Genomic DNA, 210,435 nt, shown 5'->3' with positions numbered 1-210,435 from the left:
GAATGAATGAATCTGAATCTTTCAATCAATCCTAATGATTCATGGATTTTGAGGATTCATCAATTCATTTGAAGATTCATGGTCTTTTGCGAGTCGACTTCTGATTTGAATGATTCCTCACTATTGATTCATATGAATGACTCTTCTCAAAAGATTCCTTAAGCACAACACTAATTTTGAAAATCTTCCCGCGAGTACCAAGTCAGTAGCGTTGGATACATCTGAATGATTCTTAATCTCCATTTTAATGTTTTTGATTCTTGGGGATTCATCAATCCATTTGAGGATTCATGGTCTCTTGAGAGTCGACTTCTGATTTGAACGACCACACTCACTACAGTTTCATATGAATGACTCTTCTAAAATGTTTCACTATGCACAACACTACAAGTTAGTGAAGCCAGAAGTACATCATTAGCGGCAAGAAGGTTATTTGCGGTTGGGGTCGAGCGATTTGTTAGTTACTTCGCGCTAGCCGAAGATATTAATCTTCAAAAACAGACACCTCAAGTCCCACTTGACGCCAAGCCAAGGTCCACGGCTTTCGCAATGTTTGGAAGTACCGGATGGGGGTGTACGACGACAACCCACACATCACCGGATCTTTTGAACCCTGTACGAATTTTGATGAAAATATATCGTTAAACGTTTAGCAGTGGCCTTATTAAAGACAAATTAATGTGATTTGTCTTGCGTTTATGGAAGATGTAAATGTTGTCTTAGCACACGAACCATTTTTTTGTCCACCAATCCAAAACCAGAGCCTCTTAGGCACGTGTACCGGTGGACGGAGCTGTACGATGACTTGAATTTCAACCGCTTGTAATTTGGATTCGGCCGTTTCGCAAAATTAAAGTGACTCGTCCAGAAGATAAGGAACTCTTGCAAAACATTTTGCATGAGTGGACGAACCGTCCCCGTGAAAAAAAAAAGATTATCACGCGTATCTTATCGTCCATGTACACCGAGGGGCACCTCGCGCATTGATTGATGCGTTTGTGCCTCGTGAATGCTCACGGTGAGCCTTTCCATGCGCAAAATAAATCTTTATTGGATGATTTAATTTCGTTGATATTTAATCTACCCGTTTGCTTCGTTCCCTAGTTTTAATTGCAGCGTGCGTCGTAAGATGATTTTCCATGCCGCTTAATGAGTTGGAAAAGAAATGGCGAGATAGAAACAGTATATATATATATCTGCTCAAACAGGCCGAACAGCCCATAATGGTTTTAAATTACCAATTTGTCATTGCCTGCACACACACGCGCCCGAGAGTGCGGTCGGAAGAAGGAAACTGTATCGAACGTTGTGTTTTCATTTTTCCGCACCCAATATACATGGGGCATTATTATTGTGAGGGAGGTCGGGTAGGAAAAATTTGATTGATGGTACAATTTATATCCATTTTATCGTTGATCAAAGTATTTATTTATCAAAGTAAGTATAAGTTGATCGTATTTTGTATCGATTTCCACAGAAAAAAAGCGGAGATATATATGAACGGCATTCGAAGGATAGGAATTTAGCTGTAAAACCTTTTTTCTTTTCGTCACACGGAAAACGGACATCTGTTTGTTAGACTTGTAAAACTGATGCGACGAAAATTGCTCCATAAAAAAAAAAAAACGAATGTTTGGAATAGTTGGCAGATACAATGATATCGAAGAGGCTCTGTAATATGGCGCTAATTTGTTGGCTGGAAATCAATCAACTGGAACGATTGTTCAAGCGTCATAATCTTTCAGTCAGTCTTTTCTGCATAAAGATTGACGACCTTTATGATATTCTTTGCATAATCTTTGGTGTAAAAAACCAAACGTCAAAAGATGCTGAAAAAGCTTGTGATAAGCTACGAATGAAAGGTGGTGGTTCATGTCCCGGTGTCCTATATTGGGTCTGCTCAAAACACCTGTCGCGATATGAACAACGCTTTCTAGAACTTATATACACTTAAGTCTCTCTAACCTGACACACTGACGGGACTGCTATCGGAGAGAAGCATGCAGCTTTGGGAAACAAAAAAAGCCATTTATGTATGGCAAAAGTCTTCAACCAAAATGGACGGCCCGGTGGTGCATTGCTAGCGGCTCCGTTCTTCACACGACAGGGTCGGTCCAAAAATCCCATCCAGACCCAAACCTCCGTACGCTTGTAGGACTTTGTCTGCTCGGCTTAGGGGTAAATAATGTCAAAGAAAGCCAAAATTCGCAGGCCTCTTGAGGTGTTGTGTGGGATACAGTAAAAAAAGAAAAGTCTTCAACCATCACAAGGCTGTTATTGGCAAACACCAACACAAACGCATACCTTTGAGAAACACTGGCATCGTACAAATATCATATGCAGCATTGAGGGATATGTTGTTGGGAAGTCTTTGTTGCTTTGAGATACTTGAAATGTACTGAAAATGTACCAAAAATGATTTTTCGTTAGAGAAGCTTGGTATCGTGAGATATCGTGAGGTAACGCCTTGGGGATACTTCACTGTAGTTACAGTATCTACAGACGCCTCGGAGACTTATGGACTTAGGGTCAAAATTGTCTGAAATATTGGATTAGTTTAGAGGATTTCTGCTGTAGGCCAATACCGCGAAGCGGCTGTAGCACCTGATAAGTCCAACCCCATATAGGGTACTACAGGTACTATCCATGCTTCCACCAACTGAAGATGACCTAGCGTTCTATTCATTGTCTATACCTGTATATGTTTGTGCTGAAAAGTTTAAAAGCTCTCCGGTCAATTTATAGCCTTCACCACCATTCAGCCACGTGGGATTCTTTTTATTTATGGTTGCGGAGCGCTTGCTCGCTCGCTGCGTCGATGAGCTTAATTGACCAGTCATTAGTTGTGGGTTTAATCCTGCTGAGCGCTGGATTCGTTTCCAGTATAATCACACCTGGTCTAACGAGGGAAGACTTTGAACATTGAAAGGGGGGAAAATGACAAACGTAGCAGAAGCACATTGATTGGTTCGTAGAAAATCTACGGAGCTTTGTTTGGGAATTTTAAACCTTATGCACTTTGGGTTCCAGTTGATTTTGTTGATAATACAGTTGATGAGAATAGAATCGTGGAACAAATGAAAGGAAAATCTATAATATTGAAAGTATTTGCAAGCGACAAAAATCTTCCAGGTTACACTATTGCACGTCAGTATTCCGCTCACGCTGCACGCTCTTTAACATCTCGCAAATTGTTGCTTCTGCAAAACACCAAACATCTTCAGCATCATCGGTTGCCAAAATCCACAATCGGTATCATCTAACAAAACAGGTTTTTCGACGAACGGCACAACTCCCCCCCCCCCCCCCCCCCGCCCCCCATGTGTGGCGCGTTGGTGCTCTCCCAGTTCGTTCCTTTTCGCGTCGTTCCGCGTTGACTGACCTCGCGAACCAAAACGCTCGCCACTGGTCATCGTCCTCTCCGTCGTCCGGCGATCCGGTGCAATGGTTGCGAATGGGTCAAACGGAACAGTAGATATCCGTGGTTTTACCGTTAAACAAAGCAAAAAAAGTTGGCAGCAGCAAAGGCCAATCTTTCACTCTGTCCTCCCTGGTCCGGTACGGTCGGTCGGAGGGAAAGCAAACAGTAGAACAAATTCTGTGAAACAGAAGACGTCTAAACGGCTTAAGAATATAGCCAGTTCGGTTTTTAGGGAAAAAGGTCTATTCGCAATACCTTTTTTTTTTTTTGACGGTTCGGACGCGAATGTCCCAATGGGGGGGAAAAATGTCAACTTTAAGCCTAGCTTTTGGAGGATTATCTAATCTCTTGGTTTCCATTCTGTTAATATCTCTAGTAGGAAGTTTTCCGTCAATTTATGGGTTTGTTTTGATGTTTCCTAGCCTTTCCGTACTAAAAACAAAACAGCTCCCCCGTGTTCAGCTTGTTCTCGTACAGTTATATAACGCGTTTCTTGTGCTTCCTTGGAAGCGGTCAACTTATGGAAAGGTGTTGCCTATTTCTAGAACAAACCCTAAAAGAGCCTACTAACGGTGCTACTTAGCGGTGTGCGTTGTAAATCCTTTGGCGCGTAACTACCCCCACAGCCGAGGGTCGGTTGTTTCAGCTTGAAGTGCTCTTGTTCGACTTTACGCATGTGCTTAAGAGGGTCTGAGGCTCGGTTAAAATAACAGCTGATGTGTAATGTTTCATGCGTTTGATGCGGGGATCGATTGGCGATTTCATGCTGATGTCTAATTATTTACGCACCGTGTGCGTGTCGGAACTATGGAACCGCATCTGCCGCACCACTCGATGTAATTATTTCAAGAAGCCCTTAACCTGAACGCTGTACCCCACATAGCTTTATCGTGGTGGCGTACGGTTGTGTCACTCGGCAACGTGGAACTACAGCTTCATTGTCTCATTTGCCGAACAGAGTGCGAGTGCTGGTAAGCATTATCAGTAGGAAGATGGTGAAGCGAATTGCCATAGACGCGTGCCACGGCGAGTTGCAAGCATCGAGTACACGCCACTCTCTCGTCACCAGAACGCATCCATACGGTCGCAGCAGACAGTTTTCTCCCGGTCATTTATATGCGCAATCCACCAGCTGGCAACGACGCGGTTGTGAACGAAGAGCAGCGAAAGTTAATGGAACGTCTGGACGATTCATCCACGCTTTGTTTTCCGAACCCAACTGCACGACGAGTAGCAGTGTTCCGTAGCGGTGTAATAGGCACGAACGACGCAGCAGAACAGTGCCATCAAGTGAAGCAAATTCTTTATCAGCTCATTTGCATTCGAGTGCAGCACCGGGTAACTGTGGCGGCCTTCGGGCTGCAACACGCACACACTTGGACGTTGCATTGCAGTACGCGCATGGGAGCGAGTCACCAAAACGGGGTGGGTCGTCCCCGTTAGTTCCCACTATTCTATCAGCGACAACTTCACGACAACGTCGCTGGTGTCGGCGGTGGCAATCGGTTTGAGTCATGGAGCGTCGTGCCCCCCCAATGACGGTTGGCCCCCGGGTCGACGGAGGGTGAAGCAACAGAGGAGGGTGGTAGCGGAAGAAGCCCACGGTGGTCGAAGACCTCTCTGGTGGCGTTCTGTGATTTTGATCGATTAGCGTGTGATCATGAGTTCCGCCGCGTGCAAAGTCCACGTACCGGACAACTGGCCCGAGCTCATTGACATCCCACCAGCAAACCATCGACCATTCACCTCCATTGGTGTGTGGATGACTTTCGGGAATTTTGGTCCGGGAATTGGGGAAGGGTGGGTTTTTTTTTGTCACTCTGCCCTACATTGACCCCACGTGAAGAAGACGCACGTGTGTGTGTGTGTGGCTAGATAATCTTGAAACCTGATACGGGAAGCGTCCGAAGAAAGTTCCGTCAGCATCGATCTGTGAAAGAAACCGGTTATTTGTGCGGAACAAGTAACAAAAAAGCAACACGGTTTTTTATGTACAATTTTAATTAACATACCCTTTTTTTTTGGATGGATTGTATCCATAAAATAGGGCGTCAAGGGAGGTTGTAATTTTTTTTTTATTTAATTTTTTATTACTAAAACAAATGTATCATTGGAATTCGCATTCGCTACAACCGCAGAGCAATGCAATTGCTTGCTTGCTTAAATGAAGTATGAAGGCTTTGCTCTTATATTTGCACAGCCGCCACCTCCGCCGCCACCGGCAGTAGTATTGTAATTTATTCCGCTTGCGATTTATTAATGGGAATTGCAACAAATCTGACCCGATCGTTGGTGCATTCCGGTGCAATTCCGCCGACCGAACGGGATGTGTCAGTTGATGTTTATGCACCTTTGTTTATACGATGGGCAGTAGTTTGCCGTTGCAGTTGCAATGGGCGATTATTTACACCTCAGTGTATTATTCATGAAAGCGAGTGGTTCTTCCTTATGCATTATAGAGCGCTTGCTCAACACAGCAGCCCGGGAGATGAGATTTTCTGTTTGTAAAGATTTTATGGATGTTTTTCATTTAAATTTGATGATTTATGTTTTTTTTTGTAAATTGTTACCTTTCGCATGCAATCGGTTAAATTGAGCAAACCATTTTTTTTTTGCTGTTGTATAACATTTTATGGAACAGAAGTGTGTCGGCGAATTAATGTTCAATTTCCTTTATATGACAAAATACTAAATTTATTTATGTACAATCAGCTTAACACTAGAAAAATATGAAGCGTTTTAAGCGTTTTTCATTGAATGTCACTTTACAAATAATTTCGAAGATCTGAATTATTTTCGAATAGCTGTTTGAGTTTTTATCAGCATTATAAATTATAAAGATCTTACGGATTTGCGTACGGGGGGGGATTGGTCCGGATGGGATTTTGGTCCGGTCCGTTCGTATGAAGACCGGCGCCACTATCAATACACCACCTAGCCGCCCCAAGTTCTTCGAGTGTCTCGAGTCCTCTATCCTCCTATTTCAAGGGCCATCCGCAGCGTTCTTCGTCTTCCAAAGAAAAGCTCCTGCTTTTGAACCATGCAAACCATTTTAGACAAGTTCTTTCTGATAAAGCATGGTCAGCATAAACTTCCGTTAATATTCGAAAACTTTCGGTAGGCAATTTGTTTGTTCGTGCAGAAGTAAAGAAGTGGAACTACCCGCAAAAATACTTTATTTGGCACAAATGTTACCATTTTACAAGCTCATGAAAATCATTTTATTTACACTGCAGCAAAATGACAGCTTCAACATGGCAGTGTTGCCAGATTCCACCATAGTAAAATTGAACTAGTAACGACGCTTGTACTAAAACCGGATGAACTTTTTTATTGTCCTGATACTACAGAAAACATATGTAAAGGTCATGCGTCAACAATGGTAGAATTATTACTAACCCAAAAATAAATGGGTTGAAAATTTAGCGTTCCAGTCCCAAATGACTGGTCCGGTAGTACTAGTGTTAAAGACCATATAGCGTTTTTTCTGTTGCGTTTGCCTGTTATTTGGTGGTTGTGTTGTGAAGTGATTGTTTACGAAAGCGAAACCACTGCAAAACCTGGCATATCTGCCTGATTGATTGGTACTTCAAACTACTCCACTATTCACACCTTTCGCTCATTATTTATCCGATGCTCTCTCCCGGCAGCATAATAATAATCCGCTTGATTGTTTCAAACTCGTTGCATCATTAGACAGTGGCGGCGAAAAAGGGGAAAACACGTACCAACCACACATGTTTGCAATAATTTTGTGGAGTTTCCACCAAAGGGGAAGAGCCAGCGCCAAAATAGGGGAAATGAATCAAAAATAAATCGCGCAAGCAATCACAAAGCACAACACGAAACGCAACGGCAAAGCTTTTAATAGCTCCCTCTTTTTTTTTTTGTTCCCTTCCCTGCGTGTTGATGCGTTTGCGTACAGGCTTCGAATTGTTTATGTTTATGCCTTTCTGCTGCATGCTGCTGGGTGAAAGTTCGCATCGAAAACAAGTTTGCTAGGGCCCGGGACTTTTATTGTTTGTCTGGTCCGCAAATCTTCCCCACCCACCAAGACATACATGTGTGTGTGTGTGTGTGTGTGTGTGTGTGTGTGTGTGTGTGTGTGTGGGTGTTATCATTTGATTTGTTGATGCGATACGCAAGAAACAATCGCATTGTTTAGTATAACCACATAACGCACTAACAGTGTCTTGGCTGTGTGTTGCTATTGTGTGGGGGGGGGGGGGGGTCTCTCGATTTTTGGGGAGCCATTCGCGAGTGTGGTGATGGTTTTAGGGAAAAAAATGAAAGCAAATAAATAAATTAACCAATAGAAATAAATCATAATTAGCGCCAACGCGCACCGTTCTCACACCTTCGGCTGGAGCTAGAAAGGCAGAAGGCGACAATAAGGACAGTGTTTTTATTTTTGGCGTTTAGTTCCCCCTTAGACGCGAGCCTTCCCATATGTGGAGCAAATAAATAAGCGTTCAAATATGCGATGAGCGGCCAAAGTAAGGAGTGTGTGTTTTTTTTACCTACCTCCGGGTGTTCATGTGTTTTGAAGTTGACGTTGATTTATGGGCAAATCTTAGAAAACTGGAATTTGTGCAAGTTATAGCCTTCTCGTACTCACCCACCATTTAACCTTCGTGGTTTTTGGACGTGGTGGTCTACAGTTGGGTCAGCTTTAGGACGCTGTAACTTAAGCTGAAAGTACCCGGAAAAGTATTTTTCTCAAGACAAAATTCCCACGGGCTTTAGCACTGGCAGACAGATGACAGTGAGCAGCAGAATTACTCATGGTACCTCGACCTTCTTATACCCCCCCCCCCTAACATGTCTACAGCATATTTAAAACAGGAAAACGATAACATGTTGGACACATGTTGTTTCCCTACGATAAACGGCTGGTCTGTCAGAGAAATATGTGACGTCTTTTTGGCTTCTTCTAGCGGAGATCGCATTATGATTTATGCCACCGTAGAAGCAACGCTCACGTTCATTCCATTTTGCACTCACCATCGCAATCGTGGTGCAATAACGCGTTAAAATATGATTACATGTCTGGCGGTGTTCCGACAATACCCTAGCATCATCAGAAAATTTGACGTGTCGTGTGCCAAACAGCGCTTTATGGTGCCCCTAACCTTCCCGACCAGGTTGTTTGGTGGCCATAAACAGGTGCTCGCCAAAATTACCCATTTGGCCAACCCCCCCGAAACCACCGTTCCGGACCCACCTTCCCCAGGACTTCTGAATGTCTAGGTGCACGTGATCGAGACTAGACATTGGACTTGGCAGAGAAAAAAAATGGCAAACACAAGGGGGGACCAGCGTTTTGCTTTTGTCGCTTTCCTGTGCTCATTGATTGAGCAGCCCAGTACCGGCATCGAAATGGGTTATTTATCGGGTAATGCCACCACCAAACTTGGCCCGCGTTTGGGTTGGCTTGTTGTAGTCACAGCAGCAAACGGTAGTGAAATCAATCAAATTGGATCATTTACTACTTCCGTTTGCAGAACATTCGCGTTCGGTGGTGTTTGGAGTTGGGACGGAAACCTTCGGCAGGAAATCTGCTTCCATTTTAAGACAGCGCTAACACACTGTCTAACGATACCATTAATCGGTTACTCAGGAAATAGTTGGTCAATCATGGGGGTTGTGGTCCGGGAGAAATTAGTAATCGAAGGAATAGTGTAAACCGCCGCGTGGCAACCGCCGGTAACGCAGGAAGCAAGAAAGGTAAAGCGTAGTGATGCCAAATTTGGTATCCGACCCAGCACGTGATGTGCGGTCGGCCGGTGCTCTTGGATCCAATTAATTAATTGTTTGTCCCATTTTTAAGGCACCCAGCGCCACGCCAGGGGCCAGAGAAAGACGTTCGTGTTACTACACTCCTTTCGGGAAGCAGTAGGAGTTACCGGTTGACAAAATCATGTCACGTCCACGTTAAAGTGATTATGCGCTAAATGGGTGCCCATTTGGACGGCCCGAGACCGAGGGTGGTATAATGGGAAACGTGTACGTCCTATGTCTGCCGGGGCCGCCACGGTGGAAAGCCGGATGGGAAAAGTGACCATTTATTCTGTATATGTAGTGAAATGGGGTAGGGAAAAAAGTGAAATCTCAGCTGTCAAATGCAAATTTGGTACTGCGTGTGTCCAGTGGTGGTTTGAGTGGAATGAACTTTAGCTTCATGCTTGATCTATCTTTTACCAACTTGATTGTTACGTTGGGGTTTAGATGATTATCGAAATTTTCATTGTATTTCATTCGCATAATGTTTTACTCGATTAGGTTAAGCGATATAATCATTTTCTCGCATGTCAGCAAACATTTTCACATATTTCTTGGCTGTTTTTTGCATATTTTTTACCTTTTTGTTGTGTTGAGATAAAATTACAAATTACATAGTTATATAAATGCAATCATGTTTCGCTAATTATCAAAACTACAAACTAACAACATTTTAAAACCTTTTTGTTTTGCTTACTTAACATAACACTTACTAAACACTAGAACTACCGGATTTGCTGTCATTTTGATTGGTACGCTTCGTTACTTTTTTGGGGTTTCAACCATAATTGAAGTATGATTTTTAAGTATTTTTTCTGCACTGCGAGCTCAAAAGCATATTGAAACATTATCCAGGACTAAGAAATTGTTGGTAAAGGAACGAAACGTTTTAAAACGCTTGCTAGTTCTAGTATATTACCACTAGAACTATGGTCGGTCATTTTGAATGGGAACGCTTCATTTTCATCACATAAATTTTTGGGGTAAAACAATTCTGCCATTGTTGATGCATGACTTTTACATATCTTTTCTGTAGTATGTACTTAAAACATGTATTAAACCATAATCCAGGTCTTCGAAATTGTTTGTAAAGTGATCATCAATGAAAAACGCTTAAAACGCTTAAAAGTTCTATGATTAATGTGTATTTTTTTTATTTATCTGAAGAACGGCCGGGCCATTTGTCTATTGTTAATGTGTAATTTAATATGAAAATAGATTTGTGTAAGCTTCGCATTAACTACTAAATATTAAATCTTAAAACGTTGAAGAATTTGAAGAAATCGGACGAGTTAAATTCTAGAACCTGTACTTCTAGTGCTGAGAATAACAAAACTCGTTAGGTTACAATGTGTTAGCTATTACCTTAAATCGTGACACATACTTATTGCCCTCGATAAATTGTCACCATGCAGCATCAAATGCATCCGCGTCTTCGGATGCATTCTCCGGCGGGTTTTCCATACGAGCTGATTTCCCAGAAAATGGAACGTTGCATCAGATGTTTACACAACATTTTGTCCCGAGCGTTTTTCCCTTTCTGTTGTGGCGCGCGTTTGAAGTCCCGCACTGCCTGGTCAAATCCAATGTAAGCAGTCGCATGATTTTCTAGAGCAAGGCAAGGAAAGCGTCCCCAGCATAGTTACAGCTACAGTCGCTAGTCGAAGGAGATTGTCATCGTTGCCATTGTCTAATTTTAGAGAGCTTAGCAAACTATGCTCGCGGACTGTTTAGCGCGTGAGGGGGGGAGCAGGACAATCTTGACAATTTCTTACCAAACACAGCATTAACCTCTGACGGTGCTGTTCGTGGTGTGTGCAGTTTCGTGAAGGCAAGATTTACAGCTGTCAACATGGTAATGGCCTTCCGGTTGTTGTCATTTCGCCTGGTAGCGGGATGTTCCGTACGGGTGCCGTTCGCACCGGAGATGTCTCCATCTAGGAGCATCGTGCGGAACGATATCCGCCCGCACGGTGACAAAGGGAGATGTGATTCTGGGTGCCGTAACCGCTAACGTAACCTCGTTGTAAAAATTGCACCCGGCATGTGGATGCGTTTGTGTTGCCAGGCCTTGGATAGAAATTGTATTTCCATGACAAAGTATTGCGTTTTTTTTTCTAGGAAAACAGTAGGAAAATGAAACCGATAGAAAGAAATATGGTTGGAAGAAACAATGCAAGGTTAGATTACATCAGAATGTTACATACATTATGATATCTATTACCATGCAACAACACTGAACGGGAGATTTTGCAGCATTATTTTTTTTTAATGAGACGCAGTGGCACCCCAATGATACCTTTATTAATGTTTGTACCTAGACGAGCAATGCTTTTACAGGGGAGCTGTCACAACATGCATGTCTAACGACTATAAGTTCTTGTTTAATGGTGCTAACATGAATAGTGTTGGACTCAAATTATGCTCCAACCCATGCCCGACAAGATGTTTTTCAAATCTTGCAGTTCGGTTGTCTTGTTTCGAATTCGCACCGGAAGCCGTTGATGTTTTGTATCCTGTGCCGTTACTAGCGACAAGTAAGAGAGCCGTTTGCCGCTCTGGCGTCCGTTACGGGTCGATTGATCGTTCCACCAAATGTGCGTGAGAAAATGTCTTGACAGACCAATTTTTGTTTTCCCCCCGTTTCTCAACTCCCCTCAAAGAGATTTGTTGTTTTCGTTCGCCGACGAAAGCACACGATTAGAATAATGATTAGCGCACATTAATTCGTCTATGCTAACGAAAGGTGACTTGGGAAAGAATTATAGTTTCCTTCGAAACGTTAGCAAAAAGCCACAGAAAAAGAGCTCAAAGAACAGTCTCGTTGTAAAGCGTTGATTGAATAATTTATCGGATTCCATTTGAATGCACACACGGGTGGGTGCTGCAATATAAACCATGTATGTGAAGCTGGTTGAAAATGTGTTCAACACTGAATATTGCCTGCCCGTCGCGAGACGAATAAAAGTGTGGAATTATCGGATTTGCTGCCACAAATTGTGCCAACCTGTGAAGGAACGAGGAAGAACGAAGCGTTGTTGCTAAGGTGCCGTCTCGACAAGACGACGTGCAGACGATTTAATATTGATTTTTGATCAAATATTGTACCCTTCCCCCCCCCCCCCCCCCCCCCCCCCCCCCCCAACCGGAACGTTTACCGTCTGGTGGGTTTTTCATTTTCTTGGGGAGAAAACTGCCGGTACCGGAAGTACCAGTACCTTCTTTCGCTTACGCTTGTGATAAGGTGGAAAATTGCTGATATTTTCTACTTCCAGCGAAGAAGTAGCTTATAACCGCTCTACTGGTTCCAAAAGTTGGTCTTCAAAATGTGCTCGCAGGTAGATCGTTTCGGCGGAAATTTGCATCCCCGCAATCGGTTGCGCGTAGATACGAGATTTTCCTTTGGTAAACAGTTCGGATTTTGCTGTTTTGCAATTTCCTTTACTACATTTTGAAAGGTTCGCTGAAAGGTAGGTTTAACGTTTAGCGTTTTAGGATTTAATCTTCAGCTTTAGACGTGAACGGGTGTCGTCCTCAAGTAACGCTGTGCTTCAAGTGTCTGAGAGAAGAAGATATATTCTGGATTTTATTTCTGGCATATTAAAGATACAATTTGATTATTATATTGATTTGTGTAAGAGCCTAGTGCGTTCCAAATCTTCGGCAAAATGGATTAGCCAATATTAGTTTTGGGTAAATCGCTTCTAAAACTTGCCGCGTTCAGGAATATCTGTTACGTATATACGGACCACTCTCCGGTACCTATTGGGAACGATATTTTTAGCAAAGTACTGAAGACGAACCGTTTATTAATAGGGCACTTCGGGTCGTTTAGGGGACCGAGAAAGCTGTCTTTTTATGTTTAGTGGAGAAGTTTCTTCAGAAGGGCCTTGTGGGCGCCTTCTTTGGACGACGGCTTTCGAATGTTGAGATTAATCCAATTTTGATGATTGCACGGCGAGGAGAAGCGTTGTAAATTACGATACCATTGTGTGGCCCAAGAGACACAATGGTAAAAATTCACCGTTTTCACTTTCATTCGATGCCATAATGGGATAAAATAACGTGGATGGGTTGGAATGGGTTTGCAGTTGATTGGAGGTATAATATAAATTTATATCCCGCTTTATAGTGGGGATAAGCGATTTATTTATTTTTTTAAATTTAATTTCCAGTATATCGGCTTTTGCCGTATTATCAAGGAAAAGCGATTTGTTGTTCGTTTTTTTACCAAATTCAGGTAAAATAGATACATTTGTTGATCAAATGTCTTATGCATTATGCATTTTCTAAAATATAAAATATAAAATATTTAATAATTTGAATAATTAAAAGGGTTTGCACTTGGTTTTGACTGACGGCGCCCATTTTTGATTGCAAGCACCGGATTTTTTATCGCGCCCAACCCAGATTCTTGCAGCTTGTAAGTCGCCAGTTCATAACGCCAGAGTTGAAAGATCGATTTGATCTTTATGTTGCTGTCCACATTTGTTGCGTTTTCAAGTGAAAGAAAACTGCAGTGGGTTGTTCCCAAAATGTGTCACGACAGATTTGATTACTTGCCATAATATTAAAATGCTCGCGGAACTACCTGCAGTAGAAGCAAAACGCGCAGAAAGCACAACGTAGCATGGATGTTTGCAAATGAAAATTCGCGTAACGGTACAGTGGTATGGGAGGAAAACCGGTAGGTTGAATCCCCAACAAAACAAACATGTTGGGAAAGGATCGCAAGAGGAGATCATGCCCTCCAGCATCATCAGTCTTCATGATGAGCTGGGGGGGGGAATCCCTTTTTTTGTTGGTCGTGAAAGTCACGACCATGAAGCGACAAATTTCGCATCTGTTTGTAATTTAATATGGCTTCCAAAGTAAACACTTTCCGACCACATTCCCTCCAATCGCGGGCATCATTAGTGTTTTTCATGACGCTGCAACATCACCACCGCCAGGCAGCAGCGGCGATGAGCATTAAACCGTGCCACAATGCCAGTTTGTCGTGAGAACACAGCCGTTGTAGCAATGCAGCATTATTTTTAACGAACATTTTGCCTCCTTTCGTGAGGTAATGAATGGTTCGAGCGGCGTGATCTCTGAACCGATGGTGTGTTGTCACCGTGTGATACGGCGATTGCATATGATTTTAGTGCCCGAATCGGGTAAGCCCGAATTTCCGCTTTCAGCGCGGTCGGCCCGACGGTGCGATATGGACACCGCTGATAAGGGTGGCGTAGGAAAGACCCAGAGATATTCCACCATGTCGGGTATGACTGTTTGATGTTGATAGTAATGTTAAATATTGTAACGAAGACGAGAAGTCTTTCTGCCCCTGCAATAGATTTGTTTGTTTGTTGTAAAAAAATTATAGATTTGTGCAAAGTTTAGAAACAGAATTCATCTCCGACGAGTCTGTCAGGTAGCCAGACCAAAAACTGATGCATAGATGTTGTCCTTGACAGATTGGTCCAAGCATTGCGAACCTCTGCGTGACTTTGTCTCCACAAAGGCTTGCAAGTTTCTTGTTTAACGCGCGTATAGCAAATAGAAACCCATTGCAGTCGAACTTGACAACCGAACCAAACTGGCACCGCCTATACAAGGCACTTCATCTAGGTCATGTCACTAGACGTGTGCCATCGTAACAGACATGAGAAGAGGTACCATGATGGAGGGAGCGATAAGATTTGCTCCATCGCATCAGAAGACTACCATCAATCCAAGTTGGAGCCCTTCAGCATGTTGAAGTTTTCGTCCGACAGAGACAGTGTACGGACCGACCGACCGGAGTCTGAGTTCGAAGTGAGATCTTGCCCTTGCCGTGTCTTGCTTTTTTTTTTTGTTTTGTTGGTGGTGTATGCATTCTGATCCTCGAACCTCCAAAACCGCAACCAAGCAATGGCGGATAAAGTGCAACCGCAACCTCTCCCCATCAGCATCTTTGCGATGTTGCATAGCGGCCACGTGATTTTTTCCCTTTCGTAAACAAGTCACTATCCACGAGTTTCAAATTGGTGAATGGAGAAGGGGGGGGAGGGGGGGGAAGCGGGTGGTGCACCCAGGTTGCATTGGGTAATCGTTGTGAAGCCAAGTGCAGTACAGCCGCTAGGTAGCTCGCCTCTGATGCAGCCGTTGCGACAGGGTTGGATTTTCTTGGGCCGCCAATTTCGAGTGAAAAAGAAGAAGGTATGTCCCATGACTTCGCGCCTTCCTACATACGGCACGGTTCTCTTTGGGTCGTGATTTTTTTTCATCTCAGCGAAATAGCAGATTTGGTGCTCAAAAGCAAAACTGAGTTATGTGACGCGCGTGATGAAAAAGGGTTGATTTGGTGCTTTTGTTTTTTTTGTTCGTGGTGGATTTTGTATCTTATGTTCATTGATTTATGTTGCGTGTGCGTGGCGAGAGTGATGAAACGCGTTTGGTTTTTATTATGTTTTTTTTTCTTTCGGAAACCAGGTGTCGTCGAAATGCTTAATCAATTTTTCTCGAAAACCCCCCAAAAGGTGTTCAGATGTGTGATACATAGTCTGATTTCCGCAAGGCTTTCTCATTAATAAGATGACTAGGCGGTATCTGGTCGAATTGTGCGTGTTTTTTTCTTTTATTTCTTTAATAACTAATTAGCTTCGAGCTGGGAAGGGTTTGGAACTGGGATTGTCTTAATGAGGAGCGCCGTAAGATAAAAATCAAATTGATTCAGAAAAAAGATGGGACATCGGTTTTGTCATGCTGCTTCTGATGTAATAAATTGCCGGTAATGCGAAGTCGAAGTTTTCATGGCTCACTTCACGTGGGATGGACGCCTGGGGCATTCAAACCGTCTAACTCAGGGGTCGGCAAATAAAAAAGAAAATTTGAAAGACCCTTACATACATCACAAGATCTCGCCACCTACGATACTAACAAAACATATCTGTGAAACATCATCGCCATCAAATGTGTCATATTTGTCCACTTTTATCTACAAAATTTATTTGGTCGTCTGGCACAGTGAATGTCGATCAATTAATTCTTGGCCGATTTGAAAGCTTACTAAAATTGTTTTAACGTGAAGTTGAACACGCATACGTTAATGAACGCATGAATGAATAACATGAATAATTTATAAGAAAAATTTATTAAAATATTAACGTGATGAAGTAGCTTGTAGCTTTTTTTTTTTTTGTAGCATTAATTTTTGTCTCTAAGCACGATTTTTAGTCGCTTATTCTTGATTTTTTTTGTATATAAACAATATCTAGCAGAATGTCCTGCTTTTTATTTAATTGATAGATGAAAATATATTTGATGTGAATAAAGTGTTAATTTTACGTGGAGTACTTTCCAACTTGAGACAAAAATAGGTGACTACGTGACAAAAATTGATGCTCACTGTCAAAAATTGGTGGTCACGAGATAAAAATTGTTGCCCATTGTCAAAAACTAGTTGCTAAGGGACACAATTTCATGCAACGACTGTATCGCAATTTCATGAGTCTAAAACCTCGTTTGGAGTATGTGGCCCGTCGTGCTCGAGAAAGGTGTGCCGACCCCTGGTCCCCCTTATTGGGTGTAAAAGAATTGACAGTTTTGCACTCATTGTTACAAACGAAACCATCAATCTTTTAACTGGTCCAGTATGGGCGCTTCATCAAAATCCCCTGACACCCCTGAACGGTTTAGACGACTCCACCAGCGCTCACTGTTCCGCACGTCCGGAATGGAATTAATGTCAACACTTATCGTTCGATCAAATTATAAATATGGATGGTGGGTTCATATCCGTGCACATAAGCGGACACACCCATTCACCCGACCACCGGGGAATGTCCCATCGTTCGCAAAAGAACAGCACTGTGCGGGTGTTATTTTTTTTTTTGCTGTCTGTGAGGGTTCTTGTATGGCGTGAATGCGAAAACTATTGCCGTTTCTCTGGTCTCTGTTGCAGACCGAGAAACAAATTAGAGTGCGTCTTGGTCAATTAAGCACGGTAATTTGTGGGTTCTTGTATCGGATACCGTCTCCGCCAGCCCCTTTACTAAAACCCCCGAAGAAGCGTGAATCGAATCGCCAAAGCGGCTAAATCCAATCGGCTAGTGTCTCACAGCTGCGAAAGAAAAAAAAACCCCATGCCAGCGAAACACAGGGTGTGTGGGTGGGCATGGAAATTAAATATGAACTGCTTTCCTTTTTCATGAACTGCGTAACATTGACTTACGCCTTCGGTATGAGAGTTTTTCTTTGCCACAAGGCAATTAAGGCTGTCTGCCGTTGAAGATCTTCCACCGGCGGAATCAGAGTTTGCGGCTATAAAAGTGTGTGTACCGAAGGGCCAAGTCGGTGGGAGTGTGTACTGAGCAAAATTACCCTCAATAGGATTAGATCATTTGATACACTTTAATGATGCACTTCTCTCTGTCTTTCGTGCATTATTATTGCTATCATCAGTACCTTCCAACCCTTCGCCATCTGGACAAGCAGGGCTTCGTAACTGTGATCGTAAGCAGAACCATCCGTATCGCTAATGTCGTTATGTGATGGAGTCATTAATTTTCTCCCGGTCCGGTATTTGTATGAAGGGTGTTGATAGCACGATGAACTATCGGCATGGTAGATTTCCCAACCATTATTAGCTTATTTCCGCCTTGATGCTTTGTTCGGTGCGATCGAGACACTCCCGCTTAGGGGAGGTCTTAGACTCCCAATGCACGCGTATCGTCTCCAGCAAACAACAACAGACGAAGCGACATCTTTGGTTTTGCCCCGATAGTGTGGTATATGCCTACCGGTGGGACATGCTAGGGATTATGTGCGAACCCTGTTTGATGGGTAAAGTCTTTAAGGTGTGTCAGGGTTGGATGTTTTGTTTGGATACGCTTGGGATCGCTACCGAGTGTACCAGCAGGGGGGGGATTCAAGATATGCCGAACCATTTTCTCACGTTTTGTAATCGGCTACGATCTACGCGCCCGTTGTGTCGTGTGCCGGCGCATATGTTAGGTTGCCGCGCTTCCGGCATGATGCTTTATTCATGTGCGTTAAATGGTTCCGGAACAATTGTACGCCGGTGCCGGATGCATCACAATATCTGCTTATTGCTTAGAAGAAAGCAAGAACACTCGAAGACACCGAGAGTGCTTTCCATTGCAATAAAAATCCAATAAAAGAATATGACCCGATTGTAGATGGAACTTTTGCTTAAACTGGCTGTAGCCTCCTCCTGCAAAGAAATTCCAGCTGAGCTATTTTCACTCCGGATTTGAATATGAACAAACTTCCTGCCCCCGTTTCACCGGTACTACGAGGGCTACAGGAACTTCGCGTGTACTCCAACGGTACCAATTCCATGTTGTGAACAAAACTTCTTTCACATCTTATGACATTGCGGAGAGTGTAGAAAGAATTGTGCTTTTGTGTCTTGGAAAACTTTTTTTTTTTTTACAGCCAAGATACACATCTCGACAGCCTTTTCCATTCCGTGCTCTGAACTACACGAGCTATAACTGCAATAACTGTGCAAAGTTAAACAAACGTGCAAAAGACAAAAAAAAAACGGCATGAAACTAAACTCCCCTGAATGGCTGTTCCAGCAAAGCACCGTTCTCCGAACATCTCCCGAGGGCATTAGAAGAGGATGGTTGGCTTTGAACCCTGCGCGACCGTACTGTGGTTTCGGTGCTTTAATTTTGTTCGGTCGGGAGGCAGGCTCCGAACTGTTGGGCGTACGATGTTTACATGCGGCGGGACAAGTGACACTGCGGCGCTGGAGGGGTGTGAAGCAGTCTTCTTAGCCTGAAGCCAACGTGAAGCGTTGTACTTGTAAGGTACAGGGCTGCCACGTTCTCGATATACTTAGCCCCACACCCCCCCCCCCCACACAGCACGTGAGATACTTTACGCGCACGGCATCTCGCTAGACGATGTGGACCGAAGTATCACTTTATGGGTGAATGGCCAGAAGATGCCTCAAGTAATTGTGGTAGATACCGCTGATGATGACGACCAGCATACCGGTCCGAGGTAATGGTGATGAACTTCTATCCCGGTTTTATTTTGCACAAATTTTTCTCTGCGTTGCCTAACGAGATTGGGCATGATGAGGCTCGGCACTGTCGGTGTTATAGGACAACCCGGGAAGAAAGGAAGCCGCGAAAAAATCGATAATTAGCGAGTGAGTTCCACCCCGTACGTTTGATAGTTTACAATCCTGCTACAGAGAAGAGGTGCCTCATTGGGGCTTCAAACGTCAGATTTGTCGACTTGACATGGCGAGGAGTGCGTACTTCTAGTGTACGTACACACTCTCTCGATGCCCTCGGTAGGTCGTTCTCCCTTTGGTGAACTGGTGAACTTCCCTAACAATCTACTAGTTGGGGCTCTGTACAGCCAGCTGCTGGGAGTGCTATCGTACCAGACACACACACACTGAGCGACAAAAAAGGTCGGCTGGCAATCGGAGGGGGTGTGCTTCCTGTACACCACATCCAGTGCTCGTCTAATTCAACAAGAAGCACAATACATATGGTGCAGATTTTATGCTTTCAATGGCGTCGCAGGTCGATTCATCGCTGAGATGAATGGAGCCGTGCGGCTGCCCGCCACGCTGGAATGCCATCCAAACCATCCGACAATGGTCAGCTCCATAGGCGCATGGCCAGAACAGGTGGCGTGTGTGTGAGCTACAGTAGAAGCTATTTGCTCATGAAAAATTCAATCGCACTCTTTGGACGTGTGTGTTTTTGTTTCGCTTTTGTTTGTTGTCTTCCGATCGCTGTGTTCCGTAACCTGGTGACGTTAGCAGGGGGAAGGTAGGTCACATTCACTGGCTTCGCTCGTCTGAAATTGGAAATCCTGCCAACTGACCAACCCCGAGTCGGTAGTTGTTGATGCGCTCTCCCATCCCCGTTAGGCATGCGGTGGCTCTAATAGGGGCCATGTCATTATTTTTAGATGAGAACCCGGCTGCCATTCGGAAGGTACTTGAACGTGAACCTTAGGCGTAATTGCAATCAGTTGGCCTGGGCGAAATCGAAGCTTTTTGTAACGTATTTTTTTTTACTTCCTTCGTCTTTCTGTCTGCTGTCTGTAACCCTCTGGGCTCTGTATCGGGGCTTTTGCGTTGCGTCCGGGGATCCTGATGTTTGGGATTGGGGCCTGTTGGCCTTGTACAAGTGCACCGGGAACCGGTCGCTCGAGTGCCTGGTGGAATTCCAGCACGCGCCTATGCAGCGAACACTTTTGATGATGCCCCAATAGGAAAAACAAAACTGGGTAAATGGGGGGGGGGGGAGAACCTGTGGTAAAATCATCTATCCCATGGGAGATTTGTATCCATTCGTTCTCGTTTGCGTTCCACACATCCTCCGACGACAGACCAGCAAGCAAAAAGGAGGTCAATAATGTATGCTCATGAATACGGTAGGTTCAATGGTTGATAAGTTGAAATTGAAATGCATATTGATGATGGTTGCCGCACTCGCACTGACATCCAGAAGCTTGGCAAACCGTGTGCCGTAGCATGCCGTACGTGTGATGCTATCGATACTGCTTATACTGTTGCCCATAACCTGCACGTTATCCGTTTGCAATGCGGGCATCCAAAATTCGCATCCTACCCGGAAGAGAGCGGTATGAAAAATTGAACAGCAAATGCCGATGAAGAAAAAAAAAAAGCACCGAAACACCAGGCAACAGATTGCAGCAGTCAACAGGTTTGAAAAAGGGCACGATTTGTGCTACTTATCACCCTCTGACAGCCGTTGCCAACAGTGTCGGGTTTGATTGTTTGAGAGCCCATCTTTATGCTAGTGTGCTGCGATAGAGTGAGGCTTTTTCGTTGATTTATGATGCTCGAATATGTGTTGTTTCCATTGCTGAGGCTCCCATTAAAGCGATCATATGTTTGTTTTTGAGGTCAAGATAAATTCGTAGCGGATTCACGAAAGAGTTTCTCCACTCCAGCGGTAGATAGTCTTAGTTTTACATTCCATAGTAATAAAAGGATATTCTAGTCCGCACGGTCAGCGACGACGCTTTAGTTCAGTGTTCGATCTAGCTCACTAACAGTTGTGGACTAGAAATTCATCCGGACTTGGGGACGATCTGATTATCTTGAACGACACATAATAATTAAGGCAAGAGAGCCTTAGCTATTCTTTCTTATTTGAAACTTCAATTCCCTGGATGTTTTTACTTGATTCTGAAGATAAATGAACCAAAAACCACCACCAGCGTCCCTGCTAACAAATTCTATGCAGGGGTGACGTATATAGAGACGAATGACGTAACATTGATGTAGAGATACCCGTTAGGGTGCTGGCTGCCAACCGACCATTCTACAGTTTGAGCAAACTTCTCTGCTCAAATCACCTGTCGTGACGAACGGAGCTGAAACTTATAGAGTTCCAGTACTCACATACGCCTCTGAGACATGGACTATGTCCAAAACTGACGTAACCCTCTTTGCCGCGATCGAGAAGAAGATGCTCAGAAGGCTTTTGTGTCCTTTATGTGTGGAATGACCCGCACGACGAACTTATTGCCGTACAGCGGATTAATCTCGGCAGGATGTGGTAGGCTGGTCACGTCATGAGAATGACACCGGACGACCTAGCCTGTAAAGTTTTTTTTAGGTCGTCCACATGAGGAAAGAGGAGGCGTGGTAGGCCCAAATTGGGGTGGAGTGATGACGTTGATGCGTCTGTTAGTCTGTCTGTCTGTTTGTCGTCTGTCAGAAAGATCGTATTAATAGGCATAGACATACGATGGAACTTGACAGTGACAGCGGTTTAAAAAACTCCCACAGCAGGCCGATAAGACGTCTGATAAGTAAGTAAGTAAGTAAATTACTTGATTCTTGTGCATAATTTAAAATTGAATTATATTAAGCTGCCTCAAATCATTTTCCAAATACAATAGGAATCTCTAATTTGAACCATTTATGTCCATTACTTTCGCGCAAATATCTTGATCGTCCAGAAGAGTACTTGTATTGCAAACGTACCATTATCAAGCTATCTTAACCTACATTCCTACATATACCGTGTGCTACTGCAGACGGGATTAAACCACCATTGCACTGCAGCTTTATCTTGTTGCACTAAAAAAAAAAATATCTATCTAAATACTTGGTCACGCGTTTGGCCTTGGGTACCGTTAGAAATGCAGTGCCCTCGATGTGCGAACCCTGTTACTGGGGTTTCAGCAAGTGCGACAAATGCTGTAGCAAACGGTACGATAAGTGGATTTACCGGTCACTCCCATTTCTTGGTGCACGGGATTATGGAGAGCTGTGGAGGAAATAACTACTACTATTTCTATTCCGACCTAACATTAACTCTAGCCGCACGTGTCGCTTGCATGACGAACATGAGGATATGAATGTTTTGGAGAAGAAAAGTGTGTTATGTGTGACCTTGTGGGGGGGTTGTTAGTTTTTCTCTAATGGATGCAAAAAGGAACACTGGTAGTAGTGTTCCATTTAACGAAACTAGTTTTTATCCATGAAAGTGAAACGCCGGGCAAATAATTAAAGAGCAAATGTATAAAAATAAGGTGGAGGAGTTTGGGAAAAAGACCTCAAACTATTTTATATAAATATATAAAAATATATAAATATGAATACTAATTGTATATAAATATTGTTCCTATAGACGTTAGAAAATTTCAACTACTGCTAAATTTTCCACATCACCTGGTCACTCAGTCTAACTCCTACTCCAGTAGTGCGATCTTATGGTTTGTCTTTTCTATTTTTAGTATTTGTATAAGAACACTGCAGGTAGATGGTATGGCTAATTATTAGCTTCCTTCTTGATGTGAATACAACTTAATTCCATATCGATCGATCGTTTGGTCACGTTCGCACGTTGGACGAAGCAAAACTGTCCGTAGCAAAACGTCCAGTAGAAAAACGTCCATCGATAGAGCGAAGGAGATGAGAACCCTTTTTAATTACGATAATGATCATTCTAGCTTTTGCCACCACAACACACACCGGCGGAACGGTGGGCTCGTCGTGTTCGTAAACGCCTCCGGCACCCATGTTGGCATGTTGACGCTGTGTTCATTTCATTGCCCCAAAATTAACGGGAATGAGCATGGCGTTCGAGCATGTCTCTTCGTGTGTGTGATTGGAACCGTTTGCCATTTTAATGCTTCCGACCGTGAAGCTGCCGCAAACCGTTCGGATGACTAAATCTATGAGCAATTTCGGATATTGGAAGTTTGTGGATATTGTTTTTACGTACTGCCGTAGCTTAAGCTTAGTAATGAGAAAGCTAGGTGACAGAAATAACAGCACTATGGATGAGTGTTTTAATTTAAAATAATGGAAATCTGGAGCTATGAATATTTGCGACTAAAACTACAATTACGGAGATAAAGCTCTCGCAGAACAGGGTTTTTAAGATGATAGGACTTTTACAGGGTTTTTGAGATGATAGGACAACGCAAGCGCTGCGATTGTGATATCATGTGCTTGTATTGAACTATGCCTGCTGCGGTTGTGTTGTCTTCTCAGGCCGTTGAAATGTCATATGCCACGCTTGTTGTGCTAAGCGCTTGCATTATTCTGTCATCTCAAAAACCTTGTACAAAGTTAAGTCTCTTTAACCTGCCAGCTGAAGGGACCGCTATCTTAGAGAGACTTGGATGGTATACCATTTATGTATGGCAAAAGTCTTCAACCGTGCTTTGTAAACGCAATCATCACGAGCTGTTATTGGCTAACCTCAAAACACGGCTACCTTAGATTGGTGTACAAAACATCATGTGCAGCTTTGAGAAAGTGATGTGAGGGAGATTTTGCAGCTTTGAGAGACAAAAAAAGTATTGAAAATGAAGGAACTGTCAGAAATGTTCATCTTAGGGAGATTTGCTTTGAGAGATACTACCGTAGAGAGACTTGGCTGTTGATGCGAACACATGAAGTTCTCAACTTCGTACGTCCGTCTTTTTTTTTGTTTGTTTCCACAAGCTGTAAAGCTGCACCAATTCGTCACCTTCCCTTCTATAGATATAACAAGTGCAGTTTTTATTATTTAAGTTTATTTGCAGTTTGCGTTTGCTACAGATTGCTACAGACATGTAAGGAGCGCTTAAAATAAATGGAATAAATTAAATTTGCCCGTTTGAATATGAAAGCTACTGCTGCTCAACTACAAACAGCCTACACCGCGTCATATTGAGCTTCCGCGAAAAGGAAATTTACGCGCGAAGTTAACAACAACGTTTGCGTGCGGTAAATAGATTCGTTGCGTTCGTGTTAACATATTTCGATTAATGTTTCCATGTGAATTGGAGGAACAGAATATTGTTTTTGGCATGCTAAATCACCCGCAAAATATGAGATAGCTAGCGTAAAACAGATTAGTGGCAAAGTTCATAAATATGAAATCGGTTGCGCCGATGCTAATATTGATGGTGGGAGTGGATTTCGGATGAGATACATATCTCATATATCTATATGCAACCCCCGCAGTGGCTCGCACGAGCGAAGAAGCTATCGTGGATACGTTCGATAACAATCCGAAGAAATCCGCATTGAGTCATTTACATCATTCAGCGACAAATGGTAGACGGGATATGAAGTATTTATCGGACTGCTGATAGCGGTCGCGATTGTTGATGGGTTAGATATTTGTAATTTTTTACCGCGTTATGAATCAAACATAGGATTATTCATTCTGTTTTGAAATCTGAAATATTTAGAGTGCAAACGGTGTGAGGTTTGATAGTTTAATGATAATGAAAGCATTTAATTTCTTTCAAGACCATGAAAATTCATAAATTTCAAATAAATTTCTTACTCTTTCTACGTTATTAATTCTTTTATAGTATTTGGGTGTTTTTTTTTAACTAAAGAAATAAGAACTGAAAGAATTAAACCGTAATAACATTATCATTACACATTATTGCTCCTCGAAGTCACACGAAATAGCTAAAATAGTTTGTTTTTATATTTGCTTTGCTTCGTTCCTCCAAACCTTAGGGGTGCCGCTTCATGGGGGGATTCTGTTATAAAAATAATTACCCAAGAATTGCGAATTGAGCGAAGAGTCGAGGAAAAGAACAAAAATACACACACACAAAAACACAGCAAGAGTATGCCAAGGGTGAAGAAAATTTCATTTCTTAATTTTCTTCATGGTTAACACATACATTTTGACCAGTTTTTACCTTCCTCCCTTCTTCTTGCTTGCATTAAACCGCCAGTAAGTGAGTTTCTTTTGGCTTTGTTCTCGTTCCGGGTGGCTTCACGTGCGTGGTTAGTAAGTAGTGATGGTGCGGAGGTCATGGCGCAACAGAATTTTCTCCATTTTCGTAACAGCGTAAGAGCAATTGGTGAAGGACGAGACATAGAGAAGTGTTTCGCTTCTTGGGTCTACGAGGTTCATGGTAAATGTTTCATGAGGGGATTTTTTTTTTGCAAAGGTAATGTTGATCATGTGTCTTACGATGGTTTTATAGTAGTGTTACGAACTCCGAATAGATTCATGAATACACATCGACTCCGAAGATGAAAAACCGGATTCAACTCCGAAACCCCTTGCGGCAAACAAAAAAATAAATCATAAATGAAATGAAATTAAATGAAAATAAAAAAATCCCACAGTCGACTCTGGATTTATCTGGAATTAACTTCGGATTTGACTGCGGATTACGCCGGAATCGACAACGGATTACTCCGGAGTCGACACCAGATTCAGGTACGGAATACTGCGGAGTTAACAACGCAGTAAACATTGGAGTAAATACCACAGTCAACTTCAGTGTTGACACCGGTGTTATCTCCGGGGGTTAACTCCGGTGTTAACTTCGGTGTATTCCTGAGTCATATCCAGATATTTTCAGCAGTGTTCCTTGGGGTTTTTAAACAAGTTTTAAATGAGCTTTTCTCAGTTTTCCATAACATTTCAAGTAGTTTTCCTCGCATTGTGCAGCATTAATCCATAGATAATTTCTTAATAATTTTTAATTTTTGATAATTGATAATGATAATGATAATTGAATTGATAATGGTAATTTTTCAAAAGATAATTTCTCGGTGCGTACAGATGTACATGTACAGTACAATATTTGCATGTCTTCATAAATAAATAAACAAGCAAACATTAACTTGGAAGCGCAAATAGGAATAACGAAAGCGAAGCAAAGCAAAAAAAACATACACAGTTTGATGAAAAAAAAGGGGAATGAATTGTGTTTCACGCTTCACCACTCGTGTGCACTACAACAACACAATCTATCAAACGGTGAAGAAGGAACATCCACAATAGTGCTGCAAATGAAAAGAAAAAAAAACTGACAAACAGATCCGGTAGAAGAAGGAAAAAAACGATAATAACGACTATCATAGAAATAAATAGCGCACATTAACGCATCATACTATAAACCGAATAAAATGAACAAACCACTTGATAGATGAAAACCTAAATGGATGACAGATGTGAAAATAGGCGGGTTTTGTAGTGAGAAGCAAATAAAATCATCCGCTCTGCACCGCAAGATCGTTTCTCACTTTCGGAAAGACTGGAAAAGTGGAGCTAACGCTTAATCGTACTTGAAAGGAATGTTATTTATTTTTCTCTTTGCCCTCGTGCATCTTCAGCCGGTGGAGGTCTGGTAAACCGTGTGAAAATAGCTCTAAAATGAGCGGTAGGTGAAGTGTTGATGAAGTTTTTGTTGCCATTTTTTTATTATTCACCATGTTGTTTGTATTTTGTTTTGATTTGCAATTTCACTAACGATTGCCATGTGATCTTTTTCTCATTTTAGATTATTAAAGAGCGAATAAAGCCGAAAGATTGGCTGTGGAATAGCCGATACATATATCATTCCTGGTGGCCGTCAAGAACGACGACATCATTAAAGATGTAAACAATAGGTCGAACCCTATGGTGTGACTGTCCTTTTGCTGCTGGCTAAAAATGGACAGAAGCTATAAAATCAACTAAAAAAAGGCGCGTGAAACATCTTACCGGTGGATAGCAGACCGCACGGGAGGACCGACAGCAGAGATCACCGCATAAAACGTACGTTTCGATAGAACACGGACTGGTACATTATCTTTCGTATGGTAGTGACAAGCTTGAATGGAGAAACACAAGTAAAAACAGTGCGTGCTTGTGTCTGTGTGAAGTACTGCAAAGGGACAGAATCCGGCATTATACAGTAGAACGACGAGAATCAGAAGAAGCTGTCTCTGCTGATTTATTTCCTGCGAGGTAAGTGTTACCGTGGCGTGGTGCAGTGGAACAGGGGACTGTGCGAGGCAACGTTTTATTGGGGGTTTGTGTCATCCACCGGACCACTCCACTCCTGAAGCACTCCAACACCTGCCATAAAACTCGGTCCGTACCCGGTCGGTGTCGGACAAGATGACAAGAAGTTGTAATACAATGTAATTATGTCGTAGCCCGGTCGGACGTTGCAGTGAGTTACTGGCTAAAATTAAATATGTCACATGTTTGGAGTGAAGTGAAGTCTTAGTATACACCATGTAGGGCATGTTTGTTTGTTTCATTAGACAATAAAGAAGGATTACTCAGCACAAAGCTCTACTAAAGGGTGGGGCAAGAGATGGCGTTTCAATGGTTTTGCTAGAGGTAATTGTTATTCAGCTCATGTCTGAACCATAACAGTTTAAAATATCTATGGCTCTATGCCAAATATAAGTCCAGCTTAGTCCAAAAAGGCAATACGATCCAGTTTGCCCGGGGCTTATTGAATGGTTTCTTATGCACTTTTACTTCACACCTTCTGGATGGCGCGGTAAAGGGATTTAAAATGTAAAACATACCGATACTACATCTGAGCCACGTAACCTTTCTACTGCACTTTTACTACAACGATGGAACTCCCTCCACTCGACCAATTCTTCGATTTCCAAACCAAAGCAAACCACTGGCGAGTTCCATGAATGAGTTACAGTTTGGTAACCATTTTGCAACTCTGCAACAAAAATGGAACAGGTTTCTGCAAAACGGCAACTCGTGTACAGGGAAAGGTCAAGCATTTGCCCTATGGTGCGGAATGTATCTAGACGCTGTGCCAGTAGATTCGTTGTGTGAAGTTAAAGGCTTTGGCGATAGAATTGCTCTTACATACCAAGTCTGCGAACGGTGTTCCCGGTGTTGGGTTACCAAAATCATAACATATCGAGCCGTCACTTGTTTGAGGTTGGTGTGGTCAGTAAAGGATACGCTTGCGGTAACGCACCCCGGGAGTTTCGGTTTCCAATGCCAAGATGGTTTAGATTCTTTCGGTTCGGCTTCATTGTTCACCCGAGAATGGTTGCGAAGTGTGGGGTAAACCGGTAACAATCAAGACGTAAGCAATTTTCTTTGCGGTGGTCGCATGGTTGTATCACATATCGCACGATACATTCAGTTTCTTGTTTTTCCTATGAACTTCAAACGTAACAGATATGAGATGGAGGCAAACTGTCGTCATCAACTTCCCCATAATACCGATCAGTCCTCGTCGTAGAAAGCGGAGTTGTAGATGAATTTATCGCATGATTCATTCGGTGCGACCTCCGTCGTTACCACGAACCCATCGCTGTCTACGCAAAACAGTTGGCCATTTTGATCCTGAGAGTACTCGTAGTTCCCGTTGCCACCGCAGGCCAGCGTAAACGGTATACCCGCCTCCCGGTAGATGATCGTATCGCGTGCACAATCTGCACGAGATCAGCGGCAGGAAAGCGATGGGCACCGAATGGAAGGAAAATGATGAAAAGCTTGCCAGTGATTTGTGGACACCCTTTTTTCTATTACTTACAGCAGTTCACCGACGACAGCATACTGGAGCGTATCTGAAACGATCCAATCTTCTTTCCGTCACGCCAAGTGCAGTAGACACTGTAAAAGCAACCGGAGAAAACCGTGACCGTGAACCGTGAAAAAATAACATCATGCCGCCAAAAAGCGACCTCCGAGGGATGAAAGCGATAAGGCACCGCACCACACCCTTAAAGTGCGGCCACCGTGACTCTGTGAACTTGTCCCTGTTTTTGGGGCGCTGTGCGCCACGAGCCACCGGCACGTATTGCGCGCTCGAACGCGTTACTTACACTCCATTTTCAACCTTGTACCGACCGTAAGCACCGTCGTAGTCGCACGGAATCTCATTGAAGGTAACACCAACGGTACCGCGCGTGTAGAACTTCTTGAGGATCATTTTCTGCGCCTGGGCAGCACTTTCGCACTGGCGCAGGTACGACTCTCCGTGCAGGGTACTGTTATCTGCGAATCGGGAAGGTCACCGGGAGTCACTCGATATTGAAGGCAAAATTTTACGAGGTACACGTAATACTCACAGCAAGGCAGCAACTGCCACAAACTCTCATGCACTACGGTCGTGCCGAGCTGGACATTTCCAGTGAACTCATCCGCACACCAGCATAGCCCGGAATCACATTGGAGCTCCTCGTAGTTGCCATTCTGTGTGCAGTGTAGTGTAACATCGAAACGACCCTCTTTCTCCAGCTTGTCACGCCGTCTACTGCAGGCTTTGTTGGCGGGACGGAAGATTGTAAGTTGCTGTTATCATTCCCATTAAAAGAGCTGTTCGGTTCCTCACCGCAAGTCATACGCTCGGTGTTCCGGTACCAATCCCATCCAAAGATACGCTTCCCGTCCTCACTGTAGCAGAAGCAACGTCCTGATAGTCGATCTCCCCGGCATTGCTTAACCGCGTACGTACCGTCCAGATTGCACTTTGGGATCCAACCGACTAAATCTCGATCTAGATGCATCGTATGCAGACAGGTGGCTACGAAGTGGAAACAACGTGTGCTTTACCAGGATGTACCAGGAGTTCGTTGAAGGTGGTCACTTACAACGATCAAAGATGCACTTGCGCCCAGCGCACTTTAGGCCGGGTGCACAGCGGCGATCCGGAATGTTCATATTGCACACGGCTAGGTACGTCCGGCCACCACGACAACCAGGGCAGCAACCATTCAGCGAACCGCCAGAGATCAGTATCTCTCCCTTGGCGCAATCTTCCTGGCGGATGGAAGAAACGCATCCGTACGATGAATCACATGTCGGTGGATCTACTGCACGGACGAAGACTATCAAGCAGTGGTACGAAATCAACAATGCAATCACTTTTCCACAGAACGTTAGATCAGTCATCGTGGAGATGCTCTCGGTGGTTTCTTTTCGACTAGTGAATACAACTCCTACTCTAGACGAAACTTACCCGCGATATGGGTTGTGGATGACTTGATATCAATTTTTTTTTGGGGGGTAAATTGATTTTCGATGTTCTTTACGATAAGATCACTCAATTTGACAAGCGAAGTCGCCTTTCATGAAGTGTTCCTTACCGTGCAGCAGACAGTAAAAGGTTTATTGTGACTGGTAGAAGTGAGATGCCCATAGAATTTTTCCCTAGTAACGACATGGACGTTTCACATCCACCTAAACAATTGCATTGCACAGTTTATTTCCAATTCGTTACAACAAACTTGCGCCGAAAATGAACTGTTCGCAGTTCGTTTGTTCGGGCACGTTCTCCGCCACCACAAATCCGTCCGGATCAACGCAGAACAGTTCACCGTTGCGCGACTGCAACGGCACATAGTTTCCATTGCCTTCGCAGGCCAGCTCCATCTTCCGTCCGGCCAGCGTGAAAAGCTTCAAGTCGCGTGCGCAATCTGTGAAGGAAAGGTGGCCGTAAAGAATAAAGTGCGAAATAGACGCTTAACGCGCGCGGGGTGTACGCTTTTGAAACAATGTGTTGCCATTTCCGTGGCGTGCCGTGTCGACCGGCAGAACAAAGCGGTTGGGAAGCGGGGGTACGTTCATGCCTGGGCGTGTAAAGTGTGTCTTGCATGTGGACTGGTGCTTATTCTCGTTAAGTAACTACGTTATGACCAATTTGTTTCGCCGGATGATGAAAGCAAATGCATCCTGTGACGGTGCGACGGTGGTATTTTCCGCTTTGCTTGTTGAGTGAGAGTTCGTTACGTTTTGGGGACAGACGGGCCGGTTACGGCATAGGCGCTAACTGTGCAAGTTCAGTGTAGTGTAGTGCGGGTTGCATAGTGTTAGGCGCATAAATTTTATAAGCGTTATGCATTCTTCGATAACGCTTTGCCTATTTCGCCTAGCAAGTATGCAATTAGTGTGAGAATTTGTGATGTTAAGTTATTTATAAGCAATAATTCAAGGTAGCAAGTGAAAGTTTGTAAAATCAGAGTAAAATACACGGAGGAATCGGTGTACAAAATTGACAAGAAGCATATCGCCAAGTTTTACTTACTACAGTTCAACGCAGCCAGTGTTTGGAGTGACGTTCTGTAGGGATCAATTTTAGTCCCATCAACCCACGTACAGGCAGCTCTGTTAAAGATATGGAAAGGACAAATTTAATGTAACATTTCTCGTAATGATGTAGGACTAGCTTACTCTTGTCCCTCGATGATGTACCGGCCGTGGCTGCCGTCGTATTCGCATAGTGTATCGGTGAACGTTACGCCCGTGTGCCCGCGGATGATGAATTGTTTGCGTTGAAGTATCTGCGAAAATGCTTTACTTTCGCAACGTCTCAGATACTGTACGCCCTGAAGTGTTCCGTTATCTGGAAGGGAAGCGAGACAGCGTCGATATCGGGCACCGATGGATCATTAATCACCAGCGTTTAGCATGTGGTTGTGTCACAAGTTACGTGGAGATTTGTTTTTACATATATAGTGCATACTCACAGCAAGGTAGCAAGGTCCACAATTCCGCCGAAACTGCACGAGTGCCGGGCTTTTGGGTACCAGTCTTTGCATCTGCACACCAGCAGACATCTTGATCGCATTGCAATTCTTCGTAGTTTCCGTTTTGTGTGCAGTGCAGTGTTACGTCAATCCTTCCTTCCGCTTCCAGCTCGGCACGTCGTCGACTACAAGCTGCCAGACAAAATAATAGCAATGATTGAGTAGCAGTTTGGAACGCATATCATTAGGCGTTTAGGCATTATCGCACCGCGTGAGTGATAAACATGGTGAGGAGGAAATGAATGCTAAATGAATCTCCTTTGCACACTGCACACAAACCACTGACCGCAAGTCATGTTTTGTGCTCCATTACGCCAGCTCCAGCCAAAAATGCGTTTGCCCCCGGCGGAATAGCAAAAGCAGCGTCCGTTGATTCGATCTCCGCGGCATTGTTTGGGTGCGAACTGGCCGCGGCTATCGCATTGCGGAACCCAGTCGATAATGTTGGCTGGTACGTGGTATGTCGATAAACAGTCTCCTGTCCCAGACAGAACACCCGAACGCGTGTGAGGAGAAACGTGCGAACGAAAGGTTAAAGTTAATGACGGGGTTCCTATCACCTAATCCAATTGGGCCAATACACTCACCGGTGTTCAAGCGACAAACACTGCCAACACCGCACACTAATCCCGGAGCACAGGGAGTGGCGGAATGCGCGGAACCCTCGGTAGTCGTACCATCGCCACACGGTGTCCCAAGGGAAAGACCACGTACACAACCGGGACAACATCCGCCGAGGGCAGCCGTCGGTGACCAAAACTCGTCCGGATTGGGGCAGGAAGTGTCAACCGGATAAGAGAGACAGCCAAGTGTACTAGCACAATTGGGAACGAGCTGTGTGGCGGTTGGATGGGATAGCACAAGCAGCAGCGCTGCAAATAGAAGTCGACTAGTACAGGACTGCATTGTAGCTGGTGCCATCATTCGAATGTGGCTATCACTCAACTGAATCCCCAATCGCTGGAACTGAATCAGAGTTCTATCCCTGTTGAGCACAAAAAAAGAATAATATCTGGTTTATGAAGACTATCTGAAGTGTTAGTACCAGTGTCGAGTGGGCCTCTGTAAGCCCGGGCATTCTAGATCGGCTTAAAGCAACAGTGTGCCGTCACCGTGCGCCTGTAAGCGGCCAATCATTCGCCCGGTATACTTATCGCGGAATGTCCAATAGCTTCGGGTGTAGCTAAACAAGGCTTCCGAACCGGCGAAGCCGAACCACCTCTCGTGACAGTGTTATCAGTATTGTCTTGATGATTGTGATCCGCTGTCGGTAAACGCAGTCTGGCCGTTGGCAAAACACAGTCGTATTTTTTGTGACCGTTCCACCGGACGTCGCAATAATAATTCGTCCGCTGCTTAGGAAGTGCTCGTATGGAAGGTGTTCTGTTTCATGTGATGTGCAATTGAACGTAGAGACAATATTAGTGTTTTCCCAATTAAAATTTGTAGCGTGACGAAGAACCTGATTTCTTAAGTGTTTTTACTGCTATTTAAATTATCAAAATGGATGTGAGTATTGTACATACGATTTGCGGAAGAAACAATCTAATAAAGGTTAAGTTTACTTCACGATGGATCTGCGAGATCGGCTTACCTGCTAGATTCATGTCGGGAAAAACGGAAAAGCCTCAGAAATATTAATTTAATCGTCTTTAGCGATATCCCTTCCGCACGCATTTACACCCGTGATAGGAATGTAGTTCTTCCGCTGGGGTACCTTTGATACCGCCGTGTGTGTTTATGACATCACAATACATGCTAGAGCTGTATCGAAATAGAATGCGCACCTCCTGATAAGACACTTTTACTGTCTTATCGCAATAGGAACCGTGAAACCCCCGGACAAGACAGAGGAGTTCCGATGATTACTTGTTACTTATTTACTGCGTCTCGAGTGACCACCGCCACCATTGCTTCCTGGACAAGAACAGTGACAGCTAGTGCGCTACTCCTGTAGCCGTTTGTTTTCGGAAGCAGCTGGGCTTGCAAACTGGTTCGGTTTTGATAAATTGTCAATGTAACGTAACCTACAGTTGCAGTTGGGTGTTGAATTTATTTGAAGAATTCAACCCCTTTCTTTTGTGCCGCACCGAACCGAAGTGATTGCAAATGATGGAGTAGTTGTGTGCACGGCAACACCAACGTGTGACACTATCTCGCATCACTGTATCTTAGTATCTTGTTTGTCTGGGGGAAATCAACAGAAGGTGTTGTTTCTGGCTGATATCTTGCATCTTTCGCTGCGTGTAGTTGTGCGGAGCGCTAATCTGCGAATCAGTAGTGATACATTTCGCGACCCGAGAGGATCGTGCTGTTGTTAAATTATTGTTGTTCAGAGTACTAAGCGAATTCTAAAGAGTGCTGCAAGATTACTGCAACTCTGTTTGCAAAACAGCTCATTTGAGCGTGCAGGAACCAAACACTTGGGCTTTTATGGGATGTTTGTTGATTGTATTCCAAGATTTACCAAACATGGTTAGTCTGAAATGGAATAAATAAGTTGAAAGGTTAACTGAAAGATTCTAACATTTGTTTTCCTTTTCTTTTTGCAGGATTGCAACGGTAACATTCAAGATGGAGAAATCTACGGCCACCGCTCATCCGGCATCGGCCGCCGGGCCTAAGGTGTCACAGATAGCAAACCTTTTCCAGCGCAAACCCGTCGAACTGACGCAGGAGATACAAACGCGCGGTGACAGACCAGCACCCGACAGTACCGCCGCAACTCACTCCCCAACGGCGACAGTCGTACGGACAGAATCGCACGCCGCTCGGTTCAACAACGCTCGCGCCCTGTTCGAAAAGCTCGGTGAGGGGCGGGTCAATCGCCCTCCGCCCTTCAGTATTAAAATGTCACATTCCAGCAGCAAGGAGGACAATCTGTCCGATATCGGTTCCGGACCGGACCGATCACCATCGCCAAAGAGAAAGCAACTGCACGGCCCGCAGCAGCAACCCGCGTCAGCGATCAGCAACGGCATCGGCAAGCTTGACTCGAACCGCATCCTCAACCAATCACGGCTAAAGTCGGAAAAGCCAGAAAAGCCCGAGAAACCAGAACGGAAGTTTAATTCCCGTGAGCTAATCGAAAAGCAGAAGAACTGGACGTCACACTTCTCGAAGACGCGCACCACAAAGGGTAGCGGTGCGAGCGAATTCAATCGGTGTGACATCATCCGGACGGTACCGGGTACGGGTATCATTGCCGGGGCCGGATCGAACACGGTTACCCCTGCAGCACCGCCGGTTGGTTCCGGGCCGACCACAAACGGCAACTATTCAGCCATTCCAAATGGAAGTTCGAAGGAGCAGCTGCCGTTCGTTGCGGAACGGAACGGACCTGCTCTTAACCATGGGCATGCGCCCTTAATTAGCAGCCACCATCGGCTACCATCTCCAAGCGAACCTCCGCCAAGCCCACCAAAGCGCCAGACGCCTCCGCCGCCACCACCGGACAAAGGTCCACGGACGGCTAATTTAAGACAAAACTCATTCCCGAGCCCAACAAAGACACCGCCAGCGGTTCCGCCGCACGCCACCGATCCAAGCTCCCTTAGTCCGACCAAGCTGAGCCCGGAGAAGCTGAAACCTCCACCGAGACAGGCAGAACCACCTCCGGTAAATGCCACACCGCACGCTAATTTACCCCCGATTGCACCTGTGCGAAGTAGTACCACGGTGCTTACCACGGTAAATCACCACCAGCAACAGCAGCAGAGTGTCAGTGGCGCCAGCATCGAACAACAAGTGCCACCACCACCGCCGGAGAAAGCAGTCCGGAAGAAATCGCTCGAAGGCAATCTGGACGAACGACAGTCTGGGCTACCGGTGGGTAATGGAGGTAGTGGTGCAGCAAACTTCAAGTATCCCGAACTGGGAGCCCTCGCCAGAAGGCAATCATCCGAGAAGGATACCGGATCGGGTGGACTAACGTCACCCGCACATGCCATCAGTTCCTCGCCCAGTCCGGGTGCGAGTGCATCATCCGGTCCTTCTTCGCCGATTCACACCGAGGACGAAAAGCAGGAGAATGAATCGACGGAAAAGTTGATGAAGGTTGGCAGCAGTGAGCGGGAAGATTCACGCGCCGAAGACTCACCTCCGGCGAACGACTCGAAGACGGTAGAGGAACTAAATGGTGAGTAGAGGAACTGGAAATAGGACTTAGGAAACACTAGGATGTATTTCTGAATGCATTATAAAGGGCGCTTCATTCGGTTTGCTCAAATATCTTCAAACGCCATGGAACTTAAAGGAAGAAAACTATAAACAATTGTATTTGTTTGAAAAAAAAAAAGAATATCGCTATGAAATTGTTGGATAGAAATTCAAATCCTTGCGATGAAACAGATATATCTCGCCCAACTTCTATCACCACAGATGGCCGCCATTGTTTGCAGTCACGGAGTGTTCGCTCATTAGGACCCTTCATTGGCAACACTAAGCAGTTTATATTGAACACTTCACATCTCCCACTATGTGTGTGTATGGGTGACGGGATGGAGCGAACGAGTTGTTCCTTTTCATTGGCTTTGTTCTATGTCAGGAAGTTGGTGAACGTGCGCTCCTGCTGGTGCGTACTTGGAGTACTACACAGTACTTCATAATGGTTCCACTTGGACTGGATTCGGCACGGAACGTGACCGTGCATACTTTGGTGCCTTTGGAGTGTGTTCTTGCTAACCCTTTTGCAGCTGGTGATTGTGAGGAAGGAACCGGCAAGAACCCTATTCTAGAAATTCGACACGACGAAGAATCGGGCCGTGCACGATATAATAATAACTTCTCGACGAAACGTAACGTTTCGCCGGTTGCAGTTGGTTGGTTGCGCTGGTCGATGGGTTTGAGCTAATTTCCACTGCTTTTGGAAATCTTAAATCATCTTCATCGTCAGAAGGGAGGGCATACTGTTTGTAGCTCACAATTAGAAGGAAAGCAAACGGGCAATGTGGAGCAAACTTGCTGTAGGGTGTGCTTTTATATTGCGTTTGCAGATGTGATTCGTTCGGAGGCAAGAGTGGGGAACGTTATTTGCTTTGGAGCTCTTTTCGTGTGTGATTCTCGTTGGGTTTAGTTACGCTAGGTGACGATGCTGACGAATGTTTGGCTAACGAGCTGTGGCTTTGATTGCATACTTCGCGGCAGATCTAGTTCCAACTACACATTAACAATATGCTGTTATGAATTACCAAAATTAAGGGGTTATATGGCTGTTTTTCTATGAAAGTTGCTGTAAAATTTTAAGTTTCATGGAGTTAAAATTCTGTTTCATTTTTAGTATTACACTGACCACAACTGACGGGTAGTGTCAGCTTCAACACTGTGCTGTCGGTATGCACACCTTCACTGGAGTCTCCAAATCCTTCCAGATGCTGTGCAGATGCAACACTGGATGTAGGAAAATATAAATTTTTCCTTCCTTCACCCGTGGACTGTGCAGCGTGTGGGCAAAAATATTTTGGTTTCCAACGCAACCGTACACGACCACCACGTACCGGGCCCGCGACCCGGTGCAACGAAATTGCTCACCAGCGGTCATGTAAAATTGGCCTATTTTTATCTGGTGCGGTCTTAAACAAACAGTACACGCCCGGACGTATTGGAGCGATGCAATCAGTCCATTGCCAGGCTTAGGCACACAGCTTTAGCGGGTGCAGACACGGGAAGCAGATAGATTCCCTGGTGCTGGGAGATTAATTTGGGCCTGGTGCGAGTTAAATGAAACGCGCATACTGCTAAATGATGTTTGTTGGTGTACCGGCATCATTTTTCATCGCTGTGCGAGGATTATCCGCACAGTGAGCTGATGCTGCTCCGGCAGTGCATTGTGGGCTTTGCAGGTAGACCGCCTGCAAATTTGCATACTAACGATGATATTATGGACTATTCATTTGGAGGGCGCGTATGGACAAATTCTATATTAATAGTCTCTGTAACTATAGTAGAATATCTAATGAACCACATGAGAGTCAGTAATTAACTGTTGGGTTTAAGTAGCGGATCAATAGATTGCATTACTTACGAATATTACGAACTTACGAACTTATTACTTACGAACACAACGAGCTCTTTCTAGCCAACGTTTTCTATCCGTAAGAAGTTGTAGAATGCATAAACTAACACCCACCTACATTGCAAAAAAAGCGCAACAAATCACGGCCAGTGTGAAGCAATGCAACCGACGTTTCGACATCGATGGAGAAAGTGCACAATCCACACCCTCTCGCCAGTGCATCATGAGTTTGTTGTGCCTCGGCTGTTATTCCAGCTCGTCAATCCGGGACGCGCTACTTGCTAAAGGCGAGCAATGGAAGGGTGTCGGTTTGTTATAAATAGAACCTCAACGTGAAGGCATGTGCTTGTGATATAGGGGGATAGTGCCCAGACGCTCGCACTGAAGAGAAGATGCACTTTTCGGGTTTTCCGGTGCACGATCTCCTCGATCTAGTTTGCTGGATGGATGCATTTGTGCCGTATGGTGGCAGAAGAATGGGAATGATTTCTGGAAAATCCATCCGAGTGGTCGGTTTGGTGAAGACCAATTGAAGGCAAACTAACACACAATCGTCGCCTTTCAGTTTTGGGATTCAGCCGGCCGCATACAATGTGGATCAGCTTCTGTTATATTGCTGTTGGAGTTCGAAATGGTTTTTGTAACAGAGAGTATCAACTATTAGCCTTTGATTATTGGAGCGGTCCGGTGGTGTATTGGTATCGGTGCCTGTCTTCACACCACATCACTGCTACAAAATCCCATCCAGGCCAGGCCTTGGACTTCTTGAGGTTGTTGTGCCGCTAAAGAAGAAGAAGAAGCCTTTGATTATTATGAAATTAGTTGCAATAATTGTATTAGTTTGTGTATGATTTGAGTGGCCCAACTTCTTAATGGATGGAATCCAAATGTTTGGCCGTCTGATTTCAGAACACTTTACCACTCGTTGAAGTGCTGCTTGTCGGCGGCGAAATAGGCTTCCAAAAATAGTCAACAACTACCAACCACACTTTCCTATCGCTGTGATCGTACGTCCTTCTCGTGAAAGCATCGTTTCTTCTCCATGCTGCCAGCTCGATCATAATATACGATGCAAACCACTTCGGTTGCGGCGCAGAACGTTGGATGAGCGTGCTGTGCGAGTAGCCACTACCACCCGCCTGGAGGGTGGTCTAGGTGCTGCTCTACTCTCTCTCTCTCTCTCTTTCTCTCTCTCTGTGACTCTGAGTGGATTTTTTCTCAGCACCAGAACGTTTGAGTGTACCATTCCAACCTTAACTATTGCGTGGCGACTCGTCGACGAACGCTCCCCAATGCGGAGGGAACCTCGTCGATCGGTTGATCATTGCCGGCATGTCGCAGATGATCACTCTCTCCCTCTCCTGTTTGAGAGCGAAGTGTCTTTTTTTTTGGCGTCTCGCACGATCATCATCATCACGAGCCGGCGAGACCGACGATCGACACCCGCCAACGGCACACGGGTTTTAGTGTTTTCACGTTCGTGCTCTGCGGACCATGCGGACGTGCGCGTTCGCTGTTTTACATCCCATTCCTGCCTGTACTTTAGAGTCGCGCTGTTTTACTAACTCGAGTGCACTGTGTAGTTGTTTATTTTTTTTCTTCTGTTTGTCCTTTGTGAGGCAGCTTGAAATTAAGGAGGTGCGTGGGTGTTTGAGTGCAATTTGTATGGTGACGTCTTTTGAACCGTGTTGATTTCCAGTCCAGTTGGCTTTCATCGTACATTCTGCGATCGAGCACATTCGCATTGAGCGTTGAAAAGTGAAATGTTTTGCGTCTTGATGGCCTTGTGCCAAGTGACACTATCTTGCGATGGCCAGTGTGCCATGCAGCCCATCTCCGATATGCAAATTCATCAGCCCTCAAGCGTTGTTTGAATTTTGTTTTGTCGGTAATCTCCGACACAAATTTGTTGAACGGCCTCCTACCGGCGCCGTACCGAAGTTGACGTAATTTATGTGTATTCACGTGAATCCCAGTGATGCCGTGGCCGTGGTGTTTGTGATTATATTTAACCGCACACCAGCGGCACCAAGCGAAAAAGATCATAATCTATTAGCAACACGCCTAGTGAAAGTGTTTGCGCGGTACAGAATGAAAAGTAAAGCGAAGCCAAATGTCCGTGCCGGAAAGTGGATAAAGATTCACACCAAATATAATGCTGCCCAAGTGATGTGTGCTGTGTGCGGTTGTGTGTCTCCAACGCCAAAGGGGTTGCCGAAGGCCCCGTATGTTCCCACATGTTCTAGCTATGATGAAAACTGTGCGCAAAAATCAGTTCCCCCCGGGAATATCGGAACGGAATAGAGGGGTTCACACGGCAAAAGCAGCAATACCGGGGTTGGAAGGTGTAAAATAATTTTAGTGCGTGAAAGATATAATTCTTCTGTCGCTTTAATAGCAGAACACGCGATGAGGTGTGAGTTGGTGTGAGATTGACCGGTTGCTGCCAGTAAAGTGAAGTTAGCCAGTCAGCCTTAGGTGCAAGACTGCTACGCTGCAGAGTGCTCGCAGTTGCACAGTTTAGCTGCTTGTGCGAGTGTTTGTGCGGTCGGTTAGTGTGAATGTGTACCATCGGGTGTAATATAAATGCCCGACGAGCGATGGGAAGCCCGTTTTTACGGCCGGCACATTTTAATTGGAGAAAAGTGTTCTTAACTCGTACGGGGGTTCTGGCTGCAAGAGGGAAGATGGAGGAACGGTTCTTGAAATTCATTGGAATTGTTTAAACACCATCATCATTCACAACTTTCAACACACTCGTACCAACACACAAGCGTACATTATGCTCTGAATTGATGAATGCCAATTATGTTTGCGAATTCGTTTGCGTTTTTTGCAATTGCGAGCGCTTGGAAGTCAATTTAACGAACCGTTCGCTGACCGAAGTGGTTGGGTATCTGAACGCCTGAAAGTATGCAATGACTAGTTTTAGCATTGTGTGTTCCTCTGGAGTCTCTGGAGAGTTGTGATTGACGAGTTTTCTACTTAATGTAGTGAAATATTGTGTTCCTGTCAGAGAAGTCGTCTAAGAGAGTGTTACTTATGCTAACTGACAGCTAAATTGGATAACCGATTCTTCAAGATCAACTACTTGGCACCTGGTAAAACCTTCTCCAGCGAAGATATTTTGTCTTTCAGCATTTTTAGCATGTGATCTAGGTGTTAAGCCGCCTAGTCTTGAATGAAATTCTAGATCACACACCCTGTATCGCAAATGATAAAGAGACAAGTTGATTAAAAGTTGAGATTAAAAATAGGAAAATGATGAGTCTGACCTTAAACCTTTGGTGATTTGGGACGTAGCAGGGAAGGTACGGGCATATGGTGGTGGGTGGTGTTTTAAATTTAATCTTGCTTGTTGTAAACAACAGACGATTCCCATTGACGGGGACACACAGTATTCTGCCTCAGTGGCGCTAGCGTGTACATTAGCGATATGCACAACGATTCAAAATGAATGATTAAAATCGTTTTAGGGAGTGAATTAATACAACAAAAAAATCATTCAAAACAATTAAGATTTTACGGTTTCACGATGACGGTTCTTCACGGTGACCTTCAACGCACGATTTAAATCGTGAGTTAACATTTGTGTTAATTAATTCAGAATTTGAACACAATAACTCACTTACACCGGTTGAATGTTTCGGTACATTCACTTATTTCTTCTTCTTTATCGGCACAACAACCACAAGAGGTCTAGGCCGGCTTGGCTTGGCTTTCTTTGACTTTATTAACCCGTAGTAGGATAGTCAGTTCGGCGTCCGGGGGATTGGTCCTGATGGGATTTTGGAATGGCACTGTCGTGTGAGGACCGGCGCCTTTACCGATACACCAACGGGCCGCCCCATGTGTAAAATAACTGATGACTGTTTAAAATCGGTGGGAATTCCAGTGGGAGATCGTGAAAAATGCCTAGTTAACTCACACAAAAGTTAAGTCGTTTAAATTTAATTCTTGAGTTGAAGGTTGCCGTGAAGAGTTGGATTCCGAGTTAACTCACATAGCCCATTTTAAATTGTTGCAATATTTATGAATGAAGTAAAGAGTTAATCCTTTATTCTAACTCTTTAACTCGGATTTCGATGTCTGAAAGGAAATAAAATTCTTATTCCTAGGTAGATTATTAGAATAGCATTATAAACGGAATTGTTGTTTGTTTCATACAATAGTCAATCAAACTTCCTACCTATAAACTGTGAAAAGAAGATAAAGTCTACGCTTCATTTCACTTTCATAACGCGTTGATCAAACACGCTTGACATCCGCATAAAATGTCAAGTGCCGTCTTGTTTTTAACAACAACTTTATGAGTTTTTGTTTTTGCAGCAAAAGTATTTCCAAATCGATGAAGCGATCATGCGACGCTCCATGTGTGTTCGTCCCACAGTAAACAATGATCGTTTGGACGAAAAATACATAAAAAAAAGGCAACGAACAGAACTCCACACGCATTCCATCATCACACGCCGCAAGTGCACGGCAAATTCTTCCAAACATTGTGAAGCGAAACAAATAGCAAACAAACAAACGTACGTATCCGAAGGGCAACCAACACAATGGCAACCAAATCTGTCATAAAAACGAGCTCATCAAGCACCACCAAGCAAGCGACATTGTTTGGTCGACAGTACATTCGCCCAACCAACCTCAAAAAAAAAACACACACTTGTGCCTTAACCACGATGTGATCCAACCATTCCCCTATGGGCATGTGCGAATGTCAACAGACCAGACAGTCGGGAGGTCGTTTGAAATTTTTATAAATATAAATGTACATTTTGTTTTAGTTCTTTCGATGCCTTTTACCCCTCCGCGCAGCTTGGGGTTTGCTGTCTGACACGCGGTGTCTTGTTTTTTCGTCCCTTCTTTTTTTTGTTGGCTACGATCATTCACCACCGAGGCTAGACCGTTGCTTTTTTGGCAGATCGTTGTTAAAAGCCACCAAACCCAGGCGGGAGACAGCTACAACAAAATCGCCTTTCCGCCTTAACATGCAAGCAAGTCGGCAAGAGCATCATCGACGATCGCCGATTGCTTGACTACCGGACAGGCACAAGATCAAAGCCGATGTGAAATAAGTAACTCCCGCCGTCGAGTGGAACCGATATTTGATCATGCAATTTTGTTGCCCACAAACGGCATCTTGTTTTGCTTTTTCCCCCCCGCCCGATAGATGACACACGCCATTGGGGCGGATGGGCCAAGAGGTTGTCAAACAGCTGTAAACGGTTAGTGGGGATTGATTTAATTTTTATTACTTCCCATCTCATTTCGCTCGGACTAGCTTGGTTGAGATGTGTGTGTGTGTGTGGGTCTCCTAGATAGAAGGTGATTCATTTGTTGTGTGATAGAAAGTTTTAAGATCGAAAGAGGGAGAACTCTTGTCAGCGTGCTTATAATTTCTATCTACTTTTGACGCAAGTGTGTGATGACGTCAGGGCAGAACTTTTCCCATTTTAAATTCGTCAACATCTGCGACAGATTTATTGGAAGATGTAGATCGTGAGTATGAGAGTTTGAGTGGAAAGTTTGTTTTGAATCTTGGAATCGATGGGGAAGCGTGTTGCAGATGTTAATAGCGTAACATTCGGTGAGATGAAGGCGCGATGAAGACGAAGTTAATTCCGAGTACAAAATTCACTGGAACGTTACAGCTTCTTGGTGACATTCTGATAGGCATTACCGACATTCCCTCCGAACGTTTCGATGGCCGTGACGTGGAAGCATTTCTAACGCGAATGTGTGTCGGTGCAAAACGTAACCACCAACGATTACGACTCGTCCGAATGGGGTATGCGCCATTTAGTATTCGTTTAACATATTTCAATACTATTTGTGCGTCCACATTCTACGCCTGTACAGTGTCTTTAGTGGGAATAGTGTCTTTTGAAAGCAGCTGTCCACCTTTGTCGGCCGTCAACATTCTTGGTCGACATTCCTGCGCCTTGAACGCGCGATCGATAGCAAGTGTCGTTTGATTTTACGATGGCGTCGCAATGTTTCGGAGAAGAACAAAAAAACCGTCAGTCGATCCTCAGCCCACTCTGCGCATGCTGCATTTTTTTTTTTTGGTGGTTGGGCCATCTGGTGGTTTGACGATCACTCGACACGGGGAACATGTGTTCAGGTTAGACGCGAAGATGACGGAAAAATTAATCAGACGGTTTCCTTTGCGTTTGTTGTCTCACATGACAGAAGAAGTGATTTGAAGTGGTGTAACATGAGTCCCTTTTCTTGTATGAATTGAATATATCCCTTCTGGATGAAATGTACTTTGAACTCGCGCTGGTTTTTGTTTTTTTTTGTTGGGTTAATATTTTTAGTGGCAGAAATTTTTCAATGCACGGCAATGTCGTCCGATATATGATACGATAGCGAAGATATGTTTATCCGCTTGCCCGGAATATGGACACGCAAGCGAGAGTAGGTTTGTGGTGGTGTGGAGGAACATAAATCAAGATTACATTCTTGAAATTGGAGAGGCGTTTTCGCCCGGTTACTACTTCGGGGTTTGGTTGATGTGGGCGACTTTGTAGAACGTCCAAGTTGCTATAGATTGAAGTTTTTTGAAAATTTTTCAAGCAAGACCACACCCGCCCTTCTCTCACATGGCACTAAATGTTGGTTCATTGAGATGTGTAGAGATATGAAATAATAATGCGAAACTACTCAGCGGAGTTTGTCGTCAACGGAGTTGTATTGTCACGAACTATTTCACCTGTTATTGCTGAGCTTATATCATTGTATTTATTGTCATCTTTTCGTGTTGGAAAAGGTCATCGTAAGGCACTATTTGCTCAGAAAGTTATGAGCTTATTTCCACTAAAAGACAAACAGTAGACAAACACCCTGCTGATTGAAGAGAGAATGGTTGTTTTTTTAACATTTGCAAAAATTCCCGCCGTTACCAAAGTGTCTTCCAGCCATTATTGGATGGCGGTGTGTAATTTTATTCATAAGTTCACCCAAAAAAGTCAATAAACATTTAGTGTTTTGCAATGGACATCGTGTTCCTAGGTGACCATCGCTGTAGACAACGTCGAGGAATGCAATTCATTAACACATAATAGCTCATCGTCAACACGAGAGGGAGTTGTGGCTAGAGCAAAAGGTGGGAGCTACTGATTGCTGCTGTTGGTTTAGTGTGCTACCCGCAGTAGAGTTTTGAAGAAAAAAACAACGAAAAGTGAAAATATATAGTTTTGTCTTTTATACTCACCGTTCAGCCTCATGACAATGTTCCGGTAAGCGGTGCATTATTTGCAACGCTAATCTGACAAAGACGCGAGACGTCGCCTTTTTTGTGTGAAAAGTGAACCCATAAAATGACTGTCCACGGTGCGCTCGTTGATGTATTCGGGTTAAATTCGTGTGGTAACGAAGAATTGAGGTTAGGGTTCGCGTGAAGAACGTCTGGCGCATACTGACCAGCGGAGAGTGCTGCAGTTGGTTAAGATGTTGTTTTGCAAGTGAGCAGCTCGCAATTTCGCACTGACACACCGACATCAGATTGACACAATCAGCGGCAAAAGATGTGTCTCAGCATTCGCCGGTTTTGCATCGACTGCAAAGGTGAGTGGCGTTTTTCGTTGGCTTCCATGGGCTGGACGGAACAGAGGCCGTGGGCTCTTGTGGTTGGTTCAGTATGGCGGGCTACATCAACCGAAGATGTCACGTATCAGTGGTGAAGGCTTATACAGAGGAATTTTCATGTCTGAATATAACATTGAATAGTCTTCTAATATATTGCTCTGGTTGCTCTTTCTTTCAGGAAAATCCTCACGAACAGACGATGAACATTCCGGTGAGCAACAGCAACAGCAACAGCATGGCGGTGTTACGCGCCGCACGAAGGTGTCGAGCATTTGTTTTGACGTTCCAGCCGCTGGACTTGGCAACCGTCCGCCGAGTATCATCAGTAGCTCAACCACCACGGACGAAGGTGGCTTCAACGAACCGTCGCCAGAAATCAAAGCCAAACTTAAACCGGCCTATGAGTTTGATCTCCCATTGCCCGCGTCCCCGCCACGAAAGCTTCCGATCGGTGAGGATCGCTCCCCCGTCGGTAGTCCTGCGGAAGCGAAACTGACGTACGCCGATTTGGGCTATCGGGTGCGACCGGACGGTACGGAATGTGATGAAATCTACGGCGAGGTGGATGTGTATCGAAGTGCCAACGCAAACAGCAGTATTAACGGAAAACCCCAACCGGGCGGCATTCCCAGCAAAGTGACGGCCCACAACCGATCGCAACCTTCCGGAGCGAGCGGTAACAGTATGCTGAATGGACAAGGTAGTACGCAGCTGGCGGAACCGCAAGTGGCTGGTGTTCCATCAGCGATTACCAATGGTCGAACCACGTCGGCCGATCGTGTACTTTACGCATCCATCCTGCCGTCCTCCATCGGTGACAACAGCTCCACAACCACGACTGCCACCGACAGTGAACTGGCGTTTATGGATGGTGAACGAGACGAGGCCAAAATTCTGGACTTCGACGAGCTAAGCGAGATGGGTGAGAAGGGTTACCATAGTGCGCAGATACTGCTCGACCCGACACGAACCACGCTCAGTGAGATGGAGGATGACTACAGTACGAAAACGTTACCCGATCCACCGTCCCTCGCCTCGATGAGACCACCACCGATACCGGAAGGGCCACCGCTGGATCTGCAAGACACGCTGAAGTTCGCGGATGCTAGCGATAATGAGCAGGACAGCCTGTTACCTGACGAGATGACGGCGGATGAAGCCGAGCGACTGCTAAGCTCCAGGTATGTATCTCCGTATGTGTTGCGTTTAGTGTGGCAGTTGAGTGCGTTGTTTGTATGACAAGAACCGTGGTACTACATTCATCCTAAGATGTTTAAGAAGCTGCAGCTCGAAGTGTATAGCTTTGCTCTGTATAAAATGGAGGAAATTAGTTCATAGGAATCCCCAAGTGCCGAACAATCCTCTTGTATTACACAAGGTATGCTAATGAATTCATTCCATTGGGGTTTGTTTGGTTGAAATGTGAAAGGAAACCATGCGCTGTTTCGACATAATTTTGGCATCCAGAATTCCCAGCAGAATCAGTGGTGCAACCCATCAAAGCATCTTTCTCTCTGTAGTTGTCGCGCGGACGGGTAAATCGCAGCGGTGGTTCTCATCGTTAGCTTTGCTTCCGCTGAGATTGAGTAAGCACCCGATTCTGATCTGCGTTGACCCAGTTCTAGTTTACTCGTGGGATGTGTGAGTTATATCTCTTGTAAAGCAGCGGTAAAAACATTGAATGGAACTCTCGTGTAGTGTAAATGGTTGTTTACAAGCTGCACACATCTGATTGCCTTTACCCCGGACAAGAAAAGGGCATAAATTTCGCTGCCAGGGAATGTAGTCTATCGATCATAGTGACGTTTGTACGGTTTCCGGCCAACGTAGTTGAGCGGGTGGCTCGGGTTTGCATATTTTGCATCACAAATGTGTTCTGTCTTTTCATGATCGCCGTAAGCTGAGAGTGGGGATCTACTTGCCTTAGTGTGCTGTGTGTAACGTATTCACTATTGGCATACTCTCGTGGTAATGAGAGAGATGATTGAAATACATTGAATAAATAAAGAGGCAATCACTTCAGCTTCGCATAAATCCCGATTGTTGAATGCATTACAATGACTGCAATCGGCAATCACAGACAATCTTTTTAAACGTTGATTGTTCTCTAACAAGACGTGATTTAATGAAAGGTTCACCGAGCACTTACTTGAAAATTATATCATCGTTATATCAGCTTATATTATTACAGATGAAACAGCTTAAAAACATACCCCAAAACGGCTATTTTTGTGAGTGGATGGATATTGATTGATCGAAACAGATGTTTTTTTTACGGGGCACTGTGCGCCTCCATTAGGAGCAATGACTTATTACTCGACAGTTTAATAGCGAAAGCTTACAGAACATATCTTCATAGATAGTATTAAGTGTCCATTTTATTTTCTCCCGTATAAAATCTGGCATATAGTCAATAAGTGTAAGCATTTCACGTATTCGATATATTCGTAATGGGCGGTCCGTGCTATCTAAAGTTACCACTTCACCAGTTTCGCTTTTATTACACGCCTCAACTGCATGATCCCTTTCAATCGACATCGGCTACATATGTTATCTTTATGGGCGCACAATCCAGATGCTGATAGTGGGGTCTACTACTACAGACATTATCATGAGGACCTATCCCTTTGATTTCGAAACTAAATTGATCTCTGTTTTTCATATCTCTTTCTTTTTTATTTCATATGTTTGTTTCTCACGCATCATGTTATGCTTTATGTTTTATTCCCTTACTTCCGGTGTTTCAAATTTTGTTTGGAAAATCTGCAAAAAAAAAAACACAAAAATACATCATGTACTACACGCTACGACGCACAAATGCCATCTTCACCACATGCACACGTTACATATCATCACCACCATCGACATACACCACGCCACGTTGGGCTACGATTCTTCGCTTGCGTTTGGTTCGCTATGTTCCATTTTCATCCATGCATTGAATGAATGCATATTACCCGTATTACTGCGTTGGAATAGAATATTGGAGAACAAGATCAGGTAATGTCAAGATTGAGATTCTTTCAATTCGTTAACTTTTAGTGAAGTAAGATAATACGCCTAATCTATACATGATCTTCGTTCAAGCGGAGCTCTCGCTTTGTTGTTAGAACTGCAGAAGAAAACTCGCACTGTCTCTTCACAAATGCACTAACAGTTGATTTACCTTTGTACCGTTCATAGACAACGACCGCTGCTCTCAGATGAACAGGCACGAGAAGTGGAGCAAATTCTCCTGAACAATCAAGCCAAAGCGGAACCGGAAGAACAATCCGCACGGGTAGTGGCAAGCACTCGCCAACAGGTACCGTCAGTTCCGGAGCGTGAACCTGCAACCGGGTCAGCCGCCAAACCTCAACACCAATCGCAGCTGCCATCTGTACCGGTACCGCAAAAGCAAGCTCCAACTATTGCCACGGCGGACGAGCCTGATTGGTTGAAGGATGTTCTCGAGGCACCGAGGAATGCAACTCCCTCTTCGTCTACGGTGGGATCTTCAATGCGTGATAAACCTCCGCCACCACCACCACCATCCAGTGCTAGCAGAAACAATTCAACCACTAGTCAGCCGGAGGACGCGAGCATCGGCAACAACACGACCTGCGATTTGCTTAACCAAACTATTCTCGATTCCTCCTCCATTCTTGCCGATTCGTACGTCGATACTGGCGATTCGATACCGAGCGTTACAACCACCACCTCGGACAGTATCAATCTGAGCAAGCAGGAGGAATCTCCGGGTGAAACGGGTGTTATAGAAGACGATGGGGAGGTAACCCAAGAGGACGAAGGTCAGGATGATGAGAAGGATATGGCCAGCGGTCGGCAAGGAGCGGTACACCGACAGCATATAATCGGTGTTGAGGCTGTCAGTGAGGCAGACGTTTCCGCCGACGATGAGTCAAACAATTCGGCCGGGTTCTACATTCCCGAGTATCCGCCCATACGCTGCAAGGAGGTGTACGTTAATCCGGACGGGGTGCATTTCTTCGAGGATGGTAACTTCTGGATGGAGGTACCGGGACTGATAGAGGCGGAACGTGAGCTCGATGATGATGATCTGCGTGGGTACGTGAAAAAGAACACAAAGGTGAAGTTCAGCTCCAACCCGATGCAGGTGTTTTCAACGTTCTCGGTGAATGATTACGATCGACGAAATGAGGACGTCGATCCGGTGGCTGCTTCGGCAGAGTATGAGCTGGAGAAGCGTGTCGAAAAGATGGACGTCTTCCCGGTGGAACTGATGAAGGGACCTGAGGGTTTGGGATTGAGCATAATAGGTAAGCAATTGTACAGAGTAACATAGATGCGAAATATTGTAACACATTTTTTGGCTAATTCGTTGCAGGTATGGGTGTCGGAGCGGACGCTGGCTTGGAAAAGTTGGGTATCTTTGTTAAAACCATTACAGATAATGGTGCAGCGGCACGTGATGGAAGAATACAGGTTTGCAATACATGTCCTTTGAAGTTTCACTTGTATTAAACTAATTTCAACGATTTCTTAACGTTTCAGGTGAACGATCAAATAATTGAAGTCGATGGTAAAAGTCTAGTCGGTGTAACGCAAGCGTACGCAGCGTCCGTTCTGCGTAACACTTCCGGGTTGGTACGGTTCCAAATTGGACGCGAGCGTGATCCGGAAAATTCGGAAGTTGCTCAGCTGATCCGCCAAAGCTTGCAGGCAGACCGCGAGAAGGAGGAACGCGTTAAGCGACAGCTGGAGGACTATATTCGTCGAAATGCAGAAATCTCCGAAGATAGTACATTACCGGTATCGGCAAACTCCAGCGTATCGGAAGGTCCCGTCAGTCCGACGACAAATGCGGCCGAATCACTGTTTGAAACTGAAGCCGCACGAAGCAGTGACGTTGAGTCGTTGCGCCGAATCCTACAGGAGGTAAGAAAATCGTTTCCAACGTTCCCGCTTTCACTGTACTATCGATTCACTTTCATTTGCCATTCGCAACCTTCATCAGTTCTTTCATTCAATCGTCCATGGACATGGCAATTGGTTTGAAATTCATTGTCGTTTGTCGAGATTATGTTAGCTTTTCGGAATGAATCATTCCTGAGTTGCTTTAAATGTCGATTAATCCAAGATAAAACTAAACAAACTGCAATTTTTTATGAGTGGTTGTGTTTCTATATTACTATGGATTTATGGATGGAAAATTAAGGAAAAAAATCACACTATTGTTTGTGATAAAACTTTGCTCTAGTATAACTCTTAAATTGTGTGATACCAAAAGATTAACTTCAATTATTGCTAGTATCTTAAGGCAGTGTACAATTGAATGGCTTTAATTTTTCCCTACCTTCCACCGAAAATTGCTTTGTATTTTTCATTAAATTGTTCCGTATTTTCTAATTATTCGCACCAATGATAAGATTTATCGTACAGATTGTTCCTTTACGATCAAGTTTAGTGTTTTGCGTTCCGTTCTTCGCGTTTGTATACGGTTAACTGGTTTGTTCTATTCCATTTCGTTCTTTTTTTTTACTGTGCAATCGCAATCCTTCTAACGAATATTGGGAATGGCCATATTGTCTGTTGCAGCATAAAGCGGTAAAGTTTCGTTCAATAGTGCTTCAAGCGTTTCACAATGTTTATCATCTGTGCGTCGACGTTACACCGACGTTAAACTTAGCTTATGAAAATCCTAGTTTGTAGTTTCTATAGTCACTGTGCGGATTTGTTTTGCCTCGCTTTTTTTTTCTACGGCGCTTAGCAGTGTTACTTTCAGCATTAGTGTTACCATCTGTTGCTTTATGTTGTTTTGTGGCTTCTTATACTGTGCCATTATGATATGATTTGGAGAACTAGAGCGAATATGATTTGCGTTATGGGTATTCTCTAACTGGAGCAAGCAAATGGCTGGACCGAAACCTCCCAAAACATCGCGGAGATCGGAATGGGCTGGATACTATAGGCTTGCAAGAGTAATGTATATAAAATTTCATACTCTTTCCATTGAGACGGTAAGATTGTTCTGCATGTCACGCTGGGTATGAGAACTGAGCAGAATGCATGCATGCGCTACCTTGTTACTCTTTAGCACTGCCACTTCACAGATGCACCGCGGTCGTAGTGTTCTCTTGGTTTTACATTTTTTGTTTACATATTTATCTCGAAACCTTAGTGATTGCGATAGTAGTGAAATGTTAGCGTGTAGAAGAAATTTCCTGTTGATACTGAAGAAGAAGATATCGATGAAACCTCATGCAATCTGAATTCCCATCGATCGTTTTAATTTTTGCATCGACAATTTAATTGCGTTATCCTCTCAAAACGACAAAACCTGATACCAACCAGATACAAACACATCTGTTTATTGGAATATTTTCCCAATTTCTTTTCTTTCTTTCCAATCCGCCACACGCAATGCATCTGTATCTTTGTCACTGCCAACCAACTCTACCAACCACCCACCCCACTCGCTCGAAATTATGCAAAAAAAAAACAAACAAATTCCTGAACCGTACTTTATATATGCAACAATAATTTTTGTTTGTACCAAACACACAAAACCACCGGAATCTGATTTTCTCTTATCTTTGGCTGTACAATGTTCACGTTCCCTTACTATCTCGGTGTCGAAATTATTTTCAATTTACACGCCCCGAAAACATCTACAAATCTACCGTACTCTGCTCATCGAAAATGAAAATGGAAACCCCTCACGGAATGTTATTTGCAATGAACCGAACCCCCCTTTTTTGAAAATAACACGAAACAAAACATTAATATGTCCAGAACCTTAAAACCATTGCACTGCATGAGGGCGACATACTGAACCTGAAGCAACAGGTAAGTTGATTTACTCGTTTCGTTTTTGTTTGATGATTTTATGTTAACGGGGGTGGTGGGTTTATTTTTGTTTATTTGTTTACGTTTCGTTGGGACAAGGCTGAAAGCTAATAACCAAAGCAATGTCTGTATATGTGTGCGAGTGTACGTGCGTGTACTCAATTCATGCAAATCTAGAACAACCGTGTGTGATCATTCGCTGTGTTCTGCTGCAAAAAATAAAAATTCCTTGCTCTTTTGACTAGCTAGACCTGCGTCTGTGCTGTTACACTGTTCCTGTTCTGTCATTGATATTTCACGCATTTTAAATGTCTCCATCTGCAATCAAAAACCAAATATGCATTCACGGACTCACTTATACACTAAGCACTAGAACAGCTACAGCAAAAAGCAAATTGGCACTATTTACGACAGCTAAATCTTAATATTGTAAAGGTAATCTGGTCTTCTTTGATATAACAAAATGATGCAACTTTGTACACACAAGCATACTATTGATATTGACTGCTTTCCACACACAGATGTTTGATTGCCTCAAGCAAACTATAGCTCGATTTAACAACACAAAAACCCACCTTGCAGGAAAGAAGTGTACATTAAACTTATCCCTCACATATCCCCACGATATACGAATGTTAACTAATGTTATTTTTACGGTTCCTTCCTTACGCATCAACTGCAACCCGGCATCCAAACGCTCCAAACTCCTTCCGTGCCCACCTGTGCTTACGAACTCCACCTTACTAGCTCATTAAATATCAGCAGACCTGCAACGAGGCTGAGCTGCTGAATGAGCGCGTTAAGCAAACGGAGCGTGAACTGGCCAACATTAAAAAGGAAGCCAACAACTACCAGAACATGTTGCAGCAATCGCAGGCACAGTATTTGGTGCTGGAAAAGAAGTACAGTCGGGTTAAGAAAATACTGCGCGACTATCAGCACCGGGAAAGGGATATGGTAAGTGGAGCCCTGATTGGGACAGTTATGATATTGTGAGATTAATTATTTTATTCCCCTTTCAGATTCAGTTCCAGGAGTATTACTTGCAACATCTGCAAGAGAAAGACACCGAGTACAATGCGCTGGTAAAGAAGCTTAAGGATCGCGTCATCAGCCTTGAGCAAGAGCTGCAAGAAACACAGCGAAAAGCCGGCTTCCCGGTAATACTGCCGTACGACAGTGCCAGTCTGAAGCTGACGCCTCAGATGTCCCGCCGCCAACCGCCCAAACCCGTCTTCCAGAAGCTGGAAACGGATCTTTCCGATACCGAGTTCAGCGATCTTTCGCCGGACGGTGAAGGTGAGGACGGTAAAACGGCAACTGTCGAGCGCAAGGTGCCTCCGTCAGCCAAGGACGACGATCTAGACGTGGCCGTGCCACAGCATGAACTGCTAGATAATTCACTGAACAAGGGGAAAAGCGATTTAGTTGCGAGAGGAGGATTAGCGAAGCGTAATCTGCCGGGTAAACGCAGTCACAGTAATAGCGGTTCGGATTGTGCCCTGGATGAAAGCGACGAGGAGGGTCATATGACGAGAAGCACAACCGGTACGGAAGGTTCGCACGAGTACAGTGGGCTGTACAGTACACCGCAGATCGTGAATCGTAAGGTGGCCACGCTGAAGGGAGAAGACTCCGGTCCGCCAGTGTATGCCCAGGTGAACAAAGACCGAAGTTCCGCAGGTGGGCACACAGATCAACAGCAACACACGACGATACCGAACATTTACCGTACCGCTGTTGGATCGGATAATGGGAAGCTAAACTCGAGCTACGGTTCGGATCTGAATGCCTCTTCGTACGATAGCGATCTCGGTTCGTCGACGGATAAGCTGAAGGATAGTGGACTATCGAGCGATAGCTGGATGTACCCAAGCCGACGGCCGAAGGGCCTGAAGGGCATTACGCCGCCGTTGTTAGCGGAGCAACTGAAGGAGCGGCTGGCGGAACGCGAAGGTCGTCGTGGTTCCGGCGGTGGGATGATCGACGACGGATCGTCGCGCGACTCAAGCGACGATTACTCCGAGATTAACCAACAGCAAAGACACATCAGTCCGGCAGCATCGTTGTCGCAAAATTTGCTGGTGGAAATCAAGAAAGCTGTCAACGAAGCACAACCGAAAGGTAATGCATCCCTCTAATAATACCTGGTTATCTATCTGTTTGTGATATTGTGTGGTTCAGGACATGCATGTGGACCATTGTATGTGTGTGTGTGCGCGTATATTTTTTGTGTATCGAATTCCTCTTCGACATTGTGGAATGGAACTATTTCGTTTCGGTTTACAATCATTTCGTGTGCCTAGTCAAAAGCCAAAAGGTGTAACTGTAGATTCTTTTGGTTTTTTCTTTGTTTTTCTTGGCTTTTTCTCTTTTTCTCTCCGTTTCATCCGCAGTGAAAAACATACTTCCACAAAATTTATCTCCTCCAGGCGGAAATGGTCCATGGCAGCAGCAGCCACAGCAGGGACAATCCACCAGCAGCGGCCCGACGGCAGGTTCGCAGGGCCCTCCATCGCCGTCGAGCGTCTCGAGCGGATCGACCTCACCCGGCGCCTACTCGCCGAGCCGTACGCTCGACCTTTCCGGCTCAACGTCCAGCTTCTCGAGCGATCGCATCCGTGATACACACCAGTGGAAAAACGGTCCCGTCGAAGAGTGGTCAAACGAACAGGTGCTGTTTCTGTTTGTGTGTGTGGATATACCGTAAATGACTCCTATTAACGTTCGTACCTCTTCTTATTTTACACAATAGGTATGCCAATGGTTGCTCGGCATCGGTCTTGATCATCATATACCGGCCTTCATGCAGCACTCGGTCGAGGGTGGCGCACTGCTACAGCTCGACAAGCCCGACTTTAAGATATTAAACGTGGGTGGAGACGACAAGAAGCTACTGAAGCGTAACATTAAGGAATTGCGCCGACTGAACGAAAAGGAACGCAAGCAGAACGAAAAGGAGCGACGTGAACGCGAAAAACTGTTCAAAAAAGCAGAAAAGAAAGCCGAAAAGGAGCAGAAGAAACGATACCAGAAGTAAGGCACCGCGTGCGGTCGTTCGGAAGACATGCATTTAGAAGCGAACTCGTTGTATGAGATAAGGTAGAGGAAATGGTTACGAAATGCGCCTTTTGCACTCATTTTCGTCGGTTTATTCGGCCTGTAGAGCACAACCAACAACAGCAGTGTGCTCTCATGTGTTAGTGGGGCGTGTAACTGCTGCATGACAAAACAGAGACATTTGCGAGGAAACGCTATGCAGGATTATTTATCACATTTATTTGCCCCTTGCAGGTTGTGTTTTTCCCGCACCATTAACAACCGAAAAGAAATCTTTTTTTTTCGGCTGAAAAAATGTATTTAATTAATTGTAAAAGTTACTGTGTTTAGTTTTTGTGAATATTATACTAAAGCGGGAAGACGAGTTACTAATACGAGGGTATGAGTGTACCTTCTACGGTAATGCAATGGGGACGTTACTTTTTAGTTAGCTTTTGTTTGCTGTGTTTAAGACGTGTGCAGTTTTGTTTGTTTAAGTTTTCGTTTTAACTATACTACGTACTTTGCGTTCGCGTGTGTTGGTTATAATTTATTTATTTAAATTGATATTGCATACTACAGCGATTCTCGCGTTACTGTGCGGGAAACCATACTCCGTGTAAAGATTCACATGCTAAACAAAAGGTTCTAGAAAAAATAAAATTAAACCATGGTAGCTATGATCAAAAATATCTTTAAAGTAAAGCAATTTACTGCAGGAAACAATTTCCACGCTGTTCTGGGGCCTGTTGTTTTGGTACTCAGCGCGCAACGAAAGCCAACCGTGTAGTCCAGTCGCATTACATTCGTCTTTGTACTGGGAGCTGATAAAGCCGGATAGAAAAGCAACAGCAAGATATAGGAAAGAAGCTACCTTCCTGCCGTTCTGCCGTTAAACAGGATGAAAGTGCACTATTAAGCTTAGTTGAGTAGTGATTTGTGAACTTCGTATGATAATTTATTAATTAAGATACGCAGGCAGATTGGCGCCACAGGTACACAAATGTAACAATTGTATGATGTAATCATTATTTGATAGAAGAAAACAACTCCAAAACGAGAAACACATGCGCGTGCGTGGCTGGTAAGTTTGGTTGATCGATTGGCGCGGAAGTGCATGTGTGAATGCGTGTGTGTGTCATAAGAATTAATCGGCCCCAAAATATATAACCATATATATATATGGTCGAAACGTTGTGCAGCACCGATTTAAACCAAACCGTGCACATCACCCCCAACCTCGTATCCTTTCCCTTCTTCCGCAAGGAAATGCACCTTCTATCATCGTTGTAGTGAATTAGATTAGGCGGAAATGAAACAACAAGAAATAAATTGTAGTAAAAATGATACTTTTATATGCAAACCATTGCATACGTACATGAGGACACATACACAAGCATAACACACATTAGTATCGAGTACGATGGTTCGTTCGTGGGCAACAACTAGGAGCCGCAGCAAACATAAAGCGGACAAGAGAAAGGATCACACAATAAATTGTGACAGTGGAACAGGTTTATCGTTTCGTTTATTTTCTTTACTTCTATATTGTTTCTAACAATTGTGTTATATCACTTCTATGTATATAAATATTTTAATTTTTATTTGGGAAGCTCATCTTTTTTTTCTATTCAAATTTTCTGCTGCCGCAGTTAGTTTTTTTGGAAACATTCCTTTTGACATCACCGATGCCAAATTGCGCAATGGGCGCAGAGAAGTTTACGAGCTGATAGCGTGTGTACGGTATCCCGTAGGTTGCCATATGTCGAAGGGGCCCGCCCTATCGAATCGCGCCGCCGAGCTACCCATTAACCTTTCGACATATTGTTTCAGACATATGTGGCGTGGCGTTTTTCAGTTTCTTAATGTGTGTGTGTTTTTTTTTTATGTTGTCCAATGAAAACAAAACCTCACAGCGATGTAATTGTTGGGCAGCTGACCCTATGGACGGTTTACCATCCCATGCCGTCTGGTTTTGCTGACGAATCAGATTTGACCTACGGTCGATGTCGATCGTCTGTGAGAGGCAATGATTAGAAAATTATCTGCTGCTTGTAAAACCGCACAGCAAAGGATCCCGCCATCATGGGTGATGGGGTGGCAGTTATGACATGCATTGTTCATACACCGAACGGGAGGAATTCTGAAGCAGTGGAACGGCCTTAGCATAATTTGCCGCCCGTGGATTTATTTTGCGTATCAACAATTAGAATGACAGACAAGCTTGTTGTTTGGCATGAGTCGAGGCAGCTCCATTTCAAACATGGTTGACATGTTTGGAATACAAAGTTCAACGAAAAGAACCCGTTCAGTTTTGTCCGATAGAGAAGCACACGCCCGACGATGACGGTACACGCTAAACATTCACTTAGAGGTAAAAGGTAATAAAGTAAAAAAAAAACTTAAAGAAAGAAAATGCTGATAAAATGTAGACCTAAACATCCACCACCGCCAAATGACAAAATCAACTGATGATAACTACCAAAACCAAACACAACACAAGCACAAAACACTCGTCGGACGACAGGGATAGTAACTTAATGAAGCAACCGGAAGAATCGATGCATCTATTAAACGGTTAACGTGCGAAGAAACCTGAAAACAAACCCCCTCCTCAAACACAGTTGTCCAATTTTTGTATTAACCTTTTGAAAACATTTATGCTCCACTCGATAACGTTAGTAGTGTCCCAGCAACACGTGTATGAGATTCACCCAGTTTGTTTGATGAATGTGAATGCTAACGAAAATGGACGGAATTCTTATCCCAGAACCAATATCTACACAAACAGTGCTCATTTGATATTTAAGTGAATTTAAGCAAAATATGCAGCAAAGGGAGAAACAAACGGATCAATGGAACAAAAAAGAAAAAAAATGCACACCCAAAGCAGAATCGGAGATCTCTTTAAAGAAAATACAACTTTTAAGAATAAACAACAAGCAAACACACATTTTTACCTTTTTCTTACTTCAATTCTACTACCATAATGCTATCTAGGAAAGGAAGGTTAAAATTTATCATACAAACGCGAGATATAAAGCATAACAGAGCAAGCCACTACAGACTCATGAGTAACTAGAAAAGCCTAACATCGTCAACTAGATTGCTGATTGTAACTATTTCTTCCACCAGTTGCGGAGAGCCTATAAAAGCACCAAGTCATGGAAAAAGAACACAAAATAAATGATTACTGAAATGAATGTTTGTATACAGTAAACCAAAAATCGAATATAAATGAATGTAGGGAAGAAAGGACGTTGCTCAATCGATTGAACCGTTGACGAATGTGAAGATTAAAGTGATTGAGATGAAAATTAAAAATCGAACTAATGTGGCAACAGGCTCGTTAAGCTGGAAAAGAAAACATGAAACATAAGTATTAAACTGGATAAAAGAATATAAAAACGAAGCAGATACATTGTACTCGTGTGAAAGAAGAAAAAACACATAGAACCGTTGGGAGAACTAATCGAATGAATGGCAAAAGTTAATGTGAATTCAAACATGATAAAATTATTTCCAAAGCATCATCCACACACACACACAACAAACAAACAACCATACTATTAAAACGGCAACAATAAACAACAAAACGAAGGTAGTTACATGGGGAAATATGGTAGTTTTATTGTAACAGAGCGCTTAGTTGATGCTAATCCTTCCGCCCATTAGACACCCGCAATGGTGCCGACAACCCGCGTGACCAGCTCACAGATCCGTCCCTCCAGTTGGCGCCCAACGTCCACGAACGTTTCGTGGCAGTGCTCTTCCTCCTCTTCGTAGCTCATCGTGCACATGTTGGTGATGAGGCTGAAGGCGAAGCACGTCATACCGCAGTGCCGTGCCGTGATGATCTCGTGCACGGTCGACATACCGATCGCATCAACGCCCAGCAACGCCAGCAGGCGACCTTCGGCGACCGTTTCGAAGTTGGGTCCACCGACGCAACAGTACACACCCTCGCGCAGGATGCTCGGCAGACCGGGCACCTGGTTGGCCGCTTCTTTCGCTACCTGCAGTATGGTCGGATCGTACGCTTTGGCCATTCCGAGAAAACGTGGCCCGAACCGTTCATCGTTCGGTCCGAGCAGAGGGCAGTTTCCGGCAAATCCCATCAGATTAACGTGATCCTTGATGAGCATGATGTCGCCGACGTGGTAGTTGCTGTTGATGGCACCGGCCGCATTGGTGGCAATCAGACGTGTACAGCCGACTAGTCGCATTACCCGTACCGGCATGGAACACTTAACGAAAGCGAAAGAGAAACGGTTGGATACTAAAACGTAAAAAAGCGTATTTTTTTTCTATTAACCGCCATATTGAATTTCAAACTGACATCCGTTTGTGCAATTGCAGCTGTCAAACATTGTTTACCTTTTGGAGTAGTGATCGCATATTACTTGTGGTCGCATTTAGTAGCGAAGATAAATCGGTTTTGCAGATAAAAACTAAATTCTTGACTGTTTGTTTAGTGTACAACTGCAGTAAGTTGCGTTACTGTTTGTGATTGGTTTGATTTGCTGTATTTTCCTGGCAGAATCGGTGTTCTAAATGGTGGTAAATGCTTCGCCATTGTGCATAGTACCGATAGTAGGCTTACCTTTGCCAATGAATATCCCTCGTAGTAATGGAAGCGACCTTGCATACAAAGCACGGGTACGCCGGCCAGAAAGCCAAACACAAGCCGTCCCACGTGTCCAGGCACGGTTGAGATAGGAAAGTGTGGAATCGTCTCGTAGTCGAAGCTATCCACGTCGGTCAGCTGATCGGCCAAACATCCCATCCCCGAGCCGCATATGATGCCACACCGGGGTCGGATACGCGTGCGGTCCAGCAGATAAGTGGCGATTTCTTGTACCATCTCGTAGCTACCGTAGCTGCCGGTTGTGGAGAGGTGTTTTGTGGACAACAACAAGAAAAAAAAACGAGCACTGGTCACAAATGGGCATTTGCTTGATGTTTTAATTGCGACAACGACACGTCCTGCACGAATCGCAGCCAATGTTTTGCTGCGCTAGGTAACTGATGATGATCACATGCATAACAAGGTAAGCGAATACTAGTCTATATTTAGCTGGTTTGCATATTGCACAAAGATACGGTGACAATGCTAATTCTTTGGAACCATCGGAAATATAACTAATGATCTTTTAAGTTGAGAATTGATTCATTAGAATTAAGAATTATGTGATTATAGTTCCTTAAATATTACGGTTTATATTCGTTTAGGCAATTCCAAATGTATCGGTATGAAATATTCATTGTAAATCCATGACGTGGAAAGACTAGGTCTAAATTATGCTTATGTTATATTAACTTCCCAACTAACAAACACGTTTAACGCTAGTATAACGCTCCTCTAGTTCAAAGTTCTTCATTCAAAAGAGAAAGTATTATAATGGCAGGTACTAGAAGCATGTTCTGGTCATGCTAATAATGTGGTCTGACCTTGCCCTAGAGCACAGCGCTAGACTAATCTCGCTAGGGTTCTGCGTGGGTTTTTTTTCTCTTCCCTCCGTGATATAATTTAAACCGTTACAACCTGCTTTTCCCATCAATCATAGGGGCGACCGTTAGGCATTCCAGTTTAGGCGCTAGCGCATCTGTCCTATCACTGTGAAACCTTTGTTTGAACAAGTTCACCGACTACACACTCCGAATGCTATTTGAATGCAGTTTTGGGGCCACTTTTGGTATGTTGCTGGACAACGGTTGGAGCCTCCAAACTGATAATATTAACATTCAACACTTGATATGTACCCAGCACTGTCCTGCACAGCGTTGTACAATCCGTTGATCCGCTTGCTGCCTGGTGCCTTGGTTCGATTACCCTGCTGTTCTCCGTTGCCCTTTCCGTTAACACTCGTACGATTCATTTTAAAACTGTGCACTTGCTGGTCTGTAGCACTAAATTACACAGAAGTTAAAGATGTTCACTGTACGCAAAGCTTGAATTATAAGCCAAGGGTCTCTTTATCGTGATACACTTGCACACTTGATACAACAGTACGTTCAACAAATCACGTATTGGACTCCTCTCGTCTAAACCACCCATTCACGGTGCCCGATCGAATGCAAGTGACTGGCTAATGACGGTGGACCAGTGGCCGTTGGGGCTGGTCCGGCGAATCTGTGCTGGTGTTTGTGATACGAGTTGACAAGCGCTGAGATGCTTTCAAATAGGGAAGCGTGGAATGTTATGGCTTCGCAATAAACGCAGCCTCCGCAATGTTTTGTGTTCGTTGATAACACACACGCGTTTCTGAGAATTCATCTTCGAATAGGGTTTCTTGAAGAATTTTTGTAAAGAATATTTTCAAGTATTTTAATAATATTTTTCTACGCAACGATCAGAATGGCGATCCAAAAATTTTGAAACAAGAGAAAAACGTCCATTAGAAAATTCCCTCTACGCGTTTCTGCATCGAAGCATGCAATAATTATGTTATAGCGCCAAACCTTATTTATAGCACGCTGCATAGTTTGCCATAATCGGATGGAAAAGTTTATGGAACTTCATACAACCTCTTCCCCGGTTTTTTTTTCATGTTGCTTCGTTTTTATTAACCTCCGTGTTTTTTTTACGTAAAGCAACCTGAGTCCAATGTTTCATTCATACGCTTCCTTTTCATCCTTTTCCGACAGTGCTGTGTAAACTGCCCAATTCAATGGGCATCATCAGAAACAATTGCTTCCGACGGTGATGATGATATGATCACAGTGCAACGATCAGCGAGCGGTTGGCGGAAAATCAGCTGCTATCATGCGTAAATGGTTTCAATGGAATGGCTACAGAGCGGGGCAAGATAAAACGGTTTGTGATGCGCTTTGAGGTTGCTTTTTTTTTTGGTGTCCCCTCATTGCCGGGGTCATTGTCAACGCGCTGTGGGTCACAGTGGTGCTGCAATTGAGTTAGCGTTGCCCCAGCGTGTCAATTGGCTCGAGACCGGAATGCACTAGCATTATGTTTTATGTGCTTTCTAGTTAAATGAAGATTGTTTCTTTTGCAACTTTAATTAAATTGATGTTGATGGCGGTTGTTTTTAAAAAATTGTTTATTGTTTACGCATTACTCACAGATTATTGTATATCGTCGGTGCAACTTGTAAGGAATTACCTTTTCCGTGGCAGAAACTTTATAATTTCTTCCTTTTCTTCCTAGTCTTAAGGTTGTTGGGAGATATATATTTAACTATATTACGTTCACGTTAACCCTACCTAGCGCTAAATCGTTAATTGTTTTACCTAATTAAAATTGACGCTTACAGCTACTTTATGTGCCAAAAAGCTACATTACGATCATTGTTGTCTGGTTTGTTTTTTGCCCGACATTGCACTTGCTCTCTTTGATGCTTCAGCACTCCTCGACCTAAAACTCTTACTTCTTCGTTTCGTAGTGAATATGCTTGACAATGCGGCTAACAAACTCGCCCAGTGTCTTCTCCCGGTTCTTACCGACACCCACAATACTGTCGTGACAGTGCTCTTCCTCCTCCTCGTAGCTCATCGTGCACATGTTGGTGATGAGGCTGAAGGCAAGGCACGTCATGCCGCAGTGCCGTGCCGTGATGATCTCGTGCACCGTCGACATACCGATCGCATCGACACCGAGCATGGCCAGCATCTTCACCTCGGCGACCGTTTCGAAGTTGGGTCCACCGAGACAGGTGTAGACACCCTCGCGCAGCTCATTCTCGATCCCAATCTGACGGCCGATCACTTTCGCCGTCTGGATGAGTTTCGGATCGTACGTGTTGGCCATGCCGAAGAACCGTGGTCCAAAGCGTTCATCGTTTGGACCCTGCAGCGGATTGTTGCCGGCGAAACCCATCAGATTGATGTGATCCTTGATGAGCATGATGTCACCCACGTGGTACTTGGGATTGGCACCACCGGCCGCATTGGTCGCGATCAGATGTGTGCAACCGATCAGATGCATTACACGCACGGGCATGGAACACTGGCATGGAGAGAGAATGGCAATCGGTTAGGTTTCGTCCGATCCTTGCGCTAATGCTGATGCTTACCTTTGCGAGCGGATATCCTTCGTAGTGATGGAAACGGCCCTGCATGCACATGACTGGTACACCGGCCAGATAACCGAACACAAGCCGCCCGACATGGCCGGCCACGGTAGAGACGGGAAAGTGTGGGATCGTCTCGTAGTCGAAGCTGTCCACATCGGTCAGCTGATCCGCCAGCGTACCCAACCCGGACCCACAAATGATTCCAACCTTCGGGCGGAGTTCCGTGCGCGCCAGGAGATAATTTGCGATTTCCTGCAGCGTGTCGTAGGTGTACCTATGGGGAGGGGTGAGAAAAGCGAAAGGAAAACTATTAACGTTACGGTGTCTCGCTGTCCAGTGCGTCTGTAATAGACATATGGAAGGTGACGTGCAGGCACGAACAAATTGCAGGGCCGTAGGGACCTTGCTGATGATCGTTTGCCGTCTTCAGCTTCGAAAGGATAGCAGTGAAGCAATCAACGCGATATGTTAAACCTTTCACTCCAAGAACTGCGTTCTGAAAGTTTCGCAAAAAAAAGAAAGTTGTGCAAGGCAAGGTCTAGCGTGCGAAGAAGAAACCAACTAATCACCTGCCGTTTGAAGGCTGGGCTAACAAATTACGCTGCACCGCTGCTCAGCGTTATCAGCGTGCTCGAACAGCTTCCCCCCGGGCACCCGCCGTCAGTGGACGTCAACGCGCCTAGCGATGACCCTGCTGAACGGTTCGTGGGGGCACGATCGTCAACACAAGCTGTGTAGTCAATCGGCAACAAACGGAGCAGCAGCGCCACCCAACTCCGAACACCATTGTCTGCGGCCACTGCATCGCACGGTGTGGCGGTACAGAAATATGCCAAACATGAGTTTAGAGAGGCTGCGCGGGACTGTTATTCCGTTGGAAAAACACGAACATTCTCGATGACAGCTGATAAGGGTGGACGACGAATCAATTCGAAACCTGCCACGATGATCATGTATTTGCGAATGTCGCATTATGCTGCTGCTGCGTGGTGTTGGTGGCGTGAATCCCGTGCTGATAATTTCATGGCAGCGGCGGTTCATGGGAAAAAAAATCGCTTAGAAATCGAAAAATTGAAGGTTTAGACGGTGACCTGACTTGACTCTTGGTCTAGAAACGTGGGTAATAACAATTTTATGTTGGAAATGGGCGAAGTTCTGACAAGATTAGAAAGTCCGCCAGTGTGGTAATCTTGTTGGAGACATTTGATACAGCATTGATCGTATGTCTACTAGTTGGACAAATAGACGAACTGTTCTCCTCTGTTCTTTGAGTGTATTAAGCTCTAACCAAGCTGCATTGGCGATTGTTGGGTAAATCTGATTCAGATTCATGATTCTGAATGTAATCTCTATTCCAAAGATTCATGAAAATTGCCAATATTAATGACCTCCAACGGAGTGGCTCGGTGGCATAATGGTAGCGGCGCCGGTCTTCACACGAACGGACCGGACCAGAATCCCATCCGGACCAATCCCCCGTACGCAGAACTTGACTATCCAGCTACGGGTAAATAAATGGCAGGCCTCTAGGACTTCTTGAGGTTGTTGTGCCGATAAAGAAGAAGAACGTCCTCCAACGAGCTTGTTCATCATGTCGCTTAGGCCCTCCAAAGAATCGATCCACAACATGCTCTGATGATTCGTGAATCTGTTCAGTGTCAACTCTTGATTTGAAAGACTCCTCGCTAAAGATTCATATAAATGACTCTTCTTGAAAGATTCATTAAGCACTACACGAGTATAGACGAAGTCGTTAAAGGCCCCCACTGTCCATATCGATCACTTGTGATGGTGCAACAATCTCGAGAAGGAACTACGTCCAATTTCACCATGTCTGCACTTGCATGTTTTCCATGACCAAACCCGTATCGGATCATCTTCCCTGTGCCTCTGAATACCGCACCACACCAGCCGGTACCGGTCGGTTCCGGTTACCGACGGAAGCCATTTGTGAAGTGACCTAAAGCAGACCATAGAACACCCCCAAACTTACCCAGCGTGCTCTGTGCGTGGCATATGGAAGGGACCGCTCGTTGCTCCCTTTTGCTGGTAAGCTTCGGCAGCCGGCAACGAGACGGTACCATTCCGGTTACCGTTCGAATGTCCATTTTGGTGATGATGACCGTTCGTGTGTGGTGCAGCAGCACCGTTCGCAACACCGTTCGGTACGTTGCCATTTTGAAGGTAAGTAAATTTGCTCATTTTCGCAACAGTTTGTCTGGTACGCTTCGTTAACGAACGTGAAACTTTAATCACTTTCCTGTCTGTTTTTATTTTGCAGGTTTGATAGAGCCTTTTAAAGTCTATTCTAATAGTGGACACTCTGCAACCACCTTTAAATCAACACCGCCAACTACGTGAAACTGAGCAAAACTGAACAAATGCGCGCTGTGAATCGCATTAGCTGTGCAAACCGTAAAGGAACTGAAGGACCGACAACCGAACAAGAGTCGTGTGGCCCGTGTGCTTCCTGCTACTGAACCGTGCACTGTCGCACCTCGAACGCTAGTGGCGGTACGCGTCGCCGGGTGATAGCATAAAACCTCCATCACCGCACGATGCCGATGGGCGCATGTTTTCGCGTGACAGACGCATGGATTGTATTTGGGCGGGTGTGTGCCGTTGGTGGCGGTGTGCGAGTGAAATGTTTGCGCAGATTGTAGCGGTAGAAAGCAGCGGGGTGATTGAGCACCGCGGCAGGAACCGGGAGGCTAAGGGTAATTATGAAAAGCTGATGACGCTCTTAAGTAATGGTGTTGTTGTTGCGGCCAGTAAGCGACCGGACAGGATCCCTTCCAAAAGGGGAGCACGATGCGTTTCGATGGGTGCAGCTCAAAAACAAGCGGCGTTGGGCCGAAGTTTGCTTTACAACTCTGTTGGCAGAGATGTACCGATGGAATTCTTGGTGGCACGCGCGCAACAGCAAATGTCACGCATGGTACAGTTGTTTTGTTCGCTCCGCCGTGTTGATCCGTTCCGCTTGAACGAGTTTTATGTTAAGGAATCCGTTCACCTGTGCCTGTGGCGGTAAATCGGATCGTCCAGTGGTATATTTAATAGTTGCGAATTTTAATACTCTTTGTTTTGTACCAAAGCCGCGATGGCTGGAGAAGTTTGCTCGATTCTTTGTCTCCCGTGCCGATCACCTTCAATCGCGGCTAGCAAATGCGTTGCGTTATTTATTCAACAACAGAGGCGGAAATCAACTCAATGGAGGGAAAAAAAAAACGTTACAACTGGTTTACTCCACACTAGAATGTCCCAGTTTTTGTTTTTTTTGCAACTAGAGCACAACAACTCGCTGGTTCTTGGTGGTGCAAAGGCGAAGGGTTAGGGAGTGTCTTGAGGATGATCAAAATAACATGTTATTGTGCAAGATGAACCCGTCACGCGATCAGCAACGATTCAGCTGAACCCAATGATAAGGACGGGCATTAGAAAAATACGCTCGTCCACACATTTGCTATCGTCCTGAAGCGGGTCAAGGTTAAAGTTAAAAATCACTTCAAAAAATCGCTGTAAGGATATGCAGTGATCGCAACCACACCGCACACGTGATCGGGGTGGTTTGTGTGTTTGGTTTGGTGTTGAAGAGGTAAAATAATATTATGGCTTCGAAAGATCAGTAATCAATCTCATAGCAAACCGACACCCCGAGAGGCTTCGTTCGGTAAACATTCATCTAACCAGGGGGTCACCAGGAGAATGCTTCGTGTGATGATGATCGCGAGCAAAACAAGGACTGCGATCAGGAAGCAAAACAAAGTGATGCAATTAATTGGTTTGTTTTCAACGATTGCTATACCAAGCGACCGGAGACAAGATGTTGGATTGAACGATCGAGAACTTCTACAACGAAATGCAAAATCCATTTATTGTATTGTATTGGATTTGTATGACCATTTGCTGTAATTTCTTACAGCATTAATTTTGGTGATTGTCTCACCGTGATTGTAGTGCGCCATTTTTCTATTCTGGTGCCTCGGCAACTGACTGTTCCAGAGACTAAGAAGGTGAGAAAGACTTCAACCTCCAATAGTGGTTTTGCGGGTGGGATTGCTTTATTTACAGTTTATGTTAGAGAAAATAACATCTCACATAGTGAAAAGTGTTCTCTTGCAGGAAGCAACGAATCCTTATGTTCCCTATCAAGAGACTTCGCTCATATCTTCAATTCTCCCCCGAGTAGTCTTTAGACTCTCTGCGACACTGTTTCATACAAGGCACAATTGCATGTCACCAAGCCCTTCACCCGGTGGTGTAATGTAATTTGTGCTCCTACAATTACTACCTAGTAACCGAGCAAATGACCATGATTGGGGCATGCTGTTCGTGGTCGGGCGTTGGTGATTGTACTGCTCGTTCACAGACACTCCCTTCGGTTCAATGCAATTGCGGTCCGGAGTAAATTGAGCGTGAATCGGACACTGTGGCACATCACTGGGTCGCTTGTTTAATGGCTTTCTGATGCACGGGTAGCCGAGATGATTGATAGAGACGCAACCAAACCGGACGAAAGTGCATCGCCACAATTGTTTTGCAAGGTCTTGGCCGACCTGCTTTAAATTTCAAGACCCTGGAGGAGACACTCTGCTCGGGTAGGCAAACGTGCGAAGCAGTTCAATTATCTCAACCATCACTTCACATTCCGCACAGCTTCTGGTGCCAACGCAGAGAAATATTCCGTTGGCAAACCCTGTTTTCCACTTTCTTTGCACTTCGCTTCCGTACTTACATTCGGCTCACACCCTGCTTGCTATCGTTGAAGGTCGCCATTTAGTACTATGAATCACAGATATTCCCGGTACGATTTTTTTGGTAAATTGTTAACTTAAGTTCACTATTAGCAAATCAAGGAACTGCAGTGTGGTCTGTTTGGTTATCTATAGCTTAGTGAGATCGCTTACCCGTTGGATCTTATATTTATAAGGCCCGTGCAATGAGTGCAATCGTACTCTTGATCATCAAGTTTGCAAAACTCGTAAACCTATTTGTTTAACTTTTTTGTTACCATTCATTTCACGCTCCTACATAGATGATGCTTGGTGGACCTATTTCGTTCGATGAAGATCGCACACGGCATGACCAGTGGGGGAAGGGAAAATTCTCGGCAAACAGCTCTAGACAATCCTAAAACAGCCAAGCAATGGATGCTGTAGCCGTGGACAAGAACATGGCGAGAGGTAGATGGCGGAGTGTAAAGGAACGAGATCGAATCAAAAACAATCGAACGTGTATGAGTTGGTAGCATTCAACTCGAGCGCATGGTTACCATCGTACGAGGCGCGCGCCGGGGCGGGCATGGACACTCCATCCAGCAAACGTACGTCAGCAGACATCCAAACCTTGTAGTCAACGACGATGGTTGCTCCCCGCCAAACTCACCAACTGATAAGCCATATTCTGCCAGCACGGTGAGAAGATTCTGCTCAGTTGTCTCGCGGGCTCATTCTCATGGGTGTGAGTAGGTGAGTGTGTGATCTGAAGACAGATGGGAACGGTTTGGAGTTTCCAGCGACGGCGGAAACACGTTACAAGTCTCGCGACACCAAAGGCTGCTACCGCAAAACAGTGATAACGTTTAATAGCCACAGATGAAAAACAAAACCACCCGATGGACATCGTCGGATGGACATAAAACCCGCGCAGGCTCACAAAAACGCCGGGAAAGCATCCTTGGACGTAAAGCATCTTCGAACGTTTCGTACGTAATGATTTTCCTGTTTAATAACCCCCGGCTGATTGCCGTTGCGCTCTGCATGGCTCATCAGACATGCGAGTGCATCGCAAGATCTGCACCTTCCGGGACAATGCGGCAACGATCGTGCTTTCGCCTTATGTCAGCTGGAAACAGCGACCGTGTTTAACAACGGTCTGCCATTTCTCGATGACCGCATGGCTTATCAAAAACCCATCCCAAATAACGATCGTCCAAAACATCGAGCGAATGAACGAGCTTCTGTAATGAAAATAGCTGCGCAAGAACCAAACAAATAACCGCCAGTTATTTTTTGTTTCTTCAAAACATTCAAAGCGGAGCTGGTTTTGTGCTGGTGGGCCCCTTTTCGTCACGCGTGCCACACGAGTTTACGATAGGAACGAAAACGTGGACAGTAAAGTCTACCATTTGTTCTGTCACATGTGAACAAAATATGTCGTTCCATGTGGAATCATTGTTCCACTGTGTTTAAACTCTCTGTTTCTGCCTCGGTGGTTTTGGGGACAGACAGATTTGTTTTGGGGGTTTCCAGTACGCTCATTGTCTGCTAGTGGCTATACTTGAAGCGACCATGCTTAGAACATCTTCCACGTTCAAAGCAGTAAACAAAACGTTCGCTTGGTATTCCACGAATTATCTGCCCCGCTTAATTCTAGGGAAGCTGGTTGACGACGACAGAGGCGGATTTAAGAATCTCGGAACTTCAAGCGGTGGGAAAAAATTTGGAGCTACTCCGTACCGCTCCTGAAATGTATGTACAGGTGGAAGTGGTGGGTGGATGGCAAAAATACTGTTCACGAAACAAAAACGAACTATTATACTATATTGAGCAGCTCTTGGAATGTTAGCTCAAGTTAACTTTAACGCTCAGTCCGCTTATAGAAAAATCCGCCTCTGGACGACGGGAATCCGTGAACTTGCTTTGTCGTAAACAATTTCGACTGTGATACCAACAGATTCGAAGCGAGTGACGTCTAAGGGAAGTGTTTAAAATGGGTTTTCGCCATTACTTACTTATCCGGCGCTACAACCGCTTGGTGGTCTTGGGCTGCTCACGGTCACGGGCTTTCTAACGGACGCCATCACACCATCTCTTTCCATGTGGACGACCTAAAAGGATTTTGTGGGCTGGCTTGTTCGGTGTCATTTTCATGACGTGACCAGCCCACCCCAGAGCCTGGCGAGTCTAATCCGCTGTATTCTACAGAGACCTCGTCGTACAGCTCGTAGAGTTCGTCATTGTAGGTTCGTCATTATCGGGCAGACCGACAAGGATGTTATCGGGCAGCCCGACAAGGATGTTATCGGGCAGCCCGACAAGGATGTTATCGGGCAGCCCGACAAGGATGTTATCGGGCAGCCCGACAAGGATGTTATCGGGCAGCCCGACAAGGATGTTATCGGGCAGCCCGACAAGGATGTTATCGGGCAGCCCGACAAGGATGTTATCGGGCAGCCCGACAAGGATGTTATCGGGCAGCCCGACAAGGATGTTATCGGGCAGCCCGACAAGGATGTTATCGGGCAGCCCGACAAGGATGTTATCGGGCAGCCCGACAAGGATGTTATCCGGCAGCCCGACAAGGATGTTATCGGGCAGCCCGACAAGGATGTTATCGGGCAGCCCGACAAGGATGTTATCGGGCAGCCCGACAAGGATGTTATCGGGCAGCCCGTTAAGGATGTTATCATTCCGCCCAGAGCCTCCAAGGGGTTTAATGCACCAATGCTTCGTAGTTTCTTTCTTAATCTTGTGTCCCGATGGGACAAATCAAATAGGTCGAATTACTTACTGCTAGACATTTGTTTCACATTTCTATTCAACATTAGGTCCATATGGATTTATATTCAACCGTTACGTTTTCTAACCTCAATCTCTCCACTCTGCAACGGAGTACTTTGTCATTTCGTTTGATTGCATGTTTTGTGTATACTAAAAATACAAGCGTGCGCATGGTAGTGTGCATGTATACAAGGACACGGTTCGGTGCAAACAGTGCAGCAGGAATAATCACTACTCGTATAAGAGAAGGAGAGAGAAGGAGGGACACAGTTACTCGAGAAACTGGAGTGGGAAACTGTTTTCTTCTATTGGCTTATTGCCACCTCAACACCCGTATTGGCCACTCGCACCCTGCATTGCTCACCAATCTCACCAAATTGCTATCATTATCGCTTGTTGGACTTGTTCTGCTTATCCTATCTTTACTGTTATTAAGCTGGTCGAGTGTGAATATCTGCTTTCATTTACTAGCCTAGTGCACAGTGACATCCTATGAGGAGAAAAAAAGAAAACGAACGACATTGATGTAACATAAAGCTAGTGGAACGAGGTTGGTATGAGATCACAAAATCACAAGTTTTTTTTGGAATGTGGGCTTGCTTCAGTTTGGATGGTCGCTTCATCTTTAACGATGCTTGACACCATCCGACTCCTGACCGGCAGACGGTGTGTACAGTTTCGGTAGCTCCGATTCGAGCCGCAACAGCTGGACGAACGTCTTCAACTTCATGGTCGCGCCCGGTCCAACGCCCACACCAGCTCCCATCCCGTCTGCATCGTTGGTGGCGGTTTTGACGAAGGTCGAATAATACGACACCAGCTCCTGCGAACCATCGTCGTCCAGATCGGCGATTAGTAGCGAGTTTTCCTGATAGTTCAAATCCGGCTGACAGAGCACCGGATCCGCCGGATCGCCGTTGATCGTCTCGCGGCAAAACTGGATCACATTGCTTTGGCTCGTGTTTTCGATCTTGATGTAGCTCGAGTTGAACACGATCAGCTTGATCGTTTCCTTGAGGTAGCGCATACGCGTGCGGAACACTCCGGACGGTCGGGCCGGGGAGGACGCCGATTGATTTTGGCCCCGTGCTGACGAGGACGTTTTCGAGATGGCGTCCAGCCCGGGCGGTCCTATCCAGGGCTGCTGGTGGATGAAGCGCTGCTTGCTGTCGTCATCCCGCGCACCGAACAGCGTGCGCTTGAACCGTGAGCTCCGATTGTCCGGATCACGCTGGCTCCACTCCCAAAACTTAATCACGAACCCGTACATGGTGGAGCGGTTATCGGCACCGAAATTGGAGAAGCTTAATCGCACCGGCTGCATGCCGTACAGCTGACGGCCGGATACGTTCCACAGCAACTCGCCGGTTGACTCTTCCGTCAGCAGCACCGAGGTGGAACAATTCTCCGGACATTTGCCACGATTCTCCACCACGAGCTGCTTGCCACCGACATTTGTTATCGTGCGCTGTTTCTCGGTGTTGCGCCTTTGGCCGAAGAATTTGTGCTGGGGCAGATCGGTGGGCATTCGGCGAACCACACGCATATCGAGTGCTTTACGATGTATGAGCTTGTACAGCTCCGGTAGTGACTTGGCTTTCTGCTGTTCAGACTTTTCCTTGACGCAGTTAAACTTTACGTTTAGTTCCTCGTCCAGCATGAGCTTGTGGACGTACAGACACTCTTTAACGGCGTATGAATCCCCGATTGTGATGCCCTTCCGGCCAGATATCATCACCAAACGGTTGTGCTTGGTCTCGCTGGAACTCGTCACGAACAGTAGATCGTACACTCCGTCCCCGTCGACGTCCGGTATTAGGAGCGGGAAGTCGAGCATGTCGTTCTGTTTGCCGCTGTTGCTTCGCTTGTTGTATCCTTCCGCGTGCCACAGCCACTCCCCGGACAGTGGATCGATACACTCTAGCTGGCCGTACTCATCCAGCACCAGACAGTCTGGGGCACCGCTCCGATCCGCATCTAGCAAGGTGCAATCGATGCTCTTCGGTTCGTTTATCATCTGATCGTACCAAGCGACCTTGCCGGAGCTACCGACCAGTGAAATGATCCCATTCCGTCTTCTGTACGATTCGTCAAACTCTGGGAACAGCTTATCGCCCCGGTACATGAAGACCAGGTTCTTGCTCTTGCCGTGTACACCCTCGACAACGTTGATCACACCTTTCAGTTCGATTTTCTCGTAGTTACGTATCCAGTTTTGCGTTTTAACCCGTTCCGCGCTGGAAGAGCAAGTTTACGAGGCATGAATAATCGGAAGAAGGCGAAACATTGCGCCCGAATAACTTACCGTGCAGGACAGGACAGCTCATCCGAACACGGAATAATCCAAAGAAACACTATCACCGCGAGGAAACAAATGACCAGAGATGCCACGAAGCAACATTTCCTCGGGAAGGACATTTTGTGATCCGGTATCGTACCGGCCTCGTGCAGAATGGCCACATTGTCCGCGTGAAAGACGCCACTTGCATCCTCCACATCGCTCGGGCTCGGTGGATAACCACCGTTGTACAGGGCAGCACCACCATTTTCGGTTCCTGTAGCTGAGCGAATCTCCGCCACCGGTCGCCCCTTCATACCGTTCATCATGATCGCCGTCACAACACCACCGCTCCTACCCCTGGTACTTCCGCCAAACGTGCGTTCCGATATTCGGCGAACTGTTATTGTGGTACGTCGCAATAGCTCTTCTTCACTCTCAGAATCGGTCAGTGTCGTCTGTGGAAGAGGGGAGTATATACCACCGGACGAATCACTATTGGGCATGCTATGGAGAGACACTGTGGCATGCGAGTGCGGTGGAATCATGCAAAAGTTAATTATTCGCCTGCGTTAACGTGTAGATAAATGTTCGTCCTTTCATTACCGTTTGGAGACGTGCGTATCTTGTACCCTGGAATGTGCTCCAACAGTGAGCGAAGCGTTTGTGGCTGGGTTGCACATTTACGACCAGCGACGTGGTTCCGCTGGACGGTTGTAGACCCACCCCACTGACTCCATCTTCACCCGCAGCACGTGTTTAATCCGATCGAATCTAATCAAATTTAGGGCTTTCCCGCAAATGAACTTGTTTATTATTCAAGGAATCGAGGACAATGCAAAGCGATGGGGCGATTGTTTTGCTGTGTTTTTACTTTTCCTGACAATTTTTGTGATCATGCGTGGAAACACAAATTTGAACTTCTTCGTTTTGTTTTTCCTTTTCCGCGAAGGAATTGTGCATTCAACTGTCGAATAATTGTGCAACGTATTGTATGATTTTAAAACATCTGCTGATGTCTGCTCATTGTGCATTAGATGGATAATTGCTCCCAATGCCTATATAAAGTATTAAATTGCAAATGGAACAAAAAACAAATAAAAACCAAATTGAATTATTCACGCGCCGTCGAAAAGGCCTTTTTATTCGAAGGCCCTCTAGCTGTGGGAATGCGAACTAATGATTTGCATTGTTCGTTTTAAAAAATCGCCAACGTATCGTTGACACTCTTTACCGATGCTTATTACGAACTTAGTACATAACAGAGTTGCAAAATATTTTAATAAAACAAATAACTGCCGGAATCGCCTTCAATAATAAATTCACAAAAGTTCGTGCAAGAAAACAAAACCTGTTGACACACTCTGTTTGACAGTACTACTGTCGCGAGTGATGTCCCGATGGGCCGCCCTTTGTGCGGGAACCGTGCCGTGTCATAAGTTGACGTCTTCCTCCATCTTTCTTTTTGTCAAAGTCTCGGTGAACTAAACACGCGGTGCGAAAGCACGAATAAAAATATCGAAAAATGGGTCGTATGCACGCTCCTGGTAAGGGTATTTCCAAATCCGCGCTACCATACCGTCGTTCCGTGCCGTCGTGGCTGAAATTGAACGCCGAAGATGTCAAGGAGCAGATCAAGAAGCTCGGCAAGAAGGGCATGACTCCGTCGCAGATCGGCATCATTCTGCGGGATTCGCACGGTGTCGCTCAAGTGCGCTTCGTCAATGGCAACAAGGTTAGTTTGGCTTCCGGCCGGCAAGTGCCGTCGGTCGTATTTGTGTTGGATTTGGGTGCTACAGAACGATGCATATTAATGTGCAATGGTTTGTTGTTGTAGGTGCTGCGTATCATGAAAGCCGTTGGCCTGAAGCCCGACATTCCGGAAGATCTGTACTTCCTGATCAAGAAGGCCGTATCGATCCGCAAGCATTTGGAGCGTAACCGTAAGGACATCGACAGCAAGTTCCGCCTGATTCTGATCGAGTCGCGCATTCACCGCCTGGCCCGGTACTACAAGATCAAGGCAGTCCTGCCACCGAACTGGAAGTACGAATCGAGCACTGCTTCCGCTCTGGTTGCCTAAGCAGGAAAGTGGGAAGTGAGACCCGCCGAGAAGAGACGGACAGACCGGTGTGAAGGAAAGGAAAATGCGTTGATGGTCTGATGATGTTCAACTTCAAACGTGGGATGTTGAAAATGTAATAATACACAGCAGCTGGCATCTGGACGGAGTCAGTTTCTCTACGAAGAAAGTGTCGATTGTGTTCTTGGCGAAGCCGAAAATCCATTTCACCTGTTTTGGAGGTCCGTTGTCGGAGACCTGCACTGACGTAAAGAGGTTGCAAGCTTTGTTTTGATAGCGTGTGGTGGTGTTGTTTGTGTTAGTAGCGTGGTCAATCTTGTAATCGACGTTTAACTTGAACCAATCGTTAACTTGTCCAAGGCTTTCCATCACATCAGGTAATGTTGGCAAGACTCAACAACAAACCTAATGAAGTTGAATCTGGCCTATTTTCAAAGCAAGTTACATACATCACAGGGAAGAATTGTTTTGCGTAATGCACACAATAGCAGTAACGCAACGGTGCTATGTGATAAATGTTTGGTGGTCCATAGAGAGGTTGGTCCTTATTCGAGTTATTCGTCTCTTTAAGAGTTATAATTATCTTTGAATCAATTCTCTCCAGCTCATCCTTCCATTACATCGGTTTGAACAGTCCTCCCCGTAACAATGCTGCTTAAATATTTTCTCAAAACCTTTCGAATATTTGCCGAAAAAAAGATGCAAAAACCTGACCGATGTCACATACGGCGATGCGTATCGGCGATAAGACCAATCGCTATGAATCAACAACGGCACGTCGCTTCGCTCTATGGATCGTGATCTCGAGTAGGTTCAGCGATCCGTGGTTAATCTTTCCGGATTGATCACCAATGTTCCGAGCGACAGCACCATACTGATAAGCAAAACGGTTTTGGTGCTCCTATGAGTCAGCCCTTACAAACGTCCCACTAGCCATTGTGATAAGCACGATCTCACTCAAGATTTGTCTGCATCACGTCGGGTCTGGCGGGTGATGATCATTGCCACTGTATAATGCCTGGATAGTTGCAGGAGAGTCTTCGAGATCTTATTATCCGAAGAAAGCGTATCTATGTACGTATCTCTCACTATTCGTGGAATCTACCGTCGTTTACATCAAAACAAACATAGCGTTAAACCATTTCAACTAACAGATTACGCTCTCCAGCAAAGTATCTACGTGACAATAGTTGGCGGGGTACTTGTTGGATGATAAACGGCGGTAGCACATGGCATCAGTGGCAATACATACAGTCAATTGGCCATTTATTGGAGTGCTACTCTTAGTAGCGATGTCTCCATATAATCCTCACTAAGATCTTGCTAAGCGTTTTATTTATAACGAAAGGAAACTTAACCAAACAACGTGTCCGTTGGAACTTTCTGGTGTTTTTCTTTGTTGGCATTAGGGAATATTGTGGTTAGTGTGTGTGTTTTTTTTTATTATGTCCATCAATCATTAAACTACACAAACCATTCTAATCATCCAAATTATGCATTGAGCATTTTTCAAATTAAAAAAGAAAACAAATTTCCACCATGATAACACCGTAACCAATCAGCCATGAATCTGCTTCATTAAAAAAATATATACACGCAAAATTAGAACCTTCGTGTAACCGGGCAAAAAACAACTCTACATGGTAGTTAGAGCGACGAACTACGTGTTTTTGTTCTGTAGTGGGTAAATTTCGGTTTAATTAACTTCCTTCGCCAACAGTAATCAAGCAAAAAACGTACAGAATCGTGATGTTATCACTACTTTTTCCTCGGGACACAAAAAAGTTATCTTCCTCATGGGCTTTGGCAGGGAATGGAATTTTCTTCGCGGCTCTTACGAAGCTGTTGTTACCACTAGAAATAGCGTTTGACGTCGTATTAGCGGCAAGCACTAATACACCAGCGGCCAAAACTATTGGAAACGTGATAACGTGCCCTGCAGCCCTCCCCCACCCTGTTCTACTAAGCTTTTGCGCCGGCAGCAGGAACGTGAGACGCATTGAAGCAGAACCAGCAGCAGAGGAGTGATTCCAGAGAATGCTTGCAGAGAAACAGTAGGAAAGAGATAGACCACCGAAGGTTGCACAGCAGCGTGAAGGTAGAAGGAGGATACGGCAGCAGGACGATCGAGACTGGGCGAGGCTTTTTCTGTCCGGTTTGATACGGCGCTGGGTTCAATTCCATTCGGGCGCTTGACCGTGCTGGTTCTTCGGATTGGTACCGCTTACCACAACGGTGCCACGTGTAGTGTAGGTGTGCCTACTATTTATTATATGCGTCCCAGTCAAGCCCGCAGCTGTCTGTCGTCCAGTGATCGTCCATTGCAGGAACAATTGTTTTCGTGTAGCTTATTTGTGTGAAGTTTAACGTTATAATCGCATAATGGTGACCACTAGTGACAAGTACAAGCGTACCAATACCAATGGTATGCAGCATCAGCCACTGGACGTGGCCATCGTCGGTGGCGGATTGGTGAGTATTGCCTGTTTTTTCGATACCAAGCGGTGTGTCGAATTGAATTTTAAATTTAGAAATGTTTTTTTTAAATTAATAACTCATTTGTCTTTAACTTGTAGCATGAATGAATTCTAGCATCTTTGTTATCTTCTTGACTTCCTTGTGCGTTGTAGAACTTTTGTGTTTTTATTGCAATTAAATACCGTTCGTTGTCGGAGCCTTATCAAAAACGACGATTTTTTTTGGCGGCAAAGTCGTTCTGGAAGTAATCTTGCCTATTTCGCAACATAATGCGATCGATTTCCGTCACACTGACCGTGGTCAATATTTGTGTGCTTTTTTGGGACACAATAAAAAAAACGTTGGGCAAGCTAATGGAACACCGTAACAGTGTAGCAACTATGATATTTTATTCTTCTTTTGTCCCTTTAATAGGTTGGCTCACTGTTGGCATTGCATTTGGGTAAGAAGGGGCACGAGGTGAATCTGTACGAATACCGCGAAGGTAAGCATTTGCAAAGTACACACCATTTTGTATGGTTCTCCAATGAAACATAATTAAAAATAACCTTTTTTTTTGGGGGGGGGGGATTCTTTACAGATATACGCACGGCAGAATTAGTAATCGGGCGGAGTATCAATCTGGCCCTGTCGGCCCGTGGTCGGCGCGCGCTAGCCGAAGTTGGGCTTGAGGAAGCCCTGCTGGAACACGGTATACCGATGTCGGGACGGATGCTACACGACATTCACGGCAACCGGAAAATCGTACCGTACGATGCAAACACCAACCAGTGCATTTATTCCGTTGGCCGCAAGCATCTGAACGAGGTGTTGCTAAACGGTACGATGTATAGCCGGCATGTTACTGCCCGACGAGGCAGGGTATCATGTTACAAGTGTCGGAAACTATCGGTTTCCATCGGTAGGGCACAGTTCTAAGGTTTCTTTACCTCTTCTATTTGCTTACAGCGGCCGAGAAATACCCGAACATTCACATGCATTTTAACCACAAACTGGTCAGCGCCAATTTGGACGAAGGCAATCTGTCTATGGTTGAGTAAGTAGCAAACATGTAACCTGCAGACATTGTACCCTGAAGGAATTCTTGGCCATTTCTAGAACGTTCCAATTTGATGATTGTTTTAAAGAAAGGAACAATTCGTACCATTAGGAGACAGTTTCCGAATGCGTAGAAGATGATTTTTTAACGGATGTATTTAATATGCTCACGTGTTGTGCCAAACTGGTGATTGGAGACTTTTTGGACCCCCCATGATGGCGTGCTTCCATTTGAATGCCTTTATCTGGAATCATTTGTAACGCATCAAGATCGTGCCTGAAGATGTCTCGATATTTAGCGTTAGAAGAAAGCAATCTAATCTCTCTCCTCATATTTGTGGATGGTGAATTGTCTTTCATTCATTGTTAACCGGACACATGCAGACGGTTCTTATCTGCTTAGATGATTGCAAGAAACCCTATTGAGAATTGTCCCGTGCACAGTAGATACTTTCGTGGGTTGTAAACTCCCCTCTCCCCCTGGTTGTTTCAGATAGTTGTAAATTCATTCAAAGGGATTTCGTTATCTTCAAGAGTCCTTTCATCAGTTTGAGTTTTTCCTCTGACTCATCACATGCAAGTATGTGGTATCTTGAAGTAGTTGGAAATGCCACCCCAGTGTGGATTAATAAAAAGGTTTTTTTTTATACTTCAGAATTCCTTCCACTCGAACTGCACCATTCGTTACCTTGATTAGACTAATTGAATCTTTTCCACCTGTCTTCACTTGCAGTCCGCAAACGAAAGAGGTCAAGAGCGCTAAGGCGGATCTGATCGTTGGTTGCGACGGTGCGTACAGTGCCGTCCGGAAGGAAATCGTCAAACGGCCCCGCTACGACTACAGCCAGACATACATTGAGCACGGCTACCTGGAACTTTGCATTCCGCCAAAGGCGGATGGAGAGTTCGCCATGCCGCACAACTATCTGCACATCTGGCCCCGGGGACAGTTTATGATGATTGCACTTCCCAACCAGGACCGCACCTGGACCGTGACACTGTTCATGCCGTTCACACATTTCCACAGTATTACCGATCAGGAGCGGCTGCTCGAGTTCTTCCGCCAGTACTTCCCGGACGCGATCGAACTGATCGGACGCGAGCGGCTGATAAAGGATTTCTTCAAGACGAAACCACAATCGCTCGTGATGATCAAGTGTAACCCGTACCACGTCGGTGCGAAGGCGCTCATCATTGGTGACGCAGCACATGCGATGGTACCGTTCTATGGGCAGGGCATGAATGCGGGCTTTGAGGATTGCAGCGTACTGACGGAACTGTTCAACAAGTACGGTTCAGATCTGACGCGTGTCTTGCCAGAGTTCAGTGAGAGGCGCTGGGAGGATGCCCATGCCATCTGTGACTTGGCGATGTACAATTACATTGAGGTATGCGTAGGCGCGTGTCCATTCAGCTTGGTGTTGTGTATGTATTTACCGTTCTGGGTTTCTTTCCGTTTCAGATGCGAGATTTGGTCACCAAACGTTCGTACCTTTTCCGCAAGAAGCTGGACGAGCTGCTGTTCTGGTTGATGCCGAATACCTGGGTCCCGCTGTACAACTCCGTATCCTTCTCGCACATGCGCTACAGCAAGTGTATTGCCAACCGTGCCTGGCAAGACAAGGTATGTTTGTGCACAACATTGCGCCAATTTGTTTGCAGCTCTAATGAGATTGATGAGTGGCCAAGGCATCGCTTCCATTTCGAACGTCGAAACAAGCCAAATATTGGCAAGCGATCATTAATTGCACCAATTGTAAATAGCCTGCCCATGCACATATCATGCCAAAACGCTACCATCCATTGGAAATGCATGCAATCGTATTTAACTGATAATGGTTTCTGCATGTGCTTCTTTGTTGCAGATTCTCACACGCGTATTGTATGGCGCTTCGTTTGCCTCGATCGCAGCTATCGGCGGTCTGTGCTACCGCCACGTGACCGTGGGTCATCTCGACCAGCTATCGTCGACGATCTTATCCACGCTCCAGCTACTGAAACCGAAAACAAGCGTTTAATAAATGCATAATATTTACCATACACTAGACAGATTCTGTTGGTTCAATTCAATTGCCGTTTGGGGTACCTCCACATCACAGTCACAGGACTGACCATACTTACACTGTCTTTGTAAACAAGTTAATCAGTGACCAATGCTTTGGACAAGGTTGATAGCTCGAAGGCGTAAATGAGTTCTGGCATTGTTTCTTACTGTTCTACACTGTTCTTTCGGGACGCTTGATACTTTTACGTACAGCTCTAGTTCCTTGAAAAGAGTCCTTATCATGTGCAGAAAGCAGTCCTTGTGCAGTCCTTATCAGAACGCAGAAATTATAGGTAAAGTGCTATTTTGTTCAGTTCATATATAGTCAGGGGTGAAATGTTCACTTTCTCAATCGTTTTTGATAGTCATCAACCACGTAATAATATACTTACAAGAATATTTATGAAATAAGTTTACAATTACAGGGAGGAAAACACTTGACACAAATTATGGTTCACATTGAAATTTATTTTTACAATCATTTCTTCTTCACCGTCACATGCAACTACACATATGGCAACAATGGAGGAAAACAAACTAATGTGGATAGATTTGGCGCTAGTTCGGCTTAGTATGCTATCCTAATCATGCTCAGAAAAAAAAACGAAGAAAACCCTTTTTTCACCCAACAATACATCCCAGAACGGAAACATATAACAAAAACAAAAAAACACCCCAATAAAGGATACAATTAAACCTAGAATATCTAAATGCTAACACACCCAGTTCGCCTAGTGTTTACTTATGCGCTAGTAATTGACTCCCAAACTGGACAGCAATATCACCACAAACTGTGTGCCAGATTGGTTCTTAGGTATCGAAGAGTTACGGTTTGTCTTGCAGTCTCAATCCTTGCTTTCCGAATGGCAAACGAGCTCAGCTCGCTGGTGGGATCGTCCTATGTGTTGCCATTAAACTACAATATTCACGAGCCCCTGCGTAAGATGTTGCAACGCGGGATTGTGATAGTCACACAGTATCCCATATCTAGCATACACGTCACGCTGTGTAAGATCCAATGGGAACCGTGGTTTTGTCTGGTTTTTAGTTTTATTCCAGCACAAGCTTCACATTCTTGTGATCAGCGATGAAGCGTGATTTATTAGTTTCGAACAAATTATCCAACTCGCGGCAGAATCGTTCGTGCACCTCGTTTACCTGCTCGTTCGTAGGGTCGTCTATCTGCGTTACCTCCATAGGAGCACCGACTAAAAACAAAATCCGTTACACATTAGCGAGTGTTGTACAGTTGTACTGATGTCTTAAACTTCAACTTACCGACTGTATTCAGGGGCTTCCGACGAGGAATCAATCCGTAGCTGTACTGGAAGAACCCACGTCCAACGAACGCGGCCGGTGCGATACCGGTCGTATTTTTGACGAACTCTTGGAACCGGCGCAGCCTCGAACCGGGTGGGTTCGGTGGCTGGTCGAACAGATCCACCTCACCGAACGTCATGACCGGCACGATCGGCGTACCAGCCTTGATAGCGAGCTTACAGAATCCCTTCCGCTTGCGCAACACGAGTGTGTAGTTGTTCGGGCGGCAGTGCAAGGATTCGGCTGCACCACCCACAACAATTGTCACTGCGTTTGAGGTGTAGCCGTCTGCATTTAACGGGTCGTCCGGTTTGTTCGATGCCTTCAGCAGACTCAGAATGCTGTTCGGGTTAGCGGACACAAGGCCCCAGCTTAGCAATATCTCCCGGAAGAAGGGTATTACGAAGTGGAAGTTCAACGTCACTGGACGGGAACGAATTTTGGGAAACTTTTCATGGAAACCGGTCGCATTGGTTGCGAAATTGATGAAAGCACCCAACCTGGAAGAAATTGTTAAGGAAAAATCAGTATAACTAGACTTAATTACATTAAACTAATAGAACTAAATATGATGGGAAGTTTCTTGGAAAGACGTTCAGTACATTCCTGAGGAAATGCGATCGTAAAGAAGAATCTGGAACTTTACTTTCGTATCTACTGATATTATATCCTAGAGTAATTAGAAACCTCCGTGAAGTATGGATTACTTGAAATCGGTTAGATCATTATCTTAAGCCACTTTAGCTCTATTGAGATAATGAAGTTTGATAATGTATGGTAAACTTGGGGAACCTCTCGGAATTTGCCAAACATTCATGAATTAAAAATGGTTCTTACAAGCAAACCGTTCTGCAAATGTTTAATTCCTTAAGCTCTTGTGAATCGTGAGGATTAGATACCGTACGATCGAGGGCTAATTAAATAAATTTATCACATGCTGCAACTGCAATGACTCTAGCAATATTCGAACGGCGTCGAAGAATTCCTGACACTCCTGTTGCAAATCAATAACAAGAGCCGGTTGTATCTGATAAGCAAGAACATAATTCAAATGAGCTTTAAAATTAAAAGAGGTCTGATAAACAGGGGTTACAAATGTAAGCTGGCAGCTTCTCGCGCCCAACCAACCTATGTCTGCACACTGTTGTTTCGTGATCTTTGCCGGTCATACCTGAGATTATCGCTGCCGAGAAACAAGCCAATCGATAAAATCTCCAATCCCCGGCAGTACACCGATACGATTTGTTCAATTACGCACGCAATACAAGGTGGCGTTATCTTCCGCAATTGAAATCTCCCACAAATCGTGGCCGTTTTCGGTTGTAAACAAAATCAACCGCTTGACACTTTGGACCCTTTTGCCTGGGACCCACATTGAAAATTGAAGCGAGAAGTTTCACTATAACCGCGAGAGGTCGCGTATCTTATCAGCGTTCGATAGATGATTGCTCGCTTCGGGTACCCTCGCCCCCAGTGCTCAATCATCTTGAGCTTTGGGAAGTAATTATTTTCGGCGTAATAACGCCAGTGGAGCTAAGCGGGAATCTTTTAGCGCATTTCCAGAATGTTTTCCAATTCTACTATGAATGCGGATCTATATATAGCGCATACTCACCCTAGCACGCCGTGAGGAAAGGCGGCAAATAAATAGTTCCGGTTAGGATCAAGATCGACCGTCTTGTGCAGTTTCGCCGGGAAGTAGCTCTGGTAGAGCTTCCACCAGAACAGATCTCTCCACCATTTTACTCTGCGGAATACAGTTGGATGAATTACAACGCGTAACGTAGGACCGTAACCGGAACGTTTGAACACTACTTACCCCTGTCCTCGTCCTCCGTTCACTGTGATCTTTCGATCCGTGTAGATGAAATATCCGTAGATGACACATAGCGTTCTAATAAATAGGTTACCATAAATCTACAGGAAACACAAAACATAGGTTAGCTTGCAACATGTGGATCAACGCAGGTTTTGATCAGGCTTACCAGGAGGAGGAAGTATGATATGAGCATTCCCAGCTCACCGAATAATATTAACCACATCCACAGGGCAGTGGATAGAGTCTCGAGTCGTCGCCGCATGGGCACATTTAATGGTGCCCATTCGATTTTACCCATGTTGATCCGTGTAAGCTTACCGGTTTATACCTGTGTGGGACGAGTAGTTACAAAACCATGTGATTATCCAGATGATAGCCTAGATGGAAGCTGTAACAATTGCGAACGGGTCGAGAAACACTTACTAACACATTAAAAGACACGTAGTACAAAGGAAAAAACAAAAGTCACTGGCACTAGAGGTTACAGATATCGTTTAGAACAAAAGAGGTATGCACCGGGTGTCCTCGCGTGCTCCCGGGATCAGCACGGGTGCAAGGTTAGAATGTGACTGCACGCACTATTAGAGCTAGCATTCGCAGCAGGCGTGTGCTGTTGCTAACACTCCTCCTCAACCCAAGATTTAGAGCAAGCGTCTACTTTGTTTGGTGTCCCGAGAGTGTACTGGCTCTTGTCGTGTTATGTCAAAGGCACGCAACACAATCGTAACTTTCGGTGGTTTCGGGTGTTTGTCGAGTGTACACACACACACACACACACACACACACACGCGTTATCAGACTCTCTTGCTTCCGCGAGGGGAACTCGCTATTTCAATTGTATTTTTCGACTACTAACGCAACTGATAGGAGCAGGTGAACTCAGCGCGATAAGAGGAGCCTATTCCTTTGACAATGCATTGGAATGAGTGATGAATGTGATTGTGTTTGTAAGACACAGCTGCATAGCTGAAATGCAACACCGTTTCTTAGCAGATTGATTTCAACGGAAGAGTATCACCATTGGTGACATTGGATTGGGTAATTAACCAATATATTTGTAATGTACGTAATATGAGGTCCTTCGCAACAAACAGCCAAACAAAAATCCACTTCACCTTGACCCGACAACAGTGGGGCCGGAATGGTTGCAAAACGAGATATAGCGCTGATTCGATAAGAATTCAATGAGCACAATAGCATGATCTAGTTTTATATGAATGTAATTCCATTTGGGTTGGAAATTTAAGCTTTGCTCACAATGAGGATTAGATTTCATATCTTTACATTTGTTTGTAATAGAATTAGGACATAAAAAAATCGTCCTACTCTCGTCTTCCTGTCGTTAAACACAAAGTAACCCGGAACAGGTATGTTGATTAGCGACGCGTCACTCATCACCTTCGATAGCTCAGTTGGTAGAGCGGTGGACTGTAGAGGCAATGATGAAACCAATCAAGCAAATAGTGATCCATAGGTCGCTGGTTCAAATCCGGCTCGAAGGATTTTTGAAGAAAATGATTGTTTTTTTTTTCATTTATTACAACTTCTTTGTATCTTAATCATTTTCTTACCCTTGCGCTTAAAAACAAATTAAGCACTGTTCCACATTTAATTCCTTGGTGCCATTGGTTGACGTCAATGCTCGCTTGCACGCACGTGGCTGTTTGGTGACGATCTTTTATCCGATGTTTCAGTGTTCAAACCAACCATAAACTCTCACTCAATCTGTTTACTGTTCGTAATATATCCTTGTTCAGTGGAAAATTGGCAAACAAATAACAATTCACGAGTTCACCACCTACGGGTGGGGGCTGTAGCGTCAACACTCACATCCAACCGGCGCGAATTACAAATCAAGACACTTGACAAACGCAGATCTGTTGCGACTGATCTCGCGCGTTCTCAAGTAAGTACGCTATTATTTAGTGCGCGAGATGAAACCGACCGGCGGGAGAGCACGACGTCACAAACACTGTCCACCCTGCACGTACACGGTTAATCAACGCTTGTTTACCGCGGTTAAATGCTGCTGCCTTTTCTTTCCCTGCGCAAAGCGAACAACTCGTCACTAGGTTCCACTTGTCACACAGAATGCGTTCCACGACGGGGACAAAACGTTACTAGGCGCATGCGTCTTCATATACGGCCCCCGTAGCAAACTCGAGCTGAACGAGACGCAAAAATATGTAACCTCCATGCAAACACTCGTGACATCATTGATTCGTATGGAGGATACATATTTTTGCGCCCGTCTAGCTCGCGATTGCTACGGAGGCTTTTGTGTTTGCTTATCCTTCAGCCCGTTAAGCGCTTCTAACGGGCTTATCGGGTTGGCTTTTGTTACAGGGGAGAGGTTGTCAGAACATGAATCAGCCCGGTAGTTCTCAATCCCTGCCCTCTTTCTTTGTTAGTTTGATCACTTCTCGGCTGGACCCACACAATAACCTATCGGGAAGCTTCCTTTCACCAACCACCGCTGTATCTAAGCTTAAACTGATAAGAGTGAAAACGGCCTGCTAAATACGGACACCGAAAGGGCGCATCGATGTACACAAATCGTCACCGATAAATCGCGGTGCCTACTGCGATGTTATCAGCTGTACAGCAGATGATGCAATTATGTTATCAGTCATTGCTACTTGTTCGGTAGGCGGCTAGAATTAATGCCAAATCAGCGATTCAGCAGAACGCTTGTCCTGCTTCGTTCCTGTAGTTATTGATTCTAATTAAGAACTATTACCACGGCACCACTTTCACTGTCGACAGTGAGACGAGTTCTGAGCAGTATCGAACAGTAAACTAAACGGAACGGTTGCTGATCCGATGAATCAGCCTTTCTTCACGATCAGAAGGGCACACTCCTCGAATCGTAATCGGTAGCCACGGAACAACTCACCCACATTGTACGTTGTGCGCTGCTTTCTTCTGGTACAACTAATGGTACAACGTAGAATCCGATAACAACGCAATGCGGGAGGTCGTTTCCTTGGCTACAATAATTGCACACTCAACTGTTCTCTTCTCTCACGATCATGCACACGCTCATCGTCCGCTCGCATCGCTCACCTCTGACGCTGGGAGGAAAATTGGTGGAAAAAACACTCGTGGGCCATGTGTGTGCAAATGGTTTTCATGCGGGACATTCTTTTGAGCATGAGAGATGTAATTTATTGTGTGCGTGTGCTGGGAGCATAAATTGACTAGACAAGAAAAACAATCACGATAGCTATTACGGGTAGTTTATTTACAGGAGTATGGATAATGAGATCGTTTTGCTTTTCAAGCTTCGCACAGAGACAGCCGGAAATGAAAGATCAGGGAAGGTGGAAAATTTACTTAATCGGAATTTACTTAACGTAGTGATGGGTCATACGATTCATTTCACGACCCGAATCGGGTGCGAACATATCGGAATAGATTCCGACCCTTGCTGGTCGGAGCCCTCCGTAGCGACCCGAGTAGATTCGGATCGACCTGTAAGTACAAGTAGGTTCAGTAGGTGCCCGCTGTTATAAGCGACTCCGTCTCGTGGGCGCAGCGAGTTCAGGTCGGAGGTTCAGTAGGTCCTGTAGGTGCACGCTGTCATAAGCAACTCCGAACTTTGGGTGCAGCGGAAACTTTTCCAAATTCTTTAAATTTTGGTCAAATCTACACGCGTAAGCCACCCTTCCCGCAACTTAAATTTCTATATGCCCTTCTTCAAAGTCCCTGCCCCTATCAAAGTCTTGAATATTCAGATGACTGTGTATTTTTGAGTCAATGTCCCACTGGTTGGAATTTGGATAGCTTTGTACAACGAATACAGTTGTCCAAAACTCACTATTTAATTGAGACTTAGACACTATACCTGCTTTCAATCAATCAACGATAAATAATCTGTTCCAGACTTAAACGGCGATATTCATTCTAGTGATGTGCATATTGATTCCGAATAATACGTAGGAATTAGATTTTATTAGGGAGTGAAGTGAATTACTTGAAATTTTAGAGATGAGTTTTTATAAGAACTTTGTAGGAGTTTGTTTTTGGAACCGTCGGAATCGCCCGGAATCGTTGGAAACCATCCTAAGGATCATTTCCTACGCTTTTTAATGTTGGTTTTAATGGTTTTAAGGTTTTAATAAATTTTTAATGCAATCAAACGATTTTGAGTCGATTTTAGTGCGTATAAAAGGTGGTTAAATATTTTCTATATATTAATTTATACAGATTATTTTCGCATCCACATTTCGGCATTTATTTCCATTATAGTTGAGGCGCTTTTCACATTTCAAGGTATCATGCTGATATCAATGAGAAATACAATGTGAGTTGAAGCTACGGATTAGCCGTTCTCAAGAACAAATGAGAGAGGCGAGTACTCTACGTAAAGTAAAATTTCTCCTAGAACTAACTAGAACGTTAACTCTAGAGAAGGTTTTAAAAAAGAGTCTTAACAACGTATTGTAGATGAACCTTTTGGCCTTAACATAGTTTTATTTTGGGTTTATTAGGGACTACAAGAACTGTATGTGTGATGATAATACTTAAGCACATGGAAGTAACAACATCGTCAAAACCATGATAAAACAGAAAATGCTATTTGGGATTGGAATCGTCCGGAATCGATGGAACCGTTCAGACCCATTGAAATCGTCCGGAAAATCGTTCGGTACCGTCGAAATTGTATGGAATCGTCGGAATCGGCTGGAATCATTGGAATTGTATGGAACTGCCGGAATAGACTTAAGTGACTTTTTTTTTATTACAGATTTCAATCGAAATTTCAATGTTTTCTACGATTCAAAACGAGTGGAATCCGTAATCGGAACCGGAGTCACCATGGGAACCATGGGTGCGCTCCAGAACACCCATCACTAGTGCGGCGAAACAAATGTTCGATGCATAGATTTTGCCAACAACAAAGTTGCCCGCAACCAACTTAGACCACCGCCTAAGCAAAACATGAACAGAAAGAAGGGAAAAGATGCTGCATAAGGAATGGAAGATGGAGTTTCCCTCAACAAGAGTGTGTGATTTTTTTCTAACTCCAATACAATGCGCTTGCCATGGCAAACACGAAATGTCGATAACGCAATAAGAGATTGAAGCAAAAAAATCAAGCCAATCACGTGGCTAGAACAAAAGCGCTAGATCAATAGGTTACGCACGATACGGAAACTTCCTTTGGCATCCTCATGGCGCCGTCAGCTCTTGCATACATTCAATAACGCCTGCTTTCTGCACGTGGCAACTCCATTCCCCGGTGTTTCTACCGGCTACTTTTGCTTTCTTTTGCTCTTTGTTTGGTACTGGGGGCAACCGCCTTAGCCTACTTATGCGAAGATGCTCGCAGCGATTTGACAAGTGTTTAGTAATTTTCGTAGCACACACAGGAGAAATGGCATGATCACAAGGTTAAAATATGTACAAACTTAAACAAGAAAAAAATAATAAAAAGTGGTATGCAAATAACAGGAACTCATGGAAAAGGGGAATTTTAAACAGGTAGCCGATAAAGTCATTGAAACATATGCTAAATCCTGGTGCGGTCGGTATCATTTGCCATTTTAAAAGTTCATTATTTTAAGCTGCTATTCCGCACGAAGCGCAATAAAGATAATTAGAACTGATGCCACCATACCGCAGCAATAAAGCACAGCAGAAGCCTGTTTAGTGTTTAAGCTCTCTGCTAAGTATACAGTGAGCAGCACGCATATCGAACAGAGCGTGGATTGACATTCTCACGTCAACCATAGACACCCAAATGCGATATTGATTAAGTCGTGTAGTGACAGTAATAATAATTTGCTTCTTTCCTTGTTTTTTTTCTGTACGCTCCCCCCTCGCCACAATAGCGGACGCTGCGTGATCCGCGGCGGAAGGTTAATTTCCTTCCCTCATAACCCTTTAAGGTTAGGCTAACGTGGCGCGAAAGGTTACGGTGAGCGCAGGCCGCGATCGGCGTGATCGAATCGACGTCGTTTCGATTAGCGGCGAATCGATGTGGGTATACTAATTAAAGCGGGTCCGGTTTGTGGGGCAGGAGCTTAGAATGATGGGTAGCGTGCTAAAGGAACCGGTCGCCGGATGATGTAATTAAATGTACCTTCACATCTGTCGTTATTTAACAGGAGCAGTGTGGAACGGTTGCGTGTTTTGTTTATTTATTTATTTTTTTCGTTGTACAAACGAACAAAACAGGCTGACATATTCTTTGGCTGCCGTTTAGAAATGATATTATAGTGACAAATAATTGACATTAGATGTGTGCGAGATTCTTCCCACGTTCGTGTGTCCGCTTCATACGCTGAGCAGTCCTAGAATGTGTTCCTTAGGTGCCTTCGGTGGTGCAACAGGTGCTGAGGTGCGTGCGATGGCTTGCCTAGCTATTCGACACTGGTTAGCGTACGCCTTCCAGCCACCCCAAAAGACACCCGCACGCGGTGTGCTAATATTGATAAATGACAGAAAAATATCAATGCGAAAATGTCAAGCCTCAAGCCCATCGCTCAGCGCTGTGCGTCGTGGCTTCTGTTACCCCAAGGGGAATTGTTTGTATTTTTGTTTGTTCACCACCAGTTTACTGTTAGACCCAGCGGCACAATTTGGTGCATGTTATCGGAGAATTACAACTCATTTCCTTTGTCTCTAGCTGTACCGTGTGTGGCTCCAACCCCTTAGCAGAATATCGGAAATTGTTTCGATCCCCACCAGGATGCACTATGTGAAATTTGAATAATCGAATTCCCTGCTGGCAGCGCCGAATTAGCTGGTCAAACATGGTTACTGCCCAAGCGGATCGGAGAAGAACAGAAGTGTTTGCAGGCAAAACGAGTTGCTGCCAACCGACACACAGCCATGAAACCGAATCTCTAATGAATCGTGCAAATTTTCGACCTCTTCATACGGTTTAGACTTCCTGGAGGGTTGAATATTTGACTACGCACCAGCAGCATCGTGCCATTGGGGATGTCTTTGGGGCTGTTTGAAGAAGCAGAATGCTGTGTACAACCTTCGACCTCCCGTGGATGACGTTGATGCAGGTTTGGAGTGGTATACTTTTTCAGCCAGCAACGCGCGTGATCCGGGTACGTCTAGTACTCGAACATTGGTTGATAAGTATTGATCGAAGTGTTAATCGTGGGTTGCTTTAATGTGATGTTAGACGAGTCAGATTTTAATACAATTTTATTTAAAGCAAAACCTCGATTATCCGGGCATCTGCGGACCGGCCGCATGCCGGTTAATCGATTTTCACGGATATCAGTCTCTTCAGCTTGCTATATATGTTTTAGTATAAGAAGTTAGTGTTTATTAACAATATGGGAACATTTTTCAGGGAGTTTAACTTAGCAATATCTTTATAGAAAACTTTCCATTTCCTCACGGACCAACCGGTAGAACGGTTAAAACAAGTCAAAACTATTCCACTAGCCGTGATTGTTTAGCCCACGGTTCGACGTTCTACTGTATTTGTGTGAAAATAATATTCGAAAACCACCAATCATGGAAACTTTTCAATCCATCGCACTTAGTTCACTGGTCAGCCTTCACATTTTCTCCATTTCTGCACTTGCGACAACAATGCGGACCACATCAAATGGCATGACTACTTCCAGCATGTCAGCACGACTACTTCTCCGAAGTGGCTGAAGTCACACAAATGAGCATCTGATTGCACTAGGTCCGGGAATGGAAGGGAATCTCCCATAACGTTCTGTGAAGTCTATTTTTGGTCAGTCATTTTTCGGGGACTTCCCGGCAGACCGTGCCCAGCATGGACGGAACGGATACGCGTGGCGGATCTAAGTGCCAAACAGTATCCCGTCTCGTGCACAAACGCTCCCTCCAATCTTAGCCGTGGATTGCTAGCAGCAATAGCTTCATTATTCGTCGAAGACTAGATGCGTGGAAGAAGACTTTACACGTCCTCCGGTACGTCCGCAGATCGTGTCATCCGTACCGTATCGAATATCACCTCGCCTGTAGATGCATGATGTAATTTGTTTAATTAATCAACCTTACGGTGCTGAACGGCGGTAACATTCGACCCGTTCTTGCCTCGCGCAAACAGACACGAGTTGCTCAAGTTCCGTGTGATCCGTTCGGAACGGGTGTGCGCATCATCTGCAACGGCGTACCGACAGCAGACCCTCGCCGGCTGATTGATCGACCGACTGATCTTTGGCTTGAACCGAAGACACATCACGGATGTGTGCGGTTCCTGCAGGTGGCAGGATCTAATCGGGTGTCCTAATCGCATGTGGGTTCAGGTTGCAGAGGTCAATACCGTTTGCCGAGGTTCTACAAGGGTCTACAAGGGTTCAAAGCAGGTCTAGCAGTTGGGATTTACAGAGTTCGACATAAAGAATCGTTTGGGTTTGGAATTCCAGCTCGTTCAAATTTTGGTATGATTATCTGCAGATGACGCGATTTTTGTGTTCAAATAATCCTCAGTTCCTACGCCGAATTCAATTAACTTGGAACTCCAGTGGAGTATACAGCAAAGCAAGTGTGTACGATCGTTATTGTATTCAATCTCGGATGTCTTCTAAACTTGGTTCCGTGTGTACCGAATGGACAAATTGTAAACATTCGCTTCAGCGAAGATTTCCTGAAGACCAAGTCAGGTTGTGGTGACCTTCACCTTTAGCAGAACACAACACATTTCGATGTACTTTGTTATGTTGTGGGACGGAATGATTTGATTCCAACACATCAAATGTTAATCAACGTGAGCTTGCTCACCAACTAATCAGTGAAATTTGTTCAATGGACAAACCTAATGACACCAGAATAGGCAAAGGAAATACAAAAGCTCATTCTAATCACCACAAATGACTCATTGTAGTGAGGCAATTGGCAATCTCAGAACTCCCATTGAGACAGCGATCATAAGCAGCTGACATTCTAGTGAAATGGAACTGTGAAACAGCCGTCGTCTTTTGGAAAGACTCCATTATTGGCCGGTTGCAACATACGGTCGGTAAAATGACGTACGATTGCGCAGTTCTAGCGTCCCCAAACCACCAGGCACCAGCGACGGCACGAACAAAGAGGCAACATTTAATTTGATTTGATACTTTAAATTCAAAAATTATCACGTGATTGCACAAATGACAGATAGCCAGTGTTTCGCGTCGCCATAAGGCGGATTTTCGATGCTTCGCCTCCGCCAGCCTCCGGAGGAGCAAATCTCGGTGGAGAGGATACATTTAATAACTCTCCACCGACGAGCGCGATGACAATGCAGGGGCTGTTGCGCTGAAGTGATGATTGCCACCGGTGGGGGAGGAAGATCAAGCACTTCGGTTGCACACCAATTTACTGGGTGACCCATTGACATTTGACGTCCGTTCGGTTACGACTGCGACTGCAAGGCGTCGAAGCGTTAGCAGCCACCGGAGCACAACACACTAGCACACCCGGTTTTCGTGCAATCTGTCATCTTCAATTGTCAACGAAATTTTGTGCATCGTTGCCAGCAGCCTGCTTGCCAGTTGGTTGTATTTTCGGTATCGGTTGAAACCGATTTGTTTTCCCGGCGAACGCCACCGATGCCAACCGATGCTTTGGTAAATGAGCGCGTAAAACAACACCCAAAGCATACAGCAACCGATAGCCTCCAAATTTTGGGCCGTAGCGCGTGTTTATGCCGCACAAACATTTAGGTAATCAAACAGCACACATGACACCGAATGTGGGAAGAGCGGCGTCTGACGCTTTGGTTGCCGACTTTTCGGTGTCGTTCGATTGGAAATCGTACGCTTGCCATCGAAATTGAGCGGCAAGTGTCCTTCGGCAAGGAAATTACACATTAAAACTGGTCAGTCAGTCAAAACACAACACCGGCAGCAAAGGCCACCGTTGACCTCTGCATCAGCACAGCACTGCCGTAAAGTGTGCGATCGTCTCCTAGGCAAGGCGCAATAAAATCGCAAAAAGACGAGTTTAACACGTTGCGGTGCATCATCCGGCCGGGGTATCTATTGGAGGACACTGGAGTTTGTTTCTGTTTCCGGCTGACACTTAAGATGAATGTCCTAGGTTGTGTTTGGGGCCTGCCACCGAAGCAACTGCTCTTTTACGACAACTCCTGTTCATATTCAATAATAACAGCCATTAAGATAAGATTGTGCGTGACCGTATAAACTTAACTCCCAATTTAGACACGTTTTTTTTTATTTTCTTCGAAGAAAAACGAGAAAAAAGGTTTAACAAATAGCCTGCCATAAAATTAAACGGCAAGGCGTTGAGATAAAGCACAAAGTTAATTAAACAACACACCACCACCGGCAGGCTAATCTCCGCATCATTAACGCACCGCGTCACGGCCCGATTGTTTACAATCTACCGCAAAACCGTTCATTGTGATGGATTTACAAGCTGGTGGAGTTGCGTCTCTGCCTGACAGCTAACGATAGCACTTTTGGGGCGCATTTCCTATTGACCATATTTCACCGCGGCGGAGGCTCGTCTTCAGCGTTAGCGTAAGGTACGCTGGTGCGATCTACGCTAAGAGATCAATCGTGCATCGGACCTAGCGCGATCGATGGGATGATGGATGTGCGACTCATTATAGGTTTGATCGGATTAGATGGTGGCTGAGCGGGAGGGAGGTGCTTGGTAGATAGCTTCCGTTTCGGTTGGTAAAGATGATTGCACAGTGATTGATCAGTCAGAATGGAATCGTTTATGGACATGATCATTTCTTAGATGCTAAGTAAAGCATTTTACTGGACATAGTAAATCGGTGAGTGGTATTACTATAACATATTAAACAGTAATCTTCGCTAAATGTTGCAAGAAGCGCTGATAAACATCTGAATTAAATTAAAATTTAATCGCTTGTTTCGCATCAATAACGTCGCGCCCTTATCCAAATATTTTAATCCTCCCAATGTACACACGAAAACCACCGCAACTTTAAGCCGACAGCTTCATCTCGGACGCCGGGTTGCGTTTGTGTTTGTGTTTCGTAAGGGCGTCGGCTGTGGCATTTCCAATCGGTTGAAGATTCATTTTGATGCCGGCCACCTTCAAATCCCTTTTCGTGCCCCGGGGCAGAAAGGGGTCGCGAACGGGGGAGGGGTGAATACGGTGAGTCAAACATCATTGACACCAATCGCTGCGGGAGCTACCCCGGCAGCAGAACTGTGCGATGGCTCGCATAATAATTATAGATTCCCTTTCATTAGCCAAACAGGCCATACGACACTAGGCATGCCGAACGGGGAGGAGCCCCGTCCGGCCGGTGGAGCCTTACGCTTCGTTCCATCGTGCAGGAAGGAAGACCTTCGCCAGCGAACCGGTTCCGAGTGGCAGGTCCCTCCTATTCCTTGGCATCGGCGTTAGACACCGCACCGGTCGTAGTTTTGTTCGTGGTTTTGGCTTCCATTATTAACCAACGAATCACTTTGCTGCCACTGAACCGTGCAGAACGACACTGACGACTCTCTCGGGTAAATAAATTTGGATTTCTAATTTGAGCCTTATAATCCTTCTGAGGTTGTGAGGTACCGTGTATCGGATTAGATAAGCTTATAATAGCATAACACATTTTAGAAATGGAGAGTAAGTAATAGTAAGTTCCTACACTTTCAATGCTGGTACTGGTTTATACCACCGGAATATCTCAGTTGTTGGTGATCATACAGAAAGACATCACAAAACAACTTTCCACTCTACAATATGGTTTACGTCCCACTTTGCTCAGGCTAAACCACTTAACAAATGTTGCTCTTTCGCGTAATTCTAGCCGAGTCAATACCGATTGCATGGAAGATGCAAATTGATACATCCACATTTGGATAGCAGAGTAGCGAAAGTTTCGTAGTTGGTGTTCCGCGCATTTAAAATGCATCGCCTGTTGCAAATTTGCAATGGCCTTTGATGGATCTTTGAAGGTCGTGGCAGTAGAAACTGCACACCGAAAGTAGGACTTACTACGAGAAATGTCTGCTTCTTGGTGAGGTCTTCATCACCTACTGGGCGATGATGGCGATTTCTGACTTATCAGAGTTGCTTTCAACACGACGCTGGGTAATCAGTTGGAATATTAGATAGCTCATAACCAGATAGAGTAGAAGAGACATTGGGTAAACTATTTTATGGAAAGGCACCTAAACAGTCAGCGCTCTGTGAGTAGTCGCTGAAATATGACGACTTTTAAATGTCAAACTTAATGCAGATTCAAAGTGGAAGAATGAATTCTTAATACGCCAGCTTTACGACCATGTTTATATATCGCTTAAGAACACTTTTGTTAGGAAACACACCGGTCTATCACGTATTGTTGTGCTTCTATTCTAACCTTCCAGAACATCTGTACAATAACACCTCATGCAAACTTATCTCTTTTATATCTGTAGATCGAAACCTTTCCGAACAGTGCATATCTTAGACATTTGACGGTGAACACCGACCGATCCGAAGACACCGTTTCTTTGATCGCGATCATAGATGTTCAGTTCTTAACCTGACATCCGCATCACTCGCGAAACAACTCCTCCGCTGGACGATTAATCGAGCGTCTGACATTTTGACAGCAATTGTACGACGCGAGTGTAGTTACGATCGCGATCAAAGCGATTATCGTCCATAACTCCTTAAGTAGTCCTAAAGTCAGGGCTTTCGGTTGGAATTCCTGCCCGGCGTAATGACATCCCATCAGACACATCCGGCCTGTTTGGAAGTTACATAATTGCGGTGCTCGTACGGTAACTATTTTATCAAACCAGTCGGAATGCATCTTGCTTCCGGTGTGACGTCCATCCGCACCTTCGATCGATGCGTATAAACCGGTCGGATGTTATTACTCATATCCATACCTACCGCCGCGGTTGCACTTTTCGGCAGTGGCGTGCGAATCCACTCCATCCAAACGACCTCCAAATGTACTCTCCCTTTCACTGCATGAACACCCTGCAATGCTCATGAATAGAAGAAGCCCGCCGGGTAACGAGCATTGATTAATTTTCCTCCCACCGATCCGACCCATTCCGGACTGATTCGGATCTGGTCTTGAACTTTCGATGCTGCAAATGAAGCCAACTACGGCCGATCTCTAGTGAAGGGGGAAACAGTGGGGGGGAAATCCCGCAAAAAGTGGGGAAGAAGTGGCTTGAAAACCATCACACCAAAAACCGCGGGAACCGCGTTCGCCGTTTCGATGCGTTTTGAAGAAGATGAATGTGACAATGCACATAATGTCACCGCGTGTGGTGTTGCGGTTCTCGTCAAAGCGTAAAATACGCAACGCAGTGCGCGTTCTATGCGCCACGATTCAGCGATACTCCACGGATGGTCATTACCGATCCGGCTGTCGAGCGAAAGAAGCAGCCTTCATTTCACGCAAATTAAAATGAAATCATCGTATGGAGAGCGGCCAATTCGCGAAGGACGGTTTGGGCAGGGGAGGATGATTCAATTTTGTTCCCATGGAATTCTGCGATGGTTTGTGGCTTGTGGTGCAGGTGTGTATTAAGACTGCTTAATTGATTGATCTATCTAAGAGTCGTTTAAAAAACTAACTGTTTCAAAACAATTTGTACATCATCAATTAAAAGTTGAAATGAGCGCAAAGACCTTTACAAGACACTCAAAAATCCTTGAAGTTCTCGGCAGTCCATTGTCCAAAGACAAATGATGATCAACAGCATTCTTGTGATTAAACTTAAATTTCCTTTAATCCACATGGAAATGGACGTTCTGCATATTTCAAATGACATTTCCAGCTCCGGTATTCATGCATTCTATGTGACCATTAGGAACGAATCCGCACTTGCCGATGTCTGAACGTGCGTCAAGGCGCTGCTGCCCCACATGACGATGACTCACAACACCGTAGACGTCATCCAAAAGCATGGAATTCAATAACCATAAGGTGCGTTTCGATGCATCCGCAGCGTCACAAGACTGGGTTGCAATGGTAATAAATATAATGCCCTCGGTGCCCTCGTTTCGAGCCGTCCAGTCCAGTGCCGTCCGGAGTTTCGGAGGCCAGCATGGGCTGCCGCATGCTATGTTCCGCCCATTTGCTCTAGACGCGGAGGAGAGCCACTCTGTACGTGTGCCGCGTGGGTGGTTTCCAGTTCCACTTACCAATCGACACATCTTCACATCACGCTCGATACGGATGATGCATTGACATGCTCCGCAATCCAATAGGTCGTTACGAACCGCATAAGATACGCCGTAATGGTGTGCTAATGGAACGCGAATGGCAAACATAGAGAACGCCTGGGCACTTGACGTCCAGCGAGGTTTGACCTCAACGCTCTGGGATAGCATCCGTGCAGGATGGGTTGGTGAGAACTGGTTTTGAAGGTTCTCCAAGGGGTGGACATCTTCACCGCATTCACGACATTAAGACGCCGTGATGGGAGGGGAAACGTGTAGGAGGCGTAATCAATTAGAACAGCTCAGAAGCCCTTTTTTGTGAATAATTCAATTTGACGAGAGATGTACGGTTGCGGGTGTTTACTGATAAAATGCCAAATAACAGTCCCTTTGATAATAACACATCGAAGGGACCAGCAACACATTTTCACCACACAAAAGCACTCATTACTGAAGCGCTAATTATGTTGTGTCTGTCAAGGGTTTTTGAATTAGACGTCCATTGCGGACCTTACCGAGCAGACTGGCGTGCACATCGTGCAAAGAATCACACCATCGCCCCCCAATGTCACTCGATGGTGTTGGTAAAGACATGCTGGTGGTACGTTATGTACCACCCTGTTGCTTGTCGAGCGACATGCGTCTTAAGTGATGTTAACGCTTGCTACCCAGCGGGTAATTAGTCGTGACCTTCAGGCGTGAGAACTACGCGAGGCGAGGGTTAAATCATCACCGAACCTCCAACGTCAACGACGGAAGCGGTCACCCGCACGGAAGCGTGAACGGAAGTGATTTTATGTGTCTTTTCTTACACCTTCGCTGCATGTGGCATGTATCGAGCAGATCGGCGACACACGGTTGCTTCGGTAGGTTAGTAGGAATTAACCTACAAAACCATGCGCCCCGCCAAAGCAGTCACGCGTGATTATGCTCAGCCCCGTGGAACATATAGTAGGGGAACGTAATTTTTTAGCACCTATGCCCGGTGTTGCGCCCCCCCCCCCCCCCCCTTGTTCCCGGCACCCGTTTCATAAATGCCACCAGACAGCACTAAACTCATCATTACCGCATACGGAAAGTGAACACTTCCCGACTGTCTACCGTCCACCCATTGTGGTTCCATCAGCATCCACTGGGGGCACGGGTGACAAACGTAAAGATTATGTCACTTACTGTCAACAGTGAGAGTATCTTGGCGCGCGTGCTGCATCGTTTACGTGCGTGATGCAAGAGCACACCGCGCACGTGGCCTGGATGGTAGGGTCTGGGCGGTGTGTTGTAGCATGTCTAATAGCGGGATGAGTTTATTCCAGGTTACCGAGCCAAAGCAAAAAGCTCTGCGGATCGATAAGCGCAGCATGTTTTTGGCTTTACATAAGTCCTGTTTGTTTTTGAGGTTGTGCACAGCCCACTGCGGATTGTACGGTGAAGCAGTTTTGGAAGAAGTCCCCATCCCCATTTAAAACTCGCTTGAACGAATTGCAAGTGGTCTATAGGATCGTAAGGATCGTAGATGGCGTTGAACGTCAATTAGCTAATTGTCAAAATATGTCATTTGATATGGCAAAACCATCAACATTTTTGACAATTGAAGCAAACCTCCAAGGAATCCTCTAGGACCTCAAACCATACTTAAGGACTTAAGATTATTTTTAAGTATATTCACGGCTAGAAATAGCGCGTAGAATAAAATTGTAATCTTCGTATAAATATTCAACTCCATATAAATGTCCCAATCGCCATACATCATCATCAGCGTGTCATCATTTCAGAAAAAAACCCCTTTTGCACAACATTCTTTGCTAGTGACTATTTGTTGTCCAGATCATCTTCTAATTGCGAAATCGTTAGCATCGTTCCATAAATTATACATTTCTGCACCGACTGTCTCTCCTGCACTCCTGAAATACAGGGCAGACAACTGTGCTTGGTCTACCCATTGCACCACAATCACTGCACGTGGTTCATCGCACCTGGCATCTCGGCATGGTAAAATTCTTCAGCTCTTCAGCTGTTGCAAAGAGCGTGAGATTTGTGCCCGAAAATCATACCCGAACGATGGAGTACTACGTGCATGCGCCATGCGTGTCACTGTCATTGATAGAGCGTGACGGCAGCCGAGTACGCATGCGGGTCGTGAACCATTACTCGTCTGGGTGCATCGTCAACATCATTCATATTCAGCCTCATTGTCGGGTCTCCGAAGCGACACCGTTCGCGAACAGAAAGCACATCCCGAAAAGATGTACTGCCCTATGCACCGCCGTGGGGTTTGGTGACATACAAATCGCTGCTACAGGGTGACGAATTGATGCACGTACGACAACTTAACTGTTTAAGCGTATACGGCTTTACGCCGAACACGAACGAGCAGAACTGCTCAGAGGTCATCGTTTTGTGGGTTTTTGCAGTGGTTATTCCGTGGTTGCAAAAGATGCAGAAAATAGTGCGGCTACCCTGAGGGAGTGCCAATAATGAATTTTGTGCAGGGATAGAGATGATCACACCGGCCGTAATCGGGTGATATCAAGCCAGATAAGTATCGTGTACGGTGCTTTATTTTTAGGTTGTTGCGTTTACGATCACCTTTTGCAATTAAAACAGTGCTGCTCGAACAAGAATGCGTAAAACATACAACAAGCTACAAAATGGTTCATAAAACACCTCTCTAAAAGCACCACCATAAGCCCGTGTTCGATTGCACTCGAAATATGGGCACCATTCTCATGCAGGGAAACTGTTTCCAGCGGGTATCGTTGTTCCTTATTCGGTGGTGACCACACACAACGGGCCGCAAAAAAAAAAAAATAGCGACCTTCCCGTCGTGGAGTCAAAGCGCAGCGCGTGATGTACTTGACTTTTAGGCGCCACTCGAGCTGGACGTCAATGGGGCACACCAAATTTTTCTCACCAAACGCTCAGAAGCCTACTGCGTTGCAAGATTTCGGGTGGTAGATTTGGAAAGGGAAGAATTTTCGTTGCAATTACGCCCGGAGTGTGGAGCCGGATGTAGAGGTTTTTTTTTGTGGAGTACTCCTCTGGTTCTACGAAGTACTCCTCCCCTCACATATCTCGAAGGCATTCTGGACAAGGAAGTATTATTGCTATGCTAGATGTTTCCAGTCTTATCTTGATCATCAACTTCAATTCCTAACCATATTCTTTATTTCTACTTTGACGCACCTCTCGCAAAGTGATCTTTAAATATTCTCAGAATTGTAGATTCATAATCCAATAAGTTAAACTTCAGACACTTCTGAGCAAGAACGATCACAATCAAGTAACGCAGGAAAAGGTCAATTGTTTGATTTGACCATCAAGATTACAACCGGAGTCACCGGAATCTAGAATTGGTCTTACGCTTTGACATCACCTAGACGCCTTCCTACAGCACTACGGTAACATAAAATCAATCGATCAAGGATCGGCCTACCGAGATACCATTGCTCCCGGGCTCCACCAAATCCAACACCATCGCTGTCGTGTAATGGCTTCTCCGACTCGTTAAAGAGCAACTAGTTTTCCGGAGCCGTTGGTCAAGTGTAGCTTCCCTTCGTTGCATGCTCGTCCATAATAACATCGCACGCGCTCGGACCGCAAATATTTGCTTTTATCACGCCGCACGCTTGTTGGGTGTGAAGCTGCGCATAACTTCCCACAGCAAACCGTGCGTTCGAACCTGCCAATTTACATAACCAACGGCACAGCCCGGGCAGGACAACATTGTCGTGAGCTTTACGAGCCAGTGCAGAGGGTAACGCCGATGCACCCGCTACTAAACACACGAAATCTCCCTTTCGACCGAGAAACCATCCCACCATCAGGCGGAAAAAGTTCCCGCCGATCATCGCGAACGCGGACGCTGATCATGATGACGATCCGCGCATCATCAACCCGTGGTAGCATCGCGATAACCCCATCGGGTGGCATTGGTCCATGAAACGTTGAACGAGTTAGCGCCAACCTAGCCCAACGGGGTCCACCTTTCGCCGCGGCTGGTCCGAGTGGGTTTTCCTTTTCTCTCTCTCTCTCTCTCTCACCCGCCTGCTTTATCGCCTACGTTCCGCAGCAAATTGCATCGCGTTCCGTGAGTGCGGCCTGATGCGATGCCAAGGGCTGTACAAAAGGACGGCAAAGGTTTGGCCTTCCGAGGCTTCTAATAGGTACTAACCGTGACCTACTGCACCGGTGCGGTGATGCCACGGGAAGGCTAATAAATTCATTTTCGCTTTCTATTCTAAGTGAAATCAATTACCTTCTTCATGATTTTGTCACAGAGTGGAGTTGGAATTGCAATTCCGCTTAGTGGTTGTCTGAAAGCTTTGTTCCAGTGGTGCTGATGTCGTCATCTGCTTACTGTCTTTACAGTGTAATATAACCAAGTAAGATGTCTAGACATATCTAGGCAGCATAGCTTCAGTTTCCAAGTACTCGTCCAATAGCAGGTGCTTTACCGCAGAAGTCTACTAAACCGATTCGACGCCTACAAACGCTTGTTAGAGCATAAGTTATTTCCCATTAACTACATCCATTCAACGACCATAACGTTTACGATCGGAATGGAACCGGCTTCCCGTGTAGCCGAACACATCCCCAAGGTCACAGACAAATTGAAAACTTGAACTCCTTTTCCATGCCCATTGCCCATTTGTGAACCACTTCCACCACCGATCGGGTTCACCATATCTTGATCGAACTGGTTTCGCTGTGTTTCTTGTTTTGTCTAACGATTTTTTGTGTGCTTTGTTTGCTTGAAGATGAGCAGCTCGAGAAGCGCGTTTGCTGCAGCAGGATACGGTCAGCATCCCCAAGGTCGCCCAAGTTGATCAACGCCGCCTAGGAGTTTCTCTTTCGTATGAGGTTCGCCAAAAAATCTTTTCGGTTGGGAAATTTGCATAAAACTCGCCTCGACACGGGGGGTGCGAATGGTACCAAAGATGGACTCAGGGGTGGGTGGGTAGTTTTATGATGCGTTTTAGTGTGCTCGCCATTTAACGGAAAGCGCAATAAACTAAGCAAAATATCGAATGAATGAATACACCTGTTTGTGACTTTGCTCCGTGACAATGTTCTAATGATGCATAATTCTTAGATTTGCAATGGCGTCTGCTGTTTAGTTATGAAACTATCCGAGATTAGATATTCTGCGGCATGGAAGCTTCGAGATCGATCTTACGAATTGAAGATATTGATGACAATTGACTTGAGAATTTCCTTCAGAGAAGCTATCATTAGATGTTCCAAGGCATGGAATTTTCGAGATAGATTTTACGAATTGACGATTTAGTAGACAATTGACATCAGAATTTCCTTCAGAATCATACTCCTTTCATCATCTTCAAAGACACTATAACCCTATGAATATCTCCGTTCAATTATGGTGGTCTAAATATAAGTCTAAATTTCCAGAATATGACGTAAATAGTGATGGGTTCTCTGGAGCGCACCCACGGTACCGATTCGGTTCCGGCTAGTGTAACTCCAGCTCCAATTCCACCAGTTCCGCCCGGAACTGTCTGAAATCGTCGGAAACAGTCGGAACTATCCGAAACCGTCGGAATTGTTTGAAACTGTCTGGAATCGTGCAGGACCGTCGGTATCTGGAGGAACCGTTGGAATCGTCTAGAGTCGTTAGAAGTGTCGGAAACGCCGGAATCATCGGAATCATTGCCTTTTTACGGAACCGTCGATATCATAGTCGACCCATAGGCTGGGTACACACTGATCTAGTAACTGGTTCTGATCAACCGATTTTACCTCAATAACTAACGGTCCTTCACAGGAAGTACTCTGACGGTATTGATCTACAATGTCCGCACTGTCAATACTGATCATATTGTGGTACAGCTTCAAAAGCACATACTGACACCTATTGCAGTGCTTAAATCCTTTAATTTGATGAATTAACGAAGGAAAGAACTGGACGAATGAAGTAGACGATTCTTGCTGCCGAGCTTCACTATCGTAGGTGATGAAACCCGAAGTATTGACATTCCCCAACTTGTATGTCGTCGAATTCTCGCTCCATTTGGGTAGATTTAGCAGTCGATTAACTGCGACTTGGTCAACTTGGTATGTTTGTAGGAATTGTCGGTACAAGCAAATCGATTAATTTTTTTTCCGAAGAAAAATTGCCTCCTTCCTTTCCCCCGATTCCAACGGTTCCGGGTGATTCCCAGGGCGATTCCGATGGCTCCGGACGATTCCAGGCTGGTTTCAAACAGTTTTGGAATCATTCGGAACCAGCTCCAGTTTTTTGTCAATTATGTCCATCACTAGTCGTCAAGTCAAGATTGCACTACGCTTAAACAAATGCTCTGTACTAGAGCCCCCCCTTTCTGCACCGCTATTTTTCCAAACACCATCCGTGGCGTAAAACACAATCTGCCCATTTCCAAACAATAGCCACCGGTTTCACATTTCATATGCGTTAGCAAACCATACCACAACCACATTCTTCACCCATAGAAAGAGCCACCACCCCAGACCCACCTACCGTGCGAAGGCGTGAAAAACTCTTTACCGGCCGTATATGGGGTAAAAGGGAAAAATGTTCCCCTAACTGCAACGGATTTCCACGCATATTCCACCATGCAAATGAATGTACCCACAGCTGATGGCGCAATTTGTGTGCCCGTCCGTGCCCCATTAATCTTCATGCGCACCGGCATGTAGCCATCCGGTCCGGTACGGGGTATCATTTTTCATACTTCACCATCCCTTCATCGGCCCGGCCAAAGCGTTGTTTATGGTGCGAGCATAAAACCGCGATCGCGATCGGTATCTTGGCAAAGGCATGCCGCACCGTGTTGTTGCCCAGCCGCCGTTAATGGTTACGCTTTTCGGATCACGGAATTTAAAACGCGTGGCTGTGAGATGCGTAGGTCCCCGAAAAGAGATGCCCCTACGAAGGTCATCTTGCCGCGAGGGCAGTAAGTGCGCCGTGTGAGTTTATAGATGGGTTTTGAAGCTTTTGTTTTGAGGTTGGCGTTTTTTTTTCTTCGCCTCCTTTTTATTTAGAAGACCCAACATTTGCCCACAACTTGTGGACACGTTTAGCTGACGATTGGAGAAAAACTTCTTCGACCGTGTGAAGCGATGGCAGATGGGCAAACCCTGCACACCATCATCATAGTCCGTCTGGTGCAATCAATCGCAGTAAGCTGCGTCGATCGAGTGGAGCAACTATCGGAAAAAATGAACTTTATCGTGCACTAGGGTTCATGCTGATAGAATTGTTTGACAGACATCTAGTACGCAATGAGTTTGATGTCTTTTTTTATTTCAAGGAGTTTGTTTCGATTGAATCAGCGTGAGGGAATGGGGTCAAGTTTGTACTCCACCGGGGCAGCTTTTTATTGCGAAGTTGCTAAGTAAGGGGAGCGTTCTAATGTGTGCTAATGCACAGATAACCCTAAAATCTATCACAAAAACCAATACTAAAACCATGTCACAAGCATCTGACCGGTACCTCCAACTCTCTCACGACTCTCACTTTCGCAAGAAAGTCAGCAAAACATGTGCCATTTTGGTGCCAGTGCCAGTTGCGAAAAGTTGCCAACAAAAATCATTGCCCACGGAGGACCAGCGTAATAAGATGGTTCGCCTTAAACCCGCGATCACGATGATTGCGTGCCTGCGGATGTGGGGTTTGTTGTTGCTTTTTCGTCGTTTATTTTGTCATGTTTCTTGGTTCGCTCGATGGGGAATCGTTCAAACGGCGAACTAATGTCTGCCCGTTAGCACGTCAATTTTCGTCCACACTCCCTCCCAAAAACGAAAGCAACCCATCTGGGAAAAACGGACGCGTCCTTCACGTCAGTAATGATTTGTATGTTCTCGTTGTAATGCCAGAGTTTGCCTTATGTTTTGCTCGCCGACTGACCTGCTGTACCCAAAAACGGATGCTTTTTCTGGGTGCGCTCCGAATGACGGACAAGGTTCGCACCCGGCACGAAACATGAGCGAGTGCGTAACGTTCTTGCCAGTGAGATAATGAGATAATTACAATGCGCTTCCGGTTGGTTGATGTGCTTGGAAAGATTGGTTTTTTGTTGGTGTTTTCGCATCCAGCTTCAAACATCTCTGCAGGGAGGGTAAACAAAAGCGAAATTTCCAACAAGAGACTCTTATGTAAATTATCACAACCAGAGAGATCTACACCTTGACCTTCATGGAGTGCGAATGGACGGGTTCTCTGATGAGGAGTTCGGAAGAAAATCGTAGAAGTAGGAAGTGGATTAAATTTTACCAAGTAAGAACTGTTGTGACAGTCCTTCTTCTTTCTTATCGGCACAACAATCTCAAGAGATCCAGGCCTGCCTAGGACTAGGCCTAGACTCTCTATTTTCGACTAGTTCTCCAAGAACGTATTAATTATGCAAATTTTGAGCAACTAATCGTAACTTTTAACGTAAGCCTGACATGATCCTTTTGCATAACCTGCTTAGACAAGCTGACCACCCGATCATATAATACTGAATCTTGATAAATTTGAATAAATCCGTAGAACTGACGATCTTCCCATTATCTTTAGTGCCATAAACAATTTATTCCTAAGGGCTGGGATGGATTTATCAGATTTTGCACGAAAGACACTGAGTCACACAATATAAAAACACCTCCCATGGTAATCGCTCTCGTTAGAGATCATCGAATTGCTACAATAAAGATGGACAACATTCGACTCTTCCCCAGACCGGTCGTGCCTTTGGTGCAATGAGCCCAATTCGTCACGTTCCGCGTCACTTTACCGACCAACTCGGCTGCGGTCCGGTGCACGGGAATACGACAAATCGATACAGCACCGTACAGATAAGGCCCGGCGTGGCGTTCGTGGCTTACGGAGAAGTCGTTGCTGTTGATGGCGCTCGGTCTGGCGTGGTAATGGGCAACAAATTATCGACCCAACGTAGTGCCTCGAGGGATGAACGGTTCCTCGCGATGTTTAGTGCGACCTTTACACTCCGGCAACAAAGAGAAGAGTGCATGACGTAGTGACTGTTGCCCAACCAAGTTGCGCCATAGCGATGCAGTTTTTCATTGCGACCACCTCGTAATGCCCGATCGAAAAAGGTAAGCCAAAACGCCGAAAATATTGTTGTCCCATCAAGCACGGCGGAACCACCATTCGTTTATTTACATGTACCAATCTTACTGCATACGGAATCTACCGTCTAGTGTCTAAAATATGACCGCCTGATCGCCGAGTTTGTAGTAGAAACCATGCTCACAGTTCGAGCCTTCGCATTGTCCTGCACCGGCAACGGATGCCGGTTTCACCGGTGTCTTGTTGGAGAAATCTTTGTTGAACCCACCGGTACCGGCATTCGGGCGCTGGGGAGCTGGTGCCTGCGGTCGTGCCGACGGTTGCTGTCTAGCTGGTGCTGGAGTTGCTTGTGGTCGTGGCGTTTGCGGCTGTTTTGTCTGAGTGTTCTGGTTTCTGGGTGGAGATGGAGGCCTTGGCGGTGGAGCAGCCGGTGCCGGACGCGGCGTGATGGGCTGTACAAATCCGTTTGCCGGCGATTGTCCACCTGCGTCTACGCGTGACCCGGCAAAGAACGGTGCTGCTGTAGAGCTGGCCACTATGGTCACCGCTGGTGGTCGGTAACCGTAGCTGGGTGCGTTGGTGGGTCGCTGTGGCTGGAATTGCGGCTGTTGCTGGTATTGCGGCTGTTGCTGGTATTGAGGCTGTTGCTGGTATTGTGGCTGCTGTGGCAAAGGAGCCTGCCCGCTGGGACGATTGCCCTGTGGCACCACGACCGTACTAATCGGTTGGTATACCGGGTCTGTGTAAATGACGGTCGTCGGTGGACGGACCTCGATCGCTTGCTGAATCTCCACGCAGTACGGTCCGACTCCTCCGTTTGTGCAGCAGAACGGTGGCTGTCCTCCGTTGTCGCACGCCTGGTATTCTGGAATCTGTGGTACCTCACAGTTCGGTCCCACTCCACCGTTAGTGCAGCAGTAAGGCCCAACGCCTCCGTTCGGACAGCCAAGATACACTACCGATGGTTGCGTCACGGGAATTATCGGATACGGAGTCGTTGGTGGCGGAGGTGGTGGTCTTGGCCGTGTAGTGGTAGGTGGAGGTCGTGGCCTCGTTGTCGTCGGCGGTGGCTTAGGGCGTGTGGTTGTTGGCGGAGGGCGAGGTCTCGTAGTAGTTGGTGGTGGCTTTGGACGAGTTGTTGTTGGCGGAGGTCTTGGGCGGGTTGTTGTTGGCGGAGGGCGAGGTCTCGTAGTAGTAGGTGGTGGCTTAGGTCTAGTAGTAGTTGGCGGTGGCTTAGGACGAGTAGTTGTCGGTGGTGGACGTGGCTTAGTAGTTGTTGGCGGTGGTCTCGGACGAGTTGTCGTCGGAGGTGGCTTAGGACGCGTCGTAGTTGGCGGAGGTCTCGGACGAGTCGTCGTTGGAGGTGGCTTGGGACGCGTCGTAGTTGGCGGAGGTCTTGGACGGGTCGTCGTCGGAGGTGGCTTAGGACGCGTTGTAGTTGGCGGAGGTCTCGGACGAGTTGTCGTCGGAGGTGGCTTGGGACGCGTCGTAGTTGGCGGAGGTCTCGGACGAGTCGTCGTCGGAGGTGGCTTAGGACGCGTTGTAGTTGGCGGAGGTCTCGGACGAGTTGTCGTCGGAGGTGGCTTGGGACGTGTCGTAGTTGGCGGAGGTCTCGGACGAGTTGTCGTCGGAGGTGGCTTGGGACGCGTCGTCGTAGGTGGAGGTCTCGGACGAGTCGTCGTCGGAGGTGGCTTAGGACGCGTCGTCGTAGGTGGAGGTCTCGGCCTTGTCGTCGTCGGTGGAGGTTTCGGACGAGTGGTTGTAGGCGGAGGACGCGGCCTTGTGGTAGTTGGTGGTGGTCTAGGACGAGTGGTGGTGGGAGGTGGAGGAGGTCGTGTCGTTGGCGGTGGTGGTGGTGGACGAGGTCTAGTAGTAGTAGGCGGCGGCGGTGGGGGCCTCGTTGGTGGTGGTTGCGGTGGAGGCGGAATTACAATCGGAGGTGCAGTTAGGACGCAGTCCGGCGTGTTTGCTCCATTTGTACAGCAGTGTGGTCCTGTACCACCATTCGTGCAGGCTCCGTAAACGAACGTCTGCACCTGCACAATGGGTGCTCCGCTGTGACCGTGCACATGTATCGGCGGCAAGGGCGGAACATCGGGAAGTACACAGTTGGGTCCGTTTCCTCCATTAGTGCAACAGTGCGGTGGAACTCCACCCTGGGGACAAACAGGTGCCGTTGGCGCACAGTTCGGTCCGTGCACGCCAGGTGAGCAGGGTGGCAGGTAGCCATTGTCGGGTTTCGTTGGCTGACAGTGGGGACCGTCGGTTACCAGACACAGAGGATCCTTCGGGCGATCGTAATGGTATCCATCTTCATCCTTTTGACCCGATCCACGGCGGCCAATGTCGGAGGTGGTTGATTCTTGCTGCAGCAAAGCCTTCAGCAGGTTCTGCTTATTCACCGATGTGATAAGGAAGCTTTCATCCGGTAAAGCTTCCGTCCACGAGGCGCATAGTAGTGCCCCTAGGAAGAGTAGGAAAACGACCTACAGGAGAAACAATAAAAGTAGAAGCACATTCGTTTATCCGGTCCATTCGTACAGGGCACCACAATCACTGTCGGAGCATCACTGGTTGTAAAACACTGTTCAGCCTTCTTGCCGTACCTTGTTTTCCATCTTCTCCCGGCACGCAACGATAAAGTCCAGCTAAAGTCCTATTGCACTTCTGGCGGATTGTTATCCTCATACGGGGACGGAAACCATAAGACTACTAGCTACACCTCGCTACACAGAACTGCGACTAGTTGAGAGAATCCTTTGTGTGGACATATTTATACCGTGCCGATCGGCCGATAGTGCAGTCCAGTTTTACTGCCCCGAAGATGTCTCCATCCACGCACGGGTTTTAGGTGCCCAAGATGATAGTGGTCCGAATTCTTGCTCAAACCATTTCGGTTCGGATTTTTTTTTCGTGGCTCATTTGAATATGGAACCAAAACATTTTTTTGCACCGACACCGACCTGGTGCTCTGCTGATCGGTGGGCAGCGAAGTGGTTGGGCTGAAACGAATCTTTCGCCTGAAGATCCATCTGCTATCATCATTTAACACATCAGGTGACCTTCGACAGGAAGACGGCATCGGGTTCGGGTGCTCGCATGGGTGAAAGAAATTTTTGCAAAATACTGGCTGAACTTTGCCGGCCCCGGGCTGGCAACCGGCTAGAAAGAGTCCGCACATTAGTGTGCCGAAATCTAAGCAATCGAAGGAACCGGGTGGAGAGAGAGAGAGAGAGAGCGAGAAGAAAAAGAATCGGAACATTAAAAGTCTCGTCAAAAGCAGGCATAAAAAAATGTCTAAACAAATGCTGATCGCGATAGACTCGAAACATTCAGGTGATTTCGATGCGACGGAAAGTGAAACTGGTTCCCCTGGTTCGCTGGTCGAGCGTGGTGGACACATGATAAAGTTCGCGAACCGACCCGACCGAGAGCGCTGGGTCCCTGGCGATAGCACATTATGCGCCGGACGGGTTCTGAACGTTGGGTGGTAGGAAATTGATCGCGGGTGACATGATGCGCTGGAAAACGTACGGACGCCAGCGTACGGAAAGGCCTAGATGCCGAGTCCAATACTGCTTATCGCATACGCCGCCCAAAAACACATACCGTAAACCGTTGAAAGGGGTTAGTAAAAGTCAAGGATATTCTTCCACCATTTGATTGATGTCAGCGAAGATGAGGCGAAAATTGGCGAAGAGCGTTTAACGCTGTGACTGTTTTACATTGGTGTACCAGCAAAGACGGAGCAATCAGATGCAATTCTATTAACTGCTCGCCCCAATCAAGCAACCAATGAAGAAATTAAGCTGTTTCGGTATCACTTGGAAATGGGGGGAAGCGAAAAAAAAAACGACTTCTTGGAAGTGAAAACATGCGCCTTTGCTGTTAATTTTACCCTTAATTTCCGTTCTGCATTCATAAAATTATCGGTCTGAGCCACAGGTAGGCCGTACCTGTTTTTATGTCTCACCCGCAGCTTCCCACAAGAGCATTATAGCACCCGTTTGGGGGTGAATCCTACTGACCTTTTGATATTTATTCACCCTCCCCCCCACTATGCCTCCCCCGGACCAAGAACTGGCTGGTCGTGGTTTTTTGATTCTAAAACTCTCCCCTCAAGCGCACAACTTCAATGGCCAAAAAGTTGAAGAGGTGAACTGGTTATAGCCTTGTTTTTGGCCGTTTGGCTTATCGTATTGGGCTGTTTTGTTTTTTTTTGTTTTTCTGTTCTCCACATATATTTGCCAAAATTAAATGCATGGAATTTGTGCGACCTGCGGTTCCGGATTCGCGTACCAGCGGACCCGCAGAATGGTCTTGCCCGTTTGGCCAGGTTTTGCTTTTAGAAAAACGCGTGCCGTACAAACCGTGCAAACGGGGGACAAAAATATATCGGGATTGTGGTTTGGTTTTCAGGACTAGCCGAGCGTCGCCCGGCTCCGAACCGGATGTTTGGTAAATGGTTCTAAATTTATGCGTTCGTTTAAATTTATAGGCACCGGGTAGAATAAGTGCGTGCGATGATTGGGTTTGTTCCTGCGGGGATACGTTTGATCAGACCAACCCTTCACACCAAGGATTGGAAAACATATCGAAAGATGGCGCTTTTCTGGTGGAGTTGCTCGTAAACTCTTCACTGAACACATTGTTGGGTGTTATTGCAGCAACTCGTATTTTTAGAACGACACAGTCGACAGTTCTATCCATTATGGAGTATCTTTTAATAGGCTTTTTCCCCCCACTAAAACGTGCTTATCGCGAACATTTACTTTCCTTGCTGTTGGCACACCTTTGACATTTGGCACTTTGCTAAAAACACCAGCACAGAAACGAAATTATCTTTGATAAGATGCGAACGGAGCAGTAAAACTGGATGCGTATAGCTACGGGATAGAATCGAAGCTAGAGTTCAACGAATTGATTTAAATGTCGTAGCTCTATTTAACATACCCGATGCGCTTGCTACACGGCTCCGCAAGGTTGTCGAAATGTCTCGTGGGTTTTAGAAGAAGGCAAATAGAAAAGTCTATTTCACAACATGGTGGCCGGTATCCACCTGATCATTCACTGTCAGTCTTGCTGTCTGTCTGCATCTGTGTGTGGGGATGTGTTTTTGCATTTCTACTTATTAGCTGATAGCACGGCAGAGATACAAATAGCGACAGTTTCTATTTAAAATAAAGCAGTCGCGTCGGAATAGCTCAAGTGGCAGGAACCATCTCGCCTTCTCGCTGACAAACGTGCATCCTTCCGAGAAAGAGCCATTCATTCATAAGTCGATTGCTGTTGTTTAACAATTGAACAGTGAACAAACAGATCAGATCGGGAAGAATGATCTATCATTGGGCGGGAATATCTCAAGAATACGTTTTAAGTTACTCTGGTTCTCGCTCCTTTCCAGTTATCAATTGTAAGTCACATTGATGTCCTCGATCTTGAAAGAAATAATATAAGTTGGATTCAATTCTCATCAAAACAGATCCGAAATAAGACATCCATCGTCAAACTTTGCCGAATGTTTATAACAAATCTGGATGATCTCAAGATCTAGTGCCAAGGCGTCCGGTCTAATGCACCCACCAATACGCTTTGATAATTTATAAGAAAATGTTAACAAATCACCTACGATATTATCTGTTTCATGTGTCTAAAATCTCGTTTGTAGTGCCTGGCCCGCAACATCAGAAATGAAAATAAAATTCTAGCATCGAGTCGCGAATGCATTTAACAAAGTTATGTCATATCTTTCCATATACAGTGAAGCGCGGATTAACCGGGTGTCGGATTATCCGTGCAGCTGGGAAATGACAGTTTCAAAGGAAAGTTGTCATATTCCGGGCACCACCGTTATCGGAAGAATTGAAAGACCCAATTGTAAATGAGAAAATGCTCAAATTCTCAGAGATACAGCTACAATTTCTTTTGCAACAATAAACACACACAGGAAATATAAATTATACTACAAAAAGTCCTACCAATGGCACATACGCTAATTTAATTATTAATAGGAGTTGTGTCTATTATCCGTATTATCCGATTATCCGGCAACCCGATGAGCAGGAACAATCGGCGCTCCACTGTATAACTTAGTTTTCCTCTCTTAAAAGCTCAGTTAGACCACCAGCTCGGACATTGCTTCATTGGATTACTATCTGTTTCGGTTGATTAAGCATGGTCAAGCTATAGCTGACTAGCAGTTATTCAATTACGATGAAGTTAATAAATAGAATAATGTATGGAAAACGTCGAAAGAATATTGTTTCGTGAAATAATCCGAAAATTATTTAAAAGATGGTAAAAAGTAGTCGAAAGCCATAGGATATATTCATGAATAATCATGAACCATAATTAAATAATACCCAGCCGATCGAGGTTACGGTATTTCTCCACAGAGGACGCTGCAGTCAACTCGCAGAACCCGAAGGAGCCCTAGGCAGCGTTGGATCGATGACCGGAGAGGCTGTGTTGACGACTGAGGATCGACGAGGATATAAGCACGTGACGGTGCGCATTCGAACCTCTTTTTGGCTAGAAAACACAAATGATTTTTTTAACCCTTGTGCACCGCGTACAGTCAATAAAGTATTAAAAGGACTTCCGGTATTAATTGCGTTTGATTCGAAAAGTGTCTGTTGCGGTGACGCAACAAACGTCCTTATTTGCTTACTTACACCGGCGCTACAACCGCTTTGTGGTTTCGGTCTGCTGTTGGAATCCTCTAAACCACTCACGGTCGAGCGCCGTCTTCTGAGAATCTTGTATCCCGGCATTACTAGTGGACACACTCCATCTCAATTAGGGCCTACCATACCCCCTTTTGTCCATGTGGACGATCTGAAAGGGCTTTACTGGTTGGATCGTCCGGTGTCGTTCTCATGACATGAACAGTTTATCGGAACCTGCCGAGTCTAATCCGCTCAGAAGCGGATGTGCGTACTGGAACTAAATAGGTTCCATGTAGTCCCAGCTTCGTTCGACACGAAAGGTGTTTTGAGTAGGGAAAGTAAAGTCCAATTTAGTAATAAACCTTTGCATCGATTACACAATTTTGTAAATGAATAATAAACAAATAATAACCAAACAAATAACTCTAAACAATCATCACTTTCGTTTGGCAAAACATAACTCTTGTGCTGATTATGTTAGATCCCTTTTTTTCTTAAAGTTCATCATCCTCCCAAACAGGCATGGTAAATTGTCTGTCAAGGACTGCATCAATCATCGGTACACCGGCAGAAGAAAAGCTCCCGCCTGGCAAAATGCCAAAATTTGTCAAATATTATCAAAGGTTTAGCCATGCGACATAACCGGCGCCAAACTGTAATTCATCACACAACTAGCGGGCAATACAATCAATCCGTCCACCAAAGGCCACCAGAAACCGGGAGGGCCGTGAGTGTTTGCGGTTCGCTTTGTCCAAAAGCCACCAGCTGGCATACGCATAATCGGGCATCGCCTCACACCCAGCACTTGCTCGTCGCTAAACATATCCGTATTTCGTTGTTATGCTGGCCGGACGGGTATGAAGAAGGTTTCTTGGGCTAAAAGAAACAAAACACACAACTCATAACCAAAATCTTCTAGTCCGTGTAGCGCGGTTCAGCTTTTATTGCCCTGTGCAACCAGCGGCAGGTCGGTTATGAATATTCAAGCGAAAGAAAGCGCCCACACAATGCCGCAGCCCCGAGAATGGTCGTGGAACGATTTGCCGGGTCGGCAGTGTCGAAAACGCAACCCAGCACACGATTTAGCATTGGGCCGTGTTCGTTTGGCACCGAACGCTTACCCCCAAAAACATAACCGTCGTGCCGGTTGTGCAAACATCCGAGATCCGAGATGCATTGCGAAAAGCGTTGCTGGCGAAATGGTGAAGAAAAGAGTTTGCTTTTTTTGTGCTTGCGTGTTGCATCGCACGAAAAAGGAAGGCACAAGAAAAACGCGCCGTCGGCCGTCGGTGCACCGCACAGTGATTGGTTGTCCTGCAAAAGCGGCTGACCTTGCCGTGACACGTCCATTTCGGTGTGCCACTGCGTGTTTTTCCCTGTTCTCCGGAAGCCTTGCGATTGAGTGGAAAATTGCTCATGACGCGTCACGCTTCCCTTCCGCAGCATCCGGAACGCGAAGGGTGATTGATTTTGATTGACTCCGCTAATGTGCAGGAAGCAGCTCGGGCACATCCTTCCCTACCGAATGGCATTACGATAAAATGTTAGCAAAGTCACGCAACCACGGTTCGTTGATCTGATCCCCGTTGCAAAACAGAAAGCGAAGCTGAGATGGCCAGACCAGAAGCTGCTGGGGACTCGTACGGCTCCCCCAAAACGGGTGACCTTGCGCTAGAAACCTTAGCATCGTGGCACGTGTTCGCTCGATGAAAACATAAATGCAACTGCAAAGCAAAAAATAAACGCGCACGACGATCGATCGATAGCACAACATTGATAGTTTGTCTCTCCGGATTAGCAATGTAGATGAGATGGAAATCGAGTCATACTTCGCCGAACAGTAGGATCAGATCGTGGAAATGTTTTAAAAATAGTATAACTCATTTGATATGGTGCAACGGTCATGGGAGTGGTTGATAAAGGAATGCTAATCATTAGGCGTGTATTGGCGAACAAAATAAGATGATATTGTGTTATTGTCTTGTCTTGAGAAAACACCTGAAGGATGAAATATTACAGTTTCAACTGGCGTGACTCCATTAGACGATGCTAATGTATTGCAGGAATATGCAAATAAAATATAAGTTAAGTTTAAGTTTAATAAGTTTAATAGTCTGGAGGTTTGATACCTTATACGTGATCATTTGTTTTATCGGCATAACAACCTCTAGAGGTCTAAGACCTGTAATTTCTGACTTTCTTTTTTTTTCAGAGTCCTGCGTACGGGGGATTGGTTTAGATGGGATTTTGGAGCAGTCCTGTCGTGTGAAAATTGGTGCATCAACCAATACACTATTGGGACGCCCCAGGTGGATATGTGTTCGTAGCTATAAGGTATTTTGGTTTGTGATCTAAAACACCGAAGATCTCATTTGGACAGGGCACCATGCATCAAAGGATTTTACACTATTCGGATGTGGGAAATTCAATTTACACATATCCAGACATTGGGCATTGCTGATCGTGTTATCGTCTGAAATAAGGTTTGAGGACCACATAAGCAGACGAAAATATTGAATTGCTAAATTTTACGTAAACTAGCCTACTAGCACTACATCAGGGGTCGGCAAGGTGGGACCCGCGGACCAAATCCGGTCCGCCAATAGATTTTGAATAGAATTCGATAAAAAAAATTTAGAAAAAATTTACAAACAACACAAGACCTCTTCACCACGACACTAGCAATTCATCATTGACATCAATTGTGTCATATTAGTGTACACTTTTCAATAAAATTTCTTTGGTCATCTTTTCCCAACCAATTAATTTTTGGTCGTGCTGTAAGCATACTAAAGTTGCTTCAACGCGAAGCCCAGAACGCATGTCATGAAGGTAGTTGTGTTTAAGAGTTGTTCCACACCCGAATCGACACCTGATGCCCATAGTGTTACGATTATCGATACAATCCGACAGAGCTCGAGGGATGGCAGAGTTTTGTGAATTATTTCAAAATCCGACTGAAAAGCAACGTTTTTTTCACATTCCGCAGGAATTGCAAATAATTAAAGTCATGTTACATTGGAACGAAAAGCAAAAAAGTAATATTAAAGGTGTTTAAAACCTTTAAAAATCTAAAAAAAGGACTGCGAACATTTTGCAATCATAATTATGAAAAAAACGTTCATGTACTAGCAGCACCGATACAGTTTGGAAAAAATACAAGAATTGATTTTCTATTGTTTCACCTACTTCACATGTCTAAAAACTCATTTGGCATGTCTGGTCCTGAGCTTCCAAGTTGCTTCTACTATCTGGCCCTATTCGTGAAAGATGTGCCGACCCCTGCCAGAAAGAATCAAAGAAAGAAAGAAACAATAATTTCTGTCAACCACTACATAATGAAAAGGAGAAAAATATTTTTATAAAATACTTAACGTATGAAATACAAATGTTTTGATAATTTTTTTTACACAATAAATCTTCATAATATTGTTTAAATTGTTCAAATAAATACATAATGTTAGCTCTATCTTCAGCATACGCTATATTTCCTTTTAATATCAGCGTTTATAATTATTAAACAACTTATCGCCAATGTTTTTGTTATAAACGCAAGGTCCTATTGTTTCATTTTTCTTGTTTGCGAATTCCATCATGCAGCCTCTGTGCCTCGTTCATTCGTTGGAAGTCGAAAAAAAACCCTATCCGAAAACCCCTTTCCCAACTGCAACCTGATGCCGAATGCAATCGAACGTTAAATGAAAATTAAGTTGACAAATTACGATTACGATTCACCGAACCGGGGTGACACGATCATAAGTCAACACTACACAGATTACCCGTACCCCTGTCCAAACGAGCGAAACGGTCGGAATTTCGCATCGTTACCAGGACCGTTCGATGAATGACTTTATCCGTGTATTCCCACCAGGGAACAACGTGCGTCTTGAATATGTGTGCGGGGACCTGGTTTTCGAAAGACAGGCTGGCACATTTTGAATGCCGCAGAATCAAGGCGAAGGTGCATTTTCTATTAAATGCAGAAAAAAAGGTAATCAAATCTTGGACAAAAAAGAAGCATGTGTTCCGTTAAGGTTAATGTGTAGCTATTTTTAGACAATCAGCAAATGGACTTTAAATTGATCAGAGTTCCGATTTTTTCTGACCCTGCTGGTAGTAATAGATTTAACAAGTCAAATTTACAAGGTTTAACAGTGCAGAAAACAAGCGTTTCCATCCTTTACAACGGTTTGAACAACACAACAGTTCACGACTTGAGCACAACATTGGCCGTTCAAAATAAAGTGTCGATTTCAATAGAATATCTGTCACATTGGCTTGAACAAACGTCATTCGGCATGTTAGTTTTGGCACTCGGGGTACATGTGTCTCGTTATGAAATTTTTTGTCTAACTTACTAAAAACTGTTTAATAAGAACTGAATAGTTTTTTATTTTCATTTTACATCAACTTTTTCACGTCTTAATGAGTTTCATAAGAAATTCAGGGTTTATCAGTTCAATACACAACTATCCACATGATGATAACAACCGACTCTTCTACCACTTATTCGCACGTCAGATGGAGTAGGCTACTCTGTCCAATTGATTAACACAGTTGTAAACTTCAATTGAACAACTGTCATCTTCGTCATTTAGGCTATATCTTTATCATGAGATCGTTGAGACATACATGCCGCAACAGAATATTGGTAACTAATTATTGTTGTTGTTAAACTATAGTGATTAATATAAAAAATTCATGCAATGCCACAGAGCAGTATATAAGCAATGTTGTGTAATACCACAATACAGTTCAAACCGAACCTTGTGTTGAAGATGAAAACTCTTGTTTTGTGCACTGCTAAACCCTGTAACTTTGTTGTTCGATGTTTGGAAATCGTGCAACATTCAGTAGAACCTGGATAGCGTCAAAGATGCATAGCGAATTAAAAATTGATCGTAAACACTGCCATCTCAATCAGCCAAGGCACAATCTCCAAACATTTGCATTCCATTCCACAACATTTTTGTGTTTTGTTTCGAATCGATATTCCATTGTATTGATACATCTTAGCATAAATTCTACTGTTGCTGGCTCATGATGTCCTCCTGCAACATTTCAATCCTTCACGTTTGACACGCTGTAAACTACAGTTTAGTGGCTTGATAAATGAACGAACCTCACTGTCACAAACGGCAGTTCATTCTAATCACTCATCGATTAGTGGCGGAGATTCCGATGCGTCTACCACACACCGCAGCTTAGCAGCTTCCAGCAGGGTGCGAATGACAGATTGACCACGTTACAAACCGGTGTCGTGGCGACCGAGGCGTGGTCAACAGCACCTTGAAAATTGAACCAATCCGATCCATAAATTAGATGCAGGCCAAAGCACTCACAGCACTCACAGCGACGTAAACTAACGAAGTCTAAATGTCACCCCCCTTTTTCGAGGGCTGATCATTGCCCCAGCGTTCGAACCGGACCGATAAGCCGATAAGATGGCCGATAGCGCGGAGAATCCTTAGTGCAGGGTAAAAGTGCTTCTAAGGCGTGCGTGGTTTGAGGTGAACTAGTCCACAGGTCTCAAGATCCCGCCGGGAAATTAGCGACGCTACAACCGAAGCACAGTGCATTGCAGCCAGTACCGGGATCGGCGAGCAAGTGAAGATGTAGCCGTGGATCGACATTCGGTTAAGCTCCGTGCGGGATGAAGCCGGTGGTGACCGTTTTTTTTTTTTTTCGTTTGTTTGTTTGGCTGCCGTTGTTGCCCACCGATGTACGAGACAAACGGATTCGCAGCATAATCACCGCTCTGGAGGGATCGCACGATGCCGGGGGTGGGACTGACAAAGCCCGGTGTAGCTGCAATCACTCTCACTCTCCGTACCGAACGCGATCTCTCGCGCTCTCTTAGACGGGGCGCTTAGTAGTAGTATCGGCCGCCTGCCGCCAGACGGATGCTGTGCCGTTGGTTCGCCATCACTGTACGCGCGCGCAAGGCATTGTCTTCCCCTACCGGGGTTTCCCAGTGACGGGGCGAGAGCGAGAGCGATGGTGCACCTTAGTGTTCCTAAGCGCCCCAAAAGGGTGGGGGGAGGTGTGTGTACCGGCAGCCAGATCGGGCTCACTAAGATTCGGACCGCACGCACCCTCCGGTACTGGCAGACCCCAAAACGGGGTTGCACTTGCGGGCATAACTAATTCTCACCCCTCCCCGTGGATAGGGCAGGTGGAGGATGTGAGACTGTGCGATGATGCTGTTCTGTCTCACTCGCACGGGAAGGATGAGCCCGAGATGAGCAACGTTTCCTGCGGGGCCGGGTAAGGCCATGGGACGCGCCGTCAAACTTCGCCAGGGCCGTCGACGTGTTGGACCGAACCGGACCGGGTGGTACACCGCACCACCCTTAAAACTACCGACGATATAAATAAACCGTGCCATACGGATCGATCGTTCAGTCGTGTGAACCTATGTACCCCGGGTGCTAGTGTGACACCGCGACACACACACACACGCTGCACGTGTCCGTGCAACATCGCGACTACGAACGAGCATTGGTTTGGTTCGATTTGGGGGGTAGGGTTTGTGTTCTTTCTGGTGGGATTCGAACGACACACCGACACAAGGATTCGGTGCCTGCTGAGCGGTGTGAAAGTGTGCGAAAGGACATTGAACAAAAAAGGACACTCGGTGAATCAGTGGACGCATCCCGCGCAGCGTTGAACTTTAAAGTGTGAGCGATCGCGATAAAACAAAATGGTGAGATTGTATTTGTTTTTTTGTTTTGTTTTGTTTTGTTAAATTAGTTTATTGCACCGTGACTTAATGAGATGCATGGAGCCAGTAAATCCGGGTTGTGACATTTGTAGTCGCGTGTTAACCGTGCGTGTGAGTGTCTATGGAGAGCCATTCTCCTCATTAAATCCTGCCCCAGTGTGCGGCACGAAAATCTCGCGCGACCACGGAACGGAATGTCCTTTCGAAGACGATTCTCGTCTTGCTCGCACCGGGACAGTAATTATTGCCCATCGAGCGACTTTGATGAGCGGCATTATTAATTGGAAATTAGCATAACCTTCCGATTGTCGGCCGCCTGACAATTGCTTGCCAGCTAAGGAGGCAGCAGCATTACTTTGTTGCGCCCTGTTTGACGTAAACCATCGTCCGGTCGTGAGAGTTTTATTTGTTTTGTTTGTGTGTTTTTTGTGATGACTCCACTCCGACACAACAGACGAGTGGAAGAACGATAATGGCACGGAATGTAGTAACAACAGGCTGTTGGCTTAAACAAAAAAGGCCCTTTTGGGAGAGTAAAAAAAACAAAACCACACCGATGCAATGTGCAACAAAGTGCAATGCTAAACAAAACTAAACAAAAACTGCACAAACATTTTGCAAACATTTTGCAAAAAAACAAAACAAAACAACCGTACAAGAGAATGTGTGTCGTGCGGTTTTGTTTTATGCTCCACGACGAATTTTCCCGCACGGTTTCGATGCTTTTTTTTGTGCTGTTTTCCTGCTTTTGTTTCACTTTCCTCGGTGATGAACCCGGTCGATGTGGGGGCGGGTGGTAGCTTGAGGAAATTTTACTGACCTCCCGGTGCTCGGTGTGCTGGTCGAAGGCTTTTGGGAAGCGTGAGGAACCAACTGCTCATCGCTAACCTTTAGCAAAGTGGCTGGCAGTTATTATTAGTTTTTAGCTACAGTTCGATCCTCGGCGATCGCCGCGATTATGCAATGCCGTGACGCCCTCAACATCGTGCCACGGCTTATCCCCCCGTGTAATTTCCACCGATCGTACACGTGTGTCAGTGCCTTCCATCGGCAGAATACACTCCGTTTTTCCGTGCTTACTGTGCGACATTTATGTCAAGTGGGCTTTGATTAGGGGGAGGGAGAGCAAAGGCAACATAACAAAAAAAAAAAACACACACACACACAGAGTGGAGCCTGCTGGTCATTTTCCCATGCCTTCCGCAATCCGGGATCTGGGATCTGTTCTTGGATTAGGGCCATCACCACAGCCCACTGACATTTCAATCGGGGCTATGAGTTAGTTATGTTACGTCTCTTCTTCTGTGCCCGGGTTAAACCAATGCTGGCAGGCAAATGAGGCATTTCTGCTGGACGAGGTTATTCGCAACACATGCCATAAAACCATCCCACAAAGCGCGGATAAAGCGCGTGAAAAGCTTCACCGTAGCTGTTTTCTTCCTTTTTTTGTTTGCACCTCCTAAAACGCATCGCCCAGTACGTGCGGTTCATGATCCTACCCAACATTAATCCACCACCATCACCATCTTACGTAGGGGTCGAACACCTTTAATTCACCCCGTGTTGGGGTTAAAGGCAAAAGCCTGCAAACGATACTCCGTTCCGAAAGGGATGGCAGGTTTAAATGGGCATCGGGGAGCGAGGGGCGATTACGACATCACACGGATATGCACACAAATAGAACGGTGACGAACGGTCTGTGAGTGACAAACATACAGACACCCTCCCAGGCTGTGGGATGATCGATGGCAGGAGCTTCCAGCATCTGCCTTCATAATGGGCGAAACTGATCAAGCAGCGAATGATTTATGTTGCAGTTTTGCAGCCCTCAGGTGTAAGGTGACGGACGGTTTTTGTTAAGGTCGCGATCGTTTTTGGCATAAGCTGGAAGCTGGAAGTTATTTTTGGCACACAAAATAAGGAGTTGAAAATGTTGCGTAGTTGGTGAAAATTTAGAAGTTCTGAATATTTGCTGCAGTCGATAGATGGTTTAGTTAGCAACATTCCACACTTGCGCAGAGCTCGTTACGTCAGATGCAGACACGGCGAAGCTTTTGGCACGAAATTTGACATTGACATGAGAATAGAATGCTTGTGCTAATGAAATTACGAGCAGCTTGCGTGCTCGTCTGCTGTTCGTCAGACGAGACGTATGCTGGACACTTAGCTTCGGCAAATATCTATGACACAAATATCTTGATCTTGAAGACTTCGCAGGTTATAATTTGTACCTGATGCTCTCCAAAGCTTCCAATCCCACTGTGCCCCCGGGCCAACCTTCCACCAGTAATACCACTTATTACGACTCAGATTCATCAGTTTAAATCACTTAACACATCCCGAAGTGGACCGCAACGAACGCCCCAATGATCTGCAGCAGGGGCAGCAGGGTGCAACACACCTCGTTCGCGGCGTGTTGTCCGCGAAAGCGAAAGCAAACGAAGCGCTTTGCTGCACCTCAACGCATAACGTCGTGGTGCATCCGTGGGCGTTTGGTAGAACCCACCCACTGGGCTGGGGAGGCTGGGAAGTACTTTTTTTTGCAGCTTCGTTCACATTTCGGCCAGACTCGATGCTGAGATGGTCCACCCAACTGTACCGGGACGACATTCTAACACGGTCCCGGGGTGAGGGGTGGACAGGGGGGTAAGGGGACGCAGTTTGCAGTTTGCTGCCACCATTCTACAGCAACCACCAATAACCGTAAAACGGTGTCGGCGTTGATTAATGATGCGCTGAAAAGTTCAATCGATTCCAATTGGACCGAGCGCAGGACCACACGACAGTAATTTCGTTAAAACGATTGAGGTTAAGTTGCTGTTCCCTTCCGAATAGGGGGTTTTTGGGATGGAGGCGGTTGTTTCTGCTCGTTTCGGGTTCGATTCCTATTTATTTCATCATAATCAATTTTCGGTTGCAATAAAGTTGCATTTGAACGCAAACTCCTTTCAATTCACCTTTTCCCGGGTTTATCATGGTTGGCTAGTGGCTTGGGTAGCAAAATGTCACCAGAAGAGCAGAGCAGATGTTACGAAATGTTCGTTCCCATTACTACTTGATAATTGAAAATGCTAACCCATTCGTGCGACGGTGTCCCATCCGCCCGATGTTTCATCTTCGCAGGGGCTAGAATTGCCGCCGGGAGTTTGTGTGGGCGCTCGCATCGTTGAGTTGCACTTTCGCTTTCGCCATTTTCGCTACCACGCTAAGGATTCGAGTGATAATTTTTCAAACACCAACAAAAAGGAATCATTTGTGCATAGTTGTTTGCTCGCGCGGAATGTCGTCGAGGCCCGGTTTGTGCATCCAAATTAGGATCAAGGTCGACTGCGTATCTAAATGAAGCGCTGCATATTAGCATAAGGTGTTTCCAAAATATGCTACGCATGGTTGGCCACAAATTGGGATTAAATCTGCCAGTTTATAATTAAATTATAAAAAAAAAATAAATCCCCCCCTTTTTGTTGTCGTTCACGTCCGAAACAAGCGTCGGGAATCTTTACGACCTCGTCAAGGTTACGCATGACGCTGTGCTTGACATAGACACGGCAGAGATCCCCGCCCGAAAAGGGGAAGGGTGATGGGAAGGGGGCATCATCATCGTCACGAAACATAATGTTTTTGTCCGATCGATTACTTAATGATCGGTGGTCCGCGCGCACCCATCAACCTGGATCGCATGTTCCACCACATACACACACACACCTGCACGGTGTGTGTGTTGTGTCAGGGCAAATAGAAAAACACACGCGAGGTCTATGGCCTAAGGGCGCTTTATCGTTTTCTTCTCCTTTTTTTATTTACCCTGCCTGATCTTCGACATTTGCATCCGATGAGAAACTCGTTAATTTCGTCCGTACCGGTCAGAAAAGGGTCCGTTTTGGGTCTTCTTAAACGTCCCAAAACCGGTAATACATCAACCGGTGCCTGGGTGTCACTGGCGATGGGGAAACAAATTCGTCAAACGACTCGAACAAATACTCAGCACATTCAATGCCACCCCAAGGATCCTAACAACAACAAAAAAAAGGTTAAGAAACCACCATTTGCCACTGTTTTATGAAGGTCGACTCATAAATGCAAATATGAGTTACGAAATATTGACGCACCGATTTAAAACGGTCCGTGACTGCCGACATCTTGGTGGACCCGGTCAGACATAGCCTAGGTCCGATACATATCTCTTCTTTGGCGTGCGAACACCCAAATATATACAAATATGTGTAGATCCTCACCGAAACATGAGCAGATTGCACGCTTCATGGATGTATTTCGATCGTCAACTCGCTCGGTTAATAATGTTTGCAGTACCGGTCACATTGCGGTCAGGGTCGGTGGGAGAAAGTGTGACCCTTTTTGTTTTGTCTATTTTTATCATGGTTAACTTCCCCATTTATGGCTTGATTTAGCGTGCAGAGACTGTGAAGATGCACTTCACTGTCAGCCAACATCGGATGCCCATTTGGCATGAACCGTAGGCGAATAGAAAATCAAGCGAACCGTGCGCTCACTGAGCTGAACGCTGTGGTATGGGAACCATCTTCGCCTATGCTTACCTTTAGCATTTAAGCGATAAAGTTATGTCATACAATTGCGATAAACCGCAACAATACTGCCGGTGTGCATGGTGTGCAATATCATCGGGCGCCACTTGGAAAGGCATCGCATTCGGGTCGATCCGTCATATTTTCTACACACACGATCCTGTCCACGATACATTGTGGTTGGTAGATGCTAAAACGATCAATAGAACGTTTAATAGCAACGAGCTAATCGATGGGACGGCTCGCAAGCTGCTCAGTTACGCTCGACCGCACGAAAGAGCGCAACGGGAGCGAAGAAACGAACCCGGATACGGCGAACCCGTGCGACATAAAGTGTTAATGTTTAACTGTCAGCTGTCAAGAAATAAAGTGCGAATGAGGCGTGAAAAGTTAATTTGTAGTATGATTTTCTCATCTTCGTTGCTAATTTTAATGACTATTCCATCGCTAGTGGAACAATTTAATACTAGGTTAACACGATTTTATACTAAACCATTCGGCCCCCCATTGAGCGACATGAAATATTTCACAACCAATAATAAATAATGAAAGCAACCTTTCAAGAGATTTCTTACCACACCTTGCACACATCTAGTGGCGTCCAAGTCTCCCTTCTGCTATAAACACCCAAAGCGCGACGCGCCGTGTCTAGTGTCAAGAATCTCTCGCCATCCTCACTGTTGCCAAAAAAAAACAAAAACTGAAAGAAGAAACCAATGGTTCAACGCCGCCCCGAACGATGAAAGTAAAAGGTGGAACTTTGCCGAAAAAAGAATCATATATACCCACGCAGCCGTGCAGGTTCGTGTGGCGTAATGTAGGTCGTTGTCGATCTGTGACTGTACTACCCCGCGGTAGTTCATTAACCGTACGAGCAACGACGCATCGAACAGATGTTCCCACCGAGATTGCCGTTTGCAAAGCAACCCGTACGCCAAAGCCTGCTATAATCAATCTGTTACCAATTATCGATCAAATGGTAAGCTCGGGCGTTATGGGGTGAACGTAATTATGATCACCAGCGTGAATGTGAACCAGTGATTGAAAGGTTAAACTATCAATTTGTGGTGCGTTTTAAGTTTTGTTTTCTTTCCCAAGCCAAATACTCAATACGCGTCAATTCAGACGGCAATATTTGGCAATAGAGAGGCTTCTTCTGCATCGTTCTGTATGAATTGTTACGGATGCTTTCGCGTCGTGATACACAACGTTGCCCGCGCCACACGTGCGAAGGTGGCGAACGATTCTAAGAAGAAAACGATGAGTTACGTTTCTTATTCCAATAAAGTTGAACATCTTACATTGTTATGAGGGTGTAATAAATTGATCGTGGCTGGGAAAACCCCACCTAGACCAACGTATGTAATACGGCACATGACGAGTTTCGAGATGCACAGACGCACAACTGCATACGCCACCGTTGGTGTTCAAAGGTTGCGTACTGAGCAGAACGACACCGATGCAGTGAGTTCGTATGATGGACGCCGTTAACACATCCTACACTCCGTTTGCACTACTTCTAGCGTTTGCTAGTGCTGCTGGGCTGTCTGCTAGCAGCAGCTAGCAGCGATGCTGAGATTACGACCGTGCTGGGACAGAATGGTTACGACTACACTCCACCGAAAGTGCCCTTCCCGCCGCCACCAAGCTGCCCGGCTGGTGGAGTTCCTCCCTACTGTTGCACCAACGGTGGACAAGGACCCAACTGTGTAGTCCCCAGACCGCCACCTCCACCACCACCACCAAGCTGCCCGGCGGGAGGAGTTCCACCCTACTGTTGCACCAACGGTGGCACAGGACCGAACTGTTACGTGCCACCGCCTCCAACGCCTCCACCGACGCGGCCACCTCCACCACCGCCAGCATGTCCGGCCGGAGGAGTCCCGCCGTACTGTTGTACTAATGGAGGTACTGGACCTAACTGCTACGTTCCACCACCGCCAACGCCTCCACCGACGCGACCTCCTCCACCACCCCCAGCGTGTCCGGCCGGAGGAGTCCCGCCGTATTGCTGTACCAACGGAGGATCTGGACCGAACTGCTACGTTCCACCACCGCCAACTCCACCTCCAACACGGCCTCCACCACCTAGTTGCCCGGCCGGTGGAGTTCCTCCGTACTGCTGCACCAATGGAGGTAGTGGTCCAAACTGCTATGTACCCCCACCACCAACAAGACCGCCTCCGCCGCCACCATCCTGCCCGGCAGGTGGAGTTCCACCCTACTGTTGTACTAACGGAGGTACCGGACCCAACTGCTATGTGCCACCGCCACCCACCCCACCGCCAACGAGACCTCCACCAAGCTGTCCGGCCGGAGGAGTTCCTCCTTACTGCTGTACCAATGGAGGATCCGGTCCGAACTGTTATGTACCACCGCCTCCCACTCGACCACCGACTCGGCCACCAAGCTGTCCGGCCGGAGGAGTGCCACCTTACTGTTGCACTAATGGCGGCCAGGGGCCCAACTGTGTGGTGCCGACGAGACCACCGAAGGGAGATGAGTACCTGCCACCTTGCCCGAACGGAGGTGTAGGACCAAACTGTGTAGTACCGACACGTCCACCAGTAACTCCGGCGCCAAGGTAAGTTAGTCTCTCGGGACATTTTTGCAAACAGGCATTGACGGAAAACTCTCATTCTATTCCGCGCATCTTAGGCCTCCATTCGGATGTCCTAATGGCGGAGTTCCACCGAATTGCTGCACAAATGGAGGACAAGGACCAAACTGCGTGATTCCCAGACCTCCTCCGCCACCGCCTAGCTGCCCGGCCGGAGGTGTTCCACCCTACTGTTGCACCAACGGGGGAACGGGTCCCAACTGCTACGTCCCACCACCACCCACTCCACCACCTACACGTCCTCCTCCACCACCGCCAACGCGTCCTCCGCCAGCTTGTCCGGCCGGAGGAGTTCCACCATACTGCTGTACCAATGGAGGAACTGGCCCGAATTGTTACGTTCGCCCTCCACCGACTCCACCACCGACTCGGCCACCTCCTCCGCCACCAACACGTCCACCAAGCTGTCCAGCCGGAGGAGTTCCTCCGTACTGTTGCACGAATGGAGGATCAGGACCTAATTGCTACGTTCCACCGCCTCCAACTCCACCACCAACGCGTCCTCCACCTCCTCCACCAACTCGCCCGCCGAGTTGTCCTGCAGGTGGAGTTCCACCGTACTGCTGCACGAACGGAGGATCCGGCCCGAACTGCTATGTCCCCCCACCACCGACACCACCGCCAACTCGACCACCTCCTCCGCCACCAACACGTCCTCCGAGTTGCCCAGCAGGTGGAGTTCCACCGTACTGCTGTACGAATGGTGGAACTGGTCCGAACTGCTATGTCCCACCGCCACCCACACCACCTCCAACAAGACCACCACCGCCACCACCAACTCGTCCACCGAGCTGTCCGGCCGGAGGAGTTCCTCCTTACTGTTGCACGAACGGTGGTTCAGGACCCAACTGTGTTGTACCAACGAGACCTCCGCCACCAACGACACAAAGCAATCAATATCTTCCGCCTTGTCCTAACGGGGGTGTTGGTAAGTGTATAAAACATTTCAACCGTGAAATTGAGCTACAGAAGAGTGTAATAACTGATGATTGATTTTTTGTACCACAGGACCCAACTGCCAAGTACCACCAACTCGTCCTCCGAGCTGCCCTGCAGGTGGAGTTCCTCCTTACTGCTGTACTAACGGAGATACTGGCCCGAACTGTTATGTACCACCACCACCACCACCACCAACAAGACCTCCGCCTCCTCCACCAACTCGACCGCCGAGTTGTCCGGCCGGTGGTGTTCCTCCCTACTGCTGTACAAACGGCGGCACAGGACCTAACTGCTACGTCCCACCTCCACCAACCCCACCTCCTACTCGTCCTCCTCCTCCTCCGCCAACTCGCCCTCCGCCAGCATGTCCGGCCGGAGGAGTTCCACCATACTGCTGTACTAATGGAGGATCTGGCCCGAACTGCTACGTTCCCCCTCCGCCGACTCCACCACCGACCCGACCACCGCCTCCTCCGCCAACTCGCCCACCGAGCTGTCCAGCCGGTGGAGTTCCTCCGTACTGCTGCACAAATGGAGGTACTGGGCCGAACTGCTACGTTCCTCCACCACCAACCCCACCGCCTACCCGTCCCCCTCCGCCACCGCCAACGCGTCCACCAAGCTGTCCGGCCGGAGGAGTTCCTCCCTACTGTTGCACGAATGGTGGAACTGGTCCGAACTGTTATGTTCCACCTCCACCGACACCGCCTCCAACTAGGCCTCCACCACCACCTCCGACTCGACCACCGTCTTGTCCAGCCGGAGGAGTTCCTCCGTATTGCTGCACGAATGGCGGAACTGGACCTAACTGCTACGTTCCACCGCCTCCAACACCTCCACCGACACGGCCACCCCCACCACCGCCAAGCTGCCCAGCAGGTGGAGTTCCGCCGAACTGCTGCACGAACGGAGGATCCGGCCCGAACTGCTACGTTCCAACACGTCCACCGCCTCCACCACCTACCCCTGGGAAGGACAATGAGTATCTCCCCCCGTGCACTAACGGAGGAGTCGGTAAGTATCACTGTACTGAAAGTAAAATATCGCTTCCACGAAATGTGAAACTAAAATAAATTTCTGCAATTTGTATCTTCAGGTCCCAACTGTGTTGTTCCAACGAGACCTCCTCCTCCACCCACTCGTCCACCACCGGCATGTCCGGCCGGAGGAGTGCCACCATACTGCTGTACGAACGGAGGAACTGGACCTAACTGCTACGTCCCACCTCCACCAACCCCACCACCGACGCGGCCACCTCCACCACCACCGGCATGTCCGGCCGGAGGAGTGCCACCATACTGCTGTACGAACGGAGGAACTGGACCGAATTGTTACGTACCACCGCCTCCAACTCCTCCACCGACGCGGCCACCTCCACCACCCCCAGCGTGTCCGGCCGGAGGAGTCCCGCCGTATTGCTGTACCAACGGAGGATCTGGCCCGAACTGCTATGTTCCACCGCCACCTACCCCACCCCCAACTAGACCACCCCCACCAACTCGCCCTCCGCCGACATGTCCGGCTGGTGGTATACCACCGTACTGTTGTACGAATGGAGGTTCCGGACCGAACTGCTTTGTACCGACGAGACCTCCTCCTCCTCCAACTAGCCCTGCACCAAGCTGCCCTAACGGTGGTGTGTTGCCTTTCTGTTGCACTAATGGTGGCCAAGGACCGAACTGCGATGTTCCGTCCCACACTCTGGAAGAAGATGGCTACCATTATAAGCGGCCAAGCAAACCATTCACATTTTAGTTTTAATAACAGCGCGTGCTGCCGGAAGCTGTATTTTATGTTCATTTAAATTTGTCTTTACTATTTGTTTAAGTTGATTCGTTCATCTGTGAATAGCAATAAACGCAAACCCTCTACTCATGTACAATTTTAACAAATGGAACGTTTTGTATTATCGTTTTAATATTTCTTTCGGAGGTCATGCCTCCAAGTGACACATCTATCAACATATAAAACAAACGATGACAAATTTTAGTCGCGAGGAAAAGTACTGAATCGTAGGTAAAGTGAGAAATAACGTACAATTTAAAGCGTATTGTAAACATCTTTGAAATCCAGCCATATGCCCGTTGGCCATCTCAAGTACTCAAGAAGAGATTGTATTCGTACAAGCTCTTTGACGTTAAGGTACGGCCAACTGTCAAACAACAGTCAATGGCGTCTTTTTTCACACGATCGGCAAAAATAGCAAATTTTCCTGTTTGGAGATTGAGAACTTTATTTAGCTGTGTTAATGAGAGTGGCCGCTCCTAATGCCGGTCGCTTGGTGCACTAGATAGGTTTTAGTTTTTTCTTTTATTATTGTTTTCCACTAGTTTCTGTTGGACGATGGAAATATCAGCTCCATCACCACCAAATGGTAGGTTTGCTGTAATGTCGATTCGTATTGGCAAAGCCGATGTAAAAACAAGCAAATTGCAACCAATGTTGTTTTCCAGATATCGAACTACGGAACATTATCGACAAACTAGCCGATTTCGTGGCTCGCAATGGACCAGAGTTTGAGTCGATGACCAAATCGAAACAGAGAGGCAACCCGAAGTTTGCGTTCCTGTACGGCGGAGAATACTACAATTACTATCAGTACAAAGTGATTACCAAGCAAGCAAGTAAGCAAAACTTCTGTAAACTGGCTCTAGAGGAACAGTGTAGAAAGGTCTCGTTCAAGTGTCGTCTTCAACTGTTTTGTTTTTCGTTTGTTTGTACTACGTGAATCAGTGATGAAGCAGCAACAACAGCAACTACCACAGAACATGTCTTTGCCTCCGTTGATGGGACAGCATGGTATTCCTCCGTTATTGGCTGGGTTTGCACAGCAACCGCCACCACAAGCACAACTACCCAGTGTCGCTATGCAGCACCAGCAACAACTCCATCATCAACAACAGTCGCAAGCGCAACTAGCTTCCCAACTGGTACCCTCGTCGAATCCGAACGGAAATAGTTCAAATAACACAATGCCCCAAATATGGTCAAATCCACCCCCGGTAAATGCTGGACCGCCAAACACCGCGGTACAGATGGTACCCAATAATATAAATAGTCAGTTGACGGCACAATTGGAAGCACTTACCAAACAGCAGCAGGCGTTGACCGAACAAATACGCCAATCGGAAATGAATCTCACGGCTCAACATGGGGTAAGTGTACGGAGCACTCTTGTTTCTGTAATTGTGGGTTTCATTGTTTATACTTTCCAGGTTCTGCTTCAACAGCAACAAGTGCAGATCGACGAAGCCCTGATTCGAGCGCAGGAAGAAATGCTTATCAATCAGTCGAAGGAATACAATATTCCGCTGCACGAGTTCGACAGCAAACTGCAGCCAATAATTGATTCCTGCACGAAAGACAGTATATCCAATGGTAAGTTGTTCGTTCGCTGTTTCGTTCGTTTTCTCTCGGTTTACATTCGCAAAAATGAAAACAAACAACGAAAACTCCCTTTTGACTCAACGATCTAACGTGCTTGAATATCCATGTATCCCTGGAGTCCTCTCTAGACCGGCATCCCGCTGTATTTTTACTTCTTTATTATTTTCTATTATGGTCATACTCTCAATCAAAAGTATGTTTATGGAGTAGCTGTTTCTAAACAATATTTTTCCAAAATTTAAAGTATCAATTTTCGTACGTGTTTTAAAACAATGAAAATAATGATTTGTATTTTTAAAGCGTTTATAAAAGGCGCTTCATATGATTCAATTTATTATAACGTACATACAACAACACAGATGTACAAAAAATAACATATTCCTCTCTGCTACATAAACAAACACGAGTCTAACTTTTCTGTGTTTTATTCGTAATTCAGTTCCATCGATTAAAGACGTGAACCCTTTTTAGGTGATTTATTTTTCATCCCGCAAATTCCGCTACCGTAAAACGATCCCTTCATCCCCTTAAACCCACACAATATGCATTATCAAACCTAACAATCCCATGTTTCTAATGGCAAATTTCAATCTACATATATTTTTTTGTTAATTACAATTTTAGGAAAAGGCTGGATTTTACAGCATTGTACCGATTCGGGAAAATGTCAAATTATTTCGCAGTATCTTTTGAGAAAGTAATCATCATATTTACCGTTTATATTGCCCTAATACTAAATGTTCTATCGTATACTTTCTTTATATTTTATGCCATTTTGGTATCGAGTTAAAATTCGTCATCCGCTGTTCGGACGGATGTGTCGGATTCGCTAGTGTTCGAAAGGAATGGATACGAAGATTGTCTAGAAAACAAATATGTCGCCAATCCAGCACAGGAAGATTCATCAGTGGTTATTGTAACATTTTATTGGTTTCTTTAGTCAAATTATTTACACAGTCGTTTATTTACGGCGATCCAACGTGTTCGCTTTACACTTCACGATCATCGGACATTTTGTCGTGCTCTTGCTTGACCGAAAGTCTTAGTTCAGCACAGTCTGCCGCTTTAAACTTTCACTTGGAAGTGTTAACAAATGTTACAACATCTCCGTTATCATACAATGGTAACTAGTAGCGAGATAACACACAATGCTTTTCATAATCATTTCGCAGCCACCACCTTTCGAACCTGCTATCCGGCAGTGCTGATGAATTTTGATGAAGCAGGACAGCCAAAAAGACCTTAGCGAACTTTCGTTTTTCCGATCTTTATCTATCTACTTATAGGGCGTTAATAGCTGGAGTTTTATTTACGCAAAAATTGCACCTGATATATTTAGTAAATGATGTTATACATCATTGGTAAGTGTCTATGCTTTTTTTTCGTATCCTTTTAACTCCCTAGACGTGTTCCATTTGCCGTAGAAGTTTTAGCCATACTTAACCATATCAAAATTTGTCAGTAATATTCTATTCCTCCTTTCCGCTATTCCATCACATCTTCAATGATATTAGTAGTACTTGGTACAGCTGAGAACCATAATGCAACCCGTTTTTTTTTAAATCAGCACACTGACCTTTGAAAGTGTATATAAGATATGTACGTAAGTTAATTAGAAGAACTGCTAACGTGTTAAACTCTAAATATTTAATTTTCTACTTGCCTTGTATAACAAAATAAGGATATAAACAAAAATATCTTGCGAAATCGTGGTACACACTAGGCGTTAGAAGTTATGTTTCGCACTGTCCTCCTAACAACATTCCCTTATGCTAATATGCGAATTGGATTGATTGCTTTCTTAGTGCGAGATTTTACAAACAAGAACCCATACTTAGTAACAAATCTTGCAGCATCCGGAAAAATGCCGACGAGCTGAAAAAATGTCTGGAAAGCGCGGTAATTCCTATGTTCTGCAACGCTCAGATAAGTAAGTGCTAAACAATTACACTTATTACATTACAATCGTCATTATCGATATATTTTTACATTGTAGCCGCCAATGACGAGCAAAGGGTGAAACTTACTAAGCTCCTGTCGCTGTGGGAATCAAAAGGAAACTTCTTCGATGCCTGCGTCATTTCGAAGCTTAAATCTCCTCCTTCATCGCTGCAGGAGTACCAGACCAGTCTGCTGACACAGCACGCTAATGTCGTCGCGGCGATTACACAAGCCACGAAAACAACGTTTGAAAAGTGAGTAACGTACGAATGGAAATGGAAATTACATTTCGGCTAACAACACGCATTTACACCCACGATTTTCATTCCCAGCTACCAACAACAGCATCAAGCATTTGTGCAGCATGCCACACAGCAAATGGCAATGCTGGAAAAGCAAAAACAGCAACATCTTGAACAACACGCTCGTAAAGCAGGTGCACACGGTGCTTTGGCCGGTGGTCCTCCTCCACTGTTACCGGAACTGATGGCAGCAGTCGTCGGAGCAAACAGTGGCGCTGTGAATGGTGGTGGAGGTGGTGGTCTCGTTGGTCCAACACTACCTTCCGTTGGGCCGCCCGGACAACCACAACCGCCTCTGTCACAGGCTGGCGACCGTGGTGGACCTCCATCAGGCGGTAATGGCGGGGGACAGATTCCCTCGCTCCTGGATCAAAACATCAACTTCGGCCTACTTTCGGCCGCATTGCAAAAATTGAAAAATATTCAAGACAACGGCCCACTCGGATCGGGTGTCGGGGGAGGAAATGCGAATAACATAGCGCCACCACCACCGCCTGGTCGGGATGGTGATAATAGTGGAGATTATACGCAGCCACCTCCCAACTTCCCTATTCCGGATCTTTCGCGACCTCCTCCTAATTTCCAGTACGGTGCAGCAAACCTTCCACCACCGGGTGATGGTATGAATAGTAACAATAACACTGGTGGAATGCCTCCGGACCATAGACACACCCAACATCATCCGGATAATCGATCGAACGACGAACGTGATGATAGGCAGTTAGCTGCGCCTGGAGGTATGATGCTGGACGATCGTGATCGAGATGATCTAGATCAGGATCCATCGGATCATCAAGATGATCACGATCAGCAGCAGCAGGAAGAAACGGAGGAGGTTACTCCACCGACTCCTGTGAAGATACCTTATTTTGAGCTGCCGGCTGGTTTGATGGTACCATTGATTCGGCTCGAAGATTACAGCTATCATCCGCTGGATCCGGACGAAATTCGACTGCCTCCACCAACACCAACCAACGATCGTTTAGTAAGCGCCGTTGAAGCATTCTATGCTCCTCCAAGCCACGAACGGCCACGAGATGGGTAAGTATTTATGACCGCGAACCTGGAATCGTCGTTCCTCGGTGACTAATGCATTTCTTTCATGCTGTTCTTGCTCTTGTAGTGAGGGATGGGAAAAGCTGGCGCTGTACGAATACTTTAAGGTGAAAAACGCTTCTCGCAAGCAGAAGGAAGATGAAATCGATCGAGGTCTGCGAGACCGATCACGGTCACCTTCACCGATCAATCCGGAATTGCTGAAGGCAACCAAAAAGCAAAAAAAGCGCACTTATCGTTCGAAAAGTCGCTCTCGCTCGCGTTCGCGCTCTCCGGCCGACAATGGCGCACTGCACGGGGTGCAGCAACAGTCGCTGCATGGACCGGGACGTAATAATCAACGCCATCACCGAAATCATCGATCGCGTAGTAGATCTCGGTCCCGGTCACGCTCACGGTCGCCTTCTAGACGGTCTCCCTCATCAGGCCCTCCTCCGATGCCAGTGTCATCCGGTGGTCGGCCGAGCCGAAGTCGATCACCTGCTCGTCGGGGTGGTGGTGGTGGTAATGAGCGTGATCATCGAGAACCGCGCGGTGGTGGCGGGCGTGATATTAGACGATCACCGACTCCGCCCAGCTTTGGTGGAGGTGGGTACATGAAAGCGGCTAGCAATTTTCTCGACGAAAGCAGCAAACCTGGAGGCAGTGGAATCGGAACCGGTGGTAACCATCAGTTTCACAATACAATGAAGGGGGTGGGTGGTGGTGGAATGGGCGGTTCGAGTGGCGGTATGGGAGGAGATCGTATTGGGCTAGGAGCCACGATAGAACCGATACGACAGGAGACCTACAATCCGGCGGATCCTTACGAAAGTTTTCGTAAGAATAAAGGTGCCGCTTTTATCACTCGTATGAAAGCACGAGCAGATGAGCGAAACTAGTGGGATGGTAAGAAAACGGAAAAGAAGCCACCAGCAACCACCAGTCACGTCACGGCTTCTCCTGCCTGTGCAACATTAATAATATATGTTTAAGAACGCTAAAGATAGCAAATAAATGTAGACTAACATTCTGTCCAAAAGATGTGTCGTTTAAAAAACAGCAACGTGTACAGCATCATCCGTCTAGTTTGGGGCACGTTTCGGATCGTGTTCTCTTTGAACGCGATGTTAGTTGTAGAGAAAGAATACAAATTTCGGACGCATCTACGGTAGCTATTATCGTTTGAATGGATGTTGAAATTTCGGGCACGAAACTGTGACAAGCAAGAAGGCAACAATCATTTTTAATTACATCGCTATATTTACGGCTGGAAATAAATACTGTTTAACGATGAAAAGTAAACATTTTCCCTTGGGAATTTTTGAAATGCAAATTTTCCATCCGTGCTGTTACCGTCTCAGCACAAACCGTGCAATCTATGATGGTTGCATGGTCGGTACATGGTTTTAATCGGCATTTGGTTGGTTGAAATCGTTTTTCTATTAACGGTTGTAAACAATTTTGCAATGCTTTATGCTTCTGTGAAGTTTTTCACTTCGTAGCCTGATTATATGCACGTGACAATGTTTGCTATATCATTGATCAACTCTTAATCATGTGTCCGTAGCGATCGAACGGTCTATCGATGCAATACTTTATTAGAGCTTTTCTTTTTCTTAATGAGCACAGCCGCACCAAACCCCTCTCGTACCACTATTTCCCTTTAGTTCGTTACAATTGCGTTCTATTCTTGCAACGATGTATTATTTTCATATTGTGTATATCAATACATTAGATAGTTGTATAATCCATTACGACGAATTCAACCCAACGCAGCGTCGTTGAACGGGCAGAGGCAACGAATGGCATCGGGCAACAAAGAAGAATAAAAACCATGATAAAATTATGTATATGTTACAAATCCTACAACATGCATCGGCAGCAGCTTTCTTGCTTCGTCATCCTCCTGTTGCTCTTCACATTCCACCGCCATTGTATGATTATGATTACTTCGGGAGCGTTATGCTTGCTGCTTAGCGCGGGATTTTTCCCAGAATTGTTGTCCCTACGTTTACTCTTTGCTTTTAACGCTTAGGATTTTGTTTAAACTGATATTACCTTCTTCTAACATGCAAATTTGGTATATGGGTTTTAGTGGCCGTAAGGTGCAAAACGATGTTACTCCATCTTGCATGACATCCCAACGGCCATCGTATCTTCCACCGGTATTTATTGGTTGTCGATTCTTTTACTATTTTGTTACGATTAGATTTTGTAAACTAGACATTCCTCTTGGAGGATTATTTGCTGAAGAAGGAAGGTTCTTCCCGATGTTAGGTAAGTTAGAACCAAGCTCAACGTTTGACGCAACAAACGCACCTCGAATCGTGTACGTAATTGCGCAGCATTTCTTGCGAACCAGATGACCATTATTAAATGTTCATACTTTTAATCACGTAATGCACTATTAGTGCAAACACGACGAAGCCCACGAGCACTATCAGATTGGTGTACAAAGAATGCCAAATGTTACTATCATCCGCACCGGAACGGCCTGCCACAAATACGCTACCGTCTGTCGTTTCCGTTTCACCAGAGGTGGATTCCGTGCCGTTGCTACCGTCTTCGGCGGATGCAGCCGCCTGTTTCCGTTGCTCTTCGATCTTCTGCAACCTCTCGTTGATCTCCTCACAGATCTCGGGGAACAGTTCCTGAAACACCTCGTTTTTCATGTTAAACTCCAGCGACTGCTGTGCGTAGCGTCGTTTTTCGTACGGCGTCGTCTCGCAAGAGCCCATCGTGGGCGTCGTCTCGAGCATAAAGCTCAGCAAACCGGTCAAGATGGTAGCCACGGACCAGGCAGGGTTCCAGGTGTCGGGATGAAAGTCCGATATGCTCAGACAAAGTCGTTTATTCGTTTTGAACCGTCCATTCGGGGTGGTCATGTAGATGGACGGTGGTTTGAATGGGAACTCCTTGGTGAAAAGCAGCGTCCCGTGGTAGTAACCACCGTAATACAACGAATCTTCCGGTCCCTTGATCACATAGTGCCATTCGAGGATGTTCGACGGTAATGGTTCGGCTGTTATGTACGGTACTGAAATGAAAAAAAGGGTAATGATAATTTAATTAGAAAACAAAACTCCAGTTTCATATCTAGCGGCATACCTGGATCTCTTTTCAAACGCATATAGTCCTGTTTCAGCCGGCAAGTGGCAGTCGGTTTCTGGTTCGTCATCGTGGCACTTTGTGTGTGTTGTGTTTTTTATTACAACCCAGCAGATGGTATCGCTAAGATAGCGCTATAGCAATTGTTTCAGGAAAAGCGAGTAATTCAACCTTGTTTGGGTAAAAACTTTGCACTAACTTTTAACTAATGCTCTCCAAAGAACTGCTGTCAATAGTCTCACGGTCGCCTGAAACAAACCTCCTGTCCGCGATTTAGTGTTGGATGGATGCGGGAAGTCAAATCAACGTACTACGGTGAATGCCTTTTACGGGTTCTTCTTCGTCATACCGCCTGACGCTATTGTTCAATACCGCGTTTCAAGCTATTGTTCATGGAATTTGAAACTTTCCGCTCCTATTTTTTCTAACTTTGCTTTCTGCGTAATGTCGATACGAGTTTTCACGGACACAATATTCCCAAGAATTTCATCGCGTATTGTTCTCGGAATGGTTTTTACCCTTACGCCTGCAACACCTAAGTAAGCAGCGTAGTTTAATGTACGATGATGGAACAATTCTGTAGTCTGAAAATGTACACAAAACGAAAAACCTATCACCAGATGCACCAAGTGCAACTACACGTCAGCGCTCAAAACGTCTGTGTGTTCACACCGTCCTTGTACGGAATATTTACCGATATTCTTCGATCACGGGATAAGATATTCAAGATGATAGAATCACACACAAATCGACAGCACAGAAACGACAAGTGCACTCGACGAGAACGGGCAGGAAGTTTTAGTTAATCGCCCGAAAAAGAGAGTTTCACATTCCTCGAACGCAACAAAAAAATAACACCTTCGATTGGAAAACATCAAAACAGTTTGACAGAGAGCAAAACATCCTCCATCGCTCACGGGCCTGCAGTAGTCCCGCAGTGCAACCGAATTTCTACTCCGTTTCTTTGTTTCTGTTTCCAAATTAATAGCGCCGTGAGATTTTTTAATTATTTTATATCCTTTCTGAAACTGCGTCATAGGTACGAGCTGTTTCCTATTCTTTTCTTTCCATGTATTTCTCAACCGAACATAATTTTTTTGTGTCATCCATGTGACCGTTGGAGCAGCGCCGTCTACACTCTGACATATGGGAATGTAAATAAGGTAGTGCGTATTTGCAAGCGACGGGAAACAAACTAGCAAGAGTTCACCGGCCAAAATGTGAGAAAACAACTATTTTTTCGGCGATAAAATAGAACACAATAAATGGAATACTTGCAAGAGGCTGTTCTGCTAGGCGTCGATCTCTTAGTGCTGGTGCTGTGTAGCAATCAGTACTATAAACTCAGGAAAAATTGTCGTGCATTGAAGGTGTGGAGCCCGCCGCTAGGTTTTAGGAAGGGAATACAGCCAAGGATTATGTCATAGCTCTAACGTTTTTTTCTTTATTTTGTTTTAGGATGCGCCTCAACTACCAATCGATGACCAGCTGTCCGATCGGTTACGCAAAGAACCGGACCAGAAGCTCAAATATGCTGTTATTCGGGGCAGCGTCACACCCATCGGCACTGCACTTCGGAGTGCAATGTCCCCTTCGGTCACCGGGGTGCTTCAGACGATGACCTTGACGTAAGCAGCCATAGCATGGCAACGGTTGTTTACTATCCATTTTTTTTTAATTTGTTGTAAATGTTTTTAGCGAACATCGAGTTGCACGCGCAATGCTTGGCTTTTGGCAGGAGGAAAAACAAATCATTCATGTATCGGCGAACGAAACTCCTTTCAAGCTTGTCAATGGCAAACAAGGAGTGGAAATCGTTAATGGCCTTTCCGCCGAACTGCTAGATATGGATACGGTGTACGAAAATTATGAACCTTCCTCGTTGACCGTGTTTGATCATCTGTTCGGTTTGTTTTCGGGCGTACGACAAAAGGGCTTGCAAACAACGGAAGAGATGTTGCGCGACGGCAGCTTCATCACGGCCGTCGGTGAGCTGGAGCTCGATGATAGCGGTGTCCGTCTGCATCCACCGTCGAACGGGTCGCCAATGTTTCTCACCACAGCCACTAAAAGCACACTCCTCAAGCGCCTGGAGGAGGCTAAGTCCTCCACCTTGCTAAAAATGATTGTGTGCGGCACTATATCGGCGGTACTGATCGGGCTAATTACGCGAAAGATTTACAAGCGCAAAAAGCAGCAATGGGAGGAAGATAAGCTACGCAAACAGTTGGAACAGTCGCGTGCTACCCGCCGGGCGCGTATGCGATCGACTGTAATAAGCGAGGATCAGCTGTGTGTTGTTTGCATCGTGAATCCGAAGGAAGTGATCTGTCTGCCGTGTGGCCACGTCTGCTTGTGTGAAAATTGTGCACAGAAAATTAGCTTACACTGTCCAGTGTGCCGAACGGTCATTGAAACCAAAGCAGCCGCTTTTATTTCGTAAATGTACGTTTTTAACTGCGGTTACCCCATGTTTTATTTTACCAGTAGCGACGATTGCTTAATTTAAGGTACTTATAAACGTTGCAAGTTTAGAATATAATTGGAAAAGTTGGGCTTAAATGTAATGTTTTGCAATAGCTTTTGCTTGGAATGTGTGTACGGCTTGTGGGTCCGCTCACCGTAAACATTAACCTTTCATGATACGTTCGTAGCCACGCTGGTCAAGGTACATCCGCTGGAACACACGATACTTTCGCTCGTGATAATCACGGTTGCTGTCGCTCAAATTGGGCTTTACAACGGTTGCACTACCACCCATACCTGTTGCAGCCGACTACAAAAAAAAATGTAACGGGTAACAGTAACAAGTTCTTCTCCAATTAGGCTCTATACAAACCTCCAAACTATCGTAAAGCCCAGCCGCATAAGCCCCCATCATGGCGGACCCAAGGAGCACTGCTTCAGGTTCGCTGGGAAGCAGAACCGGCACGGAACAAATGTCAGCATGTGTTTGAACAAAAAGTGCATTTTTGCTTAAACCGCCACACAACAATATCGACGTGATTGCCTCACGTCCTGAAGATTCCAGAACCTGCAATATGTGGCGCGTGCCATACTAACGGGAAGAATGTATATAATGAAATCTCGTTGAAAGGTTCTCCGGTGTTTGCCATCGAGTATGAATACTTACTGCCAACGCTTGCATGAGCGCTAGATACAACAATGCAAGGTTTTGAACGTCATTTGTCATTGTCAGACCGGAAATCATGCCCTTCAAATTGGGATCGGCCAAAGGAGATCGATTGCCGTGGTAATCTGGCCAAATGTGCAGATCTATCGTTAATCGGTGAAGATAATTCTCACCCTGCGTCGTAGCCAACTCATCCAGGAACGCATTGAGGAAGGCATAAATCTTTCCGTTAGAACCATGCTCTTTCAGTAACTGATCGTAACAGGGATGTGTTTGAAGCATGTAATCGATCAGCACGCCCGTAGCACTCTGTCCTGCCTCATTTAGATACAGATCCGGTATGATGGCATGCTTGTATGGACCCCATATTCCTGGAGCCAGTACTGGCTTCTTGGTCAGACTCATGTGACAAGATGATGTTCCGCATATAATAGCCAGTTTAGTGGTTAGTTTACTTTCACCACCCGCACCACCAGGCCCTTGACATCCTAGCAGTGCCAGTGCTCCAGCATGAGCATCAATCATCGAACTAGCAACAGCCGTGCTAGGCTCCAGGCCAAGTTCTTGTGCGGCTTTTCGCGAAAGTCCGCCATCGATCGATGTTCCTGGAGTTAATATTTGCGTGCCGATGCGTCGCCAATTATCAACCCGCAAATCTTCGTGCAAATCGATCGATCGAAGGAAGTCTTCCGACCAACGTCGGTTCTCCGCGTCGTAGTTCCATTTACAGACTGCCGAACAAATCGATCGATGGTCGACACCGGTTGCACGGAACGTTAAGTAGTCGGGCAGATCGTAAAATGCGCCAACCTTGGTCCACGTCTCGCTGTACATGTGTCGTTTAAGCCACAACAGCTTTGGAACTTCCATTTCGAGAGAGATGCTACCACCGACATAGTTGAGCATTTCATGATGCGTTGCGTTTATGTTGCGTGCTTCCTCCTCTGCGCGGTGATCCATCCAGAGAATAACGTTACGCTGGTTGTCCTTGGACGATGGGCTAACCGTCAAGGGTTGCATTTCACCATCCAGCACAACGAGCGAACAGGTTGCATCGAACCCGATGCCTTTAATGTCCTTCTTTGCATAACCGGTGGTGACATTCTGAAAAATAATTATTGAAGATGATTAACTATTTTTGAACTTTTTTTTTTAAATTTCTGTTGAAAAATAATTCATGAAAAGTGTTTTAATCGCAGTCTTGTCCCATTGAGCTCTGCTCCCCGGTGCCATAAAACGCATGCTTATCTCGAAGTCGTCTTTCTATCAGCGTCCCATACCATTAAACTAATCGTAGTACTATATTTCCGTCAAACAATCGCTCTCAAAGCGGTCATAAACGCGTCATCAAACAAGTGCATCTGTATGGCGTGAGTACCCCCTCTTAACGCATATTCACGGCACACGCCGAAGATCACCTTGACACACTCGCAAACCGCTGACCAAATATCTTCCGACGATTGCTCGTAATAATTGGGCTGAGTGTTCCACGTTCGGATGGGTTTTACGCATGTTTCCAGCACTACACCTTTGCTGGTAACTAGAGCGGCTCGTGCACTGCCCGTTCCGACATCGACTCCAACCAGAAATGTGGGATTATTGGCCATGCTGATTGATACGCCGTGATTGCAACTTTCACCTTTCCCTTTTGAAATCTCTTTGCAAAGTAGGCTCTGTCCTTGCGCGTACGCGTGAAACTGATCTTAACTACGCGGAAGTCTGGAAGTAAACTGAGGCGAGCTCGCGCTCTAACTGACCTCGGGGTGAGTATTTGTTGCTCCAGGCGGTCCCGGCCGGTGCGGAGTGTTGGCGGAATGTTATTATTTGATGATAAAGCTTAAGTTCCATCACAGGGTGACTCAGCGAACGGTTTCGAGGTGTAAAATAATTAATCTCATTTGAGCAAATCGCCAATGTGAATTAATTCATGTTCAGGACTTGAATACAATTCCTGCACGGGAGCCACGTGTTGATCAGCTATTCCCGCCTTTCATATTTCTTTAAAAAAAAACGTATCTACTCGAATAATGCACAAACTGCATTCGAGCAGTTACTGATTGCGCATGGAGGTTTTTGACAGCGGCAATGAAAAACAACAACAGAAGTTTGTTTACTTTCGAAACACGCCGCAAAATAACAGATTTGCCGCATTCACTTTGCAGTGGTGGATAGATTTTATGTTAACTTAAAACATATAGCATCCACGCTGATATCTGATTCTTACATGAATGAAATAAGCTAAAATGGTTCGAGTCAAACACAGGTAAGATTGAAATACATTGTGGATGCAGTTAGCTGTCTGCTGCTAGTTCTCTTTCATGTCGTTCGTTGATCTCTTCCACTAGGTACATACTGGTGCAAATACGATGCAATGATCGACCAGCCAGTGAACCGGTATCGATTTCATCTCATGCCCTGTTTTTGTACATCAGCGAACAGGTGGAACGATATTACGGAGAGTTTGGAAGTGCGAGCATGCTGCGACTGAATGTAATCTACTTCAATGCCAAAACTCACCTTTGCATCATACAAACGAGACATGGTCCACACCGTTTTATTACCAGCATTCTGCCATTGCTAACTATCGTAAGAATTTGCTTCTTTTCGTGAGAACATGTAGGAAAATACCTTATTGCTAATATCTCTCTACTGTTACAGGCCGGCTCCGAAGTTGCTCGCTATCGCACGCTCTATGTGGGAGCTACCCTGAAGCAGTGTCATAAGTTTATTGTAAAATATCAGCAGCGGTACATTAACAAGACTGTCGGCGAATATCGAGGTGTGGTGCAGAAACAGAAGCTGATCGAGGATGTTACCAAAATGAAGAAACTGTAGAAGCGTGTACGGTAATCAAGGATGTTTATTAAATTAGGCGTTTGTGGCCCTGTACAAAGTGAATAAATTATTGCATGGAGTTTCGCGACCATGTAATATGTGTACGATCGATTGGAAGCGAGGTTAAGATGCGTATAATTAGGTCAGTTAAAGTCCAGTTTAAAGTTCGTCAGTGGTTACGCTCTCATATCACAGAATCCACCAGTTTGCGGGCCAGCTAGGGCCAACGGGTCAGGTTGTGTCAGTTACAGGTCCAGTCGTCCTACATGTAACCTCTTCTTCCTCTGCACACAGATTAATTGTTCTCTTATTCTAGAAACAATCGTCGTCACACTCCTTACAAACGTACTTCAACCGACTCGAGGCTCCTCCAACGCCACACGTGTTGTTCAGGAAATCGCTCAAGTTCGACGAAAGAGACAACAAATGTTCGTTCTTGCCTACGCTAACGTGCGTCGAAAGTCGGCATTCGTCCGCGTTCTGTACCAGCTCGAAATTACACTCCCTGTAGGGTTGATCGGTGTTCCAAAGGTACAGCTCCGCCTCGCTGCGGTACCGGAGAATAACACCGTTACCACCATCCGTACCCAGCAGGACGGAGTGTTTCCTCTTCGATCCCATCTCAACAATGGCGCTCGAACCCTTGCCGCTGCGCAGATGTTCAGACTTTATCGAGTAAACCTTTTGACCGCAAAGGTAGCTAAAGATAACAATGCTCTGGCCCTTGGGCTTCGGGATGAGTAGCAGATAGAGTACATCAGAGTCACCGCAACCGGCCGAGATGGCTCGCGGAAGCACGACGCGGAAATTTTTGTTGTTGTTAACGTCGAGCACCATGATTGCACCATCACCGTCGGAAATGTAACTGTTGGTGGAAAGCACGGATAAATTAGTACGAAGTGTCTAGCGTTGAGGAACGTAATGTAACAATGTACTTACACAAATGGATGTCCCGATTCGTTGTAATCCGTTACAAGATACTGCAAGCGGGAGCTAGATTTCACAATTTCCGACAGTTCGATCGTTTTGACCGTCTTATCGTTGCTGAGCGTGAAGGCAAACACCTTCGGCGGACACCGTTTGATCGGTTGTTCCAGGAAGTTTGTAATTCCAGAATCAAGACACCACATAATACGCTAATACATTACGGAAAGGAAGTGGTTATTAGTATGAACGGATAGCCAATTTTCCATCGGTCGCCAACGAAGCTTACCTTCACATCGGTGTACACATCAATCACTGATTGGAATGAGTTGCAGTTACCCTCTTCCTGGTAGGCCCAGCACGGGAACGGCTTAATGTGCGCATAGCAGTTCGGTTTGTTCAGATCGATCTGTCCGAGCGTGGTAGGCACACCGGGCCGTAATCTTGGCAAGCATATCAGGGCACGATTGTTGTCGTACTGAAACCGTACCGGCATCACGTTCCGAGCCATGTACCGCTGGGTCGAGATGTAAATGTTCTTCGTAGAATCGCAGGGAAAATCAATGGAATTGCCATTGATTCGATAGACTTTGTCGCAGTATTCGTGCTCTTCGTGGCTTCCCAAAACCGAAACCAGAACAAAGAGCAGGGCCAACACTTGCCCTGACGTACGGGAACCCATCGCTGGCTGTGTTTCTGGAGAGTGCGACTGGTCAGTTCTTGCTACTGGCGGTACGGTCCGCACAAATGTTACTGGCTGTGGGTAAAGCTTCTACGGTCCATATATACTACGCTAGGCATTGTGGTTAGTTTTGGTTTCGGCGACCTCGACAGCACCAACGGTACGTGCATGGTGAAGATTTTCTTGAACCTGACGCCCGTAGTGCGTTCGTCTAGCGACACGAAGCTTTGCTGACCATGACACTGGACTGGCGCGGTGTCGGAGTGTGTGTTGTCTTCAGATTCGTCACCCAGTTGAAACATTTCCCCCCAATCTCTGTTCGCACCGATAGACGTAAAGGACACGAAAAGTGGACAACTAAAGACAGTTCTCTGATAGGAAGTCGTCTGGTTTATAGCGATGATATGAACGATATATTGTACAAATACTTCAATGTGTTTGATGTAAAATTACTGACAAATTCGTGCGCAACCAGTTCAAGATTTTGGTGGGGGTTTTTAATTATCACGTACAGTCCTACGTATCTGAACTACGCATGATCTCTAATAATTTAAAGTTAGTCACTAAAATGCGTACGAGCTGCTATTGTCGGATAGTTATATCGCAAAAACGTAGTATCTTTTCTACGTTAGGTAATTGTAAACTTGAATACGCAACATTACGCATTTCACGCAATTGTGAGATAACGGATAGGTTATGACCAATTTATATGTCAGGCACTCTTTAAATAGACGGAGTATACAAAATCACTAACTACTGTAGTCTTTGGAATAACTTAATTCTTTTTTTTGTTCTACTGGACGAAGTGAAAGGACCAAACAGATCAGTGAAACAGTAATATAAGCATGAACCTTTAGGCTTCGTAGTGTTGCTCTCAAACGTAGCGCTCTTTTGTATGGAGGCGTTAGTCGCACCTAGTCCCGTGCGTTGTATCGTGATAGCATACCTATACTGATAGCATCGTATACTGCAGTAGTATCGTGCTGTTTACAAATGGCGGCCGGTCGAATGCGGACCCCTATTGAACTACGATCTCGCGATCCCTCGATGTGTGTTGTGCAGTATCAAAAAAGAAATGTTCTGGAATGTGATCTTCGAAATAATGGTTGTTCTTCAAGTGTTTTTGTACTACATCTTGTACATCTATAAAATAATAACAGTCTCCATTTGTTTCCTCCTTACCCACCCAAAATGGACATGGAAGCAAACGTTTGGCGGAAATATTAACAACCATTGAACGTGCTTTAGACACGTAGTAGCTGTAGTTTGAAATGTCTTGTGAAGGTTTAATTAAATTTCACACTGAAAGTTCCGGGTAGTAGTAGCATGCTGTTCCGATCGCTTCCGAGATACCATAACAAATATCTTTCAGTTGTTCGCTATGTTGTGTATAGTCCAAATACAACCGCACCAACTCTGTGCAGTTACCGCCAACAAACGGATGACGACACCCGACAATAGTACGTGCCGGTAATGATGGTCAGGTGTTCAGAATTTCTCAATTTTTCCCAGTGTACGAATTTCACACGTATACCTTGCGCAAAAAAATGGATGAAGTTTACAAATGAACTCTCACCAAGACTAGCCCGGAATGCCGCCTTACAGCGTCACACAACCCGTTGCGGCGACAACTGTTTTAAAACAAAAAACACAAACAACACGAACAAGGGCGTCGGTGCTTGGTTTGTAAGCTATCACAAACCGTGACCATCGTTCGCCAAACCCCTGTTACCCTTAACATTGACTGTAAGCTGGCGCTGAAGACATGCGTAACTATGGTCCGGATCGACAAACCAACCGCAACCCGAAGAGGTAAGGCTATAAAACGTTTCGTACCGGATCGTCGGGAGAACAGTCGGGTGTAGGGCGTTGTAGTCTAATGCTTTGAAAGCTCCGAAAGCTCTGGATAGCAGAAAAAGTGGATAGAAAAGGCGTTATCATCATACTCGACAGCCAGACGCTACTTGCGAAGGAATCACGCAACGATACAAGCGTTCTAGTGCGATCGTTTGGAAAATGCGACCAGCAGTTAAAATCGGCTTGGTGCCGATCGTTCTGGCATGCCTGTCCGCCGCGATAGCGGTCCACGGATCCTGCACGTCGGAAAACTGTACCAGAACGATCTACACCTGGGAGGGAGGTCGTATCGTCTGGCCATGTCCCACAACGAAGCGGCTCATTACCAGCACCGGCAAGTACACACCACGCGACTTGATCGCGATGCGTTGCCAACGTGCCAACACGCACACGCTGTGTGTGTTTCCGCGCTTCAAAAGCAGCAATCCGATCACGCTGAGCAAGGTGTACGCCACCAAGAAGGGTTGTGACGTCAAGTTCGAACCGTTCCCGTGCTGGAACGAGCAGGAGGAAGGTAACTGCAATGCGCTGCAGTCCGCCATCGACCTGTACAGTGACGGGGACTATGTTTGGGTGCTGGACAACGGTGTGACACAATCGCTTCGTTCGCCGATGCAACGGTGCCCCCCGAAGGTCGTGGTGTACTGTAGCAAAACGGGCAAGAAGCTGAAAACGATCAACCTGGCACGGTTTGTGACGGAGAAGTCGCGCCTCCAGTACATCCAGGTGGAATGTCTGAAGGGTGGTCGGTGCTACGTGTACGTAAGCGATCCGGGTAACAATGCGATCATCGTGTATGACGTGTACAATGGCCGTGGCTATCGTGTGATTCTTCCGAAGGCAGTCCACATGGGCTGTCGCTATCGGGATATGCTGTACATCTTCCTATCTAAGCACAAGGACGGCACGCGGCTGTACTTTACCTACCTGGGTGGACATCGACTGTTTGCGATCAAGACAGAGCATCTGCGCAAGGGACACGGTGGCAATATCATAGGTAATGGGCCGGATTAATTTAAATCGATAACCATGATTGTAACCTTATCAACCTTCTTTTCTGTTTTATAGACGTTGGCGAAAAACCACACGTGCCGATCTTCCTGGGAACGGACGGAGGGCATGGGGTGTTCTTCCGCGAGGAAGGCGAATCGAATATTTACTACTGGAACACCAATAGCTGCTACAAAAAGTCCAACTTCAAGCTGGTGTACAAGAGCGTGCTGGGACTGTACGCGACGCACGTGTTCCCCGATCTCAAACTTAACCGGCTGCTGGTGTTGGAAAATGATTTCCCGAGCTACGTAAAGGATCATGCCGGCTGCGGAACGCTGCATCAGATTTCTATCCTTGATGGAAGCTGCAAGTGTCATGGTGGAAACTAAACGGTCCTATCCTTTAATGTTACAACGGATGTAATTTATTAGTTAGCAGCATTGGAGAAGAAGTTTGTTCCGATGCTGTTATGCGAACATGTGATATACAGAGAGCTAGTAGAGAATAATGAAGATCGGAAACACTGCCAACACAAGACTCCGCAAGCTACCAGACAAATGTTAGTAATAAAGAGATTCAACTATCTTAAATCTTAAATTATCTTATTCTTAATCATCGGAGGTATTTTTATATCGTTAGAGCAAGATCATCCGTTCATTTGAGCCTAACTTTGAGGGAACCAAGGTGGGATGATTCCTTTTGAAATCGTAACGGCCATAAAAACATCAAACAGATGTTTGTTGGAAACTGGAGGGCAAACAATGGCTTAAGCAACTATAGACAGAATATAATGAAAAGATCATTTGCTGATCAAGCACGATAAAGCTACTTAAATGTTTGGAGTTATTCTGCAATTTTGTGTGTAACATTTCTTGACCAAACTTCTTTGAAGATCCTCAGAATAAGATGTTCGTTTAAAAGTCTTTCGCCTGTGACCGAATGGAGTGATACGACAAGCAGCTGAGCATGAAAACAGTTGGAATCAATGTTGTTCGAGTGTTCGAAAACTTAATATTTATTATCGAATGCATACAGACTCTGTGCAAGGGAGAGCTGGAATCTCACCAAAATAATGTCTGACGACACAGATCTAGCTCTTCTGCAGCATCTCACGCTTCTTGGCCTTCTCGATCTTGGCCAAACGGGCCATACTCTTCGGTCCGAGTAGACCACCACCCCAGTGACGACGGATGTCATCGAACCGGTCGTTGAAGTTGGTCTTGATCGTTTCGACCAGCTTGGCCAAGTTAGGCTTGTCCGAGTTTTCGACCTGGGTCAGGGCGACACAGGTGCACGTCTTGCGGTACACCAGCGTTCCGAGGCGCGACTTACCCTTGATGATGCAGTACGGCACTCCCATCTTGCGGCACAGGGCAGGCAGGTAGACGACCAGCTCGATCGGATCGACGTCGTGCGCAATGATTACCAGCTGGGCCTTCTTCTGCTCAACCATCTTCACCACGGTGTTGACTCCCTGACGCAGCTGGTTAGCGCGCTTCGTCGGCGGTTCATCCTTACCGGCTGCTTTCGCTTCGGCCTTCGCCTTCAGGCGCTGGACGCGGGCGATCGGGTTCTCCGGACGGTATTTCTCCAGCAGCTTCATCACCTGCTGTGCCGTCGGTCGGTCCAGTGTCTGAGTGAACTGGTTAATCGGCGGCGGGATCTTCAGACGCTTCTGGAGAATGGCCTTGTGGCGCTGGATACGAATGTACTTCGGCCAACGCACGAACCGGCTCAGGTCACGCTTAGGCTGCACATTCTGCCCGATGCCGTAGTTCTTAACACGTTTCTCGAACAGAGGGTTCACCACCTTCTTAACCTCAACTTTTTTCGGTTTGGCCAACGGGGCCGGGGCAACCTTCTGCTTCGGCACAACCTTCTTCTTGACGGGCTTCTTCGTCACCATGGTGGATAGAACCTGCAACGGGGACGGATATTATGAGTAAACACACTAAATTACGACGGAAATAGTTAACAGCACACCTATTCCTTTCGATAGCCAAGTGGAAAAGAAAAATACACGCTGCTGTCAAGTGCCAGAGAGGCTTTTTGGCTGCCTCTCGTAGCGCTGTCAGATCCGGATCTTATCGTTTTGAAGCACAAAGCGACTTCATTCTGCAGAAAATCAAATCGACGAAAGATTTGAAGCGAATTCATAGCTAAGTTTTTGCATAAAAACAACAAAAATATTAATATTCTGCGATTGTGATACTATTCAAACAAAGGCAAGGAAATATCTTAATTTTTCTGAACTCCCGAAAAGGCCTTTTGAAAGGCCATCGAATTGTCGAAATATCGTTATGGTAGAAGCTCTTTTGGTACCAGAGGCACCTAAACAATAGTGATAATTTCAATTATTGTAGAAATATGATTCAATAATTACACAACACTGAAAATAGTATGCTACTTCAAAAAAACAACTGAAAAATAATTATTATAGCACATCAATCGATTCGCTGGCCATGCTATAACTGACCGTTTTGATGGCCGATTCCAATTCAACGCTTTGCTGTCAAATATGCCACAATGTGCTAACCTGCTGTTGTGACATATTTATGTGGAACACCAGCAAATTCTAGGAAAGTGGTGTGAACTTTTGCGAAAATACGAAACACTCGTTCCGTGCACAGTTCAGCCGAATCGCACCGATAAAGGTTAGCAATCACAAGTGCACCGAGTACTCCGAGTGATCAAAGGTTGATTGTTCGGTTTTGAATGATGGAAAAGTGATTAAAAGTAACAGCAAGAATTCGGAGATTCTTGCCCACTTTACACCACGAAACTTCTCGATGCGGAAGTGGGCGCTGATAGTTTTTTCGCTCTTATTGCGTTGTGAAACACTACAAAACCTGATCTGACCGAAAGTTACCTGAAATGTTGAATGGTGCGTTTTTTTCTCGAAAATGACAAATCATGTGGGTACAGCTTTTGTGTGAGGAATGTTTGACGAAAGTTGGACTCAGCTGGTGCACAATAAGCATAACAACACATGTGTGTCTCATATCCGCTCTGACGTAGCGGATGGAATGGAAGGTGAACGATGAGGAGGAAAAAAAAATTAGCAAGGCTACCTCGATGTTTATCGTGCTTTGGAAGAGCACACCGTGAGAGATACATCAAGGTCGTCCGCGTGCCAACAATGATAATAAAAAAGGTGCAAAATAGCCACCGAATGGAAAACAGGTTGATGCACAGGCGTTGATAGGGGCATGGGTCGATTTTTCGAAACAGCTGCTGATGATTTGCGATCGAACGAATCGGATAATTCTGTCTGGCTCGTGGCTGCTGCTGCTGCTGGTTGACAAGAATTACCCCAGACAACCTACGGCCCTGGTTGCTGGGAGTAGGAAAACACTGCAGTGGCATTGAGATCATGTTAAATGGTTTAGTATATACGCGTAACAGCGTGTATGTGTGCATGCAGTAAGAATGCTATTTTTTCCTCCGTCCTGCTGTATACACCACGCCTGTCGAGAATAATACTAAAAAAGTCAGTGTATTTTTAGATTTCTCTGATATTCACGTCCATCTCTTCGGACAACTCGTCATCCGTGCGCCGCTACCCGTACACCCGTGTGGCCGATGCCGAGGGTCACCGTGAAAGGTCCTCCACAGCGCATCACCAGCATCCAACCAAGAAGCGGTGGTGTTGAGCTAATCGGAGAGGAGCGAACGAACTGCCAGGCGACGAGGAAGCTATTTGAAAAGGCGTCAAAAACAAACAAATGAAACGTCAGAACATCGTCAGAGAAGCAAACCCCATAGCCCCAGCAATGGTAAAATTCGTAGCCCTCCGTCATCGTTCACAGCTGCACAGATTGTAGTTTGCTGGGTTTTTTTTTGTTCCCAGTTGCAAGTACTTGCATCTTTGTGTAATTGTTTACTTTCGATAACAACAGATTACACCGTGCGTTAGGCTGGTTTTCTTGCTTCTGTTTGAAGTGCGCTGATAATGGTGAAGTGTTACTTTACTCCGCCAGTCGTAAAAAAGATTGCTGGATCGATTGCTGGTGTCTCGGGTCATGTGAGAGGTGGTTTTTTTGTGTGCGAAATCGATTCTCGTTCGAAATAGTGGAGAAGGGAGAGCATAGAGCCTATTCGAACACACGGTGCACGTGATGATTCATAGCATAGCACACACAGAAATCCAACGATCAGGTGGGTAGAATTCATACGTGCTGCTGTACCTGTTGGATCTGTAACGCGAAGTTTGGTTTAACTGGTGGAAAGGCGTCTCGGTACTGGGCGATACGCAAATTCATCGTGTGTGTAGCAAAGTATGCATGAAGGTGCATTATGCTGACAGCTGGCAATTGACAGCGCAACAACAAAGAAAGCAACAAAAGGGGGATAGCATCACCCATTTTAACGGTAAAGCGCTAAACCAGTAGCGCTGTAGTGTGCCATTGAGAGCGAACGAAACAGCCCGATCAGTTTTCATTCTTGCGCTCTCGCGAAAAAAAAAATCCACTCGCCGCTCTCTTTCCTGCTAGACAGCCAGAGCGTGATGAGCAGCATATATTTGTTTACGTTACGACGTCATCATCGTCGTTTAGTGCCAGAGCAGTGGTGGTGGGTGTCTAGCAGGAGCAGTAGGCATAGAATGACGACGGCAACGGCTGGTTGGTTTGGTTGCAGCGTAGTGTGCAGTGTGTTGTTGCTGTTGTGTGGAGTAGAATAGATTGATCGACCAGCAGTAGCAGCACTGCAGCGTGCCAAGCAATAATCGTGTGCGAGATCCCATTCGAAACGTTCTGTTCTTTATGTGTGCGCTGTGTTAATCATTATTAAAAGTTAATCCTCTGTTCATGTTCTAAAAGAGCTGTGTGTCACGGTGTGATAAATCGATCCGTTTTTTTTTCTTAATTCTACGTCATCCAAAGGTAAAAAACCCTACAGGAGTGTGTGTATGTGTGCAGTGCGATAGTGATATTTAGGAAAGTTACAAATGACTAGAATACAACAACGCATTATGCGTGTTTAGGGAGGTGCGACTAGCAAAAAAAAAAGTTCCCATCGATACACTCACACACGCGCGCGCGGCCCCGTGTACGAATAGTACAAGTGACAACAAACGGTGCGTCATAGTTGCTAACAAAGAGTGCAATTAGGCAACAATCGTAGTAAACAGTTGCGAAGCATTAGCCCTGTGCTTGGAGTGTGAGTCTGTGTGTGTGTGTGTGTGTGTGTGTGTGTTTAAGCTTAAACTAAAGCAACATCGTTAAGCGACGGTAAAACAAATATGTTGGGACGTGTGCGACTCAAAGAGAACGGCATCATGGATGAGGAGCTACCGACCCTGCTGGAGACGACCATTCGCTTCCTGGCGAAGAATCTCCACGTCATTTGTAACACCGATCCGGTCACGCATCAGCTGGAGCTGAAGGACGACGTGGTTGTGCCGAACGAGATTTGCGACAGGTGAGTTTAATGGGTTGCTACTGGAACGGGAGCACCACCACCGTGAACTTCGATAGTCCTGCTGGCCTATTTATGTTGCTGGTGATATGGTGATGATGATCGCTGTGACGCAGCGCAACACGCCGCCCTAGAGTCGAGTAGAGTGAAAGCTGGAGGTGAACTTTCCATTCAATGCAAAACACTCTCCATCATCAAAGGCAAACGAACCGAGGATTGAACCGGAGGGGGGGAGTTTGATGGCGGGGTTGTATCGTGGTGGTGTTCCCGCGCCGTTCTGTCCCTTCCAACCTTCCCGAATCTCCCACCGTGCAATAATTGTGTGTTATCAGTAGTGATTTGGAAAATGACCCGCGCGTATGTGTGTTTGCGTACAAGGGCTTGTAGTGGTCCCGTTAGTAACCTCAGCCTGTTTGCCACGACCGCGACTGGAACGCTTCTTTTCCTTTCACTCGCAGCTACGCAAAAAAAAAAGAATACCAAAGGGGCATCGGAACAAAGAACACCACCAACTGAGGGGTGAAAAAAGAAATGTCGTAGCTATCACGACCCTTATAACGCGCTTCGGCGCTACTCCACACTGCGCGGTTGTCCGCGTGCCATCACAGCACATGGTAGAGCATGCTGTGTGTGCACTCTGCAAGATAATGCAGCGCGTGTTGTTGCATACCGAGAGGGGAGGGGAGGGTGGAGTTCCCCCCCCCCCCCCCATTGTGCCATCCTCCACCCACCGTGCCCTTGCATGAGATACCATCGAAAGACGTAAGAACGTGTGCGGGGTGTGTGTGTGTGTGTGTGTTACATAATTTGTCTATCCTCGTTCTCTACTGAGGCAGTTGCCCCCTGGGCCTCATTCGTTTCGTTCGCTTTCGGTCAGCACAATGATACAAAGCTTCTTTTTTTTCTCCTATCTCCGTCTCAGCTAATCAGCTGATTCCATTTGCGCGCTTGTACATCACCTATTGCGATGGTTCCGCCCGATACGATGCAACATTCTTGTTCATTTACGGCAGGGAAGAGCAATCTCGGTGGCAATCCGAGGTCAATGAGTGCAGGCGAATCGTAAAGATGATTTATTTGGTTCTTATGGACGTGTTTTGCGGGTCCTTGGAAAGCAACAGAACGACTAGCTATAGTGGAGTTTTTTCTGGAGTTGGAGTTTGTTGCAAAATTTTCAAAAATCGAATAAAGTTAACATAAAATTTAGGTCAATTTCCCAAAAATTTTGCCTCATCTTATTTTTTCCTTTTGGAACACCGTCACTTGGGGCCGGTTTTGGGCCTGGGGGCTTTCTAAATATTGCCACCATTTTGACGGATACCGTGACACGTTGAAGTTCCCTGCTGTCACTAGCGATAGCGGCCGAAGTTCCCTGTCCCCCTGCCTGTGTGTGTGTGCGCGCATTAAAACGCTATAGATTTGCTGCAGTTATTGCGACGTACAGCAGGATTCCCTGCCCTGCGCCTATTTCCGTGCCTCCACCATCCGGACCCCGCCCTTTGCCCGCGGTCTAATCGATTCTCGTTCTCGCCTTCTACCGGGTGAACGTTCACTCGAACGCACTGGTGACGCGTGTTCATTCGCTTCGAGCAGGTTTGCTTTATGTTTGTCCGAGGTGCTAGTGGTGTGCTGGATAAGGTCGGGTGTGTATGCAGTTTTCGCCAGCTCACCCAGCGGCAGCCTGCCATTTGCTTGCCTTCCTTTTATCCTTCGAATCGCTTCGTGATTTGTATATAAATGTTGCACATAACAACAACCACAGCGCTACGAAAGGCCCCCCCTCCCCCTACGGAGTAGGCGGATGTGGTTCTCTCAGGTGTTTCTGTTCGGTGCACTGGTGAAACTTGACTCCCCATTAACGTCCCCACCCACCTCCCCCCCACACCATGCTCCGGTTTGCGATTGCACCACCCATCTGCTAAGCTGGGGCACCGTGTTCCAACCTCTAGGGCAGCCCTTTTTTTATCGTTCCTACGGAGCCTCTATTGGGGGTTTGCTCTTTGTTATGAAAGTAGGCTTTACTACGGTCCTATGATCTACTTTTCACTCGCGAAGGGAATGATCGTTGAAGGAAGAAGCGAACCGAGATGGACCGTTCTTTGTTGTTCCTTCTGGATTTCTTCAGCGCAAAGCTAATTACAATCAAATTGACCTAATTTTGACGAGCTTTGTTAAGGGTTTGCTCGGTTACCTTCTATTACAGATTGGGATGCTGTTTGTTTGGGTGCCAACAAGACTTTGAATTGTTAAACAACCTCTACAAACCCTACTAAGTCTATTTGATGAAAGCTACAATCACTATCAAAGTAATTACAGATGTGGCATGATGTGTGTCATGTGTGCATTCGTGTAACGCAAGCAACTAGTGATGTGCACAATGATTCAGAATGATTTAAATCTTTAAATCAAATATCCAAAAAAGTGTGTTTTTAATTGTTTTCTAACTCATTCACAAGCAAATAAATTTGTCAAAACAATTAAGATAACTCATGATTTAAATCGTGAGTTGAAGGTAGAAGGTCCTTTACGGCTACCTTCAACTCATGATTTAAATCGTGAGTTAACCCTTGTGTGAGTTAGCTCAAGATTTAACTCTTCACGACGATCTTCAATTCATGATTTAAATCCTAAGTTGAAGGTGGCAACACCTCCGTTCGCTTACTTGAAAATGTTGAAATCTTTATGAGTGAGTGAAAGAGTTAATTCTTTGCTCTAACTCTTTAACTCGGATTTAAGCCATTGAAAGGAGTTAAATTTCCCTTCTCTACAAGGAAAAATTAATGCAGTAGCTGTGTTTGCTTGATAAGAATTAAATGAAATATTCCTCCAAGAAATTTGTCTTCCATTTCGCGATTCATTGGTTTAGAATAATATCGCCATCTCTTCCCTCAACTTTATCTAACGAAAGCCAAAACACACAACAGTTTCTTGCCGTAATGACCATCCATAGCATCGGGTTCGGAATCCCAAATTGTTATCCTCATTAACGCAAGGGCAGACGTATAAACTCCTCGACCATTCCGCTGGGAGTGACGATAAATGAGCAAGTCTGGTGTCAAAATTAACCTCAAGTGAAAGGAACGTGCCTTGACCGGACCACCATCGTGTACCCTTGCCGAACTCAAAGTGCACCTTGTTGTTATGTTTATTTGTGTTGTTTTTTTTTTCTTTCTTTAATTTGTCCATCCTTCTTGTTGTCACACACCCATTCACCAAGACTCTATTCATAGCGCAAAACATGAGGAGTGTTCTGCTCTGCCCGATCGGTGCTCTGCTCGATTCGCTGTAGGAAAGATCGTGCGATCAAACTGCGTTCTATTCTGCCGCAGTGAAACGTTTTCGGGTGTTAATCTCGTGACGTGCGGTACAGTGTTCATTTTTCAAAATACAGCTGTAGTATCGTTGTTGACCCTTGTTGGGTTGAGCCACATGCCGATTTAAGCGTGTGCAATAAACATGGCATTTTAACAGCAGTATCGTTTGAAAGGGCCCGTTTGTAAGCGGTCCGTTTCGAAAGTGCAAGTGATGGGTGTGTGCTGCTCAGAATTTGGACATAGAAATAATCCAACGAAATAAGAGATGCACATTATGGAGGTAGTAGCATGAAAATCGAAGATTCCGAGAATATCATAGAGAGTTTCATGCACAGAGAAAATTCTCTTTAACGTTAGAATCTTCGTAAGACGAATAACATGTAGGGACTAGTGTTGTGCTTAATGAATCTTTTGCGAAGAGTCATTCACATGAATCTTTAACGAGGATTCATGAATTCTAATCAGGAGTCAACTCTCTAGAGGTTCATGAATCCTCAGAGATTCAACACAGTCTTAAATTATGTTTCCGGAAAGATTCATGAATCTTTGAGGATTCAGTAATATCGAGGATTCATGAATCTCTAGGAATCTTTAGATCTATGAAATAGAGATTCACAGTCGTTCATTCAGTTAAAAGATTCTTTAAGATGAATCTGACTCTGAATTACCCAACTCTAGAAGAGACCGCTATCTTAGAGAGGGTTGCAACTTTGGGAAACAAAAACACTTGGATGGTATACCATTTATGTTTGGCAAAAGTCTTCAACCGTGCTCTGTAAACGCAGCTATCACGAGCTGTCATCGGCTAACCTCAAAACACGGCTAGTAGAAAAATAAAATGTATTGAAAATTAAGGGGCTGTCAAAAATGTCAATCTCAAGGAGATTTGCTATCTTTGAGAGATACTACATTAGAGATACTTTGACTGTATGTGAATGTTTGTATGAACCTAGGTTCGACCGGTTCCACAGAAGGAACGGAACGAACTTAGTAGGTTCGGAACGATCGTTCTTACCACTAGAACACATGGAACATATTGTGTGAAATGTAAAAGTTTGCCACACCTGTCCTGGAACAGAGTACCTCATCAACGGTGGATTAGATCGTAAAGATATTATGGACACCACAAAGGATTTGAATTAATCTTTCAGAGTGCTCTCTACTACAAAGAAACCGTGTACTATCGTCCTAAACTAGAACGAAACCGAATGCTCGGAAGTAATTGCAAATAGGTTAACAATGTTTACGATTCGCAACCAAACAACCCTCCCCTCCCCCTCCTACGCCCCCTAAGCGTTTTGCATTGTACCACCGGATGGTTCCTTCACAACTACCAATGCAACGAATGACAACGAAAGGTAGCGGTGGGATTGATTTACTCGAGTTGCGATTGCTTAGAATTGTTCGAGCATTCCTCCTCCGGGGGTGTCCATTCGTGCGGAAAGCGCACTGAATTTTCGATTGTACCGTCCATCAGTACATGTTTCTTGCCTCCTCAATGTCAGCCATAAAATGCGCAAATGTTCCTTTTTTGCGTGTGTGTTTTGAAGGTTTATTGTGCGGTTTTTTTTACTCCGCACCAAAGGTTGTTTTATGCGCGCACTCTGTAACTTTCACAATCGCGACGCACAATCCCAACCAACTAAATAACAAAGCATCGTTCGTTTAATTATTTCTTCCAAGAAAGGCCACAGTTATGCTTCGCTTGCGTGGTAATGGGTGTACCAGCGTTGTCCTTGCTCTCTTAGCTTAGCGATAATCGTATCAGAAGGCGCTGGACATTCGGCCAATCGTCGGCGCGATCTGCATACACCGAGGCGGATGTGATTGCATAAGGCTCAGAAGGGGCAACGCCAGGCCCCAATCGCCAGTAGAACTACCGAAAATAAATAAAAAAAACCACGGTACAATGGTTGGACAACATTGGAGATAAGTTATGTCAATGAACTTCGCCCAGCAGCAGGTCGCGCTAATCGCTTTCTCCCGGCCTCTTTCTTTGCCCGCTAGATCGTTGCCAAGAAGAAGCGATCTTCCTCGCTGATTGCTGTGGGATGCCATCGCAAATGTCACGCTTCGGCGCAGCTCGCATCGTTCGCTGATGCTCTGACGAAGGAGAATTGGTTATATTCCTCTCCCGCTCCCTCCCATCTCGTGTTTGCGTTGCTTTTGATGCTGGTTGTGGCGTGCGCATCGCACACATCAACGCGACAATTGTCACAAATCGCTCCGTGGCCCCGAGTGCCGTGTGATATTCCACAATTGGTCATATTGCAAACCGGTGGCGGGCCGGGGAACTGGGGGAATCAGAACGATTGGATATGGGAGGGTGTGGTGAGGCGCGAACATGAGCCCGCGCGCACGCCGCTTATTTCAACCTTCAAACGGGCGCAAACACACACACTCACACAGAAGCGGGTGGCCTCGTGAAAGGCTGCCCCGTCGCTCGTGTTGCACTTGAAATGGTAAATTGACGAAGTGACGTTTTGTGTACGGATCGAGAATGTCATCAACATATGACGCGAAAGTTATTTAACGCGGGCTTGGGTAATGAAATGGAGAACGCCACTCTAGTATAGTGTGACCAGTGTCGCGACATTGTTCACGGTTCGTGAATTTCGTCAGCTTCTGTTGCATTGTTTTTGTACGTCGCTGTCATGCTCGGTTTCGAGTCAGTACATCGCGAGGATTACTATGAATGGGGTAGATCACGCTCTAAGCCAGTTTTTTGTATGCGTTTTGACGTTTCCAGGCTTATCCGCTTACAGCTCGCCATACAAATGGCAAGCCAAGTTAAGCCTAGGAAAGAAGGATTAGATTGGTTTCTCAATGAAAGTACTCAAGTACCCAAAACCCAAACTCGACAAATGTCAAAACAAAGAATTTTGCTAGCTGGTCTGAGCCAGGTTAGGCCATGTTTCCCATGTGCGAAAAAGGTAAACAATTTTTTTTAACGAAAACAGCTTAAAAAAGATTATTTTAATAATCAGATTTGTATATTATTTCATTACATTGAAATTAAAATTAAATTACTAAACTTAAATCGATTTTTCTCAAATTTTAGTTTCACAAAAATGATCCCTTGTGTCATTCTTTATGTCAAAATGCTATGTCCTTTACGAATCTGTACAGAATGATACAGCCCGGTACCTGGATTATTTGGCAGATACAGGCTTAAAGCTTAAGCTTTCTAACTTTTGGGATGATCTACCCCAATATCTTCAATTTCCAGCGTGCGTTCAACGTAGGAATTTTGTAGAACACAACGAGTTGATGCAGGGTTACACTATCTGTCAACAGCGTTAAACGATTCTCACGAACAATTCGGTCCCATTAACGCTATTCAACGCTGGAACACTGGATTCCAACGATGTAAAATACCAACTCACACTGGATATTTATACTGCGTGTTTTGATACTTTTTATGCCCGGATCATTACTATTGATCTGTTTAATTTGTTTTCATTCGTTTCGATTTATCACAACTGTTTCAATAGTCGTAATGAAATAAATACAAATAAGTACTAAAATATATACAAAATATTGCAATTGAGTATCAAAACACGCAGTATAACCATCCTGCCTAACATCTCAATCGAAACCTCATTTTCCACAGTTGAGTTGGTATTGTACATGGTTGGAATCCAGTGGTCCAGCGTTGAATAGGATAAATGGGTCTGATTTGTTCGTAAGATTCGCGTGAATCGTTTAACGCTTTTGACAGATAGTGTTACGTGGTTGATAAACCCTGTAAGTCTAAATACAGTTTTGTAACTTCAGCTAGAGGTCATGCTAGTTTTGTTCTATAGTTGCATAATTATATCTGAATCTCCATGAATGTATGAGGATCCATGAATCTTAAGGGTTCATGAGCCTTAAGGATTAATTAATCTTTTGAGAGTTGATTCCTGATTTGATTTATTCCTTACGAAAGATGCATGTGAATGACTCTTCTCACAAGATTTATTAAGCACACTAGTTCATACTGCTAGAATGGCTTAAATTCTGACATAAGAACAGTTGTTTGGTCTTGTTTGTTATATAATTTATAATGTAATCGCTATATTACACTAATTCAACAAGCATTTTGTCTTAAATTGTGCTCCATAGTTTACAGGTGATGATTCGTAGATTTTGGCGTAGAGCATGATTATGTTGAACTTTTTTTTTTTTATTCAATAAGAACGGCCAGGCCGTATTGCTTAATTATGTTGAACTTCATTAGAACTTAAATGAGTTGCTATTTAAATTAGTTTAATTAAGTTTATCTATGCAGGAATCAGATGATCTATTCCTTGCAGTGACCTTCACCATTGCAGCGTGCATAATCATAAGGTTTTTGCGGAGGTCATAGACCGAATCTCATTTGGACGAGCGCTCCCCAGTATCAAGGACACCTTCTACTGCTGCTGTGTTGTGGCACCATAAAATCGCCCGACAACAACAACAAAAAAAACAAGAGATTTGCATCAACTTCAGCAAAGGACAACATTGTATGCGTTTTTTTGTTGTTGTTGTTGGTGTGTGATTCAACTTGACTCTCATATCACCAGCCCGCCTGCAGTGAGTACGCATGTGAAATTCACGTGTGGTCGTTTGGAATCATGTCTGCGGTACGTGCTTCGGGTGGTGCCAATAGCAACAACCTTGCCCATCTACCGGCTGTGATAAGAAGGCTGACGGTGGTCTCAGACATGCAACTCAGACTGCGGACAGGTCGATCAGCACCTGTTTTTGCCAGCTCCTTTTGTAACCTTGGACCAGACGGATAGCATAAAAAACTGTTTCGCACCGCTTTGGAACACTTCAAAACAGTCCCCCCTTTGCTTCATGTGTGTGTCGTTTGGTATATCGAAGTCCTCCAACTCCCAGCTGCTTAAATCGAGGAGAGACGATCAACCGAACTTAATGTCTGATGTTGAATTGGATGAAATTGGGAGCAAAATGAAAAGTCAATCATTACTCAAACAGGAATTTGGGCAAAGATCACGATTCAGTTTGTTCTGTCAAGGTTCCGATCGTTCCATATACATGTAATCACTTTCGGAGTGATGATTTTTTTGCAACCAAATGAGTGACCTACAGCAGAGTTCCAAGGTTTCAACGAAAGATCTTGTCTGGTTTAGTGTTTTCATTATTATCACTTAGTCGGTCGTGTTTTTGTCGACCCTTGTCGACATCGTACGAAGATGCAATCTTTGCGTAGAAAAAGAATGCAGCTAAAAAGAGGATGTGGAGGTTGTAGACCGTTAATTGATTACGATTAAACGATTTAATTCCATTAGAAACTTCGCACGGAACCGATTTCAATCAGAGCTGTAAAGATTAGCTACCGTGTTTCGGCTACTAAATCACTAATCAAACACCCAATCATCGTCGGTGATGTTGGACGTTTTCCCGTGCTTAATTGCTTTACCACCAGCGGCCGTCTCCATGAGCGGCGGCCCGCAGTCGCAGATCCGCGTCGATCGTGACCACCTAACCGCTTCAGCTGTTCGACTCCGTTTTGGTGTTGATTTTCCACTTCCTCAAATTTCAGAAGCATCGGCGGGCAAGGTCATGGGAAATGAATGATGATAATGGCCGCGAAATATGATGATGTGTTCGCGATCCTTCTTTTCGGCTTTTGCATTTCACAAGCACCCTGGTTTAACGAGATGGAGAAGTGAAAAAAGAGATTCCGGGTTTTTATGGGCGACGATAGAATCGCGAAGCTTACCACACCTTAATGATGGTGCCGCGAACCTACATCTCATGGCGGTTTTGTCTTTGGATATAGTTTGGAATTCTGCTGCTTCCACACAGTGTAGAAATGCCAATTTTCGCACTGGCTGCTTTTGGAAAGATGCAGCAAAACCACCAAAACATTGCACGTTATTTATATGAGGACAAAGAAATTGTTCTATTTGTGGAACTACATTGCGATTCGAGCTGTCTCCGTCCGGTGGCAAATGATTTAGATTTGCCCTCGACAATTCGCTGCAAGACTAACTGCAGGCATTCCAATGCCTGCGACAACTTTGTTCATTGGTGGGAAATAAAAATGTTGGAAATAGCACCTCTGAGTCATTTGTAGCTGCAGAAGAATTGTTCTTATTCGCACGAAACGCAACGGATAATGTAGTAAATTTGACGTGCAAAAAGAGAGTTGTGACTGGAGAACTGCAAACTTATTGGCACAACCAACCTCAAGAGGTCCACAATTGAATGTTCTAGGGTTCATTTCTGGCTTTCTTTGACTTTATTTACGCGTAGCCGGATAGTCAAAGTCAAGTCAAGTCTTCCGTACGGGGGATTGGTTCGGATGGGATTTTGGAGCGGGCCTGACCTGCGCCGCTACTAATACACCACCGAGCCGGTTCAACGATCTGCTAACCTACAAAAAGCTGTTACAAGTTGCTAACCTCCATCTCTATTTTTTTGTCTTTCAGATTCCTCCGCTATCAGCAGGACTGCGGGCAGGACATCAACGATCGCTTCATACAGATATTCCGCGACACGGAGAAAACACCGCTGCGTCATGTTAGCCTGCGCAACAGCACCATCACGAACGAGGGCATGCGCATACTGTTGCGACACCAGCTCAACTCGCTGTCGATGTGGTACTGCAACAAGATCACGACCGCCTCCTGGAACATCCTGATCGAGCACTGTCGGCAGCTACGTTCGCTCGAGCTCGGCCGGTTCGTCGATATGCTGAAGCATAGCGAACCGAACGAAAAGACCCCGATCGACTTTCAGCTGCTGTTGCCCCGTCTGCAGCGTCTCAAGCTGAACGGGGTCGTGCTGCAGCCAACGATCCAGTTCAGCCATCTGACCGAGCTGAGCCATCTCGATCTGACCGCGTGCATCTTCGCCGAGTTCAGCCTGAAGGCGCTGGTCGACCTGCCGAACCTGCGCACACTCATCCTGTTCAATGTGTGGCCGCTGGAGCACGAGTTTCCGACGCTGTGCAAGCTGAAAAATCTGGAAACGCTCGACCTGTCCGTGTCACGCGCGAACGTCGATGGAAACTATCTAACGCCTAACAAAGTAAGTTTGGTGCTGTCACAGCGGAGTAGTGGACAACAAGTTGTTGATCTAAATGTTTGTCTTCCTTTACTTCTGTCTCTTTTCCCGATACTAGTTGCTAGCAAACTTAGTTGAAAATCTACCAAAACTGCGACATTTGGACATCTCCGGTACGAACCTAGCCGGTGATGGTGTGGCCGAACGGGCCGGCTCTTGCACGGGCAACAGCTCGGACATCCCGGGGCTGGTTAGTCGGGTGGATCGACCGTTGGATTTTCTCGGCATCTACTATACCTCTCATTCGGCGTGCAAATGGCACGACATTCCGGCGCTGAGGGTAAGTTGCATGATCGGGATCGGGAAGAAAAGCTTTACAGGGGTTTACATTGCTGTTTTTTTTTTGTATCCGATTTTAGGTCGCCGGTGAGGCAACGGAAGAACAGATCTTGGTAGCTGCCGTGGCCTATCAGGACCGGCACGAACTGCTGACGAAGGTACTGAACGACCTGTACCATCTGTTACGGTTTGAAACGTGCAAACAAATCCACAAAGCGTTGGACGTAGTTCTGTCGGCAATGGATAAGCACATACGCGTAAAGAATATTCAGATCAGTGGCAGGTAGGTTGTGAAGATATGCATTCGAAGATGGGCACATTAATGAATTGCTTTATCGTTGCGTGTTACAGTGCCACCTTATTCTACATCGTAAAAGGAAGGGAAAAAATGAAGTTTGGCGTACCGTTGAAGAACCACATCATTCACACACTGCTGAACGGCATGTCCACACACCTGACGGATGATACAATGATGCGGAATGGTTGTTTAACGTTGTGCCAGTTCAACATACCGCTCGATGTGGTAAGTGTCCATTGAAAGGGTTCGCTAGTTAAGTGGACGAGCTAAATTTCGAGGGGCTGTAATTTTAGTTTAGTCAAAGAAAGTCAGATATGGCAGGCCTGGACCGATAAAGAAGAAGTGGAAGTCATTTTATTGTTCTTGGCGTAGCGATCTACTAGGACATGTCTGTTATTTCTGGCTTACCAGACTTATTTTGTCGCTTAATCGAATAATCAGTCCTTGCTACGGGGGGAACGGTCCGGATGGGATTTGGGTTCTCGGTGCTGTCGAGTCAGACCGGCGCCGCTACCAAATACACCACCGGACCGTCCTTATGCTGTAAGAATAATTGTTTGACTACGTTTTCTATTGTTAATGACCTGTAGTATGTTGTTGAGCTCCTCGAAAAGCGTATGTTTAATCTGAACTGTATAGAAAATATATTAACTTGTTCTATTCATCTTATGACAGATGTTTGAATACGAGCGGCTGGTTCACATACTTTTGCACGGCGTATCGTACCGAGAGCAGGAAGGATTCGTGCAGCGCATCGCAATCTATCTGCTAAACTCACTAGCCTGCCAGGTGGACGGCAGCCAGAAGCTGTTTTTGGGCGATCTCGGTGCTATATCGGTAAGTGTGTGTGTGTGTGGGGGTGTGTGTACTTACGACGGTTTTGGGTTCTATCGGTTATGAAATTGCACCTCCATTCTCATGCTTTGTTGTCTCTCTTTCCTCCCTTCCAACAGACGATGTTGAATTTGATCAACGACCGATTATCGAGGCGTGTCTTTGACGACGTAATGGAGGTGGCCTGGTCGACGATGTGGAACGTAACCGACGAGACGGCCAAGAACTGTGAACGGTTTCTGGACGGTCGCGGCATGGAATATTTCCTCGGCTGTTTAAAGGTGCGCAGATCGCGGGGATCGATTATTCTACGTGCCACGGACCTTACAGAACGATTTATTTATAGTAATTTTTGGTGTGTGGTGCTTTCTTTATATTTCCCCGCCCCTTTAGCTATTCCCCGATCGGGATGAGCTGCTGCGCAACATGATGGGTTTGCTTGGTAATGTGGCGGAAGTGAAGGAGCTACGGCCACGCCTGATGACGGCCGAGTTTATAACCGAATTTTCCGATTTGCTCGATTCGTCCAGCGATGGCATTGAGGTAGGTAGTGGTTATGGAATAGCTGGCCGACCGATTGGATTAACCGTCCCAGCAACTATCCTTCCAGGTCAGCTATAATGCCGCTGGCGTGTTGGCCCATATTGCCTCGGATGGTGCGGATGCCTGGACGATAACGCGACCGACACGGTACAGCGTGTTGGTGCGCATGGTGGAAGCTATCGAGCGATGGGATCTGTCCGCCGAGCGTAACATCAACTATCGCAGCTTCGAGCCAATTCTTGGGCTGATTCGCTGCTACCACACGCCACAGTGTCAACATTGGGCCATTTGGGCACTAGCGAATCTAACCAAAGTAAGTGTCGCGACTGTTGTTTGTTCCATCCTTGCGGATGAGGTGGGCACCTCCTCAGCGTTAACATCGCTTTTCCTCCCGTTTCAGGTCTACCCGACCAAGTACTGCCGGGTGGTGGAGCAGGAGCATGGTATAGAGTTGCTGCAGGAGCTGATCGAACATCCGCAGCCGTATCCGCGCCTCAAGGAGCTAGCCCAGATTGTGCTAACGCACTGTCGGAACCTTAGCGAACCGATGAGCGGGACGGCAACGACCGGTGGCATCAACAACACGGACCCGAACGTAATGGAGCTGGACGGCTAAAAGCCTTTTCTCCCCCTTTTGGCGCGCGCATGTCGATGCGTCTCGTTTTCCCTGCGTGCGGCGTCATCGGTAGGCATCAACAATAGGACACATAGTGTGTAGCATCACAAGTGATATATAGCGAGCGTGAAAGCAACAAAAAAACACTCCCAAAAGCAACCGGCTTATATTGCCATGAGGATGATCTGTGTGTGTGTGTGGGGAGGGCAAGGAAAAGGGAGAGGGGGGAAGGGGGCTTTACGAGCGGTGGAGGGTTGGCGTCGTTACTCATTCAGGCAAACATTGTGCGAGCGTAATAAAAATGTCAGTTACCCAATCGAAACTGCGATGTAACAGGCGCACGGTGTGTTTGGTCGTCGTCATCTCGCTGTGAAGTTTCGCCGCCATTTTGTAGATAGAACCGTACCATCAATGCCTACTTTTCTTGCTGCCCTCGTTCGATTCTGTTGTTGTTGGAAGAAAACGGCTTCCCGCTTCTTTGGTCAGCCATCTTTGCTTTTGTTGTTTGGCATTGTCGTTGGAAAAACGCAATCAAGCCTCCGTTGGTTGTCGACGACACGCTGAATGTTGGGGTGAAGGCCGCTCTGTTGGTGGTATATACTGTACAGGATGCGAAGAAAAATGCTGAATATTCAGCTGGTGGAGATGCGAGGAGAAAGCACATTTTCTGTTTCATTTTTGCAGAAGTGTGCTTACACAGGTACGGTAAGGATTATTTTTGTTTTACGTGTGTGTAAATAGTGTGAAGCAGTTAAAAGAAGCCCATGGTTAAGCGGAAAGTCTATGATGCGTGTGTGAATATGAAGAAAAGGACAGCGAAGCTAGAAAGGTACCATGCCACACGACGTGCAAGTGATAGTGGAAGCAAATGGAAGAGTAAAAGAGTGCAAACTGCAAAAGAAAGAGAGTGACATGAAGGAAAAACAAACACGGTGTTATCTGTTTTTGGAGGACAGCATTGCTTCGTGACAGTACTAGGTAGTAACAGAACATGTTTGGCAAATATTTTGTTCTGTTTTCTTCTTTGTTTGCGGGATTATTCGTTCGTATCTTTCGTTTGCTGATCTGTTGAAAAGATCGAATGGAGTGAGAGCAAACGGAGGTGCTCGTAAGACGCGTCATGGCCCAACATATTCTGTAAAATGTTGATTGAAAATGATATTATATAGTGTGACCGAAAGTCTGTTGTTTAATTTCGCGTTTTTAGTACTTCACTCTGGGTCCCTTTCCCTGCGAAGGGCACTTGTGATCGTTTGGTAATGATCAGGTTTAAATCGCCACAAATTTAAGTACCGCACTAATTGCTGCAGTAATGTTGCTTCTTTATCCGACGCTCAGCCGGCGGAGAACGTAAAACTAATAAACTAACTCTCACCCCACAAAACCCAAAGCACGACAGCGAGCAAATGTCGTTTATTGAGTGCTTTTTAGTACTTCGAGCATCGCACTGCAGTGGCCGCCCGGGCCCGCAGTAGTACGATGGTGACGAAAAGTTGACTAAGCCAAAACGCCTGTTAAAATCAGAAGAACGCATTCAACAACAAAAAATTGGAGCAAACAAAAACAAAACACGCAAACAACAACCACAATAAAATTTGAAAAACCATTTCCAAAACAATAGCGTTTGTGAGTTTCCGTCATGTGAGAATTTTTATGCAGTTGCATTTTTTGGTATTGAAAATATGGTTTAATTTTGCAACTGTTGATGGGAAGAAATAATCGATGGAAATAAAAAATCTCAACTTAGTCAAGACACAAACCATAAGTTGTGCTTTTTCTCATGTGTAATCTTGGGGGTAATTGAGACAAATGCTACAAACAAGCTTCTTTCACATATTTATTACGACAGGCATGATAGAAATCAAAAATTCTGTTTATTTTACGAAGAAGTTAAAGCTAATGACAAATTAATACAAATGCCTCGAAAACAATAGATTAACCAAATCTAGTCAAGACCCGAACCTCAACTTCAAATTCGAATTATTGCAGAAGCGATATTTTAGTTCCAACTTTATCCACCAGACAAACGCAAAAAAAACGCTTCAAGCCTTGCGCGCGCCCGAAACAAACGCAAACGCAACGTTCTGTGTGATTTCCCAAAAATTGAATTCAGACACAACGACACGCTGTGGATATTTGATTTTCTTAACTTTTATTTGCAATTAAATTCACGTTTTTTTTTTATTTATTTCGAAACAAGCGCTATGATGCGAAATGATAGTCGTCACACATGTCGCTCTATGCAATGGGAGTTTTGATTCACTACTGAATTTTGTTACTAAGACTTGCAAATGCAATGCGTTCTTGTTTTCCTTTTCAATACTAAGTTTAGCAAACTCGACTCGGGCCCATTCCGGGCCGGTTGATGGATGTTCGTTGCATCGTAAGAAGCAGTTGTTCAACTTCACTACCAAACAAAAGAAAACAAACGAATAAAAGTGAAAAGTTTAAAAAAACGCATCATCTCAAAACCACACTAATAATTACAAATTCGCTACAATAGCATTCTCTCAAACTCGCCAGTGGCACACCTTCCTTCCTTCCGAACGTGTCGGCCATCGTATCGTCGTCCATCCGTTTGTTTCGTGGTTTTTTTTTTTCGTTCGGGTAAAGTTCTACTGTACCACCGTACTCTACGCGAAAGTGGTGCGCGTGCTGCGTTCATAATAGTAATAATTATTATTATATTAAACTCATTAATATCGCTACGCTACTAGCTACCGCTACTATTAGAAGTATCAATTAACAGTAAAATGATGATTTTTAGTTGCCATTGCTCAAACTGGGGCTGTAAATGTTCATCTTCACGCTTTGGATGTTTGTGTGTATCGTGTCGAGTTATTTCCTTTTGCTGCTTTGCTATTACTTCCTTTAGCGTTCGTTCATAATCTTCCATTTTGTTTCTGTCTGTCTGACTCTTACTAAACCAAAGCCTAATTTTAAGTCAACCGATCGAATAAATCGTGATCAAACAAAACAAAACTCAGGCCAAATCTTTAAGGAAAGCAACGGAAAAACTTGTTTCAAACCCTTAAACGGAACAAAGGAAATATTATTACTAAAAAAAAAATCTAACCCCTAGGCGTCTTACATGGCAAGCAGAATATTTGTATATGCATTCAAAAATGGCACGTCAAACAAAATCGCACATAGGAATATAAGAGTTACAATTCCCCACAGTCAGCAAGCCATATTGCGTAGCTTTCTTTCTCTCTCTCTCGCTCTCTCTCTCTCTCGTTACATGAAGGGATATATCAAATGCAGCTTCACTGGTATAAAGCTGTTACATGCATATTTTGTTGTGGCTGTTTTTGTTTTTTTTTTGTTTGTTTGTTTGTTAATCTTCCTCGCTGATACTGATTATTACATTCGCAACAAACAAATAAACATACGTCCACGCGCACACACTTCCAATCACACAATCCCACACATACGCACCCGCACAGAACACTCAACAGCCGTACAGCTCGCACACAATTTACTAACACAAAACGGTCTACAAGGGTGGTCGCGATGGATGGGCAAAAAACGGCCACAAGAAACCAAACAAAATCGAAAGGAAAGAAAATCCCCAGCAAGTAGTCTCCAAATCGCAACAAACCGGAAGAGTACTCACTGCTGCGGAAGCATTTCACATTGAAATAATGGAACTCATTTCCTCTCTCAACAAAACCAACCCAATGTCCATCTGTGGGGACGATGCTTTACGATGTCCGTGAAAGGTTCTACATCTCCCTGCTGCCCAGAAATCTTCTCAGTCATTAGCGTCCTAAGCTAAACAGCCCTGGCCCTTAAAATGCCCCCTAAAGCTTCGTCCTCAAAAAAACGCAAACCGCAATACAAAACATAACCACACAGCAGGACGCAGAGTTCGCTTTCGCTTCTTGGATCGCTTTTTGATGTTGTCCCCCCCCCTCCCAAAATAAAACTCCAACGCACTCTCAGAGAGATGTCTTAACCTTCAACCTCCGAGGGGTGGGTGGATGTGTCGTTCACTGCAAATCACCGTCCAACTCCACGTTCTGGTCCTGTTGCGTTTCTGGCGGGTCCTCCTCCGGTTCCGTCGCCAACCCTTGCGCTTTGTCCAGCGGCAACGGTAGGACCTCCGGTGGCAGTACCAGTATGGCGGACGACGATGAGCTACCGTCGTGGATGAGGTTCTTGAACTCCAGGATCGTCTGCATCGTGGTGGTGGTTGTTGTGCTGGGCGTGATCGTCCCATCCACCGGGTCGCCCCCGTTCGGGTCGACTACCCCCGATCGGCCAATGTCGTTGTTGTCGGCGTGCAGCGTATGGCTCGGCCCGGTACTGCCTGTTCCCGAATGGTGAGCGTGCGATTCCTCCTGCGCTGGAGCGGTTTCGTACTTGAGCTCGTCGTACGGCTGCTGCTGCGGGATCGTGAGCACACTGACACCCGGCTCATCGTCCAGCTCGTCGTCGGCAACGTTCGCGGGTAGGTCCGGCAGATGCGTCTGTGGGATGCTGTTCGGAAGCGAAGGTCCACTGGTGGAGAGAGACACACCGGCATTGACGACCCCGGACGGTCCGATCGGTGGATGGAAGGCTGGCGGTGGCGGTGGAGCCGGCGCACTGGTGGAAGTCTCGTAGAGGATCGGTATCGGTGCGACGGTGGCAAGGGTGAGTGGTACACCAGCGGGTAGAATCGGTGCGATAGGGCCGGTCATCGCAAGAGTGGCCGATGCGGATGGTGGTGGTGGCGGTGGTGGTGGGGCAATGGCGGCCGCTGGCATGACGAGTGTCGAGGGGACGAGTATCTGCACGATCGACGGTGGCTGGATCATGACGTTCGATGGTACGAGTGGGGCTTGAGGTTTCAGCAGCGGCTGCAGCATGGCGATCGGTGGTTGGATGAAGATCGGTGTCTCTACTGGCATCTGCTGGGGTACAATGCAGTGCGCTACACCGTTTAGACGCGTGTGATAGAACTCCATCTGATTGATCAGCTCCGGTAGCGATTCGTTGCAGAGGACGGGATTTTCTGGAAATGACCCAAGCAGAGAACAAATTAATAGAGATATCGACCAGAAATACAGGCAGGAGTTAAAGTATATTCTAAAATTCCGGGGTTGATCACACCACAATAGTGTTCTCGGACATCCGAGACCTTAAGGCTCTATCAGCTCGCATGAATAGCCAGAAGATTCTTAGAATTCCGGAGTTGATCATGTCATAAGAGTAATAACAGACATCCCGGACATTAAGACTGTCTATGATAGTTATTTTAAGAAGATTTCTAGAATTCCGAAGTTGATCACGTCTTAGGAGTACTATCGGACATATCTTAGATCTTAAAGCTGTTTCAGTTCTTTGAAATAGCCATGAGATTTCCAGAATTCCAGAGTTGATCATGTCATAAGAGTAATAACGGACATCTCGGACATTAAGGCTCTCTATTCCAGATCTTCTAAATTCTAAGAAGATTTCAAGAATTCCGGATTTGATCACGTCTTAGGAGTACTATCGGACATATCTTAGATCTTAAAGCTGTTTGAGTTCTTCGAAATAGCCATGAGATTTCCAGAATTCCAGAGTTGATCACGTCATAAGAATAATAACGGACATCTCGAACATTAAGGCACTCTATGACAGTTCTTCTAAATTCTAAGAAGATTTCTAAAATTCCAGAGTTGATCACTTTATTAGAATACGATCGGACATCTTAGATTTTAAATCTGTTCTTTGAAATAGTCAGAAGATTCTTAGAATTCCGCGAAGAACATCCCACACATTAAGGTTCTTTCAGTCCCTCCGCAAAGTGTCAGAAGCGTAAACATACCATCGAGGAAGATCTCCAGCCGGTTCGGGACGCCATGGTTGCTGCAGCGTGTGTTCGACACGAGATCGACGGACAGCTCTCGGATCATGTTCTTCGAGAGATCCGCCACACACAGTACAGGCAGTCCGTGGAAGTCCTTGTGCATCGTCGTCAGCTGGTTGTAGGACGCATTCATTGTCTCCAGCGAAGGCAGGAACGTCTACAATGACAAAGCGGTGCCGATTAAGAAGTGAACGCGGAACGGCGGAAACGGCCTCCCGACCCGACCCTGTCAATACCTTGGACAGTTCCTCCAGCGTCTTGAGCTGGTTGAACGACAGATCCAGCCGCTCTAGCTCCTCCATGCCGATCAGATCGTTCGGTGTGATCGTCTGCAGCTCGTTGTGTGCCACGTTCAGGATGCGCAGATTGTTCAGCCCCATCAGCGCACCGTCAAGCGATCGCAGCCGATTGTTGTTGAGCCGCAGTTCGGAAATGATCAGCCCCGAGTCGATCATGTTCTCCATCCGGCCGCTCAGCACCTCGATCCGGTTGTGGGACAGATCGAGCAGGCGCAACTTCCGCAGACCGGCCACCTCCTGCAGGGAAAACTCCTGCAGACGGTTCTCGCTAAAGTTCGCGTTGATCAGTCCCTTGCAGTTGAGCAGCGATCCGTTCAGATGTGCCAACCAGTTGCCGGCGAGGTTCAGCTCCTCGAGCCGCTCCGCTTCCAGGAACTCGTCCCGGCGCAGTTCGCTGATCTGGTTGTCCTGGGCGAGCAGCTTCGTCAGGTGGGTGGCCCGTGCCAGCAGCCCATCCAGCGAGCGCAGCCGGTTGCCAGGCACGCACAGGTTGTCCAGATTCTTCAGAAACCGCAGCTCAGCGGGCAGCTGCTCGAGCTGGTTGTGCTGTGCCGTAATCATGATCAGGTTCGGCGAACCGAGCGGCAGCTCGCCGTCGAGCGTGGTGAGATTGTTTTCGTTGATCAGCAGCAGCTTCAGCTCGTCCAGATGGCGAATGCTACCGTTCAGTGAGCGCAGCTGGTTCACGCTGAGCTGCAGCGAGTGGATCGTTTTCGGCAGCGCGTCCGTGTCGACGCGTTGCAGCTGATTGTTGCCCATGATCAGGTGGCGCAGGTTCTGCAGATGGCGGAAGGTGTCGCCCGAGATGTAGCGGATACGGCTCCGGGCGAGATCGAGCGTACCGAGATTGGGCATCTGTTCGAACATATCCGGTGGTATCTCCTCGAGCAGATTGTCCGCTGCGCTGAACAGATCCAACCGGGGTAAATTGCGGAACGATGAGACCGGTAGCTGACTGCGGACGAGACAAAAGACATGTGTGTGTGTGGACGTTAATTTGGAACCTGGTAGTGACACGATTCGCACTGTACATGATCATTCCTAGGACCAAGGTTTGAAGATAGAATCAGTGGCGGATCAATCCCCTTTGAGGCCCTCGGCGAAATGATAGTTGGGGCCCCGAATTTGAAAATCAAGTTTGGGGGCAGTCTCCAGGAAGATTTCTCCAGACATCCCTTGGGCTACACTTCGGGGCCTCCTCTAGCATACGGAGAAGGTTACAGCGGCGTTTGTTGTGCCCATTTTTGGCATAATTCATACACTTTTTCCTTCTAAACTGCTTTTACAGGGGCCTCCAACACGGCGAGGCCCTAAGCGCCGCCTACTCTGCCTACCGTTAGATCCGCCACTGGATATAATCCAAGTCTAAGTTGAACCAACTTTCCCATCTTGAAACTTTGATCTTCAAAAAATTATTGTACTCTTACTGCTGTTAGCGGACTCAAGATCTCTATCCTCTTGTTCTCTATTCTTCTTGGAACAGCTTGTAAAAACACCTCCTGACCTCTATACATCTTGATAGTAGATAACGCTTAGGCAGCGCGCTGCGAAGCATCAAACAAACACGACAAACACGACACGATGTTCTAAAGGTGCACTGTCAACAATCGTGCCGAACTGTCACTCAATCAAACAGTCCACAGTGGACCTGCGACTGGGATCAAATATTTTTTGTATTTGTTTTAGACATTGGTACCCCCAATATTTTTGTATTAAAGAGGATGCATACACATTAACAAAACCAAAAAATGTGATCTTAAAACTCCGTACTTCTGGAGGAAGTAATTTTTCAAAGTGCAGATTGCTTCCATGCTTGTGATATTCTACAAATGAAAGCAGCAAGTTCGATCCATAAGAAAGCATCATATTACAGTAAAAAATACTACTTTAACACCAATACTACTCAAATGATTGGGTATTCATGATTGGTTCTTCGTTTTCATTCTAAAATAATGAGTAAAAACATTATTAAATTAATAAAAAAAACTCCTAAACTATGTGTTATATCAACGCTAATTTGATATTAAACGATTTTGCAAACGGAAAAATAAAAAAATTTCATGACATCCTATTTTAATTTATTTTAATTTGGTTTGTATGGGCTTCGTCCACTGTGCTTGTTCTGAGCGCATTGCCAAGGTATACATATTTTCGAAGTGCGAATCAGACATCTCAGACAAAACCAAGCTGGTTTGTTTTGTGTCTTGTTTGTGAGGGGTGTTCGATAGTTTGTTCTTGTCGTGTGGTCTTACAGCGCGCTGCCTAACTCTTATTCCTTTCGGGACAGCTTGTAAAAACACGACTCTTGACCTCTATACATCTTGATACAGTAGACAACGCTTCACAGCTTTACCTGTGGCAGTAACGCTTCATTCACTAAGTTGTGATGCGTTTGTTTAGTGTACAGAAGAACTGGGATACTTTGTAAATCAAACAGACCCTGTTGTTGACTCAGACTTCTCCGTTTCAGCAAAATAGTAAACATCGGTAACCGCCGAGTTCAGCACAACAAATTAGCATCCGATCGATTGCGAAGCCCATCGAAGCCGCTGTTTTGTATTGCCACCGTTCGGCATTATATATGAACAAACGCTCATGAATGGACGGCCCGAACACGGGTCAGTATAAATCATGTCGTACGCTTATTTCGACCGCGCTCAACAACATTGAGCAGCGCTCGGTGCAGTTGCAGCAGCACGCGTCATTGCCGACCCGTCCGTCCGTGTTCGTCGTGACGGTGCAAGTGTTAAATGGCTTCATAAGTTCTGATTTAATTAATTAATATATTGTGTTGCGAGCATGTGTTGCGACTCGGCGAGTGCGTTCGCGACGAGAAAAGGGCTGAACCAGGCACACTGCGAAGGCACTGCCGAAGTCTTTGCCAAACGGTGTGTGCACGTCTTCGCATTTCGCACACCACCGCACCACCAGCGCTGTCATCCCAACCCAACCCGTCCCGGATGGTCCGGATGGGGCCGGTGCACAGAACTCGATCAGATTGGGCCACGGGAGACCGGTGGCGCTGATCGGGTTGAACTGATCGATGCGACGGGGCAGCCCGGGTGTGACCGGCACGGTGCCCTGAACCAATTAACGCGATCGTAAATCAGTGCTGAAATTATTAAACATTATTGTTATGGCCTGTCCGGGCGCGGCCCGCTCCAATCGCACGGTGCACGTACACGTTCCGATTGCCGACCTGCTGCCGATTGATAACGCTGCGTTTTTCTTGTGCAAAAACGGACAACCCGTGTCCCTCTGTGTGGGGTGTTTCCGATGCCGTGGCTTTTCCACCGCGAGTCCGTGTGGTCGCGCGTGAATGAAGTGGCTGTCGCCGGTCGGATCGTAAAATTCGACGCCACCGGGGACCGGGGTAACTGGTTAGTAGCTGTCAGCAAACCGAAGACGCCCCACCGAGCGGACTCCACCGGCACGGACTGAGCGCGATCAATTTATAGCAACCTTGGCCGTTTACACATTTGGGTGGTGCTAAATTTTCCATCACCACCGCCTCGGGAGTGGCAGAAATCAGAACGAAGAACCGTGCTAGAACTGGTTCGCCGTGCGGCCAGCAATGGTGCCAGACGGCACTGTGTGCGATATTGACCTGTCCAAATGAACCCGTGGCGTGGCGGCACAGAATGGATGTGAAAGCGTGACCATATTTTAATCAGTCTCAGACTTGCCCGGGATGATGTGGAATGCTGTGGGAATAAGCACACTGCGTCACTAGACGATCGGACCTCGATCTTTACGCGCGGTCCGTCATGCGGGAAGCGTGTGCGTTGGTCGTGACGCGTTTGCTTGTAGAAGATCCTACACCAGGGTCTTGAGAGTTATTGGCTTCTCTGGAGGCTGTTTAATGTTAGGTTGGCAGGATTTCTCTGGAGGAATTAGAAATGTTCGGCTAAATTGTCGGAAGCCACCGATAATAAGTGTTGTTGCCAAGTGAAGACTTCTGAGACGTGAGACTCAGACTGACAAGACTCTTTAGTGAGGAGTCATGTCATGTATTCATGAATCCTCAGAGTAGTGGCCCTTTGGAAGCTGAAAGTCGTAGACATGGTAGTGGCAGTCCGTTTTTGGCTACTGACATGATGAGGCAAGCAAGTCTTAGCTGATTCATGAATCTTTGCAATAGAGATTCAGATCAAAGATTCATTCTACTTGAGGAATCTGAATCAGATTAACTCGTGCGTAGAATAACTGGGACTTCTTGAGGTACTTCAAGATCTATACTAGATCATGCATGGTAAACCGGCAGCTACAAGCTGAACCTCTGAAGATTACCTCAAGAGTCTCCAATCTCCAACCTAGACTTTGTCCCAGATTGGGCGCATCATAGTTCCAAAGCGCACCTTGCGCACATCCCTGCCTGATCAGTCCATGGTGAGCTCGAATTCTGACCCTTTTGGGCGAAATATCTCCAGAAAATCGCCAGTCAAGTTAAGCATTGCCCTCCACTGCTGCATCCCCAAGCACTTTCTTTGCCAGCGTGAGAGTGTTAATGGGTTTCGTGCCACTGCGCAGAACGACGTTACGTGCCCGGTTACCCTCGTTTGATGAGATGACCACACCAACCCCGGTGCTAGCATCATCGCCAACCATGTACTGCTCCAACCAGTTGACACCGACCGGGACAGGGTTTAATTGAATTACCATTGATTGATACCAATTATCGTTCGACTCCAATCAAATCATATCAAGCAGCTACGGCGCCACTCAGCGAACCGGAGGGGGGGGGGGGGGGGGTTGGTAGAGGGGAAAATTTACCCTCCTCCCCCCTCTTAGCGTCCCAAAAACCCCGACCATCATCATCCCATCACGGGGAAGAAAACAATCACGCATCATTCAATGCGCAGCGGAAACGTACCGAACGAACTCCCTGCTGGAATGGAGTGAGGAATCTCCGGTCACCCGGCGAAACCGTACAGGGCAGTTTTCACCAACTTGACCCAAACAAACGGGGGGTCTGCACACGAGAAAGTGCCCGCTTGTGTGCCGAGACGCCGAAAGACTGCGCCTTGCGACTCGGCACTGGGCGGTTCTCCAGAAATTCGCCGGAACCGTACGGGATGGCCGTTTGCCCTCACGACAAAGGGCCCAGTGTTTATCCAGCCGAGTTTGAGCGGGAGCTATTTAGATGCAAATCTAACCCCCACCAACAGAGGCGGCCAGCGCCGATAGCGATCAGGGTGCGAGAAGAAATGGTATATTAATTCTCGGAGTTTCTGATGCAGCTAATGACGGGGCTGGAATTCGACTGGAACCGGGTAGGGTGTACGCGCGTAGGCACGGTGCGATCTGCAGCAATGATACATTGCTTGTGGCCCTCTTGAAGATCGTTTGCTATTCTAAGCACAAGACTCTAATCGAAGACCCAAACGAATCAGCTAATCCTAAGTCATCCTTGGAGTTGGACCTCTTCGATGGACCTGTTTCGATTGATGGACAACCCTCCTCCGCAACCCATTCCACACCTGCATTAAGGATTAGTGCGACATCCAAACCAACTAATTGACCATTTACGTCAATGATGATGAATGGCCGGGACGCGGTGTGTGCTAGTGATCCAAACGCCACCCTCAGCTGGGCGGGCCCTAACGTGCGAAACACGATTCCTGACTGTCACCCGATGGATTGGCCGTTCGGCAAATCGATTCCCACCCCAAAACAGTGCTTCGTAATGCTGACGCAAACTCCCCGGGTCTCGCCCGGGGGTGCTGCAAAAGAAGACTCGAAGAAACTATCGACCGTTGGCAGTGGCCGATAACACCGCTTACACCAGCAAAACGCGTCATTCTAATTTGAATGAACGCTTCCCGCCCCATTTTCGGCACCGACATTCGGTGGGTGGGTCGGTGGGAAATGGCCCGATGGGAACGGACGGTAAATCAAACGGGGCAGGCACAAAATGCCCTGGGTGTGACTTATCAAGCTTCTCCACGCTACGATCAGCTGCGGACCTTGTCAAGGGTGGACACAGGCGTCACCGGTTTTACGCCCCGGTGGCACGTTCGCTTTTAAACGGATATTGTATGCGATGGTGGACCGATGGGGGGGGAGGTGGGAAAAGGCAGGGAACACGGTGACCGTGTTGACCCTTAGCGGGAAACGTGTTGAATCTTGGCGAGCGATCTAAGACCGGAGCGAAAGGAACCACCGTTCTGCGAACCCCCTTGCAACCGTAACGTAGGACATCTTTAATGGCGCGTTAGATTTTGAGCCGTTTTACAATAGCGGACCGTTTGTATTGCGTTGCTGTTTTGTACATTCTTAAGCAAACATATGTTGCTTAACTGCCAACACGGGGTTTATTGTTTGTTTGCGCGGGTCACTCATTTTGTTGTGTAATTCTGACACGATAATCGTGTCAATAATTGAGAAGAGAAGCATTTTTTGAAGCAAAAGGACCAGGGTTTCCCGTCCGTTAAAAAGTTAAATACATTAATAAGTGGTTAAACATTTAACAAAGTTCATAATATTTATACAACTAATTGATTTGACTAATATTATTACAGTAGTGGCGCCGGTTTTCACACGAACGGACCGGACAAAAATCCCATCCGGAACAATCCCCGCTATCCGGACTGACTATCCTGACTATATTTACCCGTAAAATATGGTCAAAGACAGCCAAAAAAATGGTAGACCTAGTCCGCTTGAGGTTGTTGTCCCGCTTAGGAAGAAGAACATACTGTTACAGTCGAAATCTTGCTTGCCTTTTCAAAACTTTAGAACTACTCAGATTTTTCCCAGAGGTTTTCTAATATTAGGTCAGATCATACCATAAGTTAGAAAGCTTAAGCTTTTAGCCTGTATCTGTCAAATAATCCGTATCCGTTCGTAAAGGACACAAGCCTTTTGACACAATGAATGACATAAGGGATCATTTTTTCGGAACCACAACATGAGAAAAATCGATTGAAGTTTAGAAATATAACTTCAAATCCAATTCAAATCGGGAGCTGTAAGCGGATAAGCCTGGAAACGTCAAAATGCATACAAAAAAACTGGCTTAGAGTATGATTCCGGCCAATAAAAGGTACAGCCATTTCCTGAGCTACGTGACACCCGAGTTACGCGAATTCGAGATACGTGGATCTCAAAATGTTGACAGTTCGTGTAATTATGTACGTGGAATTATTATTTTTTATTTATTCAATTCAGAATTTTCCCAAAAATACGTTACATTTTAACATAAAAAAAACATTAATTTTGGTAAAAATTTACTCTAATTGTCGAAATAATCGTGAAAATATCAATTAATAATTGATCAGTTATTAATATAAATATCAATTAATAATGTGATTCGTAACGTGAAAAGAAGAAATCGATCACTGAATACTAAATATAATCGATAATATAAAGAGAATTTTAGGTACGCGAATTTCTCTGGCAGGCATTATTCAAGTAACTCGAAACTGTACCTTTAAAGAATTATACGATTTATTAAAAAAAAAGATAAGAGAATATTGTAAAGGTTTTTTTTCTACTTATTAAATTAATCATCAACAATTCTTAAAACTCCGAACCAGAGATCGAGATAAAAAAATGATAATTTTAACAATATTTTAAAAAGTGAGTCCAGTGGAATGCAGGTCGGATATTTGGTTAGCTTGGAAAAGGCCATTATAAATGGAATATTAAAATATTTTTAAATTGTAAAAGCCACAAAATCATAAACAATTTAAAGCTTTTGATAATTTGTTTAAAACAGACATTTCGTTAACTTTTAGGGAAGTTTGGAAGTCATTATGCAATGTGTTTATTCTTAAATTTCTTTGTTTGTTTAGTTTATTCGCTATAACAAACAAGCAAACAGAATTATTATGCAATTTTGATGATTGATTTGATCAATATTGATTATTTTACATGAATTAGTTATCAAATCCAAAACGTTTTATAAATTCTCGCTATGCAACTGCAATAATTGCGGTTTAATATATATTTTTTTTTTTCAAAACAAGCGAACTGTGAAATTTATTTATTGAATGTTATTTCAATCAAACCAAAGCAACCGAAGAGTGTCAAATTTCACACCGTGTCCCGACGATGTGAGTGTTTTGCTGAGCAGCAAGAAATTCAAGGAAATCAAAGCGGACGCCTGGTGGGCCGTACACCCTACGACGATCACATATGGCACTTGTTTGCTGTCAACCCCGTAAAAACTCGATCCCTTGCAGCGACCGACGCACCCATTATCACCGTGAAGTTGTCACCGTGTTGTCACTGGACCCATAAGTAGAGATTCACTTACGCCCGGTCCCCGCGGGTTCGAAGCCTGTGCGGTGGTGGTGGACGGTTTTCCCACACAACGCACCACCCGCGCGGTGCCGTTGTTGTTGTTTTTCATTGCGGCGGCCGAGTTCCCATTAGCAGCGAAAAGTATTGCTTTTCAAACCCATCGTTCGAGCCGCACACACGAATGTTTACTTTGTGGCCGTGGGCGGAAACGAGGGGAAAACACAGTCCCAGCTCGCTCATATTTCCCATTCCATGCCCGTGCAGTTTGAGTCCGGTGCTGCAGGTACGCTGCAAATGCACCCGCAAGTCCCACTGATGGAGGTAGGAAGGACCGCAGAGAGAGAGAGGGGCGAAAAGGACGGCAAGGATAAATCCTTTCCCAAGCGGCAGGAACATGGCCGAGTGGCGACAGTGACTTTTTAATCTAATCCAGCTGAATAAATACCGAACCCCGAGGCACGAAAGAAGCGCAAGCACGATGGAAACCCAAAAATCCTTCGCGAACTGAGATGTCTCATCTTCGGATGGGTAGAAAACATTCGTCTAATGTTCCGAGGGTTGGGAATTCATTGCTTAGCAGGAGCAACTGCAGGGTCGCCGTGTTTACAGATGGCGTCCGTTAGATCTTCCTCTCTTCTGGGCGTAAGGAACCTTCGAAGGTCATATGCCTGCCATTTCTGGCTTATTAGACTTAAAGTTACCACGTAGCTGGGTAGTCAGTCCTTGCTACGGGGAAGGTCCTTTCTTGCTGATAAGAGTCGCCAATTGATGTGTAATTAATTCACCGTGCGACATGTTATTAGCCGAGCACTAAAGCTCCAATTTAGGGGACAGATTTGCCTAGACCAGGGGTCTCCAAACTACGGCCCGCGGGCCGCATGCGGGCCCTCGAGAGTCTCCAGTGCGGTCCGCGACGCTATTGCTAATATTACCATTGTAATGAAAATGTCTATTTTGGGAATGTTGTAATATTTCTTAACTATTCAATTTAATTACTGAAATAGTTAGCAATATTTAATAATAGAAATTGTGAAATAAAAATCCCCCGAGCGCAACATCTTTCTAAATTACCCGGAAGATACAGGGTTTTGCAATAGATAGAATCTGATGAGCGCAACTTAATGAATCGCGTAAGCTTATAAGATAAACTGGGAGATTGATAGTGAAACACAACACAATTTACTGAATCGCAAAAGCTGGATATGGAGTCGCGGGCACAATTTAGTGAATGTCAAATCCGGCCGGGCTGTTTCTATATCTGCCGGATTCAAGAGTTGAAATAGAATATTCAAAATTAATGTACGACATTTTAAACAAAGTTTGTTCAAATTACCCATTAAAACTTAGGTTTAATGATGTTAAATACTTGTGATTAATTTGCAACTTCATTTTGTATTTCAACACTTGAATCCGCCTGTACGTAAACATGCTAACCGATTTGGCATTAACTAAATTGCGCATGCGATTCCATATCCAATTTTTGCGATTAATTAAAGTTGGTAGTTTTTGTGTCTGATCTTGTCTGTTCGTGCGATTCAGTAAGTTGGATTCGCCATATCCTATCTAATGTAAAACCCTGTAATGTATAAGTGGCCCTCACGGTATCATAGTTTCAACCAATGCGGCCCGCGGACTGAAAAGTTTGGAGACCCCTGGCCTAGACGATAAAGGCCTCCGAAAGGGGTTTTCCAAAGCGCTCAGCTTGCAGTAACACATGGACGCAAGTTGATGGGTTTGACAAGCAACGCAAAGCACCTAGCGTTTACACAATGTTCCATTGGACTAGACGAGTTTAGGGGTGGCAAAACCGACTCATCTGCTCCGAACCCACTCCACCAACTCCCAAACTCACCGGCAACAACCACACGGGATCACATTTCGCACCGTTTCTCACAGCGGGATTCGTGGTCGATTTCGGTTTCGACGTCACGCCACGCGTGTCACCAGTGCATTACGGCATCGCGAAACAATCGAAACCCGAGTCCTGCTGCCGGCCATCAAAACACGCGTCATCCGTCGTCAAGCTTGCCAGCACCGTGCGGCTGTGCGGTTACTTCCTACCGCTGCCCGCCGGCGCACTGTTATTGTTTACAACGGTGAGGTGTTACGCGCACCATTGCCACCATTTGCAAAGTGGTGGCCAACTGCCCGCGTCCCGAGAAGCGTACGCCGCGTGGGTTCGTCACTCTCGTCACTCCGATCGGTTGATAAGGGCGCGAACGATCACTCACACACCACACGGGGTGGTATTGGTCACCTCAGGCACGGAAGCGGTGTGTGAAAGTGACTCCACTCAATCTCGCTCGATTATCAATGCGATCGCACCGATGTGGCTTCGCACGTCATCAACAACAAAAAAAAACCGATCGATCCGAGGGGCCGCTTGGGGAAGTAACAATAAGCAGGACGCGTTGAATGGGAAAACCCCACCCGGGAAACTCCACGAGCGCTGGAAGCTTTCGCGAACTAACCGCCACTTACCTCAGATTGTCAAAGTTTATCCGGAGCGACTTGATGTTCATGTTCATCTCCCAAAACGACAGGGCGGCCAGGTCGAGCAGCTGCGAGTGGGAGATCGTCAGCCAGATGTTGTGATCCTCGGTGAACCGATCCTGGAGCGCGTTCACCACCTGCCCGAACGATTCCATCTGCTCGCACTTGACGTCGATGTTGTTCGCGAACAGGCCGGGCGAACAGGTGCAGGGCGATATTTCACGCCGCACCGCACAGTTCAGCGAGGCCGAAGCCGTCATGCCGATGATCGTGTACAGCAGCGTGGCCATCGCTGCGCCGGTCCGTCGATGATGAGCGCCCGAAGTTCGCTACGCAGAAGCGGCTATTCGGTAGCTTTCAAACACACGCACACAACGCACAACACACACAACACTTGCCTCTGTCACTCAACTGACAGTCGGTGGCGTACACTGATCACTGTCTAGTAAGGTTTGCTGGAGAATACACCTGGACCTGCTACACTGGTACTTTGAACACTGATTCTACGGTGGGCTAAGGAAGAAAGCTGACGTTATTCGGGGATGTCACTCCGGAGTCTTCTCAACACTGTAAGGAACTGCTCTCGAATGCTGAAAGCCAAAACCTTTCAGACGAACTGTTTGTCAAGTTGCAGTACAGAATTCCTGAATCTTCCTGGAATTCCTCGAAAGTTCCACACCAGACCAGTCCAGCACATGCACTGGCAATGTCTGTTCTAGTGTCGCACCTCCGACCAGACTCACCTCCAGCTGATCGGCAGCTGATCGGCCGCCGGCGAACCTGCCGGAAGAGTCGCGCACACGATTTGATTATTTGCAAAACGACGACGCAACACCGTCCGATTGCACAGCGTTCTCGCTCTCTCACTCACTCACTCACACTCTCGTTCTCTCCGTGTATGTGTCTGGCTGTGGTGTGTAGTGCAGTTTTGTTGTGTTGCGTTTTGCGGGGCACACGCAAACGTGTACGGGGTTTTTGTTTGGTGAATCGCGCCGCCGTCGTTGATGACTTTTCCGCCGCTGCCAATCGGACGTCGCCGTGCACAATCTGGCGGTCTAGGGCTAGGGCCCCCGGTTCAGGCTTCAGCCATTGCCCATCGGATGTGCGCCGTGTTTACGTTTTTGCGCGTCCACCAGTCCGTCGTTTGCTGGGATCAGCGATAATCGCGAGCGTAATAAGAAGCGAAGCCGACAGTCTCAAAGCGCCACCGAAGGGAAGTCACCAATACACTGGCGCAAGCAGACAAGCGCCACGGTTCTACCGTGTTTGGGGAGGGAATGGAGGGCAAAGGCAAAAAAGGAATCGAGCGGGCCGATTATTTTGCTACACCCAGCGGGAGGAGTTTAATTTCTGCACTGGCCACCGACTCGTGAAAATAGCCAACGGGTGCAAAACCGAACCGATGCAGGATTCGAACTGTCCGCGTTGGTTGTTTTGAAGAATGGCCCCACGATCACGATCACAGGCAAAATCTACTTTCACTTGCAAGAACGGTCAAGAGATTCTTCCAACCTCACTTCCAACAGTGTGTCACCGACGTCCGATAAGCGACGCCCGTCCGATGGCTTTCAATGTCTCCTCCGGTCACTTCCGATGCGAAAGGTTGCACGCATGAATCACTGAACACACACACAACGCGCTAGCATTCTGGTGCCACGCGCACCTAAAAGAAAACCCCCCCCCCAATCCGGTGCCACCGCGGTGAAGATCGCGCCTGTCTATGGTGTTTGCCGTTGGCGTTACGCCCCAAACGGACCACTCACGGCTTGACCCGTTCCCCGTCCGATAAGGCGTAACGGCTCCACTCACGGTTTGTCACACCGGCTTCCACCCGCCCGGTTTGGCAACACCGACCCGATCACGCACACTCGGCGGCGCCCACTCGTACGGCCGCCCCGTTATCGGTATCACTGAAGCGGTCGCGAACCCCTTGCCCCCTGTGTAACCGTTTACCGTAACGCTGCCCGGCGCACGGTGTGCGAAATGCTAGTGCCCGACGACGGTACGGTGGTGCCGTGCTGCTGCTGATGCTTCGTATGCTGCGGATCGGACCGATGTCTGCATCCTACCACGTTCTCAAAACAATTGAGCGCCGAGCGTAACGGGCGGTTTCCTTTTAAGAAAACGGTGGAAAAACAAATCACCCGCCCGGAGGCCGCGCGACCCGTGCTACACCCGCGCCCTACGACGGATCCTGCCAATGCCGTGCTCTCACCGGAGACCTCTCTCTCTCTCTCTATGTTCTCCCTTTCGTTCCCTGTTTGCTTTTTCTCCCTTACTCACGGGCGATACCGTTTCGGTGCGTTAATTGATGCTGTTCTTGCCCGATGGCGATACGGTGCAGAGCAAGTGCGTCGAACCTCCTCAGCTGCAGGAACGTTTCATTCATTGGTAGCAAAATGTTCTCAAACCACGTTTTTACCATCATGTACTGTGGAAATGTACACATTTTTTCCAGTTTTAAGAATTTTAATATTAAACTATTTATTTAACCCATTACACCGCAAGCGAATGGAATTTGACACGCAAAAATGCTCTTCCTCAAAGCTAAAGCATCGACTTTTATCAAGCCAAAGTGTCCTGCTTGTTTTAAACGATTCCAGACGATACATTAAGAGTGCATTCAATGCCAATAATACTTCGTTCGGGTTCATTTTGGTAGATTATGTGGTGTTTTTTAATGTGCAAGGAATAAATTAAACCAAATTAATTAGCAATTTAAAGGACGAGATATTGTTTCGGTTTGATGTAAAATGAGAATAGAAAACCTTAACGATATGTTTTTGCATAAAAAATTTCAAAAGCAATAACGACAGAGCAGATAAATTTGTATGGAAGAATTTAACTTTTCCATAGATATCTTCTTCGAATATCTCGACTTCTGGTGAGGGTTAAATGAAAATAATGCATCACACCTCCATGCATATTGTCATTGGGATTTAAGATTCTAAGATCTCTAGTCTTTTCTTTAAAGACTTCTCTAAGAGACTAAGACTTTTAAGATCTTAAGTAAGAAGTCAGTAAAACATGCTTAAAAAATGCCTGAGCTTCTACAGATCAAAACACAAACGGTCTCAATCAGTGTTAAAAACAAATGAATACATTTGATTTTCCAGGCATCCGGTTAATCGATTTCCACGGATAACAGGTCCTTCCGCTTTGTACATCATTTTTTGTCAACAAAATATATAAAAATATTTATATAAGTTGAAACTAATAGAACATTTCGGATGCAACTACTTCTACCGAGTAGTTGCACCCGGGATAACGTGCATCGTAATGGTGAGAGAAGGAAATGTCCCTTAGCAACCCCTTAGCAATTAATTTATTGTTGAACTACTAGATATTAAGTGTAGTATATAATATGGGCCGTATAACTTATCTACAGATAAAAAAAACTAATTAAAAACAAAAATACAGTGGAAAAGAAACATTTCTTCGCAACTTCATAAAAGTTATTTAAATTTAATCCAAAATTAACAACCTAAGCAAAGCAGCTTAGCGCAAACTTTCTGAGAAAAAAATAGACTTATTCAAAAAGAGGTTTGACACCCTTGACCCAGATGATTGGTTTATTCGGCGCAGTACCCTCTCTACGTTGCTCCTTGTTTTGCATCTTTCAAATAATTGTTGTTTGGAGTTGTTCTTTTAATTTTGCCTACATATTCTTTACTGTAACATATTTCCACTCTCTCCAGATTGTATTTGCCAATTTAAACATTATGTTAACTTGAAGTATCATTTTCTTAGGTCCCAAAAAAAACATTTTATTACAGAGCCTTGAATTCCCGCCTGCAACCAAAACCGTGCCAGTTGAATGTGTTAAGAATGTCCAAAAAACATTCCACCACTCGTAAATCTACTGCCACGGCCCACGGCCTCTCCCGCCGGGGGGTGGTCACGAAAAGGGCTTACCAGTGGCAGAAAAGATGGCGCCTAACCGGCACGATCCGCTCCGATGGGGGCTAACTCCCGGGCTGCCAAGTGTAAAAACCCATCCATCCATCGCGCGGCAGTGCTGTCTGCACGGTAGCCAGGACGATGATTTCATAACCGGCCAACCAGCGGGGTTCAAAACCCATTCGCGTACACGCTGGTGCGGTCTGCAAAACCGAACAGATAATATCAAATTAATTTTACTTATCGCTCCAATCATAAACTCTTCCCCCGTCACGGTAATTTATTTGCATGCCGGATCCATCGTTGCGAACAGTGGGATGGCGCCTTCGGGCGGCATCTGACGAGGCGCCATTTCGTGCCAGGCCAAGAACAACCACTGCCCGTCGGTTGCCTTGCTCGATCTTCCACCTTCCGATGTGAACCGTTTTTGTTCACCGTGCAGAACAGTAACGAAGGATCGACTCGCCGTGCATTGTGGCCAATGGACGGTGGATTCCGTTTGTTGCGAAGGAAATAATACAAACCAAAAAAAAAAAATGGTATCGCCGTGTTTTCTCACACCATTCAGCCTGGTACGAATGCGCACGCGCTCGCTGGGGTCTCTGGGCGCTCGCAGCTCTGGAATGCGAGTTATGCGGAATATGTGTACGCGATTTATGTTGCGCGCTTTGTTGGGTGTGACTTTTGTGGTGCTCTGTAAGCGAGACGGTTAATGATACTTATTTGCGTTTTTTTATATATATATTTCGTTGTTTGTCACCAGGGCTATGCAATTCGCTCTTTAAACAAGCTTAAAAATCATTATTCTATCACTAACTAGCACTAAAGTATGGAGCGATGATGTGAACGGACGCAGTAAGACAGTAGGAACAGGGAGAGAGATAAAACAAACACTAGGCAAAGGATAACAATTCATAAAGAAAAAGAGGTTGAGAGAATGGAATGGAAAGAAGACAAAGAACATTGGGAAATAGAAACAAACAGCTGAAACATTTCACTTACGAAATGCATGCAAGAAGAGTCCAGAACAGGCAGCCTGAGCCTGAGAACGATGAAATCCCAAGGTAGGCTTTACGAGCTCTGGAAGTCTAAGTAGAATTGCACAGGTTGGTAAAGGCAATCGAGCTGGTAATACGCGTAGAAAGTGTTTGCTCCCGTCTCAATTTGAGCTTAATTTAAGGTAGTTCCAGCCGGGTATCACACAACACTGGAGTATTCCAACATGGAGGACGCACAAGTCCACATCTCAGACATCGGATCAGACATCTCAGAGGTAAGATGATTAATCAAGCCAAGGCAGTCCTTAGTGCAGTGTTTAACAGCTTCCTGCAATGCAAGACACATCCAGACCAATAGTCGAAGAGACTCGATTATGAAGTAATTGCAATCAACTGGAAGAGCAGTCCCAGGTGAAGGAAATAACACAGAACATGGAAATTGGAGCAAAACGATGAGGAGAGGGAGTCTAGGAAAAAATTGGAGAGAGAAACAATCGGAGGAGTAGTGGATGGGTAATCAGATTTTGAGATTATGGTAGATGATCGTCGAGTGGGAGGATAGTACATACGTCATTTACAAACGAAAGGAACAGTAGGAGGGCTCAACGCACTACCCTGAGTGACTCCACAGGAACAAGGAATCCTGGATAACGAGAGTATCAAAGAGCTTCACACGGGACTAATGAAGCTATATGAAACCCCATGCCTCGACAGCTTGGCCTGAACAAGAAGGTTATGACAGACACTGTCAAAAGCAGGTTTGAAAGTCTTTGAAGATCCCGTCAACCTGTCGTCCAAAGTCGAGCTGCAAAGGCGAAGTTAAGCGCGGGCATTGCGTCGGACCTCCTCCTGGGAAGAAAGTTTGAGCTTAGCTTGGCTACGCAGATAACATCGACATCATAGGACGGACATGGCGAATCGTACACCCAACTGCAACTTGAAGCCTTAAGGATTGGATTGAGGATCAATGCGGCGAAGACAAAGTTGTCTGCTTGCCGCCCGACAGGGCCCGGTTGAGGAGCAGAATATTAGTTGATGGTGACAATCTTGAAGTTGTAGAGGAGAGTTCTGCTACCTTGGAACGATCGTAATTTCGGATAACAACCCAAGCAACGAATTCTGGAAGGTCATTGTGATGGAGAATCGTGACTACCTATGGGCTCCACAATGTCCTGCTGATCATAGCAAGACACGAAATGCAGTATATATCGTACACTGTTACATACCGGTAATCCTCTATGGTCTTCAGGACTTCAGGAATTTTTAAGCGGCGGACAAGAAAAGACGAAAGTGATCAGCAAAGAGGTTTCAGCAATGTCGCAAGGAGAAGAAACGCAACAATCACCGAGAGTAGGTTTAATTTAATGGTAGACAAGTTCTAACAAGAGTCTCTGTTAGCTTTTAAGTTTCTTTCCTGCTTCCTACCCGAATGTGTGTTCTAGACATCCATTATTGCTTTCGCATATTCATATCTTGGGTATAGAGTTCCCGACCAGCAGGACTTGGATAAGTGTAGTACTTAATGAATCTTTTTTAAAGAATGAGATTCATATGAATCTTTAGTGTGGATGAATCAGGAATCGACTCTCAAAAGATTAATAAATCCTCAGAGAAGTGATGGATGGGGTCCCTTGAAGCGGAATGATAGTTAGGTCCTTAGGTTAGGTTTAGACAACTGAAGACCAAGCTGAATACAAGCTCATAGGATGTCATAAATCTTGAATGATTCTTGCATTTTTCGAATAGAGATTAAGATTCGTCAATCTGGAGCCAATGGTTCCACCGGTCTGAGTTGAAATTACAAGAAATTCTGGGATTTTTTCCAGGAGATTCCAATAGTATCACGCCCAAAACAGCATCTTGATAACCAGATATCTTAACGCTACTAATACAACTGGCCAACCGGCAAGTTGTATCCGCATTTTTGATAAGCTCTTCTGTTATTAGACGATCATGCAATTGTGCGTATACATTGTTGCCATCCAGCAGTGACATCTCGAGCCCGGCATGCCGTCCCAAGTGGTCGTCTGAATGAATGTCGTCAAGTGGAGATATGTACTACAGCAAAATAAGCACATAAACCTGTCACAACAACCTGTAACCGCCGGGTGGCGCCAAGCACCGTTCCGTTCCGCCCCCGGTGGAGATTTCCCTCCAACTGCCGCCGCGTTGCAACAGCGCGTAGGCGGAATGTGTGAATCGCCCAAAAAATGTTTATCATTCTTGGAATAACTTTTTGCCCTGTTTTCTTTCTTTTTTTTTTTGGTCACCATTTTCCAAATTTATTCGCCTGTCCTCCGGCAGTGGTTTAATTTTAGCGCCCGTTTGGTGGACCGGCGGCACCCGGAAGGTGGTGGCGGATTGCTGATTAACGGGCTAAAAATATGCGTGTGTCCACCGGGCGAAATATGGACACCTTCCCCCACGAATCCCGCGAATTAATATCGGTGCGCGGGGTGCGATACCTGGTGTGTGTGCGTGTGTGTGTGTGCGTGTGTGTGTGTGTGGGTGGCCAGATACCGCAACCTGCCGTTGCTCACTCGGCATTGGCCGATTATCGCACGTGTGAATCATGCACGATCTCATCAATTACTTTCGGTTGCTCTTTAGCTGTCACTCGGCGCAGGCCGATCGATCGTACGGTTTTTCGTCGCCATTTTAACATTCCAATTGCCATCGCCAAACTACTAGCCGACACTACTTGACACGCCTGAGCGGGTACGTCAGCGATCGGTTTGGACCCGCCAAACGGGATCGATACCGTTAGTACACAGGTTCCTAAATCAAAGTTCAAGTTCTGCCGTATTTTGTTTCTTTGCCGTCCTCCTCCTCCTCCTCCCGGCTGGATTGCAACCGATCTGCTGCCAAGGGAAAACGTTTGTACGCTGGATGGAAATTAACATTCCTTGCATTCCACAGGCAAACGCTCTGCCGTGGATGGTCGCCACGATCACATGATCGAGCTGGTTTGATAATGCGAAAGCATGAATGGAAAACCATTGACATGCTTTTTCCCAACTTCATGGCCGGGGATGGAGGGGGGGGTGGAGTGGGGGGAAACGGTTGGATGGGTCCGTCGTCGTCATTGCGAATTACGTCATCACCGTCGGTATTTCGATTCGGTTTGCCGGGCCCAGTATTGCTAGGGTGTTCCCGTGTCGTCTGGGCTGTGTTTTTTTTTACTTCTACCGCTCCGTGCAGCACGAGCTCAAGTGGTATCGCTTCTCGAACCGGGCACCGGTGGCCAAGCACTGCCAAACATCAACACACGTATCACGGCCGTGCCGCCGATTGGCATTTTAATGGTGCACGTTTTGTTTTGCGATTTGGTGTGCTCCCGATCCGGATCGTAACAATGTTACGGGCGTTTGGATGCGCATTTTGGATGTTGCCATAATCGATCGAAAATAGACAAGCGGACGCCAAAAGTTGGGAGTGATGATGGTCTGCGAAATAGACAAAAATCAAGAGGTCGAGATGATAGCTGAATACTTGCTTTATTTCACTTACCTACTGTTATTTGTTATCCTTTGTATATCCTTGACGGTAGTATCCCCCTAAGGGTAGACAGTCAACTCCTGCGTACGAGAGAACGGTCCGGTTGGAATTTGGTACTGGTCCAGTCACATGTGGTAGGCAACTGCACCACACAATCGCCATCCTTTCAAATAGATAACACACCAAACCGAAATAATAGGTGGTTCATTGGCAGGTGTGCAGGTCACATCAGCACACCGTGTTCTACTATGCGTGGGCTCACAAGGATACAGTTGCTCTCGGCATTTTGGAAAAGTCTGCCGCCGGTGGAAGATTTCGTCAAGAGGAGCGCAGTATTGTACCCGTAAAAGTGATAGCAAGTTTTCTCACTGTTGTCATCGGTGTCCCAACATCTAGATCAGACATGTCAAACATACGGCCCACAAGGTCCTACAATCTGGATCGTAAAGGGTGTAGCGAGTACTTCGTTTGCTTCTGAATGTACCAGAAACAAGAAGGGAAGGGTACAATGAATGTCTCAAGTAGGTATCTACAAATAACCTGGCCAGGAACCCGATATGAGTTTGACACCACTGATCTAGATGTTTTTGTGGAGGTTGGTATCCCTGCAGTAGGTATCATTTAATCTAGTTTTATTTATTATAACTTCCTATTAGATTGAGTAGGTTATAAAGTGTATGTGTCCTTTCCTTTCTCCCTTCTGAAGTTTCTGTTTACTTTTCCCGAGAAAGCGCAATTCTGTTCGCGGGTGAACGATATAAACAGCAACACAAAACTCAACTGTACCATGGAACCAAACGAACAAAAGTCTACCGATGAGAGGCAAGTTTTTGATAGAAGAACAAAGCAATGGTATTAGAAGTTTAAACTGAAAACACAACACTTCACTTGAATTGCAATTATTAAATGATTACTCCATTGCATGACAGCTCCCGTACGGAGGTTGGTTGGTTGATTCGCGATTATACATTCCAAACGGAGCGACTGTCGGGGGATATAAATCATCGTTGTCTTATGGTGATTTATCCGTTACCTCAGATCGCAACTGTACATTTTTTGTAAGAACCAATGGAACCTACGAGACTACGATAGTGCTCTCCACTTTTTGCTTAAAGCTGCGTCTTCTCTTCGTCCCTCTTAAACCTACACACAAACACGTCTCACACGTTGCCCTATTCTGTCCGTATGCGTTAGCCGAATAGTTTCATATTAGTAATCGTGCGACCGGGTGTACTAAAACGGAACGGTGCGCAATGCAGCCTACCAATACAAACAAACCCTTGACCACCGGTAGCGACGGTCATCGTCACAGCACGGGATTATTTGTGTTTATTTTTTTTTATCTTTTAACACAACACGCGCGAAATCATTACACAACAACCGAGGACGAACTAAACTATAAACTCAAGTAAAAAAAAAGATACATTCCCTATTTAATGTCCATTTCCCGTTCCAGCAGTGTTACTACTTTTCGAAGTACTTGGAACAGTTGGGGAACCGCATGGCATCGTAATCCGAATCCTTCGCCAACCGGTCGCGTATGCTGGCCTTCATCGCCTCACAGTACGACATTTGCAGGGCACCATCGTTGGCAATGTTGTTGGCCATCTCGTCCAGGGTGCGGAATCGGTTGTGCGTGGCGCTGCTACCGCTGGCAACGCTCGTACTTGCGCCTGCAGTTCCCCCGGACGTGGTGGCCGACGAAGCTGTCTGTCCTGTGGTTGATCGTCGAGTGGTGGCGGCATGGCCGCTGGTGCCGGTGGTAGTACCACTGTTTCCAATAACCGCGTTCGAAGGTGTAATTCCAGTACCGAGAAAGGCTCGTCGAACACCGTCCGATATCAGCGAATGGACATCGCTCGGTGGTTTCGTTTCTGATAGCAACTTTCGGCGCTTTGAGGACATGCCGGAAATGTACGCATCGGAGAAAGGGGTTTGTGGACTCTGTGAAGGAGCGTAAAACAAAGACATATCATGCCAATTTTTTCTCATACAATCGGATAGGGTTAGTCGCACTCACTTGTCGCCTTTGTCTGCCAAGATCGCGGGTAATGATCGGTAACCAGTTGGACGGGAAATGACGATGCCAGGATTCGGCGTCAAACTCGACTGTTGGTAGCTCTTCGTCATCACCAGCCGGGCGTGGTGGAACTGGTCGATTAGCCAAATCTAAAATGCTTCCCGACAGTGTGCTTACCGTCGCTTGCTGGGTTGCTGCTTTGCTAGTGACCGGTTCAGCTTCGGATTGTGATGAGGAACTCGCCATTTCCACCGGGCACTGGTCGACACTCATGGCTGGTGGCTCGATTGAGATCGATATTTCCGCAATATCCGACACGAGTTCCGGCGTAGACATGCTCTCCACGTCATCCACATCCATGGGCTAGAGAGGGACGATGCAAAATTACGAAAAAAGCTACAGTAACCTGCAGTAACCGGCGACATAATAACTTCACTTACACTAGCTTCTCGCTGACCGGTACCAGTACTGGAAGACATGCTGGATGAGCGACTTTCCGTACCGGTGTTGTCCGCCGTAGATGTACCAGCCGCTGGTGGGGCCGGTTGTCGGATGACTAGAAATTGTTGAGTGTCAAACATATCGTTCCGGGTCGCCGAAGTAAAGTTATAATTCACAATGGGCTCCATCAATCGCATGATTCGGTCCAGGTCTGGTACATTCTGTTGGCGCAGTGCGCTTTCCACCAAATTCAGCACAAACGATTGCGCACAGAATCGGCCAACTCCTTGAACCAATATCATTAACGAGCGACGCATAAACATCAGCAAAGAGCGCATCATCCGTACACCGAACTGTGATGAGCTGTCCTCACGTATCAGGTTGATGAACGTTGGGAAGAAGTTACGTATCAAATTGACCAAAGAAGCGCGCGTATCAAACTGCGGACGATCGTTCTCAGCCAGCGGAGCCAGGAGCGGCATTACGCGTTCAATGATACTATTGCCCACCTGTTTGCGAAAGTTATATCGAACGAACGGTAATATTGTTAGTCTTTATGGGCAATAATATTGGGTGGACAAAAAAGCGTACCTCACGCACGGTTTGTTCGTCGACAGTACGGTCGGCAAAAAGTGTTCGGTTGACATAGGTTCGCAGCGAGTCCCGCACACGATTCAGAGTGTTCGGGTGTGGCACTCCATTTTGTAGCTCGGTCAGAGTAAATTGAGTACCAAACATGCTAATGCGTGTCGAGGCAGCTGCTGCACGTCCTATCATGTAAGAAAGAACCATCATATTGTTAAGGAAAATAATTATTTAAAATTTTCTTAAAAGATTTTAAAATGCTTTTCGTACCATCATCCTGCATCGGAACGGTATCTGTGCCAGATTCGGTGCCAGGTGCCGGTGCATTAGGTGTGTTTGCCGTTTCACCGGAACCAGCACGGTTCGGTGTACCCTCACTCGATCGATCGCCATTTGATCCGCTATTGTCACGGATATGATGACTGTTGCAGGGCAAAAATCTAGTCAAACAGGAAAGAAAAAAAAAAAAGTTTGTATAATCTCTTCTTTGTCTCCAGCTCCTGTAGAGCGCTTTGTTTCAACCCATAGTTCTTACCGATCAAAGGTGTTCAATATGCTCGCCGCCATGGGGCGTAGATTGCGAATTTGTCCGGTTCCACCGAGATGTGACGGCGGAATGCTGTGCACGTGCGGACGGGAGGTAGAACGCGTCTGGGTGGACGTCGTTGGCAGCGTGACGGTAGCGAAACGTGGATGCCCATGAATGATGTTTTCACCGCCAGCTCCAGCTCTGCCATTGCCGTTGGCACTGGTGGCAGTGGTGGTGGTGGTTGCGGCGGCAGTGGCAGCATTCGTCGTGCTATTACCAGTTTGCGCTGTCGTACTGGTGGCGGTTACCCCGGTACGATTGCCAGCAGATGCAGGTGGCGTACTGCCGGTGTTGTTATCATTACCGCCGCCGGTATTAATCTGCACGTGGATGTCCGTGTGGATGGGTGCTGCATTTACGACTGCCTGCAGGAAACGTGCCATCTGGATTTGCGCGTTCTGGTTGGCGTTGTTCGGTGTGCCAGTACCCGACGTGTTATTTCCACCGGCTGCTCTATTGTTGTTGTTTGCGTTCACTATGAAGAAGTAGAAAAAAAAACAAAAAGACGATTATGTAAACATAGGAAAAAGAACAATACGATTTTAATTATGTTGCGTTACGGCCAACAAGTTATTCCGCCAGTGGACGAAGCATTATGGAGGGAAATTTTAATGTAAGTTGAATAACCACAGGACCTCAAAAGGACAGCAAGCAACACATATAATTAATAACCTTCAGTTAAAACTTCAAATCTGTACATTGCAGAATGTAATCACCTCGATGATAATGTAAGCCACATGAACCACAAAAAAAAACATTCTCTGTCTGTTCGTATAGAAGCAAGTGTCATTTCAATATTCTACCACCCTTGCAGTCGAAAAGATAATGAAATTATCTTTTCTAATCCATTAAAGATAATGAAATTAATACCACAAATCTGAGTAGAGAAGTAGAAATTCCCGTAAGCGCACACTTATTTCACAGCAATATTCATTAGCAATTGTCTCAAACGTGCCATTTTTGACGTCGACTCCACACGTAATTTACGACCTAAATATTTAATAAATAACAATGACTTTTGCGCACATATCTTGTTGTAAAGTGGATGGATAGAGTTAGTGAAGTGACATCATAACTTGTCTGTTGAATACAATGGCTAGGCAGATATGTTCAGAAACAAGGTTGTGCTTGAAGGAATTTCCGGCACCGTAGTTCTATTGTGAGGAGTATGGAGTAATCGAACGAAACGTACAGTTAGTAATGGTGACCAGACGAGGCGGGCGGGTTGCGCCAGCTGCCGATGGGGGCTGTAAACGGCCATCAGCCGAGGCTGGCCGTTGAGCCCTTGAACGCGTCGCGTCCCGTATCATGATAAACCGATTGTTGCGCCAACCTAGAAGGAACAAAAGCAATGCAATATGTGTTTCGTGTTGTGTGCGACGGTGTGAGTGTGTTGTTATGTTTTAGAAGAAATGTAGCTATGTTTCTGTAAGATCCTATCCCTGCCTAAATTGAATTATGTACCAAAACATCAGACGTGCAAGGGTTTGCTTTTGAATAACACTGTTAGTAGGGAGTATTGGGATTTTTAAAAGCAGTAGGGAACACAAAATGATCCATAAAATACGCTATTGAGCTTAAGCAAGCGTAATGAAAACACAGTGTAACACAGTTAGCACTAAAGCGCAATCCGACGATGAGGTATCCCATCGAGGATCCAAGGGGTCCCATTTGTGGTTGTTAAACATGTGCATACCAGCCAACACACAATGGAAATACTGGCAATGAAACCACAAAACAACGATCGATACGCCATCGATCGTGAGGAAAAGGGAACTCTAACCTGCCGCCGATGGTCGCATCTCGCCGAGAACATTTTGTACCCGCCGGACGCTGTTGAGGTCGTACAGGGGTATATACACGGAGGTGACTAAATTATTGTTACCTCGCCCACCACCAACACCAACACCAGCTGCCGTAGGTGGTCTGTTTTGAGACTGACCTAGGTTCGGCGGTCGTGACTGAGTCGTGGAGGCACCGGTTGTAGTGGTGCTTGCCGATGTTGCTGTTGCCTGATTAGTAGACGGCGGTTGGTTTGTCGTTCCTCCCGATGCTGGTGGAGCGGTCGGTGGACGCATCGTGCCGGTCCCAGTCCCAGTGCCGCCGCCGCCGCCGCCTCCTCCTGCAGCAGCACCAGCAGCAGCTGGAGCTCCAGTGAAAAAGGCCGGTTGGGCCGTGATGCCTAAATTGATCAGCTGCGCGTGGATATTATTGTTACCCACTTCCGGGTTGTTGTTGTTATTGTTATTGGTTACATTAATGTGGTTGCGCAGCATATTTGCCAGATTGATGTTGTGCTGAGAGAGAAATAAACAGACAAAATAGAACCAGTGTTAAGGCCTCTCGCAAAATGCATAAAAATGCATACATACCGGCATTGCGGTCAGTCCGGAACTGACATAAGCATTCTGCTCGACTAAAATCGGCCGACAGCACAGATGACGTGGGGTGGCCATTTGCAAATCCAGCATGAGGTCACTGATGGCGTGCTGCGCGTGTGAAATATAATGCATCGCTTCCGAAACTCGATCAAACACACGCTGCGCATTTTCGCGTCCAACAGTGTCCGATTCCTCGAAGGACGGATCGTCTTGCAGTATATCGCAGTATTGCTGGAGGAACGGTTCCATGCGCCGCTGCACCGAACGCATCTGCTGCACCACCTCACCGAGCGTTTGCGTGCTCGTTGTTTGAGTGTTCAACGGTCCGGACCGTACCTGGCGCCGACTTTCGGCACTCGTTTCCGACGAGCTGGACGATGCGCTAGGACTGCTGGAGCTTCCGCCGTTACTGCCGCTGCTACTCGTGCTGCTGCTGCTGCTACTGCTACTGCTGCTGCTGCTGCTGCTACTGCCGCTGTTGGTTGTCGATGACGCTCCCGAACCTTCGTGGGCTGGCGTAGCAGTAGCGCTTGTGTTCGGTGGCGTTAGGACGGCAAAGTCGGGCACCGTTCCAAAAACTTGCACCGACCCGTTCAGCCCATCTGGCTGCTGTACCGTCACATTGGACATACCGTTCTGGCGTAATGCCGCACTCACAGCGCCCTGAAAGGCGTTCACAAAGTTCTGCACCTGGTTGTGCGGAATGTCCACGTCACCGACTGCCGATATGCCCACCTCGAACACGGTCGATTCCATCGTCTGTTGCGAGAGGTAGTCCATCGCGCTATAATTGAGTCCGCGGGCCGGATTCTCCAGATAGCTCAGTATACTATCCGCACAGTCCAGCATGTGCCGGGCGACGGTGATGCGATTGTTGCACAGCGTTGAAGATGAACCGACCGACGGTATCTGAGTGACGTTCTGTCGAGGGAAGACAAAATGGTTAGGGTAGTTGGTTGGTAGGGTGGTTGGCACATATCATCTACTTACAGTCGCAGTCATGTTCAACGGAATTGACGTCATCGAACCGAAGTACATAGTGTTTAGCTCATCCAGGCTGGGAAAAATGTTCCGGGTAGCGTTGTCGCTACTGCGTGACCGTCTGGATGCACGTGCAGCTTCATCGCGGCCACCCGCTTCGGTACTGCTGAGACTGGTGCCGCGTGCCGATGGTGGGGCACGCTGCACCAGATGAACAACCTTTCCATTCAGATCGTAATCTTTCAGAGGGATATCGTCTGACAGTACCCGGCCACAGTAGATGAGCCGCTGCAAATCCACCGAAACGCTGATCTTTTCCGCAATCTGTTCCTTAAACTGACGCACGGAGATCTAGAAAGTAAACAGTGGAACGGATTAAGCGAGAGCACTTCGACAACATTTTGGCCACACAGCTGCTTACCTCCTCATCAACCGTAAAGTCGTGATTCTGTGAATCTAGAGTTTTCACTTTTAAATTTATCATATTTGTTAGTTGCTGAGAAACTGGTTTCTTCTAAAACTCCAGCTTTACTGTCTGCTGTCAAGTAAACACACGATTTCTCCTAATTTTCCCCTGCAAGAAGAAAGTGGAAATAAAATCTGATGAAATCTTTCTTGTGTTGAGACAACTTGTGGAAACTGTTACGATGGAGGAATACCAGAAGAATCGAGAAAGTTGCTTTTACTATGAAACATCCGTTCTCAGCTGGATGGCCACTTTACATCTGTGGCTCAAAAGAGGAGAAAATCAGATGACGCGCACTAGAAAGGCTCCAACACAATCCAAGCACACCGTGATTCGTTGGTCGTAAATACGTCAAATCGCTATGTTATGACTGTGCAATCTTGTTGGGACGAGATTAATTCATGGCGTGTGCGTTGCCTATTCCCCGTCGTATGACATTTGGTTTCCCGTGTATCATGTTATGCCGTTACAAATGCTATTGCAATTGTTTCGCGTCCGACTAAGCAGCCTAAATTTATCATCGTTCACATCATACAGCATACGTACCTTCGCACCTGGAGCCACGACACACGACCTGCTCCCGTTCCGACCGCTGTTCCTTTCCGTCAACCTTTTTCACGGGCAACTTCACGCGCACGAGCCGCACCAATTCCTGCTCGTCGCCTGTACTGAAGGACAGTTTCAATAAAAATATACCACAATTCGTACGAACGCTACAGTTTGTCGGCAGACTTAGGGCTACGTAGTGCCACAATTACTGAGACGCTCAAACCCGCAAGGGAACAGTATCGATCAGCTAGACAGACGACAGCAAAAACACATTCCACGGTGGGCGCTCCCTGCTGCGAATGTATCCGGCAACTTTGATGATGAATCGTATGTTGTGATGGGGAAAAGGAAGCTAATACGTATTCCACGCAAGCTTTTATTGAGAAATGACACGAAACCACATGGAGTCATGCACACGATAATCACGATTTTGCTAAATATTCACCGCTCGAGAATATTCCGATATTTTTACTACACTTTTTTCGCTTTTTCTCCGTTCACTTGACAAGTTCTTCTTGTTCTTGTTGCTTCGAATGTGACAGTGACAGTTGCAGGGATGAGCAACCGATTATTTCTGCATTCGCAACAGAACCTAGCTTGTCGGCTGTTGTAGAGTTCCGCCGAGAAATTTGAATTGCGGTGCAATTTGTGCAACGAATTGTAGGAATTACAGGGTTTCTAATTCAACTGCTCGGACATCCCGTTTCTTGATTCAAAGACAAAGGATCATCCGAATACCCTTTGCACTGCATCATCTTCGATCACAACGATTATTTGATGGAGCTACATCAGTTATATTTTCTTTCATTATAGAATACTACGCCCCTCGACCACATCTCTGGCACCTTCCTGTAGTTCGTTACGCGTATTGGAAGAATCGTCCCACGGGAACACTATCGATGACTCCAGCTAATGACATCGTGGATGACGACATCGCCGTAGTTGATTGGATTATGGAGTGAATATGTGAATAAAATGAGGCGATATAGGGTGAAGGCAAGAAAAGAAGGTGTAAAATAGAATAAAAACGTGGAGAGTGGACAACTTTAAGAATCAACATTAGAGCTTCGCATAAATATTGTATCAGATATTAAGAACTACTACACTACTACTACAGCAGAAGGTTCAATTTGAAGGAAATACATTGTACCTTACTCATACAATGCGCCTAACATATAAAAAAAAATACATGAGCACAAAAAACCAACAATGTGACCATTTACTTTCTCCTTTTATTCCGTGCCGCAAATTTACCCATTCCATATTTTCAGCTTCAGTTTGTTTTCTTTTTTTGTTTGTTTTTACTCTTAAAAGCTAGTTTTCTGTGAGTGCGTGTTCTGCTTTCTTGGTTTTCATTTTCTCCATCTTACTTAGAAGCTAAAGGTTCTGTTTTTTCTTTTTCATCTGTTCAACACCATCTTACAGACTACAACGTTTCAATCTGCATTTTGTTTTTGTTTTCTACTACCATTTCGTGTTTTTTTTTTGTTTGCATTTTCATCTGTTTGTAGTTTTTTTTTGGGTTGAGTTTTTAAATCATTTTGTTGTCTGTTTTCGTTTCTCCATTCCGTTCAGCTGCTCCAGTTTTCATCATCTACTATTCCGCTTACAGCAGTATGCGTGACTTCGCCTGTCCCCTTTTTGCCGTATCTATTTCACGCACACGCTGCTACTAACATCTTAACTTTTAGGTTTTCATGTGTGTCAACCCCTACTGCTTATCGCGAAAACTATTCAGCACCGGCTTCCGGTTTTCGGTGAGCTGGTTTTTATCTGTCTTTAGTTTTAGCTTCTTTATCGTGCCTGTCGTCTCGTCGTGCCGTTTACTAGTCACTAGTTGTTGTAAATCAGTTTTTGTTTTTTAAATTTTTATTTTCTTATTTGCTTTCCAATCTACAGCTCGTTTTCTAGCGCATATGCTTTTTCTTCCATTCCTAAGCCGACACAATGGTATGCCCTGGGTTTTGCCTAATCTGTGAGCGTTTATCGGTTCGTGTATGTTTTCTTTTCAACGGTTTCACCCATCTCAACCGGCGGTCTTCCGGCCGACGGGGCGAAAACAAAAACATGATCATTTTGCATTTGCATTTTGTTCACTTACTGCTACGTTCATTTAACATCCTTACACACTAAGCGATTCGAAAATAAAGACCAAAAATAAGTTTTCAGCTCCGTCCGTCCATCCGTTTCTTCCTCGCATCCGTCGTGCGCATGCAGGGCATGTGTGTAACTGTGTGTCGGTGCCACATTTAGCACTGCAGCGTGTGATACTGCAACGTTCTTCTTCTACCATACTGTCTCTAGCCCGGGGCCCGTAAGCTCGGCTATCTCGGCAAAAAGCACTCTCAGGTTGTAATGTAATGCAATTGTTTGTATGTGTACAAGAAAAAAAAAACCACGAAAGAAAATTGGCAAAGCGCACTAGATGGTTTTGGAAACAGAAAAAAAACAACAAGTTTTGACACACTCGTACACAGTATTCCTGCCTTGTTATGTCCCGTTTCTTTCTGTGGCTTGTTTCATCACACCGGAAACGGAGCATTCATTCCGCCATCTTGTTAATTATGTATAAAACAGAACCGAAGGTGGAAGCCCCGTTCGCATTTTAAATTTTTCATCTAATATGGTAATATATGAGCGCACCGGTGTTTGTGCGCGGGTGTGTGTGTGTGTCTCTGTATGTATGTGATATATCCCCCGGTGCGCTAGTATCCTCTGGCTTTGGGTTCGACACACCTGCCTTTCACGTCTGCTACAAGACAGCGCGCACACACATGCACGATCAAACGTCGAATGGATTGCGCACACGCGTTAGTTAACGGACAGCATGCAGCGATAAGGTAAAGGATGAGTAGCAGTGTGAGTGCATAAAATGTTCATGTTGATGAAGGAAATCGAGTTAGGAAGAGTGGGAAAATTCTGTCACTTTCTTCTCCCCTTTTGATGCACAATGTTCCGGGGGCTTTCTCTTTTTCTCGAGAGCCGCGTGCTTGTTCGTTCCTGCGCGTTTCTTCATCTTTGTGTAAGAAAAATTCCTGATTTCGTTTACTTTAACTGTGTGTGTTTTTTTCTCTCTTGCGTATCGTATCGTGTGTAGTTTAGCAGGAAGAATTACGATTGTTGAGGCTTGCTATCGCTTGTTTATGTTTTCTTTTTTTAATTTACGCCATTCCTCACCTCACGATCGCGTCGGTATTAGTGTTTGTTTTGTTACTTTCCACTTCATCTATTTGCCTTTGCAAAAAACGATACAAAAAAGAAAGGTGACCGACACTGGTGTCGTAGTTGCACAAACAAATAGTTTTATATAGCTTGATTTGCCACACGTCCCGAAATTTTGTTACTCTATCATGTACACATCATTTGCTTTAAATATTTTCTTTTCCACCAAGCTTTTCCTGGCCAAGCGGTTGGGGTACGGGGTGTAAGGAAGAAAAGGAACAAATAAACATCGCTAACATGTCTCTTCACGATCGCATATTTGTGGCGCGGTGGAGTTGAATGAAACTGCATCATGCACATCAGCACCTCATGAACTGCCAAACTGAAAACTCATGCACTTTCCATCCACAGTACGCAAAATCGCTGAAAGTTCGAACGATTGGGGGAAAGCATTTAAGCAAACTTCATTTTCTCGCTACTACATTGAGTTGTTTGTCTGTTTTTTTCACTTGTCTTGTTCACTGTGTTTTTAAATTCTAAACAATTTTTTACCCTAAATATGTCCTTAAAAACTAGCAAAAATTTCATTTCATTGTTTAACCCTATAAGCCCCACACAGCTCGTCTCCCGTGCCTGATGTAGACCCGCAGACATTTCCTTTCCAAAGAACGTGCGCTTACACACACGCACGCACACATACACGCATTTCCTGGGGAGCATTTACTAGGTAGTAATTTTCCGTTTTCCGATTTTTCCATCCATTTCCTCCCGCCATTGTTGCATCGCGCGGGTCCTTACGTCCAGTACGCGTAATGTATGTGTGCGTGTATGTGGTTAGCCGATTTCAGCCAATGTCGTATGTCGTAGACATTTCCATTTCACATCTACCTTAAACTTTACATGCTCTATAAATACGCCTAAGAGTTTCATTTTGTTTTTTTTTTGTTTTCCTTTCTTAAGCCTAGTAAAACTACTACACGGTTTGCATCGTTTCATTTCATTTCAGCTACTTAATCCTGTGGGTGTGTGGATGTGTTTGTGTGTGTGTGTGTGGGTGTTATGCACCACACTTTTCACTATCTCTTCTTCATCCATGACGAAATATGCCGCGCACGATCTCGAGTGGATTTGGTTTGGTTTCCTATTCTACGACACCGTTTCCATATTTCAGAATTTTGTCCTCATTTTCCGCTTTACTACCCTTCTCTTTCTCTCTCTTCCTTTTTTATTACATTATCTCTTGTTTGCTGTACGTGTTTTTTTTTTCCATTTTGGTATGGTTGTTAGGTTTGGTTGACAGTTTTTTTGTCTTTCTTTATATATTATCTCACGCATGGAGTCATTTATTCATTTCATTCGTTTTTTTCTTAATTATTTTTGCGCGAGTCCGTTTTTCCTATTTTGCTTTTCATCTCATATAAACTAAACGTCGTTTTACTGCTTTAATTTCCACTCTGTCTCGCTTTCTATGTTTGTTTGCTACGTTCGTACATTTTTTCTTTATTTTGTAAAACATTTGTCATTCGCATCTTTTCTCTAACCCTTGGCTTTCCATCAATTTTCTCAAGTTGAAGTGATTTTTCAATGAGTATTTTGTTTTTTCTTCATTTTAAACCTTTTTTTTAAACAATGACACAAACAATGTCACCACGATGATATAGATGATATTGAAAATTATAATATCGTTAAAAAAAATCGAAATATTTTGATTTGTAAATCAACTAACAAAGAAAAAAAACCAACAACAAAGGAAGATTTAAAACTCTTACGCTTACGGAACCCGTCAATCGCTAACACCATCCAACCACAAAATTGGATCAATAACAACAACTTTGCGCTACTCGCAGTACTTTCAATAGTTTCCGGACACTACACTGTCAATGATTCTAGTACAACACATTACCAAGAGATGCCAATAAAGGGGCACGAGGGGGGAGGGTGTGAGAAAAAAGGTACAACAAAGAAAGAAGTTTTGTCAGACCAGTGCATCCTGAATGGAGGTTTACCCTTCGTACTCATGTATATACTTTACATTAAACACTGTTCCTTACACTCACACACCTTTTTGTTCGATTTACCAGAGACGGTGGATTGGGTAGAACGGCATTCGCGAAAAAGGTTGTGAAGATGGATGTCCTTACACACCTCTCCATCTCTTTCCCGCACTCTTTCCTACATCGTTTTAGTAGTACAGAACCTAGTATTTTGTCTACTTGCCTAGCGAACTACTACCTTCCTCCTCGAAATGCTACACACACACACACGCTTAAAGACAATACTACACTACACGGTACTATGAACCACTCTCTCCTGTCGCTTTTGTCTAGCCCTGGCGCTTTGCACTACTGTTTTCTACTACGCCTTCCCTGTTCTCTTCTAGAGCGTGCTAATAAAAAGTCAAAAAACCACAAAAACCCACGAATGTGTACCGAGGGGGGGGGCGGTCTGTACCGCGCTCTCGACTAAATCGACTAAAGCGACTACTGCTGCTGCTGCTGCTGGTGTCGCGAAACATCTCCTATGGAGTGTGGGTGTCACTCTAGCTAAAACCCTGCCACATAAACACACCGCCTACCGCCCCAAATACGCTGTCCTATGTGTTTGTCTTGTGGTTGGAAAATTTGTAACCTGGCGTGCGTAATTCTGGTGATCCATTTCCCCTGCACTATGCAACCCGGAGGTGGGGGGGGGGCGAGAGCCAAGCATACCCTTGCCGCATACTTTCATTCAGTGATCATGCGCGCGCGTCCGCGTCTTCTCGTTCCTATTCCCCTTTTTTTCTTTAAATGGTAAAAGGTAAAAATGGTTCGAAAAAATCACCGTGCAAGAAACCGTGCCACTGCTATAATTCTCTTTTGTTTTGCTTTGTATTTGCCGCCCTGTTTGTTTTTTTTTTTGTATGTGTCTACTATGCTGTGACGCAAGAAATCTTCGTGTACGAATACGGCGGATGCCTCATTAGCAGTGTAGTCTAATGCGACTAAATCAGAGCTGTTTGATTATGATTTTTCAACCTGCTGTCTCATGGCGTGCTGCGTCTTCACCTTTCTTGACCGTTTTTTTTTTTTTTGTTCGGAAGATTTCTACTAATTTCAGTACTATTCTAACGAATGTCCAGTCCTCCAAACCCGTTCAAATGCCTGCGCGTGACGAACATTCGGGCAAACGTACGGCAATCTAAACGCAAACGCACTAAGTGAGGAACGCCTTCCTCGGCCTTGGTGAGATGTGTAAATCGTGGAAGAGAAAGTTTCTGCATTTTTTTTTCTTCTTTGTTTTCAGGAATGAGTGAGCTAATCTCCTCTAAATACACCAACACGCATACACCTACACACGTCCCGTCTACCTAATTACACCGTTTTACACTCAAAACAGCATTCTGGTTGATGCTACTGTAACTCCGCGACGATCATTCAGGATTTGTTTTAAGACGACTAAACACACACACACACACAGCTCATTTTGTTTAAATACTAACGCAACGCGTCCTTGCTTATCCTGTCAAACAACAACATGTGTGCAACACGGAACTCGAATCTCCTACCCAATCGTCTGCTTGTGTTGATTGTTTGTCTATTTAACTCGATCGTTTTCAGTATGCCGTGTTCATACTATGTCTACATGATCATGATCATCATTGCGATCAGTTCCGAGTCGTCACTATAGTATTGTATACATTTGAAGAGTGTTTTTTTTTGTGTGTTATGAGTGTTGTTTTTGACTTATCGTTAGGTAGTTGAACGAAATGGTTTTAAACCCCGGAAAATCTCTTTTTACACCCACGACACACTGTGAGCAACGTAACGGATCCTAGGTTTGTTTCGATATGCACCGAAATGACTGTACTAATGCATAAACAATCATTCACTGGAAAGCGTGTAGCGTAGGGCAAACGAAAATGAGGAGAGCACGCCTGCAGATATCAACGGGATGATCTTCCGCAGAGCGTTATAATGACATGCAGGAGGTGAAACACGTTTTATCGGACACACCCGTGATGGTTATATACTTTGTACAGCAGTATTACAATAGTATTCACAATAGTATACCGTTTCTTTTGGGATAGTACGCAATCGCAAAAATAGAGAAGAAGACAAACTCACAAACAAACAAAACAGGGCTTTTTTCCCCTTATAAGACCTCAAAAAGCTTATCCGAGCCTCGCCTGGGCAGCAAATGATCATTTAAAAAATACGGTGCGCGAGCGTACCCAGTGTTCCGAGGACGAAAAAAAAAACACTAAAGAAGCGGCTGACCATTTGCTGCGTGCAGCGGAGGAATCAGTCTTTCCGGTGTAATGTTGCGCTAATAATTGCGAATAACTAGATATATTTAGATAGTTATAAACTAACGAACATTTACAATGCAATGGGAGGGGCGAATGTGCTAGTAAAGCAAAAGGAAATTGATTAATTTCGTTAAATAAATTTCACTAGCGGTAATCATTTTCCACCCCCCTAGGAAAATCCGACATTTCGTTTGAAAGTAAGCTAAATAATTTGATAATAGCGAATGCGATTAGCAAGATTCTACTAAATTATCGTTGGTTGCGGCAAACGAGAAGAGGGCGAGACTATTACTCTGTATCACAGCATTGAAACATATTATCACATAGCTTACGTGCGCCGACGACGCTAACCGGTACCGATTTGCTAGGGCAACGGTGCATCGTGGCGCAGCCGGCAGGCAAAGTGTCAACTTGTGTTCTATAAATAAGCATAATATTCCATTCCTTTTCCTAGATCGTCGTTTTTTTTGCTAGATCGCTTTTTGGCCTTTCGTGCTGTGTTGTTTGCGCTATAATTTTACGTTCTGTTGCTTTTGCTTGTTTTGCTCCAGCCATACGATCGCGTACACTCTCCTACACTTGCAATTCGTTTCATTTATTCCTATACGTGATTATATAGTGCGTGTTTGTATGTGATTATAGGTTGTGATTACATCGTCGAAGCTGCGTACGAGAAACTGTTTTATCCCTTTTTAGCGCATAAACAGAAGGTTGCATTATGTTTTAGTACGTTCATTTCGGTGTCACACTAAACACTGGCAATTGGGTTGCAGGCGAGACAGTGTGGTGGGAAGAGTTGATACTTCAATGTAATTTTGCACGCACTTTGCGTTTGTTACGCAGTCGATGTATGTAGATGTCTTTATGCTCCAACGTAACAGCTCATTCTTCGCTACCATTAACGGTTCAACGGTTCGACAGTTCGATATTGGATATTGTGAGTGTGTGTGTGCGCGTATATTTTCCTTTTGGTTTTGTTAAGCGTGTTCTTGTTTGCTCTGCTTCAGTTCCTTAGCCTCTCGAATATGCAATTTCATTTGTTGTAAACTGTGCTTCTTCCTGCTACCTTCTCCATTAGTTTCAATGAAAATTCAACAACTGGAAAAAGGGACTTTCAAAAATATTTGTGTAGAAAAAGTATGTTACTTTGCGTTATGGTTTTGTTGTTTTAACCGTTTCAGCATTCTGCCACCCAGTTTTGTATTCTATTTTGTGCCGATGCTACACAATCGCGTTTGCGTTTAGTTATTCGTTTCTGGTTGCGCGAACAGCTGGTTTTGTCAATTTGTTCCGTGCGGTTGTGTGTGTGTTTTTTTTTTCTCTCAACGTATTACGAAATGTTTTTCGTGTATAATCTGTTTTCAATTGTATTGTTCATGTTGCGTGTTCAAATCATTGCCCGTATCGATGAATAATTAATATATTTCTTTTTTTCGTCTATCATGCACATTACAGTTGCTCTTGCTGTGCGAGCTTTTATGCGGAAGTTCGTTCACCTTCAGTACAAACGGAACGGTTTTGTGGAAACGTTTTCAATGCAAACTGGCAATAATGACAAATTGTGAAAAAGGCACAATTTTTATTTTCTTTTTCGCCCAATGACATGTCACTCCCACGCTGCGGAATTTGCGTTTTAGCGTCGAAGCAGTAGTCAAACTGAAAATGAAAATAAAGAAAGAAAAACGGTAAGATGGTGAAAAGTAAAAAAATAATAAAAAATAAAGCAAAAAGAAAACTTACTCCTTACAATCTCTGCAGTACAAATCAAACCATACGCGACAGTTTTTTTTCTTATTTGTGATATTGTTTTCTTCTCTGTTGTACAGTGGAAAAGAAAACATTGCACGAAACATTGCTTCACCTTAAAGGAAGTAATAATATCTCACCAAACAGGAGTCGTTTTCAAAAGCAATTTGCTTGCATCAGCGCAGCCTTTTCTCATTAGTTTGCCAAGCTTAAGGGACGCCTCGAACCGAGTCCGATTCTCGTTCTACTCATGATCCGTTTATTATCCGCAATTTGTTACGCGCTGCGCCATGGACATCGCGTCCGTTTCTTTTTGGATGAAGCTCATCCGAATTCACTCACAACTAATCAAACATTCACTGTTCAAAGGGAAGGAGAGCTTGGAAAATTGATCTCTGGCCTTATCTGATCTTATCTGGCCCTACGCAACCGATTGCTTGCAACGGAGCGGGCATGACGTGCACAAAAACAAAAAAAAAGGAAAGTGAACAGAAAAAAGGTTAACCATTGATCAACACGCGTCTCTTGGACAACGTACAAATGGTCAGTGTGAAATGGTTTTTGGAAGCATTTCATTCGCACAATTCAATCTATGCTTTCTTTGCAGGTCGTTTGCACTAGATCGCACGCCAGGTCGTTAGCCTTCTCTTTAGATTCATTTTTCCGCAAAGAACTGTTTTCATTTTTCATCGGCTTTTATGCGCTATCACAATCACACCAAGGACAAA

At 45.6% G+C, this 210,435-nt stretch overlaps 22 protein-coding genes and 1 non-coding gene across 23 annotated transcripts; 10 read left to right on the top strand and 13 right to left on the bottom strand.

Annotated features, from left to right (window-relative positions):
- Nucleotides 1-28,656: 28,656 nt before the first annotated feature.
- Nucleotides 28,657-30,327, bottom strand: LOC128713828 (uncharacterized). Its single transcript, XM_053808696.1, has 6 exons — nucleotides 30,027-30,327; nucleotides 29,768-29,959; nucleotides 29,505-29,696; nucleotides 29,259-29,430; nucleotides 28,967-29,046; nucleotides 28,657-28,865 (listed from the first exon to the last, which is right to left on the bottom strand). The coding sequence occupies exons 1-6, from the start codon at nucleotides 30,325-30,327 to the stop codon at nucleotides 28,657-28,659; spliced, it is 1,146 nt and encodes a 381-aa protein (XP_053664671.1).
- Nucleotides 30,328-30,651: 324 nt separating this feature from the next.
- Nucleotides 30,652-32,885, bottom strand: LOC128713916 (thyroglobulin-like). The gene is made up of 6 exons (XM_053808787.1): nucleotides 32,549-32,885; nucleotides 32,248-32,439; nucleotides 31,902-32,093; nucleotides 31,606-31,777; nucleotides 31,460-31,539; nucleotides 30,652-30,851 (listed from the first exon to the last, which is right to left on the bottom strand). The coding sequence occupies exons 1-6, from the start codon at nucleotides 32,883-32,885 to the stop codon at nucleotides 30,652-30,654; spliced, it is 1,173 nt and encodes a 390-aa protein (XP_053664762.1).
- Nucleotides 32,886-34,535: 1,650 nt separating this feature from the next.
- LOC128714057 (uncharacterized) lies at nucleotides 34,536-55,420 on the top strand. The gene is made up of 11 exons (XM_053808934.1): nucleotides 34,536-36,099; nucleotides 45,749-46,751; nucleotides 48,550-48,570; nucleotides 48,754-49,850; nucleotides 49,919-50,016; nucleotides 50,086-50,469; nucleotides 52,327-52,380; nucleotides 53,128-53,337; nucleotides 53,403-54,504; nucleotides 54,777-55,054; nucleotides 55,136-55,420. The coding sequence occupies exons 1-11, from the start codon at nucleotides 34,536-34,538 to the stop codon at nucleotides 55,418-55,420; spliced, it is 6,096 nt and encodes a 2,031-aa protein (XP_053664909.1).
- A 3,670-nt stretch (nucleotides 55,421-59,090) lies between these two features.
- LOC128712972 (purine nucleoside phosphorylase-like) lies at nucleotides 59,091-61,298 on the bottom strand. Its single transcript, XM_053807837.1, has 3 exons — nucleotides 61,183-61,298; nucleotides 60,023-60,299; nucleotides 59,091-59,666 (listed from the first exon to the last, which is right to left on the bottom strand). The coding sequence occupies exons 1-3, from the start codon at nucleotides 61,296-61,298 to the stop codon at nucleotides 59,091-59,093; spliced, it is 969 nt and encodes a 322-aa protein (XP_053663812.1).
- Nucleotides 61,299-62,800: 1,502 nt separating this feature from the next.
- On the bottom strand, nucleotides 62,801-65,651 carry LOC128711048 (purine nucleoside phosphorylase). Its single transcript, XM_053805914.1, has 3 exons — nucleotides 65,443-65,651; nucleotides 63,450-63,723; nucleotides 62,801-63,382 (listed from the first exon to the last, which is right to left on the bottom strand). The coding sequence occupies exons 1-3, from the start codon at nucleotides 65,649-65,651 to the stop codon at nucleotides 62,801-62,803; spliced, it is 1,065 nt and encodes a 354-aa protein (XP_053661889.1).
- Nucleotides 65,652-71,576: 5,925 nt separating this feature from the next.
- LOC128714730 (uncharacterized) lies at nucleotides 71,577-73,735 on the bottom strand. Its single transcript, XM_053809610.1, has 2 exons — nucleotides 73,257-73,735; nucleotides 71,577-73,188 (listed from the first exon to the last, which is right to left on the bottom strand). Exons 1-2 carry the CDS (start codon nucleotides 73,733-73,735, stop codon nucleotides 71,577-71,579), a joined length of 2,091 nt encoding a protein of 696 aa, XP_053665585.1.
- Nucleotides 73,736-74,705: 970 nt separating this feature from the next.
- Nucleotides 74,706-75,312, top strand: LOC128715150 (40S ribosomal protein S13). The gene is made up of 2 exons (XM_053810031.1): nucleotides 74,706-74,964; nucleotides 75,067-75,312. The coding sequence occupies exons 1-2, from the start codon at nucleotides 74,755-74,757 to the stop codon at nucleotides 75,310-75,312; spliced, it is 456 nt and encodes a 151-aa protein (XP_053666006.1). The 5' UTR covers nucleotides 74,706-74,754.
- A 2,382-nt stretch (nucleotides 75,313-77,694) lies between these two features.
- LOC128715041 (kynurenine 3-monooxygenase) lies at nucleotides 77,695-80,846 on the top strand. The gene is made up of 7 exons (XM_053809922.1): nucleotides 77,695-77,784; nucleotides 78,205-78,274; nucleotides 78,371-78,610; nucleotides 78,739-78,826; nucleotides 79,562-80,216; nucleotides 80,291-80,452; nucleotides 80,694-80,846. The coding sequence occupies exons 1-7, from the start codon at nucleotides 77,695-77,697 to the stop codon at nucleotides 80,844-80,846; spliced, it is 1,458 nt and encodes a 485-aa protein (XP_053665897.1).
- A 1,076-nt stretch (nucleotides 80,847-81,922) lies between these two features.
- Nucleotides 81,923-84,309, bottom strand: LOC128716197 (2-acylglycerol O-acyltransferase 2-like). The gene is made up of 5 exons (XM_053811116.1): nucleotides 84,178-84,309; nucleotides 84,012-84,109; nucleotides 83,808-83,939; nucleotides 82,151-82,692; nucleotides 81,923-82,080 (listed from the first exon to the last, which is right to left on the bottom strand). Exons 1-5 carry the CDS (start codon nucleotides 84,307-84,309, stop codon nucleotides 81,923-81,925), a joined length of 1,062 nt encoding a protein of 353 aa, XP_053667091.1.
- A 1,099-nt stretch (nucleotides 84,310-85,408) lies between these two features.
- On the top strand, nucleotides 85,409-85,513 carry Trnay-gua (transfer RNA tyrosine (anticodon GUA)). Its single transcript has 2 exons — nucleotides 85,409-85,445; nucleotides 85,478-85,513. It is a non-coding gene; the product is annotated as a tRNA-Tyr (tRNA).
- A 21,784-nt stretch (nucleotides 85,514-107,297) lies between these two features.
- On the bottom strand, nucleotides 107,298-109,781 carry LOC128714280 (mucin-2-like). The gene is made up of 2 exons (XM_053809155.1): nucleotides 109,770-109,781; nucleotides 107,298-109,649 (listed from the first exon to the last, which is right to left on the bottom strand). Exons 1-2 carry the CDS (start codon nucleotides 109,779-109,781, stop codon nucleotides 107,298-107,300), a joined length of 2,364 nt encoding a protein of 787 aa, XP_053665130.1.
- A 16,707-nt stretch (nucleotides 109,782-126,488) lies between these two features.
- Nucleotides 126,489-130,413, top strand: LOC128712971 (basic proline-rich protein-like). The gene is made up of 5 exons (XM_053807836.1): nucleotides 126,489-126,563; nucleotides 126,623-127,683; nucleotides 127,758-128,647; nucleotides 128,728-129,672; nucleotides 129,755-130,413. The coding sequence occupies exons 1-5, from the start codon at nucleotides 126,489-126,491 to the stop codon at nucleotides 130,411-130,413; spliced, it is 3,630 nt and encodes a 1,209-aa protein (XP_053663811.1).
- Nucleotides 130,414-131,001: 588 nt separating this feature from the next.
- LOC128711216 (calcium homeostasis endoplasmic reticulum protein) lies at nucleotides 131,002-136,225 on the top strand. The gene is made up of 10 exons (XM_053806083.1): nucleotides 131,002-131,032; nucleotides 131,112-131,282; nucleotides 131,392-131,813; nucleotides 131,874-132,036; nucleotides 132,670-132,742; nucleotides 133,332-133,406; nucleotides 133,884-133,975; nucleotides 134,042-134,240; nucleotides 134,319-135,329; nucleotides 135,412-136,225. Exons 1-10 carry the CDS (start codon nucleotides 131,002-131,004, stop codon nucleotides 136,223-136,225), a joined length of 3,051 nt encoding a protein of 1,016 aa, XP_053662058.1.
- Nucleotides 136,226-137,698: 1,473 nt separating this feature from the next.
- On the bottom strand, nucleotides 137,699-138,504 carry LOC128712260 (ubiquitin-conjugating enzyme E2 J2). Its single transcript, XM_053807155.1, has 2 exons — nucleotides 138,435-138,504; nucleotides 137,699-138,363 (listed from the first exon to the last, which is right to left on the bottom strand). The coding sequence occupies exons 1-2, from the start codon at nucleotides 138,502-138,504 to the stop codon at nucleotides 137,699-137,701; spliced, it is 735 nt and encodes a 244-aa protein (XP_053663130.1).
- A 1,195-nt stretch (nucleotides 138,505-139,699) lies between these two features.
- LOC128713860 (mitochondrial E3 ubiquitin protein ligase 1) lies at nucleotides 139,700-140,888 on the top strand. Its single transcript, XM_053808730.1, has 3 exons — nucleotides 139,700-139,804; nucleotides 139,893-140,062; nucleotides 140,133-140,888. Exons 1-3 carry the CDS (start codon nucleotides 139,700-139,702, stop codon nucleotides 140,875-140,877), a joined length of 1,020 nt encoding a protein of 339 aa, XP_053664705.1. The 3' UTR covers nucleotides 140,878-140,888.
- A 175-nt stretch (nucleotides 140,889-141,063) lies between these two features.
- Nucleotides 141,064-143,174, bottom strand: LOC128714278 (FGGY carbohydrate kinase domain-containing protein). Its single transcript, XM_053809153.1, has 4 exons — nucleotides 142,986-143,174; nucleotides 141,568-142,671; nucleotides 141,274-141,492; nucleotides 141,064-141,210 (listed from the first exon to the last, which is right to left on the bottom strand). Exons 1-4 carry the CDS (start codon nucleotides 143,172-143,174, stop codon nucleotides 141,064-141,066), a joined length of 1,659 nt encoding a protein of 552 aa, XP_053665128.1.
- Nucleotides 143,175-143,810: 636 nt separating this feature from the next.
- LOC128713886 (uncharacterized) lies at nucleotides 143,811-144,402 on the top strand. Its single transcript, XM_053808758.1, has 3 exons — nucleotides 143,811-143,830; nucleotides 143,913-144,153; nucleotides 144,226-144,402. Exons 1-3 carry the CDS (start codon nucleotides 143,811-143,813, stop codon nucleotides 144,400-144,402), a joined length of 438 nt encoding a protein of 145 aa, XP_053664733.1.
- A 312-nt stretch (nucleotides 144,403-144,714) lies between these two features.
- On the bottom strand, nucleotides 144,715-146,008 carry LOC128713501 (major royal jelly protein 4-like). The gene is made up of 3 exons (XM_053808361.1): nucleotides 145,616-146,008; nucleotides 145,342-145,538; nucleotides 144,715-145,267 (listed from the first exon to the last, which is right to left on the bottom strand). Exons 1-3 carry the CDS (start codon nucleotides 146,006-146,008, stop codon nucleotides 144,715-144,717), a joined length of 1,143 nt encoding a protein of 380 aa, XP_053664336.1.
- Nucleotides 146,009-148,024: 2,016 nt separating this feature from the next.
- Nucleotides 148,025-149,247, top strand: LOC128711677 (uncharacterized). The gene is made up of 2 exons (XM_053806560.1): nucleotides 148,025-148,862; nucleotides 148,934-149,247. The coding sequence occupies exons 1-2, from the start codon at nucleotides 148,025-148,027 to the stop codon at nucleotides 149,245-149,247; spliced, it is 1,152 nt and encodes a 383-aa protein (XP_053662535.1).
- Nucleotides 149,248-149,948: 701 nt separating this feature from the next.
- On the bottom strand, nucleotides 149,949-150,890 carry LOC128715473 (60S ribosomal protein L7a). The gene is made up of 2 exons (XM_053810376.1): nucleotides 150,842-150,890; nucleotides 149,949-150,776 (listed from the first exon to the last, which is right to left on the bottom strand). Exon 2 carries the CDS (start codon nucleotides 150,762-150,764, stop codon nucleotides 149,949-149,951), a length of 816 nt encoding a protein of 271 aa, XP_053666351.1. The 5' UTR covers nucleotides 150,765-150,776; nucleotides 150,842-150,890.
- A 3,210-nt stretch (nucleotides 150,891-154,100) lies between these two features.
- Nucleotides 154,101-167,225, top strand: LOC128711589 (protein zer-1 homolog). The gene is made up of 10 exons (XM_053806471.1): nucleotides 154,101-154,279; nucleotides 164,019-164,619; nucleotides 164,714-164,935; nucleotides 165,015-165,217; nucleotides 165,286-165,457; nucleotides 165,908-166,069; nucleotides 166,186-166,347; nucleotides 166,460-166,609; nucleotides 166,677-166,922; nucleotides 167,010-167,225. Exons 1-10 carry the CDS (start codon nucleotides 154,101-154,103, stop codon nucleotides 167,223-167,225), a joined length of 2,313 nt encoding a protein of 770 aa, XP_053662446.1.
- Nucleotides 167,226-171,217: 3,992 nt separating this feature from the next.
- LOC128714384 (protein slit) lies at nucleotides 171,218-184,393 on the bottom strand. The gene is made up of 4 exons (XM_053809258.1): nucleotides 184,092-184,393; nucleotides 173,301-174,318; nucleotides 173,023-173,221; nucleotides 171,218-172,224 (listed from the first exon to the last, which is right to left on the bottom strand). The coding sequence occupies exons 1-4, from the start codon at nucleotides 184,391-184,393 to the stop codon at nucleotides 171,218-171,220; spliced, it is 2,526 nt and encodes an 841-aa protein (XP_053665233.1).
- A 9,552-nt stretch (nucleotides 184,394-193,945) lies between these two features.
- Nucleotides 193,946-199,980, bottom strand: LOC128716276 (large proline-rich protein bag6). Its single transcript, XM_053811197.1, has 11 exons — nucleotides 199,918-199,980; nucleotides 199,506-199,847; nucleotides 198,507-199,436; nucleotides 197,918-198,431; nucleotides 197,318-197,467; nucleotides 196,081-196,609; nucleotides 195,816-195,985; nucleotides 195,552-195,730; nucleotides 194,960-195,469; nucleotides 194,520-194,882; nucleotides 193,946-194,443 (listed from the first exon to the last, which is right to left on the bottom strand). The coding sequence occupies exons 1-11, from the start codon at nucleotides 199,978-199,980 to the stop codon at nucleotides 193,964-193,966; spliced, it is 4,230 nt and encodes a 1,409-aa protein (XP_053667172.1). The 3' UTR covers nucleotides 193,946-193,963.
- Between the last annotated feature and the right edge of the window lie 10,455 nt (nucleotides 199,981-210,435).

Source organism: Anopheles marshallii, chromosome 3, assembly GCF_943734725.1.
Source record: "Anopheles marshallii chromosome 3, idAnoMarsDA_429_01, whole genome shotgun sequence".
In the NCBI taxonomy this organism is placed as follows: domain Eukaryota; kingdom Metazoa; phylum Arthropoda; class Insecta; order Diptera; family Culicidae; genus Anopheles; species Anopheles marshallii.
Note: the sequence above shows the minus strand (reverse complement) of the source record. Positions and strands in the feature narration are given on the sequence as shown.

Coding starts and splice junctions, on each gene's coding strand:
- LOC128711048 (XM_053805914.1), bottom strand. CDS start 65,651: ATGAGCAAATTTACTTACCTTCAAAATGGCAACGTACCGAACGGTGTT. Junction 63,724..65,442: donor CCACGCACAGAGCACGCTGG/GTAAGTTTGGGG, acceptor CCCTCCCCATAG/GTACACCTACGACACGCTGC. Junction 63,383..63,449: donor AAGGATATCCGCTCGCAAAG/GTAAGCATCAGC, acceptor TCTCCATGCCAG/TGTTCCATGCCCGTGCGTGT.
- LOC128714278 (XM_053809153.1), bottom strand. CDS start 143,174: ATGGCCAATAATCCCACATTTCTGGTTGGAGTCGATGTCGGAACGGGC. Junction 142,672..142,985: donor CGGTTTGCGAGTGTGTCAAG/GTGATCTTCGGC, acceptor ATTATTTTTCAG/AATGTCACCACCGGTTATGC. Junction 141,493..141,567: donor CGCTCATGCAAGCGTTGGCA/GTAAGTATTCAT, acceptor TCTTCCCGTTAG/TATGGCACGCGCCACATATT.
- LOC128715473 (XM_053810376.1), bottom strand. CDS start 150,764: ATGGTGACGAAGAAGCCCGTCAAGAAGAAGGTTGTGCCGAAGCAGAAG.
- LOC128713860 (XM_053808730.1), top strand. CDS start 139,700: ATGGAATACTTGCAAGAGGCTGTTCTGCTAGGCGTCGATCTCTTAGTG. Junction 139,805..139,892: donor AAAATTGTCGTGCATTGAAG/GTGTGGAGCCCG, acceptor ATTTTGTTTTAG/GATGCGCCTCAACTACCAAT. Junction 140,063..140,132: donor CTTCAGACGATGACCTTGAC/GTAAGCAGCCAT, acceptor AAATGTTTTTAG/CGAACATCGAGTTGCACGCG.
- LOC128715150 (XM_053810031.1), top strand. CDS start 74,755: ATGGGTCGTATGCACGCTCCTGGTAAGGGTATTTCCAAATCCGCGCTA. Junction 74,965..75,066: donor GCTTCGTCAATGGCAACAAG/GTTAGTTTGGCT, acceptor TTGTTGTTGTAG/GTGCTGCGTATCATGAAAGC.
- LOC128713501 (XM_053808361.1), bottom strand. CDS start 146,008: ATGGGTTCCCGTACGTCAGGGCAAGTGTTGGCCCTGCTCTTTGTTCTG. Junction 145,539..145,615: donor ATGTGTACACCGATGTGAAG/GTAAGCTTCGTT, acceptor GTAATGTATTAG/CGTATTATGTGGTGTCTTGA. Junction 145,268..145,341: donor GAATCGGGACATCCATTTGT/GTAAGTACATTG, acceptor TTCCACCAACAG/TTACATTTCCGACGGTGATG.
- LOC128711589 (XM_053806471.1), top strand. CDS start 154,101: ATGTTGGGACGTGTGCGACTCAAAGAGAACGGCATCATGGATGAGGAG. Junction 164,620..164,713: donor ACTATCTAACGCCTAACAAA/GTAAGTTTGGTG, acceptor TCCCGATACTAG/TTGCTAGCAAACTTAGTTGA. Junction 166,610..166,676: donor CGTCCAGCGATGGCATTGAG/GTAGGTAGTGGT, acceptor CTATCCTTCCAG/GTCAGCTATAATGCCGCTGG.
- LOC128715041 (XM_053809922.1), top strand. CDS start 77,695: ATGGTGACCACTAGTGACAAGTACAAGCGTACCAATACCAATGGTATG. Junction 78,275..78,370: donor TCTGTACGAATACCGCGAAG/GTAAGCATTTGC, acceptor GATTCTTTACAG/ATATACGCACGGCAGAATTA. Junction 78,611..78,738: donor GAACGAGGTGTTGCTAAACG/GTACGATGTATA, acceptor ATTTGCTTACAG/CGGCCGAGAAATACCCGAAC.
- LOC128714730 (XM_053809610.1), bottom strand. CDS start 73,735: ATGCCCAATAGTGATTCGTCCGGTGGTATATACTCCCCTCTTCCACAG. Junction 73,189..73,256: donor GAGCTGTCCTGTCCTGCACG/GTAAGTTATTCG, acceptor TTGCTCTTCCAG/CGCGGAACGGGTTAAAACGC.
- LOC128711677 (XM_053806560.1), top strand. CDS start 148,025: ATGCGACCAGCAGTTAAAATCGGCTTGGTGCCGATCGTTCTGGCATGC. Junction 148,863..148,933: donor ACACGGTGGCAATATCATAG/GTAATGGGCCGG, acceptor TCTGTTTTATAG/ACGTTGGCGAAAAACCACAC.
- LOC128716276 (XM_053811197.1), bottom strand. CDS start 199,980: ATGATAAATTTAAAAGTGAAAACTCTAGATTCACAGAATCACGACTTT. Junction 197,468..197,917: donor GATGCGACCATCGGCGGCAG/GTTAGAGTTCCC, acceptor TGTTCCTTCTAG/GTTGGCGCAACAATCGGTTT. Junction 195,731..195,815: donor CGTTCCGATGCAGGATGATG/GTACGAAAAGCA, acceptor CTTACATGATAG/GACGTGCAGCAGCTGCCTCG.
- LOC128712971 (XM_053807836.1), top strand. CDS start 126,489: ATGCACAGACGCACAACTGCATACGCCACCGTTGGTGTTCAAAGGTTG. Junction 126,564..126,622: donor AGCAGAACGACACCGATGCA/GTGAGTTCGTAT, acceptor CACTACTTCTAG/CGTTTGCTAGTGCTGCTGGG. Junction 127,684..127,757: donor CCAGTAACTCCGGCGCCAAG/GTAAGTTAGTCT, acceptor CGCGCATCTTAG/GCCTCCATTCGGATGTCCTA.
- LOC128713916 (XM_053808787.1), bottom strand. CDS start 32,885: ATGATGGCACCAGCTACAATGCAGTCCTGTACTAGTCGACTTCTATTT. Junction 32,094..32,247: donor AGCACAAAACATGACTTGCG/GTCAGTGGTTTG, acceptor TTTGTCTGGCAG/CTTGTAGTCGACGACGTGCC. Junction 30,852..31,459: donor ACTGGCTGCGTTGAACTGTA/GTAAGTAAAACT, acceptor TTTCCTTCACAG/ATTGCGCACGCGACTTGAAG.
- LOC128712972 (XM_053807837.1), bottom strand. CDS start 61,298: ATGAATCGTACGAGTGTTAACGGAAAGGGCAACGGAGAACAGCAGGGT. Junction 60,300..61,182: donor GCTGTGCAGGACAGTGCTGG/GTACATATCAAG, acceptor CACAACCGGCAG/CTACGGTAGCTACGAGATGG. Junction 59,667..60,022: donor AGGGATATTCATTGGCAAAG/GTAAGCCTACTA, acceptor GCTTTCGTTAAG/TGTTCCATGCCGGTACGGGT.
- LOC128714057 (XM_053808934.1), top strand. CDS start 34,536: ATGGAGAAATCTACGGCCACCGCTCATCCGGCATCGGCCGCCGGGCCT. Junction 46,752..48,549: donor GAGCGACTGCTAAGCTCCAG/GTATGTATCTCC, acceptor GCGTTGGAATAG/AATATTGGAGAACAAGATCA. Junction 50,017..50,085: donor CACGTGATGGAAGAATACAG/GTTTGCAATACA, acceptor TTAACGTTTCAG/GTGAACGATCAAATAATTGA.
- LOC128714384 (XM_053809258.1), bottom strand. CDS start 184,393: ATGGCCACGCTGCTGTACACGATCATCGGCATGACGGCTTCGGCCTCG. Junction 174,319..184,091: donor ATAAACTTTGACAATCTGAG/GTAAGTGGCGGT, acceptor TCTCGTCCGCAG/TCAGCTACCGGTCTCATCGT. Junction 173,222..173,300: donor CGCTGGAGGAACTGTCCAAG/GTATTGACAGGG, acceptor TTGTCATTGTAG/ACGTTCCTGCCTTCGCTGGA.
- LOC128713828 (XM_053808696.1), bottom strand. CDS start 30,327: ATGACTGATCTAACGTTCTGTGGAAAAGTGATTGCATTGTTGATTTCG. Junction 29,431..29,504: donor GTGGCAGTTGCTGCCTTGCT/GTGAGTATTACG, acceptor CCCGATTCGCAG/ATAACAGTACCCTGCACGGA. Junction 28,866..28,966: donor GCTGTCGTCGGTGAACTGCT/GTAAGTAATAGA, acceptor GATCTCGTGCAG/ATTGTGCACGCGATACGATC.
- LOC128713886 (XM_053808758.1), top strand. CDS start 143,811: ATGGTTCGAGTCAAACACAG. Junction 143,831..143,912: donor ATGGTTCGAGTCAAACACAG/GTAAGATTGAAA, acceptor CTCTTCCACTAG/GTACATACTGGTGCAAATAC. Junction 144,154..144,225: donor TTCTGCCATTGCTAACTATC/GTAAGAATTTGC, acceptor CTACTGTTACAG/GCCGGCTCCGAAGTTGCTCG.
- LOC128711216 (XM_053806083.1), top strand. CDS start 131,002: ATGGAAATATCAGCTCCATCACCACCAAATG. Junction 132,037..132,669: donor GAAAGACAGTATATCCAATG/GTAAGTTGTTCG, acceptor TTACAATTTTAG/GAAAAGGCTGGATTTTACAG. Junction 133,407..133,883: donor AATGATGTTATACATCATTG/GTAAGTGTCTAT, acceptor ACCCATACTTAG/TAACAAATCTTGCAGCATCC.
- LOC128712260 (XM_053807155.1), bottom strand. CDS start 138,504: ATGACGAACCAGAAACCGACTGCCACTTGCCGGCTGAAACAGGACTAT. Junction 138,364..138,434: donor GCGTTTGAAAAGAGATCCAG/GTATGCCGCTAG, acceptor TTTTCATTTCAG/TACCGTACATAACAGCCGAA.
- LOC128716197 (XM_053811116.1), bottom strand. CDS start 84,309: ATGGGTAAAATCGAATGGGCACCATTAAATGTGCCCATGCGGCGACGA. Junction 84,110..84,177: donor TATCATACTTCCTCCTCCTG/GTAAGCCTGATC, acceptor TGTTTCCTGTAG/ATTTATGGTAACCTATTTAT. Junction 82,081..82,150: donor GAAGCCCCTGAATACAGTCG/GTAAGTTGAAGT, acceptor TTTTGTTTTTAG/TCGGTGCTCCTATGGAGGTA.